General features: G+C 50.0%; 13 protein-coding genes, 4 long non-coding RNA genes and 1 other non-coding gene across 49 annotated transcripts; 6 read left to right on the forward strand and 12 right to left on the reverse strand.

Moving 5' to 3' along the window:
* Window positions 1–13492: 13492 nt before the first annotated feature.
* Window positions 13493–26852, forward strand: Ccdc65 (coiled-coil domain containing 65). 3 transcript variants are annotated; one of them, XM_052748855.1, is made up of 8 exons: window positions 13496–13819; window positions 14332–14499; window positions 21592–21761; window positions 22384–22522; window positions 24084–24281; window positions 24416–24634; window positions 26126–26278; window positions 26360–26852. In XM_052748855.1, the coding sequence occupies exons 1-8, from the start codon at window positions 13688–13690 to the stop codon at window positions 26669–26671; spliced, it is 1491 nt and encodes a 496-aa protein (XP_052604815.1). In that variant the 5' UTR covers window positions 13496–13687; the 3' UTR covers window positions 26672–26852. The 3 variants fall into 3 exon arrangements, with proteins under 3 accessions (XP_052604817.1, XP_052604816.1, XP_052604815.1); XM_052748856.1 differs by lacking the exons at window positions 21592–21761; window positions 22384–22522 and having other exon boundaries at window positions 13495–13819; XM_052748857.1 differs by lacking the exons at window positions 22384–22522; window positions 24416–24634; window positions 26126–26278; window positions 26360–26852 and having other exon boundaries at window positions 13493–13819; window positions 24084–24140.
* LOC128117290 (U6 spliceosomal RNA) lies at window positions 18047–18152 on the reverse strand. Its single transcript, XR_008220772.1, has one exon. It is a non-coding gene; the product is annotated as a U6 spliceosomal RNA (small nuclear RNA).
* Window positions 26853–26970: 118 nt separating the features above from the next.
* Window positions 26971–39962, reverse strand: Fkbp11 (FKBP prolyl isomerase 11). Of its 2 annotated transcripts, XM_052748860.1 has the most exons (6): window positions 31400–39962; window positions 31117–31182; window positions 30613–30700; window positions 30324–30357; window positions 29902–29972; window positions 26971–28296 (listed from the first exon to the last, which is right to left on the reverse strand). In XM_052748860.1, the coding sequence occupies exons 1-6, from the start codon at window positions 31715–31717 to the stop codon at window positions 28079–28081; spliced, it is 795 nt and encodes a 264-aa protein (XP_052604820.1). In that variant the 5' UTR covers window positions 31718–39962; the 3' UTR covers window positions 26971–28078. The 2 variants fall into 2 exon arrangements, with proteins under 2 accessions (XP_052604820.1, XP_052604821.1); XM_052748861.1 differs by lacking the exon at window positions 31117–31182.
* Window positions 39963–40083: 121 nt separating this feature from the next.
* Arf3 (ADP ribosylation factor 3) lies at window positions 40084–65374 on the reverse strand. Of its 3 annotated transcripts, XM_052748863.1 has the most exons (6): window positions 65155–65374; window positions 64271–64347; window positions 44773–45013; window positions 43580–43690; window positions 43255–43379; window positions 40084–42786 (listed from the first exon to the last, which is right to left on the reverse strand). In XM_052748863.1, exons 3-6 carry the CDS (start codon window positions 44918–44920, stop codon window positions 42625–42627), a joined length of 546 nt encoding a protein of 181 aa, XP_052604823.1. In that variant the 5' UTR covers window positions 44921–45013; window positions 64271–64347; window positions 65155–65374; the 3' UTR covers window positions 40084–42624. The 3 variants fall into 3 exon arrangements, with proteins under 3 accessions (XP_052604823.1, XP_052604822.1, XP_052604824.1); XM_052748862.1 differs by lacking the exon at window positions 64271–64347; XM_052748864.1 differs by lacking the exons at window positions 64271–64347; window positions 65155–65374 and adding an exon at window positions 62948–63068.
* A 337-nt stretch (window positions 65375–65711) lies between these two features.
* Window positions 65712–69645, forward strand: LOC128117052 (uncharacterized). The gene is made up of 2 exons (XR_008220690.1): window positions 65712–66478; window positions 68975–69645. It is a non-coding gene; the product is annotated as an uncharacterized LOC128117052 (long non-coding RNA).
* A 4052-nt stretch (window positions 69646–73697) lies between these two features.
* On the reverse strand, window positions 73698–80394 carry Wnt10b (Wnt family member 10B). The gene is made up of 5 exons (XM_052748858.1): window positions 80069–80394; window positions 79130–79250; window positions 78765–79027; window positions 76294–76667; window positions 73698–74876 (listed from the first exon to the last, which is right to left on the reverse strand). The coding sequence occupies exons 2-5, from the start codon at window positions 79201–79203 to the stop codon at window positions 74418–74420; spliced, it is 1170 nt and encodes a 389-aa protein (XP_052604818.1). The 5' UTR covers window positions 79204–79250; window positions 80069–80394; the 3' UTR covers window positions 73698–74417.
* An 87-nt stretch (window positions 80395–80481) lies between these two features.
* On the forward strand, window positions 80482–95217 carry Wnt1 (Wnt family member 1). Its single transcript, XM_052748859.1, has 4 exons — window positions 80482–91465; window positions 92106–92359; window positions 93052–93317; window positions 93806–95217. Exons 1-4 carry the CDS (start codon window positions 91362–91364, stop codon window positions 94292–94294), a joined length of 1113 nt encoding a protein of 370 aa, XP_052604819.1. The 5' UTR covers window positions 80482–91361; the 3' UTR covers window positions 94295–95217.
* A 10267-nt stretch (window positions 95218–105484) lies between these two features.
* Ddn (dendrin) lies at window positions 105485–109565 on the reverse strand. Its single transcript, XM_052748880.1, is given in 3 exon segments — window positions 105485–108889; window positions 108891–108924; window positions 109337–109565. Coding segments are annotated over 3 exon segments (2133 nt in total). The 5' UTR covers window positions 109546–109565; the 3' UTR covers window positions 105485–106999.
* A 4444-nt stretch (window positions 109566–114009) lies between these two features.
* On the reverse strand, window positions 114010–132214 carry Prkag1 (protein kinase AMP-activated non-catalytic subunit gamma 1). 3 transcript variants are annotated; one of them, XM_052748881.1, is made up of 12 exons: window positions 132127–132214; window positions 126330–126375; window positions 116881–116990; window positions 116674–116755; window positions 116521–116579; window positions 116328–116373; window positions 116175–116229; window positions 115712–115838; window positions 115371–115536; window positions 115177–115214; window positions 114812–114958; window positions 114010–114679 (listed from the first exon to the last, which is right to left on the reverse strand). In XM_052748881.1, the coding sequence occupies exons 1-12, from the start codon at window positions 132133–132135 to the stop codon at window positions 114572–114574; spliced, it is 993 nt and encodes a 330-aa protein (XP_052604841.1). In that variant the 5' UTR covers window positions 132136–132214; the 3' UTR covers window positions 114010–114571. The 3 variants fall into 3 exon arrangements, with proteins under 3 accessions (XP_052604841.1, XP_052604843.1, XP_052604842.1); XM_052748883.1 differs by lacking the exon at window positions 132127–132214 and adding an exon at window positions 131906–131928; XM_052748882.1 differs by lacking the exon at window positions 132127–132214 and adding an exon at window positions 129592–129786.
* LOC128117058 (uncharacterized) lies at window positions 114592–122536 on the forward strand. Of its 7 annotated transcripts, none has more exons than XR_008220697.1 (5): window positions 114592–114704; window positions 116142–116221; window positions 118868–118952; window positions 120032–121394; window positions 122046–122536. It is a non-coding gene; the product is annotated as an uncharacterized LOC128117058 (long non-coding RNA). The 7 variants fall into 7 exon arrangements; XR_008220692.1 differs by lacking the exon at window positions 122046–122536 and adding an exon at window positions 117192–117320 and having other exon boundaries at window positions 120032–121898; XR_008220691.1 differs by lacking the exon at window positions 122046–122536 and having other exon boundaries at window positions 120032–121898.
* Window positions 132215–133216: 1002 nt separating the features above from the next.
* On the reverse strand, window positions 133217–172000 carry Kmt2d (lysine methyltransferase 2D). 14 transcript variants are annotated; one of them, XM_052748873.1, is made up of 55 exons: window positions 171682–172000; window positions 167367–167452; window positions 166992–167118; window positions 166600–166823; window positions 166379–166488; window positions 166045–166207; window positions 165559–165724; window positions 165353–165467; window positions 165072–165229; window positions 164777–164922; window positions 163045–164640; window positions 161847–162952; window positions 161301–161411; window positions 160878–160988; window positions 159907–160011; window positions 158675–158856; window positions 158321–158485; window positions 158123–158232; window positions 157983–158030; window positions 157189–157410; window positions 156847–156966; window positions 156654–156758; window positions 156304–156438; window positions 156070–156213; window positions 155838–155903; window positions 155554–155664; window positions 155233–155370; window positions 155054–155138; window positions 154583–154824; window positions 154421–154494; window positions 154155–154205; window positions 152256–154070; window positions 151975–152157; window positions 151763–151899; window positions 149624–151512; window positions 147673–147796; window positions 147457–147541; window positions 147292–147358; window positions 146980–147212; window positions 144065–146881; window positions 143828–143968; window positions 143538–143705; window positions 143222–143381; window positions 142440–142515; window positions 142143–142318; window positions 141906–142036; window positions 141332–141464; window positions 141127–141254; window positions 139836–140976; window positions 138300–138436; window positions 138075–138205; window positions 135851–136136; window positions 135613–135686; window positions 135419–135527; window positions 133217–135274 (listed from the first exon to the last, which is right to left on the reverse strand). In XM_052748873.1, exons 2-55 carry the CDS (start codon window positions 167413–167415, stop codon window positions 135182–135184), a joined length of 16719 nt encoding a protein of 5572 aa, XP_052604833.1. In that variant the 5' UTR covers window positions 167416–167452; window positions 171682–172000; the 3' UTR covers window positions 133217–135181. The 14 variants fall into 14 exon arrangements, with proteins under 14 accessions (XP_052604833.1, XP_052604832.1, XP_052604826.1 ...); XM_052748872.1 differs by having other exon boundaries at window positions 155554–155670; XM_052748866.1 differs by having other exon boundaries at window positions 155554–155670; window positions 156645–156758.
* Window positions 172001–178057: 6057 nt separating this feature from the next.
* Window positions 178058–181721, reverse strand: Rhebl1 (RHEB like 1). Of its 4 annotated transcripts, none has more exons than XM_052747512.1 (8): window positions 181453–181721; window positions 180811–180882; window positions 179954–180021; window positions 179618–179700; window positions 179473–179529; window positions 179221–179268; window positions 178715–178796; window positions 178058–178567 (listed from the first exon to the last, which is right to left on the reverse strand). In XM_052747512.1, exons 1-8 carry the CDS (start codon window positions 181502–181504, stop codon window positions 178478–178480), a joined length of 552 nt encoding a protein of 183 aa, XP_052603472.1. In that variant the 5' UTR covers window positions 181505–181721; the 3' UTR covers window positions 178058–178477. The 4 variants fall into 4 exon arrangements, with proteins under 4 accessions (XP_052603472.1, XP_052603473.1, XP_052603474.1 ...); XM_052747513.1 differs by lacking the exon at window positions 181453–181721 and adding an exon at window positions 181036–181428; XM_052747514.1 differs by lacking the exon at window positions 181453–181721 and adding an exon at window positions 181048–181427.
* Window positions 181722–190746: 9025 nt separating this feature from the next.
* Dhh (desert hedgehog signaling molecule) lies at window positions 190747–198109 on the reverse strand. The gene is made up of 3 exons (XM_052747515.1): window positions 197551–198109; window positions 194435–194696; window positions 190747–194163 (listed from the first exon to the last, which is right to left on the reverse strand). Exons 1-3 carry the CDS (start codon window positions 197851–197853, stop codon window positions 193538–193540), a joined length of 1191 nt encoding a protein of 396 aa, XP_052603475.1. The 5' UTR covers window positions 197854–198109; the 3' UTR covers window positions 190747–193537.
* A 4336-nt stretch (window positions 198110–202445) lies between these two features.
* On the reverse strand, window positions 202446–218777 carry Lmbr1l (limb development membrane protein 1 like). 2 transcript variants are annotated; one of them, XM_052748884.1, is made up of 17 exons: window positions 218356–218768; window positions 215637–215721; window positions 214217–214250; window positions 212862–213001; window positions 212617–212720; window positions 211851–211977; window positions 209895–209963; window positions 209734–209798; window positions 209375–209447; window positions 209208–209291; window positions 209053–209129; window positions 208281–208358; window positions 207908–207981; window positions 206786–206876; window positions 206540–206606; window positions 204154–204315; window positions 202446–203977 (listed from the first exon to the last, which is right to left on the reverse strand). In XM_052748884.1, the coding sequence occupies exons 1-17, from the start codon at window positions 218425–218427 to the stop codon at window positions 203910–203912; spliced, it is 1470 nt and encodes a 489-aa protein (XP_052604844.1). In that variant the 5' UTR covers window positions 218428–218768; the 3' UTR covers window positions 202446–203909. The 2 variants fall into 2 exon arrangements, 1 of the variants encoding a protein (XP_052604844.1); XR_008220698.1 differs by lacking the exon at window positions 202446–203977 and having other exon boundaries at window positions 204272–204315; window positions 206786–207003; window positions 218356–218777.
* Window positions 218778–232495: 13718 nt separating this feature from the next.
* Window positions 232496–235566, reverse strand: Tuba1b (tubulin alpha 1b). The gene is made up of 4 exons (XM_052748885.1): window positions 235432–235566; window positions 234032–234254; window positions 233758–233906; window positions 232496–233657 (listed from the first exon to the last, which is right to left on the reverse strand). Exons 1-4 carry the CDS (start codon window positions 235432–235434, stop codon window positions 232677–232679), a joined length of 1356 nt encoding a protein of 451 aa, XP_052604845.1. The 5' UTR covers window positions 235435–235566; the 3' UTR covers window positions 232496–232676.
* A 215-nt stretch (window positions 235567–235781) lies between these two features.
* On the forward strand, window positions 235782–241584 carry LOC128117061 (uncharacterized). 2 transcript variants are annotated; one of them, XR_008220700.1, is made up of 3 exons: window positions 235782–235949; window positions 238712–238834; window positions 241427–241584. It is a non-coding gene; the product is annotated as an uncharacterized LOC128117061 (long non-coding RNA). The 2 variants fall into 2 exon arrangements; XR_008220699.1 differs by lacking the exon at window positions 238712–238834.
* A 2941-nt stretch (window positions 241585–244525) lies between these two features.
* On the forward strand, window positions 244526–249672 carry LOC128116339 (uncharacterized). Its single transcript, XR_008220433.1, has 3 exons — window positions 244526–245000; window positions 245128–245347; window positions 246056–249672. It is a non-coding gene; the product is annotated as an uncharacterized LOC128116339 (long non-coding RNA).
* A 5965-nt stretch (window positions 249673–255637) lies between these two features.
* Tuba1a (tubulin alpha 1a) lies at window positions 255638–259336 on the reverse strand. Its single transcript, XM_052748886.1, has 4 exons — window positions 259218–259336; window positions 257352–257574; window positions 257075–257223; window positions 255638–256822 (listed from the first exon to the last, which is right to left on the reverse strand). The coding sequence occupies exons 1-4, from the start codon at window positions 259218–259220 to the stop codon at window positions 255842–255844; spliced, it is 1356 nt and encodes a 451-aa protein (XP_052604846.1). The 5' UTR covers window positions 259221–259336; the 3' UTR covers window positions 255638–255841.
* Window positions 259337–277067: the final 17731 nt, after the last annotated feature.

Raw genomic sequence — 277067 nt, forward strand, 5'->3', positions numbered from 1 at the left:
TGTCTAAAGTCACAGGTTAGCAAGGCTTGGCCCTCAGCCTGCTGAAAGCGGAGCCAGTCATCTCTCCCCTGAACTTGGGCCAAGAGGAGAAGGAGCCAAATGGAGAGTCCCAGTTTGCTTCAGATTCCCAATCCCCAGGAGGGCTTCCTAGGTCATATGGGGAAAACATGAAGTAACATCAGAGACAGCAAGAAGCAAAAAACTCCAGGAGTGGGAGAACAACTTATCCAAGGTCACCCAGTTAGTGGTCCAGAGGGACCGGATTCCAGGGAGACCACTGGCTGGCGCGGGTTCTCAGCCTGTTTCTCTACAAGTGTCATAGTCAGGGTTTGAGTCCAATCTGCCGCCTCAGGAGCGAAATTCGCCATCGCGCTCTGAAGCATCGTTTCTGATTCCAACCCCACCCCACCCTCATCCCCAGAACTGAGGGGTGGTGCGCGATACAGGCAGAGTATGCCGCACCCAGAAAGTCCACTGGTGTGGTTTGTCTTCCCTGTGTCTGGCTGGACCTCAGTCAGCCAGTCCAGTGTTTGTTCTCTGCCCTCCCCCGGGATCTGGTGCACAGGATTGTGGGTAACTAGCCTGACCTCTTTGCCCTTCCCACTACGCTGACCCTAGGAGTCTGGAGTACACGCTGTGGTGTCCAATCAACCTGGACTGACCGTGTTGTTGGAGGGGCTCCCGTCCGACACTGAGGCCCAAAGAAGAGTCTATCGAGGCTCACTTCTTCCCTCCACCAAGTCCCTGAGCTCCTGTTATGTCCCGAGTGCTGTTCTAGACACGATACTGATGGGTCCCTGTCCCCGTGGAGTGGGGTAGAAAGACAGTCCATAGAGCTGGCGAGGTGGCTCACCTGGTAAAGGTGTCTGCTGCCAAGCCGGAAGACCTGAGTGTGATATCTAGAGTCTACTTAGTGGAAGGAGAGAACTGATTCCGGAAAGTTGTTCTCAGACCAACAGGTGAGCACTGAGGCGCTGTGTGCCCTCCCCCACCCCACAACATCCATCCATTCATCCATCGGTCCGTGCATGCATACGTACATTCAGTGTAATAAAGCACTTTAAAAACAGAAAAACAGTTGATAGAAAATAGGTAAACAAAAGACATAAACCAGTCAGGCGGTGGTGGCCCACGCCTTTAATCCCAGCACTCAGGAGGCAGAGCCAGGTGGATCTCTGTGAGTTCGAGGCCAGCCTGGGCTACCAAGTGAGTTCCAGGAAAGGCACAAAGCTACACAGAGAAACCCTGTCTTGAAAAAAACAAACAAACAAAAAAAAACAAAAAACACGTAACCCAGAGAAGACAGTGACAAAGGTCGTATTGAGTACGTGGGAGAGAAGAATCAGCTGGCTCTTTGGCCTGGGTGACCTCTCTGGATAGGTAATGCTAGCCTGAGTTCCAAAGGATGCAAAGGTGTCAACAGGGCACAATCGAGGAAAAGGACATTCCTGGTAAGAGGGATAGCCTGTGACACTCTCCTGAGTATGCGCTCCATGTGTCAGAGCACATTGGACAGGGAAATCTATTTAGTGTATCCTGATAGGATTTTTTAATTTAGTTAAATTGAATTTTATTTTATTTGAATGGGAGTTTTGTATCACTGACTTTTTTATTTAAATTTAATTTTGTATATTGGTGTTTAGCCTGCGTGTATGTCTGTGTGCCATGTGCATGCCTCGAGTCCATAGAAAACAGAAGGAGGCCACCAGAGCCCCAGGAACCAGAGTTAGAAATAATTGTGGGCTGCCATGTGGGTGCTGGGAATTTAATCTAGGTCCAGAGCAACAAGTGCTCTTAGCTGCTGAGTCAGCTCTCCAGCCCTGACATTGTTTGTTTTTCGAGACAGGGTTTCTCAGTGTAGCCTTGGCTGTCCTGGAACTCAACTCTGTAGACCAGGTTGGCCTCGAACTCACAGATCCATCTGCCTCTGGCCCCCGAGGGCGGGTATTAAAGGTGTGCACCACCATCACCCAGCTCACAAGCTTTGAGTGCCTTGCACTTAGTGTTTCGGGGCACTTTGGAAGATAAATGCACACATCTAGTTCTATACATCTGTGTCTTATTTAGCATTGAGGCACACTTTGGGCTGCAATCTAACATATTCATGGCCTGGGGTGGTAGCTCTATCCGTAAAGCGCTTGCTTACAGGCATGAGAACCTGGGTTCGATCCTCCAGGACTTGAGGATCCCTGGGACTCTCTGGCTGAGGAGCCTCGACCCTTCCTGCTGAGACCAGACCAGTGTGAGACTGCCTCAAATCCAGGTAGAAAGGGACTAGGGGATGACAACTGAAGTTGTCCTCTGCCTTACACACACGTGGGTGCACAAGTACATTTAACACACACACACACACACACACAACTTCTGAATTAGTCAGAGCTCTCTAGAGGGACAGGACTTATAGAACGAAGATGTCTGTATGTAAATATTGCTATATCTATGTATAGGTATACATGGAAATTTTTTAGAATGGCTTACAGACCGTGGTCTAGGTAGTCCAATAATGGCTGCCTACCAATGGAAGGTCCAAGAACCCAGTAGTTGCTCAGTACACGAGGCTGGATGTCTTAGCTGGTCTTCTGTATAGGCCAGAATCTCAAAGAAGTAGGCTCTAATGCCAGTGAAGAAATGGACTTGTCAGTGAGAACAAGCAAAGAGCAAAAGCTTCCTTCTTCCATGACCTTTATATAGGCTGCCAGCAGGAGGTGTGGCCCAGATTAAAGGTGGATCTACCCTTTAATCTGGATTAAAAGTGGGTGTTCCCGCTTCAAGTGACCTGAGGAAAAAAGTCTCTCACAGGTATAAAACCCACTTGAGTTTTAGTTAATTCCAGATGTACTCAAATTGGCATCCAAGAATAGTCATCACAAGTCCCTCCCGCTAGAAATCATGTATTCCTGTCTGCTGCTCTTGCAGAGGACCTGGGTTTGGTTCTCAGCCCGCATGTGAAATTTTTTGTTTGTTTTCTGTTTTTTTTTTTTTTTGTTTCTTTGTTTTTTCCAGACAGGGTTTCTCTGTGTAGTTTTGGTACCTGTCCTGGATCTCGCTCTGTAGACCAGGCTGGTCTTGAACTCACAGAGATCCACCTGTCTCTGCCTTCGAATGCTGGGGTTAAAGGCGTTTGCCACCACTGCTCGGCCCATATGACAATTTATAACTACCTTCAATTCCAGTTCTAGGGGATTCAATGCCCTCTCCTAGCCTTCATGGATACCAGCCTTGCATATGGTATACATACTCACATACATGCAGGCAAAATACTCATACGCGCGCGCACACACACACACACACACACACACACACACACACACACACACACTAAAAAAAAAAAAAAAGCCAGGCCCAGCACTCCAGAAGCCGAGGCAGGCAGATCCCTGTGAGTTTGAGGCCAGCCTAGTCTACAGAGCAAGTCCCAGGCTAGCCAAAGCTACGGAGTAAGACCCTGTCTCAAAACCAAAACCAAAGTAACTTCACAAGAAACCTTTGAACATCCACCGGGATGATAGATGTGCCGTCTACCCTAGTCTGATCACTCCATGCCGTGTGCGTGTGTGGAAATGTCACACCACACCTGTTGGCCAAGCCCTGGAGTGGAGGCAGGAGACGGCAGGAAGGCTCACACATTGTGATCTCTCCAGTCTCCTTCCCACATGTGCTACCCAAGAGAGTCCTTCAGCTGCCTCCACCCCTCTCTGCCTCTGCCCCACCCACTTCTTCAGCTCCAGCGGGACAGGACACAGGCTTCTCCATGGCCACTCTTCAGCACTGCCCTGATCCTGCTCCAGCCCCATCCTCAACCTTCTGTACCTCCCCACTAATCCTTAGTCAGCCTCAGCAGGCTTCCTCCCCTCCCCTCCCCTCCCTTCTTTCTTTTTCTGGTACCAGGAATTGAACCCCATGCCTTTAACAGCTAAACAAGCACTCTACCTGAGGTACATCCTCAGCACTATAAACAAACAAACAAACGAACAAACAAACATAAAAAATGGAGACAGAGTCTAGGTCTCTTGCCTAGACTGGTCTTGAACTCACTGTAGTCCAAGCTGACTTTGGGCATTTAATTTCTTGCCTCAGCCTGCTGAGTAGCTGGGATTACAAGAACAAGCCACCACATCCCATTCTCCTTTCCTTCTTTTTTCTTTTTGATTTTCTTTTTAAAGAAAAGTCCTGGCTTTTCTGTGTAGCCCTGGCTGTCTTGAAACTTGCTCTGTAGACCAGGCTGGCCTTGAACTCAGAGACCAACCTGCCTCTGCCTCTCAAGTGCTGCGATTAAAGGTGAGTGCCGGGGCTGGAGAGATGGCTCAGAGGTTAAGACCCTTCCAGAGATCCTGAGTTCAATTCCCAGCAACCACATGGTGGCTCACAACCATTTGTAATGAGATCTGGTGCCCTCTTCTGGCCTGCAGACAGACATACATGCAGGCAGAACATTGTATACTAAATAAATAAATCTTTAAAAAAAATAAAATAAATAAAGGTGAGTGCCACCAGCCTGTAGTTGTTTTTTTTTTTTTGTTTGTTGTTGTTGTTTTGTTTTTTTACTCTTTGGGATCCACCACCAACTCCCAAATAAATACACAAGCACTTACTCTTACTTGTAAATGCTCAGCCTTAGCTTGGCTTGTTTCTAGTCAGCTTTTCTAACTTAAATTATCCCGTTTCTCTTTAGCTACATTTTGCCTCTGGGTTTTTCACCTTTCTTTATTCTATGTATCTTTCTTTCCTTCTTACTCCGTGGCTGGCTGTGGCTGGGTGGCTGGCCCCTGGCGTCCTCCTCGCCTTCTCCTTTTCTCACTCCTCTCTCTCTTTCCTAGATTTCTCCTCCTATTTATCCTCTATGCCTGGCAGCCCTGCCTATCCCTCTCCTACGTAGCTATTGGCCATTCAGCTCTTTATTAGACCAATCAGGTGTTTTAGGCAGGCAAAGTAACACAGCTTCACAGAGTTAAACAAATGCAACACATCTTTGCATCATTAAACGAATATTCCACAGCATAAACGAATCATAAATACATTTTAAAATAATATTTCACAACACAACCCATTTTCATTGTCTTTTCTCCTGCTACACCTACCTTCACACACACACACACACACACACACACACACACACACACACACACACAGAGGCACACACACACAGAGGCAGCCAGGTACTGGGTGGGCACTTACAGCAATACTTTATTTTCTTTATATTGAACATAAGCCATTTCATACAAGATAGGGAGGGGCTGAGGAGGCGTCCAAAGTCATATGAAAAAAAAAATTTTTTTTTTGAGACAGGTGCCTATTCTGGCTCTCGCTCTGTAGTCCAGGCTGGACTCAAACTCACAGAGATCCGCCTGGCTCTGCCTCCAGAATGCTGGATTAAAGGCGTGTGCCACCGCCACCTGGCCAAATGAAATGTTTTTAATTTCATGGTATATTCTTTCTGGGGGAGAATCTATATGCTTTTTTATCATGATCTTAAAAGATCTCCAGAGTCTGGCATCTTGCTCGTCAGCTAAGCACACTGGCTGCTCTTCCAGAGGGGCACGGTTTGGTTCCCAGCACCCACATGGCAGCTCACAACCATCTGTAACTCCGATGTCCTCTTCTGTCGTCCAAGGCTCATATGTGGTGCACACACACACACACACACACACACACACACACACACACACACACACACGCAGAGGTTAAGAATCCTTGTGCATTCTATACTTGTTCTGATTGGCTGTATCTATCTGTAACAGTTGTATACTCAATAAACACTTACTGAATGAATGAGTAAAGCCTCCCCCTCATTAGGATGTTTTTATCAATGGGGGAAAAACCAGGCCAATAACCAAAAACAAAAAATATCAAAAGAAGACTGAGGGAGAAGTTAAGCCTTGGTTATTCCAGCCCCCCATCCTGTGACCCCAAGGACCGTCTTCTCAGTGGGGCCCACTGCTTAAGACCCACACTTCGGTGGCTCCCAGCCCCTGCCAGCACCCATCTCCTGTCCTGAAATCCACCGACTGCGCCTTTGCAGCTTGTCAGCTGAAAATAACCCTGAAGCTGGGGGTGTGAGCGCCTTCCGCAGAGGGAGACTCTGCCCCCTGCCGGCTGCTCAGCTCCGTCGACCCCGGGGAGAGCCAGGATGCTCCGAGACCGAGGTCCCCACGCGGGAACCGAGGGCTGCGAGGCAGAGGGGCGGTGGAAGGGACGGATCCCCCCACGGGACAGGCTCCCAGCCTGCGACCTGGCTTGAGTCTGGGGCGGATGGGCTTCCTTCCCAGGGTTCGGGTCTCCCAGGTTAACCGTTCGGGAGGCAGGGACGAGGCGGCTGTGGAGGCGCTTCTGGAGCTCCAGGGAGGTCCTGTCTCTCAGAACTTGGTTTCTCATCGATCCCTTTTCCCTGGGCCCGGCTGCGACTGCGGCCGACACCTTTCGATCCTGAGCCAATTCTCTGCGTCGCCTACACTTGGTGTGCGGTGTACCAGCCGCCCCATCACCATGGAAACAGGAGCCTCTGCATCCTTCCTAGAGCAGATCTGTGAAGCTATGAGAAGAATCTGGGTTTGGGAAAGAGAGATAGAGAGAGATGGTGGGACGGTCACAAAGGTTATTGAATATGTACCTTGTGAAGATGGTTGACTTTCCTGATGTTAACGCTGCCCCCTCAGGCCATCCAAACTGACCAACTTCTGACGTAGCCTTAAGCTATACGCCTCTAAGCATCACTTTTCTCATCTATTAAATAAAAATAATAGCCACACTTACTTCACAGGGCTGTTGTAAGAATCCCATTAGGTAATGCACACCTAACACTTAAGTCAGCGCTCAGCACGCAGTGAATGCTCAAAATGTAGTTATTCGACATTATTTTTGCATATTTATTATTTAGGTATTTGTTATTTCTGCCGCTAAATGGCTAGTCCCTTGATAATAATGCCTTTTGGGCCAGGCGTGGTGGTACACACCTGTAATCCCAGCACTTGGAATGTGGAGGCAGGAGGACCAGGATATTGAAGGCTAGATTCAGCTACATAATGTGTTCAAAGCCAGCCTGAATGTGAGACACACACCCCCATCTCAAAAAAAAAAAAAAAGAAAAAAAGAAAACAAAAATGGAAAATCATAAATTTCCTTTTTGGTCTGTGTGTGTGTGTGTTGCACAAATATGAGCACGTGGATCAGATTGTGTACCTATTTTCAGAAATGCAGAGGCCAGAGCAGGGCATTGGGTGCCCTCCTTCACTCCTTGCCTTGAGACAGGGTCTCTTGTGAGCTGGAAGGCCAACATGTTGGCTAGGCCAGCTGGCCAGTGAGATGTGAAGGTCTTCCTGGCTTCAGCCCACAGTGCTGGGGTTACAGACCCAGCACAGCCCTGGCAGGCTTTTTACCTGTGTGCTCTGGATCCGAATGCTGGTCCTCATGCTAGCAGAGCTGCGCTCACTCACTGCCCTCTCCCTGCCCTTTGCTTCTCTTCCTGTCTCTTCTTTGGATACCAAAATTCTAACCATGCTTGCCCCTCCACCCTGGGCTGCCACACCGTCTCTGAAGACTCCCCCCCTCCTCACAGAGTAGAGACTCCCCCTCTCCACAGAGTGGAGACTCTCCCCTCCATACAGAGTGGCCTGCAGTCTACTGCTGAGGCAGAACAATAAAGCCTCTAGAAAATACGTAGGAGCCAAGTTTACTGTCTTTAAGAAAATGCTCCTCGAGTGCTATCCAGAAGGGTTATGACTCAGGCTGTAACCCTTCTCGAGCAAATGCTGGACAGTCCTGGCTCCATCCCCAGTACACACGAGCAACCAAAGGTGAAAACAGAATGGCTAACTATTGTGGCACATGAATTAAAATTGGTAGTTAACAGTGAAAAAATGAAAGTGAAGAGGTAATTTAGGAGCCGGTGAGATGGCTTAGTGGGTACAAGGCGCCTGCCGCCAAGCTTGAGTACCTGGGTTCAAGTCCTGGGACTGACTCCTGAAAGCTGTCCTCAGACACTCACTCCTGTGCAGTGTGTAGCATACACACACACACACACACACACACACACACACACACACACACACACACACACTACATAAGTGTTTACAAGAAAGCTTTAGTCTGGGAGGAAAAAGTTGGGACCTACACTGATAAAGAACCTATCATCAGACCGTGAGATGAGAGCTGATGATGTAGCTCCGTGGAAAAGCACTTGCCTAAAACATTCCAGGCAGTGGGTTCAATCCTTTAGAAAAGAAGAAAGATAGAAAGGCAGGTGGCAAGTTGTCCTCTGACCTCCACACGCCCCCTGCAGCCTGCATGAGCAGGCACACACACACAAATAAATACAAATAAAGAGTAAAGCAAGCAAGACAAAAGATGCAAAGAAAGAAAGTGAACAACTGCAAGTCTAATAAATGTAAAACTTGCTATTAAGGTGGGCAAAAAGCTTGCACAGAAAAGATGTCCAAACAGCAATAAACACGGGAAAGAGCATGCCCAGATCTGCCTTCCCTGCTTCTGCCAAAACCACCAGCCTCGACTCAGAGGATATCACATCCATAGTGTCACTTCTGATCGAGGTATTCACCTCACAGTAACCAAAGTATGATAATGGACCAATGCTTATGATATTAACTGGCCTCATAATGTTCCTTAATGGTCTGAAGTTGCTGGCTTGATAAAAGCCTTTCTGGTCTTTGGAAGACACCATTACGATACTAGATAATTTTGCCTTGCAGAGCTGAGGCAAAATTCCCCAAACGGCTGTATATGCTGGGGATCAGTTGTCAACACATGTGCTGATTCTCCCAGAGCCAGGATTGATGGGTCAAGAAATGAGGAGCTAGGACTGGGGTAGCACTTGGGAGGTGGAGGCAGAAAGGTCAGGAGTTCAAGGACATCCTTGGCTACATGATGACACCAGCCTGGGTTACATGAGACCCCATCTCAAAAAAAGAGAGAAGGAAAGAAATAAATGAAGAAAGGAAGAGAGAGAGAGAGAGAGAGAGAGAGAGAGAGAGAGAGAGAGAGAGAGAGAGAATGTATGAGGCAGGGAGGCAAGGGAAGGGAAAGTAGAGAGGAAAGAGAAGAGAAGAATGAAGGAACTAGGCTTGGGAGGAGTGCTTCTACTCACTGTCACCTCCTGATGCCCTAACAAACACTTTTCTGTTCTGCTTGACTGGCCTAGCTCTCTCTAGGGAGGAATGCTCCCCCTGGGGGATACTCAATGATTTTATGGAACTGGAAGTTGAGACTAAGCCTTGGCCACCTTGGGCTCTTCATGACTTTGAATCAACAGACCAAGAATGGAGTTAGAGGGTTGTTGGAACTGATTCATCTTCTCCACCAAGGAGAAATTGCTATCCTATTCCATGATGGAGGTAAGCAAGAAAGAGTACGTCTGGAGTACAGGACATCTCTAGGGCCTCTCCTAATCCTGCCTTGTCTGCGACTAAGGTAAGGGAGAAAAGAACAGCTTATAGGCAGGACAATGAATAGCCCAGATCCTTCAGAAATCTCACCAGATAAAAAAGCACAGCCTGCTGAAGTGCTTATTATAGGCAAGGGCAATGCAGAATGGGCAGGAGGAGGAGGTACTCACACCAAATGTGGCCATAAGACCATGGAGAGAGCAAAGGATCAAAAGTATTACTGTTGTAGTTTGCTATGAATGTTTGTATATAAGAAGACTCAGTTAGGTATGATGGTGCACACCTTTAATCGCAGCACTTGGGAGGCAAAGGCAGGCGGATCTCTGTGAGTTCAAGGCTAGACTTGTCTACATAGCAAGCTCCAAGCCAGCTAAGGTGATAATAATAATAATATTATAATTATATTAATAATTATAATTTTATTTTATTTTTACATGTATGAGTGTTTGGCCTACGTACATGTATGTATACCAAATGCATATAGTGCTAGAAGGGGCCAGAAGGGGGCATCAGATTCCCCTGGAACGGTCATGTGGTAGATAGGAACCCAGCCAGAGTCCTCTGCAAGAGTAATAAATGATCATTAGTCATTTGCTCCAGCCCCTCAATGACTTCTTGTTGTTGTTGTTTGTTGAAACCAGGTTTCTCTGTATAACTCTGGCTGTTCTGGAACTCACTCTGTAGACCAGTCTGGCCTTGAACTCACAGAGATTCACCTGCCTCTGCCTCTTGAGTGCTGAGATTAAAGGCATGCACTACCATACCAGTCCTCAATGACTTTTCAAACCCAATTTATGAGGCTGGAGAGATGGCTCAGTGGTTGGGAGAGCTTGCTGCTCTTCAGGAGGACCAGTTCAGTCCTCAACACTCATAGGTGGCTCACAACCGCTGGTAATTCCAGCTCCAAGGGATTCGATGCCCTTTTCCAGCCTCACACACACACACACACACACACACACACACACACACACACACACACACTAAATATGTCTTTGTTTTTTTAAGATTTATTTATTTATTATGTATACAGTGTTCTGCCTGCATGTATGTCTACAGGCCAGAAGAGGGCATCAGATCTCATTACAGATGGTTGTGAGCCACCATGTGGTTGCTGGGAATTGAACTCAGGACCTCTGGAAGAGCAGCCAGTGCTCTTAACCTCTGAGCCATCTCTCCAGCCCCTAAATATGTCTTATTTTAAAACCTACTAAATGTATCAAGCTGTGCAGCATAACTCAGTTTCAGAAAGTTTCCACCATTCCATATGATCCTTTGTGTACATGTACTATTAATCTCCCTTCCCCTGACCTGACCAAGGACGACTATCTTAGTTCACACTGTTACAGCAGAACACAACAACACAGTGTGGCTGAAACAACAACCACTTGTTTCTCACTGTCTGGAGAACAAGAGGTCTAAGAACACAGTGCTGCCGGGCGGTGGTGGCGCACGCCTTTAATCCCAGCACTCGGGAGGCAGAGGCAGGTGGATCTTTGTGAGTTTGAGGCCAGCCTGGTCTACAGAGCAAGATCCAGGAAAAGGCGCAAAGCTACACAGAGAAACCCTGTCTCAAAAAACCAAAAAAAAAAAAAAAAAAAAAAAAAAAAAAGAATTAAGAAAGAACACAGTGCTGACAGAGCTGGAGTCTAGGAAGGACCCGCCACCGTCTTGGAAGGCTGTCTTCCGGTATATTCAAAGGCCCCAAAAGATAGCACTTGTCTCTTTCTCTTCTTCTTGAATTTATTTAGTTTTTTTTTTTTATTTAGGTGTGTAAGTGTTTTGCTTACATGTATGTCTGCACCACACGAATGCCTGGTGCCTGAGGAGGCCTGAAGAAAGTGTCAGATGGTTGGGAGCACCCATGAAGGTTCTGGGAATTGAACCTGGGTTCTCTGGAAGAGCAGCCAGTGCTCTTAAGCACTGAGCCATCTCCCAGTCTAGTCTCTTTGTCTGCTAAGGACACTAATCCAATTAAAGGAACTCAACTTCACGACAGTCTAAACAACCTCGATTCCCCAGGGCTCCACCTCCTACTCTTCTTGTTAGCAGCAGTTAGGGATGCAATTGTTGTCTATTTTCTGTCTTTGTAGCTTTGTTTTTCTGAATATCTCATATAATTTTCAGAATGACACTGTCAGTGCCAGCAAGAAGTACGACTCAATGATGTCGGCAACGCAGCCCGAGCAGTCTCCAGCAAAGCCATAGGGACTTCTGCTGCGGGTCCTCTTGGGTACATTTACCACAGAAAAGAATTCCAGGATGAGTCAGAGTGAAGCAAAGATACTTCACGGATGTAACAGGAAAACAAGCCAGCTTGGAAGGCTGAGGTGTGGACATGGAGAGAAGAACGCACCTGACTGCCTGAGCTGTGGCAGTGTGTGACTTGAGAACTTTGTTGCTCCTTCGGCTGCGGGTGTTTATATAAGAGAAAGCATGCCCTGCTATATTTCTTTTTGTTATCCACAGAATTTTGCCCTTGAAAAGTAGGCTTTGAAAAATTTTTTAAGCTGCAAGTGGTAATGTATACCTTTGATCCCAGCACTGGGGAGGCAGAGGCAGATGGGTTTTTATGAGTCTGAGGCCAACCTGGTCTATAGAGTGAGTTTCTGGTCATCCAGGACTACACAATGAGATGCCGTCTCAAAATATTTTTTAGATTTATTTGTTTTACATTCATCTGTTTTGCCTGTGTGTATGTATGTGCACTGTGTTGTACCTGGTGCCCACAGAGGTCAGAAGTGGGAATCAGATCTTCTGGAACTGGAGTTATGGTCAGTTGTGAGCTGCCATGTGGGTGCTGGGGACTGAACCCAGATCTTCTGCAAGAGCAGCCAGTCCCTTGTCCTCTGAGCTGTCTCTCCACCTTCAAGGAGACCATTTTAAAAAGATTTAAAAATTGTTATGCATATGTCTGTGTTTGTGCACATCAGTACAGTGTCCACTGAGGCCAGAAAGCTAGATTTTGATCTCCTTAAGCTGGAGTTACTGGTGGTTGTGATCTCAGGTCACCAGGCTTGGCAGCAACTCCCTCATCCACTGAGCCTTCTCACCGGCCCACCTGTTGTGAAATAGTATTTTAACTGTGTAAAGATGTGTTACATTTGTTTATGCTGCAGAATATTGCTTTAACTGTGTAAAGGTGTGTTACATTTGTTTATGCTGCGAATTTGTTTAATTGTGTAAAGGTGTGTTACATTTGTTTATACTGCAGAATATCACTTTAACTGTGTAAAGGTGTGTTACATTTGTTTATGCTGCAAATTTGTTTAATTGTATAAAGGTGTGTTACATTTGTTTATGCTGCAGAATATCACTTTAACTGTGTAAAGGTGTGTTACATTTGTTTATGCTGCATTTGTTTAATTATGTAAAGATAGGTTGCATTTCTTTCTCCTTGCCTGCCTAAGGCACCTGATCGGTCTAACAAAGAGCTGGGTGGCCAATAGCTAGGCAGGAGATGGGATAGGCGGGGCTGGCAGGCAGAGAGAATAAATAGGAGAGAGAAAGCTCGGCTCAGGAAGAACAAGAGAAAAGAGGAAGGAGAGAGGGAGATGCCAGCGGCCAGCCACCCAGCCACGGAGTAAGAAGGAAAGAAAGACATATAGAATAAAAAAGGGTAAAAAGACTAGAGGCAAAAGGGAGATAAAGAAAAATAGGTTAAGTTAAAAGAGCTAGCCAGAAACAAGCCTAAGCTAAGGCTGAGCATTCAAAACTAATAGTAAGTCTCTGTGTCATGATTTGGGAGCTGGTTGGTAGCCCAAAAGAAAAAATCTGGTACACCTACCCACAAAAAAAGATTGTGTGTTAAGTGGTCTTGACCAGTTCCAAGGAATCCAACACCCTCTTCTGGTCTCTACAGGCACCAGGAATGCCCATATATGCAGACATACATGCAGGCAAAACGCACATACACAAAATAAAACGGTAAAATAGAAAAAAAATATTTGAAGGCTTTTTTTTTTAAAAAAAGGGAGGGCTAAAAGGCCCTCTCCACAAGAACTGACGGCGGTCCTCCAGCGTGCAGGGGGCGCTTCGAAATAAGGCCTCTGGATTTCTCACGCGGGCCGGGTCTTAGCGAAGGTCCTTGTTGCTAGGAGACAAGACGCATCTTTCCGCTCCCAAGCGGGGTGTCGCCGACCGCCTGAGCTCTCTTGGCGGAGGACTGAGGTCTAAGGCTCCATTGCCTTAATTCCAGAAGGTCCCTGTCTATGGGAGCGTTTTCCTTCTAATTTCTCACAAGTAGGTCGTGGCGGCAGGCAGAGGCTCTTTGCCTGGACCCAGTCCGCCGCCCAGCCATGCCTAAAAAAGGAAAAAAGTCCAAGGCACCCTTGTCGGATGAGGAGCAGCTACTTCTGTTTCAGCAGAGGTTGCTGGCAGAGGAGGAGGCGGCCAAGAAGAAAGAGAGGCTTCTCACCCAGTTCTTGAAGGTGATGCTTGTCTTCAGTGTGTTTTGCCCAAACCCAGCGCCCATGAGCTGGCGCCGCTGCCTGGGTCGCCGTTGCCTGGGTCCTTGTGGCCCCACTCATTTTTACCCCGCCCGTGCCTCCTCCGAAGTCCTTGGTCCTAAAATACACGGGTTACAGGCAACGTTGTTTTCGGCCTAGGGGGTTCTCTGTGAAGCATGGAAGCGGGGGATAGAGCTCGGAGTATCAACTGAGCTCCAGAATGAGGACAGTAGATGCTGTCAAGTGTCCAAATTCAGCTGTCTTGAAATTTCTGATGTTCTGTGTGGAGTGGGGGGTCATTAGAAAGTCTACTTTGACGTTTCACCTTGAAGGAAACTCATCGAAAAAAACACAATCAGGAGCCCCTGGGTATCGGTTGCCAAGATCTTTGGTACTTAACTTCAAAAAACACAAGGGCTGGTATTTTTCAGGGTGGTATCCACTGTAGTGTGGTAGACCCTTGGCTGAAACGGATGTGTTTATTCCTCACACAGGACAAGCTGGCCAAGGAAGAACACAACAGCGCCCTGAATCTTAATAAGATTAACACGCAGTGGAGAACTGTCCTTAGGGAAGTCAAGACCAGAGAGCTTCACAAAGACATCGAGATCCTCAGCCAAACGTTTGAACGCGTGGTGGACTGCAAAGACAGTGTCATCAAGGTATGGCTTTCTCCCAAGAATGCTTGAGGATGGCTCCCCAGACCTGAGTGGGGTGTGCCTAGTGAATTAATATTGGTTTTGTAGGACAAGGTTATGTCTCCCTGTACTGGTCCCAGACTCATGATGTAACTGAGGAAGAACTTGAACTCCTCACTCTCCTGCCTCCACTTCTGGTATCGCAGGTGTGGGCTGCACAGCCAGATCTACCTAACTGGGCTTTAAGCCTTCACAAGGCGTGGGCTCTGAGAAATCTAGCTTCTTGGTTCTAATTGTTGTCAAACAAGAAACGAGATTTTGAGCTGTCACCATCCTCTGCTTCCTTAGAGGAACGACTCTCCTTGGTCGTTTGCTGCACCAAACAAGTAATGTAGAGCTCTAAAGTTGTGAAACAGCACACCAGCAACTTAAACTTAGTCCCAGCCTTTTTTTTTAATGATTACAGATTCTTTTTTTTTTTAAACGATTTATTTATTTATTATGTACACAGTGTTCTGCCTGCATGTACGTCTGCACACCAGAAGAGGGCACCAGATCTCATTATAGATGGTTGTGAGCCATCATGTGGTTGCTGGGAATTGAACTTGGGACTTCTGGAAGAACAGCCAGTGCTCTTAACCACTGAGCCATCTCTCCAGCCCTAGTCCCAGCCTTTATATCAGCACCAGAAGGCTCAGTTCCAGAGGGGGGGGGGGCGACCTGGCCAGGGTTGCCAGGCACTAGTCAGAGGGCTAGGACTAGAGTGTGGGTATTTTTTTTGTGAAGGGTCTCACTCTGTAGCTCTGGCTGGCCTGAAACTTGCTATGTAGCCCAGGCTGGCCTCAAACTCACAGCGATCCACCTGCCTCTGCCTCCCAGATTCCAGGGTTTGAAGGCTTGCGCCCCTGAGCCTGGCAAGGTATCGGTATTTTGGCTCTTATTCTGCTGTTTCATTCAACCAGTTTGGCCTCCTTGATGCAGCTTGAGTAGCCCTGGATAAGGCTGGGAAGCCTCCGTAGGTCAGGGCAGTTCTGGATTTCAAAACCAATCAGCCGGAATCCTGATGCTCTTTTGGAAGGGAGAAGAAGATAGAAACAGACTTGTGTAGCCCAGGCTAGATGTCAATCAGCAGCCCTCCCATTTCGGCCTCCCAGGCACTGGAATTATTGGCAGGTACCATCAGTGGGGCCCATCCTTATGCTCTTAAGAAGTTTTTGAATCACTCTCATCTTTTAAAGGATTTTTGATATACTTTACAAAAAACCCTGTGGATGATGTGTGTGGCTGTCCATGCCATGGAGGTCAGAGGACAACTCTGTGGAGCCCGCTCTCTCCCTCCCCCATATGTGGGTTTAACCATCTCCGTGGCCTTGTACATCCCCACCTCCCACTCTTTAAGTTTTTGTGGTTTCATTTAAGTACAAAGAAATGTGCACGTGAGCCATTTCTTCACTGTGCTGCCGGCTTTGGGACTGGTGACTTGATGGCCTCCATGCTGCCCTTTCCCATGCTTCCCTTTCCCATACTGCCCTTTCCCCCACGGCTTTGGGATTCTGGGAGGACACATGAACAGTCTCAGCGCAGTGAGATTTGTTAGACACGGACAGCACTTCCAGCTCCTTGACACTGTGGACCAGGAACTTACAGGGCCCCATGTGTTTGGTTTTCTTGATGCTCTCATGACCAAGGCTGGGCATCCGAGTCTGGCTCTCAAACCTTCTCCACAAACTATTGACGCCTCTGCGTTTCTGCTTAGTTCTGACAGACTGGGCTGACTCTCGCTGGAGGAATTTCTTGGTCCTTTCCGCCCACACACACCGACCCCCCCATCTTTCGAGACTCGGTTTCTCTGTGTAGCCTTGGCTGTCCTGGAACTCACTCTGTAGACCAGGCTGGCCTTGAACTCAGAGATCCATCTGCGTACTGGTATTAAAGGTGCAGGTCCAAAAAAAAAAAAAAAAAACCCGGGCGGTGGTGGCATACACTGAACATCTTTTTTTTGTTGTTTTTTTTTTTGTTTTTTTTTGTTTTTCGAGACAGGGTTTCTCTGTGTAGCTTTGCGCCTTTCCTGGGACTCACTTGGTAGCCCAGGCTGGCCTCGAACTCACAGAGATCCGCCTGGCTCTGCCTCCCGAGTGCTGGGATTAAAGGCATGCGCCACCACCGCCCGGCAACACTGAACATCTTTAATCCCAGCACTCGGGAGGCAGAGGCAGGTGGATCTCTGTGAGTTCGAGGCCAGCCTGGGCTACAGAGCAAGTTCCAGGACAGGCACAAAAACTACACAGAGAAACCCTGTCTTGAAAAACAAAAACAAAAACAAAAAAACAAAAAGGTACAGGCCACTCCTGCCCAACTATGCTGCTCCTTTTTTTTTAAATCTCAGGCTTCACTAAAGATCCGAGGGGAACCAAGATTCACACAGGAAGTGGCAGCTGTCTTAAAGTAGCACCAGGGAAGAGAGAGCTGCAGTCCCTTTTTGTTTTTTGAGACAGGGCCCTCACTGGCCTGGAACTCACTATTTAGATCAGGCTAGCCTCAAACCCAGAGAGCGCCACAAGCCTCTGCCTCCAAGTGCAGACATTCATAATCAAGCCCTTGTTATCCCTTTTTAAATCCACCTTTGACCTGTTTGCCGATCCTTCTTTAGTCTTTTCTTCTCAAACAAAACTCCACAGTAACAGCGATGCCCACTGCCACATTGGCATCTCCCCTGGAGAAGACACACCTTCCCTTCTGCCTTAGCCTTAAAGGGCAGGGTTTCTGCAGACCCGGGCAGCTTCACGTTCAAGGTTACAGCTTAAGTAAGGCGTTTTCCCTCTCTCTCTTTAAAATGATTAATTTATTCCTATTTCATGTGCATTGGAGGGTGGTTTGTTTGCCTGCGTGTCTGTGTGAGGGTGTCTGATCCCTGGAACTGGAGTTACAGAGATCTGTGAGCTGCCATGTGGGTGCTGGGAATTGAACCTGGGTCCTCTGGAAGAGCTCTTAACCTCTGAGCCATCTCTTTAACACCAGGCTTCCCACCCACCCCCCACCCCCAGTGCTGGGGAGCAAACCCAACACCTTTTACATGCTAGATAAGCACTTCGCCACTGAGTCACACATCCAGCCCTGGAAGGTTTTGGATCTGGTGTGTGTGTCGTATGTACACATGCCAGAGGTTGCTGCCAAGTGCCTTTCCTTAACTATGGTCCATCGTTTTGTTTTTAGAATACGCTACACTTGGGCAGGAGAGAGGCTCAGCAGCAAAGAGCACTTGTTCTTGTAGAGGACCCAGGTTCGATTCCCAGCATCCATATGGTGGCCTACCATCTGTAACTCCAGGAGATCTGGTGCTCTCTCCCGACCTGTAAGGTCACCAGGCACACACACGGTACACACACATAATATGCAAACACTCATGAAATAAATCTAAAACAATCATTAAAAGAAGTCATCTAGGCCTGGTGTCACATGCTTTTAATCAGAGCAGAGGCCGAAGGATCTCTGAGTTTGGGGCCAACCTGGTCTACATAGCAAGTTCCAAGCTAGGTAGGACTCTATTGTAGTGAGACCCTGTTTTAAGGAAAAAAAAAAAAGCAACTTCACAATTTTGCATGTCCCCCTTGCTCGGGGTCATGTTAATCTTTGCTGTATTATTCCAGTTCTGGTATATATGCTGTCAAAATGAGCACTTTCTTCTTTGAGACAGTCTCACTGGACCTGAAGCTCCTCAATTGGGCTAGGCTGGCTGGCCAATGAGCTTCAGGTATCCACCATGAATGAGTGGCGATCTTCACTCCCTATCCCAGCACTGGGGTTATAGGTGTACCACCAGCCCTGGGGGTCTTTGTGTGGGTTCTGGGGCAGGAACTTTGTCAACTAAGTCATTAGCCCACCCTCCTTTTTTTTTTTTTTTTTTGAGTCCAGACTGATCTTGAAATTGATGGCAATATTCCTGCCTCTGGCTCCCAAGTGTTAGCTGGGCAGTGGTGGCGCACACCTTTTAATCCCAGCTCTCGGGAGGTAGAGGCAGATGGATCTCTGTGAGTTCATGGCCAGCCTGGTCTACAGAGCGAGTTCCAGGACAGCCAGAAGAGAAACCTTGTCTCAAAAAACCAAAAAACAAAAACAAAAACAAAGATTCACAAGGCTCCTCCCTGAAGTTGTACAGGTAGAGATGACTGTTAGGGAGAGGACCCTCAGACCAGCTAAGCTGTGGAGCTCAACGACGTGGTTTGTTAGCCATCACCCAGCACCTGTAAGTAACCGCAATAAATTAACCGGTTCACCAAGGTGGACTGTAGTGGTATCATTAGTCTGTCTCTATCTCTTCTGGGGAGAGTGGATATTTGTCCCTGTTCTCCAGGAAAGCTACACAACACATCCTTAGCCCCGTGGCAACTGTCCTCCATAGGCAAGAACAGCCTGTCAGTCAGTCACCTCGGCCTGACTGGACTCCATCCAGCTGTCAGCCAGGAGCTCGGCTAAGCCGTTGACTAGAATTCACATGACCTCTCCCTGCGCTCTGGGTTTCTCACAGCACGCGGGCTCAGTTCCTGGAGGAAGCATTCCCAGGAACAGGCATTCCAAGAGGCGGGAAAGGGAAGCTGGCAGGCCAGAGGAAGGGCGGTGTCAGAACCGGCCCAGTCCAACTGTCCTCTTCACCTCCTCTGTGGATTCCGGTAATCATAAACTCACTCAAGTTCAAGGAGGTGGAAAGAGAACTCTTCTCCTGTCCTCCTTCCCTCCCACTCTCCCATCTTCCTTTTTCTTTCTGGCCTTTCTCTTGAGATGCGTCTTGGTGGCTTCAAACTCATGATCTTTTTAAAAAATACTATTTTTAAATTATGTGTATATGTCGAGTGTGTGTGTGTGTGTGTGTGTGTGTATGTATGTATGTGTGTATGTATGGGGGGGGATGTGCATGTGAGTGCAAATGCCCACAGATGCCAGAGGAGGGTGTCAGATCCCTTGGAGATAGTTACAGGCAGTTGGGAGGCACCTGACTTCCATAGCAAATGCTCTCAACCTCTAAGTCGTCTCCCCAGCTTCCGTGCGCCCAAGCTCCCAATCTTCCTTCCTCCCAAATGCTGGCATTGTAAGCATGTGTCACTATCCAAATGAGGAATGACAGAATCCCATTGCAGAAGACTGCAGGATGGGAGTGTACCTGTCTCTGCAATGTAGTGTGCCACAAGAAGCCACTTCCCAGTGGCCCCCAAGTCACTCTGACACGGCTTGACTGGTCTTCCATAGCTCCCTTGCTTTTTGTCTAGTGCAGTGATAGAACTCTGGGCCTCATCCATGCTAGGCAAACATTCTGCCACTGAGATACATCCCTGGAAAATGTTTTTGCTGCCTGTGGTGGCGCACACCTTTAATCCGAGCTCTAGGGAGGCAGAGGCAGACAGATCCCTGTGAGTTGGAGGCCAGCTTGGTTTGCATAGTTAGTTCTAGGCCAAATAGAGCTACGTAGTGAGATACTGTTTCAGCACATACACATGCACACGTGCACACACACACACACACACACACACACACACACACACACACGCGCGCACACACACACACACACCTTGTTAAGTACCCAAGCAGGCTTCAAACTCATTATGTAGTCCAGGGAATTTACAATGCTCCTGCCTCAGTGCCCTGGTATTATGGGTGTGCATTACCATGGCTACCTTACTAATTTATATAAGAAGACAAATTAGGTTCAAGTTATTTTCTGCCCTCAGACATCCAGTTCTCCACGGATACCTGGCTTTAATGGTCGCTCCATCAATGTAAATGTTTGTGATCCAGCCGGGCGGTGGTGGCGCACGCCTTTAATCCCAGCACTTGGGAGGCAGAGGCAGGCGGATCTCTGAGTTCGAGGTCAGCCTGGGTTACAGAGTGAGTTCCAGGAAAGGTGCAAAGCTACACAGAGAAACCCTGTCTCGAAAAAGCCAAAAAAAAAAAAAAAAAAAAAAGTGATCCACAAGACGCTGGCTCGCTTCACTTTTTTTTTTTTTTTTTTGGCTTTTTGAGACAGGGTTTCTCTGTGTAGCTTTGGAACCTGTCCTGGAACCACTTCACACTTCTTTAGGAAAAAAAAATATTTTCATTTGATCTCTGTGAGTGTCTGCATACATGTTAAGTACACCATATACATGCAACGCCCATGAAAAGGGCATTGGATCCCCTGGAACTGGAGTTAGTTGTGGGCCTCCCTGTGGGTGCTGGGCATCAAACCCTAGTCCTCTGGAAGCCCTCCTAATTGCTGCACCAGCTCTCCAGCTATTTTTTTTTTTTTTTTAAGACAGGGTCTTATGCTGTATCCCTGGCTGGCCTAGAACTCCTAGTGTGGACCAAGCTGGCAGTGAACTCACAGAGATCCACCTGTCTCTGCCTCCTGAGTGGTAGGAATAAAGGCGTGCGCCACCAGGACTGGTCCCCACACTTCCAGATGTCATTCTTGCTTTGCATCAAGTCTCAATGGAAGGGGCTGGAGAGACGGCTCTTACGGTTCTTTCAGAGGACCTGGGTTTGAGTTCTAGTACACACGGCAGGTACCTCACAACTGCTTGTAGCTCTCATTCCAGGAAATCTGAGGACCTCTGGTCTCTTCTGGCCTCCTGGGGCACCTACAGTACACAATAACATGAACTAGAAAGACATGCATACGTACACACAAATCATAAGTAGATTTTAATTTTTAAAGATTGAATAGGAGAACCAGCATTCCTAAATCCATTAGGAAATAAGAGGAAAATGCCATTGTGCCATCCACCTAGCCAGATGGCTGTGTGTGTGTGTGTGTGTGTGTGTGTGTGTGTGTGTGTGTGTGTGTGTGTGTGTGTATATGTATGTGTAGGCCAGAAGTTGTCATCAAGCGTCTCCTTCACTTGCTCTCCACCTTACATTTTGAGATTGGAGCTCATTCACCAAATTGGGTAGGCTGGCTGGTCATTACGACCTAGGACCCCTCCTCTCTACTTCCCTAAACCCAGGATTACAGGAGTGCCGTCATACCAGACTTCTTCTGTGGGTGCTGAGGACCCAACGGATCCATCTCCTCAGCTCCCTGAACCCATTTTTACTGTCTCTCGGATGCCACTTGGCCAGAACAGTAATTCTCTTCCTTCTGCCTAGTCTTTGGCTAAGGACTTGACGGAAGCCGAAGAGCAGTATGCCCATGCTCTCCGCAGCCACTTACACAACGTTGACCAGCTCTTGACCCTGCAACGACGCCGTCTCAGCCTCCTGGAGGAAAATTACAACATGGAGCTGGAGGTCCTAACGAAAGAGTTTGAGACAGAAAGGTACGGGGCCAGAGAGTCAAGAGACTGGATCCAGGGGAGTTCCCAGAGCCCATCCCGAGTACCAAGGAGCCTCCTTCCTATTCATAATCCCAGGCAGAGAGGGTCCAGAGTTCCTTGTACATGAGTCTGGGTTTAATCTTACAGCCTTAGCTTACCTTGACCCCTGCCAGGTCCTTGTCTGTACCTCCTAATTCCAACTATCAAAATTCTATCCATCTAGCAGTACATAGGGATGGGAGAGATATTTCACTATAAACTTACATTTTTGTTTTTGTATCATATGAAGGTATTACCTATTCAAAAATCAAAATATTCTTTCTGGGAAAAAAAAGAAAAAAAGACAAACCAAAACTTCCCCTCCCTGCCTGCCAGTGCCTAAAAGTTTGTACCATCCATAGTTTTGGTTTTGTTTTTTAAGGCAAAGCCTCACTGTGTATCCCTGGCTGGCTTGGAACACATTATATAGACCAGGCTACCCTCTAACTCACAGATATTTGCCTGCCTCTGGCTCCCAAGTGCTGGGACTAATGGAGTGTGCCACCACACCTGTCCACTCGTAGTTACAGTACAGATTTCTTTGTTATTTTTGGTCTACATGCTGTATCCATCATGTCTCCTATAGGAAGACAATCATTGACCAGCATGAGAAAGAAATTCACTACCTACAGGATGTCTTCATGGCCATGGAGCAGAACTATATAGATTCTGAGTATGAGAGCAAGCTAGAGTTCCAGAGCATGTGGGATGATCTGAAAAACAAGGTACAGGGGGAGAAAGGAAGGATGGGATCTGGAGAGACATGACGGAAACTGTTCAGGGCAAGCTGAGCTGGATGAGATCCCCAAAGCCAACAGTCAATAAAAGTCTGTTGCCCTGAGGGGGCCCCATGCTTCTTTGTGATCTTGTGAAAACTGCTTGGGAGGCAGGACTGGTCTAAAACATTCTGAGAATGTATTTTAGGCCAAAACAAAAAACAGAAAAACAGCCGGGCGGTGGTGGCGCACGCCTTTAATCCCAGCACTCGGGAGGCAGAGGCAGGAGGATCTCTGTGAGCTCGAGGCCAGCCTGGACTACAGAATGAGTTCCAGGACAGGTTCCAAAGCTACACAGAGAAACCCTGTCTCAAAAAAAAACCCCCAAAAAACAAAAACAAAAAAACAGAAAAACTAAACAAACAAAAAAATCACCACCATGACCAACAACAAAAAACCAAGAGATCATCTGGCTTTGTCCTTTTGAGTTGTAGATGAAACAAAGACCCAGAGTAGCCACATGAGCAACTTGATTCCACTGCTGGTTTGTGATTGGTTCAGGACAATCTAGGTCAGTAGAATTTTGATCCATAATTCCATCTTTCCATCATAGTTTGCAGTCTAGTCAGCATGCAGAAGTTTGGGTATAGAATTCTTGGTTATCAATTAACTTACTTTTGAGACTGCATCTTCCTTAGCCCAGGCTGGCCTCGAACTCACAGAGATCCACCTGCCTCTGCCTCCCGAGTGCTGGGATTAAAGGGGTGCACCACCACCACCCGGCTGTTACCTTAAACTTCTGATCCTCCTGCCTCCACCACCCGAGTGGGGTGACAGGCATGCACCCTCATATCCAACCCGATTCAATGCTAGGCAGGCACTCTAAGCTCCACCCCCAACCCTTGCTTTTACGTTAGTCAGTGTTTTATTTTATTTACAAGTTGAGTAATTTCCTACATGTGAAAATTGAAAATCAGATTTCACATGAAAATCCCAACTATCAGTTTCCCTTTAAAAAGTCAGGTGGTGGTGATGGTGCATACCTTTAATCCCAGCACTATGAAGGTAGGAGGTAGTGGCAAACGGATCTCTCTCGAGTTCGAGGCCAACCTGGTCTACAGAGTAAGTTCCAGGACAGCCAAGGCTACATAGAGAAACCTTGTCTCGCAAAACAGAGAGAGAGAGATTTGGAACACGGGGCCTTATTCTTTTTTTGTTTTTGTTGTTTGTTTGTTTGTCTGTTTTTGTTTGTTTTGTTTTTTTCTGAGACAGGGTTTCTCTGTGTAGCTTTGAAGCCTGTCCTAGAACTCGCTCTGTAGACCAGGCTGTCCTCGAACTCACAGAGATCCGCCACCACCTCCCATCTCCTCATTCTGTTTCCAGTTGGCATTATTCTCATGGAGCTGGGCCCATGCCCACACTCTCCTGTCCAGGTCATCATGCACTGCCCTCGGAACGTAATTCACTAAACGCTGCTCCCCACAGTCCCTGAGGGTAAGGCTGCTGGTGGGGGTGAACGGGCACTCCGAGGGTAACTCTAAGCAGTTGGTATTTGGGATACATTTCCTAGAATTTGGAAGAGAAGCACTTTCTTCGTCTACAACTGGAGAACATAGTGGAGGATCTGTGGAGAAGGTTCCAGGACGCACTCAAGAACTATACCGAAGCCACGGAGGACCGGAAGGTCGCCTTTGAGACTCTGAAGGTGAAGGATGAGAAAAGCTCCAAAGAGATTGAAATGCAGATGAAGAAAATCCAGAAGCTGCAGGTCAGCGCTCAACAGGAGACACTTCCCGGTGTCTCGCGTGTTCTTTTGGGGGTCTCGCTGGTTGGGTCAAGAAGACAGACTCTGCTCTTAGCCCCTAGTCTACCCACTGTCAGTGGCCCCTGCTGTCCCTCTAGGAGGCCATCGCTGCCTTGAAAGGGAAGATCGTAGCCTACGGCCGTGAAGGTGAATGGCAGAACCAGTGTATCCGCACCGACAAGGAGCTGGTCCACGTACAGCTTCGGAAACTTAAGGCCCAACGGATGCAGGCTCGGGGCAAGTCTCAGGAGAACTTAGTCAAACTCACCCTGGAGAGCAATGCCGCCCTCAAGGGCCTGAAAAAGGTCGTGGAGAAGGTAAAGGGGACAAACCAAGAAACCTGGCTGGAGGCGAAAGGGATTCGGGGAGACATGGGGCGGGGCTCCCTCCTCCTCCTCCATCAAGTGGTGGATGTCTGTGTTAGCTTTTCTTTTAATTCTATTCTCTTTTTGAAATGAACAGGGATTCTTCAGCTTCCTGAGTCCCCACTTTGCTTTGCAGAGAGTCTTTTTCTCTGTGTGTCTGATGCATGAATGTTTCCTCACGCCCCAGTAAACGCCGCTGTCTTCCAACTGGTGATTCTGCATGCAGCCCGGAAGCTTAAGATCTCTCTGCTGCTACCTGCTCTGCTGTGCTTCAGATTTTTTCTGCCTTTAATTCTTTAACTGGCAGAGGAAATCAAGACCCCTGGACTGTATTATTTCTAGACTACATCATTTTGGGGGGCTTGTCTCTGGATTTCTTCTGAAGACAATATCATTTTGGGACCTAATCTACAGATTTCTTTTGAGACTACTGACTCCTCAAGATGGCACTTGCAGTCGTATGACATGCTCCAAAGACAGACACTGTCACTAAATGGCTGTCTTATGCTCTGGATCATTACCATTGGTTAAGTTTTATTATGGCCCCTTGGACAGAGTCCTCTTAGGCTGACCCCCAATATCAACCTTTGGTCAGCTAAAAGCAGCTAAGAGCAGTGGTCATCGCCCCCAAACACCCTAAGAGCAGTTAGGGTGACCTCTGAGATGGGAGCCAGAGAATGACAAGAGACCAAGAGTTGGACAGACTTCCCGGTAGGCAGACAGATAGGGAGAGGAGGAGCCACAGCTAGGTAATAACGGTGGTGAACTTTCAAGATGGTCACTTCTTCCTCAACCTCCAGACTTGAGAGAAAAGCCTGGCAGCTTTTGTGTCCCACCAGCAGGGCACCTAGCTCAAGAAGTTCAAGGCCTGCTCAGGACATGTCACACATGGTTGCAGACCAATCAACCCTCCTATCTGCTTCCAACTGACCAGCTCTAAAGTAGGGAAGGAAGACTCTTCAGAGCTTTATAACCAGGCCTCCAGAAGGGACAGGACTTTCCAGCTTCCCCAGCTCCCCCTCTGTGTGTCTGCTGCATGTGTTTCCTCGTCCCCAGTAAATGCCTTTCTTTTTTCTAGTTTTTCGAGACAGGGTTTCTCTGTGTAGCTTTGGTGCCTGTCCTGGATCTCGATCTGTAGACCAGGCTGGCCTTGAACTCACAGAGATCCACCTGGCTCTGCCTCCTGAGGGCTGAGATTAAAGACATGCACCACCACCACCACCTCCCACCCCCCACCCCCGCTCGTAAATGCCTTTCTTAACCGAAAAGAAAAAGAAGTAATAGCTGCATTTGTGGTAAGAATGTGAAATGCTGGGCTAGTGCTTGGCCCGTGCCAGGCGCTGCATCAACCGGGCGGGCTTCCTACTGACCGAGCTGCTTTCCTGGGCTCAAGCAGGGGGACTATCTTGTTTTTCCTAAGACATCTCTTCATACTCCCAACAGGGTGAAAAAATCCTTAAGCTTGCTGAAATATGTAGGAAATTTGAAACAGAGGAAGAAAAGGTGCTGCCTTTCTATTCCTCAGTATTGACTCCCCAGGAGCAGGAGGAGGTGGAGAAAGAGAATCCAGAAGAGCTCACTGAGGAGCTTGCCAAGGTAAAGGAAGGGGCAGGTGGGGGCTGGGCAGCATCTGCCAAAGGGGACCGTCACATCCCTCCGTCCTGTCTCCACTCTCAGGTTATGGTGGACTATTCAGGGATGGAGAACTTCTGGAAGAGATACAACAAGGTGAAACTGGAGGTCCTGAGTCTGGAGCACAGACGAGGGCAGTTGCTTGACATCAGCGGGAAGCTGAGGGAGATGCTCAAACAGTACCTGGACGGCATCTCTGTGAGCGACGAGGTGCTGAGCCAGCTGAACCCGCTCTTCATCGTGAACCATAGAAGCAACCTGCCCCAGCTGCCTGCACCTGCCCCGTCAGGGGACGGAAAGCCTCCAACCACTTACAACATCATTGAAGCGGCTCACGTCATCTCCCACACTCTGTGATCCCAGGAGGGGCCTCTTCCCAAACCTCGGAGACTTCTTTCTTGAAACCTGAGTGCTTTGCTGTTACAAACGTAGACGGAGGATCCAGACAGTACTCTAGTTGTTGACTACCACTACCCTCTGCAGCAGAATCAATACATTATTCTTTTTTAAATACAACTTTCTTCATGATTTATTTTTATTTTTGCGTGCATTGGTCTTTTGCCTGCATGTGTGTCTGTGTGAGGGTACCAGGCCTCCTGGAACTGGCGTTACAGTTAGGAGCAGCCACGTGGGTGCTGGGAATTGAACCTGGGTCCTCTGGAAGAGCAGTCAGTGTTCTTAACCGCTGAGCCATCTCTCCAGCTCCAGTAAATTCTTAAAAAAATTATAAGTTTCTTTAAAAAAAAAAAAAAATCTCATGCAGGCCTTAACTCCCTGTGCGGCTGAGGATGACCCTGAACCTCTGATCTCTGATCCTCCTGCTGCCTCTGGGATTACAGCTGAGTACCACCACATCAGTTTTGCTGGCGCTGTGGACTGATCTCGGGATTTTTGTTTGCATTCTAGACAGGAATTCTACCAACTGAGCCCTTATTCTCAGCCCTTGTAAGATTTTTATTTTCTTTGCCGTCTTCAAGAATACGAACATTCTGGTCTAGGGGGAGAGTGCCTAGGGGCCTACTAGGAGGGGAATTGTGCCGCCGCCTCAGCATCACCGCACCAAGGGAGCCAAAGAGATACCCCAAAGACCCAAGGCAGCTTCAAGACCAGTTTCCGGGGGTAAATTAGGACAGCGTGAGCAGGCCAAGGTGTGCTCCAAGGCCTCCAGCCCCTCAGCCACAGGCAAGATCCAGCTTCACAGTGCTCTGTTTTCTACCCAAGAAAAGCAGCCTGAAAGCATTGGGTGCACAGGATGTGTTGGTACACATCCGTATTTGTAGCCTAGCCAGGAGGCTCACGAGTCTGAGGCCAGCTTGGGCTACAAATGCAAGACCGACCCCATCTTCGAAGGAAAGGGGAACCAGAGAGATGGCTCAGAGGGTAAAGCACCTGTTTCTGAAGTCGGTGAGCTCAGTTCAATCTCTGGAAGCCGCCTACAGGTGGAGGGAGAGAGCCAGCTTCACAGTGTCCTCCGATTCCACATTCAAACCAGCGCACACACACAATAATAAGTAAAAAAACAAAATGGCCGGGCGGTGGTGGCGCACGCCTTTAATCCCAGCACTCGGGAAGCAGAGCCAGGCGGATCTCTGTGAGTTCGAGGCCAGCCTGGGCTACCAAGTGAGTTTCAGGAAAGGCGCAAAACTACAGAGAAACCCTGTCTTGAAAAAAACAACAAAAAAAAAACAACACAACAAAATCACTAAAAGAAAAAGGGGGTAGTCGTATCAAGCGAAGAATACAAAGTTTCTTAACGATCACTGTTTATTTCTTTTTACTCTTGTTCCGTTTCTCTTCTTTCAGCTTCTTTTTGGAGACTTTGGGTCTGCTGGCCTTTTTGTATAAGTGATACCCAATCAGGCCCAGGAGTGCTGGCACCATGGCCATGCCCACCAGGGGCAAAACGCCCTTCAGCAGCTTTTGCCAGTAGTTGGCTCGAATCAATGCAATCAGCTCCACATCATACTGCACCACGGCATCCGCTAGAAAGGCAGAGGGCAGGGGTGGGGGTCAGAAGCTGCACCCCTGCACCCGCTGGAGAGGCTCTGGGGGAGGGGTGGGGGTCAGAAGCTGCACCCCTGCACCCGCTGGAGAGGCTCTGGGGGAAGGGTGGGGGTCAGAAGCTGCACCCCTGCACCCGCTGGAGAGGCTCTGGGGGAGGGGTGGGGGTCAGAAGCTGCACCCCTGCACCCACTGGAGAGGCTGGGGAGGGGGTAGAACTGCTGTGATTTATCCAGAGCTCTGAATGGGGATTAAACCAAGGTAGTCCGCAGAAAATAACTGTGATTCTGGCCATTTGAACTGTAGGGAAGGCTCCCTCAGAAAAGGCGGAAGAGGGTTAGGAGCAGGCTAAGGACACTCATGTCGATCTTAACTACAACTAAACACGTGGCTTGGAATCAAGGACAGATCTTTGACAGCACAGGAAATCTGTGGATGGGAAGCATGCGGGCTCTTCCATATTTACAAGTGAGCGTTTATTTAAAGATTTGTTTATTTTTATTTTAAGTGTTTTGCCTGATGCACCAAGTGCATGCTTGGTATCCTTGGAGTAAGGAGAGGGTGTCAGATTCCCCCAGGAACTGGAGTTACAAATGGTGGTGAGCCACCACCTGGGTGCTGGGAACTGAACCTGGGTCCTCAAGAGCAGCCAGTGCTCTTAACCACTGAGCCATCTGTCTGGCCCCACAAGTGAGCATTTATATGTGTGAGAATCCTCTGTACCAAACAGACCCCATTTCTAAACAGCCACATGGATAGGATTTTGTAGGACTATAATTAACTGGAATAAAAGCAGATATCCTTAAAAAGTCCACCCACCGATGAGCACATACAACACGACTGTGAGAGGATTTTCAGAAAAGGTCTGGGAAACAAGAGACGCGCTGAAGGAAGTGGTGGGCAGGGTCAGGCAGCTTCACATACAAGCCAATGAGGAGCACTGGGATGGGCGGAGACAGGGTCTCGCTCTGTAGACCAGGCTGGCCTCGAACTCACAGAGATCCGCCTGCCTCTGCCTCCCCAGTGCACCACCACGCCCACTTGATAAGAGAGATTTTGCTGGGCCCTCCCCACCCTCTTCTCAGGGCTCCCTTTAGTCTATCACGTTGCCAGAACTCTGTGGAGTAGATCACATTTTACCCAATAGCAAAGAGATGCCCATCTTGGAAAATCTGTCCTGTCTGTCTCCGCCCTCAGAACAGGCATCAGCAGTAGCACATGAAGGTGAATCCTAGGAACCGGTCATCGGGGTTACCTCCTTACCAGGGGGTTACCTCCTTACCAGCTCTATGTGAGGGCTCTTACTGTTGCCTTTTGGTTTGTTCTTACTTTAGTGCTCTGAGGTAAGTAGTGTAGCCAGCAAGACCCACACAGCTTGAGCAGGTGTCAAAAGTCACCAGCTGCTTGTGTCCAGCCAGCGGGCCCTAACAGGTTGTCTGCGGTCTCCAGTGGAGAAAAAGGGTAGGCCAGAAGGAGGGGCCCAGCTACTCCTTTCCTCAAATTTGATCTGGACTTTCTCAAGTTCTAGACAGGGCAGAGTGTGTGGCTCTGCTTTGATGGGTGGGAGAAAAGACCTACTCAGTTACCTGGGATAGATGGCGGGTACCCTCGCTTTCCATAGGCCAGGTGAGAAGGAATGATTGCTCTTCGCTTCTCTCTGAGGGAAGGAATGAGTCCCAGGCAGTAGAGAGGTGAGCTGGCAGCCCCGGCCAGCGCCACCGGAAGCACCTCCCACCTCAGTGACACCAAACGTGAATTTTCCCACCTAACAGGTTGACCAGCCAAGGTACCAATAACCTACACACCTCAACTGGCCCCAAAAAACCGACAGCCAGAGAGGTGCCCTCTGCTTTGGATGCCCTCAGGGGTTCCACTGACCTTCACCTTTCCAGTATGAAGGCAGGGGCCCTTTATCCTACAATGTCCTGCCTACTGGAGATGCGGAGTGGCAGAGAAACGTCCACCCAGGCAAAGGGGAGGTCAGGCCCGCCCCTGTCCAGATACTCACCCCACACACATGTCCAGAAGGCTCTGCTCCAGACCTTGAGGAAGAAAACAGAACTGAGCCACACACCGCCCAGGAGGGAAATCAAAGGCTCCCCATCGATCTTGACAAGTGAGCTTTACTCCGCTTCTCAAACTCAGGCCCCAGTGAAAAGAATTAGAACGCGAGGTAGCCAAAGATCCTTAGGGTCTTACTCATTCTAGAAGCCTGTCCAGCATAACTTTGACGTCCAAGACACTAAGCCAGGGCTTAGGTTAGGGAGAGGACAAAAGGCACAACACAGGTCACATACCTGGAATCACCTGCTTTTGGCCAAGTTCTATAACCAGAGGATCTCTGGTCAGAGAGGTGTCAATAATGCGTCCATCTACCAAGCTGCCCTGAAGACAAAGAGGAAGAACTAACGCCACCTTTCCTCCCACCAGAGAGGCCACACACACACTGGGACCGCCCAGAGGGGATGGCAGCAACCCTCGGCACAGCCTTGCACTGTCCCCGTTTCCCACCCCCACCCACCGTGGGGCAAAAAGGAAGAGGAAGCCCCAAAGGGCTGACACTTCTTGGAGATCTCTCCACCCTTCATTTCTCAGTGCTGGAGAGAAACTGGCGGGAAAACAGGGCGGAGAAAGGAGCAGACAAGAGTATACCCCCACTCCCGTCCCCACGTGCTAGCCGACCCTAGGACCCTAGGAGTCAGTTCCCTCGCACAGCTTGCCACGTGTCCAAGCCAAAGCTGACGTGTTTCATTCGGGCACCGCCCCCTCCCAGACCACGCCCCGCCCCCCCAGCCCCTCACCGTGTAGTGTATGTGCAGCGTGTCTCCAAAGGCAGCGAATTCCGTACACGACTCAGGGGGCTGTACCTATGATCAGACTCCAAGGGTCAAGGCTGCTCTTCCTAAGACCCTGTTACTACATCGAGACCCAGCACCTTCTCCCCCAGCTCAGTTCCAGCACTTCCTCTCCTCTTCGTTCTCAGGTTCATTCGAGCCCCATGCTCCCCCGCGATCCCTGGCCTAAAAGGGTGGCGGCGGCGGCGGCGGCGTGGGGGAGGGGGAGGTGGCCCGACAGTGTCCTCACCAGGGTCTCCACTTGGAGGGTCCGGAGGGGGCTTTCGGTTTCTGGCTCAGCCTCAGCCCGGCACACCGCCCCACCGAGCAGCAGCAGCAGCAGCAGCAGTCGGAGCGGCCAGAGCAAGGGGCGCAGGGACATGACCGGACGAGGTCGGAGCACCGGGGCACCAGGGCAGGCAGGCTGTTCGGGTGCAGGCGACCAGACGCGTTGCCTCAGCTCCAGGCCAGACTGGTGTGGGCGGGTCGCAAGGAGCGAGCTCCTCCTCCTGCCGCCCTCCCTCCACCTTGTCCCCACCTCCTGGAGGGAAGAAGCTGCAGCATTCATTCCCTACCCAGTGATCCCAGGTGGCGGATTCTGACCCGTCCGTTAGCCGTTCGGTCCCATGACGAGGGTTGGGCCATGTGACAGCACCTATTTGCCATTACCCACTGCAATGGGGGCGTTAGTCTCTAAAACCTTCGAATCACGGGAGGCACAATTGTTCCCATTTTACAGCTAAGGCACTTGCCTAGGGTCATCATGCTAACTGGTGAGAGACAGGATTCAAGCACAAGAATGCATTTGTCCTGTTCTTTCTACTTCTTCTCCTCCTTCTTTTGGCTTTTCTAGACAGTTTCTCTGTGTAGCTTTGGGGCCTTTCCTAGAACTCACTCTGTAGCCCAGGCTGGCCTCGAACTCACAGAGATCCTCCCAAGTGCTGGGATTAAAGGCGTGCGCCACCACTGCTCTGTTCTTTCTTCTAAGACACGTTCCCTCCCACTAAGCTGGCAGAGGCAGGTGTTCAAGACAGCCAACTCTTCACCTCACCCGATCATTCTTCCCTCAGTTACGACTAGAAAGAGTAACTGCCCCGCCCCCCCACACCTTGGAAGGGTTTCTTCCTGTAAAATGGGATCAGTCGCTGACCTTTCCTGGTTTCCCTCAACACCCTTTTCACAACAGCAGAATGTACAATGGCCTTGTGTTTGTGCAAGGACTTCCGTGTTTAGAAGGGTTTCAAGTAATTTTAGGTGGTCTTACCAGTTTCCTTTTTCATAATTTGAACCCTTCCTGAAAACTTAAGCTGTGGTCCCTAGATCCCAGTTCCTGGTCACTCAAAGGCTGTCACGGGGCCGTTTCATGCCATATACTCTTAGACAGTTTCTTGGTTCATGGTCATTTTTTATAATTTATTTGTATTTTATGTACATTGGTGTTCTGCCTGCATGTATGTCTGTGTGAGGGTGTCAGACCCCCTGGAACAGGAGTTACAGACAGTTGTGAGCTGCCATGTGGGTGTTGGGACTTGAACCCAGGTCCTCTAGAAGAGCAGCCAGTTCTTCCAACCACTGAGCCGTCTCTCCAGCCTTGGTTCATGGTCCTCTTTAGCACGGATATTATTCTTAGACACAACTCCACCTGTCTGGCCAGCACCTCGGTTTACACACACCCAACACACACTTGCTCTCATGTGAAACGCGCTGCCCTTCCTGCTCTGACCTTTCAGATGGCTCTCCTCTATCACACCGAGACTTCTTCACTCCCATGTCGAACCAGTCTCCTCCGGGTTCTTCTTCCCAGCCTCCCCAGTGCCTCCATCTCTAGGACAAACACTCTAATTAGGTTCTCATTTTCTCTGTTTTGTGGTACTGAGGATCCAGTCCAGGCATGCACCACTGAGTTGATGTTCCTAACCTAGGATTTAAAAACAAAAACAACAAACAACAAAAACAAACCAACTCATTGTCAGGGGCCAGACACTAGTGCTTCAGAGCACTTGCTGTTCTCCCAGAGGACCAGAGTTCAATTCCCTGAACCTACACCAGATGGCTCAAAAATGCCTATAACTGCAGTTCCTAGGGCCCCAACACCCTCATCTGGCCTCCACAGGTACCCAAACATGTGGCATACAGATATACATATATACATACACATAAGTATAAATAAATCTTTTAAAAAAATAACTCACGGCCAGCCAGGTGTGGTGGCGCACGCCTTTAATCCCAGCTCATGGGAGGCGAAGGCAGGCAGATCTCTGAGTTGGAGGCTAGCTTGGTCTACGGAGCAAGTTTTGAACTTGGGATCATCATGCCTCAGACTCCTAAGTGCTGAGATAATAGGTGTGGCCAACCACTCTTGACTCTGAAGAGTGAGCCAAGAGACAGAGCTTGTGCCTCGCGTTTTTGTTTCTTCAGTGCTCATGCCTGACACGTAAACACTTCATGGGTATTAACTGCATCAGATTTCCCTGCTGCTGGACTATGGTCTGGGTTCAGATGATCCCCCATACCTGTTCTGTACCCTCCAGGATGTTCAACTCTTTTCAAGCCCCAATTCTAGCTAACAGTGACTTTCTTCCCCTACATCTGAATGAAGCATACACCTACTCTCTTTTCCCTTTGTACATGCTTTGTCTCTCTCTCCCATTTCCCTCAAAGAACCAGCACACTGATGATAAGGAGCAAGCATGACATGCCTAAAGTCCCCTAGGTCCCAGCTGCATGATACTGGACAAATGTTTTGACTTTTCAAACAGGGTCTCTTACAGCCTGTACCGGTGTCAAAGCAAAGTTGCCTTAAACCCTTTTTTAAAATTTATTTATGGCATGTACTTACAGGCAGGCATGTGCCATGGTATGTGTGGAGAATTACTTGTCCCATGTGTTTACAGGCAGGCATCTGCCATGGTATGTGTGAATTACTTGTCCCATGTGTTTACAGGCAGGCGTGTGCCATGGTGTATGTGGCATCAGAAGACAGCTTGGGAGAGCTGTTCCACTACATGGGATCCCACACAGAACTCAGGTAGTCTGGCTTGGTGGCAGGTGTCTTTTCCTGTGGAACATCTTACTAGCTCAGCCTTGAACTCTAGTTCCTCCTCTACATCCCAAGTGCTGGGATTACAAGCCTTCAAACCAAATCCAGCCAAATGTTTTATTTTTAATAAACTGTTGAACTATTAAATGAGAAACCATTGAAATATCAAACTATACTTTGAAAATCTCTAAGACAAATGTATATGCTTCAATTTAAGAAGTAAATTAATACAAGTGATGTGAACTTGTATTGTAACTCTTGCCCATATATTCAGGAAAAAGTGCAAGGGCCGGATTGGGGGCTGGGGATGCAGCTCAGTAGAGTGTTTGCTTGGCATGCATAAAACCCTGGGTTCAACCACAGCCCTGCATTAACTGTGCTTGGTGGCACACATCTGTAATGCACAGCCCTGCATTAACTGTGCTTGGTGGCACACATCCGTAATGTCAGTACTCGGGAGGTGGAGGCAGGATTAGGAGTCCAAGTCATCCTCAGCTACATGAGCTCATAGGCCAGCCTGGGATACACAAGGCCCTCTGTCCACCCATTTTCAGACAGGAAGTGTGAGCCTGGCAACTTTAAGAGCTCTCTGCGCTTCACTGTTTACCTTCGCCCTGCCAAGAAGCAATGTCAGCTCTGGTGGTTTTGCTCTGACAGGGTCTATGAGCTGGCTGGGAGCTCCAGCTATGTACACCAGGCTGGTCTTGAACTCACAAACACCTGCCTGCCTCTGCCTCCTGAGTGCTGGAATTAAAAAGTCACATGCCACTCCACCGGCTGAGACCCTGTCTCTTAAAAACAAAAATCAAAGGAACCCGAAGGATGCACCCAGTGGCTGAGGCTGGTCAGGATTTCGGGTGGGAGTAGGAAGAGTGCAGGCGCAGGCGCAGGCGCAGGCGCAGGCGCGGCAGGCCGTTCTACGGGATGTCCACCTAACATCTGTGCACACTTACGTTGTCGGGATCACTGACAGGAACAACTGCTTGTTATAAAAATATGGGAGTGAACAAGATCTGAATCAGTGAGAGCCAGTGGTTCTCCACTTTCCTAACACTGCAACCTTTTAATACAGTTCCTCATGCTCTGGTGACCCCAACCTTCAAATCATTTCATTGCTACTCCATAACTGTAGTATCTGATATACAGGATGTATCTGATATGCGACCCCCGAAAGGTCACGACCCACAGGTTGAGAACTGCTTATGTATGAACCTGTGTAGAGGGTGTTTCATGAGTGAACCAATGGAGCCTTGACAGGAGAGTAAAAAGACTGTAAAGGTCATGAACTCTGTGGAAGTTGAGAGTCTGAGGAAGCTGAGTCAAGCCTGAGACTTGAGCTGCATCTTAAAGGAATACCTGTTTTGCTTTTCAGTCTCATGTTGCCCAGGTTGGCCTCAAACTTGTTATGTAGCCAAGGCTGACCTTGAATTTGAACTCAGCTCCTCTTGCTGTCACAAGCACTGAGATTACACCATCTGTTTTTCTGCAGCGCTAGGGCAGCATCCCAGGACCCTGCACACCAGGCAAGCACTCCACCACCTGAGTACATGCCCAGCCTACTGCGGATTTTTCAGCGAGGAAGGAAAGAGGGCTAAAGGCAAAGAGCCCGATGTCCGGAGGGAATGCCTGGGCCAGTGCGGCTGAAGCAAAAGGAGAGAGAGGCAAGTGGAGGGAAACTGAGGGCTGGTGCAGAGGACCTGGAGTGTGGAAGGTGGGAACGCGGAGTGTGAGCACAGCTGTCCTCCGCAGCACACACAAGCAGTGGCACACAGGTAGACAGACGGCTGTCTAGGTTCTGAGGCTCTGTAGGGCACATGACTGGAGGGAAGTGGGTAGGGTAAGGGAAGGCAGTAGTGGGAAGAAAAGGGTAAGGCCATCTCCAACAGTAGCCCACTGATGGGCTTGGGCAGGTGGTGTGCCTTCAATCTCTGAAGAGACTGGCAGAGAGGCAGACATGCTAGGTAGCAGGTTCCAGGCCAGCAGGGCCACAAATGAGACCCTGGCCCCTCCCCTCAATAGACCCTCTGAGGGCAACTGACTGAAAGGCCCCGGCCAGGGTCAGGGAAGCATCATTTCCATTAGACTGGGAAGGAACCTGAATTGTGGTTCTGAGAAAGGCAGAAAAGCTGCCCAGTGGCACGAGTGGACAACCACATCCAGAAATGCCTGAGCCTTGCAAGTGTCCGCTCAGTTCACACACAGCTGCCAGGTGTGAGCCGGGCACCGCTTCCCACGACCCCCTCTGCTGCTGGGGACTGAATCAAGGACTTACTTTGTTGTTTTTTTCCTGTACTGTGAATGGAACCCAGAGCCTCGAACATATGAAGCACACTCTCTACTGGCCCCCTTTAGGTGTGGCTTATACACTCCATCATCCAGGAATGATGAAGTTAGCGCCCAAATCCTGCAGCTGCTCTAACCAAGATCACGAACGCTCCACCCACACAAGGTGTGGCACACAGAACACTCCCCTTTCATCTGGAATCGGACGCAGTAAGGTCGACCTTACTGCCGTGTTTAGAAACCAGAACCACCCACTCAGCCTTCTATCCCTTAAGTCTCTGCAGCATTCAACTGTCCTAGGATAGCCCCTGCCAAGATAGCTGGGTTTTGTGTATGCAGTACCAGGGATCAAACCCAGGGCCTCCAAGCACGTGATCTCCACAGAACGGAGGAGTGGAGGGAGGAGGCACAGGTCAAGACTTAGTCCAAACCTCCCGTCTTGCCTGACCGCCAGGCAGCTCTCAGGAAGCAGCCTGCGAGGTGGGTGAGTGGGAGGAAGCCTGTGGAGAACTGCTCAGCTCTATCCACAGGGCACAGCAGTCTTACCTTCAGTATCCTCTCCACTTCTATACCCAGCTTAGAAGCCGCGCCGGCTCTAACTGAAGCCCAGATGCTCCCTCAGCGGACGGCTAGAGTGACACACACAAGCAGACACTCACCTTCTAGCCTTTTTTGTTTTTTTTTTTTTTGGTTTTTCAAGACAGGGTTTCTCTGTGTAGCTTTGCGCCTTTCCTGGAACTCACTTGGTAGCCCAGGCTGGCCTCGAACTCACAGAGATCCACCTGGCTCTGCCTCCCGAGTGCTGGGATTAAAGGCATGCTCCACCACCGCCCGGCCTTTTTTGGGTTTTTTGAGGCAGGGTTTCTCTGGGTAGCTTTGGAGCCTTTCCTGGAACTCACTCTGTAGCCCAGGCTGGTCTCTGCCTCCCGAGTGCTGGGATTAAAGGTGTGTATCACCACCACCAGGTTCACCTTCTACCTTTGACATTCAACCGTCTTGATTCAGCTTCCTCACTTCCGGACTCTCACTGCCTCCACCAACTTTGCTCACGTGACCATGCTCAGGGCTCCCACTTCCTTGGCCCTAACCCTCTGCACCTTTCTCAAGAATCCAGGGTCATTCCTACCCATTCCAGCAACTGGGGTCAGGAAACCCAATTAGAGAAACCTGCAAAGGGTTGATTCCATCATTCCCAGCGACCAGTGAGCTCTCCAGCTATTGAGTTAGAGTGAACCAAAGACAGTGCTTACTGTTTTCATAGCCTGCCCAGGGACATCACTCCCTATACTGACCAGCAGGAAGGAAAGAGCATCCTCCTCAGCCATTCCCAAGATTTCAAGATTCCAGAGCATCCTGTAGTGGATGCCCAGCTCCCCCTAATACAGTGGTGTAACCCATCCTGAACAAATGCCCAAATACAGAGGAAGCACTACATTTCTGCTCACTTTCTATTCTAACTGCATACATGTGCTTGAACTGGAGGTTAGATGCCAGAGCCTCCAGAAACTCACACTACACTCAAGGGCAGGAAACACACCCCTGTGAAGGGGATGGTTTTGCCTTTCCTCTCACCTAGGCTCATCTAAGCCTGCTTCCTCCAAGTTCATTTTGGAAGCTGCCTTACCCAGATTATGCTGAAGCAAATAAATCACTTGGATGTGGATCCTTTGTCAAATCATGACCCACAAGCCATGGGAGGCTATCCGCCCTGTGGTACCCAGACTTACCTTCAGGTTCCCTCCCCTCATCCTGCATCCCCTCAAAGCTGACAGGTTTGGGCAAGAGCCACAGAGGGCTCCTCTACCTCCCGTGAATCCGAGTGACTAAGGGACAGGGAAGAGCCAGTTGCCCGCCCGCCCGCGTCTCCAACTTGTCCTGGTGTCACCAGCCTGTCATCTACTCAACTGCTTGTTAGTACTTGCTGTTCTGTGGGGACAGGGAGGAAAGACAAACCCAGACCAGGCTGGCCTCCAACCGTCGGAGATCTCCCTGCTCTGCTTCTGAGTGCTGGGATTACAGGCGTGTACCACTACACCCAGCCTCTAGTGTTGTCTTATGACAAGGCTGAGGCTAGGCTCACAGGCTCACACCTGCAACCCAGCACTTGGGAAACAAAGGCAGGAGGATGCTTACAAGTGTGAGGTCAGCAAGCCACGTAGTGGCGACACTCGATTTTAATCCCAACACTCGGGAGGCAGAGGCAGGTGATCACTGTGAGCGATTGTGAGGCCAGCCTGATCTGCAGATCAAGTTCCAGGAGAGCCAGGGCTACACAGAGAAACTCTTTCTCAAAACAAAATTAAAATAAAAAGGAAAAGAAAATGCAGTTCAGAAAGTGATCTATTTATTAATAAATAAGGAAAGCACTTGAGAACGATGTTCCTAACTTATGAGCTGAGGGAGCCTGCAGGAAGGAAAGGAAGTAATGCTTGAAGACAGAGGGTTGGTGAGGGGTTGTGTGGCTCAGTGGTTTGGAAGCCAGAGACATGGGTGAAAAGCACTGTTCCTGAGGGCGCTGACTGAATGGCAGGAGAAAGGCTGAACGGAGAACTAGCCAGGAAAGAAACGGAGAGGAAATGGAATGACAATGAAAACTTCATAGGAGTATGTGGGACTCAAACTCAGCACTGAAGCAAGGAGCTGGGATGTGGGGTGTGGGGACTTCCCTGCTCATCACCCCTTCTCTCTGTGGAGTTGGGCAGTGGCAGCAGCAGAGGGAAGGAGAGTGGAGGGGCGGGAATGTAAGCTTCCCAGAGAAGATGCATCCCTCAGGACCCCTGTGGAGTCCCGGATGAGGGTGCACTGACGATGGGAAACCACGCCCCCAAACACAGCCAGCTGGACGGGCCACTGCACTGAAAACAGATCGCGGTCGGTCTACACTGCACTGAAAACAGATCGCGGTGGTCTACACTACCCAGCTGTGCCCTCTGTGCTCTCACTGCCCAAAGCCAGGCCCACACCGGCGAGGAGACGCCAATCTATGTACAGGGTGGCCATACTCAGGCTACTGTCACCTCATTCCCAGGGTTGGAAAGACCTAGGACCAGAGGAAGTAAGGGCCAAGTTCGGACCCTGCAAGAGCTTTAGTCCCTAGAGCAGAGGTTCCCGACCTTCTAAGGCTGCGACCCTTTAATACAGTTCCTCATGCTGTGGGAACCCCAACCTTAACATTATTTCGTTGCTACTCCATATCTGTAATTTTGGTACTGTTATGTATCACAATATTTGATATGCAGGATATCTGATATGTGACCCCTGTAAAGAGTCATTCAACTCCCAAAGGGGTCTCGACCTAAGTCTATCAACAGGTGGTAAATACAGCTACCTTCAGGGTTGAGCCTTCAGAAGCTCGTCAGTCACACAGCCCTCATACCCTGGTGCTTGACTCATTGAGACTTCCGTCCGGGTATGACAGAAGAAGAGCTCACAACCAGTGTTCCCAAGCCTGAGCGCCTCCATGACTTACTCTCCGCCCACTCAAGCATGTCCTCCCACCTCTGCAGAGAAAGAACAGTGTGGAAAGGGGCCGTCACAGAACGTCCCCGTCACAGAACGTCCGTCCCCACGGCCGCGTAGCTGCTGCACAGCATGAAGATCGCCTCCAAAGCTGCATAAGACAAGTTTAATTTCCAACCAGGGTCACAGTCATTGCATTATCCCACATTTTTGAGCAAGGATAGAGAAGGTGAGTTATTAAACATATACAGTCTACATTCCAGAGAAAGGAAAAAGAAAAAACCCACTTCAGAACCGCAGATACCACTGTAACACCACAAACTTCGGAGGCAGAGGGAAGGGGGAATCCCCAGAAAGAAAGCTGGAACAAGGAAGATCAACAATTAAACCAACTTCAGAAAAGCAGGAGAGGGAGTTTACAGAAATGGAATGGAACACGTAACCCCTAAGGACTTGTTAGGTGAATGGGAATATAGAAAGGCCCGTCCCCCACCTCCCCCCAGGAGCCAGAGATGTTACCAAGATGTTACTGCCCCCTGCTGGACATATCCGGAGCAGCATCAAGGCAACATCTACAGCTGCTTCCACCTGCTCAGCCTCAGGCTGGTCCCAGGAGGCTGAGAAAAACAAGATGCTGGGGCGGTGGGTGGAACTAGTACCTAAGAGGGAAGGTCAGAAAGCACAGCAGAGAAAGAGGCAAAGTCCTCCCCACTCACAAAGAGAGAGTAGGAAATCAAACAGAAGACAAAAACCAGGAAAAGAAAAACAGGCAACAACAGTGAATGAACTGAGAAGGCAAAGCAGAGCTCACAGATTGGCAACAGGGGAAAATGAGGAAACGGCGGAGAAAGTGTGGAGGGCAGTGTCCGGAGTGAGAGTAACGAACTCATTGTAAAAGGAAACACAACACCCGGCACCCCCCAGGTACACCTCACTCACACTCTCTCTCTCTCTCTCTCTCTCTCTCTCTCACACACACACACACACACACACACACACACACGGTATCTGGGGTTTAGTAACACAGCACTAAGTGCACTGAGGGAGACACCCCTGGAACCTCTCAGTTCGACTGGGGTAGGCTGGGGAACTGATCTGCCTGCTGTGGACAAAGCCGGCAGGAAACCTGGCCAGAGTGGAGCTCAGCAGGCCCTTCTGGGAAGGGGTCCGTCCCTCAGCCATCCTGCAGAGGGCCCAGGGTCCTGGCCTTAGCAGAGAGGTTAGGGCAGCTGGTTTGGGGCTCAGGGCGCAGCCAGCACACACAGGAGCCCAGAGAGCAGCCAGGGCCTCACTGCGACGACTTTGGCAGGACCCAGGGCAGAGCCTCAGGAGTAAGCAAGCGCCTTCCACAGACCGGCAGCAGCATCTGACCACCACAGGACGGAGGAGGGAGGCCCTGATTATCACTGCCCCAGCATCAGCCACACAGGGTCCTGTTTCCTCCACTCCGACCCGCTAAGCCTATTCAGGGACGTGTGTGAGGACTGAGGAAAGCTGCCAGCAAGGAGGGTCTGAGGCCCGCACACAGCCGAACATCATCTTTTAGCTGGTCCTGCCCTAGGAAGAGACTGGAGCATAGGGGTTGATACTGAGGTCTACTATGTCACCCCTACGCCATGGCTTCTGTTACCCCACCTGGTCAGTCCCCAGCAGGACAGGACTACTAGGTGAGAGAATCTGCCCAAGGACAGATGGAGCCACCCAGCCCCAAGATCGGAAGACTGAGGAAGGTCCCGGAGGGCAGAGGCAGGATGCTCCACACCTTACCTTCTAGTAACAAGAACAAGATGGAAATAGACCAGCTCCACCCCTCAACACGCAGGTCCCACTAACCCACCTCCCTCTGAGCTTCTGGGGAGGATCTCATGATGGTGGGGAGGACTGATCAAAGTGAGCGGGTCCCTCTCTCCTTCCTACCAACGAGGCAGCACAGAATGGCATCTCCTAGGAACAGTCATCTAGAGAGAAATGCCATTTCTTGCGCTCATAAGGGTGGAGAAGAAATATAAGGAAGACGGTTGCAGAGTCCACCATCTGTCCGAACATCCAGGAACACCAGCTGCGGAGACGAAAGCAACGGGACCCACCCATTTCCCCTGACCTCACCAACACAGAGGGCAGATGGCAGGCTCCACTGGGCAGTGTCCTGGCCGCAAGCCCTGAGCTGCACTCCACTCCCTCCCCGACCCCCACGTATACATCTCTCTATACACGTATATACAGGCGCACACATGCACGCACACACAGAGAGGCCCGTGCAATTTCCATGTAGAATAGGAGAGGGTTAGAAGGACAGGAAGATGGGGGAGAATGGCCAGGGAGACAGGGAAGGACTCGGATGCCAGAGCACAGCAAGCAGCCAGTGCCAAACAGCAACCGGAAAGAACAGCCCACTCTTCCTCCTGAAGCCCAGCAGGGAGACCACCCCATGAAACCATAACAGCCTCGTTTGTTTTAAATCCAGTAAATTGGAATGATTCATCATCAGGACAGCAGTGGGGGACTGATCATGTCAGTGACAGGGAGGGAGGGAGGGAGGGAGGCACAGGAGGCAAGGCTCTTGCTGGGCACGGAAACATGATACCCAGGACTGGCCACACTTTCAAGAGGAAGGAAGGGGAACTATGGCGGCAGGGAGACAACAGGGACGTGTCAGGAGTGGGTGGGCAGTCAGACAGGGCTGCGCCTGGCTCTCACTTCTTGTTTTTGAGCTGATTGGCCAGCCAGTCCAGGCCTTCATACAGCCCGTCCCCACTGGTCGCACAGGTGGCCTGAATGTACCAATTGCGGTGACGCAGAGAATGCAGACCCAGCTTGTCTGTGATCTCAGCAGCGTTCATAGCGTTCGGCAGATCCTGCAGTGCAAGGAGACACACACAGACACCTCAGGACCTCCCAAGTCTTCTGGAGCACCCGTTTACCAAAGGCACACCTATGGCCACCTTCTCCTTCATCTCAAGATCTGAACCAACTACTCCAGGCCCAGAAGGCCAGACCCAGACAACTTTCCATGAGGAGAGGTGGGTTATAAATGTGTGATTCAGACGGCCAAAGATCACGTCTGACAGGAGCAAGGCCAGTTCCACTACAGGGGACAGCAGGGAAGACAAAAACCCTGCAGAGACATATAGCTACCACATTCATCCTGAGGACGAAAATGCTGCTAAATTCAACTGGGCTGGAGAACAAGGAAGGGGGCATGAAGAAGCCAACGGCTTGTATTTCCCACACTACCACGTAGACAACAGTAGTCTCGGGCCTCTCCAAACAGTGACCCCCAAGGCTCCATGAAGTCTACAGTCAGGACAAGGGAGACATCGCACCTGCTTGTTTGCGAACACAAGGAGCACAGCATCCCGGAGCTCATCCTCTGCCAGCATCCTCATCAGCTCCTCTCGGGCCTCGTTTACTCGCTCCCGATCATTGCTGTCCACCACAAATATCAAGCCTAGAGAGAGAGAGAGAGCATGGAACACCCGGAGGTAACAGATGTCCCCCCATCACCACGCCCTCCAAGCATATACTCCCTTCTCTCCACTTCCAGGAGCTGCATCAGGCAGGGCTGGCTGCCCAAAACTGAAGACAACAGCCATGCTCTGCACAAACCCAGCAAAGCAGTGCCAACGCTGGCAAGTCTGTCTGCCATACCTTGGGTGTTCTGGAAGTAGTGTCTCCAGAGGGGCCGAATCTTGTCCTGGCCACCTACGTCCCATACTGTGAAGCTGATATTCTTATATTCCACTGTTTCCACATTAAACCCTTTGGGGGGAAAATGTCAATGGTCAATGGCCTCAAACACCACTTACAAATAATGACCACTAAGTTTATTCCCATTTCTTTCTTCTCAGCTTTGGACATGACACCAACAACAGGAAGCTTAAGGGATTCTAGGACCTGGTAACCCTTGACCTGGGTAGCCTGAAAGAAAATCTGAAAGAGCTGGAGAAACAGTTCAGCAGTTGGGAGCACTTGTTCTTGCAGAAGACTAGGGTTCAATTCCCAGCACCCACAAAGTAGCTCACAACCATCCATAACTCCAGTTCCAGGGGATCTGACGCCCTCTTCTATCTTCCATGGACACTAGGCTTGCATGCATATGGTGCACACACACACACACATACAGGCAAAACACACACACAGAAATAAGCATGCTTCATAGATAGATAGATAAATAGATAGATAGATAGATAGATAGATAGATAGATAGATAGATAGATAGATAGATGAAGGAAAATCTACAAAATCAACAATGAGGCCTGGTCAGAAGGTGCACAGCTGTCTGGATAACAGGAGCCAACCTTCTCCTCCATTCATTCAGATTCCCTTCTCCGTCCCACAAAGGAACCACCTTTTGCCCCTTGGTCACTAAGATGTACCTAAGGTGAGCTGTGGAGCTGAGAGGCAGAGACCTGAGACCGACAGTGCTGGGGCCTCAAGGTTGGGATGACGACCCACAACCCCATGTTTATAGCAAGGGTCCTCCCCCAGCAGGCAGGTCTTAACCAAGATCGCCACCACCAAAGATCTAAACCAAAGCAATTCCAGGCCTCTGGCAGGTACATCAAAGCCCTTCACCTGCTTTCCAAACAACACAGAGAACAATCCAACTCTAAAGCCTGAGGGCAACTGTTGAGTGCCAGGCTGCGGAAGTTCCCGAATCAGGGAGGGCCAGGGCAGGTGGGCAAACGGCAGCTCCAGCACCTGCCAGTAAGTTAAACAGATAGATACTCTCTGAAGCCCACGAAATGTGTGGACTTGCCTGGGGAGAATGGGCCAGGCGGGAGATCCACGAGCAAGCCCCTAGCCTTCCGTCAACCCGCAACAAGCTCGCCTAAGCTTACCAATGGTAGGGATGGTGGTGACAATCTCCCCCAGTTTCAGCTTATACAGGATGGTGGTCTTCCCGGCAGCATCCAGGCCCACCATCAGGATGCGCATCTCCTTCTTCCCAATTAGGCTCTTCAGAAGGTTTCCAAAGATATTGCCCATGATTACAGTGGCTGCTTTCTGAGGTCAGTGGGGCCCAGGGAGGGGCAGTGGTAGTCTGGGTTTAGCCTGGTCCCTGGTGTGGAGGGCTTGATCCTAGACAAAGCAAACACAAACTCCTTACCATCATTTGCTTGTAAGGACTTCAGATTCATGGGAATGGCCCAAGTCCTCGCTGGAGTTCATTCACTACTGGCTGAGCACCAGGAGGGACTATGAATACCCAGGCCACTCACAGACTGAACTTCTGAGAGGAGAGGCAAAGCAGAACACAGGACCCTTGTTACACCGGTAACCTACTCTAGGATGGTTGCTTACTTCATCTTTGCAGATCTGCACCTGAAAATCAAGAAGGTTCTAACCGGTGATTTCTAAAGCCTTTTTAGTTCTGATGTTCTCTGTTATACCCTAAAACACTGCAAACCCATTTGTGCCTCTCCCTCACCAACCTGACCAGACACTGAGAAGGGTGGTAGAGAGTGGAATGAGGAGTGGCACTGACTCCTGACAAGGCTCAGGCTTGCCAGGTCCCCAAGGTTTACATTCTGCTCTAGTCAAGAGCCGGTTCCTTCCCTGCCTGTCACTCTGTAATTCTATCTCCTTCCACACCAATGTCAATGAGGACGAAACATAGCAAGCCTGCCTCCTGAAGAGGACTTTTTCTACTCTGAACTGCTGCAACCTGTGCCCTGTCCTACAGCTGCACACTGAGCTGGGGCGGGGGGAGCTCTTCCACAAGGTCACCTGCAATGAGGTGATCATCTCATCCCTGCATCTTCCCTAACCCCTTCAATCTGTTTTGTCCACAAAACAGCCAGAGTGATTTTAGAGGCCAAATTAGGTCATATGGCTCTTCTGTTCAAAACTTTTGGTTGCTTCAAGCTCCCTTTAGTAAACACAAGAAGCCCTTGCAGCTTCGTGTTCCTGAAACCTAGAACAATGCTTGGTGCAATTCAACAGTTAAATTAACTCCATCAATCTCACCTCCAGCTCCAGCAAACTGAATGCTTATGCACGGTATAGACACCCAACACACACCTGCATAATGGACAAGAGCAGGAAGCAGCACTGTGAAGATTTAGGACACCAGTATGCCCATTCCAGCTACTGCTGCCGACAGAGCTCATGCATGTATGCATGCATCCCCTTCCCAATCATAGGACAGTCACAGAAATGTGCACCTGAGACTCATGGGCTAGCTCACACCTGTAATCTCCTCAATCAGAGAGTGGAGTCAGAAGAATCTGAAATTCCAAGCCAGTTCCACAGCAAGACCACCCCTCAAACGAACCCTCACACAAACAAAAGACACTTTTTTAAAGTTTTATTATTTTTATATTTATTTTACTTTAGGTATGATTATCTTGCTTGCTTATATGTCTGCATCATGTGTGTCCTTGTGCCCACAGAAGGCATCAGATTCCATTGAATGGGGGTTAGACAGATGGCTCAATGGTTAAGAGCACTGGCTGCTCTTCCAGAGGACGAGTTCAGTTCCCAAGAACCACATGGTGGCTCACAACCATCTATAATGGGATCCAATGCCCTCTTCTGGCCTGCAGATATTCACACACACAGAGCACTCACATACGTAAATAAACTCTAAAAAACAGAACAAAACCAAACTGATCAGCTGTGAGCTGCTCTATGGGTGCTGAGAATTGAACCCAGGTCTTTTGTAAGAACAAGTACTCTTGACACTGAGTCATTTCTCCAGCCGCCTTAAAATGTTTGCGCTAGAGTCTTACTTGCCCAAGATGAATTTGAACTGGCCTCTTGCCTCTACTCCCAAGGGCTAGGATTACAGGTGTGTACTACCACTTAGAAATGTACCTCTGAAACAATCTGAAATGGGGGTTACAGGTGTGCTCCACCACTTAGAAATGTACCCCTGAAACAATCTGAAATGGGGGTTACAGGTGTGCTCCACCACTCAGAAACGCACCTCTGAAACAATCTGAAATGGGGGTTCAAACCACCCATGCCAACCAGTTCTCTGTGCCTCAGGAGGCATGTGTCAGCGGCAGCTTATTCAGCAATCACCGTATGCCAGCTGCTGGCACTCTCTCGAGTCTGGAAACCAGCGACACCCCCACCCCACCCCACCCACCCCCCGCAAAACCCCGAAGGCGAAGGAACAGGTCAAGACAGAGTGCATCTAAACCCAGGAATGTGCACGGTGGATGGCGAAGAACGCTATTTACAAGGTAAAGCACGCAAGTCTGGTGAGTTAGGCTTATTTTGTTCTGCTTGTTCTCTCTACTCATCTGTAGCAAATTCCAGACTAGTGCACAGAAGTCAGATCAGCAGCCGCTGGAGACGAAGGTTGTCCAAAAATAAAAAAGAAACAGTGAGTGCAAGTGTTTCATCTTCAGACATCCCCAGACAGCCACTAAGGAGCCACTAAGATGTCCACTAAGGTGTGGCTCTCCCAGGTTTCTCAGACGAGCCCTGCCTCTGAACCATGAAGCTCATACCCGAGACAGGGCTTGGCTCAACTTTAGGGTTCAACCTCAGCCATGTTGCCCACTAGCCAGCCTTGCCACCCTTCCTGCTCCAACTCATCCAGTCAGGTCTAGGAATCTCTGCATTCCTAGGTGAGGGCAGGAAGGGGCAGGGGTGACAGGGGGTGAAAGGGACACTTGTCCAGCTGCTAAGATCAGGTGATGCCAACTGTGACAACCTCAGGGAGGTGGACTTCTGGTACCATGACCTCCACAAAGAAAACCTCCAAGTCTGGGGACCAAGCAAAGAGCTGGTATTTGTTGAAGGTTTACTATTAGGCTCTGGCTGAAATCTTAAACTTATGTCATACATTTCCCACGGTCCTTCATGACCAGACTAGCACCGATGAAATGATGACAGTGAGAATCGCAGCTGAAAGAGAAAATCAGAAGCCAACACCTTGCTTAGAGCCTGTAATAACCCTTTGCTCTGCTTCTCTGCTCCACTGTCACGCTCAAGTTACAGCTCAGAGCTGCCCCTAAACTGAGCAATGGTGACATGTGCATCTAGTCCAAGCACTTTAAGGCTGGAGCAGGACGGCCTGGGAAGAGAAGGTGACTGTGACACCTGCCTCTATGGCGTAACATGCCCTCCGAACCTCCGAAGGTCACGGAATGACGTGAGCATCTCATACAGTGAGTACTACTTTGTGAAGCTTGATTTCTTGTAAGCCGGCACATAACTGTCCCTAATTAAAATGCAATCCCCACAGCAAGACCTATATCCTTTACTTACTTGGGGCCCGCCTTCACTCCCATGACGCTGTCACTGTGGATGTTCCCTCATGCATATTGACTTGAGCCTCAACCAGAGACATCTCTATATCATTTCTTCTGTCCAGTAGGATTGGTACCTTTGTACTACTGTTAGGTGATCGACTATGCTGTCAAGCTGGGCATGGTGGTATACACCTGTGGTCCCAACACTTCAGACTCTAGGCAAGAGGATCAGAAGTTCAAGGCCACCTACAGCTATCTGTCAAGCTTGATGCCAGTGTGGGCTATAGAGTTCTAGCAAGGGCGGGGGTGGGTGGGAGTGGGGGAATCATCCAGAATGAGCCCCTACCAAAGCAACGTCCACTACACTTCCATGTTCAGTGCCTACTGTCACGGTCACACACACCCAAAATAAAGGCTGAAGGGACACTGGAGTAGATGGAAATAAATCCAAGGTGACAGGCAAGCCACAGCGCTGTCTGCTAACCTGCTTCTCCCAAAGCTAGCCCAAGCCTCTTTCAAAGGCCCTGGAAGACAGGCGAGTAAGGTACCTAGAAGGGAAGGAGGAAGCAGATGATGGCAAGGACAGAAATAACCTAGAGAAAACCCGAGTGCCAAACAGACCAGGCACAGACCACTGCAAGGGCTGCAGATGCCAATGGAAATGTGTGCATTTAAAAAAATAAAAACAAAAAATTGCTGCTGCTGCTGCTGCTGGTGGTGGCGCATGCCTTTAATCCCAGCACTCGGGAGGCAGAGGCAGGCGGATCTCTGTGAGTTCGAGGCCAGCCTGGTCTGCAGAATGAGTTCCAGGGCAGGCTCCAAAAGCTACACAGAGAAACCTTGTCTCGAACCAAAAGAAAAAATTAGCCAGGTGGTGGTGGCACACACCTTTAATCCAGTACTCGGAGGCAGAGGCAGGTGATCTCTGAGTTCAAGGCCAGCCTGGTCTGCAGAGTGAGTTCCAGGACTGTCTGAGCTGTTACACAGAGAAATCCTGTCTTGATAAAACCAAAAGAAAAAAATTAAATTAAAAAATGTTATATATTTTGACTTTAATTATATTTTTTATATATACTATATACATTAATAAGTTTTTAGATTTTGTGTGGGTGGGGGTTTTGCCTGCATGTGTGTATGTACACCATGTGCATGCCTGGTGCCTGAGTAAGCCAGAAGAGGGCATCAGAGCCCCTGGAACTGGAGTTACTGAGGTTGTAAGTCACCATGTGAGTGAGGAGAAGCAAATCCTGGTCTTCTGCGAGAGTAACACTGCTCTTAACTCCCACCTCTCCAGCCTGTTGCGTATTTTTATTTCTAGTACAGGCAGATCTTTGAGTTTAAGGCCAGCCTGGTCTATAGGGTGAGTTCCAGGGCTACCCAGACAAACCTTGTCTTGAATAACAACAACAAAAAATAGAGCAAAACTGGAGAAATCTCCCCTTTCCATTAATATGCAAACTAAGCGGATAAAGATCTAAATTAAGGATCTGGTAGCTACTAAGCACCTTCCTAAGCACCTTCCCTGCCCCCCCCCCCAACAGTCAGGGTTTATGACTCCTTTTTAGCATAATTGGGAGTTTGACTTAGCATTCCAAAGGAGATGCTGACTTCTTTGCCTTTCTCTATACCTCTCTGACATACTAAGAGATAGTATGTGCCCCTGTAGTGGGTAGCCATTCCAGCTTTGATCTGGAAGTTCCAACCCCCATTGAGCCTTCGGTAACTGTCACGCCTACAAGGCAGGGCAGAGGGAGGACCCTGAAGACCCAAGATCCGGATGGGTGGCTCTCTTGGTTCCTGGACCCTGGACGCTGGAGGTAGACCGAGCAGAGTTCTCCAGAGAATATCGCCGGACTGCGCTACACCTTTCTCAGACCCTGTTACCTATCCCTTCACTTGTGAGTTACCCCACAAAATAAACCTCCCTTTTAACTGCGTGGAGTGGCCTTAATGATTTCACCAATATGCCCCCATCACTAGGATGGTGGCAGCTTTTAGCAGTGTGCTGAGAACACAAACAATTACTATCTCTTTGGTTGTAAACCTTAGCCTTTTCAAGGGCTGAGCCATCTCACTAACCCTATAGAATTCCTTCACCAGAATGCATTCCTAGAAAGACACCGCAGGTAATCTGGCCATGTATCTCAGTTGGAAGAGTACCTTCCTGGCTTGTATGAACCCCTGAGTTTGATCCCCAGGACTTCATGAAGCCAATCATGGTTGAGCATGCCTGTAATCCTCACAGTCCTGGGAGATGGATCAGAAACTCAAAGTCATCCTCAACTATGAGCTGGATTAGAGGCTAGCCTGGAGTACAAGACCCTGCCTCAAGAGAAGGAGGAAGGAGGGAAAGGTGGAAGAGGAGAGAGAAGGGAGGAGAGAGAAAGACCAGGAGAGACGAAGCCTGGACGACGGTCTCCCTATTTACCCGTTACTCCCTTTCACCATTTTGTGGGCAGGGCAAAATGGCCAGGGTTCCAGGACTACTGGAAACCAGGATAGCAGTTAAAACAGAAAACGAGACTCCAGATGAATAATGGACAGTAGTAATCTCTCTTAACAGAGTATCTCAATAGTCTATTTTTTTTTTTTTTTTTTGGTTTTTTTTGAGACAGGGTTTCTCTGTGTAGCTTTGCGCCTTTCCTGGAACTCGCTTTGGAGACCAGGCTGGCCTCGAACTCACAGAGATCCGCCTGGCTCTGCCTCCCGAGTGCTGGGATTAAAGGCGTGCGCCACCACCGCCCGGCCCTCAATAGTCTATTTTACATTCAGAAATTTTTGTTAATTGGGGGTAAACTAACAAGAGCCCCCAAACTGTGCTCTAGGACCAAGTGGAGCACTGCTTGAGTTCAGTCAAGAACAGACTGACTGAGGACTCATTTGAGGACATCCTCACCAAGGACCAAATGCACTCCCACTCCTCCATTCCCGCAAAGGCAGCCATCTTGGCCTATGTATTCTGCAGAAAACATGCCTGTCTCAACCTTAAGGGCATTCTGACGGTCACAGCCTAGTCGGCCTCGCGCACTCCTCCCAACTGACTCCAACCATGGCGTCTGTCAGAGGATCTGGCACCACCCCCTCTTCTTCAGGGTCCAGAGGAAGGCAGAAGAACCTCTCAAACCCTCTGCTGCCAGGCAAGATAAAATAAGAGCAACTGTGCTCCCAGGTAATTTTCAAATAGAGGTATCATTAATAGAAATGCTATTTGAAACACTGATAACCAAAAGACCAATAGTTTAGGGCATGGTAAGCCTGCATTATTCTCCAGGATAGGTGGCTGGTGAAGCTGTGGTTGATACACACACACACACACACACACACACACACACACACACACACACACACACACACACACACACACATTGTTTTTTGAGATAGGTTCTCTCTATATAGACCTGTCTGGCCTAGAACTCACATAGATCCTCCTGCCTCTGCCTCCCAAATGCTGGGGTTAAAAGGGTGTACCACCATGCCTAAAGACATAGGTAAAGCATAAGTTTTATCTCAAGAACTTGAGATAGAACACTTGAGTCAGAACACAAGAACTGACTGGTATCTTAGTAACACCTACGATTTTCAAAGTCAAGAAATCACTTCTTTTGTCTGTTATCGGTGATTCATCAAAAAGTACACTAAACAAGGATGAGGGACTAAGAATGAACTCAGCTGTAGAGTGCTTGCCTAGCATGCAGAAAGGGCTGGGTCTATCCCAGGACTGCACACAAACGGTGTGAGGGCACACGACTCTAGCCCCAGCACTGAAGATGGAGGCAGAAATACTAGGAGTTTACACTCATTCTTGGCTACATAGCAAGCCCATGCCAGCCTAGGAAAAAGACAAAGAGGTAAAGGGTAACTCTCAGACACGAATCTCAGTCACACCTGCACCAATCACCAAAGGAAAAGAAGTAACCAGGTCGTACAGTGGGAATGCACAGGAAACAGTCTGTGCAAAGGCATAAAGACCTGAGGCACAGATCCCACATTTGACTGGTCAAGGTCATGGCAACTGGGAAGTCATTTCTGTGGCTGAGCACTGTGAACACACGGAAGTGATACGGGATGGTACTGGAGAGATGAGGAAGGATTGATCACGAAGGCCCTTAGCAGTTAGAGCAGAGTAACATGGTCAGACAAGTACTTTAGAAAGACCATTCTAATAGCAGATTCACAACTAAATAAAGAAGGCAAAACTGATCCGGGCGGTGGCGGCACACACTTTAATCCCAGCACTCGGGAGGCAGAGCCAGGCGGATCTCTGTGAGTTCGAGGCCAGCCTGATCTACAGAGCGAGTTCCAGGACAGGACAGCCAGAACTACACAGAGAAACCCTGTCTTGGGGGAAAAAAAAAGGGTGGGGGGAGCAAAATTGAAAGCAAAAACCATCTGACAAGTACAGTAATACAATGAGAAATCAAAGTTCTTTTTGTTGTTGTTTCCAAGACAGGGTTTCTCTGTGTGACAGTCCTGCCTGTCCTAGAACTTGCTCTGTAGCCCAGGCTGGCCTCAAACTCACTGAGATCCGCCTGCCTCTGCCTCCCCAGTGCTGGGATTAAAGGTGTGCACCACCACCCATGCAGTAGCTCACAGCTGTCCTAACCCCAGGTCCAGGGGACCCACTGCCCTCTCCTGGTTTCCACAGGCACTGCAGAATATGCGCGCACATACACACATACACACATACACACACACACACACACACACACACACACACACACACAGCACACGTACAAAGATGCAGGCAAGATGTGCACACAAAAAAAAAACGGTTTGTTGTTTTATTTTTTTGGTTTTTTCAAGACAGGGTTTCTCTGTGTAGCTTTGCGCCTTTCCTGGAACTCACAGAGATCCGCCTGGCTCTGCCTCCCAAGTGCTGGGATTAAAGGCGTGCGCCACCACCGCCCGGCCCTTTTCACCAATCTTTAAAAGGAGTATGAATGTCCTCTTGTCTAGCCTTCAGATGACATACATAGACAAGACGTTAAACCAGGGATGGCAGCTCACACCTGTCATCTCAGCACTCCGGAGGCTAGGACAGGAGGCGTGCGTGCCAAGAGTTTAAGGCTACCCTGGACTAGAGACCCTGTCTCAAGGGGAAAACAACACAAAATCAGTGTAGGGATGGCTCAGTCACTGAGGCGCTTGTCTTGAAAGCAAAGGGACCCGTCAGAGCCCCAGAACCACGTGAAACAGTCAGCTCTGGAGGTACCTGTAACCCCAGGGTAGGAAAGCAGAGACAAGGGAGACCCTTGACTCACTGTCCAGCCAGTCAAGCCAAGTCGTTCCTAAGGATACCCACAGTTGTCCTCCAGCCTGCACGTGCGCACACACACGCACCCACACCCACACCCATGCAGAAAGGAATGGGGGGGAGGGACAGAAAGCTGTCCCAGGAGGTCAACACACTTGCCACTACATATGACAACCTGGGTTCGATGCCCAGGACCCTTGTGGTTACCCTCTGACCTTGACAGGTGTGCCATGATGGCTGCCTTCTCCCACATACACAAATAAAGAAATGTAATTTTTTTTTTGGAGGGAGGGAGGATTCGAGACAGGGTTTCCCTGTGTAGTCCTGGCTGTCCCAGAACTCGCTCTGTAGACCAGGCTGGCCTTGAACTCAAGAGATCTGCCTGCCTCTGCCTCTGCTGAAATTAAAGGTGTGAACCACCATCACCTGAAAAATAAATGTAATTTTTAAAATTAAAAAAAAAAGAAAGGCTAGTTGGGAGACTAAACAGTAGCTAAGAGGTTAAGAGCCACACAGTGAGATTCTGTCTCAAGTAAAACAGAACTCCAAACTCCTAGGGTCAGAGAAAGGACTCAACCATGGAGGACTTGTGGCTCTTGCAGAGGACCCGAGTTCAGTTCCCAGAACTCACACGGTGGCTCCCATCTGTCTGTAACTGTAGTTCCATCGTTCTGACATTCGTGGGCACCAGGCACACATGCTGCACATACATACACACAGTCAAAAACACTTATACACATAAAAAAAATCTTAAAAAAACAAAATAGGATGATAAGCTATCTTAACAAAGGACACACCTAAGAGCTCTGGTGTTGAGAGGCTGAGACACACAAGGCCGGCCTAGGCTACAGTGAGACACTATCTCACAAGAGTCACCCACTCAAATAAGAATAATAAAAACTAGATAAGCAGAAAATGGGAGAATAGGCCCTTTAATGACAAGCGAATGGATTAAAAGGAACCAAAGTTGGGGAGGGAGCACTGGAGGAGAGGAGGGTGGGGAAACTGTGACCGGGATGTAAATAAATGAGTAAATTTATTTTTTGTTTTTTGGGGTTTTTTTTGTTTTTGAGACAGGGTTTCTCTGTGTAGCTTTGGAGCCTGTCCTGCAGACCAGGCTGGCCTCAAACTCACAAAGATCCGCCTGGTATAATTTTTTTTTTTTTAAAGGAACAAATGGTTCCAGCCTTATACTTTAAAATTACTTATAATGAGTTTTATCTCCAAGTATATGGTTCAATGGCTACAGCGACACTGCTGTGTGACTGTGACCATTATTGTCTCCAGAACTTTCTAACTTTCCCAAGTGGAACTGTACTTGTTAAACAAGAATCCCTGTTCACATGCTGGGGATGCAGCACCTGTACGTAGTATGCACAAGGCCCTGGCTTCCAACTGCAGCTCTGAGGGGTGGCCACTGGGGTGTGTGTGTGTGTGTGTGTACACGCTGTGGAACACATGTGGAGGTCAAAGGACAATTTGGAACAAGTGGTTCTTTCCTTCCCTCCCATGAGTCCCCGGGATCAGGGTCGTCAGGCCTGGTGGCAGCACCTTCACCTGGTGACCCGCCTCGTGCCCTCTGTGCTGGTTAGCTTGCCAGCTGACCCAAGCTATCACCATCTTTGAAGAGAGACACTCAGCCTCGGAAACACCTCCATCAGATCGGCCATAGCAAGTCTGTGGGGCGTTGTCTTGACTGACGGATGTGAGAGGTCCTGGCCCACCGTAGGCGATGCCACCTCTGGGCAGTGGTCCTGGCTTGTGTAAGCAGGCTGAGCAGCCATGGGAGCAAGCTAGTAAGCAGCACTCCCCATCTCTGTATCAGCACCCACCTCCAGGTTCCTGCCTGGGATTCCCTTCAGGATAAACTATAAGGGGTAGATGAAATAAACCCTCAAATTCTCTCAAATTGCTTTCTGTCATGGGCTTTATTACAGTGACCTAAGAGACAGCATTCTACTGTCTAAATTCATAACTTCACTAGTCTATCTCAGGGAAGGCAGTATCTGCCTGTTTTATCTGCCTTATTTTAATCATATTCCCTTGCTACTTTAATAAACCTGGGATACATGAGACCCTCCCTCTCAAAAAAAAAAAAAAAAATCCTCGCTGGGTGTGGCTGTGGCTGTGGCGGCAGCACCATGAGTCTGAGGTGAGCCACGCTGAGTCTTCCTTTCTGCTGAGTGCCTCAACCCTTGGGCTTACACCTATGTTGAAATCTTTATTAGATCTCAACTCTGCTTCGTTCAAAAGGAAACAAAACCAAACTACAAAAGGGCAGCCGGCAGCCGGGAAGGACCACCAGATACATCAGCAGAGTAAATCGTGACCGCACATCGGGCACACTGAGGAAGGTCACTACCAGCAGAGGGTAGGGCTGGAGTGCAGTTTCACGGGAGATCACCTGCTTTACCATCCATGGGGGCTGAAGAGATGGCTCGGTAGTCAAGAGAACTTCTGCTCTGGCAGAGGACCTGAGCAAATCCCCAGCACCCTGGTCAGTGAGCTCACAACCACCTGCAACACCAGCTCCAGGGCTGACACCCTCTTCTGGCCTCCTTGGGCATCTGCACACATGTGCTATGTACTCACAAAGACCCACACGCATACACATAAATAAAAACAAACTTTTTAGTAAGGATACATGAAAGCCTAGGTTTGAGAGCCAGCATTAACACACACCCCCAAAAAAGGTCAAAGGCTAGAGAAAGGTCAAATTAAATTAAGACCTTAGGTAAATAAAATTACCTATGGTATGAGACAATCAGTAATGATCCTGGTGTGCATTAAAACATGCCTAATTCCAACTGTGCCCATGATAGTGGCTACGATTGAGTTCAGGCCAGAGTTGGAAACACAGTAAAGCAGAAATCTGGAGAAGACTTCAGGAAACAAAATCTAAGAGGCCACACCAGACAAGGATGGACCCCAACCCCCTTGTCTGATGAAGGCTCAGACTCAGTATATGAGCATGCATGGTCAAGGTCCAACATCCTAACACTCAGGAGTCAGAGCAGGCAGACCCCTCGCCCCAAAAGCATGATCTAGTCAGACAAAACAGACCTGATAAAACCACTCCCCTCTTTCCCCCAACCTCTGAGGCACCATCCTGACCAAAGCTCTTCGGCCTGCCCTAGTCTTTTAGGGTCTGGGGGGGGGGGGTTTGTTTGTTTTTAAATAAAAACAGTTTTTTAAAAAGCTGGTTATGGTGCACTTGCCTCATTTTATGTGTGTGGTGTTTTGCCCGTATGTAGGTCTGTGCACCGCAAGCAAGCCCGGTACCTGTAAGGTTCCAGGACAGGATCCCCTGGAAAGGGAGGTACAGACAGTTGACAGCTATCACGTGGATGCTGGGAACCAAACTTGGATCCTCGACAAGTGCTCTCAACGCTAAGCCATTTCACCAGCCCCTGCTTTATTTCTTACAACTGCTCCAAGTCCAGGTACACTGTTTTCCTCATTATGAAAATATAACAGTAACTGTGGGTAGTGGAAAGCCTTAATAAAGCCAATCTGGCCCCTGGTGCAGGTCAAGATGGAGTTCACAGAAAACGGGTCAAACAGAAAGCCAGAATCTGGACAAGGTCAGCTATAGCAGCACCTAAGGGGGACTGGAGAGATGGCTCAGCAGTTGTGAGCATTGGCTGCTCTTCCAGAGGACACAGGTCCAATTCCCTGCACCAGCATGGTGGCTCACAATCATGCGTTAACTCCAGTCCCACGAGATTGGCCACCTTCTTCCAGCCTGCACATGCACTACAGGCATGTGGGTACACAGACATGCACAGCCAAACACTGATATACTGGGTATTTTTTTTTAATTTTTTTTCTTTTAAAAGAGCCTAAAGAAACAGAAAAAAATGTGGTTTATGCACGCTCGTCTGTTTCACTTTCTGGAGATAAAGCCTCTCAAAGTGCCTCTGATGCATTCCAGGTCAGCTGGAGGCACCAATCACAAAGCCAGTGGGTGCCCAGGCAGGACTTCAGCAGACCAGAGTCTGCAGACCCATCAGCTCAGGTTTCTAGCTGCTGTGTGTGCCATAACAGAAAAAAGGTTGGGAATTCCTGCAGATATGAACTCTACCTGCAGGGGTGTGTGTGCACAGGCTCCCTTTTCCAGACTATGAACTCTACCTGCAGGGCGTGTGTGCACAGGACCCTGCCCCAGACTATGAACTCTACCTGCAGGGGTGTGTGTGCACAGGCTCCCTGTCCCAGACTATGAACTCTACCTGCAGGGCTGTGTATGCTCCTGTCCTGGCACAAAGCAGAAGGACTGACCTGGAGCTGGTGACTGACACACTTTCTGAAATGGTCCCATGAGGATGACTAAATATTTGTACTATCAAGACAGCAAGTGATCTACTTGTGGCCCCCAGTCCTCCTCCTGAAAGTGACAAACTGGAGATGTGGTTTCCATGTTCTCAGAGCCCTAGTGTTCCTTGGATGGGACCAAGAGGCTGCCAAGACACCAGGCATGGTATCTACCTATAATCATAGCACACGGGAGGCAGAATCAGGCCACTGTGGGCTACGTAACAAACTCCGGGCAGTCTGGATGCAGGCAACCCTCTCTCAAAAAGGGACGTGGGTCCAGATGGCTCAACAGGCAAAAGCACTTATCAACCCTGAAGACCTGAATTCAACCCCAGGATCCACACAGTGGAAGGAGAGAAAGAACAAGTTGTCATCTTAACACATCCACGCACGCACGCACGCACGCACGCACGCACACTGAATGGCATGCACATCCCCTCACACACACATAGTAACTAAATAAAAAAAATGTCGGAGAGATGGCTCTGCAGTTAAGAGCACTTACTGCTCTTGCAGAAGACTCAGGTTTGGTTCCCAGCATCCACATGGTAGCTCACAACCACCCATAATCCAGTTCCAGGGGATCTGACGCCTTCATCTGACCACAGGCACCAAGTACCATACACATGGTTCACATACAGACATGCAAGAAAAACTCTCATGTGAATAAAAATAAATGTTTTTTTTAAAAGCCAAGGAAAAAAAGAAAAGGTCTAACTTTAAAAAAAAAAAAAGCTGCCTGGGAAGAAGAGGCCCCACATACAGAGGATCTAACTGTCCCCCCCCTCTCCCCAGCAGCATACCCACCCACTTCTCTCAATAAACCATTTTATGTATTAGACTAAGGTTTTACTTGGGGTGAAGTCTGAACGGAACTCAGCTCAGTCGGAGTGCTTGCCTGGCGTGCACAAGGCGGGCGGGCGGGGGGGGGGGGGGGGTGTGTCACTCACTATCTTGTAATGGTTATGCACGCCTGCATCCCAGACTACAGCAGTGGGGGGGGGGGGGGGCGGCAGAAGAGTCATCAGTTCAAAGACATCCTCAACTACTCGGCTAGTTTATGAGGCCATCCTAGGCTACATACCCCCATCTCTCTCTCTCTCTCTCTCTCTCTCTCTCTCTCTCTCTCTCTCTCTCTCTCTCTCTAGCTCTCTGTCACACACACACACACTTTCAACAGAAAACAAAGGCTCTCTTGCATCCTGAATTATCATTGTAAGCGTTCACACTGACACGCACACATAAAGTAATAAAAAGGCGTGGCAGGCCCTTACCAGCAATGGGAGAGCTAAGGGCACCAGGAGGCCTGTCCCTCAGTTATGTGACCCTTCTTGAGGAATGTGGCAATAACAGAGGATCCCTCAAGTCTTAAACCACTCCTTTCCAGTCTATGTGGTGTAACAGATCCTTTCTAGAAATCCACAAGAAAATTATAGCACATGGCCAGGCAGTTGGTGACACACCCCTTTAATCTCAACACTCACCAGCACTCACAGGGTTAGGGAGGCAGAGCCAGGCGTATCTCTGAGTTTGAGGCCAGCCTGGTCTACAAAGCAAGTTCCAGGACAGTCAGGGCTACACAGAGAAACCCTGTCTCTAAAAGCAAAAAAAAAAAGAAAGGAAGTAAATTATAGCACATTCACTAAAGACAATTCTTTCTGAACAATTCTTTCCCAGACAGAATATGAAGCCTTCACTTAAAGTTTGTGCGAGGTGGTGGTGATGCACACCTTTAATCCTAGAGTCAGGAGGTAGAGTCAGGCAAATCTCTGAGTTCAAGGCCAGCCTGGTCTACAGAGTGAGTTCCAGGACAGCCAGGGGGTACAAAAACCCTATTGAAGGAAAAAAAAAAAAATGGCTCAGTTGTTGAGTACAGACTGCTCTTCTGGAGGAACCAGGATCAGTTCCCAGCACCACCAGCATCCATAACTTATGTTATGGGAGCTCAAGTTAACAGTTATAAAACGCCCAATGTGGGCGCTAGGTAGGAACAACTCTGAACTCTCTCCAGCCCTTAAAAGGTAACTACACCTTCATGGAGTGCACATGCAGTATACGTGGGCAGCTGTACGGCAAGCGACCTGTGGCAGTCACCGGACAACTTCTGAACACTGGTTCTTTCCCACATGGGTTCCAGGACTCACACTCAGGCCTCCTGGCTAGGCTTCAGGTGCCCCTGACCTGCGAAGGCAGAGTCTCACCTTCCTAAAGCTGCAACCCTTTAATGCACTTCCTCATGTTGTAGGGACCCACAACCGTAGCACTCGTTGCTAAGACGTAACTGCAATGATTTTATGTGACCCCTGTGAAAGGGTCCTTCAAATCCCAAAGGGGTTGAGACCCATAGGCTGAGAATCACTGTGCTGAGCCTGAAGTCTCACTGGTCCCTGAAGACTTCATGTTGGTTGGTTGGTTTTTAAACATAGGGTCTCAGTGCCTAAAGGGATGGCTCAGTGGTTACAGCACTGGCTGTTCTTCCGGAGGACTCAGGTTCAAGTCCCAGCACCCACATGGCAGCTCACAACTTTCTGTAACTCCAGTTCCAAAACACCAATGCACATAAATAAAAATAAATGAACAGGGTGTCACTATGTAACTCAGACTGGCCTTAAGTTCATAGGTCCATCTGCCTCTGCCTCCGGAGTGCTGGGACTAAAGGTGTCACCATGCCCAAGGAAGTCTTCACTTTTTTTGGAACTCCTTCCAAAAGTTCCCTGATTCCTTTTATTATAGAAGTGTTATTTAGTTCTTTACCCCAACCCCCCACAGATCTCCCAATGGAGAAGGCCTGATAGAGAACTACAGACATCATAATCTCTGGGCCTTAACAATGTTTTGTGAAATGGGCACTCAGAGATGGACATTCTTTTTTTTTTTTTTTTTTTTTGGTTTTTTCGAAACAGGGTTTCTCTGTGGTGTTTTGGTGCTTGTCCTTGATCTTGCTTTGTAGCCCAGGCTGACCTCAAACTCACAGAGATCTGCCTGGCTCTGCCTCCTGAGTGCTGGGATTAAAGGTGTGCGCCACCACCCGGCAGATGGACATTCTTAAAAGGACAAAAACTAAAGGAAACACTGTCAACAGGGATCCTAAATACTGGAGAACTGAGTCTCTAAACTCAACCAGGATGTTCATCTCCTCCCTGTCAGTCAGTCAGCGTCACTTCTCAGATTTGTGTTCTGTTAAACAGGGTGACTAGCCAGGTGGTGGGGGTGCATGTCTTTAGTCCCTGCACTCAGGAGGCAGAAGCGGGAGGATCTCTGTGAGTTCGAGGCCAGCCTGGTCTACAGAGTGAGTTCCAGGATAGCCAGAGCTACACAGAGAAACCCTGTCTCAAAAAACCAAAATAAATAGAACAAAACAAACACAAAAATCCAGGGTGACATTTCATTTATCCCAGGCTGGCCTCAAATGCAATGTGTACTGAGAATGACCTTGAAGTTTTTAAAATAATTTTTATTTATGTTATGGGTTCTGGTGCTTTGATTGCATGTATGTCTGGACCACCTGTGTACCTGGTGCCTGCAGAAACCAGAGAAGGTGTCAGATGCCCAACAACTGGAGTTACAGATGGCTTGAGCTGCCATGTGGATGCTGGACATCACATCCAGGTCCTCTGGAAGAGCCTATACTCTTGACCATTGAGCCATCTTTCCAGCCCCAATCTTTAATTTCTGATCCTCCTGCCTCTGACTTCCCTATGGTTTGTGGTACTACACCTGGCCAGGGACAGAACGTGAGGCTCATGTGCGCCACTCCACCTGAGCTCCACCGCTAACCCTGTCTTTAAAAGGCTTATTTATGGATGTGTCTTCGGGTTTTGAACGCATATGTACAAGCACCATGTACCTGCCTGGGGCCCACAAGGCAGAAGTCACCGGGTACCCTGGAACTGAAGTTAAGGATGATTTCGGGTGGGTGCTGGGAACCAAAGTGCTCTCAACTGATGAGCCATCTCTTCGACCACATCCTTTCTTCTTTAATTAAATTATAAGTGTGTACGTGTGCATGCAATGCCTAGGAGTCCAGAAGAGGTTGTTGGATCTTTTGGAACTGAGGTTACAGGTGCCGTGGGTTCCTGATGTGGGTGCTGGGAACTGAACACCAGTCCTCCAAATAAGCAGCAACAAGCAAGCTCTAACCACTGGGCAAACTCCTCTGGGGCCTCCCTTTTTTTGAGACAAGGTTTCTCTGTGTAACATCCCAGTGCGTCCTGGAACTCACTATGTAGACCAGGCTGGCCTTGAACTCACAGAGATCCACCTGCCTCTGCCTCTGCCTCCCAAGTGCTGGGATTAAAAAGGCATTCAATGCCACCCAGCCCCGTTTTTCTTAAACAAGGTTTCTTGTAGCATCCAATGGCCTCTAACTCCTGATCCTCTTGCCTCTACCTCCCAAGTACTAGAAGTATATCCATGTCTTACTCATCACACTCAGCTACAGAGTGACTTTTCTTTAAAAAAAAAAAAAAAAATTATTTTTACACCGTTTTTGTCTGGAGGCCAGAGAGTAGCTTTGTAAGAATCAGTTCTCTCCTTCCACCATGTGGGTCTAGGGCAGGAGCTCGGAATCAAACTCAACCTTCAAGCTTGGCGGCAAGAGCTCTTCCCCACCGAACCATCTCACCAGGCCTACGGTATCACCCATGTCTTTACATCCAAGATGATGGTTCTGGGCCCCTGCCCCGCTCCACCTTCACCTCCTGCTGAAGCAGCAAGAAGTGCCTCTCTAAACTGACACTGGAAAAAGAGATGTCACCACTGTGAGACACTGTATAAAGTTCCTCCTCATGGGCACCAAGCAGCTTTCATGAACTTCCTCTCTTTTGAGGCGGCCCTAAGTGTCCTCGTCATCGCTATTACAACAAAAGATTATTAATAGCAGTTAACACGTGTTGGTGCGTGTCTTGCACAATACTCAGTACTTTTGTCTCATTTAGCTCTCATGACAGCCCTGTTAGGTAGCTGCTCCCATCACCCTCTTTTTTTTTTTTTTTTTTTGGTTTTTCGAGACAGGGTTTCTCTGTGTAGCTTTGCGCCTTTCCTGGGACTCACTTGGTAGCCCAGGCTGGCCTCGAACTCACAGAGATCCGCCTGGCTCTGCCTCCCAAGTGCTGGGATTAAAGGCGTGCGCCACCACCGCCCGGCTCCCATCACCCTCTTTACACACAAGGAAAATGAAACCGAGAACAAGAAATTTTACCAAATGTCCACAATAAAACAGCAGATGAAACCCACCTCCCATTTTGTCCGATCCTAGAGCCCACCTTTAATGACTCTCTCGTTCCGTCTCTAAAAACACTTTTAACCAAAATGGTGAAAGGAGCCAAACACCCTGGTATGCGCGTCTCTTGGGCCTCTTGGTATGTATTTCCAGTTCTATGAGGAAGCAGATTCACACTGTTACCCCAGCTTTAACAAACCTGGTTTCGAAGAAGTTTCTCCTTCTAATCAATAGAGATGGCCTCTGTCCTTTAAGGCCATTTCACCTCATAAATACTGGAAAGGGAGAAGATGAACACTCTACAGCATCACCCTAAGACCTGACAAGACTTCTCAATTCGTTTGTATTTATTTTATTGTTAGTGATAATCTTGCTATGTAACCCAGACTGGCCTAAATCTCTATCCCCCGCTGCATCTTCCTAGTGCTAAGGTTACGGTCCCCGTCGCCAGACCTGGCCTTCCTCCTCTTTTCCTTGAACCACAGCTAGAAACCTTGCAGATTTCTACACACACGCCTACCCTGTGTTCACCTTATAAAAGCAAGATCCTTGACATCAAACCTAGCATGTCTCAAAAAAGGAAGTAAGGTTCTGCTGTGGGGGCTCACACTTTAACCTGAGCACTCAAGAGACAGAGGCAGGCAGCTGCTGGGCAGCAAGGGGACTACCCAGAGAGACCTGTCTCAAAAAAGGAAAAGGAAAAGGAAAAAAAACAAGTAAGGGAGGGGAGGGAAAGAGAAAGAAGGGAGGAAAACTGTGCAAGTGGCAGGAGCCTGAGTGTGTACCACATGGAGCCTTCCTTTTCCAGCTGCCTGCAAGGTCAATGATTCATTCTGTGCAAAGACGAGCCTAAGTGGATCGAGCCTTCCTTAAAATGGGCTTTAACAATTTATTCAAACTCAGGACCAATACACAAAAGACCAATCCTCCGGCCACTGCCTGTCCCAACAAGTGGAGACACTACCCCCAAACAGGCCTAAGACAAAATGGCAGCAAAGACAGTCTCCATCTACCTGACTGGAGGTATGCAGACTAGATTCTATCCTGTCGCCATGAGTCAAGCGATCAGACTCCTGCAGCAGATCTCCCAATAAAACTTTCATGCCACAGACCGAGGGTGAACCAATCCAACGGCAGCAGAAATAGGTTTTACATTACCTTTCTCTTCACCCTAATGACCTCACTATTTCCTTCTCGCTCCTGACCACACACTCCTCCACCACATTCTTCCTGGCCCAGAGACCAGCAGTAATAGAACCCCAAAAAGGAACAAGACTCTCCCAAAGAGAGTGACCACTTAACTAATCAAGTGGCCCGTTTTTAACAGGGAACTTTACCTCCCCACCTCCCCGTTCTTTCAAAGGACTGGCGTAAGCAATGGCTTCATTTTCTGTTCCGGGAATCCTGGGACTTCCTAGAGAAAGAAAGCGGATTGGAAGACACAAACTCAGGGCCAGTGACAAGATGCTCCCTCCTCCGGTGAGACCGCCCCCGCTACGCCTGGGGGAGGAAGGCCCCACCTCTCTCCTCCAAGCGAGCTCAGGGCCCCCTCCCCCTTCTCCAGCCTCCTCTCCACCCTCTCCCCACCTGCTGCCCTCTTCCCAACCTGCCCTTCCCAGCACCCCCAAAGCAGAACATGGGAACAGTGCGCAGCGGTGCCTCACCAGTCGGCCCTGAAGCTAAAACCCCAGTCCCCGTGCCTCACGATGGGTGAGGAAGGATAACCATAGCGAGGCTTTTCTTTGGTCCCCCCCCCACACACACACACAGCTTAGGCGAGGGAGAGAGAGAGAGGGGGAAGGAAAAAAAAAAAGGCAGCATTCCTCATAGCCTTTAAAGAGAAGGAAAAGATCCAAACAGCCACACCGCCCCCGCATCACCTCCCCCTGGTCAGCTTGCCTCCCCCGCGCCCCAGCCCTCGAACGCTCCACCTCTGCAGCCCGGGTCGCCCCCTCGGGCGAGGCGGAGGACGAACCCCGCGTGCGCCCCCCGCCCCCACCCCGGCTCGGCGTCCTTCAGCTGCGGGGGCAGGAGCGGGGCTGGGGACCCCCCGCCCTCCAGCTCCGCGGGCAGCGTCCCCCGCACCTCGCCGCCAGGCCGTGCGGGCCGGACCACGGCGGCGGCGGGGGTGGGGGGGGGGGAACCCGGGCTCCTCGGCTCCCACCCTGAGCCAGCCGGCCGCTTCCCTGCCCGGACCCGCCTTCCCTCTCCAGCTCCGAACCTGTTCCTGCTCCGGGCGCCGCGGCTGCCGCTGCTGCCGCCGCTGCCGCCGCCACCTCCGCCCCCGCAGGTTCCGCCTGGCTCTCGGGCCGCTTTGCCTCCCCGCTCCCCGAGCCGACCGCGGCGAAGCTGGTCCGCTGGCCCGCTCCTCCGCTCCCTCCTTCCTTCCCTCCACCTAGCACCGGAAGCCGCGACGGCGACGGGAGATGTGCGGCGAACCCCCACCCCCAGCCCGGGATACTTCCCACCTCCACGATCGCGCGAGAAGTGCGCGGCGGCGGCGGCGGCGGCGGCGGCGAGCGGCGGCTCTCGCGAGACCCGGTCGCCATGGCAGCGGCTGCAGCAGAAGCGGCCGGGTGCTGAAGCTGGGACTAGGCGGGGGCCTGTGTGTGTGTGGGGGCTGGAAGATCCGGAGGCAGAGTTGTGGAGAGGAGGCTGTGGGGGACCGAGGTGAGGCTCCCGAGCTGCAGGGGCCTGGCCTGGAATCGAGGACCGAGGCCGCACTCCGGCCGAGCCAACCCTGGAGTGTGGATGGCGAAAACCTTTGCTGGAACCTACCTCTCTCTACGCCAGTCCTTGTTTCTAGGAAACAGCGCTCCACACGCACCCAGCTTGCAGCGCCGCTCAACTGATTCCTGAGGATAGTTTCTAGATGAGGTCTGATTCCAGAGACCGTTTCTCCATAAAGGAAGAGGAGAGAGATACCAAAGGAAACACCTGGAATCTGGGTCGTTTTAGGGAGTTGAAAGACAAAGGACAGAAACGTAATTACTCAGAGGCGGGTCTGATGAAGTCTCTCTAGATGAGTATGGATTTTGGCACCCCAGGAAAGAGCACCCACGTTCCCTCCTTCCTTCTCTTACACTTTTTTTTTTTTAACGTGATGGAGATACTACCTGAGACTAGTGACAAGTTATATTAGAAGCTGCGCTAGAAGCACTCTTCACTAGTGACACTGAATGCATGCAATATAAGAGAACACATAGCTCTTCCCTAGGGCTTGACTCATCTTCTTCCAGGAAACAGGCTGGAAAGCGGCCACCCAGTGTCTATCCCTTGTCCTGACCATCTCTGGTGTATGCACTCACCAGATCCTCTTATATACCAGTTTGTCTTCTCTGGTATGTTTACCTCAAGAATAATATGACTGGCCGGACTCCCAGCACTCAGGAGGCAGAGGCAGGTGGATCCCTGAGTTTGAGGTTAGCATGGTCTACAGAGCGAGTTCCGGGACAGCCAGAGAACCCCTGCCTAAAACCAAGCAAACACAATAAAGAATAACATGACTGTAGACTATGAAAGCAAGAGGACCTTAATTTGAGAAGGTGAGAGATGAGATGTACAGCAAGGAGCTTGTCCTGACTCACTGCTGCTGAGATCTTTTCTGTAGTAAGCTCTGGGATGGTTTTGTTGTTTGCTTTTTATCATTTATTCACTTAGTGTGTGTGTGCGCTTGTATGAGAGATTGTGGGTGCGCTCGTGCCATAGCAAGGTGTGGAGGGCAGAGGACATCTTTCAGGAGTGGGTTCTTGCCTCTTACGTTGTTGGGGCAGGATCTCTAGTGTCTGCCGCTGTGGTTCGCACTCCAGGATAGCTCTATTCAATTCTCCTGACTCCGCACCCCATCCTGCTGTGGGAATGTTGCGGTTACAGATGCATCACGGGCATCCAGCTTTTTAAACAATATTTGTTGTTGTGTGTAACTTGGTTTGGTGTTGGCTTTGGTTGAGACAGGCTCCCTATGTAGCCCCAGCTTGGCCTGGCGCTCACTTTTACAGACCAGGCTGGCATTGAGTTCACAGAGAATCTGCCTGCCTCTGCCTCCTGAGCACTGAGATTAAAGGTTTGCGCCACACCCAGCAAAAAGGATTTATTTTTAATTATGTGTATGCACAGATGTCTGTGTGGGGGGGTGCCTGTGAGTATGCGTATCTGCTGCAGGGAGAAGACTATAAGATTCCCTGGACTATAAGATTACAATTAGATTTACAAGCATTGTGAGCTGTCCCCCATGGGTACTGGGAACCTGGTCCTTTAGAGGCAAGAGCAGTAAAACTCTCCAGCTTTTTACACAGGTTCCGGGGATCAAACTCAGGTCACCAGGCTTGTCTTGCTAATACTTTCAATGCCTGAACTATCTCCAAAACCCAGCCCAAACTCTGGGTTTTTAAAGGCAAAAGACTCCCCAAATATAGTTACTGTGCTGACTAATCTTGTGTCCTGAACATAAGCTAGAGAGTCGGGAACCTCCATTGAGATAATGACTCCATCAGATTGGCCTGTGGGATATTGTCTTTGATAATTGATGTGAGAGGACTGTGCTCACTGTGAGAGGTACCACCCCTGAGCAGGTGGTTCCCAGGTGCATAAGAAATCAGGCTATGGAGCCAGGTGGTGGTGGTGCATGCCTTTAATCCCAGCACTGGGGGTGGGGGGCAGAGAGGCAGGCGGAGCTCTGTGAGTTTGAGGCCAGCCTGGTCTACAGCGTGAGTTCCAGGAAATGGCTCCAAAGCTACACAGAGAAACCCTGTCTCGAAAAAAGAAATCGGGCTGAGCAAACCACGGGGGGCAAGCCTATACGCAGCACTGCATCATGGCCTCTGCTTTAGTTCCTGCCTCCAGGTTCCTGCCCTGAGTTTCTGTGCTGACTTCCAACTCAGGGATGGAATCTGCAGTCTGTGAAATGAAATAAACCCTTCCACCTCAAGCTGCTTTTCATCGTAGTGTTTTGTAACAGCAGAAGAAGCCCTAGGAGTGGGATCCTTGCTGTCACAGACCTGACCGTGTGTTTTGACGGAGGATTATGGTGGCATTTGAACCCTGGGCTGGAAAAGCCGTGGCCCCCTGAGAGCTCAGTGGGCTGTTGTGAGAACTGTAAGATAATGCTGAGAGCAGTTCAGACAAAGGAGGCCCAGCTTGTGACGTCACCGGGAGACATTGAGAGTCCCTTAAAGATTCTGATAGTTTTCATTAAGAACCGCTGAAGTAGCCAGTAGTGCACACACCTTTAATCCCAGCACTCAGCAGGCAGAGGCAGGCGGATCTCTGAGTTTGAGGCTAGTCCGGTCTACGGAGTGAGTTCCAGAACAGCCAGGGCCACACAGAGAAACCCTGTCTTAAAAAGAAGAGGAGGAGGAGGAGGAGGAGGAGGAGGAGGAGGAGGAGGAGGAGGAGGAGAATAGCATCACTAAGGTGAAATCTCCTAGTGTTTCCTCAGGGTCAGCAAGAATCTCTTGGTCCAGGGGGTCAAGACGGTACCTCACCTTGTCAGCTGGATTTGGTAATGTGTAAGAGTCTCCTGGTCGGTACTGGTCTTGAAGGTATGAAGGGGTCGTGGAGAGTAGCTAAGGATTGGCACTGGGAGAGGCCATTGCTGAAGGTGCAGCCCTTATTGCAGCAGAAGCCCCGGGACTGAAGGACTCACTGAAGGAGACTTGGCACCATGTGGCAGGCTTAGAGTCCCTAAAAAGAGCCCAAGAAAAGCGGTGGGCGAAGGTGCAGCCCTGTTGCAGCAGAGACCTCAGCATTTTGGAGGTAGAAGGGGACAGTTGCCAAGGACAGTAACTATGGAGTGGAGCTGGCCTGAGCCAGGAGAGATAAGCTGGCAGAGTTGGGGAGATGGAGCCCTTTGGGGCCCAGAGAATCATGAGTGGGGCCCAGAGAATCATGAGGGGGGCCCAGAGAATCATGAGAGGGCCCAGCCATCAGCACTGAACTTTTTACAGTGTTGGACTTCGGTTTTGCATTGATCTGTTTGTAATCGCCCTGGTTTCCCCTTTTCAAAGTATACAAAAGTAAGTTATTTATTTTTCATTTTACAGGACTCCACACTTAAGAGACTTTGGAATTTTACAGAGATTTTTGGATATTTTAAACAAACTTTGAACTTTAAAAGAGACTTTGAATGCTTTTAAAGATACTGAATTTGCTGTATGGCGGTGGCGCACACCTTCAATCCCAGCACTCAGAAGGCAAAGGCAGGTGGATCTCTGTGAGTTCGAGGCCAGCCTGGTCTACAGAGTGAGATCCAGGACAGGCACCAAAACTACACAGAGAAACCCTGTCTCAAAAAAACCAAAAATTAGCCGGGCGGTGGTGGCGCACGCCTTTAATCCCAGCACTCGGGAGGCAGAGCCAGGCGGATCTCTGTGAGTTCGAGGCCAGCCTGGGCTACCAAGTGAGTCCCAGGAAAGGTGCAAAGCTACACAGAGAAACCCTGTCTCGAAAAACCAAAAAAAAAAAAAAAAAAAAAAAAAAACCAAAAATTAAAAAATAAACAAATTACTTCTAAAAAGTATTTTTAATTAAAAAAATAAATAAATAAAAGCAGGCTGGGGAAGCCATGGGGAACAAGCCACTAAGCGCTCCTCCATGGCCTCTGCTTCAGTTCCCGCCTCTAAGTTCCTCTGCTGAGCTCCTGCTCCTGCTCTGACTTCCCTCGGTGATGGACTGTAGAATCTGTGAGGTGTAATAAACCCTTTCCTGCGCTGGTTGCTTTTGGTCGTGGTGTTTATCACAGCACTAGAAACCCTAAGACTGTCATATAGTAGACACTGTGACATACCTTCTATGTGATTATTACCCTTTCCATTTCTTTCCTAAAACTTTTAAACACACTCCACCCCCACACCCACCACCAAAACTATGCTTTACAACCATTCACCCCGCTCCCTAGTGTCCCAGCCACACCAGCATGCCTTGTGGACCCCCACAGGGAATTGGAACAAACACAGGGAAATGAATGAAGACTTTAGATTCTCTCATGATTGTATGCCAGAGTGAGAGAAAGATAAAAATGGGGACTGGAGAGATGGCTCAAAGGTTGAGAGCACTGGCTGCTCTTCCAGAGGACCCGGGTCAATTCCAAGCACCCACGTGGTGGCTCACAACCATCTGTAATGGGATTTGATGCCCTCTTCTGGAACGCAGGCACACATGCAGGCAGAACACTCATACCAAAAAAAACAAAACAAAAAAAGATAAAAATGGTTGACAGCGTCATATGGCTAGGAGGAATTGCTATTTATAATTTGGGGATGATGGATGGGACTGGAGAATCAGATCTGTCCTTGTCTGTCCCTCACCCTTCTGGAGTATGGAGAAGGGTATCAGTTGTAGCATCAGAGGGGGTTGGCTGCGGCACAAGCAGGAGCAGAGAGAGCAGATACCTTGCCGACAGCTAGCTGCTCGCTGCCACTCTGCACCCTACTAGCCACTTGATCGGGAGTGGAGCAGAAATTGCTCATCCAGAGTTAGAGCCCAGCAGCCTGACTTACAGTTCATCAATCTCTCTCCTCCCTCTGGCTGCCACTGAAGCCCAGTAAAAGCTGAAATTGTAGCCACCAGCTCTGTGGGTTGCATACTCCCACCCTGTCACTGACCCCAGACCTGGGCCTGAGCCCAGTGCCTCTGCCGGGAGGGGGTGTTGGCCTTGCTGACAAAATCCAATTGGAATTTGTCAAGGTTGTGGTTTGGGGCTTAAGTTTGCCACAGAGTGTGTGATGGAAGAAAAGGGGACGCCAGGAAAGGAAGGGAGCCAGAGGGACTAGGAGGATGGAAACAGGAAAAGCTCAGATGCTCCAGCCACAGTGCCACTGGAGAGCATGTCCTCCCGAATATAAGGCATCCCCATGCTGGATACTCCCGTTAGTCTTGGTCTATCCAAGCCCGTTCTTACTTCAGTCCCCTCTCCTTTCCTCCTCTCTTCATTCAAGTGAGCAAGTGTCTGACATCTGATAAACTGTCGCCATGGAGCTAAGAAGATGGCTCACAGAGGGCCCATGCCAGGCAGCTCACAACACCCTAAAACTTCAGTTCCAGCCAATTCAAGACTCTGTTTTGGATACTCATACATGTACATAGACACATATTTTTTTTAATTTTTAGACTTATTTATGTATATGAGTGTTTTGCCTACATGTATGTCTGTGTACGATGTGTATGCCTAGTGCCTGTGAAAGTCAGAATAGGGTGTTGGATCCCTTAGAACTGGAGTTCCAGACAGTTGACAACTTCCATGTGGTAGCTGGGAATCAAACCCAGGTCCTCTACAAAAGCAACAAGTACTCATAATCATGGATCTATCTCTCCAACCTCCCCCCCAAATTTTGTTGTTGTTTTGCTTTGTTTTTGAGACAGGGTATCTCTACAGAGCCCTGGCTGTTCTGGAACTCACTATGTAGACCAGACTGGCCTTGAACTCACAGAGATCTGTCTGCCTCTGCCTCTGCCTCCTGAGTACTGGGATTAAAAGGATGCACCATCATACCTGGCCTCCCAAAAGAAAAAGTTGTAATGTCACTGTGGAGCACTACCCTGACCCAACACTTCTCAAACTCTTCTGGTCCCCCCCACTCCAGCTGTGTCACCTGACTTAAGAGAAACGTGGGCAAGAGAAACGTGGGCAGCAGATACATCTCTTGCCTGGAGAGGAATGGAAAATTATTTCTGCATTCCCTGGCATCATCTTTTTGGTGTTATTTTTAATATTTATTTTTATTTTCCATATGAGTGTTTTTGCATGCATGTGTACCTGCCATGCATGTGTAGGAGCTTGCAGAGGCCATCCTCTGAACTGGAGTTACAGATGGTTGTGAGCCACCACATGGGTGTTGGGAACTGAATCCATGTCCTCTGCAAGAGCAGCAGGTGTTGGCTCTAATCTCCCTGGGAGCATCTTCTGGCCCCCTAAATATGCAGGTGTTCTGAAAGTGTGCTGCAAATCCTTTGTCCACACTAAATTATTTTATTCTTTCGTGGTGTTGTTTGGTTTGGTTTTTTGAGACAGAGTTTCTCTGTGTAGCCCTGGCTGTCCTGGATCTCACTCTGTAGACCAGGCTGGCCTCAAACTCACAGAAATCTGCCTGCTTCTGCCTCCTGGGTGCTGAAATTAAAAGCATGCACCATCACCACCTGGCTGAGATTTATTTATTCTTATTTTATGTGCACTGGTGTCTTGTCTGCATGTATGTCTGTGTAAGTGTGTCAGAAGCCCTGGAACTGGAGTTACAGACAGTTGTGAGCTGCCATGTGGGTGCTAGGAATTGAACCCTTGTCCTCTGGAAGAGCAGACAATGCTCTTAACTGTTGACCCATCTCTCCAGCCACCCCCACCCCCACATTGCATCTTAAAGACGTTTCTTTTCAGCCAGGTGGGGGTGGCACACACCTTTAATCCAAACACTTTGGAGGCAGAGGCAGACAGATCTCTGTGAGTTTAAGGCCAGCCTGGTCTACAGATTGAGTTCCAGGACAGCCAGGGCTACACAGAGAAACTCTGTCTCGGGAAAACCAACCCAAACCAAACAAATGTTTTTTTTCAAAGATATTTGGCTAGGAATTGGATATATTGGAGAAGAAATTCTGTTCTCTCTACTTATATCTGAAAAGATAAGGGAGGGGCCAGCAAGATAGCCCAGCAGGTGAGGGTGCTTGCCACCAAGCTGGAAGACCTAAGTTCAGTCTCTGGAACCCGTGTGGTAAAAGGAGAGAGCTGGCTTCTGCAAGTCGCCCTGTGACCTCCACATGAGTGCCATGGGCATGCCTGCATCCACTCACATGTGCACTCACACACATGCATGTGCACACATCACAAATAAATGTAGAAAAAATTTAAACGATAAAGGAATTCTTTTACTTGGGTTAAATACAAAAGAACAATGAATAAAGAACAAAACATATATGCAGATAATTCACTGGCAGAGAATGCTAGTTTTGCTAGAAAAATCTCATTTCAGTTGGGCCTGGTAGGGCCCACCCATGATCAATCCCAGTACTCAGGAGAATGAGGGCAGCCTCTGTATATAATTTGCATTTTGAGACAGGAATCCCTTTTGTATTTTCCCATGGGTCTTGCATGTACTGCCACCCTCCCCAAGTCTGGCTCGGACTCAGAGACAACAGTACCTGCTCTTCTAAGTTCACATTCATTGTCACACAACATTTAACACTTGAAACTCCCAGAGCAGATGTGACCTTGCATAGGAGAGGGGTCAATGAATGACAGCCAGAGGAGCACGCTGGCCCTGCACACCAGTTTGTGACTGTGTTGAACACAACTATACCCATCCATTAAGTATGGTCTGTGTCTGCTTTTGTCCATCCCCCTGCCCATAACTATTTTGGGTCTATAACAGCAGAATTGAGTAATTATGGTAGAGGTGAGTAGATGGCATAAAGACCATAGTATAAATAGCCTTGTATATTTGTCATCCAGCCCTTTGCAGGCTAAAGAGAGTTGCCAACCTTTGTTCTAAGTAATGACAGAGGTGATGCCTAGAGCTGAGGGCTCAGGGTGAGCAGACTCTGTGTACATTTGGATCTGTAAGTCCCCCCACCCAGAAGCCCACCTTGGTCTTACAGACTGAAAATTTGAACTCAGTCACAGAGCATCATTTCAAATCCTTCGTGGAAGTCAGCAGGATATACATAAAAAGTCACTGAGTACAGGAGTGTAGGCTTCACATAGGAAACAAAACAAAACACAAAACCACAGGCTGCTACCCCAAGTGTGGCTAGACACACCACCATCGGCATCCACCAGCAGCCAGTCCAGCAACTTAATTTATTTTAGTTTCAAACAGGAACCAAGAACATGTCTCAGTACAATAAATTATCCATTCCCACCCTTCCTGCTGAAAAAGGGAAAAGCCTCTATGGGTCATAGCGAAGACCTTTCCTTTGGAGGGACCCTTCCAGCCACTGGAAGGAGAAGGATTCCCTAAGAGCTTGAGCAGACAGCTGTCTGAGGACTGGGAGGAGAGTTCCCCCACAGTCTTCTGTCCTTTTCCAACCGAAAACGTCTCCTTATTGTCACGCGTGGCCCCACAAGAGGAGGAGGTTCTGGTTTGTAGTGGAGGAGTTTGAGAACCACAAACAGGAAGAGGTGGTCTCTTTCTATATACAGGCCTTAATGACTCCACACAATGCCTGCTGTTATCCTTCAAGGAAGACGAGTGGTCGGATGATAGCCTCCCTATCTAAAGGAGTATAAATCTGGGCCCAAGAGACCCCAGAGGGGAACAATGCAGTGCATTGCATCTCAGTCCATTCGCGTGTTTAAGAACAGAATATGGTGACCTCTTTCCTCGCCAAAGGCTGTTCATCACAGATTTCACCTGACCCTACTCCCCCCAAAGCTGTTTCCAGGTAGGTGCTTTGAGCTTCCAGGGGCCATGATTAACCCTGAACAGAAATCAGAGCAAAGGGTTGAAAAGGCGTACCCATCACACAGCGTTCTTCCTTATTCCCAAGGTGCGGCTCACGTCACTTACACACGTTGACCCACTCTGTGACCTTGCATTCCTCACACAGCACGTAGCAGCACCAGTGGAAACGGCAGTGGCAGCGCTCCACTCGTGTCTGCCGGAGCACATTGTGCCCACGGCCACAGCACAGGCTGCCGCAGCCATCCAGCAGGCGGCTCGTCTTGTTGCAAGCCCGGCCTCTGGTGCCTGGTGAGCCCACAGTCGGGTCTCGCTCACAGAAGTCAGGAGACTTCTCAAAGTAGACCAGCTCTCCTGAGAGGCGCCGGGGACGTAAGCGGGGCTGGAAGGCTCCAGAATTGCGGTTGTGGGTATCGATGAAGATGGCTCTGCTCAACCGCTCCCTCAGCGCTGCCCCGATGGCCCGGAACTCTGGAGCTGCCCTCCAACAAGTCTTGAATTGGCAGCTGCCTGACGTGCCATGGCACTTGCACTTCCGCTTCAGGTTCTCGGTTACCACCTAGAACATCAGAGCGGCCAGAAGAGGAGGGATGGGGGGCGGGGTGGGCGTGAATGAATGGAGCATGGGACACAGAAGAAGGAAGGGACCCAAACTCAAGAAAGGACGAGTAGACTGTCACGGAAGTTGGCCACCAGCGCCACGGCCTCATTTTATGAAGGCAGAGCAAGGCGATAACTCCCAGTCGTCTAAATCCCAGTCCAGTGCTCTTTCCAGAGTAAACACCTATACGGTGGGAGCGAAGGCAAGAGTGTCCCTAAAGTCTGTGGGGAAGGTGGCTGTTGGGACAGTTTCTATGCAATGAGCCAAGTGCTGGGCACATAGAGTGTGGGGGCCTGTTTTCGGGTTCCTCGTGGCTTTACCCAGCATGTCCACATAGAGGATGATTAGACCACGGGCCTGAGTGCAGGTGTCTGAGATAGTCTGCACTTGGCTGTGCTTGGGGGGGGAGGTCTTTTGCTTCACCCCTTGGCGTCTCTATAAATACCCTGGGGCAGAGATGGTCGGGGGCCGTTGGAATAGGTTCCAGGCCCTCTCGAGGTTATACTTTATTTTCTGTTTATCTCTGCAATATTCTCCGCAATATAAATCCTTCTATCTAATATTTCCTGCTGCTCACACTCAAGAAAACTCTGGGGAGCTGTGGGGTTGGTGGGTAAACGCCCCACAATATAGGATACAGTATATGTGGAGCTGGAGATGTGGCTGCATAGTTATGAGGACTGGCTGCTCTTCCAGAGGACCTGGGTTCAACTCCTAGCACTCACATGGTGATTCGTGATTCACAACTGTCTGTAACTCCAGTGCCAGAGAATCCAATACCCTCTCTAGGTACACAAGTGGTGCACAGACCTATATACATGCAGGCAAAACAACCATACATATTAAATAAAAAATAAAATAAAATACTAAGGCGGGCGGTGGTGGCTCATGCCTTTGATCCCAGCACTCGGGAGGCAGAGGCAGGCGGATCTCTGTGAGTTTGAGGCCAGCCTGGTCTACAGAGAGAGTTCCAGGACAGGCTTCCAAGCTACAACAGAAAAACCCTGTCTCAAAAAAACCAAATAAATAAATTAATTTTAAAAAATACTATATGCTAGCTCCACCTTAGTATCCGGTCCCATCAGGCAGCTTCCTGTAGATTCTAACACGTTTTGGGTGACCTACTAGTGGCAAGCTTGCCAGTAACAACTGGTGATCATCATACCTCATCCTGTTACTCTGTGATCATACCTCATCCTGTTACTCTGTGGGGCCTCTCAGGAGGGAGGGACAGAGAGAGAGAGAAACTGAGAAAAGTTGGGTTTGGTGGCCACACCCACAGTCCAGCACTCAGACTAAGGAGGATTCTGAATTTGAGGCTAGCCTGTACCACATATCGAGACCCTGAGACCCAGGATGAGATGAATACACATACCTGGCGTCCCACCCTGTTGTTGTGGATTCTCATTCTTGCCTGGATGTCCCGGGGAGCTTCTCTGGAATCCAAGAAATCCCGAGAGAACTTCTCTCCAAAGTCCATGTCGTGGTTACAGCCACCCCATTCCCACGTGTCCTGGGGGCCAGGGCTGGGGCCTGAGCCAGGGATAGGGCTGGGCTGGGAGTGTGGAAAACTCTTGCCTCGAGACAGTGCCTGAAGCTGCAGCAGCTTGGCCCGAAGCCGGTCCTGCTCACCGCTGCCCTTCCAGCCACAGCCGCAGCTCACCAGCTTGCCCAAGCTGCAGGCCGTAGCAACAGCATGCATGACCCCAGCAGCCAGCATGGAGAAGGAGAAAGCACTCTCCCGGAAACCTGGGGAGAAAATGGGTGTGAGCCTTGAGGTTTGCAGGCAGCTGAGGGGGGAAGGCAGGTGGGGGAGTGGGGGGAGGAACCAGCCAACCTCCAATATCAATATATATATTGAGATAGGGTCTTGCCATGTAGTCCAGGCTGGCCTTGAACACTTGACAAGCCCCCTGCCTCAGCCTCCCAAGTGCAAGGATTACAGGTGTGAGCCACCACCTTGCCCAGCCAGCCAATGTCAAAAATTTCTAACTAAATCCCGACTCCATCATTTACCAGCTGAGTGATTTGGGACGATGTCCTAAGACAAGGAATAGCACCAGGTCTCAGTTCCCTCCGCTATAAGAAGAGACCCATGGGGTCAAGATATGGCTAAAGCCAAACCTCTGAAAATCTGTCATTTTGGGGTGTGAATGTAAGAGAGAGCCTAGAGCAGTGGTTCTCCACCCTCCTGGTGCTGGGACCCTTTAACACAGTTCCTCATGCTGCAGTGACCCGTACCATAAAACTATTTCATTGCTACTTCATATCTGCAATTTTGCTACTGTTATGAGTCATAATGTAAATATCTGATGTGCAGGATATCTGTTATGTGGTCCCAGGGAAAGAGTCATTCACCCCCCTGTGGGGTTCATGACCCACGGGTTGAGAACCACTGGCCTAGGGAGCCCTCTGAGTTTCCCATGAGTCAGAGGGAGTCCTGAGGAGTTTTGAAGGTGTGTTCCAGGAGTTCTACACTTAAAAGCCTTAGAAATTCCCCAACCCTGCGGGGAGTTTAGCAGGAGGTGGGGGGTGGAGGGGGAACCTTTGGTTTGAGGGTTCTTCCCCCCCCACACACACACACACATACTTTATTAAATGAGTCTTTTGAGCAAGCTACCATGTACTGCCTCGGTAACAATCCTAACACACTGGAACTGCCCACCCCCTTCCCAGGTTCTAGTTTTTATATTTGCCCTTCAAGATTGCCCTCTATGTTTATTCTAACCTGCTATTACCTTATAAAACATTGGGAGGAGGAGAAAGGCCAGAGGGATTTTCCCCAAGGCCCTTTTAAAAGGTTGGCCTCTTATGTTTTTGGGGGTCACTGAGGAGGAGGCTTGGGGTGACAAGTCTTTCCCAGGCTTAGAGAGACATCCTCACCCTTGGAGTGTCAAAACCTTCCACGACACCAGCCCTGCAGAGAAGGAGGGGTCCCTCACTCCGTTTTAAGCAAGGGCTCTTTGGAGTTCTGGGAAGATGAAAGACAGTTGGAGACCAGGCGTCTCTTAGCAGGGAATCTAGGGCTCCAGGGCCAGCCTCAAGATCCCCCAACCATCCAAGGGTGAAGCTGTTTGCACACGTCTTGGGAATTCCCCTGCAGATGGCAGCTGCCTATTAACCCCATAGTCCCCAAAGCACTACCCTACCCTGGACTGAGCCCCGTGGATCTTTACTCCTCAGGGAGTAAACTCCAGTTGAGCATGGGGAGAGACAGTGGAGCCTCCCAGACCTTTCCTTCTAGACCAGGCCAGCAGTGACCTGTTCTCTGCCCCTCCAGCCATCCCTCACCTGTTCAGGTGAGGGACACCTGGGGCCCCCACAGCACAGAGGAGGGGGCTGCTCCCCAGCTTCAAAGCCGTCAGGGTCTTTGTTCCCAGCTTTGGCTCCTGGGAACCCCAGCAATTAGGGGAGCAGGTTTAACCCTTAAACGGTTGGGGGCGTCACCCCACCCCCGCTGAGACTCTGGGGACACCAGCCTGGGCTTGTCTGGGTGGAGAGGGAGGGGAGAGAAAACAGGGGGTAGAGGGGGTGTTTGAAGCTTCTTGGGTTGGGGGGCACCTCCCGTTCACAGGTGCATCCCAGATCGGGCTGGGTGGAGGCAGAAAAGCGAGGCCCTAGGGTAGGGGAGCAGGGACCCAGCTGCCTTGCCAGCGACGCAGGTGGAAGGCAGGCAGAGAGAGAGGCCCAGACGGGTGACCAGCCCCAGCTGAGCGCGGCTCCCGGGGAAATTCCCGGAGAGGCCCCTCCCGCAGCCGCGAACCGGTCCCTTCCCGCCTCCGCGCGCCTCGGCCTGCCCCCAACCCCTGGGCGGCAGCACAGCCAGCCAGCCCCGGCAGGGCTCACCGCGCTTGAGGATGGCGCTGTGGTGCGGCAGTCGGCCGCCGCCCTCCAGGGCCGAGCAGTTCCAGCGCTGGTCGCGCAGCTGATGCTGACACTCGTGGACGGCGATGTGCAGCCCTTGGAGCGCGGACGCCGTCACGTCGGGGCTGCGCAGGCACAGGCCCAGCTGCCGCTTACTCAGCCCGGACAGGGTCAAGCACACCGTGTTGGCCGTCAGCGGCGGCTCCCCGGGAAGTTTTAGGCCCAGAATCTCATTGCTTAGAGCCCTGAGAACAAGGGACAAGGCGTCTAGGGTCTAGTCACACGCCCTCCAACGACCCCCTAGCCCAGGTCGGTGATTTTCCCCCCCAAACTGGAAAAAGGCTCACCGACTCAACAAAGCCAACAACAGGAGACCCGCGAGGCCCAAGGGCGGAGGCCGAGACCCGGGCTCCTCCAGCATGTCGAAGCCCGGAGGCTCCGGTGGGCGGTGGGCGAATCAATCAGCGCCTGCGGGACAGGGATATCTGATGAAGAAGGGAATGGCTCCCTGGAACCCAAGGATGCTCCATTCCGGCTCCCTGAGACATCACTGTGGCCCCACTGACTTTTCTCATCTCTCCCCAAACTAAACAATAAGAGTCACCCCCGGACTTCCAGTGCCTGGGTCCTGGAACTCTTCAAAGAGGAAGGATCTAAGCAGTTCAGGGCCCTCGGGAGCGAGCGCCCCTGGGTCCTGAGACACTCACATGCGGACTTGCGACAGCTCCTCTCAGACCCTCGATCCCTCCTCCCCAACTGTTCCCTCTCTGAGGGCCCCACCACTGATGTGCCCGCCCTTACAGGGTTAGAGGGAGGGATCAGAAGGGGGTTCCCCACCACCTGGAGGGGTGTCGCCTCCTCGTGCTGGCAATACCAGGCCAGCTGGGTTAGAAGAGTCCGAGGCCAGGCGCTCTGACCCACTCTCTGACCTCCACGCCCAACGGGGAGCAAGGTCCAGGTGCCCCGAAGGCGACCGGGGAAACCAGGTACCCTCCGCAAACGCGGGTGCCTCTAGTTGAGTCCACTTCCCCATCCACACCCCCCTCACCCCCGCCAACTACACATTCCCACTGCAGAGTGCCACCCATCTGGTCCCCACCGGTTCCACCCCCATCCCCACCCCTTTGCCGGCGTCCATTGCCCTCTAAGTCCGAAGGCACTCCTTTATTCTGTAGGTGTATCTCCGGCTTTCTCTCTGTGCTCTTGAGGGTGGACGCTCGTCTGTCTGTCCGTCTGCCCGTGCCTGCCTAGTCTCTTCCCACCCTGTCCTCTACCGCCCCCATTACCTCCAGCGGTTCAGGTGCAGGATCCACAACACTCGCGGTTGGGTCACTCGGGCTTGGCTCGTGCGGCTTAAACGGTGGGGAGACTGGGTCGGGTTCGGCCCCCTCGGCAGAGCAGCATTCTTCCAGCGCCGGGCCACTCCTCTTCACCGCTTCTCCAGCGTCGCCGCGGCCGCCGCCGCCGCCGCCGCCGGGAGGAAGGGAGGGTGGAAGGGAGGGAGCGATCGAGACAGCGAGCGAGCGAGCGAGCGAACCCGCGACAAAGCACCGGGGGGCTTTGGCTCGGCTCGACCTAACTCACGGGTGGTTCTGCTGGAGCTGACGGAGCTGCTGCGGCCCCTCCCAGAGCCCGGGGCATCCCCACCCCACCCGCACCCCACCCCCTGCCTTGACCAGGGGAACGCAGCCGCTCCCCCCCAAAAGCGTACACACACACACACACACACACACACACACACACACCCTCTCCCCCGACGCCCGTGATCACGATTAGCCCCACTCCGGGGGAAAGCGGCTGCCGGAGGTCCTCTCACCTGCTCGGGGGTCTGAGAGGGTGCAGTGACCCTGACTAAGGAGCCAGGAACTGGTCCCAATGGCAATATCTTTCATCGTTTTTTCTTTGCCTCCGCTTGCCCACCGAGAGTGGGCGGCTGGAGAGCCCCTTTAACACGCTGACGACGGAGCTGGACGACCTTCGAGTTTCTGATAATCTCCTGTAGAGCCCAAGAGGCTATGCGCACCGGGGCACTGGGAGCCTGCAAGTGAGGAGCCACTGTGCGGCTTGGCTCCCGCCCACCTCGGAGCCACACGCCTGCCCCTTGGGAGGGGTCAGCTTTGGCCTGAGAATTTGGCCTCCGTCAAAAGCTCGGGTAGCTCCAAAGATCTCCAGTCTGCCCCTATGATTATCCCCTTCTCTTGTAGGCTTCCTCTCCAGGGTCTCCTATTCGGAATTCCTGAATGAACTCTTGAGATGGCCCAAATTCATGCTTCATGCTCGCACATTTGCTTTATAAGGGTTGAGGGGAGGCCTCGGGAATTCCAAATGGAACCCAACTCCAGGGCAGCTAGTAAAGAACCTGGCCTGGGTGCGCGCAGGCAGAGGCATGAACGCCTTACCTCTGGCGGCAGCGAAGGGGTTAGGCGCCACCACACTCCCGCCTGACTCACCCTCCTAGCTCTAACCACTGCGGACTATTTTTGCCAGAGAGGGGCCTCAGGCTTCCCAACCACCCCCAGCCCCTGCCAGACCGCAGCCCCAAGCACAGCACCGCGGCTGGCCCTGCGCACCCAAGGCACATGGACTCAGGGACGACCCCCCAGGAAACAGAAGCACAGGGCTGGTACCCACAACCACCACCCGTGGTGGCAAGCAGCAATGCTGGGCAGCCAGCCCCGGTCTGTATTCTTGCAAGTCTTGCCTCGGCCTGAAGGGACACCGCTGGCTAGGTGTCTAAAAAGTACAGAGGAGGTTAGGTCTGTGGGGCTATTCACTGCGTGCTGGGGAAGAGAGGTTCTAGAGCCAGTGTGCTAGACAGCCTGGACCACAGTAGGGTACTCTTTCTGATTGATTCCACCACCTCTGGAGTAGGGAAAGGCGGTCCAAGACCTCCTGAACCTCCTTCTCATTTAGGGGTAGAGGGCCAAACCATATATGACTTCTGAGGTGGACAAATACAATTTCAGTAGCTTTCATCCTTACTCCAGAATCCAGGATCCTCACCAGTACCCTATCCTCTTTCCTGCCTGTCAGTCTGGGACTCACCCAGGCCCCTGGAAGGGTATTTCACAGCCCTTTTCTCCATCAGTACCTTATGGACATTTATGTTTCTCCACGTGGCTGTGGTCCCATTCCCACTTTCAATTTTATTTTGTCTTGTTCCTATTTGTCCCCTCTCCGATGCTATCCTTGACTGGCTCCAGCATTTTGTCAGATGTAATGAAAGGGCTAAGAAAGGCAAGCTGGAAAGTGGTGGCCCACACTCTTAATCCCATCACTTGGGAGGCAGAGGCAGGTGGATCCCTGTGAGTTCAAGTCCAGCCTGGTCTGCATAGTGAGTTCCAGGACAGCCAGGACTATGTAGAGAGACCCTGTCTCAAAAAAAAAACAATAACAATAATAATGAAGGGGCTAAGGAAGATCAGCAGCCAGAGGCTCAACTTCTCAGTGGCCTGGGGGCTCCCCAAGTTGGGCTATCCCAATCCTAAGAGCTCCCCTGCGGTTCTCTCCTGGCTGAAGTCTAGTTCTCTGATAGAGGCTATGGGCAGGCAGTGGGTGGCCTGAGTTGGCCCTCGGTGCCCTCCTGCCGACCGTCTGGCCTGAGCACTGACCCACAGGCAGCTAGAGGGCGGTGGGACAGGCGGGGCCTGGAGAGGGCTGTGGGTGCACACCCATTGCCTAATACCCCAAGCACGCAGCCAGCTCCAAGAAAGAGGAGGAGCAGGAACCAGAGAGACCTTGACAAGGGTTGGGACCAAAAGACAAGAGGGGGTACAAAAGGGGGCCGCCATGGCTACGGGGAGGAAATGGGAGCAACCTGGTCCACCTTCCCTTCCATGAGAAAAGTAGAAGGTTACTCTTCCCCTCGTGAGGTCGGAGAGTGTAGCAAAACTCTGTGGGAAGAACATCGAGGCCCTGAAGGGCGGAGGAGTGTCAAATAAAAGAGTGGGGGCCTCTGGAGATGGGGGGGATCAAGAAACTGAGGCGGTGGCTACACTCGGGAACCTCCTCCCCCTCCCCCTCCCCTGATGTTTGCCTTGGCTGGGGTCTTGGGTGACTCATCTGTTGCTAAGCCGCTGATAGGGGCGGCCAGCCCAGGGAACCCAAATTATAGGCCCGGGAGGGATGGATGCGCCTGTGGCAGTGAGCTCAGCCCGGCTGCCTCCCTCCACCTCGCCGGTCTTCCACTGCAGTACCGAAGGCCACCACCCAGAGGCGCCAGAGATGTGGCAGACACACCTACTGGGCTCCAAGGAAACCCCCACGTTCGGCAGTTAGCCCCAACAAAGCTTGTGGACCACCCTAGGCAATTTTACCCCCTCGTCTACTAGAGGCCCTTGGATGGGCTGCCCATTCCCAGCCCGAAGCGTGGTGCCTGCTGCCTGGCCTGTGCTTCAAAGGCATGCCCAAGAACTCTGATCTTTCTAGATCCCAAGGTCTAAGCGAAGCTCCCTTCCCCCACCCCACCACCTCTCTCCAGGACCTATTACACCTATTCCGAGGGCCCTGTTTTGCTACTGCGTTTCTACTTCAATCCTTTGCAGTCAGCTGTAGCCAAAAGTGATAGAGAGATGCGGGTCACATGCGCCTGTAATAAGGAAGCTGAGGCAGGAAGATCGAGAATCCGAGGCCAGGGGACCGGAGAGATCAGCAGTGATGAGCGCTTGTTGCCCTTGAAGAACCCGCAGGTCCAGTCCCCAGCACCCACGTGGTGGCTCACAACCATTCATAATCCTAGTTCCATGGGATCCAACAGGCATGGGTGATGTGCACATACATGCATGCAGGCAAAACATTCATACTATAAAGAAAAATAAGTAAATCTAATAAATTTTAAAACAAGAGAGGATTCAAGGCCAGAGCTAGGAGTGGCAGCTCATGAGCCATGCCTTTAGTTTGAACACGGGAGAGGCCGGCCGAGGCACGTGGATCTCAGTGAGTTCAAGGCTAGCCTGGTATACATGGTGAATTCCAGGCTAGCCAGGGATACATAGTGAGAGCCTGCCTTACAACAACAACAATAATACCTCAAGATATCTAAGAAAGAAGATTCCAAAAGACAGAAAGGTACACAGACCTTGAGAAAGGACCACACTTGGTATGTTCAAAAGATCAGAGGGATCAGTGTGGGGGAGTAATTCTTAAGCGGAAAACTGAAGAACCAGAAAGTAATGGGGTCAGATCCGATGATGCCTTGTAAGCTACTGTAAAGGTTTTTGGCTTTTGAGTGAGATAAGGAATCATTGAATTTGGTCAGGGAAATTCATTTTTATTTGTTTACTTTTTAAATTGTGTGTGTTTGTAGGTGTGTCCTGGGAGGCCAGAGGTGCTGGAGTTACAAGGCACTTGTGAGCTGCCTGAAGTGGGCGCCGGGAATCGAACTCAGGCCATCAGCAAGAACAGCATGTGCTCTTAACCACTGAGCCATCTCTCCAGCCGCAACTTCATTTCTAGAAAGGATGGTCTTGACTACTGTTGGGAAAAGCATGAAGACTTGATAGGAAGAGGTGACCGTGGCTTCTACCACCACACAGCAGCTAGGGGGTGGAAGGGGGCCAGCTGCTGTGTGAACTTTACAGATTGAGGGTCAGGGTTTGCTAACAGCCTAACATGAAGTGTAAAACCCATAAGCCAAAGGTTGATTCTAAATTTAAAATTAAAAGATATATATAGTCATGTAGCTAGAGTTTTCCTGCCTGGCCCACAGTCAGGACAAATCTCTCTCACCTGCCAGTCCCACAGCCGCTCAGACCCGACCAAGTAAACACAGAGACTTATATTGGTTACAAACTGTATGGCCGTGGCACGCTTCTTGCTAACTGTTCTTACAGCTTAAATTAATCCATTTCTATTAATCTATACCTTGCCACATGGCTCGTGGCTTACCGGCATCTTCACATGCTGTTTCTCATCGTGGCAACTGGCAGTGTCTCTCTGACTCAGCCTTCCACTTTCCAGCTCTATTCTCCTCCTTGTCCCGCCTATACTTCCTGCCTGGCCACTGACCAATCAGTGATTCATTTATTGACTAATCAGCAACACATTTGCCATACAGACCATTCCACAGCATAGCCAGATAGTGGTGGCTACACCTTTAATCCCAGCACTTGGGAGGCAGAGCCAGGCAGATCTCTGAGTTCAAGGACAGCCTGGTCTACAGAGTGAGGTCCAGGGCAGCCAGGGCTATACAGAGAAACCCTGTCTCAGAAAAAAAAAATGATATATTATTATTTTATTCTATGTGTGTGGGTTCTTTCTTTGTTTTGTTTTGTTTTTTTTACTGTTTGTTTGTTTGTTTGAGACAGGGTTTCTCTGTGTAGTTTTGGTGCCTGTCCTGGATCTCATTCTGTGCTGGGATTAAAGGCGTGCGCCACCGTCACCGCCACCGCCACCGCCGAGCTGCATGTGGGTTCTTTATCTGTATGTCTGTAAACTACATGTGTGCCTCCTGCCTGCAGAGGCTAGTCCTGGTTCCAAGATTTTTGCCCTGGGGATGAAGGCCAGCGCTGTCATTTACTGAAAATGGCTGAAGAAAGAGGAAATTAAGCAATGGGGGGGATTAAGAATTAAGTGGTGTTGGACATGTGAACTTCAAGGCGCTTACTTAAGTGTTAGGAATACATTGGAGTCGGGGATTTAGCTCAGTGGTAGAGTGCTTGCCTAGCAAGCGCAAGGCCCTGGGTTTGGTCCTCAGCTCTGGAAAAAAAAAAAAGGAATACATCTAGAATTCATAGCCAGTTACAAATCAGGAAACATGGGGGCTGGAGAGATGGCTCAGCGGTTAAGAGCACTGGCTGCTCTTCCAGAGGACCTGGGTTCAACTCCTTCCCAGCACTTACATGGTACTTATAACCATCCGTAACTCCACTCCCCGGGTATCTAATGACTTCTGGACTCCACGGGCACCAGGAACACCAGTGGTACACAGACCATACCCATACATATTAAATACATAAAACAGGAAAAATGGAAGCTTGGAGTCAGAGAGTTTACTAGGTGAGTGAACAGGCCAAGACCAGCTCTCACTGGGAGTGCCTGAGTTAGCATTCTTGCTTCTTTCCTTCTTCTTTTTTCTTTTTTTTTTTTTTTTTTGGTTGAGTCACATGTAGCCCAGGCTAGCTTCAAACTCTATATGTAGCTAAATATGACCTTTGCTTCTCAAGTGGTAGGATTACAGGTGGGTGGCTGCACACCTGGCCTTATCTTTTCTTTATTTTTACCATATCCATGGTCCAGCTTAAAACACTACATATGCTAGGTAAGGTCATCTCTGTGTGTGTGTGTGTGTGTGTGTGTGTGTGTGTGTGTGTGTGTGTGTGTGTTATACACATTCATATGTGTGCACATGCAGAGGCCAGAGGTCAAGGTGAGACATCTTCCTCTATTGCTTTCTGCCTAATTTTTTTTTTATTTTTAATTTTTCATCTTCTTTCTCATTTTTACTTTGCTTATTATCAGTGTGAGGGGTGCTGAGTGTGCATCATGGTGAGCACCTGGATGTCAAGGACAGTTTTGTGAAGTCAGTTCTTCCTTTCTTTTTCCCACTTTGACACCAGTGGTCATAGATGATACAGTTTCCTGTTTTTCAGTCTGTTTCCCATCCCCATAGAATTATACCAATATATCCGATAAAAAAAAAAATGTATGACACCAGGCAGTGGTGGCACATGCCTTTAATCCCAGCACTCAGGAGGCAGAGGCAGGCAGATCTCTGTGAGATCCAGGACAGCCAGAACTACAGAGAGAAACCCTGTCCCGGAAGACAAAAAAAAAAAAAAAAAAAGGGGTGTATGTGACCCAGGCCTCCGTGATGAAAAATTCCTTGAAAACGAAGTCAGTTTACCCATGTATATTGATCATTCCCTTGAGCCATTTATGTGGGGCACTATTTGCAGAAACTCCTGACTTTTAGACCTGTGCAGGATACTGGACCATTCCACATTATCCCTCAGGAATGAATCTTTGGAGGAAGCAAGTATGCTAGGCTAAGATCAGGCCTGAGGAGGACATTTCCCTTAAAAACAAACAAACAAACAAACATTCCACCAAAGCTACATTTGGGTTCGTATAGATCTCATTTTGAAACATTCACACCTCGTGAGATGCCTCAGTGAGCAAAGGAATTGCCACCAAGTTTAATGACCTGAGTTCTGTCCCTGGGACCCACATAACGGAAGGGGAGAACCAACTCTTACAAGTCGTTCCCTGAGTATGCATGCTATTGCATTGTGTCTCTCTCTCTCTCATACACACACAGGCACACACACAATAAATGTGGTTTAAAAATTTTAGTTGAACACAAGTACCCCAGGAACAGTAACTAAATGTATCAACCATTTCTTCCATAGAGTGATTTGCGCCTCAGTGGGAAAGCCTGATCAACTCTGGGAGTCTGAGTTCTTTGGGATCAGACCTGGGTGCTCTAATCAGACACTGTACCAAACAAACAAACAAACCAGGAGAGATGGAACAAGAGGTCCCCAAAGACTTAAAAATCATTTTCTTGCCGGGCGGTGGTGGCACACGCCTTTAATCCCAGCACTCGGGAGGCAGAGCCAGGCGGATCTCTGTGAGTTCGAGGCCAGCCTGGGCTACCAAGTGAGTTCCAGGAAAGGCGCAAAGCTACACAGAGAAACCCTGTCTCGAAAAACCAAAAAAAAAAAAAAAAATCATTTTCTTTCTGTGTTGCTTTTGAAAAGGGACCACAGCCTGCTCTGCTGCAGACTGGCAAACCACTGAGCCGCTGACAAGTAGAGTCCACATAGGCTTTGAGCTCACATCTCTGGGGTGTCCGGCCTGAAGGAGCATCCCTCTAATCTCCACTCCAGAGGTAGAGGCTGGGAGATCAGAAGTTCAAGGCCAGTTTAGACTATATCTTGAATTTGAGGCCAGCCTAGGCTACTCGAAGACCTTATCTCAACAAATGAACAACAAAACAAAGAAAGGCTAGGAAGATGGCTCAGCATTTAAGAGCACTTGCAGAGGACCAAGATTTGACTCCCAGCACCCACTCAGTGGTTGACAACCGTCAGTAGCACCAGTTCCAGTGAATCTGACGCCCTCTTCTGGCCACTGTGGGCACTGCACACACATGGTACATTCGCAACATGTGGGCAAAATATTCATACACATAAAAATATTAAACAAGGGCTGGAGAAATGGCTCAGCGGTTAAGAGCACTGGTTGTTCTTGCAGAGGACCTGAGTTCAATTCCTAGCAACCACATGGTGGCTCCCAACCATCTGTATTGAGATCTGGTGCCCTCTTCTGGCATGTAGCAGAACACTGTATATGTAATAAATAAATCTTTTTTAAAAAAATTAAGCAAAAAAGACCCTCCCCTTCCCCCAGAAAATTAAAAGAAAAAAAAAGAATAACCACTGGGTTTGCTTTTGATTTTGAGATAGGATTTTACTATGTACCCCAGGCTGGCTGTGCTAGATCTCACTGTGTAGACCAGGCTGGCCTCAGACTCACAGGGATAACCTCACCTGCCTCTAACTTCCAAGTGCTGGGTTAAAGGCATGTACCACCACTCCTGGTCGCTCCAAGACTTTTTAATCCTCCTGCCTCGGCCTTCTAAGTTCTGGAATTGGCAGGCAAGTACCACCATGCAGAACTGGTCTGAGATTTATTCACTCTATTTTTCATTAATTATTAATTTGTTGCTACCCTATCTCAGGGTTGTCTCAAATTCGGAGCCATCTTCTTATATAAGACTTCCAAGCGCTGGGGTCACGGGCACACATGCTCCACCATGCCTGGCTGGTCTGGTTTTGTTTGTTTGTTCATTGAATTGCTTACATTTATCTGTTTCGAGTGTGTATGTACACGTGCAGAGATCAAAAGGTTTTAGATTCAGCTCTCCTTTCATCATGTGGGTCCCGGGGATTGAACTGGGGTCATCTGCCTTACCAGCAAACACTTTCACCTGCTTTTAATTTAGTGTATGATGTGTATGCGCTTGTACATGTATGCACACTCACATGTGAATGCCCCTGGAGTGGAGAGAGGAAGTTGGAGATGGAGTTATTGGTAGTTATAAACTGCCTGACCTGGGTGCTGGAAAAGAAACTCAGGTCCTCTGGAAGAGCAGCAAGTTCCCTCTCCCTCTCTGTCCTGGAACCCAATATGTAAACCATGCTGACCTTGAACTCAGCCTGCCTCTGCCTCCCGAGTGCTGGGATTAAAGGTGTGTGCCCCCATGCCTGGTCCTGCTTTTGTGTTTTGAGAGTGTCTCCTATATGCCTGGAGGTAGAAGATAACCTTGAACTTTTGCTCTTCCTGCCTCCTGAGTGCTGGGGTTACAGCCATGTGCCACCATTCCTGGTTTTTCCGTAGTCTGAAGATCTAACCCAGGGCTTTATACATGCTAAGCAAACGCTCTACCCCAGTCCCTGGGGACATAGCTTTAACATTGATTCATTTATTGGCTGGGACCTTGAACCTGGATCCACTGCCTCATCAATTGTTTCCTCTGTAAAATGGAAGAGAGGAAAAAATATTAGAATCCTCCAGGAGTGGGGGCTTCTCTGTGTGGCAATGGGGCATGATAATCAAGCTGCCAGTGCCCCCTGTATCTCACATCGGGAACAGCAGCCTGGAAATCCTAGGCTACCATGGCCCTGAAGATAACTGGGGTCTCAGGCAAGGAAGAGTGTGCGAAGGAAGAGTCACAGGACTGAGGATGGGGGGAAACAACAGAGCTTTGGGGCACTGCAGAAATCTGGGAGAAAAATCCAATGAAAAGCAGAAAACACATGGGAGGCACAAATTTGTTAACCTTTAAAAAAGAGATTTTATGTATGTGTGAGTGTTTTGCCTGCATGTATGTATGTGCACCTGTGTGTGCTTGGTGCTAGTGGGGTTCAAACAACACCTGACTCTGGAGTTCCAGGTCCCCGAGAGCCATCACGTGGGTGCTGAGAACAGAACCTGGAGCCTCTGCAAGAGCAGCCAGTGCTCTAAAGCACCAAAGCACCGACCCATCTCTCCAGGCCCCCACATTCCTTCATCTTGAGCTAGGCAGGCATGGTGGCACAGGCCTGGAATCCTGGCAGTCAGGTGACCATCATGGAATCTACACATTAAAATTCGGTGTTAGGTAGAGTCACACAGCAAGATCCTGTCACACAACCAGAAGCAGCCACGGAAACAAAACAAACCTGCTGTTGCAGGTCCCTTTCTCTCTTCCCAGTCCTCCTCATCACCTGACAATCGCTCCACTGTGCCATCCTTTCCGGGGCTAGTTGCCAGAGAAACCTGGCTCATCTTCATGACTCTTTCCACTAATGACATGCACAGGTTGACACACGCCGGAGAGAGACACCATAGGATGACACAAGGTACCCAGAGCGACAGAATGACACATGCATGCACATAGTTAATCTCCCCGCCCCCACACACACTCACTCATCCACCCACCTGCAAACACAGTCCCAGACACTCTCCATTCTTGAGTCAGGCTTCTGGACAGCTCCTGTCGTATCTCCCACCTCCTTCCTGACCCACTGCTTAAAACGGTGACTGTAGCAAAAATGACTTCATGATCTCCCTGTCCTGAGCCAAATTACAAAATGATTTGGAAAGGGCTCAAAACGCCCTTCTTTAGAAGTTTCTGGATACACCAATACACAGGAGCATGCACCTTCAGAACACATGTGTATTTCCACTTGGCCTCACATTGTGACACACAGACACTCGCACTCTCCTAGCCCACATAACGCAAACTGCTGCATGTTTATGAGTTCCTCTCTACCACGAGCTCGGTTTGGTCAGCCTACCCGACACCCCACGCCCGGGAATCCCTGACCACATCTCCACCCATGCTCTGTCTCTCTCTTTTCCTTCTCTGTCCCGCCGTCGGGGTTCCTGGGCGAGGAGGCATCTCCGCCCCGAGTCGCTGGCCAGAACCACAGCTTTTACCCCGCCATTCAGGATAAGGAAGAGAAGAGACCACAGCGGGAGGCGGGGGATGACAGGGTGACATCGAGGGGACAGCCCCACCGCGCGCGTGGGGAGGCGATTCAGGCTGCAGACAGGTTGTCCCGAAAGACTTGGTCTCCGCGCCCCCTGGCGGATGCTGGTCCCCGACGGGCTCCGGACGCGAAGAAGAGTGAGGCCGGCGCGCGTGGGAGGCCATCCCAAGGGGAGGGGTCGGCGGCCAGTGCAGACCTGGAGGCGGGGGCCACCAGGCAGGGGGCGGGGGTGAGCCCCGATGGCTAGCTAGTCCGTCAGCTCTTTGCTCAGACCGGCTAGAGCCACAGCCCCGCTCGCTCCTCATTGTCTGTGGCCCTGACCGGTGCGCCCTGGTGCCATAGTGCGGCCTGGAGGGGCAGCCTCTTCTCGTCATTGCAGTCAGAGCCGCAACTATAAGAGGCGGTGCCTCCCGCAGTGGCCGCTTCAGCCCAACAGCCAGGGCAGCAAACCATGCTGCCTGCGGCCCGCCTCCAGAGTTACTAGAGCCAGCCTGCGAACTCTCACAACTGCCCTCAGCGCCGCGTCCAGTCCCACCACCGTCGCGGGCAGCCACCAAAGCCGCCAGAACTGCAGCACAGAACCGGCAAGGCCAGGCAGGCCATGGGGCTCTGGGCGCTGCTGCCCAGCTGGGTTTCTGCTACTTTGCTACTGGCACTGACCGCCCTGCCCGCAGCCCTGGCCGCCAACAGCAGTGGCCGATGGTGGTAAGTGAGCTAGTACGGGGTCGCCACTTGTCCTGGGGCACAGAGCCAGGAACTGGCCCTACCCAGCTCCCACGCCGTGGGGATCACCAACCCACAGACTCCCTCCTGCACTATGACTTCACCACATCCAGGGTGCTCTCACCTAAAACTAACCCAAGGACCAGCTCTGCTGAAGTGGGGCGAATCATTCGCAGGCAGAAGCCCAGATACATCAGGCTCAGAGCCCACCCCATCTAATAAAACTCCTTCCCATGAGCACCAGGTCGGGCCTCATTGTGGTGGGTACTTAGGCGTCCCTCGGGTCTCGAACCGAAGAACCAGCTATTAGCTTGGAAAAGGGTGAGAAAAGGATGGGATTCCTAAACATTTCAAGGTGGGCAAGGCTGCAGGCTGGGATTCCTCTCCGGGGCTGTCTTGAAGGAAGATGGAAGCCATGCATGGACTCATAGTGCCTTCTCTGTCCACTCGTCACACCTAGGGGCTCAGTGGTACCAAACTCAAGAACCCGGGGAACTATTATTGATCCTCTATTGCTCTCTCTAGGCACACAGGCCCAGGCAAGGACAGGGTTGGTTCAGCCCGCGTGATTAATGTGCAGGCCCCTTCCCCAGACTGAGCCCTTATGCATCCATCCCACCAGGGGCATCGTGAACATAGCCTCCTCCACAAACCTGCTGACGGATTCCAAGAGTCTGCAGCTGGTCCTGGAGCCCAGTCTGCAGCTACTGAGCCGCAAGCAGCGGCGACTGATCCGACAGAACCCGGGGATCCTGCACAGCGTGAGTGGAGGGCTGCAGAGCGCCGTGCGAGAGTGCAAGTGGCAATTCCGGAACCGCCGCTGGAACTGCCCTACCGCTCCCGGGCCCCACCTCTTCGGCAAGATCGTCAACCGAGGTGGGTGCCCAGGAAAGCGACGTTTCCGGGATTAGGGGGAAAGCGGGGTCAGCTCCAGGGCATGGGCGGGCGAATGCAGGGAAGATGTCTCAGATGTCCTAGGGTTCCGCGATCCACCTGCGGACGGCCAGATGCCCTGCGCTCACGCTCATAGGTCAGACTTAGGCTCCAGGTTCTTTCCAGCCAGGCATTTTGAGCATGATCTTTAACTTTTCTGAGCCACTGACCCACAGAAAGGGAATTCCGGATCGTGGGCGCTGGGCGACAGTTAACCTTTTCCAGCCTCCCTCAAAGGTGCCTTGGGAAACTGCTCGCTGAGGGCCGGGGTTGTGCTTCGCACTCAGCAAAGTTTGCTCTGCCAACACCGACCGACCGAGAGTTTGGTCTAGTAGAGTTCTTGGCTATGCAGAGTTGATCTACTTGGGATATCCTCTTTGGAGCTGTCCCACTTACGCTCTAGACTCCCATTAAAGCATGGTGAGAAGTGTATTCATGGATTCACGCACGCGCACCTGCTTTCTCTATGAGACCTGGAGACCAGCTTTTCAGCACTTCGGCCTATCTGTTGTAGGTTGTCAGGCCTCCAAGGGCCGAGTCCAGGTGTTGGACTGTAGGGTACCAAGCCTTTCAAAGAGGGTGCTGACCCGGCTCCACGAGGCCTCTCAACTGGTGCGGGGTCGCTTCACTCACAGGCTGCCGGGAAACAGCATTTATCTTCGCAATCACCTCCGCCGGGGTCACACATTCGGTGGCGCGCTCCTGCTCCGAAGGTTCCATTGAGTCTTGCACCTGCGACTACCGGCGGCGTGGCCCTGGGGGCCCCGACTGGCACTGGGGGGGCTGCAGCGACAACATCGATTTCGGCCGCCTCTTCGGTCGAGAATTCGTGGACTCTGGGGAGAAGGGGAGGGACCTGCGCTTCCTCATGAACCTTCACAACAACGAGGCAGGGCGCACGGTATGTCGGTATGTCGGTATGTCCGGCTGTACGCTGGAGCCAGTGGCAGGAGCGGAGGTGGAGTGGAGTAACGGTCCAGGATAAGGACAGAGGCACACGGAGAGGGCTTCCTGAGGGAGTGGGAGTCTAGGAGGGAAGACGGAGAAGAGGTGGTGGCCGAGGGCAAAGGGATCCCTGATCTGATGACAGACTAGGTTAGGTTAACAGTCAGTGCAACACATAGGATGTATTGCGATGGTTCCGTGGCACGCTTTTGAAAAATAAAACTGACTCGCTGGTGTGGCGCTGTCTGGCCCCATTTCAAGCAGGCCATTTCGCACTTCCGCTCCCCTGGACTTAGTTACACCTGGACCTTGGTTGAGGTTTCCACAGCAGTCACGACGGGGTGGGGGTGGGGGGTGGGGTGGAGTTGGAGTGGGTGGTGGTATGTAGGATGTTGGCTTTGACCCTGCGACATTTTTTCCTTCCCTCCTTCCCTCCTCCCCCAGACCGTGTTCTCCGAGATGCGCCAGGAGTGCAAATGCCACGGGATGTCCGGCTCGTGCACGGTGCGCACGTGTTGGATGCGACTGCCCACGCTGCGCGCCGTGGGCGACGTGCTGCGCGACCGCTTCGACGGCGCCTCCCGCGTCCTGTACGGCAACCGGGGCAACAACCGCGCTTCGCGGGCGGAGCTGCTGCGCCTGGAGCCCGAAGACCCGGCGCACAAGCCGCCCTCCCCTCACGACCTCGTCTACTTCGAGAAGTCGCCCAACTTCTGCACCTACAGCGGACGCCTGGGCACAGCCGGCACAGCCGGGCGTGCTTGCAACAGCTCGTCTCCGGCTCTGGACGGCTGCGAGCTGCTGTGCTGCGGCCGGGGCCACCGCACGCGCACGCAGCGCGTCACGGAGCGTTGCAACTGCACCTTCCACTGGTGCTGCCACGTCAGCTGCCGCAACTGCACGCACACGCGCGTGCTGCACGAGTGTCTGTGAGGCGTTGCGCCCCCGGGAACGCTTCCCCTGACCAGCTCTCTGGCACTCGAGAGACCCACCCCATTCGCCCACCCTGGCACCTCCAGTCACGTTCCCGAGGTTCACAGTGACCCATCTCTCCCACCTCCTACCTGGGGGCTCCTTAAACCACTTGCCTGAGGCAGTAGGAACCCTTTTGCCATCCTGAGGGCCCTGCCTCAACCTACCTCCCTCCCTCTTGGTGGGAGACCCCTTGTTGCACGGCCCCCTATTTGGTCAGGGGGCGAGAGGAGGGTTCCTCTTCTCCTGGGGGAGGGGGGTCAGTTATGAGGTGGAGGTGTTGCAGTCCCAGCTGTACTGTGTCAGTGACCTCCCAATCTCATTCCACCTCTTCTTCCGCTCTCCCAGCGTCCCTACAGGCCCCTTCCATTCATTGTCTAGCCAGCACACCTGGGCAGCAGGGTCTCCCCCCCCCCCACCCGTAGCTGAAGTCAGAGGTTCCAGGGTGAAAGGGCGGCTGTGATGATGTGGGAAATAAGGTTAGAAAACCCAGCAGAAAAAGCTCCATTCCCCTAGTCTCTGTAACGGAGCCACTGAACAGCTGTGAAGCATGCCTCCTTCAGCCACCTCCCACCCCTTCCTGTCCTGCCTCCTCATCAGTGTGTAAATAATTTGCACTGAAACGTGGATACAAAGCCACGAGTTTGGTTATGTAAATAAAACTATTTATTGTGCCGGGTTCCAGCCTGGCTTGCAGAGACCGCCTTCACCCCGACTCCTCTGTTCTGCCCTTAACCTCGTTGTTATCCAACTTTTTTTTCTTTTACCCAGTTTCTCAAAGATGCCCTTGCCCACCGGATCAGTATTTCCTTCCACTGTAGCTATTAGTGGCTCTTCACCCCCATCAATGTATCTTTCTCTGAAGAATAAAATCGCTATTTTTATCAATGACTCTGTTCCATGAATCCAGAACACAACGAGGTTTACAGTGCCCGCCCCCCAAGGATACTTACTTTTCTTAATCAAATAGAAGAGATATATTGTTGAAGAACTCTTTTCCTGGTCCCAAAAGAGGACCCTGAAATTCTGACCCTTGGGTGACCTTAACTGGGGCCACTAGGGATCCAGGTCTCCCGAGAGACCTGCCTGCCCAGGAGCCCATGCGGGGCTCTCCTGCCTAGCCTAGCAGCAGCTCTTTGTGTGAGGAGAACAAATATGTCAACTTGGTGGGGATCAAACAGACCAACAGTCTACTTCTCCTACCTGAAAGAGTTGGGACAATGGTTACAACAGAATGATGGCTGTGACCATGTCCTGAAAAACAGAAAGAAAAGCCCAAACTGAAAGGGTGTCCTTGTCCCTGAGGTAGAGGTCCTCTTTTCCTGGGGTCTAGGCTTTGGGCAGTGGAAAGGCACATGCTTGTACAGGACGTGGAAATACCTTATGAGCACCCCAACTCTAGCCTTGGGGTAAGGAAGATCCAGGTAGCAAGTCATGGGCCCTAGACCTGGACCGGAAGCTTACAGACACTGGCATGTATGATGAAGAAGAGATGAGCGGAGGCCTCAGCATCCAAACAGGAGTGGGCCTTAAAGTGGCAGAACCCCAAAGAAACCCAAGAGTGGCTGGTCCACAACCAAATCACTAAGCCAGCAGCTCCCACAGAGAGCCAGAAAGAGGGCTCCTCTGTTAACAGTACCTGCAGGACACCTCTGCTCACAGTCACCGGTCAGTAGGATAAGAATCCTGCTCACACTGCTAAACCTGACTCCAGTTCTTTCTTCCTGCCTTCCTTGTCAAACCATACCCTTAGCCCTCGTGAAGGAAACATGAATCTTTCCTAAACTCTATGGCTTGTCCTTCACCATAGCCCCTTCCGCACAAGAGATGACCAGAAAGACAGGAACGGAAGCGACCAGAACATCCACCTTTGCAAGAGCAATCACTGATCTCAGCCAACTTGAGAGTTTCTTCTTCTTCCCAGGGTCCTTTGCTGTCTTTGAAGGCTACCACTACTCCCTGGAGGGTGTGAACTATGACCTCTGTTGGTTCTGAGCTCTGTGTATGGGGAGGAAAGTAGATTCAGGGCCTGCTCAATCCTACAGTGACATTTCTTTCTCTTTCTTTCCATTGGCAGAACTAGCACCAACTAGCACCCTCTCAGTTCTGATGAGTGGACCCAATTTGGAATAGCAGACATCTAAAAGGCCCTGGGTTGGCCAGCAGAGGCAGTGGCTCAGGCCTTTAATCCCAGCACTCAGGAGGCAGAGGCAGGTGGATCTCTGTGAGTTTCAGGCCAGCCTGTGCTACAGAGTGAGATCCAGAACAGGCTCCCAAAAAGGCCCTGGGTTTCCAGTGAAGGTCATCCAGCAGAGAAGTTAGTGGGCTGTCCCAGGGTGCGTGTGTGTGTGTGTGTGTGTGTGTGTGTGTGTGTGTGTGTGTGTGTAAGTTTTGGGGGCACCTCTAGACAATGCCCAGTGGTAGGGAGAAGCAACAGGGTGGGTCAACCAGGCTGTGTCCAACCACACTCACCTAACTCCTAACTCCAGGAGCTGGAGCTCGTGGAAACTGGGGTCCTGAGCTGAGCTGACTTGCAGGAGTTGGAAGAAGAGCTCTCTCTTTCTCTGTCTCTCTCTGACTACCTCTGTCTCTGTCTCTCTCTCTCCTTCTCTGTTCCTAAATAGGTGTTCAGCATATCTCTTGCTTTCTCAGTCTCCATCGCCTTGACGGTTAATTGGGAATAGCCATCATTGCCCTTTAAGCAGGTGATAAGGTTTAAGTGAGACAGTGTTTGTGACGGCTTGGGTCATGTGAACAATGACTGATACCTTTTCTGGACCAGCCATGTGTCAAATGTTGGCAGTACAGTGATGTGTAAGCCAGAGACCCAGTCAGGGGATCAACCATGCCAATAAACATTGTCAGCATAACTGGGGGAGGGCAGTTTACAGGGAAAGGCCCTCTGTGTGCACAGGAAATTTGAGGACAAAGTCTAGTACCCTATCCTTCAGCATGGCAAACACCCTTCTCTTCCAGGGGCTGGAATTTGGAAGAAGGTTGCCATAGTGAAAACACAGAATAAGGCTATGTCCTAACAGAGAATTCACAAATAAAATAAAGCTTCACGTAGAAGGGCTGGGAGTGCGACTCGATGGTAGAGCATGTGTGAGGACCTGGGTTTGATCCCCAGCACTTGGTGGAGGTAAAGGAGCTCTGGGGTCTACAAGCACAGTCCAGGAGCTGAGTATTAACCTGTGTTATCTGTGCTGCTCTCACTTGGAACTGGAATCAGTAGATCAGCAGATCTGATGTTGGCTTCGGGTGAGGGCTATACCTAGAAAGAGTCTCAGGGCTCGAAACACCAGGTGATGGCCGTAAGATAGGCAGTCGGTGGTGGCGCATGCCTTTAATTCCAGCAATTCGGGAGGCAGAGGCAGGCAGATCTCTGTGAGTTCGAGGCCAGCCTGGTCTACAGAGTTAGTTCCAGGACAGAGAAACCATGTCTTGAAAAGCCAAAAAAAAAAAAAAAAAAAAAAGATAAGATGACCTCTTCAGGAATGTGCCTGAGGAACCTTCCTGCAACTTCCACCCACTTCTGATCATCAGGTGCCACACAAATACACACCAGGGGGATCTGGGGTTGGCGAGGACCCTGGACACAAAGCTGACCTCAGTAAATGCTGCAGGGACTAGTCCTGAAATATCCCAGGGGTGGCGGAAAAGCTGGGACAACAGAGATGGCAGGCTGCACAGTCCCTGGGGGGGGGGGGGTCAGCAAGCCGACTCCATGAACACCCCGCCGCTTGCACCTTGGAAAAACCCAGTCAGTGGGGCTGCAAATACCCTAGGGTGCAGCCCCCCTTCCCTATGGCCCCAGGCAGGCTCAGTCCTCTCCTCCAGGCCAGAGGGAGAAAAATAACAAAATGAGGAGAAAATAAGCTGTTTGGCTGTGGTGTGAGCAGGAATATCCGTGCAGAGCTGCCCACCACGCACCCTCACTCACTTTTTCCACACCCAGCCAGGGCCCAGCATGAGACAGACCACCCCCTTGCCCCCTCCCCCGTCTGGTCTAAAAGCAGACACACTGGGTTGGTGAGAGAGCAGCAGGTTATAAATATGCCCAGGGAACTGCCGCCAACTCGCTCCCCTGTCATTCCCTGGGAGGGGGGTAGGGTGGGGTGGCATCTAAGGAGGAGCCAGGGCTGCCCTATTCCCTGAGGCCCAGGAGGAAGTGGGACTTCCAACCAGCTACTGCAATATTTATTTATTTATACCTTTCCCAGGTGAATGACCCGCCGCTCTTACACATACATTTGGACTTTTGTTTATCTCACACACGGGGGTTCCCCACCCTCCCTGGTACTGTGGCCACAGTCCAGCATGAAAGGGCTCAGCCGGGCACTCAGTGTCAAGGTGCAACCCCGGGCTGCTTCTTTTCCTTACACCCTTCAGAAAATAGCTCATTCACTCATTCATTCATTCACTCACTGAGCAGGTTTTTCCCGAGGTGTGCACATACAACTGCTGTCACGAGTGTGCGCACGCACGCACGCACGCGCGCACATTCTATTCCTGTGTGTTCACATCAGCTCCAGCCTCTCCTGCATGCAGGGTCCTCTGCCTTTAACCCGGCAGCCTCCTGGAGTGGGGCGGGGTGAGGTTGGCTATCTGGTATCAGCATTGTCTCAGAGTCGTATGAGGGGCTGGAGAAAGGGGGCTGAGAATAAGACCCCTCAATGTGCTGCCTCCTTTACTTTTCGTGGTAGATAGGTCTCTTTCTCTTCCCTTTATCCTCGCCGTGACTGCAGTGTGCCAGCACGTAGGAAGGGAGAGCCATTCTGTGGGATGCTGAGGGTTCCGACTCAGGAGAGCCTCCTGCCTCCCAGACACTTGCGAAGTAGGTGCCCATCTAGGCAAGAGGGGCAGCCCTCCTCTTCCAGGGCCGGACCCCTCCCTCCTCCCTCCTCCCTATTAATCCTCGGAAGTGAAGGGGCCGTCCTTGGCGGCCCTTCAGCCCTATTGTGGCCCCTCGCCCTCTTGGGCTGGCGTCTAATTAACTCCTCCTGCCTCTGGTTTTGTGTGCCCCCCTTACTCTACCTTGTCGGCCCCGCCCCTCCGCTCGGCCCGCTCCCCCCGACGGACATTCCTGTCAGGCCGGGCCAGTGTGCCAGGGCAACCAGGGCCAGACCGAGGCCTAATCCCCCCTCCGCCTGGCCGGGCTCAGGGAGCCCCACTCACCTCCCGGCTCTCTGGGGGCTGCTCGGCTCTGCTGTGGCGGAGACGCACAATCAGGACAAAGGCACAGCCCCCAGGGGGCTAACTCAGCCTTCACGCCCAGGTTGTGCGGCATTTGGGGAGTTTAATGAATTGTCCATCACGCCTTTCAGGGCCCGCCCGTCAGCCTGGATTAATCTTCGGAGCCCTGGTGGGGTAGGAGACACTAAGCCTGTATTTATTACTCTGCCATTGTCACTAATTGAGGTAATTATCTGTGACTCTGGCCTGGCCAACAATGCTGCATTCACTCCTGGGACCTCGATGGGCCTGGCTCCCACTCTCCCGCACTAACCCTCCCTCCCTTCTTCTCCAAAACGCGCCAAGGCCTAAGATGGGCCCTGGAGCATGTTGGGAAAGTGGACAGCATGCCACAATGTTCCACCTTCAAGAGTGTCTCCTGAAGCCTCCACCACTATGAAGATGTGTTGAGGAGAAACCTGATTCTCCTAAAGTAGATCAGAAAAGAAAGCAGACAGGTTTGTCAGGCAGAGCCTTCAAAGTCACAGCCAGGCTGGCACTCCTCATTTGTGGGTAGGAGGCACCAAGCTGCCCCTGTAGCCTCCAGGACTCTGGAGTGTTAGGAAGCATACTATTCCCTACTAGGTGTACTCTGAAGAGGTCCCAGAAGCTACCAGAGCTGACAGAGTGACTGTGGGTATGTTGGAGAAGGTCAGAAAGAACAGGAAGTGTGTGTCAGGGAGCCGAAGGGCAGGGTGAAGAGCCATCCTGAGAAGAAGCAATCCAGAGTCAGAATATCCCCCAGGTCCGCACCAATGTGACAGTTAATTAGTGCCGAGTAGCAACCTCAAGAATAAACTAATTTAGATACGTGAGTAGTCCCAAAGAGTAGATGCCATATGAAGATGGCTTTCTGGGCCAAGGGGATTGGTCCTGGGGAGCAGGGGTGTGTGTGTGTGTGTGTGTGTGTGTGTGTGTGTGTGTGTGTGTGTGTGTGTGTTAGTGTGTGTGTGATGTGTGTGCACGCGCGCGCGTGCGTGTGGGGTGTGTGTGTACATGTGTGGGTGCACGTGTATGATGTGTACACACATGTGTGTGTTTAAGAGATAATAAAAAGGGAAGACTTGGATGAGAGTAGATTGTGAGATCCTTGAGGACAAAAATAATTATGTTTGGGTCACTGTGGTTTTTTTTGTTGTTGTTGTTTTGTTTGTTTGTTTGTTTGTTTTTACAAGATCCTAATATTATACCTAGAATGACAGGATGGATCCGGCCAGTAGTTGCATAGAAGTTGAGGTCTGTCGGATCTTCTCGTAAACAGCTGTCCTCAGGCTCTTCACTCATCTAGTACTTGGTAGAAAGAGGTGTCTAGATCATTCCTGGACAGTCCTGGATGGGCAGCTGATCCAAAACGCTAAGGATCCTGGTAGCTCTCAGAGGTAGATCTCAGAGCTAAAGCTCGAGCAGCGCCACCTCGTGGTGAATGTTGGGAGAGCTTCCGGGGACACTAGCTGAGAACGCGAAGCTGCAGGCAGGTTTGGGGGGGCCCGCCATTCTCCTTCATGTTATGTTGTCAGGGCAGTGTTGCTGTCACAGTTTTTATTTTAAATCATCCCTCCATGTTTTGGAAGTAGTGGATCATGCATCTGAGGCTGGCCTCAAGTTTCCCATGTGCTGAGGATAACGGTGTATACCTGATTATTTTGCCTGCACCCCCTGAGTGCTAGGATTTGTGGGGCAGCCATACCCAGTTTATAGAGTTCTGGGGACCAAACGCAGGGCTTTGTGCATGGTAGGCAAGTATTCTATCAACAGAGTTACACCCCCAGGCTTAATTACCCCCTTCTTACATCATTCTTTTTGGAGGATGTGTTCCATGTCAAGCTTTAGGGGCTACAGAGTCAAACATAGTCCTCAAGCAACTCATATAGCAGCAAAATTCAAATGGTAATAAAATCAAAAAAGGTGGAGCTGGAGAGATGGCTCAGTGGTTAAGAGCACTGACTGCTCTTCCAGAGGTCCTGAGTTCAATTTCCAGCATCCACAGGGCAGTTCACAACCGTCTGTAACTCCAGTTCCAGGGGATCTGACACCCTCACACAGACATATGTACAGGCAATACACCAATGCACATAAAATAAAAATAAATAAGTTATTTTTAAAAGTCAACAAAGGTGCCAGGCGTGGTGGCACAGGCCTTTACTCCCAGCATTTGGGAGGCCAGTCAGGGGGATCTCTGGGAGTTCAGGGCCAGTTTGATCTAAATAGAAAGTTCCAGGTAAGCCAGGGTTACATAGTGAGACCCTGTCTCAAATACAGTACCATCACCACCACCACCACAAAACCAAAACAAACCAAAAAGAGAAAACATAGCAAAGGTCATGTTTAAGAATCAGGAAAATGTTAGGCACCGAAATACAGTAAGATATTTCCAGCTCAAAGCTATGTGTCATCTCTCTTTCAAATCCTCTCCCAAAAGTTCCTGTGTGTCTTTGGCCAGAGGCAGGGTCTTAATGCTTTTCCCATGTTGGCCTCGAATTCTGGGTTCAAGGGATCCCCACTCTCAGCCCTCCCAAGTAACTGGGACTACAGGTGCATGTTCCTGCCCCTAGTGACGGTCAAAGGTTTTGCCCTCACCTTCTCTTTTTTTTTTTTTTTTTTTTTTTTTTTTTTTTTTTTTTTTTTTTTTTTTAAGATTTATTTATTTATTATGTATACAGCATATATGACTGCAGACCAGAAGAGGGCACCAGATCTCATTACAGATGGTTGTGAGCCACCATGTGGTTGCTGGGAATTGAACTCAGGACCTCTGGAAGAGCAGTCAGTGCTCTTAACCTCTGAGCCATCTCTCCAGCCCAAATCTTTTTTTTTTTTTTTTTTTTGGTTTTTCGAGACAGGGTTTCTCTGTGTAGCTTTGCGCCTTTCCTGGAACTCGCTTTGGAGACCAGGCTGGCCTCGAACTCACAGAGATCCGCCTGGCTCTGCCTCCCGAGTGCTGGGATTAAAGGCGTGCGCCACCACCACCCGGCGCCCTCACCTTCTCTTAAACTCTTTGTGATCTAGACCTCTTTCTCCCCCGGGCCTGATTCCCTGTGGAAGTCTTATGTCTTCCCATATTCTGAATGTACCTCTTCCCTCATCTCGGTGAGAACTGTCTCAAACGTCCTTACTGCCCTCACCCCCCAGGAGACCCTTCCATTTGCCTTGGCAGAGTGCCCTTGCTTGTCTGAGCTCTTGGAATGCTTTGCTGGTGGGGCTTCTCTTCACGAGACACCCACTGGCCGTCCTTGTATGCATGTGATCGACTAGGCTTCTACCTGCCTGAGGACACAGGCTCCATGCCCTCTTTGTCTTGCCATCCTTTCCAGCACTGAGATGGGGGCATCATCTGCCCTCATTAAATGATGAATAGGCAGGTTCGTGGATAAGGAAATAGATGCGTGGATAGCTGGATATGGAGAGGTGCTCAGATAAATGGCAGACGACTTGGTGGACAGGTCGGTAAATGGATAGTTGGGGTGCACGGATGCATGGATGGAGCATCCATCCACAAAATGGCTCACAAATCCTAGTTAATACAAGGAGATTCAAAAAAAGAGCCTACCCCATGCCATGCCATGCAGAGGCAGGAACAGCACCTAGCTTCATACTTCCTCACTAATATGTGGCACCTTGGAAACTTGTCTCCCAGAGGACTTCATGGATGTATTCTCATTCCCTGTAAGTCCAAGTCAAGGACTTTCCCTCTTTCCTATCCTCCCCCTTCTTCTTTTTTAAACTCGGGAGGGCTCACGAATGTGAACGTCACCCCTGCACAGGCACGGTGTGAGTCTCCTCTCTCCATCATTCCAGTGTCAGCGCATGTGTGAGTTCCCTGAAGGCAGAGAGCATGCCTGGGTCTCCTCTGCGTCCCTGGCACACATGGTCAACGGGCAAGTGAGTAGTTACGGACAGGGCTCATTCCTGTCCTCCATGGACACACTTTGCACACGTCCCAAGTCTCTCCCGGTGTTCAGCAGCTTCTCTTGTCCGCCTCTCCTCTCTCAAGAACACATCCACACCGCTGATCTCCGTGGCCTGTGTCTGGGTTTTCTCACCCATTTGTCACTGGCCTCCCTCAGGACACCTCAGAGTTCTCCCAGGTCTGAAAAGGATGGGTTCCTGGCTCCCTCTAATACCTTATCAAGTATGAAAGAACTGTGGGGCAGAAAATGCCCCCTGTTTGGGGTCCCCTGTTAACCTAAGATCTGGTGCTCCCAATGGAGCAATCCTCCTGCCCCTGTAGTCTTTTCTCCTCATCAGGGAAGAAGTTGGGGGGGGGGGAGGTGGCTGTGGCCTCCTTCAGGAGGCTGGGTGGCTGGCAGACACAGCTAGATTTAGAAGTCATTTTCACAGCAGGGAGTCGCTAACCTGCCACCCACAGGGTGGCCAGCCTAAGATACTACTTACCAGGGTCTGGCCCTGAAACCTGCTCTCTCTCTCTCTCTCTCTCTCTCTCTCTCTCTCTCTCTCTCTCTCTCTCTCTCTCTCTCCTTCTCGCCCAGAACTCTGGCAAATGGTCCTGACTTCATCCTTGGCGAGCTCTGCTGGAAGGCGTGTGTTAGTTACCCTGACACCTTAAATGCCCAAGTGTTCCCTGGACGAAAGGGGTGGTTGTCATCTAACCTAGGACTTGTCTTTTTCCATGTTGGGAACCAAACTCAGGACTTTGTATGTTCTAGGCCAGGATACCCCCGCTGAGCCGCCCTCCACCCTTACTCTCCCAGGGATGGATTCTGCTCCCTGGCCCCTTATTTTTTAGAGACAGAATTTTGATGGGCTGAGCTGGGCTGGAATTTGCTATGTAAACCAGGCTGGGCTTAAACTTGCAAGATCCTCCTACCTCTACCTCCAATTTAGAGGAAAGTGCTACCATGCCTGGCATCTTTTCCTCTCTTTTTAAAATATATATTTATTTTTGCCTGGATGGCCCGGAACTCACTCTGCAGAACACCCAGAGATCCACCTGCCTCTGCCTCCTGAGTGCTGAGATCAAAGGTGTGCGCCACCAGCTGGGTTCCTTTCTAATTTTTATCTAAATGTCACCTCCTCCATGGACTCTCCCTGGATCTCATAGGATCTCCCTTGATTGACTCCTCCCAGAACTTAACACAAGAACCCAGTACTTCATGGTTTCATCTTCTTTATCACACTGTTGGGCAGGCCTTGCCACAACTACCCTTTGAGCTCAGCCCAGGGACTCGTTCCCAGGGAGTGCTCAGTCAAGGCTGGGTTAGACTTGGCAGCAGTCAGAACTGCAGTAGAAAGTGGTAAGACCTTTGGTATCTTTGATCTTTGCCCAAGGTGACCTGGCCTCCTTGGCCTCCTCCACTAAGAGCCACAGGAAATGTGTAGGTTACAGACAGGATGACAGGTCAGTATTCCTGGGGAGCTCCGACCAGTGAACGCCGCCCCTGGACTTGGGAAACCCGAATGGGCGACCCTCCTCCGATGGATGAATCAAGGCCCGCGGCTGGCTGTGGACTGGGGAGCCCTGCCCCCGCCCCCCTGCGTCCTGCCTTTGAGTCTCTCCGGGTGTGATGTCCAGCTAATCGGAGACTAAAAGCCGGAGTGGTTGGAGAGCGGTCTAAAGAGTTGCGATGGGAGCAGGGACAGAGGCGGGGCCCCGGGGACGGGTTCGACCTGGCGACCGAGTCTGGGCGAAGCCCCCGCTCCCGCCCAGCAGGCGGCTAAATTTACCTAGGCTGACTCAGCCTTTGCCCGGAATGGGGGGCGGGGGGACTGCACCGGGGCAGAGGGAAGAGCGGGCAGGGGTGGGGCGGGGGGCAAGGAAGGGAGCGTCCCAGCCAAGGAGACAGGATGGGCCACAAGTTTCCACCAGAGACGAGTCCTCCCCCCCCCCCCCACGGCGAGCGGGAAGCCCCGAGGGAGGGACAGGTGGGGCTGGGTCAGGAAAGACACTCCAGAGCTTCATAAAGGGGAGGAGTAGATTTATTGGGCACCGACTATGTGCCCGGCGCCTTATATACATTACCGCATTAAATCCTCACAACAACCCTGCGAGGTAGGTGTTTATAAACCCCCATTTGACAGATGAGGAGACTGAGGCTCAGGGAGGTGAAGTGATTTGGCCAAAGGTCACATGGCTAGTCAATGGCAGACACGGAGGAAGTGCCCAAGGTTGGAAAGGAAAAAAAAAAAAAAAAAAAAAAAAAGACTTAAACGTCAGTCTTAAGCCTGTCGGCGGCGGCGGCGTGGATGAATACGAAGAAGGGCTCGGCGCGCCCCAGAGGTCTGGGAGACCGGAGGCCTGCTCCCGGCCCCGCGCGCGGAGGCTCGGAGGTGTCAAGGCGGGAAACCGGCGCCGGGGGACTAGGGACCCCGAAAACTGGCCGTGCGGCTGGTGTAGGGGCGGCACTCGAGCACCAGCAACCGGGGGAATCCGCGACCTGCGCGCGCCCCGTAGTGGCTCCAGCGAGTATCACACCCCGCACCGGCTGCTGAAGATCAGCCCCTCATTCCCCTTGGCCTGGCTGTTCTCCGGGAGAGGGGCAGAAACTGTCAGGGAGGGGTCCTATCAGGTGGGCGACACCGTCGGCGGCGTGCGAAATCCCGGTGACACTTCAGAGCATCACGAAGGACACGGAGAGGGAGGAAAGGCGGAAGGCCTAAAAGTGTCCCAAGCTGATTCATTGGCTGCCTTCCCTCTCCAGCTTGGTCCACCACAGGCCAGAGGCAGTGACAGGGCCGGCCGGGGTGATCCTGCTCTGCCTTGGGGAGCACTCACCTAAACTTGGGAAGGTGGGATAGAAGCCCTTGGTCCATTTAAGTCTGAAAAACCTTGACCGTCTTCCTCCGCGCTGCGGAGGAGTGAAGTGGGTAAGAGCCCTCAAATTCTATTCACTTATTCCCCAATTCCCAGGGACCGAAGAACAGGGCGGCAGAAATCGCTCATTTTACATTTGCAGGAATCCGGGATGCTCGGGTGCAAAAGCAGTTAGCCTAAGGTCCACCAGCAAGTCAGTGGCAGAGTTACAACATCCAAGACAGCCCTCGCCCGGTTTGCTGGTTGTGTGTGCATCCATTCCTTCTCTGCCAAAAGCTCCCCTGTCACCTGATCACTCAGTCACTAGGCTCAAGGCCTCTCCATGACTTCTTTCTCTCCTGCTAGGGACCCTGACCTGACCATCGCTTCCTCATGCCTGCCACCGTCCCTGCCCTTCGGCTTGTCTCTCCGCTCGCTTGCCAGCAGCGCCCGAATGTAGCAGGTGTTGAATCCTACCCTCATCTCCCCTGAAGCTAACTAACCCTTGGATTGGCGATGGCTGCCTCGCCTCTCTTTCCTTTCCTCTGTTTCAAGTGTGGGAACAGGTACAGGTGGGGAAAGGAGAAACGGGAAGCAAACGAAGCCTGTAGAGAGCAAAGGAGAACGGTGAGCCCAAGGATGGATGGGCCGAGCCACGCGAGAACGAAAAGGGGCATCGCTGCTCACTCTCTCTCTCGCTTCCCCTGTGGCGTTTTCCTGGTGTCCTCTCCGAAGAGGCCTTCCTCGGTTTGACCGATGACATCTGGAGTCTCCCGGATACGGTCGCTCAGCCCGGCTGTCTTCCCGCCTTCCCTGGGCCGGGTGTTTCCACCCGCAGGCAGGGTCCTCTCATTCCGCCAGGAGGCGCCTGGGGCGTCCGTGTCGCTTCCATCAGAGGAGCCACTATGGACGCTGAGCTCCTCGGCTTCGTCCGAGTCCGAATCCGGGGCGGTGTGGCGGCGGATGCGGGACACGGCTTCCCGCAACGCCCCGGCGTAGGGTCCTGGAGTCCGCGGCCAGCCCCCGCCCGTGCGCCGCAGGACCCCGGCCGCTTCCGAGCTCTTCCCGCCGCCCGCGCAGCCCGGAGCCGCTGGGCCCAAGGCCGGGTGCTCAGGGCTACCTGGCTGCGTGGGGGCGTCTCGCAGGTTCGCTTCGCCGCCGACAGGGAACCCTAAAACGCGGGAGGCGCGGTCCTCCAGGGAAGAATCCCCCTGCTCTCCGCCCTCAGCTTCGCACTCGCGCCCCCCGCCCGGCTGGTTTAAGATACGACTGCTCACCGGCAGCTTCTGGCAAGCTGAGGGATTGGCCTTGACCCCCTCGCCCTCCTCGTGGCAGGGCTGGGGTTGCCCGGGGCTGTCGCTCACAATGCACGGCTCCCCAGAGGGCAAGAGCTGCACCTGCTGGGTGCGAGGGGTCGGAACATACTGGGACTTTATCACCACGCACGTGGCGTCAATGACAAAGATGCCTTCTCTACCAGAGGGGCCTCGGGAACTGCGGGGCAGGGTGTGGGCGCGGCGGGTCGCCTTCCAGACGTCCAGGGTTTCATGCTCTGTCCCCTCTCTTTGACCCAGGGACTCTCTCCACCCGGTGCCTCCGGGAGCCCAGGGTCTGGGGAGAGTCTGGCTGTGTCTAACTGGAGGCTTCTTAGGGGAGGAAAGCCAAGACTTGGGAAGCCAAATACATTCACTTCTTTCATTCCCTTCCCTTGAGCCCTTGAGGTGCTGCCTGGACCTGGGAGCAGGACATGGCGGGGTGCGGATGGTAGACCCAGCGGGAGCTGCCTCGGTGCCTGAACTGCCAGTAGCTTTGGCTTGGGCATGGCCGTCGCCACCACTGTTCAGGCCAGCAGCAGCTAGGCCCGAGCTTTTCTCTATCGGCCCTTTGCAGGACTCTGGCCTGGCTCTGGCCGCTGCACAGCCTGGAGCTCCTCCTAAGAGTCCCCGTCCCTGTCTGAGACCCCAAGCCCCTAGAACATCCCGGTAGATTCGAGGATCTAGCCTCTTCTTCGTGCGCCCTGCCTCTGTCCTGGTGGTGGCTGGAACTGGGACTGATGAGGTGGGCGCCCGGGAGAGCTCGGGGCCTCGCTTAGTCCCCAGGGTCCTGTGGGGGCCTTCGTAAGAAGGTGGAGCCACATAGGGTGGCGGCCGGTCCCAGCGGCGTCTTGGGGTCGTGCCTGCAGCGCCTCTCAGCAGCAGGTGAGCCTCGTAGCTAGGGGGCCCTGGTCTCCTACCTCCCCATGGCCCCGCCCACGCCACCCCTGGGTCACTCTGCGGGAGCGCGGATGGACGGGGCGCTCGCCCCACCTGCCCGAAGCGCTCAGGTCTGGAGAAAACTGGGAACCCGGTTGGTTGGGCCGCCCGAAGGGCGTTCCGGGGCTCTGGGCGGGGCTGACCTAGGGGACTCCGTCGGGCCCCGCCAGCCTTGCGCCTTTTTCTCTCGGTCTCCTTGGCCTCCCGCTCCTGCGACGCCGCTTTCCTTTTCTCTTGTTCCCGGGCTCGGACCTCGGCGAGGGGCCCCGCCCGCCAGTTGGTCGCCTCCTGCAGCACCCTGGTGGCCCAGGGTCGGCGGGGGTGGCGGCTCCGGGGATCCCGGGCGCAGCCTACACCTGGGACAATGAGCAGGAACCCAGGTGAGCAGTTTGTGGGGAAAGGGAGCCGAGGTCCGGGGAGCTGGGAGTACTGGAGACCACTTGGGGCAGCCATGTGGGAGGGTACGCGTGAGCGTGTGTGCGAGTGCACGTGCGTATATGTTAGGGCTGAAGTCGAAATGAGACTCCTCGCCATCTCTCCATGCACACTTTAACAGCGACTGCCCCATGTCACCTCCTGCCCTTTCTCACTACCTCTTCTGTCCCCCTAAACAAGCGCTGAATGAGGCAGGCCCCAGTCCTCGACGAGTGGGGGGAGGGAGGCGCGGGAAAGAGAAGGGGCCAGCAGGGATCGCTGGTGCCAGCAAGGAGGTCTGGACCCCACCTCCCGCCCCACCACTTGCTGCCCCTCACCCCCTCCTTCACTCACGTGCGGCTCTGGGGCCCACGGGCCCAGTAGCTGGCCTGGATGTCCATGGACTGTCGAGAAGGGACGCGACCACTGTAATGACAGGAAATAGTCTTGACTTCAATCACCAACAGCTTGGACTTCTGCACCCAGAGGCAGCTGCCCGACTCCTCATCCTGGAGATCCCGGGGGCTGTCGGGCCCCTCGGAGAATAACGGGCCATCCAGCATCCTGCCCCACCCCACCCCGGCCCCCCACCCTCCCACCCGCCCCGTGAGCCCCCTCCCAACCCAGGGAGCCGGCGCCCACTGCAGAGCGGCAGGCCCAGGGACTGGCAACTATATATACCCGGGCACACGTGTGTGCCTGCCTGTGTGTGTGTGTGTGTGTATGTGTGTGTGTGTGCTCGCGCGCGGGCGCGCGCGCATGTGACACGCCGCCGTGGACCGCTCCGCGCTGCTACCTCCCCCGTGTACACGGCCGCCCCCTGGGGCCTGGGATTGGACGCCCCTTCCCACTACTCAGGTCCCCCAAACCTAATGGGACCCGCGAATGGGCGCGCGCGGTGGGGGGGGGGGACTTCTGATTCTTACCAGGCTTACAGTGCCCCCTCCTCCAGCCCCTATTTCTGCACCCTTCCCGAAGTTTTAACCCTTTGCTCTCCGGCTTGTCAGGTTGCCTGACCACTAGGTCTATGCCTGCCTGTCTGCCTGCCTGGACTCCTTTCTCCGACAGGGAGTGGTGAGAATAGAACTCAAGGTCTCTGCCTGCCACCCTCTGCTGGTTTCCATGGGGTTGGGGTGCAGGAGAGGCTGGCCCACAGCTGGGGGGGCGGGCTATTTTTAGCGTCCGTGGCATTCGGGTGCGGATGAGATGAGTAACCAGTTCAAGCAGTGGAGAGAAGAGGCGGTCGCTTTCAGGCTTTCAGGAAGCTTTTGTGCGACTCTGTGGGACAGCTGCTCCCCCGGCACCCCCAAAGGTGGCACCCGCACCCTTTACTCCTCGCCTCCTTTTCTGCTGGTGTGTAAGGCAGAACTCAGTCTGTCCTGGCCACCTAAGCAACAGGACAACTCTTACTCTAGATGTGGGTGCCCTTCCTTGGACATACTAGCTCCCCTAACCCAGAAGCCAGGATTCTGGGATTACACAGTTCTGTGCCCACACAGCTCCACCAAGCCTTATGTGGGGTGCAGATAGAGTGCTTATATACACTTGTGCCCTAACAGAGGGGGGTGGAGGAAGAATGGTGTGCTTCTGTGGTACAGACAAATCCCCTAGCAACAGAAAGGATAAAAGTGGCCTCTCTTTCCGAGAATGGGGCTCCCACTCATGACTGAATCGACGTCCAGTTCACTTGGCCCAGTGCGGCTCACCTTTTGGACTCACTCTGTTCTGGGGGGGGGGGGTGTTGCATCTTCAGGATTCCCCCCCCCCCAGGCCTGTACCAGGTGTCCCCTGATTCACCATGGTAATGTTAGTGGCAGCACAGCCCACGCCAACCCTTCCATGCAGAGACTTAGCAACCATGCCTGGCAACCATGGCAGCAGCTCGGTGGAGGGGAGGGGGGCAGGGAGGGGGGAAAGAGGGTGGCAACGGCTCCTGAGGAAGAAGAGACCATTTGCTCCTCCTGACTTTTAGGGACAGAAGCCTGTGAGCTTCCCAATTGTATCCCTTGTGTCTTCAGTACCATCCTCAGCTGGAGACTTGGTGGGGGTCTTAGGGGGTAAATGGGAAAAACAAGAGATCCCCCGTTTGTATTTCAGAAAAGTACATGGAACATTTGGGTACAGAGACTTCTTTTTAAGGGGACAGGGACCAAAAGGGTTGTTACAGAGCAGAGACAGGACTCACTGAGGAAGAGGCAGACCTGGCAGCTCTGCTGATCCATCCACTCCCCCCTCATGACCCCTTGCACCTACCAGCTGCACTGAAGGCTTCCAGGTGCTCCTTTCCACTGGGTCCCACCAGCGTTCCACGGCTTTTAAAGCCCTGCCTCCTCCCTAGACAATCCTTGATGAAGGAATGCGACACAAGGAGACATTTGTCCTTCCCACCACGCACCCCTACACACACACACATAAACATGTTCTAATTCTAATAATTTAGAAGTCTCCCTCCCCCAAGCTCGGGAATGTGCTGAGAGAGCTGTGAATGCAGATGCAGGGCTCCCCCGGGGTGCATCAGGGTGCATCGAGAGCTGACCTCTGACGAGTGTTAATGTTTTCCCCGTGTTCCATTGGGAAGCCTGCTTTGGAAGAACAAGGATAGTATGACAGAGGTTCCTCTGAAGGCATAGGCAGAGGAGGGAGAGCCAAGGAATTGTTCAGAACCTACTCCTGGCTTGGATGCAAACTGTCCTATCAGCAAAGCAGTGGTAGAGAGGAACGCAGTCTGGCAGTCCTCATGGTGTTGGCGGCTACGTTCAGTCTGGGTAGTTTCAGCACAGACAGTGGGTCTGGTGGGTTGACCGCAGCTCTCTTTTCCTCCATGATTTACTCTACCTTACAAGAAAGGCAAGGGCCGGCAGTGGTGGCACACGTCTTTAATCCCAGCACTCGGGAGGCAGAGCCAGGAGGATCTCTGTGAGTTCGAGGCCAGCCTGGTCTACAGAGCGAGATCCAGGACAGGAACCAAAACTACACAGAGAAACCCTGTCTTGGAAAATGAAAGAAAAAGAAAAAAAAAAAAAAAGGATCTGTGGGTTCAGAATCAGTCCAGCCAAATCCAAACCACTCAACCTTCCTCCAGAAACCCTGATGATGTTGGCAGACCTCTCTGCCCAAAGACCCTAATCAGTTCTCCAGTTTCCAGAGACCTAACATTAGTGAATTTACCCTGGGCCCTAACTATGGTCCAGGCAGAGGAGAAAGTAAGAGAAACTACAGGAAATAAGCCAGGAACAGTCCTGAGAGAATTAGAGAGGAAAATTAGTGTAGAGATAAGAAAACATAAAACCTGGAACCAGACAGCTTAAATATTAGCTTTTTTTTTTTTTTGAGACACGATCTCACTATGGAGCACCTGGAACTTGCTATGTAGAGCAGGCTAGCCTCAAACTCAAGAGATCTGTCTGCCTCTGCCTCACTAGTACCGGAACTAAAGACATAGGCCTCCATGCCTGCCAGCCTTGCTTTTAAAAAATGTATTTATGTATATGCACAATGTTGTGTGTGTGAGTGCACACGGCATGTTGTAATGTGGAGGTCAGGACAATTTTGTGGAGCCTGTTCCCTTTCTACCTTTAAATGGGTTCTGGCAACTAGACTCAGTAGCTAAGCTTGCACGGTGAGTGCCTTTACCTGTTAGCTGTGCTTTTTACCAGGTGTGTGCCTCAGTTCTAAATTCTCTTAAAACTGGAAAAGGTTGCTGAGTGGTAGTGGTGGTGGTGGCGGCGGCGGCGGCGGCGGCGGCGGCGGAGGAGGAGGAGGAGGAGGAGGAGGAGGAGGAGGACTTTAATCACAGTATTTGAGGAGCAGAGGCAGGCAGATCTGCACAGTGAGTTCCAGGACAGCCAGGACTACACAGAGAAACCCTGTCTTGAAAAACCAAACCAACCAACCAACTAGAACTGGAGAAGGTGCTGAGATGGCTCAATTGGTAAAATATTGGTCTCAAAAGGTTGAGGCACCGAGTTCAGATCCCCAGAACCTACATAAAAAGCCACATATGAGCCGGGCGGTGGTGGCGCACGCCTTTAATCCCAGCACTCGGGAGGCAGAGACAAGCGGATCTCTGTGAGTTCAAGGCCAGCCTGGGCTACCAAGTGAGTTCCAGGAAAAAGGCGCAAAGCTACACAGAGAAACCCTGTCTCGAAAAACCAAAAAAAAAAAAGCCACATATGGTGGCGTGTGCTTTTAATCCCATGGGTCCTGGAGTCTGTCGGCCAGCTACCCTTGCCTACATCATGAAATCCCAAGCCAATGAAAGACAGTGTCTCAAAATAAAAAAGTGTCACCTAAGGTGGAAGGTGAGGACTGTCACCCAAGGCTGTCCTTCAGCTACCACTTGCCTACACACACAAAGGTTTTTTTTATCCTTGTTTTTGTTTCTAGACAGGGTTTCTCTATGTAGCCCTGGCTGTCCTGGAACTCATTCTGTAGCCCAGGCTGGCCTCGAACTCAAGAGATCCACCTGCCTCTGCCTCCTGAGTGCTGGGATTAAAGGCTTGGGCTACCATGCCTGGCTCACAAAGATTTTTTTTTAAAGTCTGACCCTGAATGCAGCAGCATGTGCCTATAATCTCAGTACTTAGGAGTTGGAGGCAGGAGGATTGCTACAAACCTGAGGCCAGCCTGATCTACATATGGTACAAAATCCTGTCTCAAAAAAAAAAAAAAAAAATTGCCGGATGACAGTGACTCACGCCTCTGATCTCAGCACTCGGGAGGCAGAGCCAGGCAGATCTCTCTGAGTTGGAGGCCAGCCTGGTCTACAGAGCGAGATCCAGGACTGGCACCAAAACTACATGAAGAAACCCTGTTTCAAAAACAAAAAAACAAAACAAAAAAAATCATAAATTCTCCCAAGAGCAAAACCCTTAAGAGTCCCATACAACCTGTATAGTTAAACCACTGAGAACATGTACTTTAATGTGTAGTATCATTACTGTTGTTATTGATGAGCTGAAGTAGCTTTATAAGGTAGGAAGGTTGTCGAAACAGTGTCTATCAAATGCAGAAACCAAACACTGCAATACCATGATGAAAACCTTGTCATTTAATTAGATTTGCTACAAAAAGCATTAATCTTGGCTACCTACCCATTGCCCTCCTCCACACAGCCATCTGCCTTCATATGCACAGAGCACAGGAACCCAGACACGCACCTCCCAAGATTTATGGGAAGAAATGACATAAAATGGACTCAGCCTCCTCCACACAAATGAAGCAGTATGAATAAAAATATTTTTAAGAAGACTTTGTGGAGCTATTATCTTTGGTGGAGTAAGGGCAGAGACGGAGCTGGGGCACGGTGAGGTGTAGGGATCTCGTAGAGATCAGCATCTGCCTGAGGAGCACAAAGCCCATGGCTCCCCCAGAAGGGCGCTATGTCTAAGGGCACAGGACTAGGATTGGCTAGGCTCAACGTTCTCTCAAATGTACACATGATGGGAAGGGAAGCTAAAAGTCCTTTCTCCTCATTCCCCGTCTCCTCTAGTTCCAGACAGTGGGTATGGAGCTCCCGAGGGAACAGACTCAGTTCTCCCAGGATTTCATCTGACTCCCAGAGCTTCTGAGAGGCAACGAGGGCCGCGCTCAGGGCGTCTTCTCTCCACCTGTGAGCACCAGAGCCTGCAGGATGTCAGACAGCGACACGATGCCCTTGACCACATCACTCTCATCCACCACCACCAGACGGTGAACCTGGCACAGAGCAACGACAAGCAGGGTTAGTGCTAACTTCGGTGAGGGTGAGCGCCTCGGCCCCGGCCTTCTTTGAAAACACCACTCCCAGGCCACTCCCCACTAGTCGCTTGAGGGGGGCTGGCCTCCTACCTCCGCTTCCACCAGCCTGTTAATGATGGTTTCCAGGGTCTCGTGTAGGTAGCACTTGAGAACACCCTCAAAGTAGTGGGACCGATGTTGGAGGGCTTTCGTCACGGACACATCTAGGTTGTTGTAGGTCTTTTCTGCTGCCAGATTCTGGAGGTGGGGGTGCACTTGAAAGGGGGCCAGTTCCTGAACCCTGGACCAACCCAACCTCACTAGAGAGACTGAGGGCACTCCTCAGCTCTGCCCACAAGCCAGAACCAGTCTGTTCAGCTACTGTCCAGACAGGATTCAAAGCACAGAAGCGGCTGACATAGAAGACGCCCTGCTGCTTCCCGCCCCTCCCTCCCCGCCCCTCCACTGTCACTCACAATCACATCAAACTTGGAGTAGATGTCCACAACTCGCCCTAGGGAAACAGAGGCAGCTCAGAAAAAAAAAAAAAGAAAGAAAAATATCTGGTAGCCAAAGCTCTTTCCACCCACAGGTTCACCTTCCAGCCGAGCTGAGGGGAAGCAGGTTTTCCCAGAGTACGGAAGCCCACACTTCTTTCCCAGTCGCTCACCTTTCTCATCCACCACAGGCAAGGCGGAGACTCGGTGTTGAACAAAGATGCCTAGCGCCACATAGACGGGCGTGGTAGTGCGCACCATAGCGATGTTGGCATAGGTGCCAATCTGTAGCTCTTCCAGAGACTTAGACATGAACTCGGGCTTGGGGAACTCAGTGATCTGAGGGAAGAATCATCGGCTTTCAGGGGGTTCTGTGGTATAGCATGAAGTGCCGGGTTCAATCCTCAGGACCCAAAACACTGACTCGGCTTGACTTTTAAGGCCCCCCAATTTGCTGAGTGTATGCCTCCAGTCCAGCATGTAAGACACGTGAGCTGCGTTAAGGTGCACTTACAAACAGCTTGAGGAACTTGAGGATGCGCTTGTGAGTAAGGATGTACAGGGTGTTGCCTGATTCCGGGTCAATAACTGGAAGTCTGTGGATCTTATTTCGAATTAATGAAGACACAGCGTCAAACAAGCTGTGAAAAGGTAGAAGGTCAAGGTTAGGTTCCACAGCGTTGAACTGTACCACTCCTTACAGTGTGTTTACGGACAGGGAAAACTCGTGGTCAGAGGAAAGGGCAGTGCTCAACCAGACTTAAAGTGGAGTGATGTGGCTGAGTGTGGTGATGTATGTCATGCCAGCATGAGGACAAGCGGAAGAATCGTAACTCAGGCCAGCCTGAGCTCTGCAGTAAGATTAAGATCAAGGCCAGTCTTGGCTATGGGGGAGATGTGTGCGCACTGGAAGAAGTCCTCCCTCTCCCTGCTCCTGCCTCCAGGTGTTGAGGGATGGACACACAGCCGGAACCGACCTGGCATTTGGAGAGATGCAGACAAGTGGCTTAAAGGAGTCCTGCAGGTACACCTCTGGAGGGAAAGGGGTGGTTCATAAAACACTGCCACGGGAAGTGGCTCCCAGGAAACCCCCAGCCCTTCATCTCCCACCACCTCTACTCCTTATGTACCTCTCCAAGTTTCTATCTTGTGTTCTTCCAGCTCATAGATCTGTACCTAGAAGCAGAAGCAGCAGATCGGAGACTTGCTCTCCCTTTTCATTAACCCCTCAGGGGCTTTGCCTGGAGGGAAAACCAGGCATGATGGACCCCAGGTGAGGACCAGAGGTAGGGTGTGGTTTGCTCTGGAGGCTCCCTGCCTTACCAAGGCTGACTTATAATATCGGTGCAGGATATTGATGAAGTCAGTGATGGTCAGCATCCCTAGAAGCCAAGACAAGAGCCCTCAGCACAGCTCAGGGCATCTTCTCGACCGGTAAAAGATGCCAACGGGCGTGTTCCAGAAACTTCTGCTTACCCACAAAACTCTGCTTCTTACTATCCCACAGAGGGGCAGCTCGAACACCATTAGTCACCAGGGCAAAGAAGGCTTTCTTTACCTATAGCCAAAAGAGTAAGATCCTAAGGCGGTAAGACAGAAGGGGTTGGCGTGTGGAAGTGTCAAGTATGATGACGGGCACAGAACCAGCGGCTCCGGGGAATGGAGAAAAGGGACCCGACCCACCTGCAGGGAAGTGTCAAACACAACCAACTTGGAACTTGTGGGGATCAGGTCATAGCAGCGGTGAGACTTCATAAAGGAAGTGTACACACCGTTGTTCGATTCCGGGGTCTCTGCACAGGGGAAAAGTCAGAAAGTTGGTGTCTTTCTTTTATGCAAGAACTCACAATCACAAGAGATAGAAACCAAAAAAAAAAAAAAAAGAATTCTAGTTTCTCAACTCCGAAGGGAGTTTTGTTTTGCACTGTTTCTCATCTTTTCATTAGAGTTTTTCTTCCTATTGAACATTTTTCATTTATCTTTTCTTAACAAAGTCGAGATATCAAGCAAACTTCTTTACATTTGTTGACGACCTGCAGGTGGGAAACTCATGGTTCAGGCAAGGACATCCCTAACAATGCCAAGTGCTCAATCTACTTGGTCAGAACACTCAGCACCACAGTGTGAGTCAGAAATCCTAAAGGGAGCCTGGCTACATTCACCCCCATTCTTCTGATTTACACATTTCTTTTCTTGCTTCTTAAATAACTGTAAGGTTTTTGGTTTTGCTTTTTAGATAACTTTTTTCTTGTGTGTATGGGTGTTTTACTTGTATATCTGTGCACCGTATGTGTGCCCGGTGCCTGATGAGGCCAAGAGGGAGCTGGAGCCCCTGGGAGGTACTGACAGTTGTAAGCTGTCATGTGGGTGCTGGGAATTGAACTTGAGTCCTCTGGAAGAACTGCCAGTGTTCTTCTGCTGACCCAACTCTGCAGCCCCTTCATTTTCTTGAGATAGAGTCTTGCTATGTAGCCTAGGCCGCCTCAAGCTTGCAGTAATCTTACTGCCTTAGTTCTCCAAGTGCTGGGATATCAGGCATGCAACGCCATGCCTGGCAGCCTGTGCTTTTTAACTGCTTGCTCTAAACTGGAAAGGCAACCCTGTAAACTAATACTCTGGATGGTCTATGTACTATAATATATACTTAAAAGTACTGCATCATTTAACATCCCACTCCTTTCCCCCTTTTGTCAAGACAGGATTTCTCTGTGTAGCCCTGGCTGTCCTGGAACTCACTGTAGACCAGGCTGGCCTCAAACTCAGAGATCCGCCTGCCTCTGCCTCCTGAGTGCTGGGATTAAAGTCATGCGCCGCCGCCACCGCCACCAACAACCTGCATCTCTGAATGCTTACTGTTCTATTAAGTATTATCCTTGTGTTTTGGGTGAGAAAACACATGCAGACCAGTTAAATGAACTGTTCAAGGTCATATCATTGAGTGAGTGGCAAGAAATACTCTGAGCCCTGCCTAATTCTGTACTAGACTCCCAGCACCCCAGCTGGTTTTTAAAAAATTATTTCTGGCCGGGCGGTGGTGGCGCACGCCTTTAATCCCAGCACTCGGGAGGCAGAGCCAGGCGGATCTCTTGAGTTCGAGGCCAGCCTGGGCTACCAAGTGAGTTCCAGGAAAAAGGCGCAAAGCTACACAGAGAAACCCTGTCTCGAAAAACCAAAAAAAAAAAAAAAAAATTATTTCTAAGCCGGGCGGTGGTGGTGGTGGTGGTGGTGGTGCACGCCTTTAATCTCTGTGAGTTCAAGGCCAGCCTGGTCTACACAGCGAGATCCAGGACAGGAACCAAAAAACGAGGTGGTGGCGGTCTCGCACACCTTTAATCCCAGCACCTGGGAGGCAGAGGCAGGGGGATGTCTGAGTTGGAGACCAGCCTGGTCTACAGACGGCCAGTGCTATAGCAATGCTGCCTCAGAAAAAAAAAAAAAATCTAGTATTTTTTTTCTCCCAGTGCTAGGGAGCAAACCTGGGTCACGTCAGTCAAGCACCACATCACTAAACCACATTCCCAGCCCTCAATGTCTCGGGACAGGCTTTGGGAGGGGCTAGTTCTGAGAGCAGTATGAAGCCCAGATCCCCATGTGTCTCTCCAGTGATGGGACTATCAACAAACACTACCACACGAGGCTCCTATCAGTTTCATTTTTATTTTTGAGGCAGGTTCTCAAGTAACACAGCAAGACTCAAACTCCCTATGCGGCCAAGAATGACCTTGAGCTGACCTTCCTGACTCTAGCTCTTACAGGTATGAAATAATACACCTCCGGAGGGAATATCCCTTCAGGGGCCTTGACAGTGTTTTTTTTTTTTTTTTTTTTTTTTTTTTTTAATTTTTCACTTTTATTTATGTGTACGGGTGTTTTGCCTGCATGCCTTGTATCCTTGGAGGCCAACAGGTGGTTGTGAACTACCACATGGGTGCTGGGAATTGAACCCAGGTCCTCTGAAAGCGAAGCCAGTGCTCTTTGCCACTGAACAATCTCTCCAGCCAGTGCTTTTTTTTTTTTTTTTTTTTTAAAGCCAGGGTCTCACTAGTTAGCTCAAGCTATGTAGTGACCTCTTAAAAGGGGAGGCGAGAAGGGTCATGTGGCTCCTGGGCGTGATAGCACACTGAGGCTAGGTGCATGCGTGTGGGTGCTGAGAATTGAACCTGGGTCCTTTGGGATGGAAGTCAGTGCTCTTAACAGCCCAGCCATCTTGCCTCTCTCTCTCTTTTTTTTTTTTTAACTTTTTTTTTTTAATTTTTATTTTTATTTTGCAATACAATTCAGTTCTACATATCAGCCACGGATTCCCTTGTTCTCCCCCCTCTGGCCCCCCTCACCTTGCCCCCAGCCCACCCCCCACTCCCAGTCCTGGTGGGGGGAGGGCTTTGCCTCTCTTTTGACAGGTCACTAGGAAGGCAAGAAGCACCACCTCCTTCCCGCAGTATAGCCCAAGGTCATAGGCGGAGCAAACACCACTACAAAGCTAGTCTCACACCTTGCCTCAGCCTGAGTACCCGGGTCCCAAGTGTGCACCCCCACACCCAGGCTGTCCTTATTCCTGTGCATGCTCACACTGCCACTTTCTGACTTCATTTCACTTTCAATCATTATCTTCCTAAAAAGACAAGAATTGTGAGTTCTCTTTCCAAACTGACATCAAGTACCTTCATTTTGCAGCCCCCATCCTTCCGGGAGTTAAATCCTAATCCTGGTTACATCAGTATTTAAACCATTTTGACCAAATATGCATCGTCAGAGCTAAGTTAAATAAGAACCTTTTCCTTGGAGCTGGAGTGATGGCTCAGTGGTTAAGGCGACATATTGCTCTTCTTCCCAGTGCCCACATCAGATGACCCACAAGCACCTGTAACTCCAGCTCCAGGGACATCACCTGTGGCCTCTGTGTGGTCACCTGCACTCAGATGTGCACACACACAAGTACACATAATTGAAAACAATAAGTAAATAAAAACCATTTTCTTTCTCTGGCACTTTCTATCACCCCTGGAGTTAACAATGGTCCAGTTGACTTTTTCTGTCTGTTTCCTTGTGGGACAGGAAACAGTTGGACCACCTTTTAAATACTCTCTTTAGATGTCTGCTAATTTTGGTTTAAACAGGATTCAGGAGCTGGGCCATGGTTCAGTGAAAAGGGGCTTACCCCAAGTGTCAGAACCTGTGTGAAAGCCTGGGAAGCACAGACAGAGGAACCCAGGGTAAGCTGATGGCAGACAGTCACAACTGTCGAGTTGTGGTTTAGGGAGACCCCGCCTCAGTAAATGAAGTGGGGAAGAGTGACTGACAGAAGAAGACACCTGATATCAAGCACAAGCCTCCACACGCGCCCGTGGCACACACAGAAACCGGCCTCCAATTCTATTTCTGCACATTTTATCTAAATCGTATCTTAAGTGGGAACACTTGAATGCCAACTGGAGGCTCTAAATGCATAAATGAGGTTGTTGACTGTAAGCCATTCAGAGAACATCCAGTACTTGTGTTTGTAGGTTTTCTTGTCAAGGAGAGTCTACAGATGATCCTTTAACCCTGAGCCTGGAAGACTGAAGTCTTTTCTGGTTAGAATTCTGGACGCTGGATGGGGGAGGCTCGGCATCCAGCATAGTTTCCTTCAGGTTCTGGTTTTCAGTACAGTGTGTGAACTGCTCTCCACACCCGAGTCCTGGCCTGGGTGGGGAGGAACCGCAGCTCAGCAGTATGCAACCAGACAGTCGGTCTTGGGATATGTCTGTTCCCTACACTTTCAAACTTCCTTTACTGTTAACTACAATGCACTCTTCTCAGGTCAGCTAAGTCATTTAATTATCTCCCACACACTCTCCAGCTTCCACAACCCATTTCTACAGTTCCCTCTCCTGTTCTTATTTTTGTAGGTTTGTACTAAAAAAAGAAAAAAAGTCCTCTAGGGTAGTTGTGTGTGCATGTGTACATGTGCACATGCCAAGGCATGTGAGGACTGCCTTGTGCAGCTGGTTCTCTCCTCCCGCCTTTTGGTGGGTTTTGGGTATCAAACTCAGGTTGCCAGGCCCGAACGGCTAGCAGCTTTATCTGCTGAGCCATCTCATCAGCCCAGGATTTTGATTTTGATTTTATGTTCATGCAGTCCCTGTGGCGGCCAGAAGAGGGCATCAGATCCCCGGGAACTGGAATTACAGACAAGACCCTGTGAGCTGCCATTGGAGGTAGGAAAGGAAACCAGGTCCTTTAGAAGAGCACGCTCTTAATGGCTGAGCTATCTCTGAGCCCTTTGCTCTGTTTCTCAAAGGACTGAAGGTGGATGTAGGCACTCAATCTACCATGGTAACTGGAAGACTTCCATTGTTTCTCAAACATGAAAACCCAACTCACAGATACCAAGACAGCTTTAGACACCAGCCGAAGATATACTACACCGAGTTAGATGCTATCATTTTAAGTCAGAAGCCCACACGCGTATTGAATTTGGATTTCCCAGTTTTAAAAATAATTTAAATCACTTTCCAAATTTAAAAACTCTACAAATTTACATAAAAATCCAAATTCTCAGTTTCTTTACAAAAATGAGATCTGGCAAAAATAGGTCTTAATTGAGCAGATATAGATAGTTGCTGTCTCCTTTTAAGTGGGACACAAGATTTATAAGTTGTTGTTTGTCATATTTAGTCCACCTCATCTGTTTCATCCAAATAAACTGAGTTTCTGCTGCCTGCTTCTCCAAGTTTCTGTCTTGGAGCTACCACAGATGTACTCAGAAACACACAACAGGCATTGATATCCTATGCAGTATTCAATGATGAAAAGCCATCTAGATGATGTAACCTACAATGACACTGATTTGTTTTTTGTTTTTCAAGGTAGGGTGTGGTGGTTTGAACAAGAATGACTCCCACAGAATCAAGCTGAATGCTTAGGGAGAGGCATTAGAAAATGGGGCCTTGTTGGAGCAGGGGTAGCCTTGTTGGAGGACTTGTCTCTCGACGGGTAGGCTTTGGGGTTTCAAAACTCCAAGCCAGGCCCAGTGGCTCTCTCTCTTTCTGCTGCCTTTGGATCAGGATGTAGAACTCTCAGCTCCCTCTCCAGCACATCTGCCTGCATGCCACCATGCTTCCTGCCATGATGACAATGGACTAAACTTCTGAATTGTAAACCAGCCCCCAATTAAATGTTTTCCTTTATAAGAGTTGCTGTGAGCCGGGCGGTGGTGGCGCACGCCTTTAATCCCAGCACTCGGGAGGCAGAGCCAGGTGGATCTCTGTGAGTTCGAGGCCAGCCTGGTCTCCAAAGCGAGTTCCAGGAAAGGCGCAAAGCTACACAGAGAAACCCTGTCTCGAAAAACCAAAAAAAAAAAAAGAGTTGCTGTGGTCGAAAATTGGGAATCGATCTACCTCAAGACCCAGCCATACCACTGTTGGGCATATACCCAAGGAATGCTCAATCACACCACAAGGATACATGCTCAACTATGTTCACAGCAGAACTTGGAAACAACCTAGATGCCCGTCAACTGAAGAATGGATTAAGAAAATGTGGTACGTATACACAATGGAGTACTACTCAGCAGAGAAAAACAATGACAGCATGAGGTTTGTAGGCAAATGGATGGAACTAGAAAATATCATCCTGAGTGAAGTAACCCAGACCCAGAAGGACAAATATGGTATGTACTCACTTATAAGTGGATACTAGATATAAAGCAAAGAACAATCAGACTGCAACCCACAGATCCAGGGAGGCTATATAGCAGGGGGGACCCTAGGATGACTGTGGCTTATAATAAGTTTTGGTTTTACTCAATTACTGGGCAAGCCTCAATGAAACATTTCACTATTAGGACAAGAATTTCTACTGGGGCTGGAGAGATGGCTCAGAGGTTAAGAGCACTGACTGCTCTTTCAGAGGTCCTGAGTTCAATTCCCAGCACCCACATGGTGGCTCACAACCATCTGTAATGAGATCTGGCACCCTGTTCTGTGTACATAATAAATAACTAAATCTTAAAAAAAAGAATTTGTACTGTATCAAGCTGATAATAGAAAAATAAATTAATTAATTAATTAAAAAAAAAGATTTGCTGTGGTCATGGTGTCTTTTCACAGCAATAGACACCCTAACTAAGACATAGGGTTTCTCTGTGTAGCCCTGGTTCTCCTGGAACTCACTCTGTAGACCAGACTGGTCTCAAACTCAGAGATCCACCTGCCTCTGCCTCCTGAGTGCTAAGATTAAAGGCATGCAAGACCACCACCCAGCTGATTTTTTTAAGCCAATAAAACAGAACAATTTAAAATTCTTGTCAAGAACTCACAGAAGTCTTATTAATATATCCTTGGATTTTCTTGGATACTGGGTTTTTTGTTTTTGTTTTTGTTTTTTTGCTGTTTGAGACAGGGTTTCTCTGTGTAGCCTTGTTTGTCCTGGAACTCGTCTGTAGACCAGGCTGGCCTCCACCACAGAGATCTGCCTGCCTCTACCTCCCTTCAAGGCATGCACCACTACCGCCCAGCTGACTACCTCTTTTTAAAAATTTTGTGTTTCAGCCAGGCAGTGGTGGCGCACACCTTTAATCCCAGCACTCGGGAGGCAGAGCCAGGTGGATCTCTGTGAGTTCGAGGCCAGCCTGGGCTACCAAGTGAGTTCCAGGAAAGGCACAAAGCTACACAGAGAAACCCTGTCTCGAAAAAAAAAAAAAATTGTGTTTCTGTACATCTGAGTGCAGTTACTGGAACCCTGTTTTTCCCACGTATGTACATGAATGTCTGTGTACATGCATGTGTATGTGGAAACTCAAGCTTGATGTTGAGTGTATTCTTTGATCAATCTCTCTCCTTCCACTTCATTTACTGAGCAGAGTCTCAGTAGTCTTTATGAGTCTGGACAAACAGTTTGCTCTGGGGATCCATCTTTGACTCCTGAGTGCTGGGATTACAGGCCATGCTTGCTCAGCATTTACCTGAGTTCTGGAAATCCAAACTCCAGTCCTCACACTTCCAAAGCAAGAGCTTTCCCACTGAATTTTGTTTAAACCAAGGATTCACAAGCATCTAAAAGGGTGTAGGGGTGGGGAGACGGCTTCGTGTTCTCATAGAGGACCCGAGTTCAGTTTTCAGCACCCACATGGTGGCTCATAAGCATCGGTACTTCCAGTTCTAGAGGATCCAACATCCTCTCTTGACCTCCACAGGCACCAGCACATACACGATACACAGACATACATGCAGGCAAAAAACACTCATACACTTAAATAATTCTTTAGTGTACAATAGTGACCCACATTGTCCCCCATACCAAACACAGTCCAAGGGAACAAGCAAACAGGCGACTGGAGGGAAGGTACAGGGAACCTGTCCACAGAACAAAACCTTGACAACAATATAATATACTCAGGGAAAAGACATTTTCAAAAAGGGAGGGCTTGGAGGGCTGCAGAGATGACTCAGAAGACACTGGCTGCTCTTCCAGAAGACCCAGGGTCATTTCTCAGCACCTACATGGTGGCTCACAACTGCCTGTTAACTCTAGTCTCAGGATCCAACACCCTCTTCTGGCCTCTACAGGGACTAGGCACACATGTAGTACACAGACATACATGCAGACAAAAAAACTCATAGACATAAACAAACAGAATGTCTTTTGAAATCTATAAAGGGGATTTCCAGGCTGGGGTGTACCTCAGGGTTCGAACACTTGCCTAGCATGCACAAAGCCTTGGGTTCGATTCCAGCCCTGCAAATAATCGGCATAGTTGTGCTTAGGGGGTGGAAGACAAGATGATGGGAGGTTCAAAGCCATCTTCAGCTACTGTCTTAGGGTTTCTGTCACTGTGGTGACACACCATGACCAACAGCCCACTGGGGGAAACCAAGGCAGGAACTCAAACCAGGAGGGAACTTAGAGCCAAGAGCTGATGCAGAGGCCATGGAGGGGAGCTGCTTACTGGCCTGCTCAACATGGCTTTCTTAGATCACTCAGGACCCCAGGGGATGGCACCACACACAATGGGCTGGGCCCTCCCACATGAATCACTAATTAAATGCCCTACAAGCTTGCCGGCAGCCTGATCTTACGGAGTCATTTTCTCAGTTGAGGTTCCCTAGCTTGAGTCAGGTTGACATAAAACTGTCCAGCACAGCTACAAATCAAATTTAAGCTCAGCCTGAGCTACACAAAACCCTGTTATCTAATATATATATATATATATATATATATATATATATATATATATATATATACACACATATCCTAAGTATCTGAAAGACTCTGTGTAGGAGGGCCAAGATCTAAATAGTAAGTAAGACTCACAGAAACGGAAAATTGTTGGCATAGAGGACATAATCAAGTGCTGTTCATGTGTGGAGTCTAGAAGAGGGTATCGGGTATCATTCTCTGTCATCTTCCACCTATTCCTGGGAGGCAGGGTGACTCCCTGAAGCTGGAGCTTGTTTCCTCTGTCAAGGTACAGCCAGCAAGCCCCTGTGATCCTTCTGTCTCAAACTCCCTTGGAGTTTGGGCTACAGGGTATGTGGGACACCTAAAGCTATGGGATCTGAATTCCAGCCCTCAGGATTGCACAGGACGTGCTCTTAAAACCCCAAACCGCGGCCGGGCGGTGGTGGCGCACGCCTTTAATCCCAGCACTCGGGAGGCAGAGGCAGGCGGATCTCTGTGAGTTCGAGGCCAGCCTGGTCTCCAAAGCGAGTTCCAGGAAAGGCGCAAAGCTACACAGAGAAACCCTGTCTCGAAAAACCAAAAAAAAAAAAAAAAAAAAAAAAAAAAACCCAAACCGCGTCATCTCTCCAGCCCCACTATATAATCTCTTGAGATTTATACTCAGTCTGTATTTTAATCTTTTGGGAAAATGTGTGTCTAACACAATGAAGGTAAAATTCTTAGGAAAAATAAGAGTGCTCCCAAGCAAATCCTTTCCCAGAGAAGTGGCGAATTGATTCTTTCATTCATTTGTGCTGCTGGGGCTTGAACCTATGGCTGCACACATGCTAGGTAAGTGCTCTGCCACTAAGCCACATCCCCAGACATCCTGCCTCTTTCCCTAGACATTCAAAAGGATCGCTGAAGACAAGGTCAGGCTTCAGCTTTCACATGTGGACCCCTCTCCTCAGCTGACTTCAGGATACACGTACCTTGAGAGTGCTCGTTCTCCGGAGCTGGGGAGCTCTCTAAAGCGACCTGGAAGACAAGAAAAGCACAGTCACCTTAACTGAGACTCCATCCTCTCTTGGCCTCACATTAGAAAAGGCTACTCGGAAGGCTAATGTGGGAACAGCATCATGAACTTGAAGCCAGGCCAGCCTGGGCTACTATATAAGCAAAACTCTGTCTCAAAAAGACACACACACACAAAGCTGGTATGGCTAGGGATACAGATCGGAGGTAGAACATGTGTGAGACCCTAAGTTCAATTCCCAGCATTGATTAAAAAAAAAAAAAAAGTACAGCAGGGCAAGGCTCTTCAAGAAATATTCTTCAGTTGAGTGTGGTGGCACCTACCATGTGGGAGGGTGAAGAAGGGAGAATCAGGAGCTTCACAGGAGCCTTGGCTACACAACAGATTTGAGGTTAGCCTGGGCTACACGAGACTCTGTCTCAACGTCCCCTCAAAAGACAGAAAGAAATAATATCTCATCTAGTTTTTCTAATAACCTGAGGTAAACACTTATTAACAGTAGAAAAGAGAGTCAAGAGTCCGTACGGAACCTCCTGCCCAAGCTCACAGGGCCACTAAAGGGTCGAGTAGGAACTCCAAAGCTCATGTCTTTCGTTTCTTTGGTTTTGGTTTTTCAAGACAGACTTTCTCTGTATATCCCTGGCTGTCCTGGAACTCGATCTGTAGACCAGGCTTTTCTGGACCTTACAGAGATCCTCCTGCCTCTGCCTCCTGGGACTAAAGGAGTGCGTCACCACCACCCGGCAGAGCTTACATTCTTATAGAACACACTTTCTAACGAAATATTAGGTCTTTATTTGTTGGTTGGCTGGCTGGTTATTTAAGGTAATGTTTCAACGTGTAGACTAACTAGACTGAGATTAAACTTGAAATCCTCCTGCCTTAGCCTTCCTAGTGCCAGGATTACAAGTATATATTACAATGCAAAACAAAACATTAAGTCTAAGCTGGGCGGTGGTGGTGCATGCCTTCAATTCCAGCACTCAGGAGGCAGAGCCATGAGGATCTCTGTGAGTTCGAGGCCAGCCTGGTCTACAGAGCGAGATCCAGGACAGGCTCCAAAACCTACACAGGGAACCCTGTCTCAAAAGAAAAAAAACAAAAAAAAAACCAAAAAAAAAAAACCCAGGGGCTGGAAAGATGGCTCAGAGGCTAAGAGCACTGGCTGTGCTTCCAGAGGTCCTGAGTTCAATTCCCAGCAACCACATGGTGGCTCACAACCACCTGTAATGAGATCTGGCGCCCTCTTCTGGCCTGCAGAGATACACGCAGACAGAACACTGTCTACATAATAAATAAATAAACCTTAAAAAAAAATTAAGTCTAAAAACGGCTGTGGTAGGGCATGTTTGTAATATCAGCACTCTGGGGGCAGAGACAGGGGGATCACAGCAAGTGTGAGACCAGCCTGGTTTGCACAGTGAATTCCAGACTAGCCAGGGCTACACAGTAAGAATCTGTCCCAAAATCCCAAAACAAAACAGGAAGGACTTAACATTAAAAATCCTGGGCTGGGCGTGGTGGTGCACGCCTTTAATTCCAGCACTCAGAGGCAGACGCAGGTGGATTCTCTGAGTTCAAGGCCAGCCTGGTCTATAGAGCAAGTTCCAGGATGACCAGAGCTACACAGAGAAACCCTGTCTCGAAAAACGAGAGAGAGAGAGAGAGAGAGAGAGAGAGAGAGAGATCTTACACAGAAGATCATTCACAGAGCTCTCACTAGAACATTTGGAAATTGTATTGCTATCTAGGAAGCCAGGAGGGATCATGAAAATGTTTATCTACTGTCATCCATACTTTGGCTCCATCTGCTCTGGGTGATGTCCCCTACACACAGAATCATTTCACTTCCATAACTTATGCAGTGGTACGAAGTGAAAGGCCTTGGGTTGAACCTAAAGAGATGGCTGGCGAACAGGGTGCAGTGGGCAGGAAGACCCCAAACCTCCCTCCAGTACACGAGACGAGCAAGTACACTGAGGTGAACAACTAACCCTCCTCTCCTCTCTCCGGGCTTGATAAGACCAGCAGCCTGGGCTGGCTTTTCTGGCAAGACTCACTGCCAAACAACAGCCTCATTGCTTAAAAGCGGAGCGGGCGCTTCCCCAGTAAAGATGCATGCATCAGTCTCATGATCTACACAAAGGCATAGATAGAAGTAGCTACTTCTGAAAGTGACGGCACCCTTCTCTCAACCCACATCACACTGTGCTACAGTTATTTAGGGCATTATCTACGGAAACAGATTATAAATTCCCAGAAGCCTCAACTACCTTATACCTTGTATTTGACTGCCCTAGCATGGGGCACTTTACATAATTTACAGTTAAAAGAAATTCTATAATAATGATGTGAACCTAAGACCGAGAGATGCACAAGATACACAGGTAGAGATACAGATATCGAAAAAAGAGTCAGAGATGTTCTAGTTTCTCTTCTGTTGTGTGGTAAAACACCCTGATAGCACTTTGCAATTTAGGGGAGACAATTCCAGGCTACAGCCCATCTTTGTGGGGAGGTCACAGCAGCAGGAACTTCAGACAGCACACTGCATCGCATCCAGTCAAGGGCAGAGAGGAAGGAGTGGATACACTCCCCTTTGCCTGCCGTGTTTTCATTTGTCCACTCTTACACGGTTTAGGACCTTCTACCTAGAGAACGGCACTGCCCACGGTGGGCTAGGTCTTCCCACATCGATTAACTGAGACAGTACTCCACAGACATGCCCACATGCCAACCCAATGGGACAGGTAAACCCTCCTTGAGACTCTCTTCCCAGGTAATTCCAGGCGGTATCAAGTTGACAAAGCTAGCCGTCACAGACACAATTCAACATGCTTTTATCCTGTTTCTCCACGAGTGGGCCGGTTATGTCCACTTCCCTCCTTCTACTAAGACGGGGGACTGAGGGCCCGTTACAACTCTATTCCCAGTGCTCAGGAGGTCGTGACCGGATCAGGAGTTCATGACCGGCCTCAGCTGCAGAGTGAATTCAAGGTTAGGATACATTAGACTCTGACTCAAAACAATAACAACAAAACACCCAAAACAAACCGTTTTAGGGAACCAAGACTATATCACTTATTTATACACAAGTATAACGTATTACTACAGAGAGGTTAGGTCTGATACTAAGACAGAATTGCTTTCCAAACTCCCCATCTACGTTTCCTGTTGTGTGCCAATCACAGGGTACAGAGACCATTCATAATACTTACTTTAATACAGAATATTGTCCCTCACTCCTGTTCCTAGCCTGTGACAGTTTTTCTCTTTCAGTGCAATTCTGCTATCTTCCTAGTGTCTGGGACCGTAGTCCTTCCGTCCTCCTTAGCATGTAAGGGCTCGCGATGTTGAAATGGGGTTGAAATGCCTCAAATCCCTCTCGGTTCATTTTCACAGCCCTCACTTAGGCTTCCGCTTCTCACTCCTGCACTCCCTCCAAGCTTTTATATACCTTCACTGGATGGTGCTGGAGCACGGAACCCACAGTTGTGGGCGGGCACTAAGCCCCACCCCGAGCTGCACAGCATTCTAGTCTCCTTGCCCCACATCTACTGCCTCCTCAATTATCTTCTGTGCTTTCACTGAGTTCTCTAACCAAAGTAGCTCTAAAGATACAATCTAAATATCTAAAGATATTTCCATCTTTAGCCACATAAAAATACTTTCCAAGGCTTGCAAGACGGTTGGAAGAGTAAAAGAGCTAACCTGATAAGCCGGGTGACCCGAGCTTGGTCCCCAAACCCACTATCATGGCAGAAGGAGAAAACTAATTCCAGAGAGCTGTCCTCTACCTCCACATTTATTCCATGCCACCTGTGCACCCCTCATCTTTTTTTCTTTTTTCTTACACACACACACACAACAATTCAAAATTTAAAAACTTACTTTCTAAGTGGCTCAGTCTATTCACAGAAAGCTGTTAAGAATATTCTCAAAAGTACACTCACTGCCTTGCTCATTAATCTTCCACAGGCCCTCTTATTTCAAAAGTCAGAGCTGGGAATGGTATCTATACTGAGGCAGAAGATTTGAGCTGCCTACTGAGAGCCTGTCTCAAAAACAATTATGTGTGTGTAACTTAGCACAGCATACAATACATCCAACTTGGTCTTGGCTGACTTTTCTTTTCTTTTTCTTTTTCTTTCTCTTTTTCCCCCCTTTTGGTTTTACAAGACAGGGTTTCTGTGTGTAGTTTTGGTGCCTGTCCTGGATCTCGCTCTGTAGACCAGGCTGGCCTTGCACTCTCAGAGATCCACCTGGCTCTGCCTCCCAAGTGCTGGGATTAAAGGCATGTGCCACCACTGCCTGGCTTGTTTTGTTTTTCAAGACAGGGTTTCTCTGTATGTAGCCCTGCCTGACCTGGAACTTGCTCTGTAGACCAGGCTGGCCTTGAACTCACAGAGATCTACCTGGCTCTGCCTCCCAAGTGCTGGGATTAAAGGGGTATGCCACCACTGCTGGCAGCTTTTTGTATCTTGATGATAGTACTTAGTACAGTCTGTCTACCTTAACCAACATCTCTCTCCTTCTGCCTCTGTCTCTCTCTCTCTGCAATCCGGTGTATATATAAAGCATAAGGGCTAAATTCGGAAATGTACATAAAAACTATAATAATATAGTTTAAAAACATTATAGCATAATACATTTACAACTAAAAAATAACAGCATTGTTTTAAATTTAATGTAATTAGACTACTTTTGCTTAAAATGCTCTGTCTGTAGAAAACGGAATCCTTGCATGTATGACCAATTGCACACCACTTTCCTATCGTATCTGTTTTCTTCTTTGTAAGTTATTACTACTCTGCAGGCAAAGGTGTGGCGCAAAAATTACTCTGGGCAAGTATCTGACTCAAGAGGAGAAAAAAATAGGAAGAGCGAACCTGCAGGTGTTGCTACACAGCGGGGTGTGTGTGTGTGTGTGTGTGTGTGTGTGTGTGTGTGTGTGTGTGTGTGTGTGTGTGTGTGTGTGTGTGTGAGAGAGAGAGAGAGAGAGAGAGAGAGAGAGAGAGAGAGAGAGAGAGACAGAGACAGAGAGACACAGAGAGAGAGACAGAGAGACAGAACCCAAGCCGCCCGCAGGGGATACACAGTTAAAACTCTGGAGCAGGAAGTCGATGGGAGGGCTTTCCGAGTGCTAAAGAAAAGGCTCCAGAGAAGGAGGGAGGTCAAGCAAGTAGCAGATAACTTGCAGCATCTGTAAGAGGTGACAGGGACTTGCCACCATTGGTCAACGCTGCTCGCCAAGAACGAGCTGTGTCAACACGCATGCATAGCGTCACTGATCAGGACACGACCTAAACTTGTTCAAGGGACACAGTGGCCTCTTGGATTCCTTCCTTTCAGAAACCTCAATTCTAGAACTCATTAAAGGAATGTAGCCTGGCTGGATGCAGTATAGTCTTTCAGATGTCCGTGCCAAGAACTGCAGTAAACAGTTGCACAAACGGGGTCCCGGAGCTCCCCGCAAGCGGGGCTCACAACCCCGCTCTCATGCAAACTTCTGAAAGGGCTTGAGGCACTCACGGCCAGGAGGCCAAGATTACGGCGGCGTTCGTGGGCTCCAAACTCACAGCCCGGTCTCCCAGGGTACCGCGGACCCCTGCAGCAACGGGTGTGGCCCAGTCGAGGCGCCCACCGAAACAGAGCCGGGAGTCCGGGACTCCATCACCAAGCCCGGCCCTCCCGGCTCCTAGCGGGGGTCTCCGGCTCCACAGCGCCCCCCGCCGCCCTCCTGCGCCACTCACCGACTCCATTGCAATCGCCCGCCAGTTCCTGAGCTTAGAAAGCTCCCTTGCAGCAGACCCGCCCCACTTCCGGTGCCTCGCGTCACTTCCGCCTACGTCAGGACCTCTCAGCCCCAGGGCGGAAGGCGGGGAACCCACCCTTCCGGCAGTGGCTGAGCCTCGTTTGGATAACTTCCCTCCCCCCCAGGCCCCCTAGGACCTTAATATCTGGCTAACGACGAGGGTCATGGGACGGAGGCGCTTGTATTTAAAATGTCCTTTTTTTATTTGTCGTTTAAAAACAAACTTTGAAGAAGCAAAATCCAAAACTTGCCCTTTGCCTCTCGCAACATAAATTATGTACAGTTCAGAATGATCGCTGATACAAAACATGCCAAGGACAGGGGCGCTGGGGGTGGAGGAAGAGAGAGCGCTTTAAAAAAGGGAACCATTTCATCCGTTGTTACGAAGGACCAACCTTGCTGTACAGGATACACACAACACAAAATAAAGTTCTTCACGGGATTCACACTTGTCAGCGATTTATTTTTTAAAAAGGGGGAGGGTCCTGGAGGTGAGGGTAGACGGTCAAAGGGGGAAACTGAAAATTGAGTATGTGCAAGTGTAAACCAACCCAAAATACAAACACGGGGTGGGATTTTGATGCAATTATACAGGCGGGGTACTTAAAAAAAAAAACAAAACCAACAACCAAAATTCCAACCTTGTAGCGTGGGTCTGAGTTATAGTTTATATAAAAATTAAAAACTGTATAAGGTTTCTTCACTAAATTCTACAGGACTATCGGATACCTAGCATATGCTTACAAAGTCTGCCCCTTCTCCTTTCCCAGTTCTAGGGCCCAAGCCCCAACCAGAGCCTGACTCACAGGAGACAAATCTCCCCCACCTAGTGCCTAGACCTTTCAGCTCTGTGGCTTTGGGGCCAGCAGCCCAGTGTTCCCACTGTCTGATCTAATTACAATGGTTTCTGTGGGAGTGGGGGGGGGGGGCTGCCACTCTCTTAAACATTTGCAGCTTGAAACAGTTGAGGAAGCAGCTTCAAAAAAAAAAAAAAAAAAAAGGAAAAAAAAAAAGGCCAGGAAAAAAAAAAATCTCCCTACCCCCATCAATCCACAATCCCCCAAATTTAAAACAAAACAAAAACCTAAGATCACAACAGCACTCGTGCTACCCCTCAGCAGGCCTCTCATGTGCCACCATCAAGCCCATCTCTACAGTCCAGATATCTGATTCTTGGAAATATTAATTACAAAATGCCCTTTGCCCACAGCCCCCAGGAGAGAACTGCATATAAGCTTCATCTTCATCCCCATGGCTCCCTACAGAGAGCAGTCGGAGGCCTCACACACCCTCACCCTACCACCACCCCCAGGAAGAGGTTTACCTGCAGCACAAGCTTGGGCAGAAGAGGAAGGGAAAAGGAGGATCAGGGAACCCATCACCCTCTGGCTCCCCCTGGGGCCAGCTTACTTTTGTGCGTTATATCATAGTCCAACTATACAACTGGGGTGAGGATCACCCAGCTTCTCTCTATACCCCCACCTTACAGCAGTCACAGCCAGGGGGTGGGAAAGGGGGGGTGAGGAAAGGGCGGTAGGTTGGGTAGTGGAGGGGGCCCCCCCACAAGGGGAGCTCCATGTGTCCGCCCCACACCCCCCTACCATTTATAAACTGGTTTTGTAAAAAGAAAATAGATATATTTATATAGAATATATAAAGCACAAAAATTAGTAGTTTTACATTTGCTCTCCCCGGGGGTTGGGGGAGAGGGGAGGGTTCTCACCTCCAGCCGGCTCCCCCATGTCCCACAAGACTATGTACAACCCCATGTATAAATAGATAAATACCCCCCACCCTCCCCGCGCTGACACTAAGCTCCCCACCCCCACATCACCACCCATTCCCACCAGACCAGCAGCAGTTTGGTGACTGAGGGAAAGTGAGAGCTCTGGGCCACACCCTGCCTCACTGGGTATGGGCATGCCACACAGGGATAGCCCTCACCCTACCCCCCACACCCCATCCAGGGGCTGGAGGGCAAATGGGCTAAGGATGAGGCTGGGAAAACAGGAGAGAGAGATCCTGGTCCTAGGTTTAGCACACCCCCTCCTGCCTCCATGTCCAGATGGAGAAGGAAGTTCTAGAGCAACTAGGGACCAGTCATCCCCAGTCTCCATCACCGTTTGCCTCAGCCACCATCCCATGCCCATCATTAAAAACAAAGATGGATTTTTTTGTTGTTACTGTTGTTGCTTCCTCCTCCTACCCCCCCTCCACCCACTAGAAGAGGGCAGTGAGGTGGGGGAGGGGGACAGGGCAGTGGGGGCTTGGAGAGGGTCTCACATTTCAAAACAGCAAAAAATCCAACACTTAAATGAGGTAGGTGTGGGTGCGGGGTCTCCTTGCCCGGCTTGCCCAGCTTGCCCTCCTGGGCATCTGGATGCCTCTTTCCCATCATGTTGCATTTGTCAGAGTGGAAAACAAGGAAACACAACCCATAGAGAGACAGAAACACAGAGGAAAGAGGGAGACAGAGACAGAAGAGAGGAAGGGGATGGGGGTGAGGGCAGGGGCAGGACCCGGCAGGCAGGGCCAGGTGTGGGACCCGGCCTTTGGGATTGTCAAGCTTTTAGTCAAGTCTCTTTGCAGCCTTGAGTTGGGCCAGAGAGGCCGGTGGAGGCAGCAGGGCTGTGAGGCCCGGCCACACATCCTCCTCCTCCCTCCCTGCTGCCTCCCAGACACTTCTGGGTAGTTCCCGGCCCATATCCCCCTCAAACCTGAGATGCCCAGTGGCTGCTTCTGTCTGTCCCCTCCTGGAGCTGGGGGCAGAGATGCCAGCCTAAGGGCCGGTGGCAGGGAAGAAGGTTGTCCCTGGTGCCCAGGGTGGGCTTGGCCTAGGGCCCTCTGCCCCAGCCTCCTGCTCCAGGGGCTCTGGTCGGCCGGCAGCTCCAGCCCTGGGTCCTAGCTCTGGCTGCTACCGCTCTTCCCCCTCATCCCTTTCAGGGAAGAGGCGGGGGGTGGGGTGTTCCCCTGCCTGGTAGCCTCAAAGCTTCTTAGTTCATCCATTTCCGACAGTTCCAGGCTCCACAGTGACAGGGGATCTTGTGCTGATCGTCCTCGAAATCAAACTGATAGTCATAGGTCAGCTGGAAAGAAAAGAGGACAGAATCAAGGTGGGGAAAAGGGAAGGGGCCGAGATGCTATCTGAGGGCAGGAGCCTTGGACTCCAACTCCTAGGCGATGGCAGAGAAGAGGACTTCTCTGTCACCGGTACAGGAAGTTCCTCTCACCTCCTCTCCTTTGGGGATCCGCCGGCTGGAGATGATGATGATTTTGTCCTCCTTGTCAAATGTTACGACCTCTGCTACACAGTTAGGGGCACAGGAGTGGTTAATGTACCTGGATGGCAGGAGAATCGGCGTCAGTGATGCCAGGCCGCACCCAGCAAGTGGCCACTGGAGACACTCAGGCCTTCCTCGCTCACCTGGCAGGGCCTCCAGTCAACGTAGCGTCAATCACGTGTTCATTGTTTATCCGGAACATGTAGATGCCTCGGTTCTAGACAGGCAGAAGTTGTGGAAGGAACAAGAATCAGCTTATCTGACATGACGAAATTCTTCCTGCTTTCTTCTCCCTCTCTCCAACTATTTCCTGGACCCAAACCTGCCCCGTGCCCCTTGGCAGAGAGTGGGCCACACTATTCCCCAGCCACCCTAAAGTACCTGCTCCTCGTATATTTTCTCCCGCCGATTGGCCACCTCATTGCGGATGATGGTGCCAATGTACTCGATGACCATCGTGTGCTTTTCTAGGTCCTTGGCTGCATAGAGCCCTAGGCCCTGGATACGGGAGCGAGCCAGGTAAACATTGTTCTTCCACTCAGTGCGCAGGCGCCGATATTGAGATGACTTGGAGTGCACAAACTGCTTGCTGTATGGGGTGTTGGTCTCGCCTGTGAAGGTGCTCTGATATGCCTTAGACATGCTGGTGCTGTTCAAGGTATGGGGCCTGGGAGGTGATAGAGTCCATGACAAGATAGATCAAGCATTCATCGCCTGCCTCCTCCCTGGGGCATGTACTACAAGGGCTTGCTGCCTTGAGAATGGAGTGCAAGCACCATTAGCTTGGAAGAGGAAGTAACTAGCCACTGGGACCCTTCTGGACACCCTGGGTAGCAGAAACCACCCAGGATGAGGAGTAGGTAGAGAGAGGGAAGAAGTACCAGTTCCCCTACACTGAGCCTACTGTCCCATCTCATACTGGCTACCACCCCCTGGCAACCATGCTCAAGGCCACACAAGATCTTGGTGGTCTTCCCCAGAATTTAAGCTGATGGTTTGTTCCGTCATCTGAGTCCTACCTCCTGCATATGCTGTAGACCCTGAAAAATGGGGCCACCTGTACTACAGGGGCTGGATCTGAGTTTTAGGTGGCTGTGAATTCATAGCCTGATGGTATCCTGGCCTTAACCATCCTGCTCTGCAGCACAGCACTGGGCTGTGTAGACGGCTCAGAGCAGGAGAAGGACAGCTGCCTGGTGGTTGCAGCCTTCACCACCCTGGGGCACCAGTGCAGCCGGCTCAGAGCAGGGGAGGGACAGCTGCCTGTGTGCAGCCTTCACCACCCTGGGGCACCAGTGCAGCCCGCTCAGAGCAGGAGAAGGACTGCTGCCTGTGTGCAGCCTTCACCACCCTGGGGCACCAGTGCAGCCCGCTCAGAGCAGGGGAAGGACAGCTGCCTGTGTGGCGGCCTTCACCACCCTGGGGCACCAGTGCAGCCCGCTCAGAGCAGGGGAAGGACAGCTGCCTGTGTGGCGGCCTTCACCACCCTGGGGCACCAGTGCAGCCGGCTCAGAGCAGGGGAAGGACAGCTGCCTGTGTAGCGGCCTTCACCACCCTGGGGCACCAGCCCAAGTCTCGCTCAGAGCAGTGGTTTTCAAACGCTTTGGGGTGCTTTTCTGTTTTATGTAGTACAATTTCTTTTCTTCAGCAAAACGTTGATTGCAACTCCAATCCATAGGTAAAATTGGAATTCCTCTGGCGAAATCCAATCTGAGGAAGGTGAAGTCAGACAGAGCAGGGCAAGTCTGCTCACTGGCTTCTGTGGTCTGGGACACACGGACTTTGAGTTTGAAAACCACTGTTGTAGAGCAGCAAGGACTAGGCTAACTAAAGGTAGAGTGTTCAACGTTCTATGACAGCCTTCAAGCCACCAAAGGCCTTCAGGGGAGAGCCCGGCTACCATGGGTTCTGCCTCCCTCTACCCAAGGACCAAGGTTAGGCTCCTGTGGTACACAGAAAGACCAGCAACCCACAATGAGAGGAGGGTCTAGTCCCAGCTGTGTGACCTTTATCTAGTCACGCAGTCTTTGTGGGTCTCAGTTTTCTCGGCTATAAAATGGGGTCATACCACCTGCCCTACCTACCTCATAAGGTTGTTGTGAGGATCAAATGAGATAATGGATGTGAAAACGCTTTGAAAAAAAAAGTATAAAGTGCTATACAAATGTAAGGTTGTATTATTTTTCTATAATACTAATTATTTCTAAACCAACTCAGCTTTGGAAAGGGATGGTGACCCTAGCATTCATGGGGTGTCTGAGGTTTGGGAGTATCACCGGCCCCTCTGGAAACAAGACCAAAGAAGAAAGAAGTGACCAGCTCCCGTACATCTCTCCATTGTCTACCAAGAACCTCCCCAGCAGCCATTCCCAGGGTACCCAAGAGGGCTCTGTCCTGTATCCCTGGTCAACCCAGCACACCTGAGCTGACAAGGAAAGAGGAAAGGGATACCCCAGTGATGATTGTGTACCTCTAACCAGGTCTACGGGTGATTCCCCAGGTTCTTGGAAAAGACTCTGATCTGCACCTCAAACCCCCACAATGTGGCCAGACGGTCCTACCCACACCCACAGCCACAGCCCAGGCCCTGGCCGCACAAGCTCACCGTTTGTAGTGTGTGAGGATTTTAGGTTCTGATCTGGCGCAGCCGGTGGGGTTGATCATGAGTGGCAGTTCCATCAGGGGGTGGCGCCCATAGCGGAATAAATAGTTCTGACAGCTCTCCACCCCAGGTAGCTGTGGGCACAGGGAGCATGCCTTAGCTGCTCTGAAGCAGGACCAAGATTCCCAGTGCCCACCTCGCCGCCGCAGCTCCGCGCTGCCTGCTTACCGACTCGGCTATGCGAAGTACTGCGTGCACTGTCAGCCCAAAGAGCTCCTCGCCTTTTAGGTACTCGGGGAAGAGCCTCAGCATGTCTGCTTCTTTTCTCATGGCTGCCACAGGTTCAATGATGCGGTTCCATACAGCTAGGGGTGAGTGAGACAGACCGCACTCTGGAATAACACTGCGTACTGATCGCCGGCCCAGAACCCCATTCCCGAGCTCGACTTCTCGCCGTCTGACTGTCCCCTCCCTGTGACTCTTCAGGATCCACTCCCGGTTTCCTAGTCCCAGAAGCTTCAATTTTGGAGGGGATGACAAGCACAGGTCCCAGAGACCTAGCAGGAGCCACAGTTCCTACTGAATGAATATACATGCTTTGGAGCTGAGAAGATTACGTTCAAGTCTGAGTACTGGCTACGGGACTTAAGCCAAATAAATACCCAAGTCTCCTCACAGGACTTGGTCACTGTATGTCTACACTGCATAATAATGACAGTGCTCACCTTCTAGGGCCGCATGGACAAAACCCCCTGAATGATCACCCGACTAACGGAATTGTGACTCATAGGACATGCTCAACAAAATATACTTCCTGCTGCTTCATTTATCATCAACATAGAAACAAAGATAAAAAGATCATTAAGATCAATGGCTGCTCTTCCAAAGGACCCAGGTTCAGTTCCCAGCACCCATACGCCTACTCACAACCGTTTTCAACTCTAGCCTCAGGGAATCCAACACACTCTCGTCTGGCCTCCATGGGCACTGAATGCATGAGATCTACAGACTTACATGCAGGCAAAACACTCAGACACACAAAAATTAAAATTTAAAAAACACTTTAAGGGGGTAGGGCAGGGCTGTAGCTCACTGGTGTAAGTTTGTCTAGCACATCCTGAGTCCTGGGTTTTATCCCCAGTACCACAAAAACAAAACTCTAAAAGGGATTTTACATATAGCAAAAAGAGGGAATTTAGAACTGTATAACAGACAATAGGATCTCAAAACATCACTGTTTACCTGTGATGGTGGCACATGCCTTTAATCCCAGCACTTGGGAGGCAGAGACAGTCAGCCCTCTGAGTTTGAGGCCAGCCTGGTCTACAGATCAAGTTTCAGGACAGCCAGGGCTACACAGTCTCAAAAAACAAACAAACAAAAAACACACACACGAAAACTCCATCATTTAATCTACCAAGGTTAGGGGAAAAAGCTAACCACAAAACTTTTTCTTTTGAGAAAAGGTCTCCTGCAGCCCAGGCTGGCTTCCAGTTTGCTACATAGCTAAGGATGTGACCTTGAACTCAGGATCTTCCTGCCTTAATCTTCCAAGTATTGGTATTACAAGGGTGAGGACCATGCTTGGCTAAGAAAATATTTTCAATTGCAAGGTATTTAAAGTGTCTGAGTAAGGCTGAATCCCAGTATTTTCAGATTTTCAAGACACCATGCCACTTGAAGCTACATAAAAGCTGTGCAGCTTCTTGACGCTGTAAACTTGACTCCTGAGAAAAACCTGCCCAATCCCATTCTAGTGCTCACCTTGGGGAGAGGCATCAGTGAAGACCAGGTCTTCTAAACCCTGCTCAATGACTTTGATCACAAACTCCGGCCGTCCGTTATTCTCGCTGATGGAGCAGCGGTAGCAGCAGCGGCGATTGTTGGTCCGAAGACTCCAGTAGATGCGAGTAGCCTCATAGCCCACAGGATAGAGGGCCGTGGCACTGTGGAAGTCAGCCATCTGGTGTGGGAGCAGCTGCCCAATGGCATGGAACACAAGACCTCCTACTCGGAACATGTGTAGCCGCTCACCCCGCTGGATGATGCTGGCGATCTGCTTCACCTCGTCCCGTTCAATGTAGACCCTCCGGAAGACAGCAAAGGAGCTCAGTTCCTGCTCACAAGGCCCCTTGATCTTGTGCATCGGACACAGCATGGTCTTGTCCTTGAAGAACATGCACTTGGCACGGATGGCACAGGCAAAGTGGTAGACACTGGGGCAGCGCATGCGGTTGCAGCTGCTAGTGGCACCAGTTCGCTGGCACAGGGAGCACTTGGTCAGCAGTCCTCGGTGCAGGGCCACCTCCACATTCATCAGTGCCCCACCCTGGGTTTCATACACCTCCGTGGACCACAGGGCACAGTTGAGGTGTACCCAGAGGTCCAGGTCAAGGTTGAGGAGGCGGGCAGGCCCATCAGTGGCACCATCTCCCTCTTCATGACAGAAGCAGCACCGTCGCATGTCTCGAGGCACCTTGTTTGGTCTCAAGGCTGTACCGAGCTGCTCCATAAACTCTGCCACTTCCCGTTCGTCCTCTTGCCGCCCGCTGCCCTTCTGGATGGTAAGCAGCAGTCGCAGTCGCTTCCAGCGTACCCCTTTCCACTTTTTGAGGCGTGGGGGACGGGAATCTTCGCTGTCTTCAGGGGGCCGGGCTCGGGGTTTGGGCCGGGCAGATTCAGGGGAGGAAGCCAGTGGTAAAGGCGAAGGGATTGGTGGCTCAGCAGAGGGTTCAGCCTGAAGTTCAACCAGGGGCTCAGCGGGGGGGCTGGCAGGAGAAGGTGCCAAAGGGGATGGAGGTGGGGACGGTTCCTCAGGAGGCGGGGCGGAGAGCTGCCTCACATCCAGGTTGGAGACATTGTAGGTGTAGCTGTGCTGGGTGGATGGCTCTGGGGCAGAACTCTCCTACGAGAGGGCACCCTGGTGTTAGTGCCAGTTCTTCAGCCCACTCGCCCCTCCCTCCTCCTGACCAGACTCCACTCCCCCGAAAGCCATTGTCTTCTTTGCTCTGGGAGCACCTTCTTCCTAAAACTGACCCTTCTCCCCTAGACCCACCTGTTTCAGGAGGCTCAAGATGTCTAACTGGCTCTTAAGGGTGTAGCCAGGCAACACGGCATCAAACTGCCTTAGCCAATCAGGTCCAGCGTCAGGGCCCCGGACACTCAAACCTTTTTCTTTCCCACCTACGGAAAGGAAAGGGTCAGTCAGTCTTCCACCAGAACTCTTCTCGGATCGGAAAACGGTCTCCTGCTCTACTCACCAGGGCCCTCCGCTTCCACCTTCTTAGGCTCAAGGCCAGCTCGGGCAGGGCTGTCTGGGAACAGCACCTCGTAGGAGTTGGGTATCTTCATGCTTAGTAACTCTGCCACTGCTACCATCACACCATTCAGATTCTGCTGGGGCAGAAGAAAGGATGGAGAAACCAGCAGCACCTTCAGTGAGCCCGCCCTACTGCATGGGGTGGTCAGTGCTCCCCATTCACTCCCGCTCTCCTCACACAGGAGTGTCTGCCGTTTGAACTGCTTTCCAACTTTCTTTGACCACAGAACCCTGCAGCGGGGGGTCCCCCAAGTGCAACTGGAGGAGAGAGGTCTGGTAGCGTTTGTCAGTGTGTTGGCGGACTGTCTTTATCCACAGATGATGAGCCCTGTGAGAACGGGCTTTCCTTGCTCAGCCCACAGTCCCTGGCCAGCCTTTCAAACAGAGCAGGTGCTTAGGACAAGTATTTGGACAGTTGAATTTTTTTTTTTTTTCCCTTCTTAAATTCAGACAAGCTCTGAAGAATGTCCTCTGACCCAAGTTCTCCTTGGCCTCAAGGTACCCCTAGGACATACCTTGGCGGCGGCGGCAGAGACTGTCAGCATGACGGACACCTCACTTCCTTTGCCTTTCTCCCAAGCTGCAGCAGGCAGCTTTCCAGGGACCTCCAGGTCAAGGGCCCCATAAGGTTTTGTATCTGGGAAGACTGGATGAGAGAGAGAAAGTGAATGTCACTCTCCGCCACAACCCTAGGCCCTCACTTCTGATGACCCAACCACACCGGGCCTGCCCAGGCCACGAGCAGCGCTTACCAGGGATGCTGGCACGGGGGATGATAGGGATGACAGGAGAGAGGGACCGACTGTCCCGCTCCCACCGGCCAGAGCCCAGCTGTGGAAAACGTGGGGCCTCTTCCCCAAGGATGCTCTCAGGGGACGACGCCGGCACGATGCTGTCAGGGGAGTCACTGTCCTCATCACTCTCCATCCTGAAGGCCAAACGCAAGCAGACGTTGGTACAGCCACAGGGGTTCTCCCTCTCAACAGCAGAGATCGGGAGGTGTAGCCGTAACTGAAACCTGCCCCATCTGCCCTCCACCCTATGCCCACCTGACATCCTCAGTCTGATTGTGAGGGGGTGTGGGCAGAGCAGCCAGCAGGTCTAAACTCTTCACCTCTGCAGCATCTGAGGGGTGGAAGGAGTAGAGGTCAGGGGAGTGGAGAGTCAGTCATGCTGTCCCCAGCATTCCAGGTCCAGCTAGCTACTGCTATCAACTACCTACTCAACTAACAGCCTGTGGCAGGAACACTAAATATAGACATTGAGCCTTCCTTGTGTACCACACTGATTTAAAGATAGGGTCTCACTCACGTAGCACAGGCTAGCTGACTTCAAACTCTTAAGCCCTGTTGCCATTCTTCTCCAGTTTTAGCTGGGATCATAAGTCATTGTAACACTTTATTTAAGTATTTTTAACTATTAAGGTGAACTTTACAGTATCCAGTTTATAGAGAGGAAATCAAGGTTCACACAAGTCAAGCTACTTGGTCTAAGTAACACAGCTAAATACACTCACGTGCTGGAGTTCAAATGTGGGTTAGACTGTGGCTTCCCATGCACGAATGCTGGACTGTTTCCTCACAGAACTTCACTCAGTCACCTCGCTACCTACCTCCTCCATTGCCTTTGCAACAGACTCTAGAAGCCCATCCTTTGTCCCGAACCAAACAACCATGACTGGGCCCTTCCCACCCAATGTCTACTGTGTAAGGGCACAAGGCAGTGTATGCCACCCGTTCACTTCTGATACTGAGTGGCTACCAGGATACCACTCATGCCCGCCAATCATCCACCGAATCCCTCTGGGAAAGGTGGTCAGCTTCTCACTTACCCCTCAATGTTCCTTCAGTGTCCTGGGCAGAGGCTGCATCCTTGGGGTGCTCCCCCAGCTCGTCAGAGGGAGTAACACCATTCACCATCTTCTGCTGCACCGATGGGGGTGGGGTGGGGGGCAGCGACGAGGGTGGTGTCGGCGGGTTACTCAGGTTATTCTGGGGGGTGGGGTGGGTGTTGTGTGCAAGATGGCATAGGGAGACTGGTATAATCTCCTGGCCCCCCATTACATCAGCATTTTCCTCCAGTCTTTCATCCCTACCTCCAACCCCAAGAACTGTATTATTCCCAAAAAGTATTGCCATTTTTCTGACCTTGGTGAGCAGCTGAGAATAGTAGTCGGGGCCGGTGTGTAGAGCCCCACTTCCGAAGGCCCCCCTGAGCTGGCTCTGCCCACTGACTAGGCAGCCGCTGCCAAAGGGAGCGAAGAGGCTAAAGTTGGCGGTGATGGTAGGCTCTGTCAGGGGCAGCTGGGACAGTTCCTAGGAGGGACAAGATGACGAAGCTGGGAAGCTGCAGCAGTCACAGCTATATCCTTTTCGGCCGCAGGCTGCCCATCCCCCAGGCGGACAGGGGACCACTGGACTGGCTCCTCGGGGATCACCTGTTTTAGCTGTTTCAGTAAGGCCTCGTTGGCCCTGACCCCATCTTCTTTCCGCAGCTTCTTTCGGGAGCTCACCAACCTGTCACTCGCCTTCTGTGCCCGCTTGGGCTTCACTGGCAAAGGCTTTCTTGTGGCTGCGTCCTAAACCAGAGGAGGCCTGTGAAGGGTGCTGCCCTGCCCGTCTGACCTCCACAGCTACACGTCTCACTGTCACACCACACTAGCCACAGCACTCACCTCTCTGTTGCTGGGAGGACCCTGGAGTTTCTGCTCCAGCCCCGACAGCTTGCTGTCAATGTGTCCGTTGATCTCAGACCGAGGCCCCTCAGGCCCCCGCCCAGTACCAAGTTGAACATTCTTTGCCCGTAGAAGCTTCTGCAAGAGCAGATGCCCGGCCTCTGAGCGGGAGCCTGCTAGCAGAAGGTGGTTGCTGGTGCCCGGTGTCCCTGCTGGCTCCCCATTGGCCTCCCTTTTCACTGCCTGTGCGCCCAGGGCACATGGCTCTTCCCGAGGCTCCTGCTTGATGCTGAGTTGGGGTGGCTCATGTACCACCTGTCCATTCACCTGCTCCAGATGCCCAGATACCAGGCTGCTCTGCTCTGGCTTCTGGGCTTCGGTTAGGTTTTCTGAGGGGTCCCAAGGTCCCAGCCCCTTGCCAAAGAATGTATCTGCAAGCTGGGCAGCAGCAGGTGAGACCCTCCCAGGAGGCAGCTCCAAGGTTGGCCCTGGGGGCTTTGGAGTCCCTGGATGGGTAGGGGTTAGCTGGGCACTGGGGGAAGGTAATTGTGAAGGTCTCTTTGGCTCTTGGGGACTGGATGGTGGAGGTGTGGGATGGACAGGGCCAAGCACTGGTCCTGTAGATAAGGCTCCTTGTGGGACAGGGAGCCGGGGTGGGCCCTGAGGTCTAGGCCCTGCCCCTAGCTCCTGGAGGGATCCAGTCTGAGATCCAGAAAAACTCCCAGGTTGAGGTTGGCAGCCCAAGAGGCCCTGGAGAGGAGAGGGCTGGGTCCCAGGCTCCTGGACCGGTGGAGTCTGGCGTACTGCCTGACTCTGCTGCTGCTGCAACTGCCGCTGCATGAGGAGGGCCTGCAGCTGCTGCTGCTGCTGCGGACTCAAGTGCCGCAGCTGTGGGTTTTTGGCCAGGACTCCTTGGAGCTGTGCTCGAAGTTGACCCACCGTAGGCATGGCTCCAACCCCAGGAAGACCCTGTGCAGACTGAGGGACAGGGCCCGATTTGGGAGGCTGTGGCCCTGTATTGTTCTGAATGGGCCGATCTAGCCCAAGGGGCTGTTGGGAACCCAGAAGGTTCTGGGCCATAGGCCCAGGCTGCTCCCCTAAGGTAACAGAGGGTTGGGTCAGCAGGTGGGGTATAGATGGGGCCTCGGAAGAGGATCCACTCCCTAGCTGCTGCCCATGGTTTCCTCCACCCGCTGTGTGGAGCAAGTTAACTTGCTGTTGGGGTTGTCCTGGGAGCCTTAGTGGTGGCTGCAGCTGCATTGAGGCGGGCTGAGACTGGGCCTGGGATTGGACAAGCAGGAGTTGTGAGTCTCCGGAAATGGAGGGCTTTACCTCCCCTGGTTCAACAGACATTGACTCAGGTGTAGTCCCCACTGCTAGTGGCCCTCCTTGATGGGTGGAGGGTCCCTCAGTGACCTCTGAAGGAAGTGATGTCTCTGCAATGTTTTGTTCCTTGCCTGTCAGGAGGAGGGTTGGGCCTAGGGCTCCAGGGCTAGAAAAGTGTTGAAGAGGTTTGGCTGGCATGCCAGGGCCAAGGGTCACCTGCTGCTGCTGTTGCTGTTGCTGCTGCTGCTGCTGCTGCTGCTGCTGCTGAGGAGATAGTAAAGTTCGATTCTGATTCAAGAGGCCCATCTGCTGCTGCTGCTGCTGCTGCTGAAGATGTTGCTGTTGCTGTTGCTGCTGCAGCTGCTGCTGCTGCTGAAGATGTTGCTGTTGTTGTTGCTGCTGCTGGAGCTGTTGCTGCTGCTGAAGATGTTGCTGTTGTTGCTGAAGCTGTTGTTGTTGGTGCAGCTGCTGAAGGTGCAGTTGTTGCTGCTGCAGCTGCTGCTGCTGTTGCTGCAAGGAGCCCAACGTCTGAGCACTCATTTTGGGCTGTCCAGCATGTGACATCATTCCTTGCTGAAGATGGGAAAGGCCTGCCATAGAGCCCTGTTGTTGGTGCTGCTGCTGTTGCTGCTGGGCTGTGAGCAGTCGGTGTCCCATAAGGCTGTGACCCTGCTGCGACAGCTGAGGGGAACTCAGCACCCTGGACTGAGTCATAAGCACCTGTCTGTGAGGGCCCTGAGGACCCAAAGCTCCAGAGTGCTGCTGCTGCTGCTGCTGCTGCAGCACTGCAACCTGGCCAGGACCCAGCATGCCCTGGGAGCCCTGTGATTGCTGGGGGGACAACTGTTGCACCAGGAGGCCCTGGTGGTTGCTGGGAGGCAGAAGACCCTGAGGCTTGGGACCCAGAGTCTGGTTCTGTACTCCGGGGGGACCCTGCTGCTGCTGGACTGCCACCTGCCCTAAGAGGTGCTGCTGCTGCTGCTGTTGTTGCTGCTGCTGCTGCTGCTGCAATTTCTGGGCCAGCTGCATTCGTTGCTGCTGCAGCTGTAGTTGCCTTTCCTGAAAAAGCCTTGAGTCAGGTCCAAGGCTTCGGAGAGCAAGATTACCAGGGAAGAAGCTCCCTGAGGGGCCAGTCAAGGATCCAGCCACACCAGGATGCTGCTGCTGTTGTTGCTGCTGCTGCTGCTGCTGCTGGGCCAAGGCAGTATTGAGGAACGGACCACCGGGCTGTCCAGGGAGTACCATACCTCCCGGAGGCAGGCGAAGACCTCCAGCTTGCCCACCTGGAGGTGCCTGTGGTGGCTGTAATCCATGGCCAGGGAGCAGCTGGCCAGGCAGCTTAGTGAGTACCCGAGAACTCTGAGAAGGGCTGAGAGCCAGTACAGCTGAGTGCTGCTGCTGTTGCTGCTGCTGCTGTTGTTGCTGCTGCTGCTGCTGCTTGTTGCGATATTCTGCCATGAGATTCGTGTGCTCCTTCTGCTGTTTCCGGACCTAACATTGGAGGGTTGGAGAGGTCAGATGGAGGCCGCCCACCCCTGCTGCACCTTATCCCTGGTTTCTGGGCACTGGGCTGAACTTTGCTCTCCTACCTGATCCAGTTGTTTCTGGATCTTGCTTTGCTGCTCTGTAACCAGCTTGAGCTTCTCAGCGTCAGCTTCCGGGAACTCACGGCCGGCCTTTTTGGCAGTGCGCTGCTTGGCACAGAGAGCCTTCCGAGACTTGCGGTGCACACCAATCTGCTCCTCTAGCACCTTCAGCTGCATCTGTAGGAGCTGCTGGGTGTGAAACAGCCACTCTTCATACTGCCGCTGGTCAGCGTCATCTGGGAACAGAACCCGCATGTTAGAGTCTGCAAAAAGGTGACCCCCTCCAGACTCCTAACCACGTCCGCCCATACTCACTGATCACTCCCTGGGCAAAAGTGGGTGGATTGGGACGAGGCTGAGAAGGGTCACTAGCATTCCGCTCCTGTGGTGAGAGAGATTTCTAGAAGGTCACTGTTCCATGCCAGGCCCTAAGAAAGGTAGCCCAGTGAAATAGTACACAAGTTCCTACTTCCTCCTTACCTGGCCACTCCCAGGTGCCACGTGGTTCTGCAGATCAGAGCCAGATCCCCCCGAGAGCCTCTGTGCCAGCAGTGAGACTTGCTGCCTACAGTCCATAAAGCAGAGGGGTTATGGCGTCAGTGAGGGCACAGTTCAAACACAAAGCAGTGAGACAAGTGGGAAGGGAACCCAGGAGAGCGGTGCGATAAAAGTCAGCTCGCCAGCCCGGAGGCTCACCTGTTCATTCCGGGGGCCACCCCAATGCTGCCCTGAGCCATCACTTTCTTGATGCCTTTCAAAGCTACCATCTTAGCCTTTGCAATAGGGTCAATGATGTCCTCTGCAGCAAATTTGTCCAGATCTGAAGAGGGAAGAGATTAATAAGCTGGGTTTGGGGGTCAAGGCAAGATGGCTGTTTTTTCCCAACACTCTGACCTCTACATGTAGAACAATGTGGCAAGTCTACTCAGCTAAGCAGGAGCCATCAACATGGTGCTACGGCACTAATGTCCACAGAACACACAGTCCTTCTGTTTGTCCCTCGCTTAAGGGAGTAGGAAAACATTGAGTCAGGCAGTGGCACTATACCTTTACAAGCCTCAGTTTCCCTCATTTGAAGAGAAACCATGATTGCTACTCTGCCTACTTCGTGATGCTATACAGGATCACGTGACAAGAATAAAGGCATGCTATGTGAGCCAGACAGTACTCTTCAAAGTGGTAGTCTACAACCAACCCAGCTCAAGAACCCAAGGTATAGACTCTGTGGCAAAGCCCTAGACAATAGAGCTGTTTGTGACGGGAAAACATCACCTAAACCGGGCGGCGGTGGATCACGCCTTTAATCCCAGCACTCGGGAGGCAGAGCCAGGTGGATCTCTGTGAGTTTGAGGCCAGCCTGGTCTACAGAGCAAGATCCAAGACAAGCACCAAAACTACATGAGAAACCCTGTCTCGAAAAACAAACAAAACAACAACAACAATCACCTAATAACCCATTGTTCTGCCATCTAGTCGAGTAACAAAAAATAACTAGGCACAGTGGTATACAACTGTAATCCCAGCACTCGGGAGAGGCTATAACACAAAGATTTTGAATCTAAGGCCAGCCTGTGCTATGTAGTGAGACCCTGCCTCAAAAAACAAAACAATCCAGAATAAACCAGGTATGGTGGCATATGCTTGTAATTCCAGCACTTGATAAGGAGGAGACAGGAGAATCCTAAATTTAAAGTCATCTTCATCCTCAGTTACATAGAGAGTCTGAGGATAGCCTGGGATACATGAGACGCTAACTCACCTCCTATTCTACGTTTATCCCCCGACTCAAAATTAAATAAATAAATAAACCATAAAGAAATAACCACACACGTAAAAAAAAAAAAAACCTCAAACCTTCCTAAAATCCTCTATTTTGTTTTGGGGTGCTTTTATTTATTTGCTTTAATTAATTAATTAATTGGTTTATTTATTTGAGAGACGGCCTAAGTAGCCCTGGACATCCTGGAACTTAGTTATATAGAACAGGCTAGCCTTCAACTCTCAGAGATTCTCCTGCCTCTGCCTCTCGAGTACTAGGGCTCAGAAAACTGACTTTCAGCTTTATAAAGGACTAATTCTAAGGCTGTTAGTTCAGGGCTGGCTCTGCTAGCTGTATAATCTTAGACACATTATTTAACTTTTATGCCTATTTACTCTTTGGTAATCAAAGCCAACTAGAGTAGCCATTTAACAAATCTGTTACAATGAAATCAACCAACCAATGTCCAATAAAGACTAACTATTCAATAAATGCAGTGTGAGATGTTCCTCAACGTGGCCCCTTCCTCCGACTCCCCTGCGCCCTATCCCACAGCGGTGCCCACTCCCCCGCGCCCTAACCGACAGCGGTGCCCACTCCCCTGTGCCCTATCTTTCGCTGCTCTCCATAGGTTGTCCTGCCCTACAGCTTCATTTAATCTTCCAGTTACCTGGTTTGCTTATCCTTACAGTCTTTTCTCTGAGGACTAAATTTAACCTTCACCACAGACAGAGAGCCTCTGCTCATCAGGCTTCAATCATTCATTCAGCTTTCCTCTCCAAAGTCCCACTGCTTCTGCCTATAGAACTTTGTGGTACCCTACCTCCCTTAACGAAGGCCTCTCTGAGTGCGCTCGACTCAGCGCTAACCACGCCCCCGTGAAGTTACCTGTGTCGGGGAAGAAGCTGCTAGCCAGCTGTTGCTGCTGCACTGCCAGCTGTTGGGGCTTCATGCACATGGAAGCTGGCATGGCGTTCATGGGCTTCTGTGCTAACACTGGCTGGGAGCTCTGTTGGGGCATCAAGCCTGCCTGCCCTGCCTGCTGCCCACTTAGCATATGCCCTTGGTTAGACACCATAGGCACAGACGGGGCCAGGCGCTGCTGAAGCGCGTGAGCTGGTGACTGGGTGGGCATCAGTGACTGGCCCAAACCTGGCTGTCGAGTACTTCCAAGCCCCAGAGCGAGCTGCTGTGGGGGCCCAGCCTCATGCGGCAAAGGCAGGGTCTGTGCAGGGCCTGGCGCGGGAAGGAGGGAGTGTTGCTGCTGCTGTTGCTGCTGCTGTTGCTGCTGCTGCTGCTGCTGCTGCTGGGCAGGCTGCAGCTGGGCTGAAAGCTGCTGCTTCTTCTGTAGCTCCTTCTTCTCATGCTCTAACAGGTCCTCGATGAGCAGCGGCAACTCGCTGGCGACGAGTGAGCTCTCCATCTTGTCCAGCTCATCTCCAGGTGCTGCGTGTCCACTGGGCAAGGTGAGAGCCCCACTCTCTAGTTCAAATTTTTCCAGAAGGGAGGATCCACCTGGGCCACTCAGTGAGCCGGGGTTCAGCAAGTGAGCTGGTGCTCCTCCTGTGGTCCCAAACGGGCCCTTCTCGGCTGTGTGCCCACTGCTGGGGAATGGTCCTGTACCTACTCGAGTGTCCCGGCTGCCCAGCACAGTCTGACCTGGCTTAAGTCCCAGGCTGAGGGGAGCGGCCGAAGGTGCTGGCTCCACCTTGGGGGTGTTAATGGTGAACTGGCAAGGAGAAGGATGGCGCCCTCCCTCCTCCACTTTGGGCTTCACCTCAGGGAGCACAGATGTTAGGCGAGGCTCAGCGTTATCTGTGGCAGGGGGAGGGCGTTCCTCAGGGCCCAAGGATACTGGCTCCACCCCCCGCAGCAGGGCCTCTCGCTCAGCCTTCTCATTTGCTGACTCCACCAGCCTTAGATGCTCATTGAAGATGTCCTTCTTGTCCCCGGTGTCCAGCTCTGGGTCAGTGTACGCCAGCAGGTCAAACTCATCTCCATTGAGGAGGTCATCTAGGTGGGGATCATTAGTCTCCAGGTTTTCCAGGGTGCTCAGTTCATCATCACCCTTGGCCACATCCACACCCAGACCCAAGTGAGCAAGCTCTTCATCATCCTCTAGGGCCTTGTGGGCATCAAAGTCATCATCTAGCTCAGGATCCTCACAAGGCAACTTGCCAGCTTCCAAGGCCAGAGGGGGGCGACCAAGTTCAGTGCTTGATGGTGGACGGGTGACCAGCTCCAAGCCAGTCGGTAGGGCAGGACCCTTGGTATGGGGTGTCTGATGGAGGCTGTTGTTCAAATCAGGAGCTGGTGGAGCTGAGGGTTTCTGTGGGGGAAGGCCTGAAGCAGCCATGCCCCGAAGACCTTCAGGAGCCATTCGATGGGGTTCCTCGCTTACCGGATAAAAACGGGGCCTCTGAGGGGGACCCTGACCAGGAAACGGAGATCCCCCAGGTCCAAGTCCTTTCTGCACATTGTGTCGCAACTCAATAAACTGAGCAGGACCAGCTGGACCAGGCACGGGCTCAGCAGGGCCTGGAAGGCGGGTGGGGATCCCTGCCAAGGGGGAGCCTAGTGCTTGGCGGCCAAGTTCTGGTGCAGGAGTTGATGGAAATCGAGCAGACATAGCAAGTCGCATGGAGGTTGCTGCTGTTGCCTGCTGTTGCTGCTGCTGCTGCCACAGTTGCTGCTGCTGCTGCTGCTGCTGCTGTAGAGGCAGGGACCCAGGATATGGTGTGCGCTGATAGAAGGCCTGGGAGCCTCCGACAAGTTGCCTGGAAAAATATTCAGTCAATGCAATGAGCATGGACAGCCAGAACAGAGGCTTAGGACAGTGATGGAGGTCAAAAGAAATGATGAGGGAAAGAAATGAGGAAGAATACGTAACAACAAAGAAAGATCAGAGGCAGAATAAATACAGCGACGGTAAAATCTGTCCCATTCTCTCTCTCTTACACACACACACTCAACTCAACTCAACTCACTCACTCACTCACTCTCCCACCCCTAGACCCCGAACCTCACCTGCTGTTCATATCCATGGCGGAAGGTGTGGCTGGTGGAAGTGGCCGGGAGAGTCGGTCATCACTGGAGAAGGCTCCTGGTCCCAGGATGGGACCACCTAGTTTGCTTGAGGGTAACCCCACAATACTGCTCTTCTCCTAAATGACAGAAGGAGATGAAGGTGTGGCCACCCTCAGTATGCTGGCCCCACCGCCCCTTGCCAATCCACCTACCTGGGACCCGGTGAACGGGGTCTGGCCTCGACTCAGCTGTTCAAAGGCAGGGCTGCTGGGTTCAGCACCCCAGTTGCCTGGAGGCCCCACGGCACCTGCAGCTGCTGCAGCTGTTTCCTTCTCCTGCCGCAGGTTGTTACGCTGGATCTGCTGCCGAATCAGCAGTTCTCTTAGTCTCTGGCGCTGTCCAGGAAACAGAAAAGTCAGTCCACTCCATTCTAATCACAGGGCTGGTGGAGGGGTCAGAAGCACGGTGGGGCAGTTCTAGGACATCCACTCACCTGCCGCTGCTTCTCCAGCTCCGTCTGGCTGAGGCTAGACATGCCTGCATCCTGGGTACTTGAGAGTTCAGGGGTTGCCAAAGAGCCACCGCTCACTGTAGCTCCTGCTGCGTCTTCGCGCTTTTCCACTGGTGAGGTGATGCCTGCCCTTTGTGAGGCTCCATGGGACAAGTAGGGAAGGGGTCCATCGGGTGTGGGGGGCGGGAGAACTGACGCGGGGCGCAGTGGGGACAGCCCATAGCCCTCCCCTGTGGGCCCAGTGGTGGGTCCCAGGGGGCTGCCTGATGGGTGAAAGTTCCCCGTGGCTACTGCGTAGTTTGTGCTTTGAGGCTTCCCCAAGGTGGGGCCAGGCCCAAAATGGCTGTTGATCCCATGGGGTGGGAGACCAGGCTGAGGGACAGGGGGCTTTAGGGAAGGCTCCCCCACCCCCTGTGGGAAAGTGAACCGCATGGGAGACGGGGTGCCCACAAATGCGCCTGTCCCAGGAGAACGGGCAAAATTGGGAGGCTGTCCACTTGGGACCTTGGCATGGAGCTCACCTGCTGGGCCGGAGGGCAGGGCTGCTGGGAAGCCCCCAGCTCCCAGCGGAGTGTGGGCTAGGGGCCCAGCCTTAAAGGCAACTTCAGGGGGCTGGGGTCGGGGTGGCTTATGCAATGGGGCGAAGGGGTCACGGGACTGAGGGCGGGAGGGTGGACGAGAGTAAGGGTCGGGGGACTGGAAGCGAGGGGTAACAGGGGATGGGCAGAAAGCCTCAGCAGACAGAGGACGTGGAGTCAACGGGGACTGGGAGCTGGACTGGGACTGAGGACTGGCGGGCACTCTAGAGAAGGGGTCAGAGGGCAGTGACCGAGGAGGCAGGGCACAGCAGCTCTCAGAGGGTGGTGGCTGGGGCCGAGGAGTCAATGGGGGCTGGGCATAGGGGTCAGTGTAGGGGCCAGAACGAAAGACGTCTGGGTGGCTGGGAGGAGAAGGGGCCAAAGCCTGGGCAGGGGGTGGCTCCTGGGCCCGTAAGCCCAGGCCCGGGCTCTGGGGCTCTACCTGAGATGCCCGAGGGGTGAGGGGGGCTTTGAAGACATCAGGTGCCTTTAACTCCAGGCCACCCAGCTGGGGGCCTGAGGAGGGTGAGTCAACACAGCCCAGGTTTGGGGGACCATAGCCAGGAGAGGATGCCCCAAGCTCTTCCTTCTTCACCTCTAGGGTCTTCCGGGACTCCCCAAAAGGTGGGGGTGAGAGAAGAGGCTCGGATGTCTTGCCTCCTGCTACCCCTGGGCTCTCAGGCACAGCCAGGTTGTCCAATGAGGGGCAACGGGGTTTGAGGAAGGGGTCAGGCGTGGAAGGCTGGTGTCTGGGGGTGCCCGGTGGGGTAGTGTGGAATTCCCCTGGCTGGCCAGTCCCAGGTCGAGTTGTGGTGCCCAGTATCGGGGGCTGGCCGGGGGCTCCAGAGGGGCTTGGGTAAGGAGGATATGTGGGTGGTGCCGCAGAGAAGCGGGGCTCCGGGGCGTAGGCAGGGGCCAGTCCAAAGGGGTCCTGCGAAGGCACTTGGGCGGGCACCTGGGGCGGGAGCTTGAGGAAGAGCTCACCAGGTGAGTCAGGGCCGGGCACTGTGCCCGCTGGTGGCTTCAGGAACCCGTCCGCAGAGGTAGACAAGCCAGCAGGGGTGGTGGGACTGCCGATGAAAATGGTGGGGGCCGCAGCAGGGGGCGGACTGCCCAGTGCCCCTGGCTGGGAGGGAATGCGGAGATGGAGGGCCGGTCGATCAGTCTTACGGGCTAGGTCGCCCACCTTGGCCTGCTTGTTGATCTGGCTCTCAGCCTGCTACAGAGGGAGACCAAGTCCAACAGTCAGACTGCTTCCTGAGGAATGACCACGGCCCCCGCCCGACGACAGCCGCCCACTCACCTTTTGCACCTTGTTGATGCGGTGAGCAGCCCGGTTATCTTTGGCCTTTTGCTGAGGGACAAGGACACAACAGAGCGCTTTGTGCTTAGCCTCAAGCCCAGCCCCCAACCTTGCCACATTGCCTCCTCAGAACTCAGTCCTTCCTAACCCAGCTGCTTTAGGGATGACAGGAGACAAGAGAAGAGGGACAGAAGGAGAGAAGGAACTGAGATGAAACCCTTCAGATGCTTCCACGTCAGGTCTCAGGCTGGCCCACGCTGTCTTACCAGGTAGGGGGCTTTGTCAGCAGCTGGAACCTTTCTCCAGAGCTTCATGATTTGTTTACATCGGCTAGACCAGTCTGGAGAGCAGAACGGTAAGTCAGAGGAGGCTTGGCAGGTGACCCCTCCACCTGCCAGGTTGTTTCTCTTGCCCTCGCCCAGAGGTACCTGGGTAATCTTGCTTGAGATTAGGAAAGTTAATGTTGGCATAGAGTACAGGTGAAATGGTGGAGAGCTGGCCCAGTTCCTCATCTTTTTCCCAACGCTGTAGACTCCGCTGGTTATAGGACAGTCCGTCGCCCTCACCCTCTGTGGTAGGGGTGGTGGGAGTGGAGGGGGTGGTGCCCCCTGAGCCTGTCCAAGGGCTGTCTGGCTCACCGGGTTCTGGGCTAAAGAAGCCCCCGCGCTCCCTGGGGCGCAGGGGCAGAGAGTCACAGAGGGTAAGGATTTCAAGACCCACCCCAGACAAACCACCCAGAGCCCAAGTCACTGCTCTTGAGGAAGGCCACTAAGAAGGGAGTAGGAAGAGCAAAGGAGTTGTCTCTTTAGTGGCTCAGAATCAAAAGGAGGCGAGGCAGGGACCATGCAGAGGGAAACGCCAATAGGGACCACCCATGACAGTTAAGCGTAGATACCAACCTAGAATCCAAGAAGGGAGACTGGCAGAGGCCTGGGTAGGAGTCCATTGGGCTGCTGGAAGGGAGGCTGCCCAAAGGGAGTCCACCTGCAACAACACCAGGATCAGGGAGGGAAAGGAGCAACAGCCCACCCAGGGACAAGGCTGGCTTGGCCACTTGCATCAGCCCTGTCCTAAGCACCTTGGAGAAAGGGCCTCTGCAGTGGTGTACGGTTGCCTTCTAGGCCAGGAGTTCCACAACCCAGATGCTGCTCTCTTTCTGAACCCAGCACATCCTTAAAGAGCTGCTGCAGGTCCTTGGACTCCATCTTGGGCAGTTCTGTGGGAAAAGGACACAGTGCTGAGTATGAGGTTCATATGACACCACAGATCTACAAATGGTCATGGCCAAGGAGGGCAAGCAGGACTCTCCCACCAGAGCAGGCTAGGGCAGTTCCACAGACAGGACCTTCTCTTCCCATGGAGGACTCTTGTAGAGAAGAAGACCACACACAAGCCTTACCTTCTGTGGGAATCTTGTCTAAGTCGGAGCTAAGCATTCCTTCACCTGGGGTACCCGGCTTCTCAGGGTCACTGGGCACTGGCGATGCCTTTACACCCCCATCCTCAAGCCCTGCAACTTCCAGAGGAAAACCACCAGTCACAGAGGTATGAGGTACCACACAGGCCACGAACCACAGAGGCATGGAACAGTGTCCAGGCTCCAGCTCTGGCAGTGTTTAGGAGCAGAGCCAACTGATAACAAGCAAAACCAAGACAGGACCCAATTCCCCCACCAGTCCTCACCTGGTATATCAGCCATGCCCTCAAGACCACGGGACTCTTCATCTGCAACATCTGGACCATCGTCTCCTACGAGCAACAGTTCCACTCCAATCAGAGATGAATGACACCTGACGCCCAGAATGGGGCCCTTGGACCACCCTTAGTTGACCAGCCCTCCCCCAGACACCTCTGCCAACTACGAAGCAGAAAGGTAGGCTAGACACCTCAGAACATGTCATTTCCATCAACTGACCTTTGTGCGAGGCAGTGAGCTCCTTCCTCTCTGAACCTCCATCCCCCCGGGGCTTTTGAGTTCCCAATCCGAAGCTTGGCCGGCCCACCCCAACTGCAAAAAGGGCCTTCCGACTCAGGTCCAGCAGTTCCTTCCCAAAGAAGGCTTCCTGCAGGAGGGAGGAGTCGAGAGAAATGGTTTCTTGATGCCCTGTAGGTGCAGACCTCCCCTCACCTGCCCTGGGGAGCCTGAAACCTGCCTGCAAATAAGCAGGGAACATGTCCTCCAGCTTGCTCTTCCGGCGCCCTCTCCGCTGCTGCTTCTTCTTCTCGTCCCCCTCAGCAACGCTTGGCTCCACAGAGCCCTCTGTAGGCAGATCAGGAGGCATCACTGCGGACAAAGAGGGGCTCAGACTTTCTGGAGACACCAGGCATGCCACAGTCAACTCTGGAGGGAGACCCTCCCTACCTACTCCTTCCCCAACCAGTCAGACCCTCCACCCACTCTTCCCTTCAAGTAAATGCACACCCTGTCTCTCTGGCACTGCCCCATGCTGTGATCCCCGCCTTCTTCCCGGACCCCACTGGTGCCCTCACCCATCTCACCCTCGTCGGGCTGCCCATCCCCACTCAACACCTCCGCCTGTGCCGCAGGCCCCCTTTTCACACGTGCATGAGTTTTCCGCTGCCGTACCATGAAACCACCAATGCCTGTGAGAAATCAGAATTAGGGACGAGAAGCCACCGGAGACCTGGTGAGTGGCCTCTTACTGCCCCTCAACCCACTCCGGGCCCTTACCCGGCCGATAGGGTTTGCGCTTGCGTTTTTTGCTCTCCTCTGTCTCCTCTCTGCCAGGTTCTACATCAGGGCTGGCAGGACCTTCTAGCTTAACCTCACACTCCATGTGCTCCACCCCACCTGCACGGAACACCAGAGACGGAGGCAGGTCAGAGCAGTGGGCCCTTGAATCCTTGTCATCCTGAATGAGGGAACCCAACAACCTGCCACAGAGCCACCTGAGCAAGACCAACAGCGCTAGGGGAGGACCGGCAGTGGCCGTGGGGCCCTACCCAACATCCCAACTCCAGTGGGCTGGGCCTTTCCCACTATCTGCCTTTCTCTGAGATTCCCCAGCCCAACCTTCACCCTTGAGCAGCTCGTCAGTGTCCAGGTCCCCATCCTTCTTGTCCTCAGGGCCAAGGGCATCTGAGGGCTCAGAACCCTCCAGCCCTGCCTCGCCTGGGAGGCCTAGCCGTCCTCGCCGCTGGCGCCGCTTGTGCAGTGGTGACATGGTCAGGTTACGCAGCACGGCCATGCCAGTTTCTGTCAGCCACACACCCTCGAAGCGAAAGAACTGGGGCTCTGGACAACAGGGAAGAACATATGACCCCTGGACGGAGGCCCAGGGAAACCAAAACTCCAAATTTCAACCCCTGTTCCCCGCTGAGACATAAGCAGTGACAGACAGGTCCTGTCAGACTCCAAGGGCTGGATAACAGCCACCACCGGAGGCCCCAACCGTGACTGAGGGACACTGACATGAGTCTGTTAGTGCAGAAACCAAGCTGTGTCCAGAACCTATTAACCACGGGTTCACCCAATGAAATCTCAAGCTGTCAAGGGACAGGAAGGACTCTACTTGCTGGACGCCAGCACACAGCACCCTAGACTGCAAGAGCGCTGCCCACATTGTGACAGAAGAGATGACCTTGTCCCCTCTGTAAGAAGAAAGGTGTGCTCTCTTGAATGAGATTCTTGCAGTAGAGAAGCTGACTTGCCTGGCAAAAGGGCCACATCTGGAGATTGGGAAGCTTTGGTTCTAACCATAACGTGGCCACTAACTTGGTAAGTGGCCTTAGGTGTGGGCCATTTACCCTGAGGATGGAGCAGAGATGTCTTAGCTGGTTTGGATACTCAGAATCTCTGGGACTTACCTGGTTCTTTTACCTTCACTGGTACCAGTTCTGGTGGGGCAACTGGTGCTGTGAGAAGGACAACCATAGGCAGCTTAGGGCCCGCCCCGAGGCAAGAGACACCCGTCCTCTTGGCTTCTTCCGCGCCCGCCGACACTCACCCACAGGTTTCACCACATAGGGCTGACAGGAAACACAGTCAAAGCCTTCATCAGCAGCTTGCTCCACTTCATCCTCTGTGAAGAGGCTCTCACAGCCAGCATGCATCCACCTGGGAGGAGGGAGACAGGGATGAGCACAGGCAAAGCCAGCCGACACCAGCACATGGAGCAGACGTGGGGAGAAAGGGACGCTCTCACCGTTCACAGTGGCGACACTGGATTAGCAGGTCTTCCTCCACATAGGGGGCATGACAGACAGGACAAGTCACCAGGCTGGCACAGGGCCCGCAATGTGTGTAACTATTCTGCCATTCACAGTGGAAGCCAGGGGAGGCGGCCCCACACTGCATACAAGACACACACCTAGGAGAGGCAGAAGGACCTTCAGCACCTAACCTAGGTTCCCGGAGGTACTCCCACTGAGAACCAAATCAGCAAGCTGGTTTCCTAAACACAGGTTATCACGCATTCAACACTGTATCTATTCTAACTGTATCTCAGGCCCATTCACCACCTCCTGTCAGACCCTTGAAAGACTCCCAGGCTCCTTACCACTTGCATTTCCAGCCACCCTTGGGCACAGTGAGCAGTGGAGGGTCCAGGCAGTATGTATGGTAGCTAATGTCACAGTCATCACAGAGCAGCAGGCGTGAAGGGTCGGAGGCCTGGCCGCAAACCTCGCACACAATGCACTCCACACAACGCCAGCCTTTCAGCAGCATCACCTTGGTGATCTGGTACAGAGAGAGATGCCTCAGGTGTGTTGGGGGCAGGGGGAGGCACAGGGTTTATACGGCTGAAAGCCAGACCTCTGAGCAGAGAGATGTGTACAGAGCACTCTTTGCCCCCAAAGGTGAGTCTCCAGAGGCTCCCGGGATCTCTGCTGACAGAGAACAATCTCACTAGTCACAGCCCCACTCCGAGAATGAATTATACGTCCTTTACTAAGCAGCCTCCCCAAACTGATGACAGATCAAGGTTCATTTCCCTCAGCTTTTCTTCACCTTTTAGAACCTGTTACTAATACAAGCTAGTAAATGTTAGTAGTGGATTAATTAATAAAGTAATAGTTTTGGAAAAACTCCAAAGGATCGATTATGCCTTAGGTTAAAGAATTGCTATCTATTTGTAGATGTGCAGTTACGCTTTTGATTCTATGATCTACTTCCAGACTATACTATGGTTTTGTTGAAACAGGGTCTCAACTATGTAGCTCTGGCTGTCCTGGAGCTCACTATGTAGACCAAGCTGATCTGAAACTCACAAAAGATCAGCCTGCCTCTGGCTGGGACTAAAGGCACACGCCACCACTCCTCACCATATACCATGCTACTAGTAAAGTTGTCAGCATTTACACAATGGACTGAATTCCACCAGCAAGTTTTGTCTACGCAAAGCAACTACAAAGTCCACCCTGAATTCCCAGGCACTTTTCTCCAAGTTTGACGGCAGTGACAAGTAAACAGTGACTTCCAAGACCCACAGCCACTTAAGACATCGTGTGTCAGGCTGATGAGGTGGTTCAGCAGATAAAGGCCCTTGCCACCAAGTCTGATGACCTCAGTTTGATCTCTGGGATCAACATGGTGGAAAGAAAGAAATGATGCCACAAGCTGTCCTCTGACCTCAACAATTACACCCTGACACATGCACTCCTCCCCGCCCCGCCCGCCCGCCACCAGATAAATGTCATAAAATAATAAAAACAGTGTGGCAAGAATGGGGACTAGGTAACAGAGGACTGACCCTGACTGCAGCCCGTCCATCTTGGGCCCTGAACTCACCTTGCTGTTGACACAGTAAGGGTGGTAGCACTGGGAACACTGGGAACAGGCCAGGAGGTGGCCCTCGGCCCCCCGGCCAAAGCTGCCACACACCACACACATGTCCTGTGGAAACACAGAAACCCCAACGTCCAAGCATGCCTCTGCCCCTGCCTCTGTCTCTGTCTCTCTGTCTCTCTCTGTACGGGGGTGGGGGTAACGTGGAAGAAGTCAAGGGTTTCTTCTATTACTTTCTAGCCTATTTTTTTGAAATGGTCTCTCAACAAACCTGAAGCTCACAATCCCAACTAAGCTGGCTAGCCAACAAGCTCCTGGGACCCACCTGTCTCCTCCCCATTAACACTTGAGGTTCCAGGCATGTACAGCCATGTCCGGCTTTTAATAACTATCGGGGCTTTGAACTCAGGTCCTCTGTAATGCAGAGCAAGCATTACTCCTAAGTCATCTATCTAGCCCTGCGAGTAAGTCTCTTCGCTATCCCAGGTCCCAGCCAAAGACGAGGAAAGTAATCAGAAGCCCATGTCACAGCATTAAGACACTTAGTAGGTCACCAGGGGACCCTTGCACCTCCCACTCAACTCATAAAAGATGCACCTCCCTAAGATGCCCCTCCTGGCCTGGTCAAGTAGTCAGAAATATAGTCCAGCATCAGTAAACATAAGAAGTCACAGGAAGACAAGCCAGGGTAAAGATCTGTCTGTTAAGACTTGTATGTGACAAAAACACAGCAGTTTCCAGATGATTTATTTAAGTGGCAACATATACAGGCTACCTGGACTACATCTCTGCCCTTTTCCCTATTCGGGCATTCACCATCCACGTCCTCACTAGCTCGGTATCCCAGGAAGCAAAGTGGGTCCCTGGTTTTTCCCATCCACCGTCTCAGCAAAGTTAGTTCGCACACACACAGAGCGAGCTCTGCATGCCCACTCTCCCCGCTAAAGCTGGGCCATCCCAGTTCAGTGCGGTACCTGCATCAGAACAAACTTGTCCGTGTTGGAGAAGAGAACCACCGTATTCTGCATGGTGTCGTCATCTTCCTCCTCCTCCTCCTTGCTAGGAGAACTATCAATATCAGCCACCTTCATAAGGAGAAAGTTGCAGAAAGTGAAGAAGAGAAGCCTGCCCCAGCTCAGCCATCCTCTCCCTCAGACCCAGGAAAAAGGTGTGAATTCCTGGCTAACATGAAGGCCTTGTCAAGTAACCAGTGACACTCCAATTTCCCAGCTGGGGCCCAACAGCAAGTTCAAGAACCCTCAGGGCCAAGTCGTCAAGCCCTGGACTAGTAGGCAAAGGGCGGACAGGATTTTCAGCGTGCTTAACTCTGAAGCAGCATGTGAAGCACGGGGGGGGGGGGGGGGGGGGGGGGGGTTTGCAAAGCCTGTCCTTACTACCAAGGTCTCAACGGAAGAAGTGGTGGACTTCAGTCGAGCCCGTCCTCGCCCTCGGCCGCCATGTGCTCCTCCACGAGGCCGGCGTCTTCCTGGGAAACTACTGCTACGACCCTGAGTGAGGGAAGGCGACCGTTACAGGGCCAAGCATGCTGGGCCCACAAGCCTGGAGGGAAGAAGGACGGCCAAGCGAGGGGAACAGTTTAAGGAGGAAAACAAAGACCTAGAGGTCCCACTTAGAGGACAGGAAAAAAGCCAAGTTTCCAAATAGCAGCAAGTAGTGACCAGTCAATCTCTGCTTCCAAGAATGGAGAACGTGGGATAAGGACAAAAACAGTAACAAAGATAACTGGAGAGGACCAAGCTTTGGGTCCCAGTTCTACTTCTGAGAGCCCGTGGACCTGGGTAAATCACCTCCTCCTCTACGCACAGGAGTCCGCTAGGCAAAGCTGGACTAAAAGATCTCCGTGTGGATCCAGACTGCAGAAAGTCAGGTGCAAAGGCAGCTCAGGGCTGTAACTGACCCCCGGTGGCCGAGGGGCCTCTTACCTGTTTGATCCGGGACCGGGCCGGGGAGCTGCGCCGCCGCCCTTTGTCACCCTCCGCTTTGCCCCCGCTGACAGTTGTCCCAGCGTCACATAACAGTGAGTCATCAGTCTCTGGCAGTGAGTCGGTACAGAGGCGCAGGGAGCCCTCATCTCGGGCTGGACTAACATCTGTAGACACGCCCAGCTCCATGGACAAGGAGCCGCCCCCCTCAGGGTCAGGAGAGCCCAGCAGGGGCTCTGAACCAGGAAAACTGGCACTGGCATCGCCCTGGCTCAGATTAGAGATCTCATTAACAATGTCTGATTTGATGAGAGTGGGCGGCATGGGGGCCACTGGTGCACCAGGCTCCTCCTGCTCTTCACAGGGTGAGCCCTGTCCTGCCTGCTTGCAATCCGGGCCATAGACCTCCATAGGGGTCACAGCGGTCAGCTCCTCAGGGTCCAGGAGCACAGGAGAACCTTTAAGTTCACTAGCCAAACTGCCAGGGGTCTGTCCAGTCTGTGACTGTGAAGTGTTAGCATCAGTCCCATCTAGAGGGGCTGTGTCTTCTTCCAAGCCAGAGAAGTCATCCAGGGCAGGGGCGGGGCTGGGGGCAGGGCAAGAAAGGTCCCCCATAGGGGATGGCAGAGGGCTGGTGGCCCTGGGTTCCAAGGCTGGGCACTCAGGTTCTGGACCTTTCTCAGTCTCCATCTCATGCAGCTCAGCGTCATCTGAGACATCCACTGCCTTCTGCACAGGACTCAGTGGGGAGGGGATAGACAGTGGCAGAGCGGGAGGTGAACATCGGGGAGGAGAGGCTGGAGGAGGCAAGGAATGCTGGAGGAGTGGAGAACAAGGTGGAGGGAGGGATTCCATGAGGATAGGAGAAGCAGGTCCCATCGGGGAGCCTGGAGATGGCGGAAGGATCATTGGGGGTACAGGCTCAGGGTCAGTGCAGTTAGCTTCTGGTGGAGGGCTGATAGGTGTCTCTAGAATGGGGGCAGCCAATGGTGACTCAGGGTCACTGTCCCCTTTGGCACCAAAGGGGTACTCTAACTCCCCCAAAGGAGACAGGGCAGGAGGAGCCGCCGCTGGAAGAATGGGTGAGAGCGGAGGAGGAAGAGGATCTGAGGGACAAGAGAAAAAGAGAGGCTCTTAGATTAGATGTGCCATAAAGGGTTAAGACTGGCCCAGAGAGGGGACATTAACAGCTCCTTACCTGGTGGCATCAGCTGAGGTGACAAGGCTGGCTCCCCCGAGAGGGACAAGGGCAGCTCCTCAGGAAGTGGGGACAGAGATGGGTCCCCAGGCTCAGTCAGGGCTGGCTCTCCGAGCATGGGGGATAAAGGTGGCTCCCCAGCTGGGGGAAACAAGGGCAACTCCTCGGGTGCAGGGCACTGGCTTGGTTCCTCAGGAGGTTCTTCAGGCCGAGGAGATTGGTATAGTTCCTCAGGCTTGGGGGATAGGCATGGCTCCTCAGGCATGGGGGACAGGCAAGGCTCCTCAGATTGGGGAGACAGATGTGGTTCCTCAGGCTGAGGGGACAGATGTGGTTCCTCAGGCTGAGGGGACAGGTGTGGTTCCTCAGGCTGAGGGGACAGATGTGGTTCCTCAGGCTGAGGGGACAGATGTGGTTCCTCAGGCTGAGGGGACAGATGTGGTTCCTCAGGCTGAGGGGACAGATGTGGTTCCTCAGGCTGAGGGGACAGATGTGGTTCCTCAGGCTGAGGGGACAGGTGTGGTTCCTCAGGCTGAGGGGACAGGTGTGGTTCCTCAGGCTGAGGGGACAGGTGTGGTTCCTGAAGCATAGGGGACAGGCATGGCTCCTCAGACTGTGGAGACAGGGGCAGCTCCTCGGGCTGGGGACAGAGTTGGGGCTCCTCGGGCTGAGGAGACAAGTATGGTTCTTCGGGCTGAGGGCAGAGTCTCGGTTCCTCAGGCTGTGGTGACAAGGGCGACCCCTCCCGCGGTAGGGACATGAGGGAGTCCTCAGGTGGAGGTGAGGTGGGAGAGTCCTCAGGGGGAGGGGACAGTCGTGAAGCCTCAGGTGGAGGTGAGGTGGGAGAGTCCTCAGGTGGTGGGGACAGGGGAGATTCCTCAGGTGGTGGGGACAGCCGTGATACCTCAGGCAGGGGGGAGAAGTGTGACAGGACAGGCAGCGGGGAGAAGCGTGATACTTCAGGTGGGGGGGACATCGGTGAGTCCTCAGGGGGTGGGGACAGGCGTGATGCCTCCGGAGGGGGGGACAGAGGCGACTCTTCAGGCGGAGGGGATAGAGGAGACTCTTCAAATGGCGGGAACAGACGAGATGCCTCGGGTGGAGGGGACATGGGTGACTCTTCAGGTGGAGGGGACATGGGTGACTCTTCAGGTGGAGGGGACAGGCGAGAAGCTTCAGGTGGTGGGGAAGTGGGCAATTCCTCAGGTGGAGGAGATAGAGGAGATTCCTCAAATGGTGGAGACCGGGGTGAGGCTTCAGGCGGTGGGGACAGGGGCGTCTCTAGTGCAGGAGATCGGGGTGACTCCTCCAATGGAGAAAAAGGTGAGGCCTCAGGTGGGGGAGACAAAGGAGACTCCTCAGGTGGCGGAGACAGGGGTGACTCCTCAGTCGGTGGGGACAGGCGTGATGTCTCAGGTAGCATAGATTCAGGTGATTCCTCAGGTGGCGGGGACAGGCGTGAGGCCTCGGGTGGTGGAGATGTAGGTGACTCCTCAGGTGGTGGGGACAGGGGTGACTCCTCAGGCGAGGGCAGCAGTGGCATCTCCTCGTTTAGGGGAGCCTCCAACTGGGCTTCAAGTTGGGTCCCTGCTCTCCCTGTAGACACAACATATTCTATTCCTACCTAGCTCAGATCTGACTCCACAAAAAGTGAAGGGTCTGAGGCAAAGCAAAAACTGTCTCTTGCCACAGAACAAAAGATTAATTTCAGGGACCTTTAAACCCTACTCACCTGGTGGTTTGGCTTCACGTTGCAGGGGCCCCGGGTCCTTGGGTTGCATAGAGGTCGCGTGCCCACCCTTTGGCTGCCGTTGGCATGCAACGTAGAGAGCACCGGGCTCATCAGTGGGGACGTCACCAGGCTCTGGGGGTGGAAATCTGCAGAGGGCACAGGGAGCAGGCACTGTGGCTCTCAGCAGCTAACGGCTCCAGAGAGCGTCCTGGGGCGAGGCATATCCCGTGGACCGCACTGCGGACTGTCCACTTCTCACATGGCCCCTTCTGCTGTCTCAGTCTACGCCACTTACCTGCCACGGACAGGTGGGCACTGCTCGGCAACGGAAGCGACAGGCTGACGTCCCTGGGCTTGGTGACAGTGGTGACAGAGTGAATAGTTCTCAAACCACTCAGAGTTGGGACTCAGCTCTGCTGAGCCCGCCCCACAGGCCCGGCACACTCGGCATGTCTGGGGAAGCAAGCGGGCGAGACGGGCACTAGTCACCCCACAGTGCAGGGCAGGCGTACACACGGCTGGGGGGTGCGGGCAACTCTGGAGCTGCTGAGGGAGGTGGCATCAGAAGACACTCACCGCACACTTCCAGGAGTGGGCAGGCAGTCCCTCTATCGGTGGCTTTAAGCAGAAAGTATGATGCCCCTTGTCACAGGTCTCACAGACCAACATCTTAGAATCATTCCCAGGTTTCCTGAGGGGTACAGGACGCATTATGGGATCCCTTCTCACATCATCCTCTGCTCACACTTTGCATGTGGCTACACTTCAGCCCTCGCTCTTACCTGCAGGCTTGGCACTCTTTGCATTCAGGGCACTGCCAGCCGGCACGCTTGCGGGCAGTCAGAGCAGTGTCCAGACAGGCTCCATGATAGTGATGCCCACAGCTGGTACAGAAGAAGAGGTCGCACAGCTCCCCCGGTCCCTCACACACTGCACAGCGAGCCTCCTCTGCAGCAGGAAGGAAGGCACAGTGCAGGTCAGCTGTGGGGTGCGCACACAGTGATGGATAGCTACCAGGCACTTCATGGACACAGAATAAGAAAGTTACCAAGTGCCCATCAAATAGACGCCAGGTACTATTTTTGGCACTGCAGATAGCGGAGTTAATAAATACAGGCAAAGCCCCTGTACGCACAAAGTTTCCATCTATCTTCCCGGGACAGAAGGACTCTGCAATTTCAGACTTTGAAGAATGCCTGGTGGAGTACCAGATCCAGGGCACACTTGGCCCTTCATTTGCTCTCTATCCAAAGACTCTGACTTCTCACCCAAGTGTGCAGCCCTCTCTCTGTGGTCTGGGCAGAGCAGCTGCAGTGTGTTCATGGATAAGAAGGAACCGCTGGCAGTGGCACACGGAAAGTGGTAAAGCCGTGGGCATCCCGGCGAGCGGCAAGGAACGGAGGCACCGAACCTGGCGCAGTGCGAGCAGCGCTGTGAGGATGGAGAGAAGCCTCAGAGGCAGCCGCCTCTCTCTGGAGGAAGCTGAGCCAGCAGCCCGTCCGTCCGTCCGTCCGTCCGTCCTCAATAGGGCCCACTCTGCCTGACTCTCGCAAGCCCACCAGCCCTGCCTTCACCCACGCAATCCTCTGACCTCAGCCCTACCTGTGAGATCCCTGAGAAGATGGCCTTGTCCACACCACGCAGTTCCGGGCCATCCTGTCCCCATACACCTGCTGACCACACAGCACACCAGTGATGTGCCCAGCAGTGCCCTTCATAGGTGGGAAGAGGTCGACAGACAGGAACAAATTAACACAGGGACCAGTAGCTCAAGGCTGCCCAGTCTCCACCCTGCTTCCTAACCCACCACCTCTCTCACTTACCTCCAGGTTCTCCTAGGTGGGCAGGTGTAAGGCCCTCAGGGAAACCAATCTGTGACAGGTCCCCACTGGGCAGCACTGCTTCACAGGGCCCCGGGTTTCCCCCAGAGGACACCACTGGAGACCGGGGCCAGTCAAATGGCAATTCAAAGCGTTGTAGCTCTCTCTGCCCGTGCAGGCTGGGCTCTCCGCAGTTACAGAGAGCACAACGCCGTGCTGGACCCCCACTGTGGACACACAAACATCAGCACTGGGCCAGCCTCTGAGAACCCCAGGACTGGCAGACCCATGCATCCTACTCATTTCATTCTCCTACATCCTCTTCTGCAAAGCCCTAGACACTCCAACCAAATCTTTATGTGTCCAGAAAGTCCCGTTTTCCACAAACAAATTACCTGCAGTCATGAGGAGGCTTCTGAAGCCTGGGACTCCCAGAACTGGGGACAGAGACCTCCCCAACACACAGGTTAGGAAGGTCTGGCTCAGTGGCACCTGGCTCCTCAGAGGCTGCAGGTCCATCAGCTGAATAAACAGACAGAAGAGTATGTGTCAGCCTGACTTAGATTACCAAGTTCACTCATCAGATACATGAAATTATCTAAAACCTCAGCAGCTCACAGAGATGGCATTTCAACGTTTGTCTCAAAGAACCAAGTTCTTCAATTACCTGTCTATTACAGACTTAGCCAGGACTTGTGCCAGGACCAGAAATAAAGGGCTACCATGAGGAGCCAAACGCTGTCAGCAAACTCAGAATTTATCCTACTCACCTGCCGGTTCTGAATCTTTATCTTCACCAGGCGGCTTCTGGCTGTCCATCCCTCTCTCCGACTGGGCAGGGCCCTCTCGGGGAGACCTGTTGGTGCCAAAAGATACTTGTATATCCAGTAAACTTCTCCAATGAGCCTTTTTCCCATTATAAGAAGTCAGCTAATGGTAATCAAACCCTTTAGACATCAGAGACAACCCTTGTCTACAAACCTCTATAGCAATGACAAGTAAAATCATTCTAAGTCTTATCCCAGTTCTTCCCATACCTCATGTTTACATACCTCCTTCTTTCATCCTGGATTCTCAAGGTATCTATTCCACTCCCCCACTTCCACCCTCCTCTGTAACAATCCCTAGGGCAATCACATCCAACTCAAAATACATCCAGTTACATTTAGTACAATCCATTGTCTCATCTTAACTCCTGGGCCCTACTCCCTGGCCTTTATCCTTGGGTCTCCAGTCAGCTACCACCCTACAGTCCTGAAAGTAGCAACCCACTGGTTAATCATGACCCAGAAGTCTCAGTCATGCCAAAATCCCTCTCTCAAAAGGCAGAGTCCTAGGGTCTTGCAAGAGATTCAACACAGTACTAAACTAAAGGCTAGCTATGAATAGATCTCCACTGCTTTCAACAAGGACATCGCAAACACAACAGACGGAGCCCTCAATTGCCAGGCATGAAAACTCAGGACCACCACTGGCCCTAGGCCTAAATAAGCCCTGGGTCTCACCTAGCATGAAGGCCTCAGGTTGTTGCCCTTAGCAACGCCAACTGCCCTTCTTCCTTAGATGCTCCTAGTAGTTAACAGAAGTGGGCCTTAAGAGTTACTGAGCATGTGTAAGCAGGCCTGGGGCTAAGCATGCTGGGAGTTGTAGTCTCAGGAAGCACATTGCCACTTGGAGGAGGGCTAAATGGGGCAGGACATAACAGAGCAGAATAGTTTCCTTCCTCTTAAGTCAAGCAGGGTTTCCAAATACTCACAGAGTTAACGGTCCCTCTCTCCCCTCTCAGAGTCCAGCACATATCAAAACCCAGTGAAATACACAAGTCTACATCTGAAAAGGTTAAGACCCACAGAACATTGGGTGAATTTTCTTTGCCCTCCAAGGCAGCATAGTAAGTAGTATACAAAGATTGAAAGGAGTCAGGAGTAAGAATTACAGAGGTGCCAGGCCTGGTGGCATATACAACAATGCCATTTCTTGGGAGACAGAAGCAGAGGGATCATTGCAAGTTAGAGGCCAGCCTGATCTACACAGAGAGCTCCAGGCTAGTCAGAGCTACACAGTTAAAATGTTTAAACAGCCAAGAATCACCAAGATTATGACTCGGAAAGGAACCCTACATAAGAAGGTTGAAAGGCAAAGTGCCTACAGCTGTTAGGGAAGAGGGTGGGCCCTTTTCTTAATCAGAGAGTCGAGTACATCTAAAGAAGGTGCTGGTGAGGTGTGGAGAATCCCAGAAAAAGAACTGCAAATAATGAAAGTCTGAGAAGTTCATCTCCCATCTTTTCCTCTCCTCCATCCAGCCAGTGATGACACCAACCTGGGTACAGATAATCCTGTCCTCTAAAACCGGACAGCACACATCCCAGTCAAGCACTTGGGGCTGAATAACAAGGGAAACACTCAGTGCCCCAGATCAGAAATCAGTTCCCCGGGAACGCGCTATCACTATTCCTAAGTTCACAATTTCATTTCCAAATGCCGTGTCAAAGTAAAGGGGGTTACTCTCCTTCCTCCTAACACTCAGCCCCTCCCGGGTAAGGGACTCAAGGCCTCACCTGACACCCATGACCTCCATTCCCAAATCACCTCTTTCCCAAACCTTACACACAACAGACCGTTTAAAGGAAAGCAGGATGCTTATCTGGCCAGCTTACAGAAAAGCGCTCTGAACTTCAAGAGGCCCATGCAAACCACCTGTGGGAAGTGGGAACTGAAGGTCAAGACTCAAGCCAGGCCCCTTTTCCTACTCAACGGTCACACCAAAGGTCCAAGAGGACTTCAAAAGTTCTCTAAATGTTTGCATCTCACCATATTTTCCTTACAGATCCTCCACCAACTTTGTTCTCAGAGTTGAGGCCGAGGGAGCCACCAACAGAGACAAATGGGAAGCGACAGTGATAATAGAGTGGGTAGGAGGAGGACCGCCTCACACAAGGCCAGAGGGACAAATTCCTCTGCCCTCCTCCCCCAAGCACAGCCTTCTCAGGCTGGTAAAGCTAGCACTGCCCAAGAAGGTACAGAAACTACCTTCTTCATCTAGCCTTGAGGAACAGAGTAGCAATGCCCTCCAAAGTAAGAGGTACAATCTTACTCATGGAGCTATGGAAGACTGAACAGCAAAGAGCCACCTGTCCTTTTTCTGTGCCGTCAAGAACCCAGGAGCATCTCCAAGAAGCCTGAAACCTTAGCCCGACTCCTCAAGCCTGCAGCCCAGCATCTTGACCGAAACACCAAGTGCCAAGGCAATCAATTCCCTGGAGGCATTTAAACAAATAAAGGCAAAAGGTTCCCCCGGCCCATCATTCCAGCCCACCATTCACAGCCAGTAAACACAGACACACACATAGATCCCAAGGGGGTTTTCCCTGGATCGAAACTAGGCTAGTACCTGGGCCAGGCTTCCTCAGTTCTAGGAGTGGACACCTCTTAGCTTTACATCTAAAAGGCCCAAACCAGCAAGAAAGGAGGCAGAGATTTACTCAGCCACTCGCCTTCCTGTGTTCACCCTAGACCAATAGATTTCACTCCATTTTCTCTTCGAGGGAGGAAATGGAGGCTTGGAGGGGTGAAAGGCTGGAGTAGGCCCTTGAGTGAACAGCTCTTCAGTGGGACTCAGGACTTCCTGGTTCCCAGCTAGAGAATCAAACCACACCTCTCCCCACCCCCATTTTCGGGCAGCCCTCTAGGAAGGAGCCAAATGGTAACACATTGTCCCTGGGACAGGTCAGCCTAGGGGGTAGCTAGAGCTAACAAGGTACAGTGCCACCGGAGGAAGTCACTGAAGAGCAGACAACAGAATCAGAGACCACAGGTGACAGCTCCTCTTACTCCACCACCCCTGTGCTACCTCTCAGAAATCTTCCAAGGACAGAACCCCCACTTTCCCCTTTCTGAGACAAGACTCAAAGAGATCTAGCAAACGTATTTTGGAGGGGGTGAAATGAGGGAGCAAAATGCACTAGCCAAATCCCTGCTGGGCAACATGACAGGTGTGAGAGAGACTGTCCCAGCCCAGGGCCCAGAGGCTGAGGCTGGAGGTTCATGATGCACCCTTCCTGCGGCATATACACACCCCTTCTCCCCAGCACCTCCTCCCAGGGGTGGAAACACTGGCTTCCAGCAGAAAATCGCACAAATAAAGTCATTTCTCCACCAAAGAGAGACAGGCCACCCTATCCTGCAGGGCTGAGACAGCGTCAGAGAACTAGTTACCACTCAGTGGCCAGAAAAGCATTGTAGAGGTCTGGCAGGGGCTTTCAGGATTGGCCGGGGACTCATGGGCAGCTAACTCTCTACACTAGGCCCAGAGAAAGCAGGAGACAAAAGCCATTTTTTTTTTTTGCAGCCCACATTCGTAGAGAACAAATCTCAACGGCCTCCTCTATAATCCCCGGGAGATTATGTCCATCCCGAGAGGAGGGGAAGCAAAGCAGGTTAAGACACCACTAGGCCTTGCTGGGGTCACTTTGCCAGACAGGGGTAGTTTAAAGTTGAACAGCAAGGCCAGAGCTGCCCCAGCCCCACCTCCTTCTTGCCCCAGCCACCCACTTCATCACACCAGTTTCCACCCACCCTTCCCCGAGTGAAGGACCCAGAGCTCCTTGAGTTTCCCAGACTGTTTTGGGTGCCCGGCTAGGTAGGAACAACATTAACGTCCAATCTGGCAGTAAGTCCGACCTGGCAGTGGCACCCCCGCCCCAGGTTGCTCTGTCCCAAGGAACCCTGGGGGGTGGGGGTGGGGGACAGCAGCCTGGGATTGGTGCTGGCATTGGGGCCTGGGTACTAGTTTGGTCGAACTCCCTCAACACAAAAATAAACAGGCAGAGAGGCTATCTGGACATGTTCCCAAACTCCTGTAGTTCCCCGAACCCCCAATCTTAAAAGAGGCACACCCCAAGAAACCAGGCCTCAGTTCTGCCTTGGCGGCTGGCTCAGGTTCCCTTGACAGACCCTGCCAAAGGAGCCTCCCCAGCTCTGGCACCCCCTTCTCCAACCTAAAGGCCAGCACCGGCCAAGATAGTCCATCTGGCTGTGCCCCCAGTCCAACCCTTTCTGGGCCCAGGCCGGGCGGACTTCACTCACCTCTTCACAGGGCGATCCAGAAATCTTCATCCGAGAACATGGCCAGAGCCCGGGCCGCTCCCCGACCTCCAACCGCCAGAGCGATCACAGCCGCCCCCCACTCGGGGGGGCTTAGGGGGGCCAAGAACGGTAAATCCAGGTCGGAGTGGCCACCCTTCCCCCGAAGAAGAGGAAAAAAAAAAAAAAAAAAAAAAAAGCAAGAAGCCAAGAAGGGTTCTCTGCCTCGGGTTCCAGCAGTTTAGGTTTCCATGGACAGCCCCAGGGCGGCGAATCCCGAGCGGACACAAAGAGAGCACCGGTGGCTTTGATCTTGGGCGAGCAGGCTCCGCATCCGCGTCGCCGGGCGGCCTTCCAGTCCTAGGGCCCGGCCAGCGCCCCGGCCGCCCGCGCCGGGCTCGGGCGGAACGTCGAGGCTCTCCAGATGGAACGTCGAGGCGCCTCCCCAGCAGCCCGGAAGGAATGCCGCGCCGCGCCGCGCCGCGCGCCGGGCCCGGATGGAACGTGAACCCCTCGCAGCCGCGCCGAGCCCCTCTCCCCGCCCGGCCGGCGCCCCGGGGCCGCGCGAGCTACGGCGACGCGGAGCCGGCGGGGCCGAACCTGACACACACCCAGCGCCGGGCTCCGCGACCCCGAGCGTCCCCCCTCGGCGGCTTCGAGCCCCCCACCTTCTGCTCCCCCCCGGGGAAGGGAGGAGGGTTGGTGGGCGAGGAAGAGGAAGGGGCGGGCGGTGCGAGCCCTCTGCCCGCTCCCCTCCGGCCGCTCCAGGCCCAGCGCTCGCCTCCCTTCCCCTCTGGCCTCGGGAGCTGCCCCGCCCCCGGCCTGGCCGGCTGTGGTCCGCAGCACCCCCTAGACCCCCGGCAGGCTGTGATCGCGGGGGGTCTAGAGGTGCATGGTCCAACCCCGGCTCCCGGCGCCGGGGGGTCAGGAAACTGAGCGGAAAGTGGGGAACGAGGCAGCCATTTGCAACCGGAGAGGAAAGTAGTGCAGCGCGGCGCCGCTCCGCCTCCCCCCCTCCGCCTCCTGCTCGGCCGGTAGGGTGGTTCCTGCGAAGAGGCTATTTCCTCGCCAGAGAGCTGGGCAGCGGTCGCAGAGACTCGAGGAGCGTCCGGCGCGAGATCCAGGGGGGGCCTTTTGCCTGGGGAACCCCACTCACGAAGGGGAGAAAGGAGAAGAGGAGGCCCTATTTTGTGTTGGAGCGGGGCGGCGGAGGGGTACAACCTCTTGGAGGAAAGGCTGTGACTCTGCAGTTCTACGCACACGCTCCGGGATCCCTCCGCCGCAGGTTAACCCCTACTGCGCCAGGCTGGCCGCCAAGCAGACACGTGGGAATAAAGCCCCCCTTCTTCTCCGCCGCGGCCCAGGAACTGCTTCCTTTACCTTCTGGGTGGTGAAACTAGGATTCTAGCCACTTCTTAATTCTCTTCCCGAAAGTCATTGACCCTTGAAACTCCATGCTTTGGCTGGGGACAATCTTTGCCATGGGGGGGAGGGGGGGGAGGAATGGAAAAAGAGCCTGGAGATTGGCCGCTGCTCTGCATCCTGGGAACTGGAGTCCGCAAATGGAGAAAGTGAGGCACGGCGCCTGGCGCTGCAAAGGGTGGGTTCTCGTCACGTTCGGGGGACCGAAAGAGAGCTGGACGAGTCTCAGGTCTTCTGACTCCAAGACCCTTTCGTGCGGAAGGACTGTCGGTGTCCCCAAACACCACTTCCCTACCAAAACATCTATCTAATCTAGAGTATCCCACCCCGCATTTAATTTTTCCCGAAAATCTTCTGAACCCCCACCCCCCCACCCCCGCTAAATAGTTGGCTGGAATATTGTTAATCTGGATAAGACTTTGGCAAGCGCTCTCACCCCAAGTCTGAATGAGGAAAAAAAAAAAGAATTACCTTTTCTGCATAGACTATACATGGAGTAAGCAGGTTGAGACAAATTAACTGTGTACTTGATACTTTATATCGTCTTAGTTTTTCCTCACCAGCATTGGGGCATTATCTCCATATTACAGACGAAAAGCCTGAGGCTAAACTAGAGGAAATGTCCAAGGAGTCACCCTGAGAAGTTAACCCATAATTCAAACCAAAGGCAACATTTTCCCCTTAGATTTAAATTTAAAAAAAAAAAAAAAAAGATTTAAGGGCCGTGAGATGGCCTGGAGGGTAAAAGGCACTTATGGAAGAACTGGGTTCAATCCCCGTGACCCACCTAGTGGAAGAAGAGAACTGCTAACACGTTGTCCTCTGACCTTCACATACCCATTGTGCCCACACACAAACACACATGATAAATAAGTAAATGTAATTTTTTTTTAATTTAAATTTAAGTGGAAAGAAGTTGGCAAAGTCGATCTGAGGCTGCCTTTGTGGGAAAAGTACAGCAGGATTCATTCTGATGGAAAGGTGCTGTATCCACAGGAATATAGCCATTAGATACATGTAGCTATTCAGTGCTTTGAAATGTTGGTAGGTGGTGCAACTCAGTAACTTAATTATAACTATGTTAAACTTAGTTGTGTGTGACCTTCCATGTTGGACAGTGCGGATCAGGCCATGGTCGCAGGAAGGATCAGTAGTAGACACATCCTGCTAGCCATACATTGCCATCATGTTTTCTAGTCTGGTCACTGAAACCTATTTCAGCAAAATTTTTAAAGAAGTTTAACTAGGAGTTGAAAAGCGGAAGGCACCTCCCTGCTGCCTGTACCCAAAAAGGAAATGCAGACCCTCACTAGAAGACACTAGTACTGACTGATTAATCTATGATGGACTACCCTGAACATTGTGTATATTACCTCAATTTTTGCTTTTTTTTTTTTTTTTTTTTTTTAATCACACAAGGTCTTATTATGCATTCCTGACCCACCTGGAATCTGCCATCTAGACAAGGCTACTCTAACTCAGATCTATGTTATTTCTGACTCCTAGGACCTGGAATTAAAGGCATGTGCCACACCTGGCCCCTCATTTCCCACTTTAATCCTCTGAAACACTTAAAAATTTTTATTTATATGTGTATTTGTATGTATCTTTGTGAGTTTATGTGCACTACATAGATGCAGGAACCTCCAAAGGCCAGAGGAGGGCATCAGAGACCCTAGAACTGGAGTTACAGGTGGTTGTGATCTACTAAGTGGGGGCTGGGAACCAAACCTAGGTCCTCTGCAAAAGCATTAAGCACTCTTAACCACTGAGCTCCAAGGCTTTTTTTTTTATGTGTACGTCTGAATATGTGCATGTACATGTGTGTATGTCTGTATATGTGAATGTAATATCAGGGTTAGGGCTATTCCGTGGAGCTGGAGTTACAAGCAGTTGTAAGCTGCCTGATCTTGGGAATTGAACTCAGGTCCTTTGTAAGAGCAGGACATAGTCTTAACCACTGAGCCATCTCTCCAGCCCCAAGGCTTGTTTTTTAATACAAGGTCTTCACCTGAGTTTGGCACTGCAATCCTGTAACGTGGTAATGTGAAGGCAGGAGGAAGATGAGGACTTCAAAGTCATCCTCTGAGCTGAGATGGCTCAGGAGGTAGTTTGCTACCAAGCCTGTTTGTTGTAGAATATTACTTTAAGGTGTGTTGCATTTGTTTATGCTGTGGAACATTTGCCTTAATGATGCAACGATGTGTTGCATTCCTTTATGTTGCATTTGTTTAACTCTGTGAAGCTGTGTTGCTGTGCCTGCCTAAGACACTTGATTGGTCTAATACAGAGCTGAACAGCCAATAGCAAGGCAGGAGAAAGGATAGGTGGGGCTGGCAGGCAGAGAGAATAAATAGAAGTGGGAAAAGAGAGAAAGGGAAAAGAAGGGAGATCAAGTAGTCAAAGAAGGAGGAAGACTCAAAGGGCCAGGCATCCATGGAGTAAGAGTGAAAGTAAGATATACAGAAGTAAGAAAAAGAAAAAGCCCAGAGGCAAAAGGTAGACAGAATAATTTAGGTTAAGAAAAGCAAGCAAGAAACAAGCCAAGCTAAGGCCAGGCATTTATAATTAAGAATAAGCCTCTGTGTGTGATTGATTTATTTGGGAGCTGGGTGGCAGGCCCCTCAACAAGAGGAAAAAAATAACTAATAACACCTGTTGATCCCCAGGACAGTGGATGGAATCAATTCCTGAGAGTTGTCTTCTGACCTCCATACTTGCACCACCGAGCACACATACATGCACACACACACACACACACACACACACACACACATACACACACACACTCTCTCTCTCTCTCTCTCATCAAAAGAACAAAAAAAAATTATTTTTTAAATACCAGGCTTTGTGGCATCCATCAAATTCCAGCTACTGGGAGGATTAAGCAGCATTGGCAGAGCCAAGGCCTGCCTAGGCAACTTAGCAAGTCCCTATTTCAATATAATCAGAGGCTGGAGTGATTGTTCAGTGGTTAAGAGCACTCACTGGTTGATCTTCCAGCTGACATGGGTTTGGTTCCCAGCACCTTCTTAGTGGCTCACAACTATCCATAACTCCATTTCCAAGAGATCTGATGCCTTCTTCTGGCCTCAGAGGGCACAATACAGGAGTGGTGCACAGATGTACATGTAGGCAAAAGCATACAGTAAAAATAAATCTTTTTGTTATTATTTGGATGATTGCTTTTGTTTGGGTTTTTTTGTTTTGTTTTGTTTTTTTGAGACAGGGTTTCTCTGTGAAGCCCAGGCTGTCCTGGAACTTACTCTGTAGACCAGGCTGGCCTCAAATTCAGAGATGTGCCTGATTCTGCCTTCCAAGTGCTGAGATTAAAGGCGTGCACCACCACCACCACCCAGCTAAAAATAACTCTTACAAAAAAGAAAATCAAGCCGGGTGGTGGCGCACGCCTTTAATCCCAGCACTTGGGAGGCAGAGCCAGGCAGATCTCTGTGAGTTTGAGGCCGGCCTGGTCTAGAGTGAGATCCAGGATAGGCACCAAAACTACACAGAGAAACTCTGTCTCGAAAAACCAAAAAAAAGGCAAATCAAAACTCTCTTGAGGGCTGACTAGATGGCTCAATGAATAAGACACTTCCTGCCATACCTGAAGATCTGAGTTCGATCCCCAGAACCCACATTGTAAGAGAATCAACTCTAGAAAGTAGCCTTCTGTCTTCCACTTAAAAGTTACAGTACGCCCACACACATAATACTTCTAAAATATATATATTTTTTAAAAAAGCAATAGCTGGGCAGTGGTAGTGCACACCTTTAATCCTAGCACTTGGGAGAGACAAAGACAGGCAGATCTCTGAGTTTGAGGCCGGCCTGGTGTACAGAGTGAGTTCCAAGACAGCCGGGGCTACACAGAGAAACCCTGTTTCAAACAGAAAAAAGGACTGGAACTATAGCTATATATATAGGCCAGGATGGTCCCCTTCCTCAGCCTTCAAAAATGCTAGGATTCCAGAGGCGATATCCACAGCATACCACCACACCTGAAGCCAGCTTAACCACACTTCACAAATGGGGAACTCAGGCTGCCTGGGTACTTCAGCTTCTGGTACTTAGCAGAGAAGGTCTTTGTCCTCTGTTATGCTATAGTGCCTCTTAGGTAACCCTTACAACTCCCTTTGAGGACGACTTTGTGGGGGTGGGTGAGTAGTCAAGGAAGATAGAGGGAGGGGCTGGAGACACAGCTCAGCTTATGCAGAGGACCCATGTTCAGTGACTCACCACCCCACGGCCCTGCTACACCACCCCGCCACCCCACTACAGCTCCCCACTACAGCTCCAAGGAATCCGATGCCTCTGCCTCCTCAGATACCTGTACTCACGTGTATATCCCCACACACTTGTAATTTTAAAAGTAGAATAAAAAGACCCACCCCTTACTAGCTGAAATACCCACCCTACTGCAACACATAGGGCAGAAACACCTAAAATATATAGCACAATTCCAAAGGTGTGCAAGGCACAAAAAGATAGTCAAATGGATAAAAGAAAAAACAAAACACTATATTGAAAGGGGAAAGGGACATGAGGGTTAGCAGAACTAATGTCCACCAAGCACATCACTTCTTGCTTTTCTCAATTTTCTTGGTTATCACACACTTCTAGTCTCTGCCTCTACTCTCCTTGACATCATTAGAAACAAGGGGCTTCCTTCCTCCGTGTCAAGGTCCCAGGACAAGTTACTCAGCATACGGCAGCTGGCCACTAGAGGGCGCTGTATCTGTAGTTAAGGGGGCGCTTCAGAACCCACAAACTCAGATGGGTGGGGCAGCCCAACAGAACTTGAAGTATAGAAAAAAAGAAACAGCAAAATAGATGAAAAAGACCAGTAGTTAAATCTTAGGGTCATGGTCCTTAGTGAGGAGTAAGATAATATTCCATACTAAATAATGAAACCATCACTCCTCAGCTCTCTTCAGACACAGGGAAGTCAACAACAAAGGATTTCTCAGTTTATTTGCAAATATACATTGTCACCCCAGGAGCCAGCTCTACTTCAGAACTGCCAAGCAACCAACACCCTCACCCAACCAACACCCAAAACCTACCCAGGAGGGTGGGTCCTGGATAATCAATGCCCAAGACTCATATTCCAACTGTGCAGAGTGTAAAAGTTCATTTAGAAAAACAAGGAGTTAGAAGCCAGTGTCCATGAGACATCTTGCCCCTTTGTAAACATTAACACCAGGCTACCATAACCTGGGATGAGTGTGCAAAAATGAGGGTACCACACTGTGTGTGCCCAGAGGGCCAGGGACATAGTTGGCATCCATGCCAGTTGAGTCCCGAGGGTCTGCTCCCCACTGCAGGCTGGAAAATGCCTGCAGCAGAAACGAGGCAGCTAGTCCATGTCAAGAGCTCACATGAGATAGCATCGGCGGTCTGGCCCGTAAGAATTCTCCACACGGGCAATTTCCTGGATGACTTTGATGAAGATCTCTTGAGTTAGCTACAAGAAATAAGCAGATTCAGAGGTAAGTTGGTGCCAATACCACCCAGCCCTGAGGCAAACACACCACTCTCTTACCAGCCCCACCACCAAGCGGTGCGTAAGGAAGAAAGACACTGTTAACCCGTCACCAAGTGGGCTCAGCACCTGATTCTCTCGAGCAGATGACTCCATAAACGTCGCACCCCAAGACTCGGCTAGCTTCTTCCCATCAACGGCCTGCACCTCTCTGGAAGCACATTTAGAACATAAAGATGGAAGGCAGATAACAACCTCTGCAAGTTCTCTGAAAGTGCTTTTGAGATTTAGATTTCCTCTGGCGCTTCACACCCCTCCCCCCAGGTTTGATGAGGGCGAGGTGAGGAGAGAGAAAACACATGGAAACAAAAGCAGCATGGGTATGTAAGACTGAAGCTTGAAATATGGATTATGGATTTATGATAAGACTGTCCGTAAATAACCACCAAGGTAATGATGGCTAGGCATGGTGACCCACCCCTATAAGCTCAGCTGGCACTATCAGAAAGGAGTTAAAGGATAGCCTGGGCTACACGGTGAAGATCCTGTCTCAAACAGAGCCAGGAAGGGCTACAGCTTGACTGATCCTCAGTAAACTCACTTCCCTTTGCTGTGAGCAGCAGAGACTTACACACCTGTCTGGAGAGAGATCTGCCTTGTTCCCCACCAGCACCACCGGCAGCCTGTGATGAAACAGTGGTTACTACGGTAGGATTAGAAGAGCCCCTTCCCCATTCTCGATGGACCCCAACTACTCCAACTACAGCAAGGCTAGATGATTCCCCAAACAAGCCAAGAACGATCTACGTCCAGCCTCCTTGAAGAATTCACAATTTTGCTTTCTTCCACACCCTCATGCCCACACTCTACTTCCTAGGGCCACTTACCGAGTTTTACCGTGGCCTTCATGGAGCTTTTGGTACAGGCTCTTAACGATCTGGAAGCTTCAAACATAAGAAATAGAGCTATAATCTTAGTTCTAGGGTAATTGTTGAGTCCTGCCAAGCCCCACTCAAAATTTTAGTCACGTACCTATGCAGAGAGGTGACAGAATACACCAGGACGTAACCATGGACCCCAATGATAAGGGAATAGGGCAGAATGCTGTACTCATCCTGACAAGAAACAGAAGCGTGAGTATCTGTTGTTAAGGGGGCCGAGGTGGGACTGCATACAAGTGACCCTCCCTGGGACATTCCTGGCTCCCATTAAACAAAGTATTTATGAAGCAGCTCCAATGAGCCTTTGCACACTGTTAACAGATCAAATGTTTTTCTTTTCATGCTATGTCACACATGAACCACACAGACCACAAGACGTTATGTAGGGTTGAATTGCAACATTTGGACACCCTACCCCAACTGGTACCTGGCCCGCTGTGTCCACTAGATGTAAATGAAACTCATCTTTGCCAAGAGTCACTGTCTTGCTGAAAGCTGGAAAAACAAAGAGGAAAACTTCTTGACTGTGAGGCACGTTGAAGGGCCAGTGATGTGTATTCCTTTATATTCCTGACCCTGGGGGTGACACAGACAGATGAGTTCCAGGGAACTCTCCAGGAAACTGGAGAGACATGCTAGGGTTCTTGCTCTCCTTATCTACAGTATAGTGTAGTATAGATTCTATACTATCCTGGGCTAGAACCTTGCAAATTCCACTCTCTAGACCACTGATTCTCAACCTGTGAGTCACAACTTTTTGAAGGGCCGAATATCATATATCCTGAATATCAGATATTGACATTACAATTCACAACAGTAGTAAAATTACAGTTATGAAGTAGCCATGAAATAATTTTATGGTTGGGGAATCATCACAACATGAGGAACTGTTTTTTTGTTTGTTTGGCTGGGTTTTTTTTGTTTTTTTGTTTTTTTTTTTTTTTCCGACAGGGTTTCTCTGTGTAGCTTTAGTGCCTGTCCTGGATCTCACTCTGTAGACCAGTCTGGCCTCGAACTCACAGAGAGCCGCCTGGCTCTGCCTCCCAAGCGCTGGTATTAAAGGTGTGCACCACCATCGCCTGGCGAAGAACTGTATTAAAGGGTCACAAGCATTAGAAGGTTGAGAATCACTGCTCTTGACACTCACAGGATTCCCAGAACTGATTAAATGAATACATAAATAAATCAGCCCCTTGGTAACAAAGAAATCCCAAATTAAGGAGTTGGAGAGGGCAGCCAGTCCATCTAGGTTCCATCCCCTTCACACTAAAGAACACTACTCACTGTTCTCCACTGTAGGATCGTAGCCTTCCAGGAACTCGCCTTCCACAAATTGATGTGCCAAAGATGTCTTCCCTTTAAGGACCAGAGATTGTTGTAATGCAATCATCCATCCATAGTCACACCTTGTGTCCTTTCGGACTGTGGCCAGTACCAAAACGCACCCCAAATCAGCTTCCCAGTCAGTGAGAGACCCCAAGCAATGCTTCCCCTTGGCCCTATTATTACCAACATCCTTACGCGTTGATTCCGCAGCATTTTGGCTACTGGGATGCATTCAGCAGCGTCGCAGGAAGCCTCTTCCTGCCCCACCCCACCTCACCCTTCGGAAGATCCAGGATATAGTGCACCAGCCCAAAGACACTTGCAAGTGTCAGCCCCACGTAGACCTCCACTGTGCCTTCAAATGCTGATCGCTCCCCTGCTCCCAGAGTAATGCGGGGACCACTGATGCAACCACAGCCCGGTCCACTTTAACCCTTAAGCGCTCCTCTTCCAGCATCCCTCCACCCTTCCATCGCCTGGCAGTAAACCCGACTTCTTCCCAGGCCACACTGGCTCCTCGCATCACGTTCCCGCGACAGCGCGCCTCTTCTGGCCACAAAGCATCGGTGCGCTGGTGCTCTCGGGAGGGCGGAGACTCACCTACGGAGCGGTACCCGAGGATGGCCACCTTCCTGTAGCGCACCAGCGGCATGACAAGACGCCGCCCCGAGGGGCTCCTAAGAGCGCGGGCCGAGAGAGCCCGAAGACCAGCCGGGATGCAGTAGGCGGTGGAGCCCGGGAAGGGCAGCAGCTCACCCAAGCTACGCCGGGCAAGCGGAAGGAAAACCAAAACAAGCCGCGCGCCCCAGGCAGGCCACGTGATCACAACACAGCAGCTCTACGCAAGGGAGCCGGGCGCCGGGGCCGGGGGAGGGGCGGAATACCCGGCCGGGCGGCTCCCGGCTCCGCCCCCTAGGCTGCTCCCCATTGGTCCATTAGAATGAAGGAGGGCGGAGTCTCCCACAAGGAGGAACGGGTGGGCCTCACGTGGAGCGGGAGCTTTGGGAGCTGCACATGCGTAGACCCGAGCCTGTTCATTCATAAAGAAAGAGAAAGGAACCCGGGGTCCTAGAGGTACTTGCCCATTTGCTTTGCAGCCTAGCCAAAGAGGCTGCGAATCGTAGATAGAAAAACACCCGTTGTGAAAATACGAAATGAAAAGGAAGATACCTGCTGCGGTTGGCTGGAGTGTTGGGTTTTGGTTTTTGTGTTTTTCAGACAGGGTCTGATCTTGTAACCCTGGCTGGCCTTTAACTCTCTATGTACACCATGCTGGCTTGCCTCTACTTCCCCAGTGCTAGATTAAAATGGGGTACCACTACAAGTAGCTTTAGGATGGAGGTCTTGTTGAAAAGATTCTAGGCCTCTGAAGGCGGCAGTGCTGGTGCACGCCTTTAATCCCAGAACTCAGGAGGCAGGGAGAGGTGGATCTCTCAGTGAGTTCGAGGCCAGCCTGGTCTACAGAGTGAGTTCCAGAACATCCAGAGCTACATGAAGAAACCTTGTCTTGTGGGGGGAAAAAAAAAAAAGGATTCTAGGCTTCTGTTTTCAATGGTCTCTGGGCTAGGAAAAGACAGAGTTCCAGTCTATCACCTGCTTTCCCCAACATTCAGCCTGGACCTTTTGTTGGTAGTTTTTAGTCGTCTAGGATATAATCTTAGAACTGGAGTTCTTAGTCTTGGGGAAATTGCTTCAGTGTGTGACTGTGCAGTCTGATGTTTCCTTATCTTAATCAGGGCATTCATTTATTTAACTTTTTGTTGTTGTTTATTTTTCGAAACAAGGTTTCACTGTGTAGCCCTGGCTGTCTGGAACTCCTTCCATAGACCAGGCTGGCTTTGAACTCACAAAGATCCAACTGCCTCTGTCTCCTGAGTGCTGGGATTAATGTGTGCCACCACTGCCTGGCTCAACAAATATTTTTTGATCTCTGAACTCAAATTCAAGAATTGAGGCAGGAAGACACTGTGAGTTCAAGACCAGCCTGGGCTAAACAGTTATCAAGCCTTCCAAGACTCATATGTAAGACATTGTCCAAAAAAAAAAAAAAAAAAAAACAGACTTGGTGGCCTAGGCCCTAGGATTTAAGAGGTGAAGACAGGAAGGTCAGGAGTTCAAACTCATTATGGCCTTAAGCCATAGAGTGAGTTTGAGCCCAAGAGACCCTGTCTTAAAAAAGAGAGAGAGAGAGAGCTGGGCGGTGGTAGTGCACACCTTTGATCCCAGCACTTGAGTTCAAGGCCAGCTTGGTCTCCAAAGTGAGTTCCAGGACAGCCAGGACTATTACACAGAGAAACTCTGTCTCAAAACAACAACAACAAAGTGTGTTGAACATGTTCTACACGCTCTGGACCAGACACTGCCTGAGGTTTGTTGAAAGAGATCGACATGACAGGCCAAGTCTGGTTTTCCTGGCATTTCAATTTCTTCACAGAGGTTAGAATTGTGACTTTGTGGCATATATGAGGCCTGCCTTGTGTTCAACCCCCAGAACACACACACACACACACACACACACACACACACACACACACACACACGTGGGGGTGGGGGGCCTGAAGAGATGGCTCAGCAGTTAAATAGCACTGACTGTTCTTCCAGAGGACCCAGGTTCAATTCCCAGCACCCACATGGCAGCTCACAACCGTAACTCCAGTTCCAGGGGATCCGTGCACATGAAATAAAAAATTAAAAAAATAAATAAATAAACTAAAAGAGACAATTATGTCATGGGAGCTCCAAATTAATAAATGGATTCATCCCTTGGTGAGAGAGAGAACAGAGGAAGAAGGCCATTGGTGGAGGGCGCTCCTGAGGCTCTAGTTCACTCTGGTCCCTTCCTGTTTGCCTCCTTTTGTGACCATGGACCAACCCTATGGAATTCTGAGCCAAAATAGACCTCTCCCTCCTTGAAGTAGTGTTTCTTGGGTATTTGGTCACAGAGACACAAAATTCTGACTAATGCTGTGCTTCACAGGGCTTCTTTGTTTTCTACAACTCCAGATCACTGCCTAGCTGATGTATAATAAAAATCATTATCATCATAAACAACACTGGGCGGTGGTGGTGCACGCCTTTAATGCCAGCACTCAGGCTCTGAGTTTGAGGTCAGCCTGGTCTACAGAGTAAGATCAAGGATAGCCAGGGCTACACAGAGAAACCCTGTCTCAAAAAAACAACAATAATAAACATTAATACTTGGCAGCCGTGGCTTTTTTACCACTATCTGGGGTTTGGGGAGATTTTTATTTGTTTTTGTATTTTATATTTTTTTATTGTTTGGATTGAGTTTGGTGTTTTTGAGACAGGGTCTCTCTACCTAGCTCTGACATTCCTGGAACTCACTCTGTAGACCAGGCTGACCTCGAACTCACAGAGATCCGCCTGCCTCTGCCTCCCGAGTGCTGGGATTAAAGGCGTGTGCCACCACCGCCAGGCAACTTCCACCCACTCTTGACACCCTGCTTCATAGCAAACACCGAGGCTGTCTATGTCAACTGAGGAAACAAACCTCCAAGTTGAGTATCTAACCTACAGCAACCTGAACTTGCTCGTATCTAGTTTATTGTAGCTACTTGAGTGGTAAGAACCTACTTGAGACTGAGGATATAGCTCAGTGGGAAAGTACCTTCGAGCAAACACAAGCCTGTGTTTAATCGCTAGTATAATTTAATAAAAAAAAAAAAATACAGAAAGCACAGTTCCAACACTTTAAACAAACCTCACATAACAAAGCTGAGGGAAGTGGCATTGACATGGCCCGGCATCTCGACAGTTCTTGACTCTTTTCTGATGTCGTCACCCCATGGCCACACAATCAGGTCACCTTCAGGCATCACATCTAAATTCTAATATTTTATATTGATATTTAAAAGCAACATTTTCATATTCCAAAGTTTAAATGAGATTATAATTTTTTGTTTTGTTGTTTTCAAGACAGTTTCTCTGTGTAGCCCTGGCTGTCCTGGAACTTTCTTTGTAGACCGGGTTGGCCTTGAACTCACAGAGATCCGCCTGCCTCCGCCTCCTGAGTGCTGGGATTAAAGGTGTGCGCCACCACCACGTGGCTTTTGATTGTATTTTTAGTTGTTTTTTGTGTTTGTTTGTTTAAGATTTATTTATTTATTATGTATACAGTGTTCTGTTTGCACATATCCCTGCAAGCCAGAAGAGGGTACCAGATCTCATTACAGATGGTTGTGAGCCACCATGTGGTTGCTGGGAATTGAACTCAGGACCTTTGGAAGAACAAGCAGTGCTCTTAACCTCTGAGCCATCTCTCCAGCCCCTTGTGTTTGTTTTTGAGACAGGTCTCTTGTTACTTATGCTGGCTTCAAATTTGCTGTAAAACTGAGAACTGGCTTTAAACTCTGGGTCCTGTGGACTCCACCTCCCAAGGGCTAGGATTACAAGTATGTGCTTGGGTCTCATTTACTTACACATAAACATATACATATATATTTATATACGTATTAGTACTGGTAGTGGTAGTCCTGGGAATTGTGCGTAGGGCCCATATATTCTAGGCAAGCTCTGTACTGAGCCTGAGCTACCTCCCTATCTAGTTTTTCAATTTATATTTTGAAAGGCCTGCTGACATGGCCCAGCAGTTAAATAAACTTGCTGCTCTTCCTGAGGACTCTGGTTCAGTTCCCAGCACCCACATGGCAGCCCACACCCATCTGTAACTCCAGTTCCAGGGAATCTGATGCCCTCTTCGAGCCCCTGCTCACACCAGGCACCCACATGGTGCACATACATGCAGGCAGGCAAAGCACTCATGCACATAAAATAAAAATAATAAATCTTTAAATTTGTATTTTGGGGCAGGGTCTTACTAAGTTACCCAGGCTGGCCTTGAACTTACAGGCCCAAGTCGGCCTGACTCACAAGTCTCCCGCTTCAGCCTCCTGGGCAGGGTCACTATAACTACTACACCTGGTTTTGTGAGAATAGCAGAGACAGCAGACCTGCTATCATGCTGGGACTCAAACAGTCCTTTTAAAGCTCAAGTCTGATCCTACCACTTCCCCCAAGCTTAATTGCATTCATTTCTCTACTCACATAACTCCATCTTCAAAGTCTCCTGTGTATAGGTAGATGCCTATAACCTCATCCTTTGGGTTAGTTGAGGCAGGAGTGTCTCATTGGTGCTCAAGTGGAGCCAGGTGATCAAGGCTGTCGAGGCAAGGCAGCAAGACTTTCGATTTCAACATCAACCAGAAAGAGAGGTGGTGTAAGATATCCTTAGTACAGTCCAAAGCCTACCAGTATTTGCAGGGCCTGATAAATAGTCACGGCAGCGACAGTCCCCGTATCTGACCTCTTCTTGAGTGTTAATTCACCTTGTTTAAATCTTACAGCACCTCGGGTTTTCCAGCCTCCTGTCCAGCCCTTCGCCATGGCCTCTGGCACCCCAGACAAAGTGATTTCCTGGAGAACACAAGTGATGAATAAGAGCCTAAAAGGACACAGAAAGCTCTATTGGTTTCTAGATGTACAATCACCATCCCATGAGAAGCAGTCAGTTTAAAAGTGACTACCGAGGAGATGGCTCAGTGGTTAAGAGCACTGGCTGCTCTTCCAGAGGACCTGGGTTCAATTCCCAGCACCCACATGGCAGCTCACAACTGTCTGCAACTCCAGTTCCAGGGGATCCGACACCCTCACACAGACAGAAGTGCACATATAACAAAATAAAAGAAAAGTGGCTGCTTCTGGCATGATACTCATTCTCTCCAAGATGCTTGCAAGAATTTCTATGACTTATCATAGAGTCTTTGAAAGAAAGAGAAATCTACCTACCTTCTCATCCTACCAGACATGTGCCGTCATCCCTAGACAACTTTATCATTCAAAACCAAACTCCATTCTTCCTCCACATTCTTCCTCAAAAACTCCATCCCCATCAGTTTATAAAAGGAGAGAGAAAAGGGAGGCTGTGTGTGAGATTTAGACTCACACTATGCTTCCTACAGCGGTCCAAGGGGTTTGGGGGTTTGGGGGCCACCAGTGCCAGGGAAAAGTAGATAGGAGACTTGGCTCATTTAGTTTAAAAGGAAAAAAAAGGGGGCTGGAGAGATGGCTCAGAGGTTAAGAGCACTGGCTGCTCTTCCAGAGGTCCTGAGTTCAATTCCCAGCAACCACATGGTGGCTCACAGCCATCTATAATGGGATCTGGTGCCCTCTTCTGGCTTGCAGGCAGGGCACTATATACATAATAAATAAATCTTTTAAAAGAAAAAGGAAAAAAAAATCCATAATACCCACTCTCAAAGATTTTAGGCAATCTTAAGTCGGGCATGGTGGTGCACCCTTTTAATTCCAGCAGAGGCAGGAGGATATCTTTGAGTTCAAGACCAGGCTGGTCTATATAGCAAGTTCTAGGACCGCCAGGGTCACATAGTGAGATCCTGTCTTTAAAAAGAAAAAGTCTGTGAGATCACGTAGACTAGCCAAGGACTCCGGCAACGAAGGGGCATGCGTGGTGGGAATGAGAGGAGTGTCAGCTGCCGCAGCTGCTGGGGCTTAAGCAGCTGTTCCCTGGGCAGCTGCAGTGTCCAGCCCAGGCCTGGCTGTTAGGGGGGCAGCTCTGTCTCAGCCTGTGGACACCGGCTCCAAGCTAAGCCAAGGCTCTCCTCATAGGACTGCTTGAAAGCCACAGAGAACAACAAAGAAAGAGTTCTATTTGGACGCCGTACTTAGGTGCTAGGGCCCGATGGAGATAGGTTTAGAGGCAGGTCTGGACTTGGGTTTCCAAAGAAGCAAATCCGAGACTAGAGGGTAACAGAGTCCTGTTGTGTCCTTGCCCACCAAGTCCTGCTGTGTCCTCGCCCACCCAGCTGTCCAGGGGATCTGACACCCTCACACAGACACGCATGCAGGCCAAACACCAGTGCACATAAAATACAAATAAATTATGTATAAAAAAGGATAGATGATGATTTTCAACAACTCTTTTTGTTTTGTTTTGTTTTGTTTAAAGGTTTTACTTTTAGCATTTAATTATGTGTGTGCATATGGGTGCAGCCCCTGCAGAGACCAGAAGAGGGCATTGGACCCCCAGGAGCTAGAGTTCACAAGTAGTTGTGAGTGGCCCTACATGATTCCTGGAAACTGAACTCTAGTCCTCTGAAAGAACAGTGAGTGCTCTTCATGGCTGAGCTGCTTCCCCAGGTCTTTTTGTTTTTTGAGACAGAATCTCAGGCTGCTTTAAAACTCTCCAGTAGCCAAAGCTGGCCCAGAGCTCTGATCTTCCTGCTTCTGCTCCGGAGAGCAGGGTGATAATGTAAGCTGCTATGACCAGCAAAAGAGAAGATTCTTTTCATTAAGTCTTTGCTTTGACACTGGTCTCTTCCTAAAGACCGGAAGTCTGCTATCATGATAAAATGTCACAGATGTTAGCAGGACATGCTGGCTCACATCTGTATTCCTAACACTCGGAGACTGAGGCACAATTGCCATGAGATTGAGGCCAGCCTGGTTTACAAAGTGAGCAACAGGCCAGCGTGGGCTGCAGAATGAGATCCTCCCTTGTAATAACAATAAGTCAATCATTAATTTGTCATAATTCTGGAGTTTGGAAGCCCAACACCAATGTTCTTCCAGATTCAGTTTCTAGTAAGGGTTCGAGACAAAGTCTTCCCCCATGTTCTCACCTATGGTCCTTCCTCTAGAGGTGGGGAGGAGCTGGAGAGATGGTCAGTGGCTAAGGGCATTTGCTGCTTTTACAGAGAGGACCTGGCTTTGATTCTCAACACCCACATGGCAGCTCTCAACTGCTGTAACTTCAGTTTAAAGGGAATAATGCCCTCTTCTGACCTGGAGCAGAACTACACTCAAGTGGTACACTGGTGAAGTAGAAGCACACACATACAATAGAAATAAATAAAAATAAAAATAATTTTAAAAGATGTATGGGGTAGCTGGGCGGCAGTGGTTTTTGTTGTTGTTGTTTTTGTTTTGTTTTTCCCGGTGGCTAGTTTTGCTTCTTCTTTTCTTTTTCTTTCTTTCTTTTTTTTTTTAATGCCGAATGCCGTTTATTGAAGGAGGTCGGAGGTCTTAAATACAGGCTTACAGGCTTGTTTGTTTGGTTTGGTTTGGTGTTTTTGGTTTTCCGAGACAGGGTTTCTCCATGTAGTTTTGGTGCCTGTCCTGGAACTCACTCTGTAGACCAGGCTGGCCTCAAACTCACAGAGATCCACCTGGGCTCTGCCTCCTGAGTGGGCCACCACCACCCAGCCTAAATCTTTTTTTTTTTCAAGCTGCAATGGTCCCTTGAGTTTCCTCAGTCATGTGTCCTATGCTCTCTTGCAGTGTATTCTACTTCTTTGCTTTAAATAAAATGGCTCCGCTGCTTTGAAGTGGGGGAGGGGAGCTACGTGGACTTTGTAGCCACGTAATGAGAGGGCCAAGCAAAATGAATAGCAACTCAAGACCACAAATCCCAGCATCCATCAGAACACTCTCCTCTCCCACTCTGTCATGCATTGGCTGGAGCACCCCCGGATAACGACTTACAGCTCTGCTGTGAACCGGATGTGGTGGCTGGCTCACACCTGGACTCCCAGCATGCTGGAGCCTAAGCAGGAGGACTGCCTGGAGTTTGAGGCTAGTCTGAGCAACACAGTGAGCTCTAAGCCTAGGCTACAGAATAATACCGTGTCTTAGAAGGGGGAGGGGGAAGGCAAACAAACGTGTTTTCCTGAGTTTCTCACCTGTGGATTTACTGTAACTGTGTGAGGATTGAATGAGAATACACATACCGTGCGTGCTTGAGTTCGGCCCAGTGCGTACTGAGTCCTCAGTAACATAAGCTACATAGTCCCAGCATCTCTACTGTCAAAGGCCACACATCCTCCCAGATGCCAAGTTCCTGCCTGAGACATCCTTTCCAGCCTTGCCCACCTACACACCCGTCAACAACCCTATTTCAACCCTCCTCTACCCACAAGGCCTTCTCTGCACCAATATGGCATATATTGGCAGTTGGATTCATCCTAGATAATAACATTGCTTTAGTAAGCCTATGCATTTATACATTAATGGTTATTTCTCTAGAATGTGGTTTCTTGATCTTTTGTGTGGTTTTCAAAGCCTAATACAGTGTTCAACTGTAACTGTTCAGCAATTCTTGCTTGGAAAAAGAATGGACTTAAAGTCAGCTGAACCTTTGGGTAGCAGGTTCTAACTCAGATGACCCTGTATGTAGAGCTCTTACCAGGGTTATCACAAAATAGTCTGAAATTCTCAAAAGAGGGTTAGGCTTTTTTTGTTCTTAACTTCTGAGCTATCTCTCTACCCAAAATTTTTTATATCTTTGTTTTGGAAGGTTTGTTATTGTTTCTGAGACAGGGTGTCTCTGTTTAGCCCTGGCTAGTTTGGAGTTCTCAGTAGATCAGGCTGGCCTCAGATTCATGGAGAGCCAGCTTCCTTTGCCTCCCAAGTGTGGGAATTAAAGGTGTGCACTAACAGGCCACAGTACAGCCACAATTACTCGTAATTATACTTTCTTTTTTCTTTTCTTTCTTTCTGTCCCCCCCCCCCCCGCCCGCTCTCCCCCCCCCCCCCCCCCCCCCCCCCCCGTGGTTTTTTGAAACAGTGTTTCTCTGTGTAGCCCTAGCCATTCTGGTACTCACTCAGTAGATCAGGCTGGTTTCGAATTCAGAGGTCTGCTTGCCACTGCCTCCTGAGTGCTGGGATTAAAGGCATGTACTACCGCCGCCGCCTGTATAATTATACTTTCATTCTAAAACACACCCAGTCCCAACATTCTGGAAGCTGAGGCAGGAATATTATGAGCTCAAGGGGAGACTAATCTCTGAGTAAATAAATAAATAAATTCGAATGTGTCATGTTGCATCTGATTAAAAAAAAAAAAAAAGGTTTGTTTGTAGCTGGCTCTCATTAGGTAACCCAGGCTGCCCTCGAACACAAGAGGATCCTCCTGTCTTAGCTTCAGTGCTGGGATTATGGACACCAGCTACCGTGCCCAGCTTGAAAATCAAAACAAAATTCAACCCCTAAATCTTGCATTTAGTGGAGTATAGACAGCAGACTGCAGCGCAGCAATGAGAAAAAAAAAATGCAAAGAATGGACAATGTTTGCGCAGTTCCCGTGTTGGAAAGAGTTGCTGCACTTGGAAGGTGCTCTGTGGCAAGTTAGTGTGCCCGCCTGCTTCAAGCAGATGGTGCATTGACCTGTTTGCAGACAGAGGGTATTTTTTTAGATAGCTGGGAGGGGCCTCAAGGGATGATGTTAGAGGGGGGGAAGGTGAACCTCAAGCCTGGGAAGTAACCTACAGAATGCGATTTAATGATAACCGGGCTCTTCTCCTTATCCCCAAATACATACATAGTCATCTGAGTGGTGCTGGGGACTGACCTTGGGCTCTGTGCACACTAGCGTAATGCTCTGCTACTGAGCTAGTTTCCCAGGCAGTCATTATGGTTTTCTGGTTAAAGGCCTTAGTCTCAGCAGTTTAGATACATGTCATACTTAGGAAAGGTAGTAAACACAGGTTGCCCAGCGACACACAAAGACTAATTAGCTTATCAGGTTGCTCATCACAGGGTGATAAGACAGAAGGTACCAAGGTCTTCGAGAAGCAGGACAAGAGTAGGGAAAGAAAGCAGAAAAGGCTATTGTTTGGGATGTGTCTCTGAGACAAGGAGAAGGAAGGCAGGGTGGTAATGGGTACTCGGAGAATGTAGACTGAGGACATTGGTGAATGGGAGGGCCTTCATCAGGCACTATTTGGAACTCTTATTTACTTTTACCTCTGGACCACAAGATTTGAGGGTCACCAGAGTGAGGGACATGAGAAAGTCTACACCGTTACCTATACCTCTGGCTTCCCAGAGCCACAGAGCTGAACTAGGCACAGGGCTGTAAAACTGCCAAGGACTGAAAGAGAAGCAAGCAGGTCCTTCACCGTCTCCGGACACAGTGGCACAGTGCTAAAAGCTTAACAAGTCCCGGGCGTCAGTTCTGCCTTCTGGGACATGGTTCCTGTGAGCAAGTCCGGTGAGAGAGAGAGAGAGAGAGAGAGACAGAGAGACAGAGAGACAGAGAAAGGGGAGGAGTGGTGGTGGTGGTAGTGGGTGGGGGGACTGTTTGCCTATGTGCCTAGGCTTAGAATTCTCCCTAATGCCACCAGAGGGCAGCGTACACATAGGCTGGACTCAGATGCTCAGAACAGAGCCAATCTTTCTGGCAACATAGATGTAGCAGGCTTGGGCCCAGTCCCTGGAAATACCAACCACTCTTGACCATCCCTTGGATCCTACTTACTCTACTTCCAGAGGAGGCCCACCTGCGCATTCCTAGCTCAGGGACATCAATCTACCTGCATTTCAGGTGTCTGCCATGTTGGAATCCAAAGATTCCCCAAAACACCCACACCAAAGAAGCACAGTCAGCAACCAGAAAAGGGAAGGAAGGGGTTGGAAAATTGGCAGAACCATCACCAGGACTTAGGGAAGAAACTCACACTGTAACGCTAGAGCCTAACAGAGGAGCCTGTCTCCCTCAGATACACCCAAGCCAAAACCTGTCCTCTCCTGCCCCGCCCCCCCACTATTAAGCCCAGTTAGCCTTGAACTCATGGTCCTCCTGGTTGTCCTTTCTCCATCTCCAGAGTGTTGGAATTACAGGCATGTGCCACCATTCTTGGTCACTCTAGAGTTTTTGTTTGGGCCACAAATGTGTGTGGACTGTAAGGAACACGCATAGTTCCTAAGTTGGCCTAGCAAAATCCTAGGAAAAAAAAAAAGAATCAGACCACTTCATCAGCAGGCAGGATGGCAGCTGGGCTGATTCAGTCTACAGGGATAGGCCAGAACAGCTAATAGAAGACTCCAAATGCAGGGAGCAGGAGGAGGGATGAGAGGGGGATCTGTGGTTGGTATGTAAAATGAATTTTAAAATTTACATAAAAAAGAAGACTCCAAATGCTTTGAGCATCAATCTTCAGGCTCCCTCGGTAAGCCCCACCTCCACCCTCAAGTTGGTATATATACTCATAAGCACAGTACCAGTCCCAGCTGGGGGTAGGACCAGTACCAAAAAAAGGGCAGGACATTTCTGGTCTGTTGCTGATGGGTTCGGATTACCCTCTGAAACAAAAGAGTTTGAAAGGCCCTGCTGAGGAAGAAGGGAGGGTTGGTTGGACGGAAGGTGTTGATTCTGGTTAATCCCCATTCTCCCGCTCTTTGGCGGTGAAGTGCCTCTGAGTGAAGGTGCTTTCCAATAAGCCTTCCCTTTATTAAGCCACCTGCAGGAAAATGTAAGTGTGAGACGTCAGATTGGCTGGCTGTGTCAGTGTTAACGCCCCACTCCAGGTCCTCACCTTGGTGGGCTGGGCCAGCAGATCATTATATTACAATTTATAAATAGAAAATAAAATTATCGGGTGGGACTGAGGCACTGCAGAAGATTTAAAAAAAAAAAAAGCCCTCATTAAAGAGTGCCTACCAGCAAACCCGGTTATCAAGGACCCGGGGACCACTCCTCTCAGCTAAAAGTTGCTCTTAAACCAAGGAGTTCCAGTACAGTCCTTCTTTTCTTCCTCTCGTTCCCCACCCACTCTCCCAATCAGCATCACCAGCTGCCCACATCCCCAGATCTTAGCATGTCTCGTCTTCGGTTTCGTCCAGAGCTTGGAGGACTTCTGTGCTCCGACGCTCAGCCCATTAACTCCTCCGCCAAGCGGTAAAGCAGTCGAGAGTACCAATGCATGCCAGTCGGCTGGACTGCACCCCCGGGGAGCAGCGCCCCGAGCGCGTGCAGCAGGCGCAAAGGGGCAAAGGCGCGATGGGCCCACTGATGACTCTCCAGGACCGCGTAGCAGGACGCAAGGACGTCGTTAACCAGCAGCGTCCCGTGCGCAGTGAGCGGTGCGAACACGCCCACGGCTTCCTCGCGCGCCACACGGGCTACGCGAGCCGGCCGGAGCGCGTCCCCGCCGGGAGCCAGCACCGAGTCCCCAGCGCGTAAGCGGCGCGCGAACACCGGTGCAAAGTCACCTGGAGCGGGCGCTGGCCCGCGAGCTGCAAACACCAGATGCCAGGGTGTGAGCAACAGTTTGCGCGGAGGCCGCTCGGTCTCCACAGCCACGAAGGAGGCGCGGCGCTGCAAGTCCCGGTCCAGGAAGAGGAGCACCGGCGTGGGCACCACCCGGCCCGCTGCATCCGCGGCCAGCACCCAGTCACCGCGATGGAGTTCCCTTAGGCCCTTCCGCTCGCCGCTCCGCAGGCGCACCGTGGCATTTCCCGGAAAGCAGCCGCCCGCTCGGACCGCCAGTGAGTTATCTGCAAGGCACAACCATAAAGAGGAGTAAGTCCAGATCAGCAAATACAAGTATAGATTCTCGAAGACGTGGGTCAAGCCCAACGCAGGCCTCACCAGTCACGGGACAGTTCAATTTCCCAGGGATCTAGTCCCACCTTGAATGGAAGTGGGAAGGTGGATTAGAACACTAATGCCCGTTTGGTCCCCTTACGGTAGCAAGAAGGCTACAATTGACTCGGTTTCCCTGAGAGAGCCCCCTTTAGGTGAACCACCATCTGGCCTCTACTGTACCAGCTTTGACGGACACGTGCACGTGGTTTCGGGACTCGTAGTAGACCCAGTCGAAGCCGGCTTCCACGGCTAGGCGCGCCAGCAAACCATACTTATTGCGGTCACGGTCGGACGTGGTGATGTCCAAGGCACGGCCTTCGTAGTGGAGTGAGTCCTGAGCGTGGTGACCGTCCTCGTCCCAGCCTTCAGTCACACGCAGGCGCACTCCTGGCCACATGTTCATCACCGCAATAGCCAGAGAGTTCACCCTCTCTTTGCAACGCTGGAGGATGGGGGGGGGGGGTGGGGGTGTAAAAGGCTTTAGTTTCTCCACTACCATCGCCAGGCAGGCGATGGATGGGAAGGGGGAGGTAGGTGGAAGGGACCATTAAGGAATCGGTGCATCTTTATCCTCTGGACCAACCTCATTCCCTCCCGCCTTTTGAATGTCCTGGGGAAGCGAGGATTTGAACAGGTGTAGTCTCCAATTGTACTTCATTGCCAGGGTGTGCTTAGAAAACCGAACCATGGTGTTAACCCCTCTGAGGTGGAGAAGGGGTCCCCATTCCCAGTTATTTCCCCCGTTTTCAGTGCCTGCCCCTCTCCCCTATTTGTTCCAGGATCTCAGTCCAATCAAAGAGAGAACCGTAGAGAGGGAGGATGGAAGTTTGGTTAGGGAGGGCCTGGCTCCCCGAATTGAGCCCTATTTAAGCCTGACCCCCGCCCCGGGCCCCAGCTGCCCTCCCTCCGTCTGATTCATCTTTTGTTTGGTTGCCTTCCCTGGCACTGGGCATCGCTTCCTTCCTTCCTTCCTCCTCCTCCTCCTCCTTTCAGCCTCTAGCATTAACCCGTTGGTGGTCTGGGTGCGCCCCTACAGAGGTGCCCGAGAGGAGCCGCGTGGGATCAAGGCTGCTGGAAAAAGGGTTGGGTGGCGGGGGTTGCATGAAGTACAATGGCCATTCTCTGAGATGACTTAACTAAGCGAGAATCTCGGGCCGAGGCCGGGAACGCGTCGGGAGAAGCGGACTCAGCAGCTCCAGCTACAAAGACGCTTTTCAGCCGCCCCGGCTCAGGGAGAGGAAAGGGCAGAACGCCGCGCCCCACATCCCTGCTCCCGCCCGCCAGGTCCCCTCCCCCAGCGTGCCCAGCCTGCCACTGTGTCAGCCCTGGGAGCCCCCATCTCTCCCATCTCTGTTCCAGAATCAGCCCTGAAAGGCGTGGGAGGAGCAGCACCTGAGAATGGCAGGAGCTACCCCCACCTCCGCGCGCAGGGTGGGAGTGGAGGAAAAGGAGCCACAGACGCAGGCCTGCACCCCGGGGGAGGGAGGCCACAGTTATCTTGGCGGCTCCGGTCTGGGAGTTGGAGACCTTGGCGCGCACCAGAGCCGCGACACCACGGGAGCAGGAAGCGCAGGAGGAGCGCAGAGAACAACTTCTTTTCCTTTGTCCCTCTACATCCCTTACCTCAAACTTGGATTCTACACGATTGCTAGAGGGGCGTCCCCCCCTACTCTCTTTTCAGGTCAACTGCACCTCTCAAGAGGCGCAGAAGTGGCAGCTCTTTCCCACTTGGTGTCATTTTGGCCTCTAAGAAGGCCCTGACCTGCGGGGGCAGTAGCCCAGTACAGAGCCAACTCAATAGAGTCCTTTTGCAGCCAGGGTGTGGGAGATAAGCAAGACTGTGTGTGTGTGTGTGTGTGTGTGTGTGTGTGTGTGTGTGTGTGTGTGTGTGTGTGTGTTGGGCGGGGGTGCTCCTGGGCCTTTTGAGGCCTCCTGAGCTTATCCCTTCTTCTGTCCCCCTGCTGTAGGTTTCAACTAAAGGGAAGGACCGCAGTGGTCCATGACCACGGTGGGAAATGGATGCCCCTTCTCAATTTCTGGAAAGAGGATGGCTTCATCACTGGAAGTCTTGGCCCGGCAAGACTTTAATCCCAGCAAGCACGAGGTAGAAGCGGGACTTCTGTGAGTTCTACATTGCGAGTTCCAGGCCTGCAGGGGCTACATAGTGTCTCAAAAAAAAAAAAAAAAATCTCTCTTCCCTGTACAGGTTTTCCTAACAAAGTAACCTGGAGAGCTATGGCAGTTAGTTAGAGGAAATCCGTCCCCCTCCCTCCCCCCCACCTCCCTACTGCACACACAATTAGGTGGTGTAATGGAAAGTATATAGGACTCGGAACCTGGAGTCCTGAATTCCAGTCTCAGCAAGGCCGCTAATTAGCTGTGAGGCCCTGATTAGATTGCTTTTTCCTCTCGGGGCCCAGCTCTCAGCTATAAAGTGAGGGGTGGAGTGGGGGTGCCTTCTGAATTTCCTTTCTATTCTGACACCCCAGAACAATGGCCAGAGGGGGTCCTTCTTTTCCAAGACATGGCCCACCTTATTCCAGGTAGGTTCAGTGACCATCTGTAGCAGGTGCTCCATGATGGTAGTTGAATCTAATTCATTCTAAGCAAAGCCCTCAAGCTGAGCTGTTTGAACGCCCAGGAACCCTTTGATTCTCAGATGCACCCATTGTTCTGAGCACAGCTTTTTACCCCAAGTCTGTTGTTTAGACCCTAATACAGGCCTGCCCTGGTGGTCAGGAATTGCCCTCTCTCATGCCAAGGGCAATTTCTGACCACCCGGTTCTCAGGTAGATGGCCTGGTAACCTGACTTGCCTATCCCTTTCGCAGCCCCCTTCTTTTTGGCTCATAGAGCTTTTGGACATCAGGCCAAGAGCCAGGCTAATTGTAAAGCCTTCTGTAGGCTACCTACTCTAGCCAGCTCCTGGCCCCCAGCTCACCCCAGCCCTTCCTGCCTGGCTCGGTGGCTGACCCCCGGTCCACGCCTCAGCCATTTCCCGTCTCGCCTGCCGCCATCCTCCTTTCCCCGCCCTCCCTCCAGCCTCTCCCTGATTCACTCTCACTAGCCAGTTCCTCCTCCCCCTCCCCATCCCAGCCTCTCCCCGTTCGGATACCTCCAAACCACTACCAGCCCGCAGGTCATTTGCTTTCTTGGAGGATGTGGTGATGGAGGTCTTACTTTATTTTAGTTTAAGGTCTCGGGAGATGAAGTGACAGTTCATCTTCCAGGGCTGTGGTAGGAAAACTGAGGAGTTGGTGGTGTGCTCGAGAGCAGGTGGGGAGAAGCGCTCCTTACCTCCGTCATCAGGCGGTCAGCCCCGCTGTTCTCCTCATCCTTGAAGATTATGTCGGGGTTGTAATTGGGTACGAGGTCGCGGAAGCGCTCGGACCCCCTTGCTACCCTCCCCTCCGCTGGCCCACTCGCGCCAAGGGTCCGCTCGGGCACACTGGGCACAAACTGCTTGTACAGCAGAGGCACAAGCTGCTTGCGCACGTAACGCCGCCGGCCGACCGGTCCGCGGCCCGGCCCGCAGCTCTGGACAGACAGTGCCAGGAGTGCCAAGCAGCACAGGGGCAACAGACTGGCCGGCAGAGCCATGGGCGCAGTGGAATTGGGTCGAAAGGGAGCGTTCTGGTCCTCACTAGCTCTGCTGTCAGTTGAGCATCTCCACGGGAGCCAGCACCGCAGATAGAGAAGCCCCTAGAGTTCCTGGAGCGCTTGTGGCTCCCAACACCGGGCAGCCGCTAACTCTGCCTACATGCCCCGGGGAACCTGGAACCTACTACTGATAGACTACCATTACAGGGCAGGTGGATCGAGGGTGAGTGCCGGCCCAGCCAGCCTCTGCTGCCCAGCTCCCGGGCTCCCAGAACCGCCCTGACTCCGCCTTAAGTGGTCCCTGGCCCCGCCCCCCCGCCCTTCTCCCAGGACTGTCCCGCCCCCTCCCACCCGGGCTGGGGATCTAGCGGTCACCGCTGTTTCATTACTCCATTGAAGTGTGTCCCATCCTGGAAACCATGCAGGCACCTGCTTAGGAAATCCTTGAAGCTTTACAGTCCTGGCTGCCTGGATAAGCATCCTTCTACCTCCGAGTCTAAATTAGGAACCAAACTACCGTCCCCTGCTAGTCTTTGCTCCCAAAGTCGACTCTGGTCAAAGCCCCTCTGCTGTTATCCAGGAAGTCTGAGTTCCAATTTCTGCTCAAGGCCATCCAAGCAAGTCCTTTGGGCATATAATCAAAGCCTCTTTCCTCTGTGGTCCTCAGGTCTCCCTCATTTCTCTCTCTCCACAATCACCCATAACCAAGAGTGGATCCCAGAGGATCATTGTCCTTGGTGAGTTTGTATCTTCTGGGAAACAGAGTTTGACAGTCACAATCCAGCTTAGGACGTGTGCGTGTGTGTGTGTGTGTGTGTGTGTGTGTGTGTGTGTGTATGTGTGTGTGTAAGTCAGAGGACTTTTGGACATCAGTTCTTTTACTGTGAGTTCTAGAGATTGAACTCCGGTTAATCAGGTGTGTGCGGCAAGTCCTTTGACCTGCTGATTCATCTTGCCAGCCTAGCACTTCTCCAGTTGTGTCCCCTCAATCTCAGCCAGGCACCAGAGGGTCACTTTTCATCCCTCCCCTCCTTGACAGAATCTAATGTAGCTCAGGCTCAGGCTCGGTCTCAAACTCACTTCATGGAAGGCTGACCTTGAACGCTTTCTCCTCCAGCTTCCCAATGCTGGGATTAGTCATGTACCAGGTTTATGTAGTGATGGGACCAAAACCAGTGCCTCCAGGGCTGGAGAGATGGCTCAGCAGTTGGGAGCACTGGCTGCTTTTCCAGATGACCCGAGTTACATTCCTAGCACCCTCCATTTTGGGGGGGGTCAATACTGTCTCCTGGCCTCCTCAGATACCAGGCATGCAATTGGTACAGTACACATGCAAGCAAAACACCCATACATATAAAATAAAACTTTTAAAATTAAAATAATTAAAAACAAAAACCCAGGCCCTCAAATATGCTAGGCAAGCACACAATTTATCTCTATCTATTGAGACTTATCCGTATTTCTCTTTTTCATTTGAGACAGTCACATGTAGCCTAGCCGGCTTCAAATTTGCTGTGTTAAGATGGATGGCCCAAGGCCCGGAGGCAGAGGCAGGCAGAGTTTGAGACCAGCCTGGTCTACAGAGCACGTTCCAGGACAGCCAGGGCTGTTAAGCAGAGAAAACCTGTCTCCAAAAACCAATCAACCAACCAACCAAGATGGCCCTGACATCCTGAGTGTTGGGATTACAAGCATGTACTTCATCCTGCACAATGCATTTTGAATAAGTAATTTGTCATTGGGAAGCTGCTGAAAGGCAGTGAGCACCCAAAATCCTGTCTGTAAGAGGATGGGGACCAGTTCTCTTTACCTTCCGTGCTCTCAGGCCTCCCTCTGGACCAAGGGATTTATTTCATATCTCCCAGGCCTCGTCTCACAGACACTTATCCACCAACTCCTATCATTTAATCAGTTCCTCCATGAGGAGTGTAGTGGGGCACATGAGGTAGCACATGCAGGTGGATCAGGGTTCATTATCCTCAGTTACATTGCTGTCCTCAGAGTTCCTGTTGCAGTGATAAACACAAAGACCAGAACCCACTGGGGGAGGAAAGGACTTCAGCTTGCAAGTCCCAACCACAGTCCATCATGAAGGGACGTCAGGACAAGAACTTAAGGGGCCTGGAGAGACGGCTCAGCAGTTAAGAGCACTGGCTGCTCTCCTAAAGGACCCAGATTCTGCTCTCGGCTCCCACATGATGACTCACAACCATCCATAACCCCCGTTCTATGGGATCTGACACCTTCTGACCTCCCCAGGGGAACCAGGCACATGCACGGTAAACATACCTACATGGAGGCAAAACACTCATATACATAAAATAAAAATAAAAGCAACAAAAATCCAAAGCAGAAGCCTCAAGGGGGGAACCTGGAGGAAGGACCCAAAGCAGAGGATGTGCAGGCTTGTTTTACCTGTTTTCTCATGCGACCCAGGACTACCTGCCTGAGTCCAGTGGGCTGAGCCCTTGTGCAGCAATTGTTCAAGAAAATGGTCCAGAGTCACCTACAGGCCAGTCTTATGGAGGGGATTCTCAAGTTAGATTCTTTTCCCAGGTCTGCCTAGATTTGTTTCAAGTTGACAAAACCAACCAGGACAATAACAAACTCTGTTTGCTACTGGAAGGCAATTAAAGGTGGAGAGATGGGTCACCTGCTTCTCCAAAGGACCAAGGTTAATTCCCAGCACCCACTTGACAGCTGATCAGTGGTCCGTATCTCCAATACCAGGGGATTCAACACCTTCTTCTGGCCTCCTCAGGCACTGAACTCACGTAGTGCATAGACATACATTCAGGCAAAACACTCATAGGCATAAAATAAAAACAAAACCTAAATAAAACATTTTAAAGTCAATTAAAAATTTAAACTCGGGTAATTGGAGAGATGTTCCAGCATGTAAGACTACTTCCTGCTCTCACTGAAGACGCAAGTTATTTCCTAGCTCACAAGTGACTGTAACTCCAGTTCCAGGGCATCCAATACCCTCCTTCTCTGGCCTCCGTGGACACATGTACACACACATACACACGTGAATAAATAATAAGAAAAGCTTTTGTGCTGGAAAGACGGCCAAGAGCAGTTAAGAGCACTTGCTGTCACTGCAGCAGACCTGTGTTGGCTCTTAGCATCCCCGTGGTGACTCACAACTTCCTATACTTCCAGTTCCAGAGAATATGATGCCCTCTTCTGGACCCTAGGAGGCACCAGGCATGCACACAGTACATACACATGCATGCACACAGACATTCATACATGAAAGCTAAAAACAAATAATTTTATTTATTTTGGTTTTTTGAGGCAGGGTTTCTCTGTGTAGCCTTGGCTGTTCTGGAACTTACTCTATAGTTCCAGGCTGGCCTTGAACTCACAGATTTGCCTGTCACTGCCTCTCAAGTGCTGGGATCAAAGGCATGTACCACTAATGCCAGGCTAAAAGCAAATCTTTAAAAAAAATTTCTTGAAGCCCTGTGGCAGTGGTGGCACACGTCTTTAATCTGAGCACTTGGGAAGCAGAGGCAGTCGGATCTCTGTGAGTTCTAGGCTATCCTGGTCTACAGAGTGAGTTCTAGGACAGCCAAAGCTGTTACACAGAGAAACCCTGTCTCGAAAAACAAATAAATATTCTAAGATAGAGTCTATGTATCCCTGACTGTCCTGGAACTTGCTATGTAGACTAGGCTAGCCTTGAACTCAGAGATCTACCTGACTCTGCCTCCACATGCTGAGATTAAAGGTGTGTGCCAGTATACCTGGCCAAAGTTTATTTCGTTTTGTTTTTTTTTTAAAGGGGCTCGGCATGGTGTTGCACAACTTTAATTCCGCACTCAGGAGGCAGCAGGAGGTGGATCTCCGAGATTTGGAGGCCATCCTGGGCTATATAATGAGACCTCAAAACCAAACAGGGCTGGGAAGATGGCTCAGTATGTAAAAGCACTAGTCACCAAGCCCAACAACCTGGTTCCAACCCAAACTCACATGGCAGAAGGAGAGAACCAAAGCGAGTTGTCCTCTGATCTCTACACTTAACACCATGTGTGCCCATGCGCACACGTGCAAAATAAACATTACAAAGTTATAAACAAAAAACTTTCCCTGATGTCCTGACACTGTGACCTACGTCCCATTGTAGGACCGTGATTCACTGCCACAGCAGTACTAGAATACTGGCACCCTTTAGACAAAGCAACTCTTCAGCACAGGCTTGTTTATCGGGTATTTCCAAGGCCGTCTAGCTTAAAGTACTGTACTTGGCAAGTATTTGTGGAATCTACACTTTTGTATTCCACGTTCACCCTCCCTCCACCCAGTTCCAAGGCTAGCACTCAGTGACTTTCTATGAACTAGGAGAAAAAGTTGAAGAAACCCTTCTGACCTCTGACTTCCATCTACAAGGAGATGATCATGGTGATGGCAATGTAGCTCAATGGTAGAGCCAAGTGCCTAGCAAGTGTGAGGTCCTGGGTTTGACACCTCCCCCAGGACTGGAAAGGTCAGGACAGGAGGGCAGAGGCATTTGTTGAATTTGATTCCCCAGGATCCACACACTGGGAGAACAGACTCAAGTTATCCTGACTCCACACACACCATGATATTCCTGATCCCAGTAACAGAATTTTTAAAATTCTAGGGTCAGATATGGTAGTACATGCCTTTAATCCCAGCACTAAACAGGCAGGAGCAGGTGGATCTTTATGAGTTTGAGGCCAGCCTGATCCACACAGTGAGTTCCAGGCCAGCCAGGGGCTATATACTCTGTCGCAAACAAAACAAACAAAAAAATAATAATTACAAATAACTATGGGGGAAATGGTTGCCTTTGAAGCTTTGCAATGTATAATCTGTAGATGTCTACAGAAGGTTTGTCCCTTGAGGACATCAAGGAATTGATAGTCTTTACAAAACTGAAGTCAGGTTCTTCTCTAAGGTAGGAATAAAAAAAACTGCCAGCCAATCACTTTTACTCTACAATTGTTAAGTATGGGAGGTCAGGGCTGAAGGTGTAGGTGGACAGAGGATGGGACCCATATGCTATAGTACCCCAATTTCCAAGGTATAGAAACAAAGCCCCAAGTAGTAGAGTGCATTCAGCTCACCATGTAACCTTGGCTGGTCTGGAACTTGCAATTAAAAAATAGAGATCCCACTGGCCAGCTTGAACTACAAAGTGACACCCTGTCTCAAAATAACAAAGCTGGGCTGGAGAGATGGCCCAGAGGTTAAGAGCACTGGCAGCTTTTCCAAAGGACCGGAGTTCAACTCCCAGCACCCACATGGTGGCTCATTACATATCAGTAATGAGATCTGGTGCCTTCTGGAGTGCAGGCAGAACACTGTATACATCATAAATAAATAAATCTTAAAAAAAAAAATAGAGATCCCTTCACTCCTGAGCGCTGGGAGTAAAGGTGTGGGTCGACACACCAGCTGAGACCAGCCAACCTGAAGTAAACTAAGAGAAGAAGAGCATCTCTCTGCATTGGAAGCACAGAGGGGAAGGTAGACTCACAGGACCAGCTGGAACAGGTGTTATAGACACAGAGACAGGCTCTTTACAAAAACCAAGAGAACCCTGGGATCAACTTTATTGCTGATGGGTGCCGCTCTTCCTCCCTGCACCCGTGGTCTCTCCAGTGGTCCAAAGCCCCTCCACAGGATAGCACAGTGCTTAGGCTCTGCTGGGCCAGAGGCAGGAAGACAGCCTGTCTCCAGACCCTACCCCGGCCTAGTTCCCCCCACTCCCCCCCACCCTATTGCACATCATCATGTAAACATGGCTTCAGGCATGGCCTGGAACAGGATTGAGGCAGATTGATGTGTAAACGGATCTGGGACCAGGAACTAGAGCCAGTCCCCCGGCTCCACCTTCTGCTGAGGCCACAGCTCCATCTGAAAAGGCCGGAGGCTGGGTCCCAAACTCTGGCTCAGATTATGCAGCAGTACAGATGGTTCGGTTCCCTCCTCCACCCACTCTCTCAGATTCCAACCACCCTGGCTCGCCTCCAGGCCTAGGCAGTGTCCAGTTTTCTCCTTCTCAACCCCTAGCGAGGGGTCGGTCACTGGTGCTGTTTCTTCCCGGAAGCCCGGGGGAAACCAGAGACAGGCAACGGCAGTCTGTCCAGCCCTAGAAAAGAGAAAGCAGACAGACAGAGTGGACACAGGTCCAGCTCCTCAGAGGTGAAGCAACCAGGGCAGGCAAGGGCTGAATGAGACAGGTAACATAAAAAGGGAGCACACCCTCTTCTCTGCCGGGCCACCCTCAGAATGAACATCCCTGGCCCACAATTCACACTCCCTTACCAAAGGCTCGAATCAGCTCTGCCCTCACAGCTGCAGTGAAGGTCTTCACCAGACAGAGTGTGGTGAGGCCAGCAAAGGCTGCATTGTAGAGGAACACGATGTAGAAATTGCCCAGCCAGTTGAAGCGTCCGAAGTCACCCAGCAGGTCAAAGCGAGTCAGCCCTGAAGTAATAAGAAGGGGAATCCCCCAAGCCCTCTCCTCAAAGGAGCCCAACTTTCTGCTGCCCCCTCGTGGCCACATCAGAACATCACATCGGCTAGCATGGCTGTGCATGAATTACTACTCTCAAGCCCATTCCAAGGCCAGTTCAGGACTACTGAATGCATCAGCCCCTAAATTTGCTCCTATTTCTCCTTCCAGAGACTCAAATCTTTTCCGTCAGTAGGGCTGCCTCTAGCCTCAGGTAGCTCTAGGAGTTCCCAGGATGACAAGTGGTTCCTAGCTAAGAATCTACAAATTGGCTACTAAGTTTTCAGTAGTGCACAGTTCAGTAACTAAGAAAGACTAAGCATAGAGTGCAAACTGTCATCATGCCTTTCTTTTTTTTAAATCCCAATTCCACTTCTCCATAGCTGGGTGATGCATGGCAAATTCCTTAAATGCTCTGGGCCTCAGTTTCTTCAATTTTAAAACAGAGAAAACAATGGGGCTATAGTAATTAAGGCAATACACACATTTACCTGTTTGTACCAGGCACTATTACAATCTCCCCTTCTTTCTCTCTTTGAGACAGTCTCCTGTGTTCCAGCCTGGCTGTGCTATGTAGCTGAGGATCACTAAGAACTGGAGGTTGGTTTGTTTTTTCCCCCCGAGACAGGGTTTCTCTGTGCAGCCCTGACTGTCCTGGAACTCACTCTACAGACCAGGCTGGCCTCGAACTTAAGAGATCTGCCTGGCTCTGTCTCCCAAGTTCTGGGATTAAAGGTGTGAGTGTGCCACCACTGACTGGCTCCTACCCTCTTCTAGCCTCTTCTGGAACCAGACACACAAATGGTGCACAGACATACATGCACATACAACAAACAAAACCGAAAACAAGCACCCAAAGCCTGGTGCAGGCCTTTATGGAGCTACATTTTCTCCTTCTGCATAGAAGGGAGGAGCTCTTGGTGGGTGTGTTGTGGACACTAGGGAGCACATCTAATTACAGAGTATTTTTTCCTTCTTCTGTGTGTGTGTGTGTGTGTGAGTGCACATGCACAGGTAAAAGACAACTGGAGACAATGGGTTCCCTCCTCTCTTGTGGGCTCCAGGGATTGAACCCCAGTCAAGAGGCCTGATGGTGGCAACTGCCTTACCCACTGAGATATCCCCTTTTGACCCTGACCCTTGAATACCTTTTTTGAGTACATACTCAAAAAAAAAAAAAAAAAAAAAAAAAAAATCCCGGGGCTAGAGCTGGTTCATTGGTTAAGAGCACTGGCTGTTTTTCTCAGAGGACCCAGGTTCAATTCCCAGCACCTGCATGGCAGCTCACAACTACCTGTAACTCCAGTTCCAGAGATCAACATCCTCACACAGACATACATGTAGGCAAAACACCAACGCATGTAAAGAATATTTAAAGAAAAAAACAATTCTGGGACTGGAGAGATGGCCAGTAGTTAAGAGCATATGTCGCCCTTGCAGGAGTACCTGGGTCAGTGCCCAGCAGGCATGAGTGGCTTACCACCATGGGAATCTCCAGTGCCAGGGCATCTGACGCCCTCTTCTGGCACCTCCACAGGTGCATGCATGAAAGAAGTGCAAACACACATACAGGCAAAACACTCATAAACTACTAAATCCTAAAAAAAATAAACCCCAGCTGGGTATGGTGGTGTATTACGTAATTCCAGCATTCTGGAGGCTGAGGCAGAATGATTAGTGAGACCTTGGCAGTTCTGTTCTGTTACAGGGTCTCCCTGGGTAGCCCAGACTTGCTTGAAACTCCCTATGAAGCCCAGACTGGCCTTTAAAACTCATTTTTTTTTTTTTTTTTTTTTTTTTTTTGGTTTTTCAAGACAGGGTTTCTCTGTGTAGCTTTGCGCCTTTCCTGGGACTCACTTGGTAGCCCAGGCTGGCCTCGAACTCACAGAGATCCGCCTGGCTCTGCCTCCCGAGTGCTGGGATTAAAGGCGTGCGCCACCACCGCCCGGCTTATTTTTTTTTTAATTTTTATTTTCTGTGCATCGGGGTTTTTCCTGCATATCCATCCAAGATCCCCTGGAACTGCAGTTACAGACAGTTGTGAGCTGCCATCTGGGTGCTGGGAACTGAACCTGGGTCCTCTGGAAGAGCAGTCAGTGCTCTCAACCACTGAGCCAGCTCTCCAGCCCCCAAACCTCATTTTTAAAGTTATGAAAACAAAGCAAATCAGTTCTCTTCCCGACTTCCAGTTCTTACCGAGGGTCCGAGAGAAGACAGGAAGCGCGGAGCTCAGGACCAGAAGGCAGACGCAGTTCCCGATTATCTGTGAGAGAAAACAAAGAAGAAGCAAAACAGCAGGAGCTGCCCGCACCCGGGAGGCAGAGGCAGGCCCACTCTGTGAGTTCCAGGTCAGCCAGGACTGCACAGAGAAACCTGGGGGGGGGGGGGCTGCCAACACTCAGGGCTCGCCCCCCAGGAGGCCTCTCCCCTTCCCTGCTATACCTGTGTCATAGCTGTGTCATGCCATCTGGGCCTCAGGCTTCGGAAGAGTGGAGAACTGTAGAAACCCACGACCGAAGACACCATCAGGTAACTGTTGCCCTGGATTAGGGAAAAACTGGCCAGCTTCTACGTAACCACTGCCTGTCTCAGAGAAAGGACTCCTCAGACCTCTTTCCAAGATGAAAGTTTTCTGTGTGGGGTATGTGATGTCCATGTGTCTGCAGAGGCCACAGGTCAAGGCTGGGCGTCTTCTATCATTATTAGTTTTTTTTTTTTTATTTTGGTTTTTCGAGACAGGGTTTCTCTGTGTAGCTTTGTGCCTTTTCCTGGAACTCACTCTGTAGCCCAGGCTGGCCTCGAACTCACAGAGATCCGCCTGGCTCTGCCTCCCGAGTGCTGGGATTAAAGGCGTGCGCCACCGCCGCCCGGCCATTATTAGTTTTTTTTACTATCACGTTTGTTGGTGTGTGTGAGGGTATGCTACAGAGAACAACTTTCAGGGGTCAGTCTCTCACACCACTGTGAGTTCCCAGGGGTAGAACCCAGGTTATCAGACTTGCAGGGTAGACACTTTTACGTACTGAGCCACCTTTTAAAACACTTTCCTCAATGTGTGTACGTGTGTAGGGTATGTGCATATGAGTGTGGACACCTACAAAGGCCAGAAGAGGGAGTCAGATCCTCTGCAGCTAGAGTTACAGATGGTTGTGAGCCAACTGAATTCAGGTGCTGGGAACTGAATTCGGTGCTCTTGTAAGAGCACCACTACCCCTAACCGCTGACTCCTCTCCCAGCCCTCGCTGAACCATCTCGACAGCTACAACCTTACTCTTTTCTGAGACAGGCTCTTTCAAGCCTAGAACTTACCAGTTTGGCTAGACTGGCTCTTGAACAAACCACCAGATCTTCCTGTCTCTGCCTCCCAGCACTGGACTACAGGCAGATGCACTTAGCCCACTGAGTTATCTCCCCAGTCCTCAAGATCAAATATTTCCTTGTCTGAACCCAAGTTAGATGAAGATTTGCGCCCCCCCCCTCCTCTTCAGTGTTCCCAAGGAGTCTATTGGAGTCCTGGGAGGCAGGTTTGGTAAGCAGAAGCCATGGGAATTTCCAGAAGGATACAAGATCAATATGACCTGGATGATGGCACCAAAGGATCCCAGTTTGGAGAAGGAGACCTGGCCCAGGGAGGCATCCTGTGGGGGTGGGGTGGCATGATTTAGGGACATTCCCACCATGAGTACCACCAGCTCTACCCAGCCTCCTCTCTGTCCTCAGCTTCTGTTTTTCTCTCTCTCCAGCATCCCCCCACCCCTCCTAAGACATTATGCTATAGCACAATGTAGCCCATTCTGTCCTGAAACTTGTGGCAATTCACCTGCTCCAGCCTCCAAGTGCTAGGATAATAGGCGTAAGACACCATATCCAGCTTCCCTAGCCTTTCTCATTTAAGTCCTCTCCAAAAGAAGTGGTGGGAAAGAAGAGAGCCCTGTACCTGAATGCCCCGCGGCATGGCAGCCTCGTCGATGAGCAGCTCCAGGATATGGATGGCCACGATAAGCACAGACAGGCCCTGTGTGCAGCAAGGGCACCAACTCCCATCATCCCTGCTCCAGCCCACAGCTGTGCTCTGAGCTCAACGGTAAGAGCATCTCTTTAGTTGAGCGTTTTGTTGGTAAGAGCACTGCTCCCAAGCAGCTTTAGGGACCTCCTCGATCTGCTGCTGGCAACACAGCGCTCTGAGGGTATCACTGGATGAACTGCTTCCAAATGGACGGACTGCAAAGCCTAACCAGAGAGAGCACAGCTATGGGGCAAGGAGTGCAACTCTGCAGAGCACTGACCACACGCCAAGGCCTGGTCCAACCCCAGACACACACACACACACACACACACACACACACACACACACACACACACACATACACACACACAAGAAATGACCTGGAGAAAGGTACTGTTTCCTCTGAAACTATTCCTGAAGTCCTAATCCAGTACAGAAGAGACACTAGATTTTAACCTTTGTTCTCATTCCAAGGCAAATCTGTGTGTCTTCTCAATGACTTTGTGGGATTTGGGGCAAGTCAGCTGTGTTTCTTCATCTACAAAATGGGAATTAATGTTCTTAGCACAGGAAGGGACACAAAGCAGGCACTTGACAGGCAACTACCACAATGGACGACAACCATGTCCACGTACACCTTTGTCCTCCCTGAGGATGCTCAAGTACCCATACTCCCCATGCCCACCAAGGCCAGTAAACCCACCGTCAGCAGCAGCAAGCACAGCATGGCCAGAGGGTAGCCCAGGTTCCGCTGCCAGGCTGAAGCCTTCCGCCGCTTTTCTGTGCAGGAATGGGAGGTTGTTAGCAAGTACCTGGAACAAGGATCTGCTCTCCCTGGGTAAAGCACAAGTCACATACCCAAGAGGACCCTCTGTGTCTGCAGAGCCAGGACTTGTCTGTGCAGCAGCTCCATGTCCAAAGGCAGCCAGCAGGAGGTGGGATCTGAGGGCAGAGAACACACTTCCCTGCAGTGCTTGCCAAGGCCAGTCAGTCCACCACCCAAGCAAGGGAGTATTTGAACTCACTGCAGATTCTTCGAGTCAGAGCTGCCTCCTCAAACGCTGAACAGTTCAGCTGTTCTTCCAGATCTTCCAGTAGCTGAGGGCAGGGGGGAGAGGGGGCTGTCAGAGGCTCTGACCCCAACAGCCCTCTACAGTCCCAGTCTTGGCTCTAACTCTCCTTCACCCCCCATGCCCAGCAGCTTTGTCCTATCCCTTCCAACCCGAGTTCTGACCAGCTCAAGAGGATGGGGCAAAGGACACAGAAGCCAACCGAGGCTGTGCCCTTCTGCAGGCTGTGCACAACACAACCCTAGGTTCATTTCAGTGTTCGGCTTCAGATGCAGGAGATTCACCCTGTACAAAAGGCAAGGAGCGCTACATACTCGAGGTTTGACCAGCAACTTCCCAGTGACGGAGAACATGCGGGCGAGACCCAGTGGAGTGCACACTGTTGGGACAAGAGCTTGTCAGTCACCCGTTAGATCCTTCCCCTGCCCTTCTCCTTCCACCCGGACTGCTGGAGCCTCCCCGACTCTGCACTCACCCAGGAGGAGGAGGACTCCGAGGAAGGAGATACAGGAGTAGAGGTAGGGGAGGTAGTACTCCCAGAAGTCTAAAGACAAGAAAAGGCATGTCAGCCTGTCTTACTCCTCCTGATTACCAGGAAGTGACAGGCCTCAGGGTCTAGACAAGAACACAATTCAAACACCGCAGGCTACAGGCAAGTAACACACATGGGAAAGCTGGTCCAGGTTAGTGGTAGAGTGCCGGGCAAACTAGAGACCCTGAATTATACAAGACACAGCTGCTGTCTGGTCCAGGTGAGCAGGGTTAAGTATAGCCAGATCCTCTCCCTTGTCAAGCAAGGCAGAAACTGAGATGAAACTTCTCGGTTTTTTTTTTTTTTTTTTTTTTTTTTTGGTTTTTCGAGACAGGGTTTCTCTGTGCAGCTTTGCGCCTTTCCTGGATCTCGCACTGCAGACCAGGCTGGCCTCGAACTCACAGAGATCCGCCTGTCTCTGCCTCCCGAGTGCTGGGATTAAAGGCGTGCGCCACCACCGCCCGGCGAAACTTCTCGGTTTTAAAGTGGGAGGCCAGATATGGTGGCACACATGCCTGGTAACCCCAGCAGAATCAGGAGGTGGAGGCAGAAAGATTTCAAGGCCAGCCTGGGCTTCATAGTCAACAATTGGTTATCTATTATTTATTTGTTTATTTTTAAAGATTTATTTATTTATGATGTATACAGTGTTCTGTCTACATTCATGCTTGCAGGCCAGAAGAGGGCACAAGATCTCATTACGGATGGTTGTGAGCCACCATGTGGTTGCTGGGAATTGAACTCAGGACCTCTGGAAGAGTAGCCACTGCTCTTAACTGCTGAGCCATCTCTCCAGCCCCTGTTTATTTTTAAACAAGGTCTTTCTATGTAGTCCAGGCTGGCTGAGAACTCACAGGGATCCACCTGCCTCAGTCTCCTGAATGCTGGGATTAAAACTGTGGGCTACCATGCCTGGCTGATTATCTATTTTTTAAAATCACTGCGTGGACCCAGGGAATATTTCTATGTGTTGGATGTGTCCAAAGTCCATCAGTTTGGAACTCCAGCCTATAGGAACGCTGCCAGTCTTCTCCACTTAGGGGGACTACAGTTGACTAAATGCACACGGCCAATTCAAGAGCCAGGATTTTTTTTTCATTTCTTTTCTTTTCTCTTCTTTTCAGACAGAATCTTAGATGAGTGGTGGTGGTGGTGGTGGTGAACACCTTTCATACCAACACTTGGTAGGCAGAAGCAAGCAGATCTCTGTGAGTTGGAGAACAGCCAGGGTTTCTTTGTGTGGCAAAGAAACACTCTCCAAAAGACAGAGTGAGAGAGACAGAGCGTCTTCCTCTGTGTCCCAAGATGCAAACTCACTGTATGAACTCATGGCAAGTCACCCTTAGTCCCGAGTGCTCAGATTACAAGCTCTGAGAGGAGGTGGACTGACAGGGGCTGGAGAGATGCTCAGTGTAAGAGCAGTTGTTGATCTTACAGAGGAGCCAGGTTTGGTTCCCAGCCCCACAGGGCAGCTCACAGCCTCCTGTAACTCCAGTTCCAGAGGATCTGATGCCCTCTTCTGGTCTCTGTTGGCACTGCACAGATGTGGTGCACAGACACAGATACAGGGAAAACACCCAATACACATAAATCTTGTAAAAGAGGAAAAGGCTGGCGCTCTGTTGTGGTTTGGATATAAAATGGTCTTTCAAAACGTGAATGTTGAAGGCTTGGGCCCCCATTACAATGGGCAGAGGTGGTGTTCTTAGGACGTGACTGGAGCATAGTTTTAGCCATCCACGGGTTTAGAGGCTTTGCTCCAGCACATGATCCTTGCCATGAGGTTCGGCTTCACCACAGCCCAGAAACAAGAGCCAAATGACCACAGACCGAAACCTCTGAACCCATGAGCCAAAACTGTTCCTCCTTTAGATCAGTGACAGAAAATTGAACTCTCACCATAGAGTGATTCCCTGCTGGCCTTGTCATTATCTACAATGGCGGATGCCACCCACACCATGCCCAGGACAAGCAGAGTGAGGAGTATTAACATCACCACTGTCTCGTAGACCCGGCCCAGGACACCCTACAGGAGGAAGAAACGGGTAAAGCAGAGGAAGGGGGTCAATTTTACAGCAGGCTGAGGAAGGAAGGAGACATTAGAGCTGCGGCTGGGCTTGGGAGACCAAGGAGGTCTGGATTCAGCAGGCAGGAGGGGCTGGTTCTCTCTTCTAATTCTGAATCGCTCTGCCCTCCTACTCCCCAATCTGGGTTCATTTCATATCCTGGGGATCCACTTGTAAACCCATCCTCAAATCATTCAATCTCCTCGTCTGTTCCGAGGAGATGATCCCTGACATCTGCATCACACAGGCTCTGCTCTGACTTCTGGTTCGGCCTGCCCAATGCAAGGATCAGCAGGGAAGTGGAAGGTAGTGGAACAAGTCTGGGATTTCCTATGCAGCTTTCTCTCACCTGTGGCATAATGGCTTCCAGCAGCAGCTATGACAGTAAGACAGTAACTTTTCTGCTAAATGAGCAGCTCATATTCTCAATTTTACCTATCGACAGTTCTAGAAATGCCCTGTAGGCTAGGGGTGACAATGACTTCTCATGTTGCTACAGCCTCAGACTCCTTGTTCCATCCCTTAACTCTGATTGAAGTCTCCAAATTATCTCCTATGTCAACTCCCTAGACCAGAGTTGACTAATATTCCCACATTACCTTTCTGGAGCCAGCGAAGCCCTCAGACTCCGTGAAGAAATATGCAAAGGGCATAAGGAAGATGAGGGACAGGTTGGAGAAGAGAAAAACGAGGTTCCAAAGACCTAGAGCCAAAAAGGAAAAGCAGAGGTGGTCATTAAGGGGCCAGTGGAGGTGGGCGCCATGACTGATTAGCCCAAGGCTGCCTGGGTCTGCCTAATTACCTGCCCTACTCCCTGCCCCAGCTCCAGTCCAGAGCCACGTACCGTGGATGAGGGAGCCGTTGAGCCACTGGATATAGTAGTTCCGTGGCAATGAGAGCAACACCTCATTGCTGAGGATGGAGAAGGGTAAGAGTAAGACGGCCCCCAGGGCGACTGCCAGGGTAAAGGTGCACAGCTCCAGCCTAAGAAGGGAAGAGGAGGTGTCTGCCCAGCACTCACCACCCTGCTGCCCTAGAAGGCCCATTTTCTCCAAGGGCATCTATGGCTTCTAGAACCAGCCAGAGCGATGGGAAGGAGCTACCGAGCTGGGCTCTGCCCACTGCTATCCCATCCTAGTCCTCACCTATAGGGTAGCCTTGGCACCTGGGATGGATGCCAACTCAGGCATTCATGGGCACCTGATCACCGGCCATGTCACTTGTTTAGGCTATCCTGGGAATGTGATCTTCCCATACAAGCCCATAGGGCATGCCAGGAATGCTAACAAAGCAAGGGGCGTGGCACCTCCTCTGCTTAGGGATATAGATTTCTGAGCTTGCCTCTTTCCCTACAGATAAGAGCTCAGTCACTCCATATGGCTATGCCCTTTAAGAAGGCATTAGTGCAGAGGATAAAGACAAGCTAAAACCCAACTTCCTAAGCAAGGCCTGTGCCATGGGCCGCACCAGCTGGAAACAAATTCAAAAGGAGAGTGCTGCCTTCTAGTCTGTCAAGCCAGAGGGGGCACCTCCACATTTCCTCTGTATGTGCTGCTAGTGAATAAGAACCGTCCATAGGAGGCTGGAGACATGGCTCAGTGGTTAATTCCCAGCAACCACATGACAGCTTACAGCTGTCTGTGACTACAGTTCCAGGGAACTCCACACCCATGGCAAAACACCAATTCACATAAAATAAAAATAAATAAGATTTAAAAAAATGTCCATAATAAGGGTCTTCCTCTAAGAACCAAGCATTTTTTGCCCTCAGGGTGTGTGTGTGTGTGTGTGTATGTTTTGGGAAAGTGGGTGTTCGAGACAGGGTTTCCCTGATTCCTCAGGGGTTTTTAATCTTCACCAAACCCTGTCCTGTTTCCTTAATCTGTCTCCCCCTTCCATTCCCCACCCACATTGACTGCTGGGAAGTGAGGCCAAGCTGAAGCCATTTCTTGGTGACTCAGGCAGGTCCAAGCCAACATCCTGATCATGAAGCACCTGGCCCAACCAGGGAGACAGGAACAGCAGCTTTTCTGAGCATCCCCAGCATAAGGCAATGCCGGAAGAAGCCAGAGACAGGGTGGAAGTAGGAACTCTTTCTCTCTTGGACAGATGACAGCTCCTTCTCCTGCTGCCCTAAAGGACTTTCCAGATCCCAGCGTTTAAGTCACTGGATTCGGGGTTTGAGGGAGCAACACTCACGCAATCTTGTTAACGGTGGCATCTTCATCATCCACTGCAAGAGACAGACAGGAAGGGGGCTCAGCAGGACAGCAGTGGGCAGTTCTGGGAGTCAGATGTACTATAATGTGTCCCTTGTCCCCACCATTGACAACAGTGCTGAAGAAGAGGCTCTGGGAGATCTTACATTATAAACCTCAACCTGTTCTCCAACCAAGGTGGCAGTTTAATCATCAGTGGTCCTAGGTACACAGAATATAAGCCCCAAATTCCCCTCCTCCTCTTCCTCCTCTCCCTCCTCTCCCTCCTCCCCACCATCACTATCACCACAGGTTCCTCTTTATAGAGGCTCAGACTGCAGTCTGTGAGGTTGTTCATATCAGTGGCTGGGTGAGGGGAAGAGGGGATTCACAGAGAAAAGTCCCCGAGGGGCAGCACTAATGGAGATAACTTGCTAGGCATGTTTCTCTAGACCCACTGAGATCTATGGGACCCAAAGCTACACTCTGAGAAAACTTAGAAAGATGAACGTTGCCAACCCTTGGGAGGTGCCAGGTCCAGTGGGAAAGCACTAGGAAAGAAGATGGCACAAAGCAAGTGCCCCTGACACTCAGCCTGCAGCTGCCCACTTCAGGGTCACAAACGGCTCTCATTTGGTCCTCCCGTGACAAAGTACTAGGTGGACTTAATTATGCCCGTTTTGTAGGGTGAAACTGAGGATTAGAAAAGCTACATGGATGCCGGCCGGTGGTGGCGCACGTCTTTAATCCTAGAACTTGGGAGGCAGAGGCAGGCGGATCTCTTGAGTTCAAGGCCAGCCTGGTCTACAAAGTGAGTTCCAGGAGAGCCAGGGCTACACAGAGAAACCCTGTCTCAAAAGGAAAGACAGGAAGGAAGGAAGAGGGAAGGAAAGAAGAGAAGGGAGAGGGAGGGAAGGAGGGAGAGAAGGAGGGAGGGAGGGAGAGAAGGAGGGAGGGAAGGAGAGAGAAAAAAAGAGAAAGAAAAGCTACATGGATAGAGATGTGGTAGCACACACCAATACACCATGAAGTCCAGTATTTGGGAGATAGAGACAGGAGTTCAAGGTCACCCTTAGCTAAATAAAGAGTTTGAGGCCAGCCAGGACTACATGAGATATTGTCTATAAAACAAAATAAAACCAAGAAAGGGGTACCTGACTTTGAAAAAGCCACAATACATTATTTTGTACTCTACCTTAAAATATATAGAAATAAAGTAATTAAGTTACAAGAAAGAAACGAAAGCTATTTCCATCTAGGCCACCTTAGCTCTGCCCGTGGAAGGACGGGCCGAGGCAGCCAAGCTTCCAGCACAGCCCAGCACAGCCACCTCTCTTGTCCCCACAGGCACCGTCACCCACTCCTCTGAGGCTAGCTCCATGGCAACCGGCACTGTGGCTGAGGTAGGAAGTCAGAAGCACCTGTGGTGAATTCAGCGGGCTTCTTGAAGCGGGTCAGGAAGACATGGCAGAGGATGTAGAGTGTCGCAAACAGAAGTATCGAGATCTGTGGCAAAAGACAGCCTGGAATGAGAACTTCTATAGTTTCCAGCACATTCCACAGCCCCAAGGGCCTCAATATAAAGCTCCATACATCCAGGATTCTACAATTCTCACAGATGCCTTCCTTCTAGCTAAGAACCAAACAGAGGATGTCCCAAGTCCCTGGGGAAACAGTGCCAACCCAGCCCCAGTACTCTGCTGGAGCTACAAGCTTCAACCATATCTTTAGAGGTGAGCAGAGACACTCCTAGAAATACATATACTCATGAACAACCCATACCCTAAATCAGGCCATAGAACAAGAGAGACTGACTATACTTTGAGAATATTCTGGGAAAGTAAAGGCTTGAGGAAAGATGTGTGCATTGTCTTGGTATGGCCTCTTACCCAACTCCATTTGCTGTCAAGGGAAAGGGTACTCCGTGAACTACTATGAGAGAATCACGTCTCTAGACCACATCAGAACTTCTACTCTGTTTCATCAGGGCCTGAAACATCAGGTCTGCTCTGTGCTAAACTAGAGCCCATTTAATTATCATTTAGCCTGAGATGTCAGGCCCAGCATTTCCAGAGCTGGTTATCTGCCACTTTAGTCAGTCCTCAGACCCTACCACAAGTGACTTCCAACTTCAGGGCCAGGTCTCTTAGGACCTACCCACGGCCCTGAGTGGTTAGACCTTCAATTGACAGGACAGATAATTAGTGTGTGGGTTACATCTCTACACTACCTCAAAGCTGGAGAATGCAGCTACCTCATTGCAGTTGAGGTAGGCAAAGACAAGATCAGCCTCATGTGTCTTCTAGTCTCCAAGAGGAACTGACCCTATAGGAAATCTGTACCGTGACAAGAACAACCAAGGAAGTCCTGTACCTAGAACAGAGCTGGAGCTTTTGACTTAGGGAAGCCCACAAAGATTGTAACTGCATTTTTACAGCCAAGTGTTCTGCCTTATTCCTCCCTGAACTTGCGTAATAGCCAAGGAGGTAGAGAGCTCAAAAGGTCAGGCGTGGGGTTCCACCCAATCCCAGTAGATAGAGGAAAGGCTGTTGCTGCTTCTTTCTCTCTCTCTCTCTCTCTCTCTCTCTCTCTCTCTCTCCCTCCCTCCCTCCCTCCCTCCAGGGTTCCTCTGTGTAGCCCTTGGCTGTCCTGGAACTCACTCTGTAAATCAGGCTGGCCTCGAACTCAGAGATCAGCCCTGCCTCTGCCTCCTGAGTGCTAGGATTAAAGGCGTGTGACACCACCACCTCCACCTGGCCTAGGTTCTCTAACTTCTAGATGGGAGCCATGTGGAAGGAGGTAGTAGAAACCTTCAGCTGCCCTTGGCTGGTGCTGATGTCCTAAGTTAATGCTTTAGAAGGCAGAAACATACAAGCAGTTTCTGAGGGCTCATCCCTCCAGGTTGTCAGCCCCTATACAGCATCTCAAGGCCTAGATGTGCCTCTGTGATATGCCCAACGTCCCAATGAGTACCTCTCCACCAAGGAACACACCAGGGATGCTACTTGATTCTTACACCTCGGGCCATACACTTGTACTTTCCAGCCCTCATCGATAAGGGAGACCTAGGTATATCCTGTTTCCCTCTACTTTCTCTTCAATCTAAGCACGCCTAGGGGCAGCCTAAAGCTCGGCCTGAGAAAAATGAAGGCTGACTCCATCTGTGTCTCCCCTCAATTTAGTAAGACTTCTTTCCATTCCTCCAGACCCTTCTCTTTTCATTTAGTACGTGCAGAGCTCTGTGGGAGAAACAGCCGAGACGGAGAGATGATCCAAGGAAAATATGCTTCCCTAAGTTCCACTGGATGTTCCTATCCTGGAGCAGTATACCACTGTGTGGAAGGTTCAGCTGCAATTACGGGCTACCCCGAAGGAGTAAGGAGTCCACTAGATGTGCTCAGGACTACCGCGGACCCCCCTCACAGAAGAACTCCCCTGAATGGCCAGAAAGCTGGACACTCAGTCTTCCATGATCAGGAAGTGTTGCGGGGTGTGCGTCACTGTGTTGGCTTGTGTTTGGCATGCTGCACGCCAGAGGCCCAGGGTTCAAACACAACGCGAATGAAAACAAACCACCATCCTTGAAGGGGAGAGAAAACAGGCGCCGCCCAGACTTCGGGGTGTCCCCATCTCCCCTATCTGACAACCCACCTCGGACAGGATTACTTTCTTCCTCAGTGGGAGGACCCACGACATCCCTACTCTTCTTCCCTCGCGCCAGCCGAGCAGGTCCCTTAGTTAACTGCTCAATGTGACCGGGTCTCCAACACCCGCTACGATCGCCCTCCATCTACTTTCAAGGGGAACACGCACATCAACCTGTCCCGAAGCAAATCCATCCTTTTCCAGATGATCAGACTCTTCCTCGCCAAGAGGACCCACCGCCAGGAACGCCCACCGGGGTGGAGTAGAAGGGGGCGGGGGGGAGGGGCGAGCAGCGGAGGAACGGAAACCCCGCGGCTTTGTTTACGGCTCAGGGACCCGGCGGACCCGACTCCCGAGTTCGCCGTCCCGCCCCCCGGCCCTCTCGGGGACCGAGGTGCTGGGAGGCCGGGCAGCAGGACTTCCTGTCCCCACCGCTGCCCGCCCGCGCCCCTCCCACCTCGGCCCGGCCCCTTCCCGCCCAGGTCCCGCACTCACGATGCATTCGCGGACCCTGTCGTGGAACAGCTGCTCTCGCACGGATAGCACTTCGTAGTCAGCTGCTTCCATACTCTGCTCAGCATGACTGGGGCGGGGGTGTCTCCGGGCCCGGGGAGGACGAGCGGGGATGAGGCCGCCGCCGCCGCCGCCGCCGCCGCCCGCCAAGCACCCGGACCCAGCCGAGGAGCCGCTCCTCGCTGCCCGTGACGGAAACTCAAGGTAATCTGGGGCTCGGATTCTGCCGTCGGACGCCCCGCCCTTAAAGGGGCAGGTCCCAGCCCGCCTTGTCTTAAAGGGCTCGGGTCCCCCCGCTGCTCCCTCCCCTTTAAGGTGGGGGGGGGTGGTCACCCACAGTCACGTGTCAACGCTAGTACCGGCCGCCCAGCTACGCGGAAGCGCCAGGCTTGGTGCGAGCCTTTTAAGAGGCCCAGTGACGACACAAGGCATGGGCGGGTTTCTTCCAAAGAGCGGAACTGATTGGCTCCTCGTCGGCCGTCGCTCATCGATAGGGATGCGCTGATAGGATATTCTGGGAAGGGAGGTGGGATATTTTTGGCCTGTCGAAGCTGTTCTAAAACTTAAGAATCCACTTGTTCCGCTGGTGAGATAGGATGGTTCCAGGGTATTAGTTAGTGTCAGCCACGATTTTAGTTTAAATGAATGGTTTGCATCCGGACAGCCAGTCTAGGTGTAAGAGCACCACGGAGCTGTGAGAAGGAGCCGCTGCCCTGGCGCCCGTCAAGGGCCTAGAGCTTTTTCTCGAGGTGTGTTTGTGTTGGAGTTCCCCCCAGCCACTCCCGAAAGCTTTCACTCAGTCATTTGTATGGAAGGCCTAGGGTATCAGAGGACAAATAGTATAAAAGCCAAACAAAAGCTGGATAGGGAAGCCGGGCCGTGGTGGCATCCCAGGAGGCAGAGACAGGTGGATCGCTGAGTTCAAGCCACCCTGGTCTACAGAGTGAGTTCCAGGGCAGCCAGGGCTACACAGAAAAACCCTGTCTCGAAAACAAAACAAAATAAAAAAAAAAGGATAGGAGACTACAAAAAAATGTCACGAAACTTTTGTTTTGTTGAGACAGGTCTTGCTACGCAAACCAGGCTATCCTTGAATTCTTAGCGATCTTCCTCAGCCTCCCAGTTGATTGCTAGATGATAGGCATGTTCTACCAGGCCCGGGCTATCCTGAAACCCTGTGAGGAAATGTCCACAGGGAATACTGATGAGCGGATTGAGCCAAACATTAACTAACTACCAAACATTAACTACCTACCTGCTATGTGCTGTTCTCTTTATAGCCTTTATCTGATTTTAACATCATAGCAAGAATTTGAGACTAGAAAAGAAAGGTTGTCGCGGTCCTACTTAAGACTTAGATTCTAGCTGGGCATTGTGACAGATGCCTTTAATTCCAGCAATAGGAAGGCAGAAGCAACTGGATCTCTAAACTCAAGGCCAGCCTGGTCTACATATCCAATTCCAGGCCAACCAGAGTAACATGATGAGAATCTATCTCAAAAAGCAAAAAAAAATATGCAGATATATGTGTGTGTCTGTGTGTGTAGCAAGCTTTCTTGTTGAACTATCTTTGGATTGCCAGATAACAACATGTAGACTTATTAATTATGAAAACTTGGCCTTAGCTTAGACTTTTCCCCAACTCACTCTTATAACTTAAATTAATCTTTTTATTAATCTACCTTCTTCTGCATGGCTCGGTTGCCTCTCCTCTGTACCACATGTCCGACTTCTTCAGTGTCTTTCTGTTGTCTCACATGCTCCTAGATTCATCCCAAGTTCCTCTCTCTGCCCAGAAGTCCCACCTATTCTCTCCTGCCTAGCTATTGGCTATTCAGCTCTTCATTAAACCAATCACAGTGACACATCTTCACACAGTGTAAACAAATATTCTGCAACATGTATGTGTACGAATAGTTGGCCCTCCACGTTGTTGAGTTCCACATCTGTGGGCTCAATTAATCTCAAATAAAAAAAAATCTAAAAAAACAAACCTTTGGAAGGGATAGCTGTCAAGATGTCTCAGGTGGTAACATGCTTCTCTGCAGGCAGGAGCTAAGATCCATCCCTAGCAGCCACAATTAGTAGTGCATGCTGATGAACCCAGCATCGGGGCTGGGGAGGTGGAGACAGGAGGATCCCCAGGGCAGGCTGCCTAGCCAGCCTACCCTATTCATATAGCCCCAGGTGAAAGAACATTTGGAGTTCAAAGAGGGAACCTGTCTCAAAAAACAACAGCAAGATACATTTGGGATAAATGTAACTCAGTGTTAAAGAACTTAGCATGTGCAAGACCTTGGATTTGGCCCCTAGTACCATGAAAAAAAAACAATTTGGGAACGAAATCATGTCTGTACTGAACATGTATAGACTTTTAACTTCTTGTCATTATTCCTGAAACAATAGAGTATGATAACTATTTACATAGCATTTACATTTTATTAAGGATTGTAGGTGTTCTGGACATGGTTTAAAGTATTCTTCTTTCTTTTTGTTTTGTTTTGTTTTTTTGAGACAGGGTTTCTCTGTGTTGTTTTGGTGCCTGTCCTGGATCTCGCTCTGTAGACCAGGCTGGCCTTGAACTCACAGAGATCTGCCTGGCTCTGCCTCCTGAGTGCTGGGATTAAAGGCACCACCACTGCCCAGTGGTTTAAAATATTCTGGAGGATATGCATAGGTTATATGCAAACTCTACCCCTCCCCCCCCTTTTTTTGAGACAAGATCCCTCTCTCTGTGCTTTCTTTCCTGAAATTTGATATTTAGACCAGGCTGACTTCAAATTCACAGAGACCTTCTGCCTCTGTCTCCTGAATGCTGGAATTAAAGACATGTGCCACCATGCCCTACTCTACACCATTTTTAAATTTAAGTTTTACACATATTATACTTGTGTGAGTGTGTATGTGCACATTCACAAGTGTGCACAAGAGCAAGTTCATGCCAAAGTGCATGTGTGGAGGTCACAGGACAACTTGTGAGAGAGAGTTTTCTCCTTCCACAGTGTGGGTCCCAGCAATTGAACTCAGGTTATCAGATTTGGCAAGCAAGTGCCTTTACAGGCCAAACCATCTGAGTCCTCAGATACTTATTTCAACTATGAAAAGCATTGTGCTTTAATGATTGTATTGAAATGCAAGTCAAGTTGAGGTCGCATGTGTTGGTACATGCCTGTGATCCCAGCATATGGAAGGCTGAGGCAGAAGGATGTGAGTTGGCCAGCCTGGGTTAATGAGTTCCAGTCCCACCTGGGCTACCTAACATGATCTTGTCTCAAAAATAAAGAAATTGACATTATCTCAACAAAATAAAGCAAAAATAACTAAAAGACTTAGAGAAACAATCATACCACAAAGATACATGCTCAACTATGTTCATAGCAGCACTATTCGTAATAGCCAGAACCTGGAAACAACCTAGATGCCCGTCAACTGAAGAATGGATTAAGAAAATGTGGTACATATAAAAAATGGAGTACTACTCAGCAGAGAAAAACAATGACAGCATGAAATTTGCAGGCAAATGGATAGAACTAGAAAATATCATCCTGAGTGAGGTAACCCAAACCCAGAAGGACAAACATGGTGTGTACTCACTCATAAGTGGATACTAGATATAAAGCAAAGAACAATCAGACTGCAGCCCACAGATCCAGGGAGGCTACATAGCAGGGGAACCCTAGGATGACTGTGGCTTATAATAAGTTTTTACTCAATCACTGGGCAAGCCTCAGTGAAACATTTCACTATTAGGATAAGAATTTGTACTGTATCAACTGGTAATAGAAAAATAAATAAATAAATGAATAAAATGAAAAAAAAAGACAGAGCAAAACCAGAACATTTCATTCATATTTACTTAATTGGCATGCATAATACTAACGTCCATAATGTGCCAAGGACTAGGCATGGGTAGTAGACAGAAATGAAGGATGGAGCTCCTGCCCTCATAGAGCTTAGAATAATAGTAGAGATCAGTGAAAAGGAACTTGCAGCCACCTGTGACTCTAGTACCAATGAGATCTGGTATTCCTGGCCTAGGAGACACCTGCACTCATGTGCATTTACCCAACATACAGACCCACACATTGTGGTGGTTTGAATGAGAATGGCCCCCATAGGCTCATTATATTTGAATACTTGGTACCCAAGTGGTAGAACTATGTAGGGTCTCTTTCTCTGTCCTACCAGCCAGCTCTCCAATAACCACACAGAGACATTATTAATTATGAAACCTTGGCCAATAGCTTAGGCTTCTAACTAGCTCTTATAACTTAAATTAACCCATTTTTATTAATTTATGTATTGTCATATGGCTGATGGCTTGTTATCTCATCTCCTACATGTCATGCTTCCTCTGCATCTGTCTGGCAAGCCCTTTCTTCTCAGAGTTCTCTCTGCCCCCCAAATCCTGCCTAGTTATTGGCCATTCACCTTTTTATTAAACTAATCCAAGTGACACATCTTCATAGTGTACAAAAGATTATTCCACAACAGAACTGTTTGGGAAGGATTAGGTATGGCCTTGTTGGAGGAAGTGTGTCACTAGGGGTGGACTTTGAGATTTCAAAATGCCCAGGTCATTCCCTCTTTATCTGCTTCCTGCTTATGAATCAGATGTAAGTTCTCATCGTCTGCGCTACAGCCATGCCTGCCAGCCTGCGGCCATGCTCCTCACCATGATGGTCATGGACTCACCCTCTGAACCCCCTAATAAACTTTTTCTATAAATTGCTTTGGTTATAATGCCTTATCACTTCCATTTAAAAGTAACTAAGATGTAAACTGGTACCAGGAAGAGGGTTATTGCTGTGACAGACCTAACAGTGCTGTATTTGGAGGAATGTGGAAGACTTTGGGACTTTGGGTTAAGAAATGGTTGAATGCTGTAATTGGGGCTTAACAGTCAATAGTACTGAGAGCAATTTGGACTATGGAGGCCCAGCTCAAAAGGTTTCAGAGAGAAACAATAGTAATTATTGGGCTAGACTCTCTTCTTGGGATATTTTGGTTAAGAATGTGGCTGGTTTTTTATTTTTATTTTTTGTAAGAATTCACCTGAGGCTAAATTGAAGAGTTTTGAACTAATTTTGTTGGTAGAGGCGATTTCAAGACAGCCCAATACTGACTTTGTCACTTGGTTATTAGTGATCATTCTCATGCAGGTCTGCATTGGAAAGGAGCAAATGGGTCAAAAAGAGATTCAAAATGTACAATTTGAGAAAAAGAGCACCAGGAAATTTAATGTTGGATTCAAAGCTTGTGCTGGAGGACAGAAGGAGAGACACGCTGCAAACAGAAAGAAGGGAGTGTCCTCAGGCCAAGACCCCCATTCAGCTCATTCTGCAACTGTAAAGAGAAAACTTAACAACAAAGGGAAGCAACCAATCAAAGCTTATGCAAATAGAATTGGGGAGGGGGCAGTTCCATCCCAAACAGGCAGCCTAACAGGCAACATCAGCCACATGGTTCTTTCTTTCTTTCTTTTTTTCCTTTTTTTTGGAGGTGGGGGGCTGGAGACAGGTTTTGTGTAATCCTGGCTGTCCTAGAACTCATTCTCTATAGACCAGGCTGACCTTGAACTCAAGAGACCTGCCTGCCTCAGACTCTGGAGTGCTGGGATAAAAGGCTTGCGCCACCACCATCCCCTGGCTGGTTCTTTCTTGAAGGATTTAGGAGTGTTGAAGAACAGAGGAGTAAAGGGATTGTAGAATCCTCTTCCACCATCAAGGAAACCACCAAGGCCAGGTGTGTGACAGGGAGTCCCTGCCTGCAGGCCAGAATAGGCCATTCATGAAGCGGTGAAAGTGAAGCCTGGATTGCATCGGAGACCCCAAGATGTTGAGTCTGCTATAGCTGTGAGATGTCTGCCAAAGAGAACTTCCAACAGGAGAGTGGGACCAGCCTAAGAGGAAAAGATGTGTTGCAGGCAGCAAAGCTGGAAAGAATTGACCATGGGAGCTGTTGACATAGACATAGAGTTCCAGGTTCTGGAGTTCGCCCTGCTGGGTTTTCTGTTTTGTTTTAGTCCAGTATTTCCTCACTACATCCCATTATTCTTTTGGAATGGTAATATATATTTTGTGCCATTGTACACACACACACACACACACACACACACACACACACACACACACACACACACGCTCGCGCACACACGCTCGCGCACACACACACTCATACTCTCATAATTAAAAAAAAATTTAAAAATAAATTAGGAAAAGATACTTGTGATAAAGTATGCCAAATTCGCCGGGCGGTGGTGGCGCACGCCTTTAATCCCAGCACTCAGGAGGCAGAGCCAGGTGGATCTCTGTGAGTTCGAGGCCAGCCTGGTCTCCAAAACGAGTACCAGGAAAGGCGCAAAGCTACACAGAGAAACCCTGTGTATGCCAAATTGATTAAGGGAGATCAATTTGTGGGGTGGGGGAAGATTCCTCTCTTCTAAAAAAAAAAAATCTCATGGCTCTCAGAGGTTGTACAAGAGTGATAGAGGCTTTGGGTTGGTTTAGATCAATCTTTTTTTTTTTTAAATCAAATCTCAACCATGGGAAATGATCTGTGTGTGTGTGTGTGTGTGTGTGTGTGTGTGTGTGTGTGTGTATGTGTGTGTGTGGTGTGTGTGTGTGTGTGTGTGATGTGTGTGTGTGTGTGTATGTGGTGGTGGTGTGTGCGTGTGTGTGCGTGCGTGTGTGTGTGTGTGTGTGTGTGTGTGTGTGTGTGTGTGTGTGTATGTGTGTGTAATGCTGGGGACTAAACCAAGGATCTTGTGTGTGGTATTGCTAGCACTCTACTACTGACCTACACCGTAGCCCAGAATGTTTCTTTTCTTTTCTTTCTTTCTTTCTTTCTCTCTTTTTTGTTATATTTCTTTATTTAATGTATATGAGTGACCTGTCTTCAGGGACACCAGAAGAGGAAATCAGATCCCATTATAGATAATTATGTTATAGATGGTTGTGAGTCACCATGTGGGTGCTGGGAATTGAACTCAGGACCTCTGGAAGAGCAGTCGGTCCTCTTAACTGCTGAGCCATCTCTCCAGCCCCAAAATGTTTCTTAAAGAATGATCTGAGCCAGGTGATAGTGTCGCACATCTTTATCTCCAACACTCCAGAGGCAGAGCCAGAGGCAGAGGCAGGTGGATTTCTGAGTTCAAAACCAGCCTGGTCTACAGTATGAGTTCCAGGACAGCCAGGACTACACAGAGAAACTCCATCTTGAAAAACCAAAAACAAAATGAAAACAACAACAAAAACCCCAGAAATCTGGCAGATTGGAGGAATCAGACCCCTGGCTGTATAGATGGGACAGATGTGTGCACTAGCCCCCCCCCCCCCCCCCCCCCCCCCCCCCCCCCCCCCCCCCCCCCCCCCCCCCCCCCCCCCCGCCCCCATCATGTAGTTCCACACCTTACCAGATTTTCTGTTTGTCAGCTCAGATTTTGTATTTATGATCTAGACCTTTTCTCTTATAACCTATAGAAGGCTTTTTTGGACCATCAGCTCCTAAATCATGACATGGAAACTTCTTATAATTATGAAAGCTTGGCCTTATCTTAGGCTTGTTCTTAACTAGTTCTTATAATTTAAATTAACCCATGTTATTTTAATCTACGTTATTTTATGGCACTTGATTACTGCCCATCCGGCTTCCTCCAAATCTGCCTGGCAACTCTGCCTTCCTTCTTCCCACAGTTCTCTCTGTCCTGAAGTCCTGTCTACACTTCCTACCTACCTATTGGCCATTCAGCTCTTTATTATACCAGCAATATATTTTCACACAGTGTACAGGAATATTCCAAAACAGTAACCTGGCTTTATCCTCATTCTGGCCTTTTATCAGTCCCTAGTGAACCTTGCCAAGCCCTTTCCGATCTCCGGACTCTGGATTTATTGTTTCCTTTATCCAAGATAACTCTTTTTCCCTTCCCAGTTCTCGTCTGTCTGGCTCTAGTGGCCCAGGATGGCCTTGAACTTCTGATCTTTTCCTCCCTTTATCTCTTGGTTCAAATGTTACAGCTCAGAGGAGTCTTCCCCCACTACCTTATCTAAAGCAACCTATTTTTAATGTTTAAATTATTTATGTATAGTGTGTGTGTGTGTGTGTGTGTGTGTGTGTGTGTGTGTGTGTGTGTGTGTGTATCTAGGTACATTCCTGGCATTATAAAGTATGGAGGTCAGAGGACAACTGGCAGGAACAGGTCTCTCCTTCTGTCGCGTGGGTCTTGGGGCCCAAACTCCAGTCATCCCACTTGGTGGCAAGTGCCTTTACTGGCTAAGCCATTTTGCCAAGCCAGGCAGCCTGTTTTTTCTCATGTTATCAGAAGCTACCATACTTATAATTGGCTTGTTTACATTCATTTGTTGGCCTTCTCCCATATAGACTTCTCTGGAGAAAGAATCGTGTTTGTCTTGAACAGAGTGATTTTCTTAGCTTGTAACCTGGTGCCCAATCCATGAGGACAAATATTTACAAACATAGTAAGAAAAACAGAGCCATCATTAATATAATCAAAAGACCTAGGTTCTGAGTCTATTAGTCTGTTGTCCAGAGCTATACTTCACTTTGCCTCATCTCGTAGTCCAATGGTTTTTTTTTTTTTTAACCCTGTGATGGGGATCAAATCCAGGGCCTAGTACATGCTAAGTAAACACTCCACTGTTGTTGAGCTAAAGACCAGTCCTCCAGACCCTACTTTTTTTGTTTCAAGTCAGGGTTCTGCTCTGTAGCCCAGGCTAGTCAGAACTGTGCTATGTAGTCTGGGCTATCTTCAAACTCCCGGAGGTCCTCCTGCTTCTGATTCTCACAGGCACTCCTTGGTATGGAATCTAAGTAGACTTTTCGTCTACAGCCTAGAGATGTGGAGAACCGATGTGAGCCGTGTTTATTTCTTTTGAGACAAGGTCTCACTGTGAACCCAGGCTGGCCTCTAGTGCTGAACTACAGAAGTACAGTACACCTGGCCTGAAGTGAGCTTGAAAAGGCAAAACATCAGGAACTGGAGAGATGGCTCCTAGTTAAGGGCACCTGTTGCTCTTGCAGAGGACTTGGCTTTAGTTCTGAGCACCTCTATGGTGGCTTACAACTACCTTACTGTGTGACTCTAGCTGGCATGGAATATGTAGACAGGGCTGGCTTCAAACTTACATGTCCAACAAAAGTAAATCTTTTTTTCCTCCAGAGACAGGGTTTCTCTGTGTAACAAAGTGGCTGTCCTGCAACTCACTTTCTAGACCAGGCTGGCCTGGAACTCAGATCTGCCTGCCTCTGCCTCACCAGTGCTAGGATTAAAGTTGTGAGCCACCACCACCTGGCTACAAGCCAATCTTTTTTGACATGGTCTATATAGTGAATTCCAAGCCAGCTAGGGCTATGAAAAAAAAAAAAAAGAAAGGAAGGACGAAAGAAAGAAAGAAAAGACAGGCAAAGTGTATCAAAACAACGAGTGGTAAGAACTGTATAGTGTAAGTTCAAGCAAAACCAAAAAGAATTTAGAAGACCTCTTAGTAAAAGTGGTTGAGCCCAGCAGCAATCTGTGACCTGTTTCCTAATCCATAGAAAGCACAATAACTTATTTTTTTTTCTTTTGTGACTAGATCTTCCTAGGTAGCCTAGGCTAGCTCAGTACTCACATTGACTAAATCTTCACTCTTTATTAATTAGGCTCTTTTTATTGGCTTACTGAGGACAAGAGGCTGAACCTGACTTGGGGCACAGGTTGTGACCTCCAAGTTTGATAACACTATCTCTCCAGACCCCTATTTACTTCTTATACCCAGCTGAAATATCTTCCAACCCCTCAAAAGGATTTCTGCCTCCTCTGAGTTTCAAAAGCACTGCTGAGCAGCAAACATCCATGTTGTGTACTGTGATAATACTCTCTGTGCTGGTCTAAACTGTTTTTCTCACCTTATATTGAATGCTTCAGATTACAAGCATGTACCAAGTCCTTTTCTTTAAATGATGATATCAAAAACATCCTGTTTAGATTATCCTCATTTTCATTTTATATTTGTTTCAGCACAAGAGTGCCTGCTTGGTATGCATGAGGCCCTGAGTTTCGTCCTCAGTACCAATAAAAAGACAAAGAAGAGCTGGGAACGTAGCTCTGTTGTTAGAATGGTTGCCTAAAAGCTGATACAAGGACCTGGGAAGTACAAAAAAAAAAAAAACCAAACACACACACACACACACACACACACACACACACACACACACACACACTTATAAATATGACTCTGCCTTCCTTTTTGTTGTTTTTTGTTTTGTTTGTTTGTGTTTTTTGAGACAGAGTTTCTCTGTGTAACAACTCTGGCTGTCCTAGAACTCACTGTGTAGACCAGGCTGACCTCAAACTCACACGAGATTCACCTGCCCTCCCAAGTGCTGGGATCAAAGGCGTGCACCACCGCTGCCCCGTGACTCCGCCTTCCTTATTTAAGGTTTTCATTCTGAACACAAGAACACGGTAGCATACAGCAAGCTGTCGGTTGGGCGTGGTTTGTGGACCAGGTGGCGGAGAGGAGGAAGCTAGTCTTAGCAACATACTTACAGAAGTAGCAGCAGCGAGATGATTCTCGGTGATTATTACTTTGTATCATTATTGAGTTTATGCAATGTAGCAACATTCTCTCCCTAGTTTATGTGGACCCCAAGGCCATGCTTTTCAATTGTCCTGGAGTAGGGGTGGAGGTTGGGGCTCAAGTCAAGAAACCTCTTGGGTGTGGTGTTGCCTCTGGCTGCCTGAGTCACAGTGACCTAACACCGGGCATAACTCCCTCCACTAATTGTCAGAACAAACTGACAAGCCTGGGAATGCTAGGGATGCCCATCAGTCACTTCCTGTTTGTTGCATTTTTTGAGTCTTAGCTCCAAGGTGATGGCAAGGGCAGAGTTCACACGGCTCAGCTTGGCTCTCCTGGAGGGAGAACTCCTTGTCGGTGGTGCCATCTGCAGGGCATTAAGGAATTTGCTAGGCATTTTATGGGATTGGGAGGAGTCAGTGCCATCTCAGGCTAAAATATTCTTCCTGCCTTCCTCCATTACCTCTTTTACTCTTGAGTCTCTACCCTGGATCACACAGCATGGATTCCCCCTAAGGCTGAAAGACTGATATTCCCTCTGCTCTCTTAACAGGCATTATTTAAGGCAGATCACAAAGCTGTGGTATCATTGCCTTTCTTCCTTGCCAATTAAATCTGTCATCTGTAAGATGAAGAACCACCTGGAGTCTTCCCAATTTAATACTGACCTCAAGAAAGTGAAGAATGCTAAGCTCTGAATGCATTTTAGTATTGTGTGTTTTCTTTTTTTTTTTTTTTTTTTGGTTTTTCGAGACAGGGTTTCTCTGTGTAGCTTTGCGCCTCTCCTGGAACTCACTTGGTAGCCCAGGCTGGCCTCGAACTCACAGAGATCCGCCTGGCTCTGCCTCCCGAGTGCTGGGATTAAAGGCGTGCGCCACCACCGCCCGGCTGTTTTTTTTTTTTTTTAATTATTTATTTAACTTTATTTTGTGTGCATTGGTGTGAAGGTGTCAGATGCCCTGGAATTGGAGTGACAGACAATTGTAACCTGCCATGTGGGTGCTGGGAATTGAACCCAGGTCCTCTGGAAGAGCAGCCAGTGCTCTTAACCACTAAGCCATTTCTCCAGCCCCGTATTGTGTGTTTTCTGCTGTTGTGGTGTGGGGTTTTTTGTTGTTTTTTTTTCCCCTGAGACAAGGTTTCTCTGTGTGGCTTTGGAGCCTGCCCTGGAACTAGCTCTGAAGACCAGGAAGGCCTTGAACTTACAGAGGCTCTGCCTCCCGAGTACTGGGATTAAAGGCCTGTGCCACCACCGCCCTGCCTGCTGTTTTTTGTTTGTTTTGTTTTGGCAAATATTTCGGTTAATGAGATGTCAAGTTAGATCACCTAAGTTTGATCCCCAGAATCCATATGGTGGAAGGAGGGAACCATCTCCTGCTCCTGAGCTTCCAGGGCCTAACAGGGTCTGTCCCTACCTATTAACTCCTATGAACAAGGCGTTATGAGAACCTGTAGTGCAAATGAATAAACAGGCCTAGAAGGTCTTGGGCTTCATGATAGAACAAGAGTCAAGTCTCTCTGATCCCTAGGATAGACCTTTGGGACTCACCTTCTCTGATCCCTAGGGATAGACCTTTGGGACTCACCTTCTCTGATCCCTAGGGATAGGCCTTTGGAACTCACCTTCTCTGATCCCTAGGGATAGGCCTTTGGAACTCACCTTCTCTGATCCCTAGGGATAGATAGGCCTTTGGGACTCACCTTCTCTAGAAGTGCTTATGCAGGACCAGGGATGTAAGGAGAATGTGTGTGTTTTATAAAACGTTGACGTTTATGTTGACTAAACAACAAAGATCCTAAGATGGCCACATGCAGTTGTACTTGCCTGTAATGCTAACGTTTGGGAAGCTGAGTCAGAAGGATAAAGTTAAAGATCAGCCTGGGACACCTATGGAAACCTGTCTCCAAAAAAAAAAAAAAAAAAAAAAAAAAGCTGGCCTAAGAGGGGATCATCCTGATTTCTTCATTTTGGAGTCTTCTGTAGGACCACAGGCTTTACCAGGCACTGCACCTTGAACAACTTCTGATCCCCCTGCCTCCACCCTGTGAGTGCTGAGAGTATAGGCCTCAGCCCCCATGCCAGGTGGAGCGCAGAGCTAGGGATCGAACTCAGGGCTTCATGCATGCTCGGCAAACACCTACCAAACCGAGCTACAAGCACAGCCCCTGCAATCCCTAAATTTGTTTTGAGACAGGCTCTGTGCAGTCCTGTCTGTCCTGGAACTCAGTGTGAAAGAGGCCTACCTTGAAATCAGAAATTCACCTGCCTCTGCCTTTTGAGTGCTGAGATTAAAGGTTTGCATCACCATGCCTGACACAATTTCCCTTGTAAAAAGATGTGTTCTCTGTACGTATATGTGAATGTGTGCTCATACGAAAGTGTGAGCATGTGTGTGGAGGCCAGAAGTCAACTTCAGTGTTGTTTTTCAGTTGTCCACCTTGTCTTGGGTTTTTTAGATTTTTATTGTATGTACGTGGGTCATGTGAGTGCTGGTATCAGAAGTCTGAGGGGTCAGTCCTTCCTGGAGCTGCAGTTAGCCAACAAATGTGGCGGCTTGGGTGAACTTGGGCCCTCTGAATAAGCACTATCCTCTCATCTCTGTAGCCCCTACCTTGGTTGTTGTGATAGGACCTCACTGGGATGCAGGGCTTGATTAGAGTAGACTTGCTGCTTCTCAATCACACTCTTGAGGGGCACTCTTCTTCAGCTGACTCAGCCACTGTATCTAGTTTGTGTGGTTTTGTTTTGCATTTTTTCTTGGGACAGGGTCTTCTGTAGCTCAGGCTAGCCTTGTATTCCTGATCCTCCAGCTTTTACTTCTGGCAGAGGTGTGGGTCTTTAATCCCACACTCTGGAGGTGGAAACAGCCCTGGGCTACATACTGAGTGGATAGCAAGACCAGCATGGCAACGAGACCATCTCAAAGTGAAAGAGGAGTTAACAGCCTTTGCCCAGAATGTCTGAGGCCTCTTGCTCCATCTCAAGTCCAAATATCCTCATGCTTAGTGGTGTAAATTGAGTCCTAACACTGACAAATGTTCCCACTACCTGCAACGCAACCCTTACCAGTAGACTGGACAATGTATTCTTTGGCTCTTTCTTGGTGGGAGACTTTGGCCCAAGCATTGAACACGTCTTAAGTTGTTCCGCACATCATAATCCAAAAACAGAGCTGTCCCATCACCCTCAAAATTTTCAATACACACACCTCCCAGTACTGTGTAGCTCTGGCTGGCCCGTAACTGTTTTTTCATCCTAAGTGCAGGTATTAAAGGTATGCACTGAGCCAGCAAAGGATCATTTGACATTTTGGTAGTGTGGGGTCTGGGTCACATGTCCTGTGGACTTTCCCAAGCATCACGACTTTATAATAGCACAAAAGGTAGGGAATGCTGTTCACTGGCCAGTGCTCCCCTAGCATACAAGCAGCACCGAATCACCCGAGTGGTGGCCTATTACTACTCCAGGGCATCAAGATTGCAGGATTAGGTAGAGGCTAGTGTGGGACACAGGATACTCAAACCAAACAAAAAAAGTATACAGAAACCAATTTTCTTAAAGCTTTTACTTTGAGACATCATGGAAAACACATACAGGGACACATGGAGAAGACATGATCACAGAATTGAAAGGTAACACAATCAGAAGCATCAGTGCTGCCTGTCAGCTAAGGTTGAAGTTCTGGGAGTTTGACATGATCCAGGGGTTTACAGGATGGATTAGTATTCCTCTCCTTCTTCCTCACCCTCTCCTTCAACAGAATCCACACCAACTTCCTCATAATCCTTCTCCAGGGCAGCCATGTCCTCACGGGCCTCAGAGAACTCCCCCTCCTCCATGCCCTCACCCACATACCAGTGCACAAAGGCACGCTTGGCATACATCAGATCAAACTTGTGATCTAGGCGAGCCCAGGCCTCAGCGATGGCTGTGGTGTTGCTCAGCATGCACACAGCCCTCTGGACCTTGGCCAGGTCTCCACCAGGTACCACAGTGGGAGGCTGGTAATTAATGCCAACCTTGAAGCCAGTGGGGCACCAATCTACAAACTGGATACTGCGCTTGGTCTTGATGGTGGCAATAGCAGCATTGACATCTTTGGGAACCACATCACCACGGTACAGCAGGCAGCAAGCCATGTATTTACCATGGCGAGGGTCACATTTCACCATCTGGTTGGCTGGTTCAAAGCAGGCATTGGTGATCTCTGCTACAGAAAGCTGCTCATGGTAGGCTTTCTCAGCAGAGATGACAGGGGCATAGGTGGCCAGAGGGAAGTGGATACGAGGGTAGGGCACCAGGTTGGTCTGGAATTCTGTCAGGTCAACATTCAGGGCCCCATCAAATCTGAGGGAAGCAGTGATGGAAGACACAATCTGGCTAATAAGGCGGTTAAGGTTAGTGTAGGTTGGGCGCTCAATGTCGAGGTTTCTACGACAGATGTCATAGATGGCCTCGTTGTCTACCATGAAGGCACAATCAGAGTGCTCCAGGGTGGTGTGGGTGGTGAGGATGGAATTGTAGGGCTCAACCACAGCAGTGGAAACCTGGGGGGCTGGGTAGATGGAGAACTCCAGCTTGGACTTCTTTCCGTAATCAACAGAGAGCCTCTCCATCAGCAGGGAGGTGAACCCAGAGCCAGTACCCCCACCAAAGCTGTGGAAAACCAAGAAGCCCTGAAGACCTGTGCACTGGTCAGCCTGTAAGAAGAGAAAAGAAAATGTATTGTTGTATTGGCAAGCACACTCAACACCAGAACCCTCTCACTGCATTTTAAATGTACCCATCTATGGCATTTACCAGCTTGCGGATTCGGTCCAAGACAAGGTCAATGATCTCCTTGCCAATGGTGTAGTGGCCCCGGGCATAGTTATTGGCAGCATCTTCCTTGCCTGTGATGAGCTGCTCAGGGTGGAAGAGCTGGCGGTAGGTCCCAGTGCGAACTTCATCTGGAAAAGGAGAAGCGGTCAGCCATCCAACAATCCGCACATGCTCACTCACTGTTCGGTGTCTGAAGAGAGACTGAGTCTGTGACCAGGACAGGATGCCTCGGGGAAGCTCCTGGTCCACTTACCTATAACCGTGGGTTCCAGGTCTACGAACACGGCCCTGGGCACATGCTTGCCAGCGCCTGTCTCACTGAAGAAGGTGTTGAAGGAGTCATCTCCTCCCCCAATGGTCTTGTCACTTGGCATCTGGCCGTCAGGCTGGATGCCATGTTCCAGGCAGTAGAGTTCCCAGCAGGCATTGCCGATCTGGACACCAGCCTGGCCAACGTGGATGGAGATGCACTCACGCTGTGGAATGAGAGAAAGGTGGGGGGGAAAATTAGCAATGCCCAAAGCAGCTGGGGTTCTAGCTCATAGGCACAACGTGACAAATCCTTAAAACTCGCAAGCATTAAAAAAAAGCCAATCTCTCTTTTTCACACCTAGGAGTTCTTAGTCATTCTTCCTCCTTTTGAAAACAAAGATACCCTCCGTCCTCAGAGTTCTACTTCTGCTTTGTGTCCAGATTTCCGGACAACTCTGGGCAGAGGAAGCAGGTGGCTGCGCAGTGAGAGGAGATGTCTCGCTGCAGCAGGGACAAGGGGCAGGGCTCTGCCGCACGAGACAAACGAGCCATTATGAGAGCATGCACCCAGGCGCCCGGGATGCTGCTGGTAGGCACCGAGCTCAGCTCTTCCACATCTGTTCCGGTCCAGCAGGAGATTATCAACCGCCCAGATCCGATTTCTGTTTCCCTGAAAACCCTTCAATGTCGCCACCTGGCCCCACATAAATTCCCAACTCGAGACAGTTGCGACTCCATGCTGTTGGTTAAGTTGCGTATTGTGGAATACAGTTGAGGAAACCTTCCCCATATTCCTCATTCCTTTCATTAAAAGCAAAAGGAAGGTCGAGGCTGAGGTTGTTTGCACCTCGGTAGCAGGGAGCTGGCTTAGAACGCGAGGGCCCGGGTTTGTCCCTCCGCCCCCCCCCAAATACACAGGTCCAAGGAGACACACCCTAAACGAAGGAAACCCGCAGTGCCGCAGCGCGCACGCGCACACTGCAGAGGCGGTTCCCGCCGCTCACAGGCGGGAACCTAACGGTCGCGCATGCGTCCTTTGTCCGCGGCGCCTTCCCGCCCCCGCCTTTTCCGCGCTAAAGAGGAAGTGAGGGCGGGGAAAGGCTCTGTGCTCGCGCCCGAAAAGCAGAGCGCGAAGGGGAGGATGGGGGAAGGGCCCGCGGGCGGGAAGGCTGTGGTCGGAAAGCGCCATGCTGCAGGTCCTGCGCAGGGCGTGGACGGATGCAGACCGGAGTCCGGGAGGACCCGGGGGAGCCCCTTCCCCCACGCCAGACCCCGGCGTCGCCCGGCAGCCTGGGCCCCACGCTCTCCGGCTCGCACACGCCTGGGCCCCGGGGTCCCCCAGCGAGCCGCCCTCCCGTGCCCTCCTCCCGCTCCCCTCCCCACCACACCCGATGCACTCACCATGGTAGCTACGGGTTAGAAGGCGAGGGTGACAGAAGCAGAACACCGGGTCCCGGTTACCGTTCCCGACAGCTAAGAGTCGAGGTAAGTAACGCAATGAGGCAGAGGCGGCGGCTCCGGCGCCTCTTAAGTAGCCGCCGGGGCGGGGCGGGCGCGGCCGGGTGGCCACGGTCCCTCCCCCGGCCAGCCGCGTCCAATGGGCGCCCGGCCTGAGCGCCGCAGAGGCGGGCTCGGCTCGCAGTCTCCTCCCCGCGGGGCGGGGCCGCCGCCGGGGCGCGCGCGCGCCGGGGCTGCGGACTGGGGCGCGCCGCTGCAATGCGGAGCGGGAGCGGGAGCAGGGGCGGGCGGGCGCTGCGGCAGGGGAAAGGGCCCGGGAGCCCGGGCAGGCTGCACTTGCGATCTAGGCGAACCCCGGACTTGAGAGGTCCGCAGATGTTAAAGGTGAAGCACCCTAAAAATGCAGAAACGTGTGGTCCGGATAGCTCAGCCCATTGCATTCGTGTGGCCACACGGGATGCGTGAGTTTTGCCTTTTCTCCTCGCTTCCTTTAAAGGCTGTGCATTCCCTACTTACCTGCTACTGTGCGAGCCCTTTATAAAGCCCAACAGCAATACTTGGTATATTGTAATGGCTCGTTCTCGAAACTAAAGGTAGCCAAGTGCTGGAAGCAGCTTGAATCATCCAAATGTTAAAATAAGGACCGGCTAGGCCCCATCTTTAGCCTTAAGTTACCAACTTGATGGAGAAGCCCTAAATAAGGGCTCTTTCAAAAGATTTTTAAAACATTTCAAATGGTAGCTAAATTTGAAGGAGTGAGGAACTAGAAGGAAAACGTCTCACCGAATATAGAGCGAGGATTTCTTGTGCTATACAAATTTTCTTAAAGGATTGCTTGGCGTTGTGTTGAGTGCTATGATGACCAGATTATAATCAATAAACTACTACTGACCATAGGAATTCATAACGTGGTTAGGGCTAACATGTGGCTTTAAAATCGCCCTCACAGAACAGATTGCAATTACTAAACTATTCAAAATGTCTTCCTGGCAGTGGCAGCCGGGAACACAGCCTTTGCAGGCCCGACAACTCCCCCTTTCAGAGCCTCAGGCGCCTCTTAGTCAGGTGCCCCGGGATTCTTGACACAGTGCAGCCCAGGCGAATTCCAAGAGTCCCAGTGAAGGAATGCCTCAGCTAGTTAATTAGGAGAAAGAGCAGACACCTGATCTGAGGTGGCTAGTGTTAGAAGAGGAAGGCCCCGACGTGCTTCGGCAGCAAGTATGTAGGTAATTTCTGGGGCCTTTGGAGTTACATTGTTTAAAAGAGGTGATCTGGGCTGAGGAAATCGCTCAGTTAGGACCTGAGTTTGATTCTCCAGAACCCGAGGGAGAGAAAAAAAAAACCCGTCATGGTGGCTTCTGCTTGTACTGCCTGTGCTGCAGAACTGGCAGACCCCTGAAGCTTAGTGGCTAGCCAGGCTGGCCTTTCTGGGCTAATTCCAGGTCAGTGAAACCATGTATCAAAAGCAAATAAGGGGGGAACAAAATATACCCACCCATAAATATGTAAATGTGATAAATTTAAAACAAAACCAAAAAACCCTAAAACTTGATCACATGCATGCTCCTACACATGTGTTCACCCATGTGCCCATGTAGGTGATGCTCAGCCTTAATCTTGTCCCACTAGCTCTTATAACTTAAATTAGCCTGTTTCTTTTCATCTACGATTTGCCTTAGGGTTTTTTACCTTTCTCCCCTTCTGTATGTCCTACTCTGTGTCTGGCTGGCCCTGGACGGCCCCCTCTCTTTCTCCACCCTCCTCCCTTCTTCTCTCTCCTCTCTCCTCCTATTTATTCTCCCTGCCTAGCTATTGGCCGTTCAGCTTTTTATTGGAACAATCAGGTGCTTTAGATGGGCAAAGTAAAACAGCATCACATCTTTACATAATTGAACAAATGTAGCAATAAACAAATGTAACACACCGTTACATAGTTAAAGTAATATTCCTCAGCATAAACAAATATAACACACCGTTACATAGTTAAAGTAATATTCCACAACAGGCAGGGCATGCGCAGCTGCCACGTGTGGAGGATAGAGGACAACTTTTGGGAGACAGTTCTCTCTTTCCACAGTTCTGTGTCCCAGGAATCAGGTCATCAGAATTCTGTAGCAAATGCTTGACCCTCTGAACCATCTTAACCAACACAAACTTGTTGTTTTTGGAGACAGTGTTTCTCTGTGTAGCCCTGGCTGTCCTGGATCTCACTCTGTAGCCCAGGCTGGCCTCAAACTCACAAAGATTCACCTGCCTCTGCCTCCCAAGTGCTGGGACTAAAGGCGTGCACCACCACCGCCTGGCTCGAAGACAAACTTTTTAAACAACTTTCTATTACATTTATTTGTCTGTGCATGTGTGGTGTGTGCCGCAGAGCACATATGGAGGTCCTAGGACAATTTGCAGGAACCGCTGTCTCCTCTACCTTGTAGGGCCCAGGGATCTAACTCAGGTTAGGTTTGGCAGCAGATGCTGTTGAGCACCCTGTGCCACATCCAACATGGCCCCAGGCTCAGACCTGACGGGGGCGGAGAGGGAATGAAGACAAGACATACATAGACAAGAAGCTGTGACTGGGTGGTGTGGGCTCTTATAGAGAGACGGCAGCCTCTGGAAGCTAAGCGTGTTTATTATGTAGAGTTGAACAGAGAAGTGGGGTTACTAAGTACAGAGGACATGGGGGCAGGGCCTGTGGTGTCCAGCTGAATCCAGGAAACGGGCTTAGCTGATCTCATGGGAGCAGTGTCTGTAGGGGAGCAGTCTTCAGGACATAAATATCAGGGTGGAAGAAGCTATGCTGGACGTTTTCTGCACACACAGTCAACACTGGGACCGGGTCCTCTGAGGAGGACTTTGCTTTGCCTCTGGACCTCACTCCAGGGTGAAGGCTTTGCCATTATTCCATAGATCTGAGGCTCTGTAGTCCTTGACTTGGCCGTACGCATGTCATTAGCACAGATTCACTCAGGGTTTTCTCCATTTTCTATAGTCCTGTGTTATGTATGTTTGTAATCCTGAGCATGAATTTGTCTATCTTTTTTTTTTTTTTTTTTTTTTTTTTTGGTTTTTCAAGTCAGGGTTTCTCTGTGTAGCTTTGTGCCTCCTGGAACTCACTCTGTATTCCAAGCTGACCTCGAACTCACAGAGATCCGCCTGGCTCCGCCTGACCCACCCCTGGCTGCCTCGTTTCCCCTCATTTCTCTTCTTCCTCTTCTTTCATCAGGGGTGGTCAAGAATTGATGCATGCTAGGCAAGTGCTTTACCACAAGAACTCACTGTATGGCCCAGGCTGGCCCTAAACTGTTGACATTCCTCTACCCGAAACTTTCAAGTATTGGGATTACAGGTATGAGCTAGCATTTCCGGCTTCTTTAACTTTCATTTTTGGAAACAAGGTCTCTAGCCCAGTCTGGCCTCAAATTCCCTGCACAGCCAAGGATAATACTAACTGCCAGTCATCCTGCCTCCACCTTTTGATTGATAAGATTACAGGTGTAGACCACCACGGTGCTGAGGATTGAACCAGGGCCTACACTTGCTAGGGCAAGAAGCACTCTACTGACTGAGAAATATCTTCAGCCCCTGAGGTAACTTGGTTTAGTTTTTGGTTTTTGGTTTTCAAGACAGGTTTTCTCTGTGTAGTTCTGACTGTTCTAGAACTCACTCTATAGGCCTGGCTGGCCTCAAACCCAGAGATCTCCGAGCCTTTGTCTCTTAAATGCTGGGATTAAATGATCTTTTTTTTTTTTTTTTGAAACTAAAAGAACTAATACTTTTATTTTCACATGCACAATTATATATTAAAACTGCTGGGGCTAGGCTAGGTGGTGGTGGCGCACACCTTTAATCCCAGCACTCGGGAGGCAGAGCCAGGCAGATCTCTGAGTTTGAGGCCAGCCTGGTCTACAGAGCGAGTTCCAGGAAAGGCACCAAAGCAATACAGAGAAATCCTGTCTCGAAAAAACAAAAAAAAAAAACCAACCAAACAAACAAACAAAAAACTGCTGGCGCTATTTGGGCAGTGGTGGCACAACACTTAGGAGGCAGAGGCAGGCAGATCTCTATGAGTTTGAGGCCGTCCGGTCTATAGAGCAAGTTCCAGGACAGCCAGGACTACGCAGAGAAACTTATCTCAAAAAACAACAAAAACCTGCTGGGGCTGGAGATTTGGCTTAGTGGTTAAGAGCACTTGTTGCTCTTGCAGAGGACCCAGGCTCAGTTCCCAGCGTTTACATAGTGGCTCACAATCATCTGCAACTCTAGTTCCAGGAGATCTGGTGCCCTCGGACGTCCAAGAGCATCAGGCGTACTCGTGGTACAGAAACAGTCATGCAGATAAAACACGCAAATACATAAATACATGGAAACTGCATCCTTTATCAGACTTCTCCCTCCAAAACCCTTCTCTTTGACAGGAAGAGGGAGCATGTCCTCCTTGTCATACTACTGAAATCACTCAGGCACAGCATCATGATCCACTGGTAGAACAGAAGGGGTAACGTAAGACAGAGCAGTGCCACCACTGCCTCCCTTATGTCTGGCTGAGTCATCCCTGGCCAAGTGAGTACCTCAAGTGGGAGGGGCTAGCTACACACTTTTAATCTCGGTTTCTTAGAAGGCTGCAGCAGGAAGATAATAAGTTTGAGACCAGCCTTGGCAACACAGTGAGCACCTGTTTCTCAAAATGAATGGGGGTGGTGGTCCTTACAGGAGCATCACTATCAGGGAGGGAAAACATTATCAGAAACCCTGCCCCCATGACTCGTTTTTTATATCCCATTGTTCAAAGCCATGTTCAATTCTGAAGGAGGAGGCTAGGAAGGCAAGTGTTGGGAGAGGAAGGGTTTGCTCTTATTTACCCCTGGGAACGAGCACTGAGTACCTTTCTCTCAGCTGGAAAGAATGGGGAAAAGGTCATCATAGATGCTTACCGTGGCTTAGGCTTGAATGTCCCCCAGACACCCCTGTGCTGAAGGCATGATTCCTAGCAGTGCACCATTGGGCAGTAGTGGAACTTTTAGGTGGTAGGAACTAGAGGAAGGAAATATCAGTCATTGGGGGCATATCTTTGAAGTGGACACTAGGATATGACCCATTGTCTTCCTCTCTTTCACTTCCTGGCTGCCATGAGCTACATCTGCTAGGCACTCCAAACATTGATGGACTGATGCAGTTGCATCACTGAAAAGGTCACCCCAGTATAGGAGAAAGTCCCACAAAAACTGCATCCATGGAGTTCCCTTGCACACTTTGCATGTGCACCCCCCAACACACACACATTCTAAATAAATGTTTAAAAAATAAAATATAGTTGAAGTAAAATGCACTGGCCCAGGAAATGGCTCAGCAGGCAGAATCTGCTGCACAATCGTGAGGACATAAGTTTGGTGCCCAGTAACCACATAAAAGCTAGGCCTGGCAGGGTCGGAAGCAGGAAATGGGCGAGAAGTATCCCTGGTGCTCTCTGAGTAGCCATACTAGCTGCGTCTACGAGCTCTAGGTTCAGTGAGAGACCTTGCCTAAAAACCTCAGGTGGTAGGGCTAGAGAGGTGGCTCAGTGGTTAAGAAAACCTGAGTTGGGTTCCCCCACCTCTACCAGGTGCCTCACAATTGTCTGTTAACTCAGCTCCAGGGAATCCAATGCCTCTGACCTCCAGGGCACCTGCATCCATGGGTATACACACCAGGGACACATGCATTCACAGAATGTAAAAAAATAAGTAAAAAGAAAGGTAGAGGATGGGTGTGGTGGCACATACGTTTAATCCTATCACTCGGGAGGCAGAGGCAGGTGGATCTCTGAGTTCTAGGCCAGTCTGGTCTACAGAGTGAGTTCCAGGACAGCCAGGGCTACATAATGAGACCCTATTTCAAAAACAAACAACAAAAAGGAAAAACGTTTCTAACACATACATCTCTCCTCTTTTTTCTTGCCTAGATTGTGGGGCAATGGCAGCCATCATGATAAACACTGTGTCATAAGGTACGGATGGAGGAAAATGGAATCTAGGTCCCTGTGACATTGCGGAGCTATAGGAGCCTGGGACCGCTTCATTAGTTTGAACACATTAATAATAAACTCTGAGTCACCAATAATGTGTCTGAGTCTCATTAAGGAAGGAGATGAAAGCATTTCCCCTTTGTGTTGTTTAACCCAGCGTGAGCCCGGATTTGAACTTCACTACTCTTCTTGTGTCTTCCATTGTCCTTCATCTGTCGTGTGAGTCTTAAGCTGTGCTAGCCCAAATGCTGCTGGGGTCTGTCCCTGTGTCTGTGTGCCCTGGTGTGTGTATTCCTAACAAAGGGCTTTGCTTCCTCTATTGACCAGCACAGACATGGGGAAGGAATGAAGGACACTTCACAGAAGTCTAGAGTGTTACAGGAATAAAGTCACTGACCCAGATAAACGCTGTCAAGCAGTATCCAAATGCTGCTTCAGCATTTGTGATGGATGTTTGTTAATAAAGTTTGCTTTCTAGCCTGGTGGGGTGGGAGGGTGGGGGATGGCTCACACGTTTAATCCCAGCACTCAGGCGGCAGAGGCAGGCGGAGCTCTTGAGTTCAAGGCCAGCCTGGTCTACAGAGTGAGTTCCAGAACAGCCAGGGCTACACAGAGAAACCCTGTCTGGAAAAACAATAAATAAAGTTGCTTTCTGCTTGCAGCCAGTCTTTCTCTGGACCGCCAGTCCATGAATAATGACACAGATTTATTGTTAATTATAAATGCTTGGCCTTTAGCTTAGACTTGTTCCCAACTTATAACTTTTTTTGGGGGGGGGTTTCGAGACAGGGTTTCTCTGTGAAGCTTTGCGCCTTCCCTGGAACTCACTTTGTAGACCAGGCTGGCCTCAAACTCACAGAGATCCGCCTGGCTCTGCCTCCCGAGTGCTGGGATTAAAGGCGTACGCCACCACTGCCCGGCCCCAATTTATAACTTAATTACCCTGCTTTTATTAATCTACACTTTGCCACGTAGCTTTTTACCTTTTTCCCATTCTGTATGTCTGGCTTGTTCCGAATCTCACTGGTGTCCTCCGTGTGCCTACATTCCTCTTCCAGTTCTTCTCTCTCCTCCAAAGTCCTGCCTGTTCTCCCCTGCCTAGCTATTGGCCACTCAGCTCTTTGTTAATCACAGTGACACATCTTCACACAGTGTAAACAAATATTCCACAACATCTGCCCATTTGCTGTTTTCAGCATTTATTAGCATAACACACACACATACACACACCAGCACACACATGTGCATTACCCATGGGTCAGGGGCATGGAAGAGTATATAACTGAAGATTTAGGTTATAAAAAATGATTATATGGCCGGGCGGTGGTGGCGCACGCCTTTAATCCCAGCACTCGGGAGGCAGAGCCAGGCGGATCTCTGTGAGTTCGAGGCCAGCCTGGACTACCAAGTGAGTTCCAGGAAAGGCGCAAAGCTACACAGAGAAACCCTGTCTCGAAAAACCAAAAAAAAAAAAAAAAAAAAAAAAAAATGATTATATGGAAAATCCAAAACAAGAAAGTTCGATTGTTACACTGTTCTCTTAAAGGCAGTTTAAACAAACAAGCCGAGTTCACAGCAGGATATCAAGCTTAAGTTTTTAAGTGACCGACTCAGGGTGTGTTACTAACTCTGGTTGTGAGGTCCAGCAAAAGTTCCACTCTTTTAGAATATAAGAGAGATTTTCATGGGGGGGGCTGGAGAGATAGTTCAGTGGTTAAGAACACTGACTGTTCTTGCAGAGGACCTGGGTTCAATTCCCAGCATCCACATGGCAGCTCACAACTGTCTGTAATTCCAGTTCCAGGGGACCCGACACCCATAGCAAAACATCAATGCACATAACATAAAAAGAAAAATATTTTCATAACACTGTGTTGCCACAGACTACCTACCTCTGAATTCCTCATTACAGAAGAAAATAAAACAGTTTGTTTAGGTATTTGGCGATAGTTCATTGTGCCATGTACCTGTCACGTCAGCACTTGAGAAAGCAGAAATAGGAGAATGGATATTAGTTCAAGGCCAGATCGGTTACATAGTGAGTTTTTAGCCAGCCAGAACTGCACAGATGTGTTTGTTTGTTTGTTTGTTTTGAAACAAGGTTTCTCTCTATAGCCCTGACTGTCCTAGAACTCGCTATGTAGACCAGGCTAGCCTCAAACTCAGAGATCTACCTGCTTCAACCTCTCAATTTCTGGGATTAAAGATTAAAGGCATCTTCTCCTACACCCTAGCCTGAGATCTATGCAAAACAAAAACTGAGCAAAAAATGTTCAAAACAAACACAAACATAAATAAAGCATTGTTCAAAAAAAAATAAACTAAACTAAAAAAAGCTGGTGGCGGCATGTGCCTTTAATTGCAGCACTTGGAAGATAGAGACAGGCAGATCTCTGTGAGTTGGAGGCCAGCCTGGTCTACAGGGTGAAATCCAGGACAGCCAGGGCTACACAGAGAAACCCTGTCTTGAAAAACAAAAACAAAAAGAGAGAGATGTTCATTGTTTAAGAGGGTTTTTTTGGGGGTGGGTGGGAATGTTTGGAGACAGGGGTTCTCTGTGTAACAACCTTGGCTGTCCTGGAACTTTGTAGACTAGGCTGGCCTCAAACTCACATAGATACACCCGTCTCTGCCTCCCAAATGCTGGGATTAAAGGCATGTGTACCACCACCACCCTGCAAGAGTTGTTTTCTAAATCATTTTCATCTAAGTTAGTGAGAAATGAGAATCTATGGGACCAGTTCTCTCCACGTGAGTGTAAACCCTTTCAGCTACCTAGTCTTTATATGTAACCAATCACCTCAAAACTTACCAACTTAAAACAATTATTTAGCCGGGCGGTGGTGGCGCACGCCTTTAATCCCAGCACTCGGGAGGCAGAGCCAGGCGGATCTCTGTGAGTTCGAGGCCAGCCTGGGCTACCAAGTGAGTCCCAGGAAAGGCGCAAAGCTACAGAGAAACCCTGTCTCGAAAAACCAAAAAAAAAAAAAAAACAATTATTTATAGAAAGAACAAGTATGTGTTATTTCTCTTGGTTCCGTGTGGTGTCATCTGGCTTACTCAGCAGCTTCGTCCAACTGGGACGTCTAGAGTGGCAGATATCTTGGCCTTTTGTTTTCTGTTGGACGAGACACAGTGCTTGTCCACATGACCTTTCTTTCTCTCCACATGTTCTTTTATCCATTGTTAATCTAGCTGGGGCTTTTTTGTAGGGTGACTTGCCTTTAAAAGAATGAGAACAAAGCTACCAGGCTTCTTAAGGGCTTGACCCGGTTCTGGCACACACACTCTTCTGCCGCTAAGTCACGTGCAGCAAGCACTTCGAAGCTGCTTTTGCTAAAGAATATTGACTCAAGGATAAAGGCACAGCGACAGGTCATTGTCCTACACCTGCAGTCACCTTGGGTTCCAGGAAGAAGAAAGCAAGCCTTTGAAGACGGACCCCCTCCACCAGTCCAATGCTGCATGCTGGTGCAGAGGTCATCTGCGCATAGAAACCCAGGATTCACAGGTTAGCAACAAAAGATCAGGTTAGCAGTTTACCAACTGCCTTTCAGGACTGGAGCTGAGACAGTGATAAACAGGGCCACTCCTGAGCAGTACTCTTAATTCTGTGTATCTCTTTGTTCCTGCCCCAGATCTCTGCTTAAAGCAAAGCTTCTGTCCATACCCTGAAGATGAACTTGGAGCTATGGACTCACTCTATATGTGTTCCTTTCCCTGAGAGTGATGAAATCTCCTTCCCTGCCTTACACCATTATTTACTGCCTTAATTGTTACACTGGGATGAGTGGGCGCGCCTGACTTGTTAGAGCTGCTGGATGAGGTTTCTGCTCTAAAACTCCACTTACAACTTGGGTGAGTCACACACCTTGGGGCATCAGCCATTAGTGACAACCCTAAATGCCTGCGAAAGATGGCCCCATACAGATGTTGGGATTACTTTTATTACAGGGACTTTTTCTTCTTTTTTTTTTCCTTCAGACAGGGTCTCTCAGTGTAGCCTTAGCTTTCCTGGAACTCTCTCTGTGGACCAGGCTAGCCTCGAACTCAGAGATCCACCCACTTCTGCCTCCCAAGTGCTGGGATTAAAGGCATGTGCCACCACCACCCGGCTGAGAGTATCTTAATTTGTGGCTTTCTTGGCTGTGTTACTATAAAAATTTGATGAAAACTGTTACCGTATTAGAACGTGGTATTTGGGGTAACCTGAATCCATATTCCGGTGCAATGGTGGACCGTATTTGGCTCCAGAATAAACTCTTACTCTCTTTGAGGTGGGAGCTCTGGGTTGTTTTTGTGTTGTTTTACACTGATACAAAACTAGAATCTTATGCTCCCTGTCTAAAGCAACTAGGCTTTTTTTTCTTTCTTTCTTTTATTTTTGGTGGTCCTCAAACCCAGAGATCTGTCTGCTGCTGCCTCCCAAGTGCTGGGATTAAAGGTGAATGCCACCACGCCTGGTTGTATCTAAACTTCTAACATACAAAATTGGACAATAAAATTCTTTTGATGTTTCTACTGCCTCTAATTAGATTTTTTTTTTTATTTGCTTATGTGCTTCAGCCTCTGTGGCCTGTCCCCTTTTTGTGGACTAGTTTATCACCAGGCCAAGGAACCTAGAGAGCCAGATTAGCAGATATCCCAGTTCCCTCAAGACTGAGGACTGTTCAAACACAAGGGGAATTGTAACAGAAGCTACTTTTGTTACAAACTATTGACTCTTCACTTGGGCCACAAAGCCGATGGCACAAAGGTAAGTCCTTGTCTTAAACCTGCAGTCTCTTTGGATTCCAGAAGTAAACCATCAGCCGACCCCAGCCCCCAGCCCTTGTCCCCCAGCCCCGCCACCCTCCCCCCAACACACACAGATGAGGGCGATTACTTATAAGGGTAGGCTGCACTCTGGAGCAGAAATAATCATCTTGTGGGAAACAGGAAAACAGTGATGCAGATTAACAGTTTTATCAGCCACCCTCCTGGATTGGAGCTGAGGTGATACAGATGGGGCCACACCTTCAAGACTGCTTCCTTATCACACTTTTTGCTCATAGCCCGACAGTTCTTCCTCTGTTTGAACCTAAAGTCTGTTCCTTCTTCCCGATGCATCCCTGAAATCTCTCTTCTCTGCTTTCCCCGTTGTTCTTTGTCTCTTTGGTTGGCATGTTGGAACCACCTGGGGAGCGGAGAGTGCCGATCATAAAGGCGAGTGGATTTACTTTGATTTTGACACAGTGTCTCAATCTGTATCTCCGGCTGGCCGAGAACTTGCGATACAGATCAGGCTGGCCTCAGGTCACAGAGATTCTCCTGCCTCTGCTTTCAGAGTGCTGGGATTAAAGGTATACACCACTATGTTCCAAAGTAGTGTGGATTCAAAGAGAGCAGAATAGATTCTACCTTTCTATTTAGCTTGTTTTCTTTTTCTATTTAGTTTTATTTTTTCTAATTGATTATTATTGTGTGTGGACGTGGTGTATGTGTGTGGGCACATGTGGTCAGAGGACAACTGTATGAAGCTGCTCCTCTTCTTCCACCTTTACATGGGTTCTGAGGATTGAACTCAGGTCATCAGGCAGTGTACATGCTTGGTCCTCAAGGGGGTCAGAAGAGGGTATCAGACCCCCTAGAACAGAAGTTACAGATTGAACCATCATGTGGGTGATGAGAATCAAACCTGCTTCCTCTACAAGAGCAGCAAGTACTCTTAACCGATGAGCCATCTCTCCAGCCCTTGTTTGTTGGTTTTTGAGACCGTCTCACTATGTAAATCAACCTGTCCTTGGTTCATAGAGAGCCACCTCTGCCTCCCGAGTGCTGGCATTAAAGGCTTTTTTAAAAGTGTGTATTTTTATGACTATTATTATTAGTTTATGGTTTAGATGATCTCAGTTTTGTTGGCAACATGCATCCCAGTCAGGAGCCAGCCGAACATGTGCATGCTCTCAGGCCTGAGCAGGGTGTTGGCTCAGGCTACACGAGTGTCGTAGATTTTCTGTACAGCTCCTTTGCTCTGGTGCCTGTTGGCCGTGCATCCACAGAGAACACAAGTCTGCTGCCTTCTCTCTTCTTTATGGCTGAGTGGTCAGGGGAACTTATGATGACGTAGTGGTCAAGCTTGTCTTTCTGGGGATGCTCTTGTGAGGGCACTTGGGCTGTCTCTCAAGCCACGGAAGGTGAGCCTCCAGAAGGTAAGGATCTTTGTGACTGTGGTGCCTTTCTGCACTGTCTCTTGCTTTCACTGTCTTCATTTTGGCTTTGGCTAGGAGCAGTTGGGCAAAGTCTCCTTCTTTTAGCACCCTCTTGGTGGAAAAAAGTCTTTTGTCAGTGTTCTAGTGCTGTGAAGAGACACCATGACCACTGCAACTCTTATAAAGGAAAGCATTTCATCGGGGCTGGTTTACAGTTTCAGAGGTTCAGTTTATTATCAGCATTATGGAAAGAATGGCAGCACGCACAGAGAAGATGAGAGTTCTACATCAGACCCACAGGCAACAGGAAGAGGGAGGCACTGGGTCTGGCTTGGGCTTCTGAAACCCCAAAGCCCACCCCCAGTGACACACTTCCTCCAACTGGGCCACACCTAGTCCAACAAGGCCACACCTCCTAATCCTTCTTAAGTAGTGCCATTCCGTAATGACCAAGCATTCTCAAATATATGAGCCTACAGGGATCATTCCTATTCAAAAATCAACTTTGTTTTTTTGAGACAAGGAAAAGAAAAGAAACCAATAAAACCTCTTATTTGGGAAGAGGGAACTGGAGAGATAGCCCACTGATTAATAACTCTTGCTGTTCTTGGAGAGGACTTGTGTTTGATTCCCAGCTCCCCCAGGCAGCTCACAATCATCTGTAACTCTGGCTGCAAAGGATATGACACTATGACAACCTCTTCTGGCCTCCATGACTGCACTCATTTGCACACACACATACACACTAATGTTTTGTTCTAAAAAAAAAAACAACAGCTAGGTGGTAGTGGCAGCTAATGCCTCTAATCCCAGCACTTGGGAAGCAGAGACAGGGAGATCTCCGTGAGTTCAAGACTAGTCTGGTCTACAAAGAGAGTTCCAGGACAGCCAGGGCTACACAGAGAAACCCCATCTCAAAAAAAAAAAACCACCTCTTATTCAGTTTGACCTGTTAAGTTTGTACTGTTTCCCTGTACCATGGACTGAGGGCCCAAGACCATTTGGAGACATTCCAAATCAAAACAGCAGCATCCAAACGGAGCAGTAGTGGCGCACGTCTTTAATCCCAGCACTCAGGAGACAGAGGCAGGCGAATCTCTGAGTTCGAGGCCAGCCTGGGCTACAGAGAGAGTTCCCAGGACAGCCAGGGCTGTTACACAGGGAAACCCTGTCTCAGGAAGAAAAAAAAAAAAAAGCTACACTCTCCCCCAGCACTCCTTCACCCCTGGAACCACAGTGAGGATGTGGGAGTGGCCAGCAAGGCAAGTTGCAGACTGAAGTTTCTCACACTACGGTTGTCCCTCTCCCTTTTGTTCATTGCTCTTTAGTGTGTGTACATGTATGTGTGTTGCCTATGTGTGTGTGTGTGTGTGTGTGTGTGTAAGACAGGTCTCATGGGGCCAGAGAGAAATTACTGTTCTACAGAGGACCTGGGTTTGGTTTCCAGAACCCACACGGTGGCTCACAGCCACCTATAACTGCAGTCCTAGGGGATCTGAGCTCTGCAGGCTTCTGTATGACATCACACACACACACACACACACACACACACACACACACACACACACACACACACACACACATAAATAAAAGACAGCATCTCATCTGTAGCCCAGACTGGCCTGGAGCTCACAGCAATCCACCTGTCTCTGAGTCCAGAGTGCTGGGACTAAAGGCGTGCAACCACCATGTGTAGCACTTCTTTCTCACTGGGACCGCCAGCCTCTAAATAATGACCTGGAAACTTATTATTAATTATGGAAGCTTGGCCTTAGCCTAGACTTGTCTCAACTGACTCTTATAACTTAAATTAACCCATTTTTTTTTAAAAAGATTTATTTAGTATACAATGTTCTGCCTGCATGTATGTCTGCAGGCCAGAAGAGGGCGCCAGATCTCATTATAGATGGTTGTGAGCCACCATGTGGTTGCTGGGAATTGAACTCAGGACCTCTGGAAGAGCAGCCAGTGCTCTTAACCTCTGAGCCATCTCTCCAGCCCCAAATTAACCCATTTATATTAATCTACATTCTTTTTTTTTTTTTTTTTTTTTTTTTTGGTTTTTCGAGACAGGGTTTCTCTGTGTATCTTTGCGCCTCTCCTGGAACTCACTTGGTAGTCCAGGCTGGCCTCGAATTCACAGAGATCCGCCTGGCTCTGCCTCCCGAGTGCTGGGATTAAAGGCGTGCGCCACCACCGCCCAGCTTAATCTACATTCTAAGGTGATCAGTGCACGTGAGTCTATTTAATGGGTATTACGGATTCATTAAGATATAAGTTGAGGAAATACAGAATGGAGTAGAAGGCTGAAGTCATCCTCTGACCTGACCAGAAGTGAATCCACCTCCATGGCAGGAGTAGGGGAGAAAGGGCATGTGACCCTTCTCCTACCCTTATAATAGGTCACTTACAAAGGTAAGAAGCACTGTTTCCTTCAGGCCCTATAGCCCAAGGCCATGGGCGGAGCGAATACCACTACAATATTATGTGGTGTGGCTTTGCCTCTCCTCCATCTTGCACCTCCTGTTTCTTCTCTGGGTCTGGCTGGCGATTCCTCCTTTCTTCTTTCCAGAGTTCTCTCTCTGTCCGGAAGTCCAACCTATACCTCCTGCCTAGGTTCATCTTTTTATGACACCAATCACAGCAATATGTCTTCACACGGTGTACAAATGTCCCACAACAGCCATGGCTAGCATTTCTTACCTTCGTTTTTGAGGGTTTCTTCCAGAACCGGGAGGTCGTTGACTCAGCTGTACTGACTAGTTACCAACGAAGCCTCAGGGAGCCAATGGGATTACAGGTAGGTGCCACTATACTCAGTTTTGTTTTGTTAACATGGCTGATGAGGATCTGAATTCAAGTCCTCATATTTGCACAGCAAGTACTTTGTCCACACCCTTCAGCTCTACTTTTGACTTTCATTTATTTATTTATTGGTGTGTTGTTGTCGTTGTTTTTGGTTTTTTAAGACAGGTTTTGTTTTGTTCCCCCCCTAGCTGTTGTGGATCTCGCTCTGTAGACCAGAATTCACAAAGATCTCCATGCCTCTGCCTCCTAAGTGCTGGGATTAATGGCGTGCACCACCACCTCAAAGCCTACTTTTGACTTTTAATATCACACTGTTCCGAGTAAGTATGTACGGTAATCATATGTCTACTAAGAACTTTAGCCTACTAATTGCAGGATAATGAGGGTAAGAGGATTGCTTCAAGTTAGAGTCTAGCCTGAGCTACATAGTGAGTTCTAGATCAACCTGACCTAAGGAACGAAACTGATCTCAAAACAAATCACAGTTAAAGTTTAAAAGGGTTCAGAGAGACGGTTCAGCAGTTTAGAATTTACCGCTCTAAGAGGTGTGTGTGCCTCCCACACACGATGGCTAACAAACATCTGTAATCCCAGCCCCAGGGGATCTGATATGGTCTTCTCACCTCTCCAGGCTCCTGCATGCATGTGGCACACGAACATCCACCAGGCACGCACACACAGACAAATAAGATAAATAGTTTTTGAATGAGCTGTAATGATGACTCAGGGTTAAGAGCCCTTGTTGCTCTAACAGAGGACCTGGGTTCAGTTCCCAGTACCTACATGGTGGCTCCCAACCACCCCTAACTCCAGCTCTGGTCTCCTTGGTAGCAGGCACACACAGTTGCTTGTGTATAGGCACAGACTACCCCACTCACTTCGGCCTTACTTCTTAGACAGCATTGCTGTTTGCTTTATTTTTCAAGACAGGGTTTCTCTGTGTAGGCCAGGCTGTCCTGGAACTCACTCCGTAGACCAGGCTGGCCTTGAACTCAGAGATCTGCCTGCCTCTACCTCCTGAGTGCTGGGACTAAAGGTGTGTGCCACCACTCCAGGCTACGACATTATTTTTATTGACATATTAAACTCAAAAGTCAGTGACTATTACATGTTGATATTGTTTTGTTTTTGTTTACCACACTGGTCTTGAACTCACAGATACCCACATGCCCCTGCCTCACAAGTGCTGGGATAAAGATGTGTGTCACCATTCCCAGCTTAAACAAACAAACAAACAAACAAAACCCTTTTTGGTTGTTATTAATTAAAATTGTTCTTACCAGGCATGATGGCGCACACCTTTAATTCCAGCACTCATGAGGCAGAGGCAGGTGGATCTCTGTGAGTTGAAGACCAGTATGTCTACACAGCAAGCTCCAGGCCAGCCAGAGCTGCATAGCGGGACCCTGTCTCAAAAAAGCAACAACAACAAAGCAAAAAACAACATTAAATTTTTTAAAGCAGAACTGGAAGTTATTAAAGGGACATATTTTTATTTTTTTTTTTTTTTTTTTTTATTTTTTTTGGTTTTTCGAGACAGGGTTTCTCTGTGTAGCTTTGCGCCTTTCCTGGAACTCGCTTTGGAGACCAGGCTGGCCTCGAACTCACAGAGATCCGCCCGGCTCTGCCTCCCGAGTGCTGGGATTAAAGGCGTGCGCCACCACCGCCCGGCTAAGGGACATATTTTTAAACAGATTTCAATACAGGGTGCTCAGAGAGAGAGAGAGTAAGGCTCCCAGGAGTGTGGGGATGGGCTTCTCTGAGAAGTGTCTGAGATTTGTCCTCTGACAATGTCATACTCGTGTATAATGCAGTCTAATCACTTTAATCCTCTTCCCTCTCTACTCTCCCTCCCGCCCCTCAATCCCTTCCCGAGCTACAAATCCCTTTCCTACATTCCTTTGGCAAACCTGTTTTCATTGTACTTCATTTTTTATTTTGTTTTGTTTTGTTGACACAGGATTTCTCTACATAGTCCTGGCTGTCCTGGAATTCACTCTGTAGCTCTGGCTGGCCTCAAACTCACAGAGATCTGCCTGGCTCTGCCTCCGGAGTGCTGGGATTAAAGGCGAGCGCAACCATGTCCAGCATCACTGCACTTCATTTTAATTATTTTGTGTGCATGTATGTGGGCAGGTGTGGAGTCAGAGGACAATTTTCAGAAGTCAGTTCTTTGCTTCCACCACATGGATCTTGAGGACGACTTGATGATAAACACTTGACCTGCTAAGCCATCTCTCTGGCCCCTACATTCATGTCATCCTGTCATTTCTGTTTTATTTTATGACTCACTGAGTTTAACCAAGGCCATTTGTATAACTGTGGGTTCAGTACTAGCCTTTGGGCTGGGCATGGTGGCCCAAGCCTTTAATCCCAGTACTGGGGAGGCAGAATCAGACAGATAACTGTGAGTTCGGAGCCAGCCTGGTCTACATAGTGAGATTCAAGATAGTTAGGGCTATATAGTGAGACCCTGTCTCCAAAAACAAAAAACAAAACCCCAGCTATCTACTGGAGCTTTGTGGGCTCTTCAGTGAATACACAGCTGAGAATTTGAGTAACTACAGTACCATTTACACCCCTCTTAGTTGACAATGGGTCAGAGTAAAAGTACATTAAGAAGGCAGTTGATACAAAAAATACAATTTGTTTCCACTGAGTAGTATCTCAGAGCAGAAAGAAATGTAATAGTGTTAAGGACATAGTGCTCTTCTGCCCAGTTAGAGTGACAGGTTTCAATTTTTGGAGAAATCCTTAGTCTGAAACTGTTTCTAGGACTGTGTGATAGGATGACTCAGCAGGTGAGGATGTCTATCCAAGCCCAACAACCTGAGTCAATTTCTGAACCACACAGTGGAGGAGAACTCTGCCTTCCACATTGCTGCGACATGTGCCGCACAGCCCCATGCACACATCATAAATAAAACGTCATTTTCAGAGCCGGGCGGTGGTGGTACACACCTTCAATCCCAGCACTTGGGAGGCAGAGCCAGGCGGATCCTGTGAGTTCGAGGCCAGCCTGGTCTACAGAGCGAGATCTAGGACAGGCTCCAAAACTACAAACAGAAAACAACAACAAAAACCCCTCGTCATTTTTAAACTCAGCTGTTTGGGAGTGGTGATGCTGCTACCTGAGGTTTGCAGTACTTTTCTTCTTTGAATTTATTGGCTCATATTGCAAAAAGAATATCCTTAGAGAGTTATTCAGATTTAATTAACATTAGATTGAATAGATTCATTAGGGTTTCAACATGGCATTCAGCTAGAGATGGGTTTAGCAAAAAAGATTAAAGACCTAGGTCAAACGTAGGAGGCACTTGCTTGGAGAACAGGCGTCTTTTGGGAAATTTGGGCAGCGGGAGCATGTGGCACTAGACACGTGCTGAGGAGTCTGGGGAGCCTAGAAAAGAGAGCCTGGAAAGCAGCTTCTAAAACCCCAGGACACATTTACAAAAGTCACCATTTTATCTGTTAGCGGCATAAGGCCAGCAGTTAACCAAACACTGTGACTGTACATTAGCGACTTTCAACTCAGAAAGTTACTGCTTGGTAGTGCTTTAGGGAGCCTGAGACATCCGTACTTAGAGTTCAAGGGCAGCCTGTGCTACCTAGAATGGCCTGATAGAAAAAACAAAACAGGAGCTGGAGAGAAGGCTCAGCAGTTTAGAGCACTGGCTGCTCTTCCAAGAGGACCCGGGTTCAATTCCCAGAACCCACGTGGCAGCTTACAGCTGTCTGTACTTCTGTTCCTGGGGATCTAATGCCCTCATACAGACAGATCTTCAGACAAAACACCAATGTATACAAAATAAAATTAAATAAAAAGACAAAGCAAAGCAAACTGCCAGGTTAAGAAACTTTAGTGAAGTGAAAATGTAAATACTGAAAAGTGTTTTATTTTTTATTGTAATCTTTAATCTTTATGATGCCCTTTCTTCTTTTCTTTCTTCTTCCTCCTTTTCTTTCTTTTCTTCTCAACTCACCCCAACCCACCCCACCCCACTCCCCGCCCCCAGGCAAGGTTTCTCTGTGTAGCCCTGGCTGTCCTGAGACTTGCTTTGTAGACCAGGTTGGCCTTGAACTCCCGAGATCCGCCTGTATGATGGCATTTTCACTTTTTTTTTTTTTTTTTTTTTTTCTCGAGACAGGGTTTCTCTGTGTAGCTTTGCGCCTCTCCTGGAACTCACTTGGTAGCCCAGACTGGCCTCGAACTCACAGAGATCCGCCTGGCTCTGCCTCCCGAGTGCTGGGATTAAAGGCGTGCGCCACCACCGCCCGGCGGCATTTTCATCCTTATGTACGACTCTACTTTGTTCTCGTTCTCCTCACTGACCTGTTCCCCACTAGACATTTCCTTTGTTTTCCCTTCTAGTGGTAATCCTACATATATACTTTATGTTAAGAGAACTTATAAGCTACCAGCAACAGTTCTATTTAAATATTTAGTGGCCTGGTCTTATCTGCAGCCCTGGATGGCCTGGAACCTGCTAGGCAGCTTAAGCTGGTCTCAAACTCAGAGATCCATCAGTTTCTGCCTCCTGAGTGTTGGGATTAAAGGCGTACACCACCATATCTCACTTATTTTTAAAAGTTATCTTTATGTATTTATGCCTTTTATTTTCCAACCTTTTATTTTTAAACTCTCATGTAGCTCAAGCTGGCCTGCAGTTTGTTATACAGTAGATGACCATTTAGTCCCCCTGCCTCTGCCTCCCAAATGTTGATACTGCAGGCCTACACCACTAAATCTTTATGTTCTTCATTATTCTTTCTTGAGTCCTGGATTTTCATACCCTGTGGTGTTTATCTGTCAACTTCACACAATATGGAGTCACATGGGAAGAGAGAATGCCTCTCTCAGATGGGCTTGTTAAGCAAGTCTTCGGGGGCATCTTCTTGATTACTATGGGTGTGGCGCTGTGGGCAGTGCCAGCCCTGAGCAGGTCACATAAAAGGGCAAGCAGAACAATGGAGTGCTAGTAAGCAGCATTCCTTCACTGCCTGTGCTTCAGATTCTGCCTCAGTTTCCCCTGATGATGGACAGTAAGACACAGTAAACCCTTTTATCCCCAAGTTACTTTTGTTCAGGAGGTTTATCTCAGTAAAAGAAGGAAAACTAGGACACACCCAAATATAAACACAAGACAACTTTTAAGACAGGGAATATTTTATTTAAAACCCATCAGTGAGATGGACAGCTTGGGTCTATGACAAATCATTCACGTTTAAAGCATAAGTCAGTAACTGTATGAAAGCACACATTGCCACATACAAATTAACTGATCAGACCACAACCTTCTATGATGGAACAGAATAACTTCCCTGTAAAAGCAGCACCTTCATGACATTTAATTTAGTATTCTTCTCCTTCTTCCTCACCCTCTCCTTCAACAGAATCCACACCCACTTCCTCATAATCTTTCTCCAGGGCAGCCATGTCCTCACGGGCCTCAGAGAACTCCCCCTCCTCCATGCCCTCACCCACATACCAGTGCACAAAGGCACGCTTGGCATACATCAGATCAAACTTGTGATCTAGGCGAGCCCAGGCCTCAGCGATGGCTGTGGTGTTGCTCAGCATGCACACAGCCCTCTGGACCTTGGCCAGGTCTCCACCAGGTACCACAGTGGGAGGCTGGTAATTAATGCCAACCTTGAAGCCAGTGGGGCACCAGTCCACAAACTGGATGGTACGCTTGGTCTTGATGGTGGCAATGGCAGCATTGACATCTTTGGGAACCACATCACCACGGTACAGCAGGCAGCAAGCCATATATTTACCATGGCGAGGGTCACATTTCACCATCTGGTTGGCTGGCTCAAAGCAGGCATTGGTGATCTCTGCTACAGAAAGCTGCTCATGGTAGGCTTTCTCAGCAGAGATGACAGGGGCATAGGTGGCCAGAGGGAAGTGGATACGAGGGTAGGGCACCAGGTTGGTCTGGAATTCTGTCAGGTCAACATTCAGGGCCCCATCAAATCTGAGGGAAGCAGTGATGGAAGACACAATTTGACCTATCAACCTATTTAGGTTAGTGTAGGTTGGGCGCTCAATGTCGAGGTTTCTACGACAGATGTCATAGATGGCCTCATTGTCTACCATGAAGGCACAATCAGAGTGCTCCAGGGTGGTGTGGGTGGTGAGGATGGAATTGTAGGGCTCAACCACAGCAGTGGAAACCTGGGGGGCTGGGTAGATGGAGAACTCCAGCTTGGACTTCTTTCCGTAATCAACAGAGAGCCTCTCCATGAGCAGGGAGGTGAACCCAGAGCCAGTTCCCCCACCAAAGCTGTGGAAAACCAAGAAGCCCTGAAGACCTGTGCACTGGTCAGCCTATAAGAAGAGAAAAGAAAATGTATTGTTGAATTGGCAAGATATACCGTCAGCACTATTTGCAATTCCTTTAGATGCTGAACCATATTTACTTAAAAGAAAATAGTGAACTAGTATTTAAAATTGTCTTAGGACCTAAAGACCATGTGTACAAGTCTAATTAATTAATATAGTGAACAGACTTTATATATTTTGGCAGGTACCAACACTCCCCCACAATGCATTTTAAATGTACCCATCTATGGCATTTACCAGCTTGCGGATTCGGTCCAAGACAAGGTCAATGATCTCCTTGCCAATGGTGTAGTGGCCCCGGGCATAGTTATTGGCAGCATCTTCCTTGCCTGTGATGAGCTGCTCAGGGTGGAAGAGCTGGCGGTAGGTCCCAGTGCGAACTTCATCTGGAAAAGGAGAAGCGGTCAGCCATCCACCAACAATCCGCACATGCTCACTCACTGTTCGGTGTCTGAAGAGAGACTGAGTCTGTGACCAGGACAGGATGCCTCGGGGAAGCTCCTGGTCCACTTACCTATAACCGTGGGTTCCAGGTCTACGAACACGGCCCTGGGCACATGCTTGCCAGCGCCTGTCTCACTGAAGAAGGTGTTGAAGGAGTCATCTCCTCCCCCAATGGTCTTGTCACTTGGCATCTGGCCGTCAGGCTGGATGCCATGTTCCAGGCAGTAGAGTTCCCAGCAGGCATTGCCGATCTGGACACCAGCCTGGCCAACGTGGATGGAGATGCACTCACGCTGTGGAAAGGGGAAAAAAAAATTTATAAAATTAAGCTGTATTTCTATTTTAGATTTTAATAGATTTCTAAAGTGTTTCTAATAATACAAATACTGTTGAAATTTATTTGATCATATCCTCATACAACAGAAAGAATAAGGACCTGCTACAAATACTGCAAAGGGGTGTGGTCTGAAGAATGTCACCTTAATACATGTTTAAGACATGGTGCAAACCCATTGTTCCCACAGCCATACTTGAACAGAAGAGCTTTCATATTTGAAAAATATTCAAAGCACAGATTCTGTAAAATGAAATTAATTGTCTGTTATTACTTTAATGGCTTCTTTTCCTGGTAAGGAAAGACCAATGTTTCATCCTATAAGGATCTGGTACTTCAAGAGGGACCTCTGTACTGCGGCTGAGGCCAGGAGCCACACCCTTCTGCAGAGTATCTGCAAAATCAATCCATCAGTACTCTGAGGTTAGAGGCTTGACAAAGTGTGACTTCTGCATTGCCGCATTCGCTGTGCCTGGTGCTAGCCTGTGCCCTTTGTTACATTATTTAACAGAGAAAGCTCTATTTCCAGCAGCTGTCTATACGATCTCTTCACTGCTTTCTGTGTCCTAACCCTGCCTGGGTCATTTGCCTGAATTAATGAATTATTGAAGATATATTAGAACAAAAGACAGTTGGATACAGGCTATGATTTTTTCTTTGCAGCATTTTCATTATTTTCTGAAGGTTTTCCGGAATCTTTTCCACTGTATGGAACCGAAATACCCTTAAAGCTAAGTTAGAAACAAGCGCCAACAATAAAAACCTGAGTAAAAAGATTAACATTTAAAACTAGAAAATGGTATTTTTATTCGATGAATCTTTACATACCACATAATATATTACTATTATTTCATGCTATAGAGATATTCTTTAGGGCTACAACTTTCATTGTCTGCAGGGGGGGGGGGGTCGGGGAAGGGCGTTTCCCTGGGTTCTGACAATCAGCGTACTCGGCTGCACAAAGTGGGCTTTGTCCCTCGCCAACCATCCAGCCCCCCTCCCCCCAGCGAGATGTCCCCGTCGTTAAGTAAATCGTACCTTTTGATACTCAAGCAAACAAAACCTCTTGTAAGACTACATTTCTCCAATTTTTAAAAAATAAAAGTACAAAACCGCTCCCGAGGGAAGTTGAGAGAGGGCGAACCCCTCCCAAAGCGCCACGGAAGCAGGAGACAAACAACCCCGCCCCTGCGCCTCCCTGACACCGGCTGCCATGGATCCGACGCAAACTAGCCATTTTCCGGGAGAAGTGGGGCGGCGTTTCTGCAGTGCCGGCCCGGCCGCCGCCCTGCCTGCTCGCCCCACCGCTCGCCCTCCGGCTCCCCCCGCCGCAGCGGACCCCCGCGCCCTGCGCCCCCGCCCCGCGGCCCCAGGCCGTGCGAGCAGACGCTGGCCGGCGCCTTTGTTCTTCCCCGGGTCTGGGCGTTTCCGTATCCCGCACTGCGGCGGCCGGACTTACGGACTCGACGCAAAGCGCAACCTAACAAAGCATCGAGACCACCCTTCCCCGCAGGGATGACAAAAGGCTTAGGCTTTTCCTGGCAGATCTCGGGCGACTGGCTCCCCCACCCCGTTACCGAGGGCCAGAGGAGGCTGGCTCACCATGGTTGCTGCTTCGCGGCTGCCGGGAGGATGGCGGAGGCGAGGAGGAGGTGTTGCTTCTTACAGCGCGACTCTTAGGCGGTCGATGTAAGAGAACCTGCGGCACATGGGCGGATGCAGCTCCTTATATACAGCTCGGTCACCATGGGGATGGGCCACGGCCTTTTCCTGTTGGTCCAGACCCCTCTGTCTGCCCAGAGAAGCCGTGACAGGAGAGTGGTGATTGGTGCAAGCGACATGGTATGAGGTAATCTCTCCCCCACCCCTTCCCCCTAGCATCCGTAGACTTTGCATCCTTCAGACAAAGGCTGTGCAAAGGCGACTAGCCGAGCATCCATTATGGGGTGGGGTTGGGGAGGGGAGGGAAGAAAGAAAATTGGGGTTGGATGATTACACATGGCTTAAACCTTAAGCTATAGTTAAAATAATCTAAGGTTTTCCCCACCACTTAATCACAGAATTTACGTTGAGTTTTTTTTTAGGGAAAATTCTAGCGTTTCATTCATAGTATACTAAATTTGAATCCTTCCGTCAGGTTCCAGTATCTTTAATTGCTTTAAAAAAAAAATAGCAGAGAAGATGGGAATGATGGTCAAAATGGCTTGGGTAAATGCTGATTTTTACAATTATTGTTATTATTATTATTACTTGAACAAGATTCAGAAGCCCAGTAGAACAGGCCACGCTTGTAATCTCAGCAGCACCTGGGAGTCAGAGGCAGGAAGAGCTGCAATTCAAGGTCATCCTAACTGGCCTTAGTGGCTCATGCATGTAAATCCCAGCCTTGAAGGCTGAGGCTGGAGGATTGCAGCTAGTTTGAGGCCAGCCTGGATTCTAGCGTGAGATCATGTCTCAAAAAGCAAAAGAGAACAAAACCAAAGAGAAATAATGTACAAAACAGAATTTAGTAATTTACTAGGAAAGCTTTCTTTGCCGATAGATAGTATTCTCCATCTCCGCTCCACGCCCACTCCTCCCACCCCCCCATCCCCCACCCCCACCGCCCCGGGATATTTTATCCCTAGAAATGAGCCACCCTTTCTAATACAGGATTCAGAAACTATAAGGAGGAGAAAGAATTGAGTTTAAAAACTAGCTCTTTCTTTGTGTGGGCTTGTATTTCTGCGTTGCTCTTTTCGGAGGGAGGGGTGATACCAAGTAAAAAATAACTGAGATAGCAAATTAAAAAGGGGAGAGTTATATAATATAAAAGGAAACCATTTTGTGATGTTTTTCTCATCCCCCAGACAACTGTGCAATGTCAGTCGACTGCAGTTCATTTTCTGTAGTTCCCTGAATTCCCTAAATAGCCCCGCCTGCAGTTGGGCTTCTAACTGTGGGAACAGGGGCTCCTCACAGCACTGCTATTCAGCTAGAGACTGTGGTTGTTGCTCAATTGCCCCTTGGGACAAAAAAAAAAAAAATGCCTCGCTTTCACCCCTAGGAAATGGATTACAGTAGCATTCTTTTGCTATTTAGAAAGCCTCCATTATCAGCAAGGATGGTCTATATAGAGTGAGTCTCCGAGCTGCAGACCACTGAACATTTGCTGGATAAAATTTCAGAGGTAAAGAGATGTTGGTTGGGGCAGGGGCACCCGGGCTGCAAATGTGGATTTGGACAGATGGTTTCCCGTTTAGTTTTCTGTAGCACACACAGTCTGGTTGTCGGCTCACTATTCCAGTCTCTGTGGAGTCCATTCATCAGGCCGGGCTGGCAAGGAGCGGGTGTGGGAGGGAGGGAGGGAGGGAGGGCCTGGGGAAGAGAGCAGCTGCAGGTTGTGCGGGCCACAATGGTGGCCGAGAGTTCTTCCAGCCTGCCCTCCACAGCTCGGCTTTTCTTGTTTGAGTGTGTTGTGAAAGCCTTTTCTAGAGGAAAACAAATCAATAAAACCAACACAGAGATCATTTGTTTGCTTCTTGCATATTTCCTAGGACAAGTAATCCCCCACCCTCTCTGTCATTTTAGGAAATAAAAGTTTATTTTAGTAAAGAATCAGGAATAAAGATGACTACTTCTAATCTGTAAGTACATTTAGCAAGGATAGGAATTAAGTGATTAAGCTCTCTCTTAAAAGCCCACAGCCCTGCTTGGTCTTAGAAAGGACCACACCCACTCTCTTGGGTATTTTTCTGACGGCTTCTCTCTTAACTCTCATGCTTAAAACCTATTTTAAATCCATTAATAAACCCCAACTCTGCTTCATTTAAAAAATGGCATCGATAGGGATTGATAAATAGCTTATTGAAAATATTGTCACAATAAAAAATGATTGCATTTATTGCACATATTTGTGTGTGTGTTTGCCACAGTATGTTTAGAGGCCAGAGGACAGCTATGAGAGCAGATTCTCATGTCACCATGGGAGTCCCAGGAATAAAACTCAAATTCCCAACCTTGGTGACCATAGCATTTACCAGCTAAGTCTCCTCTCCTTCCCTGAAATTTTAATAATGAAAAAAATATCATACACTATAGGGCCATGATGAAGTGTAATACAACCCCCCCCTTTTTTTAAGTACAGTGATGCATTTCTAGTTCCTTCCAATATAAAAGGCTGAGAAACGCCTTCTTTCCCCAGTGCTCAGTTCTTTATGATTTTACAGAGGATGAAAAGAGGGTTTGTAGGATCACTCTTTGTCACTCTACCTCAGAGTCATTCGATTCCTTGTGCAAACGAGAGGCCTTGTTCTCTCCCCTTGAGCATAAATAACCATAAGATCTGGGTCAGAAACAGACTAAACACTGCCATCTTCAATATATAAGTGGCGATCAGCGTGGGTGGGTCAGTCTGCTCTTTTTGCTCCTTATGTAATAGCTTTCAAACTGTGGGATGACGTGTGTATTTGTTTACATATTGCTAGTTCTAATTTGACTGTTGATTTCTTTACGTACATCCACAAACAGGTATATAATATATTCGGTTAACAGGTTCATTCTCTACACAGAGATATTGGCATAAAAACTTTGTTTCTTACTACTTCCATGGTTTAATTATCTATTTGCATGTTCAGACCTTGCCCTTTACCAAGTCAAGCCTTGTGCATGCCGGGCAAGCGCTGAGCGCTTACCCCTGAGCTACATCTCAACCCTAGATGATGTCTCTCCTTAGCTCCAGTTGTCTTAGCTTTCTCAAGTATCTGATATTGAATGTATTACCTTCTCAAATGCTCAGCTCTGAAAGGTTGTATTGCTCATTAATGGATCAGTATACACCTGGCTTCTGAAGTCAGAAGCAGCCGTTACTGGCTTCTCTCTCACCTGTTTTGGGCTCCTTGGAATCACCCACTAAGTCACGGCAAGTCTACTTCATAAGCCTTTTTTGTTTGTTATACTGAGAAATGACTGGTGTAGCCTGGGCTAGCTTCAAACATGATTCAGTGTGCAGCTATGGCTGGCTTGAACTCCTGATCCCTCTGCCTTCATTGCCCAAGTGCTGATTTTAGGCATATGCTATCATACCCAGATCTCAAATCCCATTTTTTAACAAAAAGTTCAATGGACTTATGTATTTATTGTGTGTGTGTTGACACGTTCATGTGTGAAGACACACACACAGTGAAGGTCAGCTAGAAGACAAGTTGGTACTGGCTTTCCCACAGACCCAGGGATCTAGACTCAGGTTGTCGGGCTGTATGAGCACCCAGTTATCTCCCAGCCCACGTTGTGTCTTAGTTAGCTTTCTATTGCTGTGATAGAACACTATGACGACTATGCACACCTTCAATTCCAGCACTCTGGAGGCAGAGGCAGGCAGATCTCTGTAAGTTCAAGGCAAGCCTGGTCTACAGAGTGAATCCCAGGACAGCCAGGGCTACATGGAGAAACTGTCTCAAAAAACAAAAACAGCAAACTAAAAAAACTATGATGAAGGCAATTTATTTATTTAGTTGGTTGGTTTGGGTTTGTTTTTGTTTTGTTTTGTTTGGTTTGGTTTTTTGAGACAGGGTTTCTCTGTGTAGCTTTGCACCTTTCCTGGATCTCGCTCTGTAGACCAGGCTGGCCTCAAACTCACAGAGATCCACCTGCCTGTGCCTCCCGAGTGCTGGGATTAAAGGTGTGCGCCACCACCACCCGGCTTGGTTTGGTTTTTTAAGACTGGGTTTTAGCCGGGCGGTGGTGGCGCACGCCTTTAATCCCAGCACTCGGGAGGCAGAGCCAAGCGGATCTCTGTAAATTAGAGGCCAGCCTGGGCTACCAAGTGAGTTCCAGGAAAGGCGAAAAGCTACACAGAGAAACCCTGTCTCGGAAAAAAAAAAAAAAAAAAAGACTGGGTTTTGCTGTGTAGTTTTGGTGCTGGAACTCACTCTGTAGACCAGGCTGGCCTGGAACTCACAGAGATCCACTTGCCTCTCTCTTCCGAGTGCTGGGATTAAGGGCGTGTGCCACCACCACCCAGCTCCAAGGCAATTTATAAAAGAAAGCATTCATTTGTGTTTATGGCTCCAGAGGGTTACAGTCCACGATAGTGGAGCAAAAATATGGCGACAAGAACGACTGAACGTTCACATCTCAAACCTCAAATAGGAGGCAGAGAGACTCACTGGGAATGGTACTTACTAGTCTTTTGAAACCTCGAAGCTCATTCCCGTGACATATCTCCTCCAAAAAGGACACACCTTTTAATTCTTCCCAAACAGTTCCACCAATTGCTGACCAAGTGTTAAACATATGAGGTTTATGAGGGCCATTCTTTCATTATATATTTATTGTTTGTTTGTTTGTTTATTTTTCAAGACAGGGTTCCTCTGTGTAGCCCTGGCTGTCCTGGAACTCAGTTTGTAGACCAGGCTGGCCTAGAACTCACAGACATCCACGTGCCTCTGCCTCCCAATTGCTGAGATTAAAGGCGTGTGCCACTACCGCCCGGCTTTCACTCAGATGATTTTAAGCAGAAGATGTGCTTCTGGAATGGAATTGAAAGAGGTGAATTAAGGATTTGGGATCATCATTTTATACACAGTAGGGGGTCATTGGCCTACTTTAAACACTAGAATGACGTGAACTGTATTCTGTAGCATGATCTGTCATTTATATGTACTATACTAAAAGCAGTATGACCATTGCGTGGAGGTTCAGTCGAAGGGCAGTGGGAGTGAAGAGGAAGAGGAGGAAGGGAGGAGGAAGATATGAACTTGTGAGAAGGAAGTCCAATTTGGAATTGGAATGGGGAGTGTATTCACGTATGAAATTACCACACACACACACACACACACACACACACACACACACACACACACACTGGTGGTTTGAATAAGAATGGCCCTTATAAGCATGTAAACATGGAGAAGTCAGAGGATAGGCTGGGCTGTGGGGCTCCCCCCACCCCACTTTTAGGACAGGATCTCTGTCTTGTTTCCTATTAACTCTCCCAGGTTTATGTGATTTCTAGGGATCCAGACATGGGTCCTCACACTTGTGTGGCAAGCATCTTACCCACTGAGCCCCCTCCCCAAGCCAGTTTATTTATTTTTTTAGACGAGTCTCATGGATTCCAATCTGGGCTCAGACTTGCCGTGTAGCTGAGAATGACCTTGAACTTGCGAGCCTCCTGCTTCTGTGCTCCAAGTGCTGGGACCATAGGCATTTAGCACCATGCCTGTTTTTATGTGGTGCTAGGGACTGAACCCAGGGCTTCGTGAGTGCTAGACAAGCACTCTACCAACAGAGCTCCATCCCTAACTGCACACACCGATTTTAAATTACATTCAGTTTTAGATAAATGTTCTAGAAGTTGGTGTGGAAAACAGTAGGTTCAGTGGAGGCCCCAGGACTGAAGGAGTCATGGAAAGAACCTGGGGAGAGGAGGTACTAGTGATGGTACAGCCTCAGCTGCAGTGGATGGAGACCCCAGGATACTGGAGATGCCAGGACCATGGGGCACTGACCATGATAGTGGCAGTTGTGGAATGGATTCCGCCTGAGCCTATAAGCCAAACTCTGTGCTGTGGATGGCAGAGTCAAAGTGGAAAGCCTACCCAAGCCCTTGGGAGTCCAGAAATTCATAAGTGAGCCCTAGATACTGGACACTGAGCTTTTTATATAGTCGGGTTTTGGTTTTATGTTGACCTGATTATAATTTCCCCTTGTTTTTCCCAGTTCGCATAAGAAAGTATATTTTTTTGAGATAAGGTCACACTGTGTAGCGTTAACTATCTTGGAATTTACTGTAGAGCATGGCTGGCCTTGAACTCACAAAGTTCTACCTGCCTCTGCCTCCCAAGTGCTGGGATTAAAGGCGTGAGCCAGGAGGCCCAACTTTTTGTTGTTGTTGAGACAAACTTGTTTTTGATTTTATGGGAGCCCATAGTTGAGAGACATTAGAATTTTAAAGAGATCTTGGGTTGTTTCCTTTCCTTTCCTTTCCTTAGATTTTTAAAGTGTTGAAAGGTTATGGTTTGAAGTGACATGTTTATGTGTCAAGGTTGACTGGGGTAGGAGTTGGGGGTGGAATGTCACAGTTATCTTCAGCTTCCAGCTTATACAGACTTAGTCACCTGGGAGGAGGAAACATCAACTAAAAAAAATCCTTTAATCAGATTGGCCAGTGATTGCATCTGTGAGACATTTTCTTTTTTTTTTTTTTGGTTTTTTCGAGACAAGGTTTCTCTGTGTAGCTTTGCGCCTTTCCTGGGACTCACTTGGTAGCCCAGGCTGGCCTCGAACTCACAGAGATCCGCCTGTCTCTGCCTCCTGAGTGCTGGGATTAAAGGCGTGTGCCACCACCGCCCGGCCGACATTTTCTTAATGGCTAATCAATGTAGGATGACCCAGCCCACTGTGAGTGGTACCATTCTAGGCAAGTGGGATTTTGCTGTATAAGAAAGGTAACTGAGTAATCCAGAGGGAGCAAGCCGGGAAGCAGCATTTGTCCATTTCTGTGTGAATTCATATGTACACTGGTCATGTTGATTTAAATGGCCTGGTTTTCTTGGTGTCCCTCATCCCCTCTGGCTCTTATACTGTCTCTGCTTCCTCTTCTACAGGAGCCCTGAGGGAATAGATTTCATGGCGATATCCTGTTTAGGGCTGAGTGTTCCTAGGCCTCTCACTCTCTGCAAAATGTCTGACTGTCTTTGTTTCTATGAATATAGCAGAATATCATTAGGAGTCTTTTTTTTTTTTCTTCCCAGACAGGCTCTCTCTGGGTAGCCCTAGTTGTCCTGGAACTCGCTTTGTAGAGCAGGCTGGCCTTGAACTCAGAGATGCACGTGCCTCTGCCTCCCAAATGCTGGGATTAAAAGTGTGCACCACCATTGCCCGACAGTTAGTTTTCATTTTATTGCAACTTTTGTTTTTTTGAAGACCAGTAATATTTGGTTTTACCCCAGGTCCTCGGGTGTCACCTGAGCAGTGTCTGGTATGGATTCCATCTCGTGAAGTAGACCTTATGTCAAATCAGATATTGGTTGGTTACCTCCAAAGCTTTGAGCCACTATTGCCTACCACAGTGGTTCTAAACCTGGGGGTCAAATGATCCTTGCACAGGGGTCGCCTAAGACCATTGGAAAACATATACCATATTTGTCTTTCTGAGTCTGATATACCTCACTGAGGATGATTTTTTTTCTAGGGTCATCCATTTACCTTCGAATTTCATGTTTTCATTCTTTTTTTAGTAGCCAACACTCCATTGTGTAAATGTACCACGTTTTCTTTATCCATTCTTCTGTTGAGGGACATGTAGGTTGTTTCCAGTTTCTGACCATTATGAATAGAGCAGCAGTCAACATGATTGAGCAAGTGTCTCTGTGGTAGAATGAAGTGTCCTTTGGGTATATGCCCAAAGGTGGTACAGCTGACTCTTGAGGTAGATTAATTCCCATCTTCCTGAGGAAGAGCTACACTGATTTCCATAGTGACTGTACACGTTTGCACTCCTACCCGCAATGGAGGTAGGTTCCCCTAACTCCACATCCTCACTGGCATGAGCTGTTAGTGGTTTTACTCATCTTGGCCATTCTGATAGGTGTAAGATGGAATCTCAAAGCAGTTTTGATTTGCTCTTCCCTAATGGCTAAGGATGTTGAACCCTTTTTAAGTGTTTCTCAGCCATTTTGAGTTTCTTCTATTGAGAATTCTCAGTTTAGATCTGTGCTCTATTTTTTAATTGGGTTGTTTTCTTTTTTTCTTTTTTGGTTTTTTCAAGACAGGGTTTCTCTGTGTAGCTTTGCGCCTTTCCTAGTACTCACTTTGGAGACCAGGCTGGCCTCGAACTCACAGAGATCCGCCTGGCTCTGCCTCCCGAGTGCTGGGATTAAAGGCGTGCGACACCACCGCCCGGTGGGTTGTTTTCTTAATTTCTGTTTTTTGAGTTCTTCATATATTTTATGTTAGCCTCTATTGGATGTGTAGTCGGAAAAAAAATCTTTCCCCATTCTGTAGGCTACCACTTTGTCAGAACGATGGTGTCCTTTGCTGTGCAGAAGATTTTCAGTTTCATGAGGTCCCATTTATTAATTGTTGATCTTGGTAACCTTCCCTATTGATGTTCTGTTCAGAAAGTCTTCTCCTGTGCCAATGAGTTCAAGGCTATTGCCCACTTTCTCTTCTATCAGATTTAGTGTATCGGGTTTTAGGTTAAGGTCTTTGACTCATTTGGAGTTGAGTTTTGTTCAGGGTGATAAGTATAGATCTATTTAGATTCTCTTTTTTTTTTTTTTTTTTTTTTTTTTTTTTTGGTTTTTCGAGACAGGGTTTCTCTGTGTAGCTTTGCGCCTTTCCTGGAACTCACTTGGTAGCCCAGGCTGGCCTCGAACTCACAGAGATCCACCTGGCTCTGCCTCCCGAGTGCTGGGATTAAAGGCGTGCGCCACCACCGCCCGGCTATTTAGATTCTCTTATATGCAGCCCTCTAGCGTGACCAGCACCATTTGTTGAAGATGCTGTCTTTTTTCCAGTGTGTATTTCCGGCTTCTTTATCAAAAAATCAGGTGTCCATAGGTGTGTGGATTTATGTCTGGGTCTTCAGTTCAGCTTCATTAACTGTGTGTGTTTTTTTGTGCCAATGCCATGTTGTTTTTATTACTATAGCTCTGTAGTACATCTTGGAATCCAAATCCGGATTGTGAGACCTCCTGCAGTTCCTTTATTAGTCAGGATTGTTTTAGCTATCCTAGGTTTTTGTGTTTCCATATGAAGCTGAAAATTGTCCTTTCAAGATCTGTGAAGAGCTGTGCTAGAATTTTGATGGGGATTGCATTGAATCTGTAGATTGATTTAGGTAAAATGGCAATTTTCACTATAGTAGTAAGCCATCTGCATGGGAGATCTTTCCATCTTCTGATATCTTCCTCAATTTCTTTCTTCAGTGTCTTAAAGTTTTTATCACATAAGTCTTTCACTCGCTTTTTATTTTGTTTTGTTTTGTTGTTTTTCGAGACAGGGTTTCTCTGTGTAGCTTTGCGCCTTTCCTGGATCAGCCTGCCTCTGCTCCTCAAGTGGTGGAATTAAAGGTGTGCACCACCACCGCCCCACAACAACTCTATTCTTTTAAGCTGTTTACTCTTCTCCTTTATTTTATAACCTAACTGCTCCACTCCTCCTCCTCTCTCTTCTCTTCATCCTCCTTATTCTCTTGAAATAGTTTCATGTACCCCAAGCTAGCCTCATACTTGCTATATTGCCAAGGATAACCTTGATCAATGTCTGATCCTTCTGCTTGCACTCCTGAATGCTGCAGAGACAGGTTCCTACGACCACACCACACCCAGTTTTACCTGGTGCTGGGGAATCAAAATCAGGGCTTCCCACATCATAGGCAAGAACTCTACCAGCTGAGCCACATCCCCAGCCAGCTGGAATCCCGGTTTTTGTAAAACACAATTGATAACTTAGTTGCCTTTCATTGACTTAGATGATGCTTATGCACTAGCAGAATGTATGCTGGACCACCTTTGTTCAGCTCCCTTTGTTCTGCGGAGCAGATGGAAATTAAGTGGCAGACTGGGAAGGTTGCCATGGTGCTCTGGCTTCAGGGATTTAACAGTCATCAAAGGAAATGCCAGGCTCCCTTCCCCCACACACCCAGTACCGGTTTCTCACATTTCTCCCCAATCCTTATCTTTTGTTAGCTAAACTGCCTGGTCAATGGTCCCCAAAGATCCTCAGTGTCTACTTCCTCGGTGCTGAGGTGACAGGCATGGGCCACCGTGCCTGGCTCTACCATCTGGGTGCTGGGGATTGAACTCAGGCTCTCATACTTGTGTGGCAAGCACATTGCTGACTGAGCCATCCCCCAACCCCTTCCGTGCACTATGGTAAATATGTCATTATATTTATTTAAAATTATTCTCAACCAATCATTAAGTTCTGTCAACTGTATTTGAAGATCACCTTAATAACACTTGGAACCAGCAAATGAGAAACTTGTAAAGCTTGACCAATTTTGTTAGTCAAAGGGCCTAATGGAAGACAAGATGTAGCATAATATTGGGGGCTCCATCTTTGACCTCTTTTGACATTGTATTCGTTTTCTAATACAGTTACTTTTGTGTTGCTATGAAAAAAACATCAGGACCCAAAGTAACTTATGGAAGAAAGAATTTATTTTGGTTTAGCCGCAGAGGGAGAGCCTTGATGGCCAGTAGTCATGGCAGCAGACGCAGGGCAGGAACCAAAGCGGAGGGTCACATCTTCAACCTCAGACTTGAAGCAGAGCAAACTGAAAGTAGGTCAAGGCTCAGAGCCCAGGGACTTCCTCCAGCAAGGCCACACTCCTGAAGGTTCCATAACCTCCCCAAACAGCACCAAGGCCAAGCGGCTCCACTCACTGGGCACCAGAGTTCAAATACCCCAGGCCTTCGGAGATGTTTACCATTCCAACCACCACAAATATGTAAATTCAAACAGAAGACAAGCTTCTGAATGGTGTTGGAGTGGCCCCAAGTGCCTGTTCTTACTCGGTGTACTGAAGTAGATTGTTGGATACCGACTCCGGACAGCTGTGTCTTGAATTTTGTGTGACCTTCCTTACTTTATCAAACCTTGCAAAAAACAGGTTCCTGGCCTAACCAGGGGCTGTACAACTTCCTGGAGTACGTGCTAATCAGTTAGCTGCAGGGGCCTGGGACCAAAGTGACCTCACCCTTCCTCAGGAATTTTTCATTCTTCTCTCTCTGCTCCCCCTCCCTGCCTGAAGCCCTGCTTATAAACCTCAATACCCAGTCAATAAACGAGACCTTGACGCGACTCAGACTGACTCTGTCTTCCTTTATGGTGCCTGGTCTCCTTTCTCTCTCGCCCCCATTGATCTTTCAGGAGGTGCCTCCTCGGGTCTCCCCAATAACCTGGCCCGCGGGACGGGTCAGTAGATGTGCTGCTGAAGATTTCTGTCTCCTTCCCTGGAGCTGTTCAGTAGCTCTTACTCAGCCAATCAGATTCTTTTAGAATTAGTAGTTTACCATCTTGGAAACTTCAAAGTTTTGGTGTAATTGGTATGGGTCTGAGTTTTTTTGTTTTTTTGCGACAGGGTTTCTCTGTGTAGCTTTGTGCCTTTCCTGGAACTCGCTTTGTAGACCAGGCTGGCCTCGAACTCACAGAGATCCACCTGCCTCTGCCTCCCGAGTGCTGGGATTAAAGGCGTGTGCCACCACCACCTGGCTTTCTTTCTTTTTTTGAGGGGGAGGGTAGGGTAGGTTTCCAAGACAGGGTTTCACTGTGTAGCCCTGGCTGTCCTGGAACTCACTCTGTAGATCATGCTGGTTTTGAACTCACAGAGATCCACCTCTACCTCCTTAGTTTTGTGATTAAAGGCATGTGCCACCACTGTCCAGCTGGGTCTGTTGTTCTAAACTCTGATAATTCCTAGATGAATTGACTGAAAATTGCCCGCTTTGTGATAATTATTCCAAAAGATACAACTCCCAGTGATGCCTGACCTTAGGGGCTTGTTTGTTTTACATTCATTTTATGTATGTTTACATGTGTGGGTGCACCTGTCATGGAACACTCCAGAAGTCAAAGGACAACTTTAAAGTGTCAACTCTCCCTCTACCATCTGGGTCCCAGGGCTGAAACTCAGGTTTTGGGGCTTGATGGAGAGTTCCCTTGCCAGCTAAGCCACATCCCAGGTTACCTGCTAAGCCACATCCCAGGTTCTGTCTGTTTCTTTGAGACAGGGTTTCATGTAGTCCAGGTTGGTCTTGAACTACTTTCCCTTCTGCCTCTACCTCCCAAATGCTAGGATTATAGACATGAGTCACTGCATCCGACTTACGGGGATATTTAAGAAAAATATTTCTCCATCTTCTTTTATATTTAAAAATTGATTAAGAATCGAACCCAGGTCCCAGAGCAGCCAGTGACCTTAACCACCGAGCTGTCTCTCCAGCCCCCGAACTAGGGTTAAAAACAAAACAAAATACATTTATTTACTTAATGTGTGGGGGTTTCATGTGGCACACACGTAGAGAATAGCTGTGGGAGGTGGTCGTCACCTTACTACGTGGGTCCCAGGGATCATCAGGTTTGGTGGCAAGCACTGTTACCTTTGGAATATTCTCGGCAGCTCTCCCCTTCCACGAACTGAAGCACTGGTTATGGACACACAGAAGCAAAAAGATTTTAAAATGCTGCAGTTTTCCCCCTTCTTCTGCTTCTGTCAACAGCAGATTGTTCCAGGGTGCACATTGTAAGAAGTGGAGAGGTTCACCCGAGCTAATCCCTGCGACTGTCTCTGCATTTAGTGTATTTTAATAAAGAAGTCCACCGTTGAGTCTTTTTTAAAAATGTTTTCTGTATTTTTAGATTTGTAAGAGTGGTTGCACACTCACCTCTCATGTTGCTAAGCAACAAACCGTACGGTTGCTAGGAGATGGACTAGCAGGGTTGGGGGTAATGCTCAATCCAGTCATCTGACTTTACAGCTTCGGGCAGAAGAGAAAACAGTTCATGTCGGATAAAAAGGTTAGGGAGGGGCAGGAGCCCGGTGGTCAGGGACTGAAATACGGCAGCTCGGAAGGATTGGAGAGCAGAGTGTGCGGGTTCGGCAAGGAGAAGCTCAAACGCAATTTCCTTGCATGAGTCATGGAAAAACCTTACACTGCCATGCTGAATTTCATCTTCTGCGTGCTTCTACCTTATCTGAAAAACAAATGAGAGAAGAAACTCGGGGAAGAAATCTTCCAGTTACCATTCCTAAATGTGTACAGGAGAGTGGAAATCAATAGTAACGCTCACGGAAGACCGACCATTACAAAAATGTTTACGATTATTTAAAAAGCCCAAGTCTAGAGATCGGGATGCAGCCGGCCTCATAAACTGCTTGAGTAGCTCAGTCGGCAGCACCACACAAGCCAGACGTGATGGCACACTCAGGAGAGGGAAGCCTCAGGAGCGCAAGGTCATCTTCTGACACGAATTGAGTTTGAGGCCTGCCTAGGACACACGTGACTCTGTCCACACACAGGGTCTGCACAGCTTCAAGTCACACAGGGTTCTAGCACAGAGAGGGGGATGTGGACCTGGATTTCATCCCTAATCAAGACTATTTGCAATTAATACCTGCTGGCAGAGGGAAAATCAATTTCCTCCAGTGGAGTGTCATTGGGTCTATCAACCACACTCCAGGGCACTTCATGCCCAGAAATAGTTAGCAACACAAAATGAACTCCGTGTTTGTTTTTGTGTAGGGGCACTTTATAAATATAATAAAGTGTATTTATAAATACAATAATTTGGTTTTGTTTGGGCATTTTCATCTTATTGTTTTGGGTTTATTTTTTTATTTTTTATTTTTTGAAAGAGAAAGAACATAAAGTTGGGTAGGTGGGGATGATCTGGGAAAAGTTGGGGAAGGGAAAAGCATGATCAAAATATATTGTATGAAAAAAACTATTTAGAGGAAATCGAGATGACTCTGTGTTAAAGTCACCTGCTGCCAAGCCTGTGTTCGATCCAGGGACATACATGGTAGAATTAGAGAATCTACTCACCAAAGTTTCCCTTCAACCTCCACATCCACACATATGGACAAATAAATAAGTAAAAGAGTAGGTCAATAGAGGAAAGCTAAGAAAACAGGAAGGAAGCAGCTATTGTACGCTACCTTTGCTGTGTCTGAAATAAGAAACCAGCCCCCGGCTTCCGAGTACTCTGTAAAAGGCTGAATCTTTGGGGCTCTGAGTAGTTACCGTTGCTAGCAACCAGGAAGCTCTGGGCTGCTGTTGCAAGGTCCCCACTCAGAGCCTCTTTCTGCCTAAACCAGGAGCTAGTGCCAGAAGCACTGGAGATAAAAAAAAAAAAAAAAAAAAAAAATCGCAAAGCATCCAGCTTCCGTTATCCCCCGTGATTTTATGCAAGCAATCTATTTTGTGTCCTTCGACCATCTGTGTAAAACGTTGGCTTTGAGGGCTGGAGAGATGGCTCAGAGGGTAAGCAGCACTGGTTGCTCTTCCAGAGGTCCTGAGTTCAATTCCCAGCAACCACATGGTGGCTCACAACCATCTGTAATGAGATCTGGTGCCCTCTTCTGGCGTGTAGGCAGAACACTGTACACATAATAAATAAATAAATCTTTAGGCCGGGCAGTGGTGGCGCATGCCTTTAATCCCAGCACTCGGGAGGCAGAGCCAGGCGGATCTCTGTGAGTTCGAGGCCAGCCTGGGCTACCAAGTGAGTTCCAGGAAAGGCGCAAAGCTACACAGAGAAACCCTGTCTCGAAAAACCAAAAAAAAAAAAAAAAAAAAAAAAACGTTGGCTTTGCACAAATGGCTCATGGGCATCTTCATGAATGTCATCCCCACTGCAGAGCGCTAGGAAGATGTTGGGAAATAGACTAAGGTATGATACACGTTCTGTTGTGGCCAGCTTTAACTAAAAGCATAATAAAGAATCTGAACACAGACTTGAGGAGGAGGGGCGGCAGATAAAGGCGCTGCTAGACCTGAGTTTGATCCCTAGAAACAACAGCACAAAGGTATTCCTCCAGAAGCAGGCTGTGCACATGTGTGTTATGTGTGCAAAAATGTGACCATACAAACACACACAACAACAACAACAGCAGCAGCAACAATGACAGAAATAAATGTAATGGAGAAAAAAAGGACCCTGGAACTAGTGTGTGCAGTGGGGGATGTGCACCTCCGAGCCCAGCTCAATAATAAATATTTCTTTTTTAAATTTTGTCTTATTTTATTTTATGGCTACAGATGTTTTGCCTGCTGTATGTCTGTGTACCACATGTGTACCTGGCCCTGGACATGCCGGAAGAAGAGGTAGGACCCTCTAGAATGGAGTTACAGATGGTTGTGAGCACCGTGTGGGCACTGGGAACTGAACTCAGGTTCTCTGGAAGAGCAGCCCGTGCTCTTAACCACCGAGGCGTCTCTCTAGCCAGAGAGATGTAAATACACATGTTTGAAAGGAATTACTGTACACCAGACTCTGTGCCGGGCATTTTGCTCTGTAGCCCAAGCAGTCTTTAGATTTGTGACCTTTTGCCTTTTGATCTCAGCTGTAAGGACTGTATCATGGGGCTCAGTGTGTTGTTGTATAGAGTCTTGCTGTATAGCCCAGGTTGGTCTGGAACTGGCTTCTGTTTACTCCAATCTGTTCAACTTGAGATCCTTCTGCCTCTACCTCCCCAGTGGTAGCATTGCAGGTGTGCTCCATTATATCTAGATGTTTTCTTTCTTTCTTTTTTTTTCTTTCTTTCTTTTCCCTTTGGCTTTTTGAGACAGGTTTGTCTTTGTGTAGCCGTGGTTGTTCTGGAATTCATTCTGTGGTTCAGGCTGGCCTTGAACTCACAGGGATCCACCTGCCTTTGCCTCCAGAGTGCTGGGATTAAAAGCATGCACCACCACAACAGGCCTATCCAGATTTTTTTTTAATTTTAATTTTTATTTTTATTTATTTTTTTTTGGGGGGGGCGAGTTTCTGTGACAGGGTTTCTCTGTGTAGCTTTGGAGTCTATCCTGAAACTTGCTTTGTAGACCAGGTTGGGCTCTAACTCACAGAGATCTGCCTGCCTCTGCCTCCGGAGTGCTGGGACTAAGGTGCTGGCCACTAAGCCCTGAGGATCTGGGTTTGGATCCAAAGTGTATGCAGAAGAGCTGGATGTGGTACATCAAATCTATAATCCCAGAACTGGATTTTCAGAGATGGTGGATCCCTAGAGCTCATTGGTCAGCTAGCCTATCCAAATTTACCAACTCCAGGCTTAGTGAGAGATCCCGTTTCCAGAAAAAAACACCACCAGCAACAACAGTAAAAATCCTCCATATATTAAATAAAGAAATAAACTCAAATCAAGATTTACATTTAGGGCTCATTTGGTAGAGTGCTTTCCTGGCATGCATGAAGCACTGCATAAAAATCAGGTGTTGGGAGGCCCAGAGCGGTGGTGGCGCACGCCTTTAATCCTGGCACTCCAGAGGCAGAAGCCGGTGGAGCTCTATGAGTTCGAGGCCAGCCTGGTCCACATAGTAAGTTTCAGGACAGCCAGGGCTAAGTAGAGACTCACTTGTTTTATTTGTTTGTTTGTTTGTTTCTTCAAGATGTGGCCTCACTATGTAGCTCTGGCTGTTCTGGAACTTCCTTTGTAGCAAAGACTGGCCTCAAACTCACAGAAATCTTCCTGCTTCTGCCTCCCAAGACTGGGATTAATGATGTGTGCCACCACAGCTGGCTTAGAGGCCCTGTCTCAAAATAACAAAATCTACACAACCCTCCCCAGCACAAAACAACCCCAGGTGTTGCTGGAACACTGAGAGGTAGGACAGGAGGATCAGAAGTGAAGGTCATCCTTGACTACATAGTGAAGTTGAGGCCTGTCCCTGTCCGACATATGGTACCATGTCTGCCTGTGTGTAACAGCCAGGTTGTATAATCCCTGTTACTCAGGGGACTGAGGCAGGAAGACTGACAGTCTGAGACAAGCCTTTAGCAAGACATCTCAAATACACGTATTTCCCGTGAACTGGTTTTCCCCACCACCATGTCGGTTCTGGGCCTGGAACTCAGATCATCACGTTCGGTGACAGATGCCTTGACCCGAGGAGCCATCTCACCTGCCCTTGTCTTGTTTCTAGTCAGGATCTTGTGTAATGTAGCTCAGGTTGGCTTCAGATTTCACGTGAAGCTGGGGCTAGCTTTGAAAACCTGGTCTTCTAGTTCTGATATTACAGGCGTGTGTCATCAAAGAGCAATCTCTCTTGCTTTATAGGGACCGAAGTCAAAGCCTGAGACTCTCTTTGTTAGTACTTCCTTCTGGCCCTTCCAGGCCTCTTCCCCTACCGGTGGAATATGAGAGAGGAAATCCGGACTTTAATTTTTAAAGCCCCGGGACACATGCGGCTTGTGTGACCTTGGTGACGAATCAGCTGAAATGACTCACTTTTGTAGAATTCAGCAAATACCTTTGACTGGAATGTTGTCTGCCGTTGAAAACATCATGCTTGACCTCATTCTGCAAATTTCTGGAGAGGGGGATTATGTTCCCCTCAGACTGTATAACTAGAGGGCTGGTGTTTCAGAGGTTTCCTGTCAGCAATACCGAGTCTGTTTGGACCGCAATTCAGGTTAACTATTTTCTTGTTTGGTTAAATAGGAACTCGGTTGAAGCCACAGCCAGAGGAGTCGCTGCCAGTATCCTTCATGTGGCATTGCCCAGTGAGGGGCATGCCTTCCCTTCTTTCCCCAACTGAACACTCCACAGAGGCCAATCACTTAGGGCAGGACAGCTTTAAAAAGGCAATTAGCATAATGTAAGGAAGCCTCAGAAACCGGAGGGGCTGCGACTGAAATTACACTCTAAATGATGAGTGTTGGGAGCAATGAAAAGGAACGATTATTTGGTGGGCATTTAAAAGTAATTTCCCTACAGCCTCAGGTGTGTGTCCTTTTCATGCT

Source organism: Peromyscus californicus, unplaced genomic scaffold (genome assembly GCF_007827085.1).
Source record: "Peromyscus californicus insignis strain IS unplaced genomic scaffold, ASM782708v3 Scaffold_20__1_contigs__length_68692818, whole genome shotgun sequence".
Taxonomy (NCBI): Eukaryota; Metazoa; Chordata; class Mammalia; order Rodentia; family Cricetidae; genus Peromyscus; species Peromyscus californicus.

What these genes read in the sequence shown, in the direction of transcription:
- Ccdc65 (XM_052748855.1), top strand. Translation starts at nt 13,688, where the DNA reads ATGCCTAAAAAAGGAAAAAAGTCCAAGGCACCCTTGTCGGATGAGGAG. An exon ending in AGAAAATCCAGAAGCTGCAG is followed by an intron (nt 24,282 to 24,415) that starts GTCAGCGCTCAA and finishes CTGTCCCTCTAG; the next exon opens with GAGGCCATCGCTGCCTTGAA. An exon ending in TCACTGAGGAGCTTGCCAAG is followed by an intron (nt 26,279 to 26,359) that starts GTAAAGGAAGGG and finishes CTCCACTCTCAG; the next exon opens with GTTATGGTGGACTATTCAGG.
- Fkbp11 (XM_052748860.1), bottom strand. Translation starts at nt 31,717, where the DNA reads ATGAATGCTGCAGCTTCTTCCCTCCAGGAGGTGGGGACAAGGTGGAGG. An exon ending in CCAAAAGCAGGTGATTCCAG is followed by an intron (nt 30,358 to 30,612) that starts GTATGTGACCTG and finishes TTCTTCCTCAAG; the next exon opens with GTCTGGAGCAGAGCCTTCTG. An exon ending in GTACCCGCCATCTATCCCAG is followed by an intron (nt 28,297 to 29,901) that starts GTAACTGAGTAG and finishes CTGCCTTTCTAG; the next exon opens with CGGATGCCGTGGTGCAGTAT.
- Arf3 (XM_052748862.1), bottom strand. Translation starts at nt 44,920, where the DNA reads ATGGGCAATATCTTTGGAAACCTTCTGAAGAGCCTAATTGGGAAGAAG. An exon ending in CACCACCATCCCTACCATTG is followed by an intron (nt 43,691 to 44,772) that starts GTAAGCTTAGGC and finishes TTCCCCCCAAAG; the next exon opens with GGTTTAATGTGGAAACAGTG. An exon ending in CTACTTCCAGAACACCCAAG is followed by an intron (nt 43,380 to 43,579) that starts GTATGGCAGACA and finishes CTCTCTCTCTAG; the next exon opens with GCTTGATATTTGTGGTGGAC.
- Wnt10b (XM_052748858.1), bottom strand. Translation starts at nt 79,203, where the DNA reads ATGCTGGAGGAGCCCGGGTCTCGGCCTCCGCCCTTGGGCCTCGCGGGT. An exon ending in TTGTTGGCTTTGTTGAGTCG is followed by an intron (nt 79,028 to 79,129) that starts GTGAGCCTTTTT and finishes CCTTGTTCTCAG; the next exon opens with GGCTCTAAGCAATGAGATTC. An exon ending in ACAACAGGGTGGGACGCCAG is followed by an intron (nt 74,877 to 76,293) that starts GTATGTGTATTC and finishes CTGATGTTCTAG; the next exon opens with GTGGTAACCGAGAACCTGAA.
- Wnt1 (XM_052748859.1), top strand. Translation starts at nt 91,362, where the DNA reads ATGGGGCTCTGGGCGCTGCTGCCCAGCTGGGTTTCTGCTACTTTGCTA. An exon ending in AACAGCAGTGGCCGATGGTG is followed by an intron (nt 91,466 to 92,105) that starts GTAAGTGAGCTA and finishes CCATCCCACCAG; the next exon opens with GGGCATCGTGAACATAGCCT. An exon ending in CGGCAAGATCGTCAACCGAG is followed by an intron (nt 92,360 to 93,051) that starts GTGGGTGCCCAG and finishes CTTCACTCACAG; the next exon opens with GCTGCCGGGAAACAGCATTT.
- Prkag1 (XM_052748881.1), bottom strand. An exon ending in TGTTTGACACTTCCCTGCAG is followed by an intron (nt 116,756 to 116,880) that starts GTGGGTCGGGTC and finishes TTTTGGCTATAG; the next exon opens with GTAAAGAAAGCCTTCTTTGC. An exon ending in GATATTATAAGTCAGCCTTG is followed by an intron (nt 116,374 to 116,520) that starts GTAAGGCAGGGA and finishes TTCTGCTTCTAG; the next exon opens with GTACAGATCTATGAGCTGGA.
- Kmt2d (XM_052748865.1), bottom strand. Translation starts at nt 167,415, where the DNA reads ATGGACAGCCAGAAGCCGCCTGGTGAAGATAAAGATTCAGAACCGGCA. An exon ending in AAAGAGTGCCAAGCCTGCAG is followed by an intron (nt 165,468 to 165,558) that starts GTAAGAGCGAGG and finishes TGTACCCCTCAG; the next exon opens with GAAACCTGGGAATGATTCTA. An exon ending in CTATGTGGTGAAACCTGTGG is followed by an intron (nt 158,031 to 158,122) that starts GTGAGTGTCGGC and finishes TCCTTCTCACAG; the next exon opens with CACCAGTTGCCCCACCAGAA.
- Rhebl1 (XM_052747511.1), bottom strand. Translation starts at nt 181,084, where the DNA reads ATGCATCCCAGTAGCCAAAATGCTGCGGAATCAACGCGTAAGGATGTT. An exon ending in CGATCCTACAGTGGAGAACA is followed by an intron (nt 180,022 to 180,810) that starts GTGAGTAGTGTT and finishes TTGTTTTTCCAG; the next exon opens with CTTTCAGCAAGACAGTGACT. An exon ending in TAGTGGACACAGCGGGCCAG is followed by an intron (nt 179,701 to 179,953) that starts GTACCAGTTGGG and finishes GTTTCTTGTCAG; the next exon opens with GATGAGTACAGCATTCTGCC.
- Dhh (XM_052747515.1), bottom strand. Translation starts at nt 197,853, where the DNA reads ATGGCTCTGCCGGCCAGTCTGTTGCCCCTGTGCTGCTTGGCACTCCTG. An exon ending in CTGACCGCCTGATGACGGAG is followed by an intron (nt 194,697 to 197,550) that starts GTAAGGAGCGCT and finishes CCCATCCTCCAG; the next exon opens with CGTTGCAAAGAGAGGGTGAA. An exon ending in GCACGTGTCCGTCAAAGCTG is followed by an intron (nt 194,164 to 194,434) that starts GTACAGTAGAGG and finishes TGTGCCTTGCAG; the next exon opens with ATAACTCACTGGCGGTCCGA.
- Lmbr1l (XM_052748884.1), bottom strand. Translation starts at nt 218,427, where the DNA reads ATGGAAGCAGCTGACTACGAAGTGCTATCCGTGCGAGAGCAGCTGTTC. An exon ending in GCCCGCTGAATTCACCACAG is followed by an intron (nt 214,251 to 215,636) that starts GTGCTTCTGACT and finishes TGTCTCTTGCAG; the next exon opens with TGGATGATGAAGATGCCACC. An exon ending in CAACGGCTCCCTCATCCACG is followed by an intron (nt 212,721 to 212,861) that starts GTACGTGGCTCT and finishes TTTTGGCTCTAG; the next exon opens with GTCTTTGGAACCTCGTTTTT.
- Tuba1b (XM_052748885.1), bottom strand. An exon ending in CCTGGAACCCACGGTTATAG is followed by an intron (nt 233,907 to 234,031) that starts GTAAGTGGACCA and finishes CTCCTTTTCCAG; the next exon opens with ATGAAGTTCGCACTGGGACC. An exon ending in TGGACCGAATCCGCAAGCTG is followed by an intron (nt 233,658 to 233,757) that starts GTAAATGCCATA and finishes CTCTTCTTACAG; the next exon opens with GCTGACCAGTGCACAGGTCT.
- Tuba1a (XM_052748886.1), bottom strand. An exon ending in CCTGGAACCCACGGTTATAG is followed by an intron (nt 257,224 to 257,351) that starts GTAAGTGGACCA and finishes CTCCTTTTCCAG; the next exon opens with ATGAAGTTCGCACTGGGACC. An exon ending in TGGACCGAATCCGCAAGCTG is followed by an intron (nt 256,823 to 257,074) that starts GTAAATGCCATA and finishes CTCTTCTTATAG; the next exon opens with GCTGACCAGTGCACAGGTCT.